This window comes from Schistocerca piceifrons, chromosome 7 (genome assembly GCF_021461385.2).
Source record: "Schistocerca piceifrons isolate TAMUIC-IGC-003096 chromosome 7, iqSchPice1.1, whole genome shotgun sequence".
Lineage (NCBI taxonomy): Eukaryota > Metazoa > Arthropoda > Insecta > Orthoptera > Acrididae > Schistocerca > Schistocerca piceifrons.
Genome location: NC_060144.1, coordinates 351,864,598 through 352,152,955, shown reverse-complemented (window position 1 = coordinate 352,152,955; position 288,358 = coordinate 351,864,598). Strand labels below are relative to the sequence as shown.

Below are 288,358 nucleotides of genomic sequence, written 5' to 3'. Positions count from 1 at the left end.
TAATTTGTGTACTTATTTTGCAGAAATGACTTAATAATAGTAGTTCAGTAATATACTAGTTCAATAATATTCACACGTATCAGCAACTGCTTTCTTTGGAATTTGTACAATTACATTCCTCGTAAAGTCCGGCAGTAATTTGTCTATCTCATATATCTTGGCGTACCACGTAGAGTGGTTTTGACATGACAGGTTCCCTCAAGGACCTCAGTAATTCTGATGGGCCTCTTTCAACTTAACATTTTCAGTGATTTGTCAAATTCACTCACAGAATCGTATCTCCCACCTCATCTTCATCTATTTGTGCTTCTCTTTCTGTAAGTTCTTCTGTCTTCAAGTTTCTTTCCCTTAATGTACATATTCATTTCAACTTTTGATATTCTATTCTTTGTTCAGTATGTTCTTGCTACCTGAGCTCTTAATTTGCTAACAGTGTTTCACTTTTCTATGAAGATCTCTTTACTTTTCCAATATGCAGTAAATATGTTTCGCATAGTCATGCATGCTTCTATAACGTTGCATTTCTAATCTAGACATTGGTGCTATGGGAATTCGCACCTCCTGTCAATCTCATTTTTTTAGATATCTGTAATTCCTTGTGTCTGATTCATTTGTTGCATTTTTACATTTGCTCCTTGAGTTACTTATCTTCAATAACTAATACAGTATCCAAGGATGTCTATTGAACTTTGTCTTTTTGCTTATTTGATTGTCTGTTAATCTCACTATTTTGTCTTTAGAAGCTACCCATTTGTCTTGTATTTCTTTCCCCTGTTTTAGTCAACCATTGCCTACTTATGCTTCCTATCAAAGTCTCAACAACTCTAAAACCAGATTTGCCCGTGGAAATTTTTTTACAATTGAAAATTTCATTTTGGAGCTTCTGTCTTACTATTACAAAGTGTGAGACATTCTAGTATGTACTTTGTACAACTAATTGTAAATTAAGAACAGAAGACCCATCAACAGCTCTTAACTTCTCTCAGAAGCCAGTGTAATCACAAAAATAATTTGAAATCATCACATGCATCTACATATTGAGCCCTACTTGGTAACAGAATGACATACTACCATAGTTTACTTTTTCATGCAACTGCATCATCTTAAAACTCAGGAAGCGTATCATTTGTCTACTTTTCCCCAGCATGATTGATATTACTGTAAGCTCCAATACTACAGTCAGCAGTTTCCTCAGCATTAATTCCTTCTGTAATTGTCATTTTAATATATCACATGGTGGAAAATCTGGGATGGAATAATGACAGAATTATGAAAAATACAGATTGGTACTCATCATACAGTGGAGATGTTTGGCTGCAGATAGGCAGAAAAAAAGACTGGCAAACATTTAAGCTTTCAGCCAAAAAGGCCATCACTGATGTGCTGTAGTGGGAGCAGGAAAGTGTGTAGGAGAGTGGAAAACAATGGCTAATGAAGGCTGAGGTCAAAAGGGTTACAGGAACATAGGATATACTCCAGAGAGAGTTCTCATCTGTGCAGTTCCCAAAAACTGATGTTGGTAGGAAGGATTTTGGCACAAGCTGTGAAGCAGTCATACAAAATGAAGAATGTTGTGTTGGGCAGTTTCTCAGCAACTGGGTAGCCCAGCTGTCTCTTGGGCACTGTTTGCTGGAGACCATTCACATTCAGACAGACAGATTGTTGGATGTTAGGCCCACATAGAACACATCACAGTAGTTGCAGCTTAGCTTGTAGATAACATGACTTGTTTCACAGGTTGCTCTGCCTGTAATGGGATAGGTGAGGCTTGTGACAAGACTGGAGTAGGTGGTGGTGGGAGGAAGTATGGGACAGGTCTTGAATCTAGGTCTATTATAGTGATATTAACTCTGAGGCAACAAGTTGGGAGTAGGGGTTGTGTATGGATGAATGAGGATATTGTGTAGTTTTGGCGAGCGGCAGAATACTACTGTGGGGGAGGGGTGGGAAGGATTGCGGCTAGGACAGCCCCCATTTCAGGGCATGACAAGAGGCAGTTGAAACCGTGGCAGAGCATGTGATTCAGTTGCTCCAGTTCTGAATGGTACTGAGTCACGTGGGGAATGCTCCTCTGTGGTGAGATGATGGGACTTTTGTAGATGGAGGTTGACTGGAGAGATAAGGCATGGGAGATGTGTTTGTGTTCGAGGTTGGTAATGTAATTACAGTTTGTATATTTAAAGTGGGATTGTTCATCATTAGAGATGCAGTGGTCACAGGTGACTAGGCTTTATGAAATGAGTGGCAGCTGTTGAAGTGAAGGTATTTCTCGCGGTTAGAAGAGTTGATGTGGATGGATGTTGTGATATTCGCTATTTTTGACTTCATTAAAACAGCAAATACGAGTAGTTAATACTTTCAGCCAGAAGGCAAATACTTATTTATAAATAATGATTAATGTATAATGAGGCGTCGCATGGCGACGGTGGAATTTTCTAAATAATGTAATTTGTCGTCTTTGGGCGGCAATATAAACAGAAAAATACGGATAGATATGCGATCCTTCACTATTTTGTTCGCTGGAGAACAAATGAAGCCTTGAGCGCTAAAGACTTGTACTTTTTTTCTCAAGTAAGACGGACACAGATTTGTGGCAGTCTGATCTAATTTTTACTAAATGTATAAAAACATGTTATGTCTAAGTTTGAGTGAAGTGTAAAGAACTGTTATAACTTACCGTGACGACGCACGAGCGACTCAAAGAAGACAATGGCTATATAAAAGAGCACTCAATGGACATGATACGGACATAAAAATCTACCGTCGTTGTAGTACTAAGCTTAAGGTACGATATATGTTTTAGTTATAATAAATATTTGTTCAGGGAATACTGAATCATTTAGCAGTGCTCATTTCTATTATCTCCTCAGTATTATTTTAATTTTAATTATGCATTTTGCTAATATTACAGACACCAAGATAAGCAGTCCAATGTGCGTGTTGCATTGATAAAAAGAAAACTGTTTTATCGTCTTCTTGCATCAGCTTTAATATTGAATTTCCCTTTTGTGTGATGTTACAGTTGTTTTTGCGCCCTTAAGAACTTTCTGGTCCCTTAGGAAATTGTTTTGTCATAACATTAACTTCACAACCTGGTATGATCGTATCTACGATCATGAAGTAATTCGAAAGACGATAACGCAATTTCTTAATCAATAGCAAGCTAGTTGTGACTGCCTCAAGCCATGCGAAACTGCAAGTAAAAACTATTCACATCTCATAATGCAATATTTTATGACAATGGTCAATCCATGATTCTTACGCCAATTGTGATTGATAAAACAGTAAGCTAAATCTCAATTTCCAACTTTCCATTGAATAACATCATCACTTTTATTTTGTAACATCACAATGTACAGAAAAAGCCATCTCTAAGAGGAGGTCAATATCAAGGAAGGTGACCTGTTGGGTTGAGGAGGACCAGATGAAGTGAGTGCAGGAGCAGGTGTTGAGATTCCGTAGGAATGTGGATAGCGTACAGGGCCCTCACAACTCGATCCAGATCATAAAGATGTCATCAGTGAATGTGAACCAGGTAAGGTGTTTGCTATTCTAAGTGGTTAGAAAGGATTCCTCCACATGGCCTGTGAATATGTTGACATAGGATGCTGCCATGCGGGTGCCCACTGCCATACCCTGTATTTTTTGCTGGTGATGCCTTCAAAGGAGAAGTAATTGTGGGTGAGGATATAGCTGGTCATTGTAGCTAGGAAGTAGGTTGTAGGCATGAAGTCCATTGGGCATAGAGTTCAATAGTGGCAAGGCCAAGGACATTAGGAATGTTGGTGTAAAGGGAGGTGGCAATAATAGTGACAAGTGGGATACCATGTGGTACCACCAATGCACTCACCATCTTTTTACTTCTCTTGTTATCCACTGCCCCCTGCCTCCCCTCCCCCTTCCCTGTCTTCTGTCTAAGCTCCTGACTTCACCTAGCTGCCCTTCCATCTATCTAACCTTGTCAATATATGCTCCCATAAGTAGCACTTTAAGTTCCCCCACTCCTGCCCTGCTACCTCTTCCCCTCCTAATCCCAGCCCCCTCCGTACCACTACTACTCAGACTGCTTCTCCCATCATGTACTGCTGCTCACAGTCTGGCCTGAGCATTTAGAGACTGTGGTCATGTGTGTGTGATATATGATTGCATGTTTGTGTTGTCTAATACTGATTAAGAGCTTTTGGCCAAAAGCATTCTCGTTTGATAGTCTTCTTGTTCAGAGTATCTGCTACCAACATCTGTGCTATGTGGTGAGTAGTAATCTGTCCTTTACATAATATTGTCATTTTAATATACCTAAGTATTATTTTCAGCAGTGCATTACGCACCTGTGTTTGTTGAGCCCATCTGCCTACACTTACAGCTTTGCTCCATAATCAGTCCATCATCAACAGGAAAATGCAGTAATGGTGTCGTATTTACATTGTGGAACATGTAAAGGTCAATTCAGATCTCCCAGACATTACATCCAATATGAAATTTAACAGCACATGTATATAAGCATTTTGATGCTTGCTTAAAACCATAGTTTTCAGCAATTTACTTACAGGTCCCTTATTATTGTCGTAGCATTCTGAATGATGCATTAAAATTCCATCTTGAAAAATACCATTTAGAAATGCAGTCCTTATGTAAAATAGTTTCATGTCTCAAATCTTGCTGCAGGACTAAATGTGCCAGTATGACCTAATCCAAATCACTATACACACACATTTGACTATCAAACTACTTCATCATTTGCATTTAACGCACTCATCACAGTCCGGTAAATTTGTACCATATTAATAAAAGAATTATAGCTCCTCATCATTAAAATCTTCCTCTTAGTTTTATACATAATTATATTATTTTCCTTTCTGGAAGTTTCCATGCTTCCACATCTGTGCTCATTCACCACAGTGAAGTGCATAGTGGATGGTATTGTGCATTGCACTAACTATTAAGGCTTCTTGCTGTTACATTCACATCTGGAGTGTGGAAGAATCATTGCTTCAACATCTTGGTGCATACTGTAATCCTGTCTCTGTGTTTTGCCCTCTACTTCACATATATACACAGTCGTATACATGCAGTTGTTCATATACATACAGTCTGCTACACCCAAATGACTGTATGCATTCACTGATTCCCACTGTGACTTATGTATATTGTAGTCATAGTATCCCATGTTTTTTTTCATTTTTTTTTTAGCTGTAGAGTTTCCAATCTTTGTACCACATTGGAATGTTATTAATAATGTGACAGAATATTTGTGCAACTTTTTTTCAGACAATAATTTATTGTAAACTACAGCAGCGAAAAATTCTGAGGTTACTGTTAGTATTTTCTGCAAAGTCATAAATACACTCCTGGAAATGGAAAAAAGAACACATTGACACCGGTGTGTCAGACCCACCATACTTGCTCTGGACACTGCGAGAGGGCTGTACAAGCAATGATCACACGCACGGCACAGCGGACACACCAGGAACCGCGGTGTTGGCCGTCGAATGGCGCTAGCTGCGCAGCATTTGTGCACCGCCGCCGTCAGTGTCAGCCAGTTTGCCGTGGCATACGGAGCTCCATCGCAGTCTTTAACACTGGTAGCATGCCGTGACAGCGTGGACGTGAACCGTATGTGCAGTTGACGGACTTTGAGTGAGGGCGTATAGTGGGCATGCGGGAGGCCGGGTGGACGTACCGCCGAATTGCTCAACACGTGGGGCGTGAGGTCTCCACAGTACATCGATGTTGTCGCCAGTGGTCGGCGGAAGGTGCACGTGTCTGTCGACCTGGGACCGGACCTCAGCGACGCACGGATGCACGCCAAGACCGTAGGATCCTACGCAGTGCCGTAGGGGACCGCACCGCCACTTCCCAGCAAATTAGGGACACTGTTGCTCCTGGGGTATCGGCGAGGATCATTCGCAACCGTCTCCATGAAGCTGGGCTACGGTCCCGCACACCGTTAGGCCGTCTTCCGCTCACGCCCCAACATCGTGCAGCCCGCCTCCAGTGGTGTCGCGACAGGCGTGAATGGAGGGATGAATGGAGACGTGTCGTCTTCAGCGATGAGAGTCGCTTCTGCCTTGGTGCCAATGATGGTCGTATGCGTGTTTGGCGCCGTGCAGGTGAGCGCCACAATCAGGACTGCATACGACGGAGGCACACAGGGCCAACACCCGGCATCATGGTGTGGGGAGCGATCTCCTACACTGGCCGTACACCACTGGTGATCGTCGAGGGGACACTGAATAGTGCACGGTACATCCAGACCGTCATCGAACCCATCGTTCTACCATTCCTAGACCGGCAAGGGAACTTGCTGTTCCAACAGGACAATGTACGTCCGCATGTATCCCGTGCCACCCAACGTGCTCTAGAAGGTGTAAGTCAACTACCCTGGCCAGCAAGATCTCCGGATCTGTCCACCATTGAGCATGTTTGGGACTGGATGAAGCGTCGTCTCACGCGGTCTGCACGTCCAGCACGAACGCTGGTCCATCTGAGGCGCCAGGTGGAAATGGCATGGCAAGCCGTTCCACAGGACTACATCCACCATCTCTACGATCGTCTCCATGGGAGAATAGCAGCCTGCATTGCTGCGAAAGGTGGATATACACTGTACTAGTGCCGACATTGTGCATGCTCTGTTGCCTGTGTCTATGTGCCTGTGGTTCTGTCAGTGTGATCATGTGATGTATCTGACCCCAGGAATGTGTCAATAAAGTTTCCCCTTCCTGGGACACTGAATTCACGGTGTTCTTATTTCAATTTCCAGGAGTGTATATAATATGAACAGCAAGAATCCTTACACACTTCTCGACAGCATAGCTGAAGTTACTTCTGCATCTGTAGGTTACACTCTATATCTACATCTACGTCTATGCTCTCCAAACCACCGTGAGTTGGTGCATGGCAGAGGGTACATCCCATTGTATCAATTATTCCAATCATATACGGAGTCGAGCAAGAATGGTTGTTTGAATGTCCCTGTGTGTACAGTAATTATTCTACTCGTTATCTTCATGGTCACACATATATTATAGGGGTTTTGTTGTATATTACTACAGTAATCAATAGACATTTTCAGAGTAGTTTATGTCTGTCTTGAAGAGTCTTTCAGTTCAGTTCCTTCAGTATCTCTGTGACTCTCTCCCATGGATTAAACAAACCTGTTACCATTCATGCTGCCCTAATCTGTATACGTTCAATATCCCGTTGGGCCTATCTGATATGGGCCCCATATACTTGAGCATTATTCTATAACCGGTAGCATGACTGATTCGGACGTAATCTCCTTTGTAGATGGCTTGCACTTTGCCAGTATTCTGCCAACAAACCAACCACCTGCTTTACCCCTGTCTCAGCCAATGTGATCATTCTGTTTCATACCCCTGCAAAGTAATACACCCGGGCTTTTGTATGAGTTAGCCAATTCCAACAGTGACTCATTTCTATTATAGTCACAGGATACTATGGTTTTTTTTTTTCATTTCATGAAGTGAAGAATTTCATTTTTCTGAAAATTTGAAGCAAGTTGCCAGTCTTTTCACCACTTTGTAATCTTATCAAGGTCTGACTGACTATTTCCGCAGTTTCGGATAAGTACTTCATTACAGGTAACTGCATCATCTGCTTAAATCCTGGTTTTACTATTACTATTGTCTGCAACATCATTAATATATAACAAGAACAGCAAGGGACCCAACATACTTCGGTGAGGCACACCTGAAGTTACTTCTACATCTGATTATGAATCTCCATCCTAGATGATTCGCTGCCTCCTCCCTGCCGAAATGTATTCAGTCTAGTCACAAATTTCACTTGATATCCCATACGATTGTACTTTTCACAATAAGTGTTGACATTGTACTGAGTCTAGTGTTTTCAGAAATCAAGATACACAGCACCTACCTGATTTCCTTGATCCAATGCTTTCAGTACATTATAGGAGGAAAGTATGAGTTAGGTTTCACACAATCAATGTTTTCGAAATCCGTGCTAGTTGGCATTGAGGAGGTCATTCTCTTCAAGGTACCTCATTATGTTTGATCACAGAATATCTTCTAATATTCTACAACAAATCAATGTCAAGGATACTGAACGGTAGTTTTGTGGATCACTTCTATTACACTCCTTGTAGGTGGGTGTGACCTGTGCTTTTGCTGAGAACTGGACACAGGTTTTCTTGTTTGAGGGGTCTGTGATAGATTATAGTTAGAAGAAGTGCTAACTGAGCAGAAAATTCAGTATAGAGTTTACGAGAAATCCATTGGGCCCGGGAGTTTAGTTCAGTTTTAATTATTTCAGATGTTTCTCAACAACACTGACACTAATACTTATTTCTATCATCTTTTTCATGGTACAAGGATTAAATTGGTGCAATTCTCCTGTGTATTAATATGTATGGGAACATTTGAAAATGAAGTTAAGTGATTCAGCTTTTGCTTTGCTACTCTCAGTTTCCGTTCCTGTCTCATTCACTAGGGGCTGGACACTAACTATGGTGCCGCTAACAGCCTTAACATATGACCAGAATTTCTTGGGGTTATGTAAGAGATCAGTTGACAATATTCTGCTCCAGTAGCCATTGAAGGCATCACACATTGCCCTCTTGACAGCTGAACAAGTTTCATTTAACATCTCTCTATATATAGCCCCACCCTTTGTTTAACATCCATTATGCAGTAAACTCTGTTTAGAAGTTTCTTAACAGTGACTGTGTATCATGGAGGTTCCTTCCCATTATGAACTGTCCTACTAGGTACTTATCTATACAGTGCATGGTCAACTATTCTTTTAAACTTGAGACAGAGTTGCTCTACATGTTCCTGCCCTGTGTTGAAAGTTTGAAGTTCCTAACTGAGATATGGCACTACTGATTTTTTATCTAGTTTTCTGAAGATGTATATCCTCCTGCTTGTCTTAGTTGTCCTTTGTACTTTGGTAATCAATGCTGCCACAATCATGTCATGGTCACAGATACCAGTTTCAATGTGGACATCCTCAAAGAGGTCTGATCTGTTTGTTGCCATTAGATCAAATGTATTTCCATCGTGAGTGTGGTTCCTAGATACCTGTTCTAGATGGTTGTGAAAGAAGGCATTTAGTAAAGTTTCACAGGATGTCTTTTGAGCACCACAAACAAAACTGTAATTTTCCCAATTGATTGTTGGATGCGTAAAGCCTCCACCGATGATTACAGTATGGTTGGGGAACACCCCTGATACTGAGTCTTGCCCAAATGATCTCACATGCAGCTTCAATTTTACCTCAGTGGATTTGAGTTTCTTGTCTACTGTGACAAATACACTACCTCAATTTCCAACTTGTCTACCTTTTTGATATACACTTAAAGTTTCCACAAAATTCTCACTGCTATCAATTCCACATTTCAACCACCTTCTGTACCCAGTATTAGGTGAGCTTCACTGCTTTTCATGAGCGCTCCAAACTCTGGCACTTTGTTGTGAATGCTTCAGTGGTTTACCATTAGGATTTTAATACTCTTACCTGGGGGAGGCAGTTTTTACGATCTTACACTGATACTTCTGGGTTTCCTACCGCTATCATAATCTGGATTGGATGGAGAGTTGCTTAATCTAAAAAACCCTTGTGTTCACCCTACATACGTTCAGCTACCTGAATAGCAGCCTCTGATGTGTAGAGCACACCTGACCCATTCTGGGGGACTCTACCGTTCTCAACCCTATGGTGCAAATCCAGGATGTCACACCCCAGCTTGTCACAGAACGTTTGAAGTCTCTGGTTCACACTTGCCACTTGACACAGAAACAAAGGGCTATGATCAGTTCTGGAGACAATGCTGCAGATTGTGAGCTTCATTGAAACTCGCAAGCACAAGGCTAGTCTTCCCTACATTCTCTGTCAGTCTCTGGAATGACAAAAGAATGACCTAGGAGCCCAGATGACAGGCATCATGTGTTCCAACATGTGCCACAATCTGCAGTTGGTTGCAACCTGTTCCCTCAGTGGCTACTGGAATAGCCTCTTCAACATGTGGAATGAGGCACCCAGACATAGGTAGTGCACCTGACGTCCCTTGCATCCATTTCCCTAAGGGGCACTACCATTCACCATATATTTGAACTGGCGATGATTAGTAAAAACCTTTCCCTTTGCATTTTCCTTCTTTTGACACCATACAAAACAGGTTTCCCCTATGCAGGTGAAGTGAGTCCCGTTGGGTCAGTTTCAGTTTCAGTGAAAGACAGCACCTGAAACTTATTGGTTTGGGGGGACTGGTACAATACCATGAGTATTCCCTGGTCCCCATCCATCCTGTACAGGACGTCTCGATCTACCATTGCTGCACCACTCACAGTCAAGTAGTTGAGCAATGACAGATCCTGTACTTCCTGCAGAGGAGACAGGATCCATGGGAGAGGATAGTAATTGAGGTACCTCTGGTACGGGTATCACAGGTACACAACTCTGGTGAGCTCTTCCAACACACCAATTCACAGCAACTGCCAATCATTTGACAGTAGTCAAGGCTATTTCCAGCTGCTCATGAACATCAACCAACTCATCCCATCTTTCGAGAACAGCATTCACAGTGGGACTGCATTTTAGCTGGTGCAGTGTGTTATAAGGCAGTGAACAAACAACTTTAAATTAAGTCTCATGATTATCTTTTAATCTGAGCTATCTAAAAAGTTGCTAATTCCCTGAAAATACACAAAATAATATATCAATATAATAGAAGGAAACATTCCACGTGGGAAAAATTATATATAAAAACAAAGATGAGGTGACTTACCGAACGAAAGTGCTGGCAGGTCGATAGACACACAAACAAACACAAACATACACACAAAATTCAAGCTTTCGCAACAAACTGCTGCCTCATCAGGAAAGAGGGAAGGAGAGGGGAAGACGAAAGGAAGTGGGTTTTAAGGGAGAGGGTAAGGAGTCATTCCAATCCCGGGAGCGGAAAGACTTACCTTAGGGGGAAAAAAGGACAGGTATACACTCACACACACGCACATATCCATCCACACATACAGACACAAGCAGACATATTTAAAGACAAAGAGTTTGGGCAGAGATGTCAGTCGAGGCAGAAGTGTAGAGGCAAAGAAGTTGTTGAAAGACAGGTGAGGTATGAGTGGCGGCAACTTGAAATTAGCGGAGATTGAGGCCTGGCGGATGACGAGAAGAGAAGATATACTGAAGGGCAAGTTCCCATCTCCGGAGTTCGGATAGGTTGGTGTTGGTGGGAAGTATCCAGATAACCCGGACGGTGTAACACTGTGCCAAGATGTGCTGGCTGTGCACCAAGGCATGTTTAGCCACAGGGTGATCCTCATTACCAACAAACACTGTCTGCCTGTGTCCATTCATGCGAATGGACAGTTTGTTGCTGGTCATTCCCACATAGAATGCATCACAGTGTAGGCAGGTCAGTTGGTAAATCAGCTGACCTGCCTACACTGTGATGCATTCTATGTGGGAATGACCAGCAACAAACTGTCCATTCGCATGAATGGACACAGGCAGACAGTGTTTGTTGGTAATGAGGATCACCCTGTGGCTAAACATGCCTTGGTGCACAGCCAGCACATCTTGGCACAGTGTTACACCGTCCGGGTTATCTGGATACTTCCCACCAACACCAACCTATCCGAACTCCAGAGATGGGAACTTGCCCTTCAGTATATCCTCTCTTCTCGTCATCCGCCAGGCCTCAATCTCCGCTAATTTCAAGTTGCCGCCACTCATACCTCACCTGTCTTTCAACAACTTCTTTGCCTCTACACTTCTGCCTCGACTGACATCTCTGCCCAAACTCTTTGTCTTTAAATATGTCTGCTTGTGTCTGTATGTGTGGATGGATATGTGCGTGTGTGTGAGTGTATACCTGTCCTTTTTTCCCCCTAAGGTAAGTCTTTCCGCTCCCGGGATTGGAATGACTCCTTACCCTCTCCCTTAAAACCCACTTCCTTTCGTCTTCCCCTCTCCTTCCCTCTTTCCTGATGAGGCAACAGTTTGTTGCGAAAGCTTGAATTTTGTGTGTATGTTCGTGTTTGTTTGTGTGTCTATCGACCTGCCAGCGCTTTCGCTCGGTAAGTCACCTCATCTTTGTTTTTATATACAAAACAATATATCTATTAATACAGCAAGAAAACCTGTTGTAAGGGTAACAAGCTATGTCCTCTCGACCCTTAAATCCTCAACCCAGTCACAAATTCTGCATAATAGCACATACAGGTGTACTTTTGATAATAAGTGTATGAGTGGTAATGAGTCGGATTCATTTCAGAAGTCAAGAAATACTGTATCTATATTGCTGCCTTGATCCCTGGTCTTCAGATTTCATGTGAGAAAAGTGAGAGTTTGGTTTCACTAGATTAATGTTTTTGAAATCGTTGCTGGTTGGCATGGAATGGGTTATTCTGTTTGAGATACCTTGTCACACTTATGCTTAGGAAGTGTTCTAAGATTCTGCAGCAAGTGGACGTCACAGGTATTGGGTAGTACTTTTGTGATCAGTTCCGCTACCCTTCTAACAGACCGTGTGACTTGTTCATTCTTCCAACCACTGAAGATAGTTTATTTGTTTGAGGACTCTACAGTACCTTAAAATGAAAAGTAGGGCTAAATCAGTGACAAATGTAGTAAAGAATCTCACAGAGATTCCATTGGGCCCTGGAACTTGGAGACTTCAGTTGATTTTTCAGTACCACTGAAGTTTTTTCTTTCTTAATAATGTTATTATGCTATGCCTAAAAGAACTCAGTAAATTTCTGCTTTTGCTTTTCTACTCTCAATTTTGTTTCTTCTCTTGGCATGACTGTCTGGACACTGACTGTGGTGCCAAAAACCTGTACATGTGACTGGAATTTCTTTTGAACAATGCAAAATCCAGGATGGAATAATGACAATATTATGATAAGGATTGATTGCTACTTAGATAGTAGCAATCTATCCTTTTCGTAATATTGTCAGAATTTCTTTTGGTATTATGAGATATCTTTCAATAATACTCTGCTGCAGTAGTTGTTGAAGGCTTTACAGTCAAGTGCATCTCTCGATTTATATCCCTATACTTTGGTTTACACCTGTTATGCTGACGTCCCTTTTCTTTTTAGAAGTTTCATTACAATGGCTATATAACATGTATGATCCCTCTCACCACAGAATGCTCTTCCAGGAGACATCAATATTGCTGTTGTGTACCAATGTTGTATAGGGCACCAAAGTGGTTAAAATTTTCAAAGTCCCAGAGCAATGCTATCCTGCTACATTACAGCATTGTCATCACAAGTCAATTGCAATGAGAACATTTCACCACTGAGACTGGGTTAGAGCAAAACACAATATCAGTGTTTCTGGCAAGCCAGGCAGCAGACTTAAGCAGAATGTAGTGGGTCAGAGCAGCCAAACACAGTTGCATCACCTTCATATGTGATGAAAGAAAGACTAAGGTGAATGCAACAAATGGTACCAAGAGTTTTACAAACCATTTCTATGCTATAACAAAGTCGTTAAGCAAGCACAGCAGATGAAATATCTTTGTAATGGCAAGCGCTATGCAGTCATGGTGAATGATGTTGGGTAAACATTAGCCACTACTTCACTCCATCAATACCCGACCAGTTTAGCTTGTAAGGCACTTGGTCGGATAGATCAATGGAGTACATAGTGTTTTCACTCAATCCCCTGATTGCAGCGAAGTGACTTCTGGTACAAGTCTGTTGTAGATTTCTTGCATGCTATGGACAACAACAGCTCCTACTAGGAGAAACGGCTACCTCACCATAATCACTAGTCACAGAATTCAGTACCACAGTCTGCCTCTCTCACTGATGGGAGGACTGGAGGCTTTTGTGTCCCACCAGGATGAGGACACCAGCATTCCTAACATTCCAGTGGACTGAATACGGCCTACCTGGACAGCAGGCAAATATTGTCGAACATCACTGCTTCACAGCAACCATCATTGAAGTATGATGGATGTTGAAGAAAGGTGGTGAGCTAGTGGAGACGGAGCTCCACACAGGTCAGATTGTATATGTTCAATACACAGGCCGACATCACTCAGTGCCATGGCATCATGGTACAGCCAAAGATAGGGCCACCACAAGTGATGAACTGCCAGCGCAACATCCATCTCTTTCGTACTCTGTGGTGTCAACTGCTGTGAGAAGGCTGAAGGGAGCTTATGACGCCGTTCCTCAGTAGACATTGACATCCGATGCCAACTACAAGTCAACGTGCTATCTGTATTTTTATGGAAATAAATAAATAACTTTGAATCTTCTTTCATTGCCTACCAGTGACTGTAGGTCACTACCATCCTGAGGAAAACTGGCAAGGAGTGAACTGGGAGAGTACCTCGTGACACAGAACCAACTTGGTGCACTACTATACTATTGGTTTGTTCACTGAAGCACAAATATTGGTTAAACCATGAGTGAAGACAATACCACATTAAGCAAGTAACAGCGGAGTACCAAATCACAACTGAGGAGAACACCATGTAGCATAGAGTCGTCACCAGCAGATACACCAAAGAACTTGCTGTAAACATTGGCTGGTTGACAAGTGAGACAGTGGAAGTTTACAGGAGCCCTTATATGTGCTGTGTATATTTTACCATATGATCTGCCACTGGAAGATGAATCCTTTCGTGCCACACCTGTTCGCTTAGTCTCCTCACCAATGCCACACCTATTCTCTTAGTCTCCTCACCATGGTCAAAAGGTTTGAGAGTCATAAGACATACAAAAGAAAAACTTTTTACTTATTTTCATTACCTTATCTTGTTGTTGGCTCCAAGTTATTGTGTCTAGGGGTACAGCCTTGCTGCCGAAAATTTGATTTAATGTTGTGGGTTCCTGAAGACGAAATAACTGACAGAATAATTATCTGTTACTATAATTTTCTTTTATTTTATTCCAGTCTTCTAAATCACACCATCTTTACAATTTTCACTTCTATCACACCACACATTACATTATTAGTGACACATGCAAAAACACATCTGATTCCATCAGAGGCATGCCCAATGTTACTACTACATTCTGAGGTAATCACAATATTCCAAAGTGTGTACAAAAAAAAAAAAAGTTTAAAGACTTTCTTAAAAAAAAAAGAAGAATCTTTGCTAAAATATATCATTATTTTGTAAATGAATCCAGAAATAAATTTATTAATTAGTGTTAGATTGTGCTGTTAATAATATGAATTTTAAGTATGTCAGAAATTTTGTAATTTTGATTATTTTTAAAAGGAGAGTAATTTTAACCATACATACAGAGAGTAACAAATTAATTTTTTTTATACATTTTAGTCTGTAACATAACACATTGTATACAAAATCATATGAAGTTAACTTCAGTTAGACAGCTGATATAATGTTCACCTACACAAGAATCGATAATATACATGGTATCGGTTATTTATGTAAAATAAAGGTAATATTAGAGGAGGGTGGCCCATTACAGTGAGAAGATTAGGTTAAGTATTATGGAAAAAATTTGTCATTTACACACAAATTACCCTATTATACTAAAATTACCTCGACCAAATCTGTTTAACAGTGGGAATATAGGCAGAATCGAGACTTTGCAAAGGCTGGGTTTGAAACCTGGGGCCTTTTACTGTCGATACTGAAGGGCATTGATGATCAATGAATTACAGCAGCTGAGTTCTCAATCAAAAACAACTGAAGCATAAGTTTATCAATGGAGACTGTCTGAAAGAAAACAACTTTAGGAGGAAGAAGAAACTGTTGAATATGCATATGGTTAGCACTGAATCAACAGACACTAAATGTAACAAAATAAAAGCTATGTCCTGTTTTTAAATTAAGTTTCCTGTAAGTTTACTTTTTACAACTTATATTTATCATTTCTCTTAATGTGTATGAAATAGGAAGGTAAAATCTGGCATGTTGCTGTAAAGCCGTATGCTAAAAGACTCTTTGGAGCCTTGTGACAAGTTTTGTGACATAAAATGTTGAAAAAATTATTTAAACTTTTGTTTAGCAGATCTGAATAGCAATTAAAACCAAATGAAAAAACTTATCAAAAATCTTTTCCACTGATGTGTTTTAAAAAATCATTTTGTAGATTACGTGTGCAGAACTTGGTGTCTTAGGGTGTGGTGGTTTTCTCGAAATGGTATATTTAATAGGTACACATTATCGTTAAATGTATGGAGACTTTTGAAAATTGTTCCATAAATAAAAAAACATATCTAATTAAGCTGTCCAAAGATTAATTTATTAATTGCAGAAGCTGTTAATGTTATAATAGTTTTTCTTCCAGAGGTGTAATTTTGCATGTGTCCCTCCTTAAGGCTTACCAAGGACCAACTGATGTTAGTGGAGGTTTGCCTAATGTTCTGAAGATAATCATCAATGGAGTTCAGAAATTAAGTACACGTGTGGAACAGTTTGAGAATAGGATGAATAAGAAGTTCTAACAAGCATCGATTCTGATAATGGTAAATGAACATTTGGTACAATTAATGGCAATGTGCAATGAACTGGAAAAGGAATATAATTTCCTAATAACAGCCATAGTGAATGCAGAAAGAGGGTTGTTGGAAACTCACTTAATAAACTCAGTACAGGTGGTACAATAATTGAAGTTAATTACAGATGATACAAAAGACTAACAGTTTCTGACCAAACTCATTGTGGACCAGGGTTACCAGTTATCACATATTACAAATTTCAGTGTACTCTAGCAACTGTTGCTTGAACAACAAAAGGTAAAAATTTTAAGGTGAAGCATCAGATACGTAAACAGAATTTTCTGCTGATATCTACCTATGATCATGAAAGATGTGAAGCACAAATTTTGCACCTGGTTAGAGAGGTGCTAAAAATTTCAATCTAAAGTATATGAACACAAGTATCTCGACACAGATACGAGACAATGAATGGTTATTCATAGCTCCCAAAATGAGGGATTGACAGTTCCATCTAATGAGTTACCGCTGATTGATGTCATACTATGCGATACTGTCAAGCTGACATTTCTGGGAAAATGCAGGGCTTCTGGAGCTTAGAACATGTTATGATCAGAACATATGACAGGCCAATATAAGTAGAGATAGCACCTGCTCTGAGCCCCAATTACATGATGTGCGTAACCTGTACACCTATGCTCCAGCGCCCCAAGCATGTATATCTGTAACTACACACTGTTTCACGTAGAAGTATTACACCATACACATGTGATATACCTAAAGCACATGTCCAGTACACAAACAGACACACAAACACAAACAGATCTGTCTAATCTCTTGTAAAGTCATTCTTCCTACAACACAAACACAAGGGGGACTGCGTGACATATTGGAACGTCATTCATTTAAATTATTTATGTGACTCAAGATTTCTATATAATAAGAAACTGTTTTTTATAATTATTTATTGAGTAACTGTTATTCTCTTAGGTTTGATACTACTTTCTGAATTACAAGCCCAACAGTTAGCTTTATATCATGACTCTTGCTTACACAGGTACATGTATTTATACAGCACTTTGCACAAGGAGGACCTATTTGTTTTTGGAGCTATTGATCTGGCAGTTACAGTAAATCTTCAGATTAGAGCAGAATGTCAACGAAAACAAAAAGCCAGACGTTGTTGAGTTCAACCCCAGCCAAAAAGTAGGGACAAAGGCAGGGAATTATATTCACTGCTTATTAAAGAATTGAGGCTCAAAGATCCGTAGAATTTTGGAGCTCTGGGAGGATGGATATGGCCTGTTTCGTAAAAATGCTGTCTATGACAGAAGATGGAATTAGCAAGTGTGACACAGTCATGAGGCAGGCTGTCTCACATTCTCGAAAGTAAGAATTAAATAAAATGTGTATGCATTTTGTGATCATACCAGCCTGGATCTCGAATAAAATCCAGATAAATGCCCTGTTCCATTGCAGGCTGGTTGTAACAATATGTATGTGGCTACTACGGAATCTTTTAAGAGTCTGGCTTTTAGCCACAGAATAGCGCAGTCCACCATTCCAAAAGTGTTATGGATATATGTTATGCAATTTTCAACACTTTAAAGGACCAGTACTTAAAGGTGCACTTGTGTTATTTTTCCAAGTTTGGACTATGTATATGTGCTACTCAGTTATTTGCAGTCCTCGTCTGTCACACTGGGCCAAACTGCATGGACTTTCTCCTCTATCACTGCCAGTTTCTCTTTTCTGGCATGCTGAAATTAAACAAGATATGTAATAAAATCAAACATGAACTTTCATCAACTAAAGCATTAAGATTCAAATCAAAAATCACTGTATAACTTTATTTGCACATTAGTCAGAAAGAGACAATTGCTGACATACCTTATTCTGATACAGCCGGTCATACATACCCCTTTCCTTGCTGTATGCCAGATTTAAGATACTTAATGCCCCTTTGCTCCATTCATTTCTAGAATATGAAGCAATCAATAGAAAGAAATCGTTTCACAAACAGCTAGTATAAAAGAGTCTACCGCAAAAATAGCTCTTTTCCTGCAATTATGAAACCTACTTATTGGAGAAAAATAAAAATACATTAAAAAAAAAAAATGCGCAAAATCCCCAACACGAAAATCTAAAAATTAAGCACTAGCTGCCTAACAATATGCAAACAACAAGCCGAAGGCACTGTGGTACATCCTTAATGTGAGTTATTGCTGCCTACTGCGCATGCATGGATTGACGGCAGTTCAGAACTGTTCTCTATTCTGGGGATAATGTGTCTGTTAATTTCCATAGTTTCAGCCATTCTACCATCAGATGGCTGTTGCGCTAGACAGTACCTTTCGTGGCGGATCATTATGTAATACCCATTTTAAATATATAAATGGACAATGGATTAACGTTAGATCAACTTTTTTGCAAGAACACAAATTATTGTTTTGTTTTATCACCAAATCAATGCACACCCGCATACCAACTGAAGAAATAATCAAAGTAATTGAAAGACAACTACACTGGACAAATATAATACCAAAAACACATTCACAGGAAGTCTCTACTATTTTGAAGGTAATCACAGGTTAAAACTATTTCAGAGTTATAGATGAATTCTACATCCTACATGGGGTCACCGATAAATGGCCTACTGCCCATCATTTTCCTTAACCACCTTGAAAACAAAATCTTTGGAGAAATAATAAAAACAAAACAGTACAAAGTAATATACTGGTACAGTTATGTTGATGACATAATTTGCTCGACAGATGAAACACATGGTTGGATGCTACAGAATACACAGAGCCATCAATACTGGTCACCCAAAAATACCCTTCTCCCTTGAAACCGAAGAGACAGATACATAGATTTACTTGACATCACAACAGAAACCAAAAAATACGAACACTGGTTATCAGTGTATAGAAAACCAACACCGAACAGTACAATTATTCGCAGCACAGCAAACCACCCAACAATCCACAAGCAGGCCAGCCTCAGATACATCCTACATACATAAATAAATAAATACTTGTTCCACAGATCATGAATATGACATTTCATAATGATGTGAATCATGTCACTTTAACATAAGCTTTCTTTACACATTTTCTTTTACTGCTTCATATCTAAAAATTCATCTATTGAGTAAGAGTTGTCATTCAGAAATTTTTTTAAACTTGTTTTTAAATGTTGGTTTGCTTATGCCAGACTTTTAATGCAATTTGACAAATGACCAAAGATTTTTGTGGCTGCATAGTTTACCCTTTTCTGTGCCAAAGTAAGATTTAACCCAGAATAGTGATGATCAACTTTCTGTTAGTGTTGTACCTATGCACCATACAGTATTTTTTTGAATTTTGATGGGTTATTAATAAGAAATTTCGTAAGTAAATGTATGTATTGCGGAGGTACTGTGAATATCCTGAGTATCTTAAATAAATGACTGCAAGGTGAATTTGGGTGGGCTGCAGCTATCATTCTGATTACATGCTTTTGTGCAATGAATACTTTTACTCTTAATGAAGAATTGCCTCAAAATATGATGCCATATGAAAGCAATGAATGAAAATAGGCATAATAAGCTAATTTACTGATATGTTTGTCACCAAAATTTGCACTAAATGTAATAGCATAAGTAGATGAACCTAACTGTTCCATCAGATCGATGTGTTTCTCCCAATTCAATTTAGCATCACTGCACACACCCAGAAATTTTGAATTAGCAACAGACTTAAGTTCATAGTCTATATTTATAAATGGTTTTAAGCAATTTACTTTAGTGTACAGAATTGTATATACTGTGTTTTCTCAAAATTTAGTGATAGTCCGTTTGCAGACAACAACTTCATAATTTTCTGAAATACATTATTTACAATTTCCTCAGTTGATTCATGTTTGTTGGGTGTGATTACCATACTTGTATCATCAGCAAAAAGAACTAGCTTTGCATCTTCCTGAATATGGAGTGGCAAGTCATTGATATATATTATGAACAAAAAGGGACTCAAATTGAACCCCGTGGGACACCATTCTTGATACCTCCCCAGTTAGAGGACTCTGCTGATTTTTGCAGACTATCTGTAATGTTAATTTCAAAACCAAATTGACATTTTGTTAGTACCATACTTCATTTTTACAAATATGTGGTGTTACTCTTGAATACATTATTTTTTCAAAAATTTTGGATAAAGCTATCAGAAGTGAGATTGGGTAGTACTTGTTAGGAAGAAACATATCCCTTTCTATTTTAGTCTATATGAAAAAATGCCCTCTTTCAGTGAGCTGCTACGTATGTGGCTGAGAATCATACTTATCTGTTGGGAACAAGCTTTTAGTACTCTGTTGAAAATGCCATCAATTCCATGTGAGCTTTTACTTTTGAGTGAATTTATTATTTTCCTCATTTTAGTAGGAGAGGTGGGTTGAATTTCAGTTTTATCAAATTGCATAGGTATTGCCTCTTTCACATACAGCCTTGCATTTTCTAATGAATGGCTGGTTCCTATTTTCTCTAAAATACTTAAAAATGATTGTTAAAAATGTTTTATGCTTCTGAGTTCTTGTTAACAAACTTTTCACTGAGTCTGCTAGAAATACAATCTTCCTATGCTCTCACTTGCCCTGTTTCGCATTTAACAATATTCCAAATTGTTTTAATGTTGTTGTCAGATGCACTAATCCCAGACATAATGCATATTGTTCTGGACCTTTCAATAACTTTTCTTAAAACAATGCAGCGGTTTTTATAATGTTTCACTCTTTCTGGATCGGAAATACAGAAGCATCCGATTCACTCTTTCTGGATCATTACTCCTCCTAGGTATATGATACATTTTCCTTTTCTGTTTACAAGATATTTTTATACCTTTTGTAAGTCATGGCCTGTTAGATGGTTTCAATTAACTACAAGGACTGAACAGATTTACAATGGGCAGAGATAGCTACACACAAGAACTAAACATTATCAGTCAAACTGCCACACAAAATGGTTACAAAATAAACATTGTTGATAAGTTAAACCATAAAATAAAAACACAACTGTCAAAGAACATTCACAACAGTATCAGAACTTAACATATCACTGATAACCACACAACAGAGAACACAAGAGGCACAGAAGATGAAGAATACGCGAACAACAAGGAAACATGGCACACAATGACATTTGGCAACAAAATAACACACACAAAAGAAACATCATGAAGGGACAAGGTGTAAATGTGCCATATAAAACAAACAACACTCGACAGAAAAGACTAAAAATACCTAATATCACCAAAGACTGATTCAACATAGTAGACATATACCAACTAACTTGCAAGTAGTGTAATTCAGTATACATTGTGCAGACGTGCAGAAATTTCTCAATGAGATACATTGGATAGATATGCAGAAATTTCCGAATTTGATACTCAGAGCATTTATGACCAGTGAAAAGTGACAGCACACTTTCCACATCTGCAGAGCATCTAATCAAAAATGACTACTGCTCTGGTGGCGTAGAAACAGACCTAAGTCCGGAAACACACCCCCAGATGACATTTCAAAGTTTGCAGGTGTCAAAGAAAAACTAAAGATTAAACAAATGAGAAACGACAGCAGGAAGTGCATCAGAGGTGTAAATTTGTGCAGAGAAATGGGTGTGTCCAAGCTACAGTGAAGAAACAGGACGTAGTATTTGCAAATGAATGGGGGGAAATGTGAGTAAATACTATCAAAATGCAAAACAGATTCCATGAAGATGCAAACTACACGAAATAGTTCGTCTTACCAAAGGTTCACAAAATCTTTGTAGATGTCTACAGGTCCAGATCAATTACACGAAATCGCATATGATATATAAAACAAACTTGTCACAGCTAAGAACTAGGAAAATACGACAACGTTTAGGACAGAAATGAACATACGCCATTAATTTCACCATAATGTAAAATTAAAGATCGGATAGTGAAATTAATGCAGACGGTTTTCTAACTTCCCCCATGATGCAGATGTCTGGTGTTCTGATTTAGACCTGTGGCTTGTTTTGGTGTGCAGCCACAGGACACACTCAGTGTAAAATAAAGGCTAAAGGGTACATATAATTTAAATGACAACAAAATTTGATGCATCATATTCCATAACCTAAAATAACTTGTATGTATGTATTTTCAGGAAAATAGCAAGAAACCCACTGAGGATGCTACAACTGCCGTGACCCATTTTTGGGTGATAAAGCAAAGCACTAATTTGTGTACTTACAAGAAGGTGGACTCATCCTTAATTCATTAATATTTTTCTGCAAGCACTGGAACTGAGCTCAAACTCAAATATGATGAAAACAGACCATTGCATTATAGAAGATGAGAAGCAAAAATCTCAGGAATACCTGTAATGCTGCCTTTAGAGCACGTAGTTCTCCAGTTGGACAACTCTGAAGTTGCTGGGCTTAAGACTGATGAACTACAAGAGGGAATTATCAACAAATAAAGGATGGTGTACGGGCAAGTGTATCCTGGATATCCCCTGTGGCTTAGGATCCACTATTTTATGTGTACTAATTATCTAGTGTTATGTATATTTTTATTGTAAACGGTGATGAAATAGCGGTAAGAAAATGTGTTGAATAGCAAGTATAGACTGTTGGGTCAGAATTTGTGAGAAATACCCCAGCGCAATTGTGAGAAGTACCACAGTGCACCAAACTGATGTAGACTATGGTGAAAGGTCAATGAACCTTTCCTTTACAGCCAGACAGAGACTGTGAAGGGCTGCTAGTCCTCTACCAACGAGAACTAGGGACACTGAATCCCTTTCTTCAAAACCAGATATCCCACAATTATGCCCAAAGTGATAGAATGTAGTGGTAAAATATTGACATGTTTTGTAAAAATATGATAACTGTTGAAAGTAAAGAATGATAACACTCATAATTTTGTGAGATGTGGTCAGAGGTAAAAATGTAAAATGAGTGTTATGTTGTATAATTCTGTTGACAATGAAGAAAGTTGCCAGCCATAACTTTGTGAGTTGTAGTCACATGAAAATGTAAAATGAATGTAAATAAATGGGAATAATATTCCATTGGCACTGCTGATGAGATGACAAGAAAAATTTTAATGTCTCTGAGGTCAGTGTCTATAATATTTTTACAACGAGATGGGAGGTGTCACAGAATCCAATATTAAGACATGAAATATCACATTAAGTGTACTTTGTATCTAAGAGCTGTCTTGGGAAGACAGCAGAAGCATTTGTGCAATCATTTACTCAAGCAACATCAGTATGGGACTGGCTTTCATTGGCCCTAAGTTTCCTTGAGAATTACACTGAGCTCTGTCTTGGAGCTTGTTGGTTCTTTACAGGTTTGAGACCAGCAACTGCCCATGTGGAAGTTGTTCTTCAGTTGCATGTGTTGAGGTATGCCCTTGTGAGTGGAACATGTAATTCTTACTCCCTCTCAGGACAAGACAATAATATTTCTTTATGGGTCCATCCTATCTTATGGCATTGTTTTGCATTAAAAAGAGTATAGCACTAAAGATAATACAAGAGAAATAATTTTCTTATCAACGTGTGTGTGTGTGTGTGTGTGTGTGTGTGTGTGTGTGTGTGTGTGTGTGTGTGTTTGTTTGTTTTACTGCTGTTGATGATGGTGAGAAGCTGTGTCAGGTTTCTACTGACAAATCATCTCACTGCTGTAATGCCCCTGGATTATGCAAAATGCATATGCAACGTCACGGTTAGTGTTAAGTACAGTACGGTACTAAATGTATGTACTGTGGGGTGACAGCCCCTTAGCTACAGCAGTATTAAGTATTTAAATGTTGTTAATTTTGTCACATTAATACCCATGTATCTTAAAATACATGGTGTTCCAAGTCACATTTCAAGAATAAAACAGAGCGCCTAAAATGTGAATACATATTCCAGCTACATGGGACAGTGTATCAAGAACACCATTCATCGGTATTGCCAGGTAATGTTTATGTGAAGTGCTAATTGGCAGTGGGAACAACCATGGGTGACAAATCATCATCAGGTGATTAAAATACAGGGCTATTCAAAATCAAGAAACAGATTTCAGACATTTGTATCTTCACATTACAAAAAGTAGCACCATAATTCCCCCCCTGCGGGTTTGGGGGTAAGAATAGGCCCGCGGTATTCCTGCCTGTCGTAAGTGGTGACTAAAAGGAGTCTCAAACGTTTCGGCCTTAATGTGATGGTCCCCTAAGGGGTTTGACCACTACCTTTCAAAATTTTCTGTTAGTGTGTTCCATTTGGGGAAGGACACCTTACGTGGTGTATTATATATCCATCTTGCCTTAAGATCTGGCACACCCAATATTGTCATGGAGTTGGCCTTACACCGTGCTTCCAGCCACATCAGCTGCTGTGTGTTCCGGGCAGTGAACATGCCCTCCTTTATGAGCTTCCATCTTTGCCCTCCTGACACATATGGATATTCGACACCCGACATCCAGCACAGTAGCCAGTCCATTGTGGTGGGGTCGTCATGTACCCTCTTGGTGGTAGCCCCCTGCTGATGCCTGAGCTGCTACCTCCCCACATATGCCTATCCCTCTGGGGCATCCGGACTCCCGGCAAAGGCCATCCTGCCAGGTGGTCTTTGCTGTGGCTGGGTGGCGCCCATGGGGAGAGCCCCTGGTCGGAGTGGGTGGCATCAGGGCGGATGACCCGCAATGAAGCGTGGTACATCATCTCTCGCTGGTGGGCCTCCACCACCAGTCTCTAAGCGATCGAGGTCTAACCTCTACGGCAAGCAATTCAATCCAAGATCATTTCCCTCCCTGGCCACTCCATGGGAGGAATGCATGGCTAAAGACAGCAGTGGAGATTATTCACCCCGGTACCTTGTCTGTACATGGGTCGATGGTGAATCTTTTATGCAAACTAAGCCTCAGTTTTTTGTGGAGCATTTAGAGGACAAGTTCGGGGAGGTGGAGGGCTTGTCCAAGATGCGCTCTGGTTCTGTGCTCATCAAAACGGCATCCTCTGTCCAGTCACGGATGTTGCTCCATTGTGACAAGTTGGGGGATGTTTCAGTTAGCATCACGCCGCATAAGAATCTCAACATGGTCCAGGGTACTATATTCCACAGGGATCTTCTTCTGCAGTCCGACGATGATTTACGCACCAACCTCGAACGACGAGGTGTTCACTTCATCCGGCGCGTCCATCGGGGTCCGAGGGATAATCAGGTAGCCACCGGTGCCTTCATCTTGGTCTTCGAGGGTGATGTCTTACCCGAAAAGGTTAAGGTGATGGTTTACCTTTGTGATGTGAAGCCATATATCCCTCCTCCGATGTGGTGTTTTAAGTGCTGGAAGTTCGGGCACCTGTCATCTCGCTGTACTTCCAGCATCACCTGTCGAGATTGTGGCTGTCCTTCCCATCCCGATACTCCATGTGTCCCGCCTCCTATCTGTGTTAACTGCGGAGAACACCATTCCCCCTGCTCACCGGACTGTAGGATCTTCCAGAAGGAAAGGAAAATAATGGAATATAAGACTCTGGACCACCTGACCTACACTGAGGCCAGGCGGAAATATGAGCGGCTCCATCCTGTGGCAATGACGTCAACTTACGCCGCTGCTGCCACGACGGTTCTCCCATCGTCCCGAATCGGCTCTAAGATCGGTCAGAATCCACCAGCCCCCTTGCTTGTGAGGGGGCCTTCACAACCTGTTGCTCCTGCTCCATCTACTTCAGGAGCAACACTCCCCCAACACTCGGGGACATCAGTTCCCCCTTCCCAGCCGCAGAAGCGTAAGTCTTCTTCGACTCCTCTCACAAGGAAGGGGTCCCTTCCCCAAGGTGTCCCTTCGCAATTTCCGACCAGCGGCACAGCAGACACTCGCAAGTGGCTCAAACAACCACCAGTCCCTGGTCGTAGGGCCTCACGGTCGTCGTCCGTCCCTGAGACTAACCCTGTGAAGCCCTCCAAGCCTGAACCACCGAAGGCACAACACGAGAAACAGAAGCAGAAGAAAGTCCCCAAGAATACCAACATTGCGGTGGCACCTGTCCCACCACTTCCTACAAGCTCTGCGTCTGAGGACGAGGTGGAGATTCTGGCGTCCACTGAGGACCTCAATCTCGCCGGTCCCTCAGACGCCATGGATAGCGCTCACACCGGTGCTCAATTGGAGGCAGCAGGTGACCCAGCAGCGTAATCTGCCTTCCAAGTCCCGTCATGCCTCTCTCAGACATGGCCAATAACATCCTCCAGTGGAACTGCAGCGGTTTCTTCCACCGTCTAGCTGAGCTCCGACACCTTATCAGCCTTCATCCTTTTCTCTGCATTGCTCTGCAGGAAACTTGGTTTCCAGCAATGCGAACCCCCGCCCTCCGTAGCTATTGCGGTTATTATAAGAACCGAGCAGCTTATGCAAGGGTGTCTGGTGGCGTCTGCATCTATGTCCTTAACTCTCTTCACAGCGAGTCTGTCCCTCTACAAATGGCTTTAGAAGGCTGTTGCTGTTAGGGTGTGGACGCCACAGGCTATTACCATCTGCAGTCTTTACCTTCCACTGGATGGTGATGTCACGCAGCATGAGCTGGCTGCGCTGCTGGCCCAGTTGCCGCCACCTTTCTTGTTACTGGGCTATTTCAATGCCCACAACCCTTAATGGGGTGGGACTGTCTCCGATGACCGCGGTCGTGCCGTGGAGCATTTGTTGGCTCAGCTCGGCCTTAGCCTCTTGAACACCGGTGCTCCCACGCATTTCAGTGTGGCCCATGGCTCGTTCTCGGCCATCGATCTCTTTCTTTGCAGCCCCGGACTTGTCCCATTTCTCCACTGGAGAGTGCATCCTGACCTGTGTGGTAGTGAGCATTTTCCCATCTATTTGTCACTGCCCCAGTGTCATTCTTCTGGGCGCCTGCCCTGCTGGCCCCTCCACAGGGCTGACTGGCCGGCTTTTACTTCCGCTGCAACCATCGAGCCTCCCCCACAGGGTGACATTGACGAGGTGGTCCGTGTCTTAACCACGTCAATCATTTCGGCGGCAGAGGCTGCCATCCCCCACTCTTCTGGACTCCCTCAGAGGAAGGCTGTACCCTGGTGGTCGCCGGAGATTGCTGAGGCTATTCACGACCGTAGGCGGGCCCTCCAGCGTCATAGGCGGCACCCGTCTCTAGAGACCCTCATCGCCTTTAAGAGGCTCCGTGCCTTGGCCCGTCATCTTATTGCATGGCATAAGCAGGAGTGCTGGGAGAGGTATGTCTCATCCTTGGGCTCCCGTGTCTCCCCCTCGCTCATGTGGTCCCGAATCTGGCGGATTTATGGATACCAGACCCCTATGAGTGTCCCTGGGATCTCCTTGGACGGCGCTGTCTTCACGGACGCTGCCGCCGTTGCTGAACGCCTTGCTGCGCACTTTGCTAAGAGCTCTGCGACTGCAACTTATCCCCCCGCCTTTCGCTCTCTAAAGGAGCGAGCCGAGCAGACGCCGTTATCATTCCACACGCGTTGTTCTGAAAAATACAATGCTCCTTTCAGTGAGAGGGAATTCCTCGTTGCCCTCGCCGATTGCCCTGATACAGCGCCAGGACCAGACTGCATCCACGCGCAGATACTGAAGCATCTCTCCAGGGACTGCCGGAGACACATCCTCACAATTTTTAACCGCATTTGGAGCGAGGGCGTGTTCCCGTCGCAATGGCGAGAGGGTCTTATTGTCCCCATCTTGAAGCCCGGTGCAGACCCACTGGCGGTGGACAGCTATCGTCCCATTACCCTCACCAACGTTTTGTGCAAATTGCTCGAATGTATGGTGGGGCGGCGATTGTGTTGGGTCCTTGAGTCGCGCGGTCTCCTCGCTCCATCCCAGGGTGGCTTCCGTCGGGGACGGTCTGCAGCGGACAATTTGGTGCAGCTCGAATCTGCTATCCGTACGGCCTTTGCCCGACGTCAGCATCTCGTTGCTGTATTTTTTGATCTGCGGAAGGCGTATGACACCACATGGAGGCATCACATCCTTGCTACGTTGCATGAGTGGGGTCTTCGTGGTCGGCTCCTGGCTTTTCTTCAAACCTTTCTATTGCGCCGCTCTTTCCGGGTGCAAGTCGGTGCCACCTCTAGTTCCTCTTATACACAGGAAAATGGGGTCCCGCAGGGCTCGGTGTTGAGCGCCTCCTTATTTCTAGTGGCCATTAATGGTCTGGCTGCAGTCGTGGGGTCGCCAGTGTCTCCTTCTTTGTATGCCGACGACTTCTGCATCTCCTTTAGCTCCACGACTACGGGAGTCGCCGAACGCAGGCTGCAAGTAGCCGTTCGCAAGGCAGCCTCATGGGCTCTGACTCATGGTTTTCAGTTCTCTGCAGCCAAGACTCGAGTTATGCACTTCTGCAGGCGTCGGACAGTCCACCCTCATCCTGAACTTTACCTCGACGGCCACCTGCTTGAAGTGGTGGACACTTGCCGCTTCTTAGGACTCGTCTTTGATGCCCGGCTCACATGGGTTCCTCATATTACTCAGCTGAAGCAAAAGTGCTGGCAGCTACTCAACGCCCTCCACTGCCTGAGCCACACATCTTGGGGTGCGGATCGCTGCACGCTGTTGTGATTATACAGGGCCCTTGTGCAGTCCAGGCTTGATTATGGGAGCCTGGCCTATGGGTCTGCATCACCCTCAGTGTTGACGTTGTTAGACCCCAGACACCACTGTGGGGTTCGGCTTGCAACTGGCGCTTTTTGTACGAGCCCCGTGGATAGTCTACTGGTGGAGGCCGGGGTTCCCCCGCTGCGGATTGGCCGCCATCGACTACTCGCCGACTATGCTGTCCGCGTGCATTGCTCGCCGGGCCATCCCAATCATGGCCTGCTTTTCCCTGCCATGGCCCTCCATCTGCCCGAACGTCGACCTAGGTCTGGGCTTTCCATAGCTGTCCGCGTGCAGTCCCTGCTGTCGGAACTGGGGTCATTCCCTCTTCTGCCTCCCTTCCGGGTCCGTGCACCTACACCCCCCTGGTGTTTGCCCCGGCCGTCCGTCCGTCTGGACTTGGCACAGGGACCCAAGGACTCGGTTCCGCCTGTGGCCCTCCATCGCCATTTTCTTGCTCTCCTCGTCTCATTTTCGGGCTGTGAGACTGTCTACACTGATGGTTCCCTGGTTGATGGTCGCCCTGCCTACACTTTTGCTCATGCTGCCCATGTTGAGCAGCGCTCCTTGCCGGCTGGCTGCAGTATTTTTACTGCATAGCTGGTGGCCATATTGCGTGCTCTTGAGCATATGCGTTCCTGCTCAGGTACGTCCATCGCCATCTGCAGTGACTCCCTGAGCAGCCTCCAGGCCATCGACCGCTGCTATACATCTTCTCCTCTGGTCTCCTCTATTCAGGAGTCTGTTTCCGCCATTACCCGCTCTGGTCGTTCGGTGGTCTTTATTTGGACGCCAGGTCACGTTGGTATCCCGGGGAACGAACGTGTCGACAGGCTGGCCAAAGGGGCGATCGACGCCCCAGCTTTGGAGATCGGCCTCCCGGCTCATGATCAGCGGTTGGTGTTGCGCCGTCAGGTGCTTGGGATGTGGGCTGCTGAGTGGCGTGGCCTGACATCCCCGAATAAACTGCGGGCTGTTAAGGAGATGACCGATGTGTGGCGGTCCTCCCTGCGGGCTTCTCGCAGGGACTCTGTATTCCTGTGTCGGCTCCGCATTGGCCATACCTACCTGACGCACGGCCATCTTTTGCATCAGGAGGATCCCCCCCCTGTGTTGGTGTGGGTCCCGGCTGACGGTCGCCCACATTTTGTTGGAGTGTCCCCGACTGCGCAACCTCCGGCAATCTTTTAATCTCCTGGGCACTTTGCCTTTGGTTTTATGCGACGATGCCTCCATGGCTGACGATGTTTTAAATTTTATCCGTGGTAGTCCTTTTTATGGTTCCATTTAGGGAGGTCCTGCACCTTTCCCTTTCTGTGTCTCTTGTCCTTGAGTCTCTCATATTTGGTTGCAGATTTTAGTGTGTCGTAAGATGGTTGACTCTTTCCCATTTTTTGTTCTCGTGGTCAGTCAACCAGTCTCCGGCCATCTTCTTTCCTTCTGTTTCTTTCTGTATGGTGTTTATCTGTACTCTTCTTGTCTGTAGTGTTCGTTGCCTAATTTGTGTTCCTTTAGTGCCTGGGGGGGGGGGGGGCGTCTCCTTCCCCTTGGGGTTTTACCTGCTCCACGAATTTATGTCTCGCCTGTTTTTGGAATGGGGGACTGATGACCTTAGCTGTTTAGTCCCCCTTAAACATCCCAACAACCACCACCATAATTCCAGAGTTTTTGCGCAGACAAAAGTTTAAAATTTTAATTCTAGAACTAGATTTCCTTCAAAACTGTTTATGTCCTCAACTTGAAGGTGATTCAAATGACTTCATCTTCATGCAAGATGGTACCCCGGCACATTTCTCTAAGTACATCCAGTGTGACCTGAAAGACATCATTCGAGGATGTTGGACTGGAAGAGGAGGAGCAGAAGATGAACTTCATAACCAGTGACTCCTAGGTCTCCAGATCTGACTTCTCGTGACTTCTATGTCTGAGGTTATGCGAGAGACCACGTTTTCATCCCTCCAATGTCTGACACTCTTGAAAGTCTGTGACATTGCATTGTTGAAGCTGTGAATTTGATAAGAGACCAGCTGCTTTGTGTGTGGCAGGCAATGGGCGACCATTTTGATATTTGTTGTGAAACACATGGTGCTCACATTGAATACATAAAAATTAGAAATTATCTCTTTCCACAAACATTGGAATCATGTTTCTATCTTCTGTAGTTTGGAGGCGATTAATGTTAGAAATCTCTTCCTTCTTTTTGAATAGCCCTGTAAAATTGGTATTTTATTGATTAAAAACATGAAAATAAATCGCACAAGAGTTTTGATGCAACATCCATTTTTTCAACAGAAACAGAAGAACTAGAATAACACCAAAGACTTTCTACATAATCAGTTTACATGTTAGAATATTGTTAAGATATAATACCATTAATCTCATAAATACTTTCATATTCTGTCCACATATATTATGTCAGTGATTTTTCCCATCACTTGTAACATAGTATATAGTACCAATTTTATAAGAATGCTACCTGCCGGTCAGCTTTTACCACACCCATAAATACCTAATCCTATTATAAATCTGATGGCACTTTGATTTTTTGTTTGTTGTTGTCGTCAGTTTGATGACTGCTTTGATGCAGCTCGCCACACTAGCGATACCTTCAGAAGCCTCTTGATCTTCACCTAATGACTATAACCTACAAGCATTTGAACTGCTTGCTGTAGTCCAGCCTTACTGTGCATCTACAATTATTACCCACCAGGCGTCCCTCCATTATGAAACTGATGATTCTACAACTGCATAGCAATCTGCAAGTCCCTATACAGTGCACAGCAGAAGGTACCATGTTCTGCTACAAGTCATTTCCTTTCCTGTTCCACTAGCAAATAGAGTGACAGAAAAACAGCTGCCTATAAGCCTCTGTAGAAGCCCCAATTTCCAGATGCAAAATGTACATGATGGCAGTAGAACTGATCTGGAGTCAGCCTCAAATGCTGGTTCTCTAAATTTCCACAACACTGCTTTGTGAAAAGAGCATTGATTCCCCTCCAGGGATTCTCATTTGAGTTTAAGAAGCATCTTGTAACAACAACAACGCTGTACTGTTGTACATATAAGTAATTTTTTTTCCATCTGATTTTTCGATAAAGTAGTGTAATTGATGTTCTGATTTCATTTCTTTTTTTTGTTTCATGTCATTATGTTAAGGAAACTGTAAATAAGTTTCAATGTGAATATTAATGTTTATGTCAAATGTCAAGCAATATTGTAATAGAATTGAAATGTAACAAATGTTGAGACTGTTGTAAGATGTTTAAAATTGTAATTGTGCGTCTGTTCCATACGTAGGCAATGTGTTAGGATATGTAGAATGCAAAACCTCTGGTGAATATCCTGTCTGTAAGGGAGCGGTAAAAGGTGGATGGCAGGTGAGCGCGGGAAAATGTGCATGGGCACTGCACGGCACAATGGGCTCAGCAGTAGTAGTTGGAGTCTGGCATTGGTCTGAGCAACACCTTCTGGAGTGAGGAGGCTATCCTGGAAGACGTAGTTTCACTGAGCCTCGGGTATGCTGTTCCAACGCCCACACAGCATGGAAAAATTCCATAGGCACTAAATGGAAAAGTATTGCGACACTAAGAAGAATTAAAGTGCCGATACGTCAAGAGCCATAGCTGTGGTTGTATGTGTGCTCTGTGCCTCGCCATCACGCTGCCCGCTAACCGACGCATCGATACAAGCAGGTTGAAACTTTTAGTACTGTATTTGTATGTACCACAGAGTGAACTATTCAATAATAACCTAAATTTTACCAGAACTTTCCCATCATTTAATTATCCTCACAACTAACCTAGACAGGGCCCTTTCCAAATGTTGTGCAATCTGAGTGTCCCGAAATGAAAAATTAAATTTGGTGTTAATAATAATTACTTGCAGACCTAGTTATGTTAGAATGGTGTTTAAAGAACTGTTTTGTTAATGAACCAGTAAATGAATAATGAAGGTCTAATGAAGTTGAAAGACAACTTTAATATTGAAATAGTAATGAAGTTTAATAATTTCGAGACAGATATAAAGGTATTTAAATGAGAAGCAAATAAGATAGAAAGAGTAGTAACTCATATACTGGAAATCTTGAATGCATGATAATTTCAGTAATCAATTTTTTAATATAGTGATCATAACAGTTTCAGGGTCCCCCCCCCCCTTTATTCATTTGAATTCTGAAGTGTTCCACATTGGTTTGACCAGCAAAAGTTAAAGTCAATATAAAAGTCAAAATTTATCAGTGTTTTATCTTTATCAAAATTGACATTTTGTGTGTGGCTCGAAAGTGCTATTTCTAGGGTAACCTATGCCCGATTTTAATCAGATCAATAGACAGTACGAAGTTTTGTAGTATACATTATAGTGTGGTGTTATGTATTCATGGTTTTTCCTTATCAGTACAGAACGTGAAACTATCAGTTCAATAGATTTTCAGGTTCTAAAATTTTACTATATTATGCAGTGTTACTACGTGTTGTTTTGCATGAATATACACCAACTTGTACAGGGAAGAAACTCAGTTAATGCCTAATTAGGCTGGCGACCGTATTATTATCAAATTGGTAGCATCTTCAGTGTTACTTTTGTTCCATACTGACGTGTAATAGCATTTTGAACTTACTTGACGGATCATTGTTATTACAGAGTGGGTGTAAGTCTGATTTGCCACAATTCAGGTACACGCGGTCAATATCTATACGAAAATCATGTCTCGTAAGGTGAACCCCGCTCACTTACCATAGTACAGGCTTTAGTGAGTATTGTGTGCCCCACGCGCACGTCACAAGTGGCTCCCGGTGACAGGACATCCAGTTGTTGTCGGTCACAAATTAATGTGAATACTGAACAGTGGATGTTCAGTGGCACGAATTGCAATATTATTCAGTAAAGTAAATAGCAGTCAACGTCAAGTACGGTAGTGAGGTGTAATTTGCGTTCAGTATGGACAAGAACGTAGACACAGTAGATGTGCCAAGCGTAATGAAAGATGCGGCTGGCAATGACAGGAGTTTACGCAGCCAGATAACAGATGGTGTTAGTGGTAGACAATTGGCGTACGTACAATACCACGAACATGTTAACGAACAGATTGAAATGTCGAGATCGCCTCGAACACAGCAAGGAATAAAACAGGAAGTAGAGGATGACTTTGTAGATGATAGTGGGTACGTGAACGAATCCACTGACATGTTTGATTCACCACAGATAAAGAAAGAACCGAAAGAAAATTTTGAAATAGGATCGGAATACACCGATTCCGTAGAACAAAACAGTGTGAAAATTTTAAGCATGAACGACTTATTTGAACGATTAACCAAACAAATTGCAGGACAGAGTGAGCAGCTCAAAACACAGAATGATCAGCTTAAAACACACGTTGACGAGCAGCTTAAAACACAAGTTGGTCAGCTTAAAGCACAGGTCGAAGAACAAGGAATTAAAATTAGTAAACAAATAGAACAGGTAGAACAAAAAGTGGGTAATTTAAGCTCTGTAGTAAATACTATGAAGTCTGAAATTGACACAATTAATAAAAATATGAATACTATGCAGGGGGAAATTGACAACATTAACAGTAGGTTTGATGTTGAAATTCTCAACATCCAAGAGAAAGTAGAGCCTCTAGTTGAAACAAAAGTAGACGAAAAAGTTTTCGGTCTTAAAACTGAGATCATAAGCGAAAACCAACATGGAATCTCACAATTGAAAAAGGTAGTTTCAGATACTGACAGAAATTTAGGCGAAAAAGTTATCGGATGTGTGCAAAAGCGTGAACAAAATACATCGAAAATTCAAGGCAAAATTTTCGATCTCGAGAGTAAAATCAAAGATAGGCCTGGTGTTGTCTGTAATGGCACACCACTTACAAAGCTGTTGGAAGGTGAGGAGCGCTTCGATCCCGCCAAGAAATATAATGGATGGCATCCATTGGATTTCATCAAAAATTGCGAGAGGATGTTTCCTGAACACTTGTCTGGTCGGGAGAAGATAAACGTAGTAATTAGCGCCTTAGCAGGTGATGCTAAGCGCTGGGGAATTAACTTGAATACCGAACTAATGACGTTCAAAGAGTTTAAACAAAAGTTTACAGAAGAATACTGGTCCGAACAAAAACAGGATCATTTGTGGTGCGAGTTCATCATGGCCAAACTTCATGATAACAGGGGCAGGAATTCTTTGAAAGATTTCTGCGAATATTGGTACCAAAAGTTGACACATTTAAGAGGGAGAAGATCCGATTCTGAAATCGTATGGGAGCTATATAAAAAGTTTCCAGACGATTCAAAGAGATATGTGGGAAGCAATCATCGCAGCTTCCAAGCGTTTCTCGAAAGGGTCGAAGACAAAGATCACTGGTGCGAAAGTCGTGCCAATTATCAGAATTTTAGTAACAGGAATAATCGTAATAATGACGAGAGGAATGACGACGATGGTTTTTGCTTCAACATGATACAGAGAGGTAGAGGCAGAGGAAGAGGAAGAGGGAGTTATCCAGGTTGCGATAGAGGGTACACCGCGCAAAATAACAACAATGCTAGAAACTGATTTCTGCAAATGTTGCGGGCCAAACAGAAGCGGACAGAACATACCGGCCCCGATTTAAGAAATATTACCGGACTGACAGTGAAGTTATGAAACAGCTTAGGGACAGGCATGGAACGATGCAGCGTGTTGTGGCGAAGCAAGCGTCAGGTGCGTGCACAAATGACTCATCTTCGCCGCGCACTGCGATACATGTTAACAGGCGAGTGGAGTATCAGAGGGCAACGGCCCAGCCTAACAGAACAGCTGTTCAGAGAGAAGCCACTAGCAAGGCGGCAGAATTAGGTACAAACATTGCCGTAAGAGCTGGCGAGTACATTATGAGTGGTAATTCCGTGGCGAAGCAAGCGTCAGGTCCGTGCGTAAATGACTCATCTTTGCTGCGCACTGTGATACATGTTAACAGGCGAGTGGAGCATCAGAGGGCAATGGCCCAGCCTAGCAGAACAGCTGTTCAGAGAGAAGGCGCTACAAGGCGGCAGAATTAGGTACAAATATTGCCGTAAGTGCTGGTGAATACATTACAAGTGGTAATTCCGCGGCGAAGGAAATAGTAAATGGAACAGTGGATACACAGAGAGGTGCGGTTAGCAGTGTTCGCAATGAAGTAAATGGCGAGAATGAATTACCAGAAGTAACTGATTGGCTTGTGCAGATCGACGATCTGTACAAGGGCCTCAAGCAATGTGAGTGGGAGGATTTTAAGAAGGAATATGAGGCAAGGAGGTTAATTAGTGAAAAAGGAAATAGTAGGGACGTCGATAAGGTGACGTGGCCCAAATTTGAAGAGGAGAGAGCAAATAGTGCCGCGCAAAGTACGCGTGCTGCCGATAGGATGAAGGTTAAAGATAGAAAGGAATTGGAGGATGAAATCCTAAGCATTGACGAGGAAGTAACTTCTGTTAATGATCCGCCAACAGTACAAGCTGTTACCAAAAGGCACCGTGGGGAAGGGCAAGAGTAATTGAAGTCCACGAGGATTACACTAAATATGAAGTAACAGTAGATGTGAGTAAAGCTGATAATGAGGTCGTTTTGCCTAAAGAGGATATTGAGTTAAAATTAAAGCCTGACGAAAATGCAGAGGAAGAACTTAGTGCCTGTCTCAGGAAAGCTTTTATGTTAGAACCTGAAAGCGATCCAGAATGGTCGGATTCTGACGATGGTTCAGATGATGAGTATTTCGGTACTAGTGAAAATAATGGGAATACAGCTAATTGCGATATTGTACCTACTGATGACGAAGTTTCAAAACAAAACCCAGATGTTGAGACTGAACACAGAAAAAAGGAGCCACCAGATGACTCAGTGTCAATTTTGCAAAGAGTTCAAGTAAGCAAAGACTTTGAACTCCAGAAACTGAGAAAGCCGCCAGATATAAATGGTTCACAGGTCAGGAACATATCTTGGGACAATGTCACAGTCGACCAAGGTGTGTTGTGGAAGAAACAGGAAGGGGCATGAGTTAGAGCCTGGGGCAGGTTTTTATCGGACTTTGAGAATGTCATGAACACCTTACATCATGATTCTACTGGGTTCCCACCGGAAGAAATTTTGTTAGGCAGCAGAAGTAAAAGTTTAATTCAGAAAAAACTAGAGTTTCCACCTTGTACAAGCTTGGGGTTGAGTCAAAAGAAAGAATTAGTCAGAAAAACGGCAAAGCAAAAAGCTGACTCTAGCTCTAAAAGACATGATAAAAACCTGAAAGTTTAAAAATTTGAAATTGGGGATTATGCTCTTTTAAAAACCCACGAAAAATCTAGTGAACTGAACCATGAAATTTCCAAATTTAAATATATTTATAATGGACCGTATGTAATACAGAACATTCCACACAATAATGCTTACTACCTGATCTACCCAAAATCCAAGAGACCTTTAGGTGTAAGAAACGTTGTGGACCTGAAACTGTATGTTCCTAGGAGTGAGTAACCTAAGTACAATCAGAAAGCAATCTGCAGTAAATGTGCTGTATCTTATGCTGAAACTATTTTATTCTAAATGTAACAAATCTTTGTAAATGTATGTATGCCAATGTCAGTGTGTTAATGTACTTATGTGAGTTTCAGATTACCAAATGCACTATAAATGTAAAGATGTATGGAGAAAAGGGCTGAAAAGAAAGGGTAAATGCTGCAAGCCAAATAAAAGATGGGACTGCCAAACACCAAAGAGGGCAGATAAATAGTCAAAGGAGAATTGTATATGTGGTACAGGTGATGTGATAAAATGATGCGAAGTGGACTGCCCAAATCTGAATAACAGGCAGCAAATATGTGTAATGATTTTTCTAAATAGTATTGTGTTTTATTAGTAAATAAGGAAATGACTGCCATGTAATGCAAGCAGCAACAAATTGTTTTATAGTGTGTATAGGTATTTGTATCTGCTTTTGTAGTTAAGTGTTTGTGTTCCAAATTTTGATTTTAATTTGTCTGAGAAATTTAATAATAATGCGTAATTTGCTACTTAAATCATGTTGTGATACGAGGTTGGACTGTGCCAAAGGCACTTAAGTAAATAATAGGTAAATGTTCTCAATATATTAAAAAGTATAGACCTATATGATGTGAGTGAAAGCAAGTTTTGCGATATACAATTTTATGATGGCACATTCACGCAAAGATTCAGAACCCCTGTATAAATATAAAGTTTAGCGTTCCCATCAAATTTACACTTAGTGAAATTTACTGGAAACAGGGGCATGTGTAACAACAACGACGCTGTACTGTTGTACATATAAGTAATTTTTTTTTTCCATCTGATTTTTCGATAAAGTAGTGTAATTGATGTTCTGATTTCATTTCTTTTTTTTTGTTTCATGTCATTATGTTAAGGAAACTGTAAATAAGTTTCAATGTGAATATTAATGTTTATGTCAAATGTCAAGCAATATTGTAATAGAATTGAAATGTAACAAATATTGAGACTGTTGTAAGATGTTTAAAATTGTAATTGTGCATCTGGTCCATATGTAGGCAATGTGTTAGGATATGTAGAACTATTCAATAATAACCTAAATTTCACCAGAACTTTCCCATCATTTAATTATCCTCACAACTAACCTAGACAGGGTCCTTTCCAAATGTCGTGCAATCCGAGTGTCCCGGAATGAAAAATTAAATTTGGTGTTAATAATAATTACTTGCAGACCTAGTTATGTTAGAATGGTGTTTAAAGAACTGTTTTGTTAATGAACCAGTAAATGAATAACGAAGGTCTAACGAAGTTGAAAGATAACTTTAATATTGAAATAGTAATGAAGTTTAATAATTTCAAGACAGATATAAAGGTATTTAAATGAGAAGCAAATAAGATAGAAAGAGTAGTAACTCATATACCAGAAATCTTGAACGCATGATAATTTCAGTAATCAATTTTTTAATACAGTGATCATAACAGTTTCAGGGTCCCCTCCCCCCCCCCCCCCCCAACCCCCTTTATTCATTTGAATTCTGAAGTGTTCCACATTGGTTTGACCAGCAAAAGTTAAAGTCAATATAAAAGTCAAAATTTATCAGTGTTTTATCTTTATCAAAATTGACATTTTGTGTGTGGCTCGAAAGTGTTATTTCTAGGGTAACCTATGCCCGATTTTAATCAGATCAATAGACAGTACGAAGTTTTGTAGTATACATTATAGTGTGGTGTTATGTATCCATGGTTTTTCCTTATCAGTACAGAACGTGAAACTATCAGTTCAATAGATTTTCTGGTTCTAAAATTTTACTATATTATGCAGTGTTACTACGTGTTGTTTTGCATGAATATACACCAACTTGTACAGGGAAGAAGCTCAGTTAATGCTTAATTAGGCTGGCGACCGTATTATTATCAAATTGGTAGCGTCTTCAGTGTTACTTTTGTTCCATACTGACGTGTAATTGCATTTTGAACTTACTTGACGGATCATTGTTATTACAGAGTGGGTGTAAGTCTGATTTGCCACAATTCAGGTACACGTGGTCAATATCCATACGAAAATCATGTCTTGTAAGGTGAAACCCGCTCACTTACCATAGTACAGGCTTTAATGAGTATTGTGTGCCCCACGCGCACGTTACAGTCTCTATAATACTTGTGTGCTGATCGAACTTACTGGTAGCAAATCTAGCAGCATGCTTGTGAATTGCTTTAATGTCTTCCTTTATTCTGACCTGGTGGGGATCCAAAACAATTGAGCAGTTCAAAAGAATGGGTCTCCTTTATAGGTGAGCTACACTTTCCCAAGATTTTTCCAATAGAACAATGTTGTGCATTTGCCTTCCCTATTACCAACCTAGTATGCTCATTCCATTTCATATCACTTTGGAGCTTTATGCCTAGATATTTGTTTGATTTGGTTATGTCAGGCATCATACTACTAATGGTGTATTTGAATGTTACAGTATTGCTTTTCCTAGTCACCTTACCCTACATTTTTCTGCATTTCGACCAGGCTGCAATTCATCACATCAGCTAGAAATTCTTTACAGGTCACATTGTCTTCTCCTACAGTCACTCAAAGACAGAACTTTCCCATAGACCAAAACATAATCAGCTAATGGCAATAAATTGTTGTGCAGCCTGTCTGTCAGATCATTTATGTGAATATACACTCCTGGAAATGGAAAAACGAACACATTGACACCGGTGTGTCAGACCCACCATACTTGCTCCGGACACTGCGAGAGGGCTGTACAAGCAATGATCACACGCACGGCACAGCGGACACACCAGGAACCGCGGTGTTGGCCGTCGAATGGCGCTAGCTGCGCAGCATTTGTGCACCGCCGCCGTCAGTGTCAGCCAGTTTGCCGTGGCATACGGAGCTCCATCGCAGTCTTTAACACTGGTAGCATGCCGCGACAGCGTGGACGTGAACCGTATGTGCAGTTGACGGACTTTGAGTGAGGGCGTATAGTGGGCATGCGGGAGGCCGGGTGGACGTACCGCCGAATTGCTCAACACGTGGGGCGTGAGGTCTCCACAGTACATCGATGTTGTCGCCAGTGGTCGGCGGAAGGTGCACGTGCCCGTCGACCTGGGACCGGACCGCAGCGACGCACGGATGCACGCCGAGACCGTAGGATCCTACGCAGTGCCGTAGGGGACCGCACCGCCACTTCCCAGCAAATTAGGGACACTGTTGCTCCTGGGGTATCGGCGAGGACCATTCGCAACCGTCTCCATGAAGCTGGGCTATGGTCCCGCACACCGTTAGGCCGTCTTCCGCTCACGCCCCAACATCGTGCAGCCTGCCTCCAGTGGTGTCGCGACAGGCGTGAATGGAGGGACGAATGGAGACGTGTCGTCTTCAGCGATGAGAGTCGCTTCTGCCTTGGTGCCAATGATGTTCGTATGGGTGTTTGGCGCCGTGCAGGTGAGCGCCACAATCAGGACTGCATACGACTGAGGCACACAGGGCCAACACCCGGCATCATGGTGTGGGGAGCGATCTCCTACACTGGCCGTACACCACTGGTGATCGTCGAGGGGGTACTGAATAGTGCACGGTACATCCAAACCGTCATCGAACCCATCGTTCTACCATTCCTAGACCGGCAAGGGAACTTGCTGTTCCAACAGGACAATGCACGTCCGCATGTAACCCGTGCCACCCAACGTGCTCTAGAAGGTGTAAGTCAACTACCCTGGCCAGCAAGATCTCTGGATCTGTCCCCCATTGAGCATGTTTGGGACTGGATGAAGCGTCGTCTCACGCGGTCTGCACGTCCAGCACGAACGCTGGTCCAACTGAGGCGCCAGGTGGAAATGGCATGGCAAGCCGTTCCACAGGACTACATCCAGCATCTCTACGATCGTCTCCATGGGAGAATAGCAGCCTGCATTGCTGTGAAAGGTGGATATACACTGTACTAGTGCCGACATTGTGCATGCTCTGTTGCCTGTGTCTATGTGCCTGTGGTTCTGTCAGTGTGATCATGTGATGTATCTGACCCCAGGAATGTGTCAATAAAGTTTCCCCTTCCTGGGACAATAAATTCACGGTGTTCTTATTTCAATTTCCAGGAGTGTAGAATAACAGTGGTCCTATCACACTTCCCTGCGCCACTCCTGGTAATACCCTTGTCTATGATGAACACCCACTGTCAATGACAACACTCTGGCATCTATTATCTAAGAAGTCTTCAAGCCACTTACATATCCCTTGTCAACAGTATGCAGTGGACACTCTCTGGAAAGCTAGGAATATGGAAACTGCCTGTTGTCCTCTACCCTGGTTTGTAGGATATCATGCGAAAAAAAGGCAAGCTGAGTTTGGCCTGGGTGGTGCTTTCTAAATCTGTACTGATTTGTGGTTACAAGCTTTTCTGTTTTGAAGAAATTTATTATATTGAGACTCAGAATGTGTTCAAAACTTCTGCAGCAATTAAATGTTAAGGATATTCGTCTGTAATAAATAACACACTGACAAATTTTACCAACAGAATCACAATATAAAAATATGTATTTTTTTAAAAGAATTTAGTACCACATCATGGGAATATTCACATGACAAGGGAACTATCAGAACTTTTCAATGGTGTGTTTTTCTTTCTTTCAACCACACTATTGTAAGTGAACTTGTAAGTCTTTAGATACTATTCTGCTTCTTGACACAACAAACAGCATTAAAAAATTAAATTATCAAATACATGAACAAAATTGTAGCACTAAAGTAATAGTGAACAATAAATGTAAGTCCTTTTCTTTAGCGGAAAAGAGGTATTAGAAGCGCACTGCTCACTGTGAATTACATCAACAGAAACTGCAACTAATTAACGTAGGGGGGGGGGGGGGGGGACATAAAGAAGTTGCCTCATAATTGTTACTGTCCTAAATATATTTGTATTTGATTGTTTAATGAGGAAAATCAGTAGAAGTTACTGATGAGAAAAGCATCTCTCAGTATAGTTTTATGTTTTTTCTGGTACAATGTATGACTGGGAGTAAGTATTCAGTGTAAAACTACAGATTGCAAACTACTGTTAGTTTGGAAACTATTCAGTGTAACAGGTTACAGGTCTAGTTTCAGTGAAGTGTTCTTGGAAAATCTTCTAAACTGTAAGTGTTAAAAAGAAAATTTTTGAAGCATGCTAGAAAATACAGTTGCAAGTTGAGGTTAAAGTGTTGTCAAATGAGTTTAGTGCACTGTCAATTGAATTTTGAAGTTAGAATCATTAACTGCTGAGTTTTAGGTTAAAAGATTTGGATTCAGAAAGTAACTTGTGATCATGTAGTGTACACTTAGATCAAGTGTCTGCAGAAATGGTTACGTTGGTTTATAATGTACATAAATCATTACTCCAAGAATTTGACTAGTGAAGCTGGAAAAGGAAGGTATTCAGTTACCATGAATGTGTTTTGAATGCCATTGTAGTAGCCACCAGAAAGATCGCGGGAGGCGAACATTGGCACGGCGCATCACGGACGGTAGTTGCCGCAAGTAGTGTCCCGTCCACCAGAGGGCACGCGAGAATTCGGACGCGACCTCTGCCGGCATGACAACAACAACAACAACAACAACTCTGGCAGCACGGGCCGTGCCCAGTCAGTTAACATCGGGCATGCCTAGGACACAGTCCTGGTCTACGCCAAGTGAAGTACGACATAAACGAGAACAGTGTTACTACACAATTGGTGACGAGTAGGGTCGTTCTTTCGCATGTTGCATCGTTGTTCCGGTTTCGCAGCTTCTCCACGGCATGGAGGATTTGGTGCGAGTTTTGGTTGCGCAGCAGACGGAACTCATGGCCACCATGAAACAAGTGCTTCCAGCGTTGCTCTCCACGCCGTCTGCTCCGGCGCCGTTCCCTCCTCCCTTTCCCCCGTATGACGAGACGGCGGAGGATTGGGACGCATATGAACATCGCCTTCGGCAGCATTTCCAGGCATTTCATGTTGCCAATGCGGAGGTATGTCGTGCACTCTTCTTGTCTTGGATATCTCCCTCGCTGTATCAAGTTTTGCGGCAGCTAGTGCCGTTGCAGGAACCCTCGTCCTTGTCTTTTGATGCATTGTGTTCATTGCTGTCTTCATATTATCGCCGCAGCACGCATGTTGTGGCGGCTAGGGTCGAGTTCTATCAATGCAAGAAACAGCCCCATCAGTCTTACCAGGCATGGGCCGCTACCCTGCTTGGTCTTAGTCGCAAGTGTCATTTTGTCACGGAGCAGTCGCGAGAGTCGTACGCCCATGTTATGGTACGCGACGTCATTGTTCGTTCGGCCCCTGATAGGGAGGTCCAGCAACGGGCCCTGCAGTTAGAAAACCCTTCCCTCGAGGAAGTCCTGTCCATTGCTCAATCGTATGAAGTCTCTCACGCAGCAGGTCAACAGCTGGAAGCGTGGTGCGACGTAGCGGAGGTTCAGGGCGACGCAGCTGCGTCGACTGTGTCAGGGGTGGACGACGTGCGAGCGGTACAATCCGGCTGTTACGGCCGCTCCCGCACGGCGCGTAAACAGAATTCTGGCCGCCGGCCCCTGTTGCCGTCCTGTGCGTCGTGCTATATACATCATGATTGGTCAGAGTGCCCCCAGCGTTGGGCCGTTTGTCGCAAATGTAATAGAAAAGGTCACATTGCTAAAGTTTGCCGCGCAGCCTCAAAAGAATCAAAGGAAGCAGGTACAGAGGACATGGATGTTGACATTCAGGAAGTTTCATCAGGCCAGGCTCCCAACGCATCGGCACACAAACTCTTTATCGAGGTGTAGGTTCGGTCGCGCCTGTTACAACTGCAAGTCGATACGGGCGCGGCAGTTTCGTTGTTGAATGCACAAACTTATTCTGACCTTGGATCGCCCCCGTTGGCGCCAGTTTAGCGGCGTCTACGCGGTTATGGTAAACAGTTCATTCCCCTGTTGGGTCAATTCACTACCAATGTGACTTACAAATCAGTCACTCGGCCTATTACTTTTATTGTTGTCAGTGATGCGAGCTCAGCTAACCTTTTTGGCCTGGATGCCTTTCAAGCTTTCGCTTTTTCTATCGCTGACACCATACAGTTGGTCTCCGAAGACGTTCCCTATCAATCATTGGAATCTTTGATCTCTGACTTTCCAGATATTTTTGAGGAGGGTCTGGGGCATGTTTCAGATTTTGAAGCTCACTTAACACTGAAGGCGTCGGCTCGCCCGCGTTTTCTCCACGCGAGGCAGATCCCCTTGGCTCTCCGCCCTCAGGTAAAGGAAGAGCTAGACCGGCTGACAGCCCTAGGGGTCGTTCTTCCCATTTCTTCCAGCGAGTGGGCTTCGCCCGTCGTTATTGTAAGGAAGCCCTCGGGAAAATTACGTCTTTGTGGCGATTTCAAGGCCACCATTAATTCCCAATTGGTGGTGGACACCTATCCTTTGCCTCGTGCTGATGAATTGTTCTCCTCCATGACAGGAGGCCAATATTTTTCGAAAATCGATCTGTCGGAGGCTTACCATCAGATACCACTTGATGAGGACTCCAAACGGTTGGCGGTCGTCAACGCCCCGTTTGGCCTTTACCAATACCAGCATTTGGCCTTTGGAGTATCCAGTGCCCCGGCGATATTCCAGCATTATCTTGAGCATGTCACGTCGACAATTCCTCATTGTATTAATTACCTGGATGACATAATTGTCACAGGCCGCAGCACGAAGGAACACTTGCACAACCTTCGCACCCTCTTTCTCAAATTCAGGTCTGTGGGCTTGCGTTGCAACCTGCATAAGTCAACCTTCTTTCAACCATCCATTGAGTATGTGGGCTACACCATCTCTCGGCACGGTATCCAGCCACTAGGAAGTTTGGTCCAAGGTATCGTCAACCTTCCTCGGCCCGCTTTGCTGAAAGAGTTACAAGCTTTTTTAGGCAAGATAGCCTATTACCCCCGGTTCATTCCCAGGGCTTCCACTATAGCCCACCCCCTGTACTGCCTTCTGCACAAGGGTATTCCTTTTAATTGGTCGCCTGCATGCGAGCGAGTGTTCACCTCGTTGAAGGGCCTCCTCACGTCAGCCCCTTGTTTGGCTACTTTTGATCCCCATAAGCCGTTGGTCCTGGCTACTGATGCTTCGCAGTATGGGGTGGGGGCGGTCCTGGCCCATCGCAACGCAGATGGTTCCGAGCAACCACTGGCGTTTGCATCTAAAACGCTTAGTCCCGTGCAGGCCCATTACTCCCAGGTGGAAAAAGAGGCTTTGGCCATTGTCTACGCTGTTACCAAGTTTCACCCTTTCTTGTATGGCACGAAGTTTCAGTTAATCACTGACCATAAGCCGTTAATATCGTTATTTGGCCCCGCCTCTCAGATTCCAGATAGGGCGGCCCACAGACTACAGCGCTGGGCCTTGTTCCTCTCTAAGTACTATTATGACATTCATTTTCGCCCTACAGGACAGCATGCCAACGCCGACGCTCTTTCCCGTCTTACGGTGGGCCCAGATCCTACGTTTGATCGAGAGGAGATTATGTGTTTTCATTTGGATGTGGCGTCCCGCCAAGCGGTTGATGGCTTCCCGATCACTAGTTCTCGAGTCGCCAGGGAAACGGCAGCTGACCCGGTTCTCCGGCAAGTAGTTCGCCTCATTCAGCAGGGATGGTCATCCCGCCCTCCGGGCCGGGCTTCGGACCCTCTTCGTAATTATTTTCTTCTACGGGACCGCCTCTCGGTCTTGGAAGGCATTCTCCTTCTGGCTACCGATGATACAGCTCCTCGCATGGTTGTTCCTGCAAGTTTACGATGGGAGGTCCTCACGTTATTACATGCGGGGCACTGGGGTGTTTCCCATACTAAAACCTTGGCTCGCAGATGTGTGTACTGGCCCGGTATTGACAGAGAAATTGAGCACTTGGTGGCCGCCTGTTCCCAGTGTGCGAGCCAACAAGCATCTCCCAGGGCAGCGTTCTCTTCATGGCCGCCAGCAACCCAAGCATGGGAACGAGTTCACATCGATTTTGCGGGCCCGTTTCTCAATGGTTTTTGGCTCATTGTCATTGATGCTCATTCCCGATTCCCATATGTGGTCCGCTGCTCCTCAACCACTTCAGAAGTTGCAATCCAGGCATTAGCAAAAATCTTTTCTGTGGAAGGTCTGCCAATCACCCTGGTCTCGGACAATGGACCGCAGTTTATTTCGCAGACCTTCCAGGATTTTTGTAGGTGCTTCGGTATTCGGCACGTTTGCTCTCCCCCCTTCCATCCACAATCGAATGGGGAAGCCGAGCGCATGGTGCACACATTTAAGATGCAGATGAAAAAGTATGCGCACGAATTTCCTGCGGAGGAAGCATTGACGTTTTTCTTGACGGCATACCGGACCACACCAATGGGAGAACGCAGCCCCGCAGAGCTCCTCCATGGGTGTCAACCTAGGACTCTGCTGCACCTCCTCCGGCCTGGTCCTCACCAGTCTTCACAAAACGGAGTACGAGGCTTTCCACTGGGTATGTCGGTCTGGGCCCGTAGGTTTGGTCGCAATCCATGTTGGATACCAGCGGTGGTCCTGCGCCGAAATGGCCGCCGGCTCTATACCTTGCAGGTGGGGGACTGGGTGGTACGTCGTCACCAAAATCAGCTATGTCCATGTTCGGGCACCCACCCTCCGCCATCTCCGACGCCGGCTTCCCCATTGCCGGCACCTGTGTTGGTTTCACAGGGGACGTTGCCTCCTCTCCCCGCTGTGCCTCTGCCGCACTGCGATGGTTCTCAGCCTTGGCAGCCTCCAGTAGCTCCAGCACCGGCATCGCCATCGTTCGAGATGCTCCAGCGAGAGCCGGCCCCCCTAGCAGGCCCGGTTTCTCAGGAGGTTGGTTCACCTATGGTCGTCCCTTCCCCTTCGTCCCCGCTACTGGGTCTTGCCCCTCCCGGGGTGCAACAGGATCCGGAGTTCAACAGCTTGTCACCCGTTCTGTCCCGGGCTCCGGTTGTGGGATGACGGGGACCTCTTCATGTGGGTCACTTCCAGCCATATTCGAAGGTTCCGGCTCGAGGGTTGGCAGATCCCCTCAACTCCGGCCATCCAATGGATGTGGAGGTCATCGCTCCTGCCCGACGCTCCACCTTCCGACGCAGTGGATCACAGTGGCTTCACCCCCTGAAGGAGGAGGAGTGTAGTAGCCACCAGAAAGATCGCGCGAGGCGCACATTGGCACGGCACGTCACGGACGGTAGTTGCCGCAAGTAGAGTCCCGTCCATCAGAGGGCACGCGAGAATTCAGACACGATCTCTGCCGGCATGACAACAACAACAACAACAACTACTCTGGCAGCACGGGCCGTGCCCAGCCAGTTAACATTGGGCATGCCTAGGACACAGTCCCGGTCTACGCTAAGTGAAGTGCGATGTAAACATGAACAGTGTTACTACAGCCATTGACAAGACATTACTGAAACTCCAGCCACTCAAAGAAGGTGCTGCAGAAATACAAGTCAAAAAGCAAAACGAACAATTTATACAGTGTGTATGACAACAAGTGGTATTGAAACTTCCTGGCAGATTAAAACTGTGTGCCCGACCAAGACTTGAACTCGGGACCTTTGTCTTTCGCGGGCAAGTGCTCTACCATCTGAGCTACCGAAGCACAACTCACGCCCGGTCCTCACAGCTTTACTTCTGCCAGTATCTTGTCTCCTACCTTCCAAACTTTACAGAAGCTCGCCTGCGAACCTTGCAGAACTAGCACTCCTGAAAGAAAGGTTACTGCAGAGACATGGCTTAGCCACAGCCTGGGGGATGTTTCCGGAATGAGATTTTCACTCCGCAGCGGAGTGTGTGCTGATATGAAACTTCCTGGCAGATTAAAACTGTGTGCCCGACCGAGACTCAAACTCGGGACCTTTGCCTTTTGCGGGCAAGTGCTCTACCATCTGAGCTACTGAAGCATGACTCACGCCCGGTCCTCGCAGCTTTACTTCTGCCAGTATCTCGTCTCCTACCTTCCAAACTTAACAGAAGCTCACCTGCGAACCTTGCAGAACTTGCTTCATAAAACTTAAATTTATGTGGGATATTAAAAAATTTGTCTTTCTCAGAAATGCTTTTCTCTCTGTTGCCAGTTTGCATTTTGCATCTTCCATACTTATGCAATCATGAATTATTTTGCTGGCCAGATACCAAAACTCACCAACTACTTTTAATGCCTAATTTCCTAATCTAATTTCTTCATAATTCCTTGATTTAATTGGACTGCATGCCATTATCCTTATTTTACTTCTGTTGATACTAATGTATGCTCTTTCCAAACCACTGTCTATTCCATTCAACTGCTCTTCTGGTTCCTTTGCTGTCTTTACGATGTTCTTAGCAGGCCTCAAAAAGTTTTTATTTCTTTTCCTTGAAGTTTAATGTCTTGTGTGAATATCTCCTTGGTTTCCTCTACAGCTAGCTTGATGTACATATTGACAAACATTTCTCACTACCATCTCAGCTACTACTTTCCTTTCGTGCCCTTCAACTTTTATAACTACAGTCTGATGTCAATATTAGTTGTAGATAACCAACTGCCCCTTGTATTGTACCTCTGCTGCCTTATAACTACATTCTGATCCCTGTATTTGTATTCCAGTCAACATTGTCAAACGCTTTCTCTAAATATACAAATGTTTTAACCTAAGAGAATTGATAGGGTCTTTACTACCCTGTATGTTCCTGCATTTCCCTGGAACACAAACTGACTAATTTCCATGATTCTGTAAATAATTTGTGTACTTATTTTGCAGAAATGACTTAATAATATTAGTTCAGTAATATACTAGTTTAATAATATTCACACTTATGAGCAACTGCTTTGTTTGGAATTTGAATAATTACATTCTTCTTAAAGTCCAGCAGTAATTTGTCTCTCATATATCTTGGCATACTAGGTAGAATAGTTTTGTCATGACTGGTTCCCTCAAGGACCTCAGTAATTCTGAGGGGCCTCTTTCAACTTAACATTTTCAGTGTTTTGGCAAATTCACTCACAGAATTGTATCTCCCACCTCATCTTCATCTATTTGTGCTTCTCTTTCTATAAGTTCTTCTGTCTTCAGGTTTCTTTCCCTTAGTGTACATATTCATTTCTACTTTTGATATTCCATTTTTTGTTTAATATGTTCTTGCTACCTTCACTCTTAATTTGCTAACAGTGTTTCCCTTTTCTATGAAGATCTCTTTACTTTTCCTATATGCAGTATATATGTTTCGCATAGTCATGCACAACGTTGCATTTCTAATCTAGACATTGGTGCTATGGCAATTTGCACTTCCTGTCAATCTAATTTTTTAGATATCTGTAATTCCTTTTGTCTGATTCATTTGTTGCATTTTTACATTTGCTCCTTGAGTTACTTATCTTCATTAACTAATACATTATCCAAGGATGTCTATTGAACTTTGCCTTTTTACTTATTTGATTATCTGTTAGTCTCACTATTTTGTCTTTAAAAGCTACCCATTTGTCTTGTATTTCTTTCCCCTGTTTTAGTCAACCATTGCCTACTTATGCTTCCTTTCAAAGTCTCAACAACTCTAAAACCAGATTTGCCTCTGGAAATTTTTTACAATAGAAAATTTCATTTTGAAACCTGTCTTACTATTACATTATAAGTGTGAAACTTTCTAGTGTGTACTTTGTACAACTAATTGTAAGTTAAGAACAGAAGACCCATCAACAGCTCTTAACTTCTCTCAGAAGCCAGTGTAACCACAAAAATAATTTGAAATCATCACATGCATCTACATATTGAGCCCTACTTGGTAACAGAATGACATACTACCATAGTTTACTTTTTCATACAACTGCATCACCTTAAAACTCAGGAAGAGTATCATTTGTCTACTTTTCCCCAGCATGATTGATATTACTGTAAGCTATAATACTACAGTCATCAGTTTCCTCAGCATTAATTCCTTCTGTAATTGTCATTTTAATATATCAAATGGTGGAAAATTTGGGATGGAATAATGACAGAATTATGAAAAATACAGATTGGTACTCATCATACAGTGGAGATGTTGAGCTGCAGATAGGCAGAACAAAAAGACTGCCAAACATTTACACTTTCAACCAAAAAGGTCATCACTGATGTGCTGCAGTGGGAGCAGGAAAGTGGGTAGGAGCGTGGAAAACAATGGCTAATGAAGGCTGAGGTCAAAAGGGTTACAGGAATATAGGATATACTCCAGAGAGAGTTCTCATCTGCGCAGTTCAGAAAAACTGATGTTGGTAGGAAGGATTGTGGCACAGGCTGTGAAGCAGTCATATAAAATGAAGAACGTCTACATGACTACTCTGCAGTTCACATTTAAGTGCTTGGCAGAGGGTTCATCGAACCACAATCATACTGTCTTTCTACCATTCCACTCCCGAACAGCGCACAGGAAAAACGAACACCTAAACCTTGCTGTTCTAGCTCTGATTTCTCTTATTTTATTTTGATGATCATTCCTACCTATGTAGGTTGGGCTCAACAAAATATTTTTGCATTCGGAAGAGAAAGTTGGTGACTGAAATTTCGTAAATAGATCCTGCCGCAACGAAAAACGTCTTTGCTTTCAGGACTTCCATCCCAACTCGCGTATCATATCTGCCACACACTCTCCCCTATTACGTGATAATACAAAATGAGCTGCCCTTTTTTGCACCCTTTCGATGTCCTCCGACAATCCCACCTGGTAAGGATCCCACACCGCACAGCAATATTCTAACAGAGGACGAACAAGTGTAGTGTAAGCTGTCTCTTTAGTGGACTTGTTGCATCTTGTAAGTGTCCTGCCAATGAAACGCAACCTTTGGCTCACCTTCCCCACAATATTATCTATGTGGTCTTTCCAACTGAAGTTGTTCGTAATTTTAACACCCAGGTACTTAGTTGAATTGACAGCCTTGAGAATTGTACTATTTATCATGTAATCGAATTCCAACGAATTTCTTTTGGAACTCATGTGGATCACCTCACAGTTTTCGATATTTAGCGTCAACTGCCACCTGCCACACCATACAGCAATCTTTTGTAAATCACTTTGCAACTGATACTGGTCTTCGGTTGACCTTACTAGACAGTAAATTACAGCATCATCTGCGAACAACCTAAGAGAACTGCTCAGATTGTCACCCAGGTCATTTATATAGATCAGGAACAGCAGAGGTCCCAGGACGCTTCCCTGGGGAACACCTGATATCACTTCAGTTTTACTCGATGATTTGCCGTCTATTACTACGAACTGCGACCTTCCTGACAGGAAATCACGAATCCAGTCGCACAGCTGAGATGATACCCCATAGGCCCGCAGCTTGATTAGAAGTCGCTTGTGAGGAACTGTGTCAAAAGCTTTCTGGAAATCCAGAAATACGGAATCAACCTGAGATCCCCTGTCGATAGCGGCCATTACTTCGTGCGAATAAAGAGCTAGCTGCGTTGCACAAGAGCGATGTTTTCTGAAACTATGCTGATTACATATCAATAGATCATTCCCTTTGAGGTGATTCATAATGACTGAATACAGTATATGCTTCAAAACCCTACTGCAAACCGACGTCAGTGATATAGGTCTGTAGTTCGATGGATTACTCCTACTACCCTTCTTAAACACTGGTGCAACATGCGCAATTTTCCAATCTGTAGGTACAGATCTATCGGTGAGCAAGCGGTTGTATATAATTGCTAAGTAGGGAGCTATTGTATCAGTGTAATCTGAAAGGAACCTAATCGGTATACAATCTGGACCTGAAGACTTGCCCGTATCAAGCGATTTGAGTTGGTTCACAACCCCTAAGGTATCTACTAAGAAACTCATGCTAGCAGCTGTTCGTGTTTCAAATTCTGGAATATTCCATTCGTCTTCCCTGGTGAAGGAATTTCGGAAAACTGCATTCAATAACTCCGCTTTAGCGGCACAGTCGTCGATAACAGTACCATCGGCACTGCGCAGTGAAGGTATTGACTGCGTCTTGCCACTTGTGTACTTTACATACGACCAGAATTTCTTTGGATTTTGTACAAATTTCGAGACAATGTTTCATTGAGGAACCTATTAAAGGCATCTCGCATTGAAGTCCGTGCCATATTTCGCGAGTCTGTAAATTTTAACCAATCTTCGGGATTTTGCGTTCTTCAGAACTTTCCATGCTTTTTCCGTTGCCCCTGCAACAGCGTTCAGACCTGTTTTGTGTACCATGGGGGATCAGTTCCACCTCTTACCAATTTATGAGGTATGAATCTCTCAGTTGCTGTTGCTACTATATCTTTGAATTTGAGCCACATCTCGTCTACATTTGCATAGTCAGTTCGGAAGGAATGGAGATTGTCTCTTAGGAAGGCTTCTAGTGACACTTTATCCGCTTTTTTAAATAAAATTATTTTATGTGATTCTTAAGTTTCTCCCGGCGTATTTGATAATCAAAATGTCCACGGGTATGCTGCCGGTCTATAGTGTCCAACGGGCACAATATTTCGGCGATCATACAAGTCGCCATCATCAGGTTAACTGATGGACTGAGCTCCTGTGAATGTGCCGGCACGGAGATCCGTACGCTATGGCTGCTCAGAGGGAACTGGGTTCGGTCGCGACGGCGGCCGATTTAAATACCTGCGGCGCGCTCCCTCCGCCATCCGCGCCCCGTGCCACGGTCGCGCGGTGGAACAGATTGCGACGGCGTCTGAGATGACGTCGATGTGATGGCTCTGTCCGCCGTGGTCATCCCAACTATACGTTTGCTCGATTTACTCTTGATTAACCCGATCGCTGGTTCCCAAGCCTTGCTAAGATTATAGCCACAGTCACGGTTTATGAGGTCATCATTGGTGCGAATTTCGATGGCCTCTCTAACAACGCTGTCCCAGTATCTTGACGTCTGTACCAGAATCCTCGTGCGGTCATACTCCATGGCATGATTTTCCGACAAACAATGTTCAGCGACCGCTGACTTGCTCGGATACATCAGTCGAGTGTGCCTCTGGTGTTCACGGCATCGATCCTTGACGGTACGCATCGTCTGAGTGGCAGATTCAACGTGCTCTCCACCCAACCACTGCAGCACAACCTGTTGAGATGGATGAAGTCACGAGGGGGGAGGTAGGCACTGCATTTATTCCATACACAGGCGCACTCTTGGGGAAAATCGCCCGCATTCTGAAGAAACACCGGGTCGGAACTGTGTTTTGTCCTCCAAATAAAACTCGTGCACTGGTGGGGATCGCCAAAGATGACCTCGGTTTGAGGAAGGCCGGTGTGTACCAGATTCCGTGTCAATGTGGCAAGTCGCATATTGGTCAGACAATGCGTACCGTCGAGGATCGATGCCGGGAACACCAGAGGCACACTCGACTAATGTATCCGAGCAAGTCTTCGGTCGCTGAACATTGTCTGTCGCAAAATCATGCCATGGAGTATGACCGCACGAGGATTCTAGTAATTCTGGTACAGACGTTGAGATACTGGGACAGCGTTGTTAGAGAGGCCATCGAAATTTGCTTGTTTTAAAGCATTCAGTGCATAGTGTTGTGGAATGGGGAAAAAACTGCAAATTGGCGTTCATAAGAAGAAGAACAACACCAAAAATACAACAGGTGTGTAATATGTAGGAAATTGTCCACGCAACCTGCCACTGATCATGCCATGCAGAAAATAAAGGCGAAACGTGTACGGCACTAAAACTGTGTTTTATTCAGTTGCCGTCAGACGGTCCATAAGTAAAAATTATTAATATACCTTAAATAAGAATCTCCAAGTGGTAGTAATGCATGAAAGGAAACATACTGTTGGACAAAAGAATGGACAGCTTCCTGCTTTTTGCTTTTCGGATAGCGCCTACGATAATAATCTGGTGTCATATTATGCTTCAGAACCCTAAACTGTTTATTTTTTACTTCATACTAAAACAAAAGCTATGATATGAGAAGAGGAAATTACTTATATGCTTCTGAGGAACTTTAGTTTTTCGCGTTTATTTTCTCACTTCATACTAAAACAAGGGCGTTGATATGAGAAAAGGAAATGAAATATCTGCTTTCAAGATATAATATTTCCTTGTGTGCTACTACTCCATGCATGAAAGCTCTGCACCAGCCGGAGTGGCCGAGCGGTTCTAGGTGCTACAGTCTGGTACTGCGCGACCACTGCGGTTGCAGGTTCGAATCCTGCCTCGGGCATGGATGTGTGTGATGTCCTTACGTTAGTTAGGTTTAAGTAGTTCTAAGTTCTAGAGGACTGGTGACCTCAGATGTTAAGTCCCATAGCGCTCAGAGCCATTTGAACCATTTTTGAAAGCTCTGAAGTTAATTTTTGCATCTTAAATAAATTTTGGTATCACCTCACATTACTTTGTGAGAAAGTTCCCATTTTTTTGGGATTCAAATAGAGTGGACATTTCATCACTGGTAAATATTCTGATGACTAATGACATGATACCTGTTGCAATTCGTCCATGGTACATGTGAGTAGAGTCTCACGTTTGTTACTACAAGAACATGGAGGTAGTGATGTCCATTCACTGCAGTCAGAGCCAAGGCGATTACTTTCTGTTTATGGCGAAGTGTCTGCTGCAGTGACCATGCTCAGCCAACATAAACAAATCGCGCGCATGCGCGCACACACACACACACACACACACACACACACACACACACACACACACACACACTCACACACAAACTGTCATTGATTCCAGTGAGGATGACGACTACTGTGTGTTGAACAACACATGCTCCAATCAATTCCACAGTTGGTGTTGAGTGGATGAGATTTTTCAATTACCTCGCATTGCAAGAATTGTAAGAAAGAGACTGAAAGTAAATGGACTTGTATGCTAAAGAGTTGCGACAAAGCAAAGCTTGACCGAATATAAGATAATTGCCAACATGGGTTTTGTGGATGAGTGTACCTTCAGTAACCAACCCACCCACCATCATTACGTAAGATTTCTCGAAGGCGTAGGGGCATTGATTTTATTAAGTCGTCGATAGTGTAGCGTCATGGTTTCATTTCCACCTTACGTTTTTTATATTTGACCAAAGGTCGCTTGCATTTGTAGGTCCATATGGCAATGACCTTGTTACCTCTGCCCATATATTCTCTGACTGGTTGATGTACGGTGATCGTGGAACAAATGGTAACAGCTTTATCCTCTCTTGACCCTGAAACCAATCTTGCACTGCTCTGCTATGATGGATGGCGCTCTGCTCCTGTAAATAAATTGTTATCTTGTTACTTCATATATTTATATTTATATAAAGTATTTGTAATTTGAGCATTATATAAGTATTTTCCATAGTGTTTAAGGATTCAGGCCCTGTCATAGATAAGTGATCCAGATTCAACAGTCCGATTAAGAATGTGGTTTACCCAGTCCATCGTATGATGAGAGCAGTAGTTGGATATGCACATTAAGACTGACTGGCTGAATCCGATTAGAACGACCTGGTATCGAAATGAAATTACAGAAATCGGATAATTTGAACGTCTGTATTGCAACAATGCTGGGCACATAATTCCTGTGATGGAGTAACATTTAGCAACTGTCTAAGAAAAAGTGAGAAATATTTCTACTAGCAGCAATGTAACGTAATTATAATGCACATTTATCTGATGGAAATATTGAATTGAACAATACACATCTACTTCAGTGGTGGGAAGATACACCATATCGAATTTGCTAATGACATAATGATAATAATAATAATAGTAATAATAATAATCCCATGTGGTGGATAGGGGAAAGCCTCCCACATATGGGTGGTAGTGAGGAAATCAAATACTTAGGGTGAACCAAATACTAACACAATTCTGAATGGCTACTCAATCCATTGAACACAAAATCCAGATACGTCTGAGTGAAAATCACCGGTACTCTGGTCACCGTCTGTTAACTCAATGAGCTCGGCTGAAAATATTTGCTTCCAAAGGCTTCGACACCCTCTGGTCCTGTCTGATCTTGGTATCACCCATGCTGAACCAATGAAATGGAAGCAAACATGAACTGTGCAAGAAAAGTCAACTTTACCCCAGGTGGCAGTTGGATTTTCGGATTCTGGGGAATCCAGCCTAGCACGGCAGAGAATATTGGAGATCTCTGGTAAATTTCTCTACATGCAGAAAACATGCATTTGCAAACTAAACATTGATACATTGATCCAAAAACGGAAACTAAATAATCTCACATAAGAAGTCTACCAACATAAAATTCTCATGCTTGCTCTTCAAGAACCATGACTTACTGACAATGAAACCTTGCATTACGGGAACCATCGCATCTTCAAGAGCAAAACACAACAAAAGGTAGCGAAATGCACACCAATCTTTGGCAAGGCATTTCTCAAACACAAATCTATCATCAACTCTGTCAAAGAAATCTCTTTCAGAGCCCCAGTAAAAAATATACGCTCATCAATGCACATGCCCCCACCAACATCGAAAATAAGAAAAACACCGAAAATGTCAAAAAATTCTGTAACACATTCGAAAAAACTATGAGCAAAATTCACCAAGAGAATTGAAAATGCTAATGGGAGACTTCAACTCTCTATTTAGGACAGAAAAAAACCTATAGAAAAATCGTTGGTACAAGTTCAACACACCGAAACACTTACAACAATGTCTTGCTACTTTTAGTACCTCTTAGTGTCAGAGAGAAAACCTTATGGTACTGCAAAATTCATGATGCCACTTTTGTTTTCAGCCGACATATTTTTTATTGTGCCTACATAATTTTATCTATGAACAGCCACATTTTCATAATACTTGCGAATGGTACAGGAAATGAAGTAAATACAGACCTTTGGAAGTCAAAAGTCGGTAATATCCTACTAATTAGTGTTAAAATAGGCGCAATCGTCTTACAGATACTTAATGTTTTATTATGATAGACTGCCGTCATGATGTTTCTGTAGTAAGCTGAATTTAATGTGTGTTAGTACAGTGAATATTTTTATTGAGTTTTCCATTAGTTTACTGAACGCAACAGTAATCATCAAAGAGAAATTAATCAGCAGCTGAATTTTCTTTCATGACATCTAAAACAATCTGACAATGCTAAAGTAGTTTACAAGTTCAACGCCTGTAGAAACCTGCTGCTTCTAACGATGTCATTAAGCCAGTGTAGTTTGAAGAGTATTTTTGTCTAGAAATGAATTTTCTTGACAGTTGATCGATCAAGAGCAGGAAATGTAAAATTCTAACGTAAAATTCTACGAGTATATGACGAGAGGCCGGCCAAAGTGGCCGAGCGGTTCTAGGCGCTACAATCTGGAACCGCGTGACTGCTACGGTCGCAGGTGCGAATCCCTCCTCGGGCATGGATGTGTATGTCCTTAGGTTAGTTAGGTTTAAGTAGTTCTAAGTTCTAGGGGACTGATGACCTGAGAAGTTAAGTCCCATAGTGCTCAGAGCCATTTGAACCATTTATGACGAGAGGGACAACTGCTTGAGAGAGGACTTCCCTATCAATAAAAGTGCCTGAGAGACGACTTTCCTATCGAACTCCAGGATAGTTTTGTTTCTCAAATCAACAGAGTGTGTTATCGTGCAGTAGCACAGGTGATGTAGTTTTACTGGTCGATTTTCTTACACTGCAACTGAAAGTTATCTCAGTTGTTGGCAACTAATTCCTGCTGTGATGCACACACGACTTGGGGCAGAATTCGTAGCTCAAAACACATTTTTGGAGCTATAAGATGTAAACTGTTATGTTCACACTACTCTTTGTCGAGTTTATGTCTTTTGGTGGGGCTCAGCCATTCATTTCTTCTTAGGAAGTTAACGATAAAGGCAGCAGAACTCGTCACCAATAACAGTATTGCATAGGAATGCTCAATGAGCTACCTGATGACGTCCGATAATAGTCACTCCGTTGATTTTTGTTGTTTCAAATTAGAGTAAGCGGTACTCCTACACCAGACTTCTGAACTTTCCCTGTTGAATGCCTGTCCTTTTTCCCCCTAAGGTAAGTCTTTCCGCTCCCAGGATTGGAATGACTCCTTATCCTGCCTGGAACAGTTCCGTCCTCCGTCACAGCGGGACCCACCTCCTCTTCTTCAAAATCACACTCTCCAAACCTTCTAGGAATTTCTGACTTCCAGCCTTGCCTCTCAGTCCTTCTTAAAAAACCTTAATCCTACTCCCAACATTACCACTGCTGAAGCCCAAGCTATCCGTGATCTGAAGGCTGACCGATCCATTGTCATTCTTCCGGCGGACAAGGGTTCCACGATCGTGGTACTTGATTGTCGGGAGTATGTGGCTGAGGGACTGCGTCAGCTTTCGGACAACACTACATACAAAGTTTGCCAAGGTAATCCCATTCCTGATGTTCAGGCAGAGCTTCAAGGAATCCTCAGAACCTTAGGCCCCCTACAAAACCTTTCACCTGACTCCATCAACCTCCTGACCCCACCGACACCCCGCACCCCTACCTTCTACCTTCTTCCTAAAATTCACAAACCCAATCATCCCGGCTGCCCCATTGTAGCTGGTTACCAAGCCCCCACAGAATGTATCTCTGCCTACGTAGATCAACACCTTCAACCCATTACATGCAGTCTCCCATCATTCATCAAAGACACCAACCACTTTCTCGAATGCCTGGAATCCTTACCCAATCTGTTACCCCCGGAAACCATCCTTGTAACCATTGATGCCACTTCCATATACACAAATATTCCGCACATCCAGGGCCTCGCTGCGTTGGAGCACTTCCTTTCACACCGATCACCTGCCACCCTACCTAAAACCTCTTTCCTCATTACCTTAATCAGCTTCATCCTGACCCACAACTACTTCACTTTCGAAGGCCAGACATACCAACAATTAAAGGGAACAGCCATGGGTACCAGGATGGGCCCCTCATATGCCAACCTATTCATGGGTCGCTTAGAGGAAGCCTTCTTGGTTACCCAAGCCTGCCAACCCAAAGTTTGGTACAGATTTATTGATGACATCTTCATGATCTGGACTCACAGTGAAGAAGAACTCCAGAATTTCCTCTCCAACCTCAACACATTTGGTTCCATCAGATTCACCTGATCCTACTCCAAATCCCATGCCACTTTCCTTGACGTTGACCTCCATCTGTCCAATGGCCAGCTTCACACGTCCGTCCACATCAAACCCACCAACAAGCAACAGTACCTCCATTATGACAGCTGCCACCCATTCCACATCAAACGATCCCTTCCTTACAGCCTAAGTCTTTGTGGCAAACGAATCTGCTCCAGTCCGGAATCCCTGAACCGTTACACCAACAACCTGAAAACAGCTTTCGCATCCCACAACTACCCTCCCGACCTGGTACAGAAGCAAATAACCAGAGCCACTTCTTCATCCCCTCAAACCCAGAACCTCCCACAGAAGAACCCCAAAAGTGCCCCACTTGTGACAGGATACTTTCCGGGACTGGATCAGACTCTGAATGTGGCTCTCCAGCAGGGATATGACTTCCTCAAATCCTGCCCTGAAATGAGATCCATCCTTCATGAAATCCTCCCCACTCCACCAAGAGTGTCTTTCCGCCGTCCACCTAACCTTCGTAACCTGTTAGTTCATCCCTATGAAATCCCCAAACCACCTTCCCTACCCTCATGCTCCTATCCTTGTAACCGCCCCGGTGTAAAACCTGTCCCATGCACCCTCCCACCACCACCTACTCCAGTCCTGTAACCCGGAAGGTGTACACGATCAAAGGCAGAGCCATGTGTGAGAGCACCCACGTGATCTACCAACTGACCTGCCTACACTGTGACGCATTCTATGTGGGAATGACCAGTAACAAACTGTCCATTCGCATGAATGGACACAGGCAGACAGTGTTTGTTGGTAATGAGGATCACCCTGTGGCTAAACATGCCTTGGTGCACGGCCAGCACATCTTGGCACAGTGTTACACCGTCCGGGTTATCTGGATACTTCCCACTAACACCAACCTGTCAGAACACCGGAGATGGGAACTTGCCCTTCAGTATATCCTCTCTTCTCGTTATCTGCCAGGCCTCAACCTCTGCTAATTTCAAGTTGCCGCCGCTCATACCTCACCTGTCTTTCAACAACATCTTTTGCCTCTGTACTTCTGCCTCAACTGACATCTCTGCCCAAACCCTTTGCGTTTACAAATGTCTGCTTGTGACTTGCATATGTGTGGATGGATATGTGTGCATGTGCGAGTGTATACCTGTCCTTTTTTCCCCCTAAGGTAAGTCTTTCCGCTCCCGGGATTGGAATGACTCCTTACCCTCTCCCTTAAAACCCACATCCTTTCATCTCTCCCTCTCCTTCCCTCTTTCCCGATGAAGCAACCGTTTGTTGCAAAAGCTTGAATTTTGTGTGTATGTTTGTGTTTGTTTGTGTGTCTGTCAACCTGCCAGCGCTTTCGTTTGGTAAGTCACATCATCTCTGTTTTTAGATATATCCCTATATTTTGTTTTACACCTGTTATGCTGTTGTCCCATGTCTTTTTAGAAGTTTCATTACAGTAGCTATATACCATGTATGATCCCTCTCATCACAGACTGCTCTTCCAGTACACATCAATATTGCTGTTGTGTACCAACATTGTATAGGGCACTAAAGCGGTTAAAATTTTCAAAGTCCCAGAGCAATGCTATCGTGCTACATTACAGCATTGTCGTCACAAGGCAATTACAATGAGAACATTTCACCACTGAGACTGGGTTAGAGCAAAACACAATATCAGTGTTTCTGGCAAGCCAGGCAGCAGACTTAAGCAGAATGTAGTGGGTCAGAGCAGCCAAACACGGTTGCGTCACCTTCGTATGTGATGAAAGAAAGACTAAGGTGAATACAACAAATGGTACCAAGAGTTTTTGCAAACCATTTCTAAGCTATAACAAAGTTGTTAAGCAAGCACAGCAGATGGAATACCTTTGTAATGGCAAGCCCTATGCAGTCATGGTGAATGATGTTGGGTAAACATTAGCCACGACTGCTCTCCATGAATACCCCAGCAGTTTAGCTTATAAGGCACTTGGTCGGATATACCGATGATGTACATGGTGTTTTCACTTAATCCCCTGATTGCAGCGAACTGACTTCTGGTACAAGTCTGTTGTAGATTTCTTGCATGCTACTAGGAGAGACGGCTACCTCACCATAATCACTAGTCACAGAATTCAATGCCACAGTCTGCTTCTCTCCCTGATGGAAGGACCTGAGGGCCTTTGTGCCCCACCAGGATGAGGACACCAGCATTCCTGACATTGCTGTGGACTGAATAAGGCCTACCTGGACAGCAGGCAAATATTGTAAAACATCATTGCTTCACAGCAACCATCATTGTGGTATTATGGATGGCAAAGAAACGTGGTGAGCTGGTGGGGACGTAGCACCTCCCAGGTCAGATCGTATATGTTCAATACACAAGCCGACATCACTCAATGCCATGGTGTCATGGTAGAGCCAAAGATGGGGGCACCACAAGTGGTGAACTGCCAGTGCAACATCCGGCTGGCACGAACTCTGTGGTGTCAACTGCTGTGAGTAGGCTGAAGGCTGCTTATGACGCGGTTCCTCAGTGGACATTGACATCCGATGCCAACTACAAGTCAAGATGCTACCTGTATTTTTATGGAAATAAATATGTAATTTTTAATGTTCTTTCACTGTGCCTACCAGTGACCTAGGTCACTACCATCCTTCTGAGGAAATCCGGCAAGGAGTGAACTGGGAGAGTACCTCCTGACACAGAACTAAGTTGGTGCACTACAATGCTATTGGTGTGTTCACTGAAGCACAAATATTGGTTAAACCGTGAGTGATGACAATACCACATTAAGCAAGTAACGTCAAAATACCAAATCATAACTGAGGAGAAAACCAGTAGAATAGGGTCATCACCAGTAGATACACCAGAGAACTTGCTGTTAACATTGGCTGGTTGACAAGTGAGACAGTGGCAGTTTACAGGAGCTCTTAAATGTGCTGTGTATATATTTTACCATATGATCTGCCACTAGCAGATGAATCCTTCCATGCCACACCTATTCACTTAGTCTCCTCACCATGTTCAAAAGCTTCAAGTTATTGTGTCTAGGGGTACAGGCTTGTTGCTGAAAATTAATTTAATGTTGTGGGTTCCTGAAGACAAAATAACTGACAGAATAGTTATCTGTTGCTATAATTTTCTTTTATTTTACTCCAGTCTTCTAAATCACACCATCTTTACAATTAACTCTTCTATCATAACGCACATTACGTTATTAGTGACACACGCAAAAACACATCTGATTCCATCAGAGGCATGCCCACTGTTACTACTACATTCTGAGGTAAACACAGTATTCCAAAGGGTGTACGAAACAAAAAAGTTTAAAGACTTTCCTAAAAAAAGAAGTATCTTTGCTAAAATACATCATTATTTTGTAAATGAATCCAGAAATAAATTTATTAATTAGTGTTAGATTGTGCTGTTAATAATATGAATTTTAAGTATCTCAGAAATTTTGTAATTTCGACTATTTTTAAAAGGAGAGTAATTTTAACCGTACATACAGAGTGTAACAAATTAATTTCTTTTTATACAATTGTCATTTACAACCAAATTACCCCAACCAAATCTGTCTAGCAATGGGATATAGGTAGAATCAAGACTTTGCAAAGGCTTGGTTTGAAACCTGGGGCCTTTTCACTGTCGATACTGAAGAGCATTGATGATCAATTAATTATAGCAGCTGAGTTTTCAGTCAAAAACAACTGAAGCATAAGTTTATCAATGGAGACTGTCTAAAAGAAAACAACTTAAGGAGGAAGAAGAAACTGCTGAATGTGCATATGGTTAGCTCTGAATCAACAGACAAGTTTGCACAAGGAAGACCTATTTGTTTATGGAGCTATTGATCTGGCAGTGTCAGTAAATCTTCAGATTAGGGCAGCCAGACGTTGTTGAGTTCAACCCCAGATGAAAAGTAGGGACAGAGGGAAGGAATTATATTCACTGCTTATGAAAGAATTGAGGCTCGAAGATCCACAGAATTTGGAGCTTCGGGAGGATGGATATGGCCTGTTTCAAGAAAATGCTATCTATGACAGAAGATGGAGTTAGCAAGTGTGACACAGTCATGAGGCAAGCTGTCTCACGTTCTCGAAAGTAAGAATTAAATAATATGTGTATGCATTTTGTGATCTTAACAGCTTAGATCTTGAATAACATACCGGTAAATGCCCTGTCCCATTGCAGGCTGGTTGTAATGTTACATACATGGCTACTACGGAATCTTTTGAGAGTCTGGCTTTTAGCCACAGAATACTGCAGCCCACCATTCTAAAAGTTGTTGTGGATATGTGTTATGCAATGTTCAACACTTTAAAGGACTAGTACTTAAAGGTGCACTTGTGTTATTTATCCAAGTTTGGACTATGTATATGTGCTACTCAGAGTTTTGCAACCCTCGTCTGTCACACTGAGCGAAACTGCATGGACATTCTCCCCTATCACTGCCAGTTTCTCTTTTCTGGCATGCTGAAATAAAACAAGAGATGCAATAACATCAAGCATGAACTTTCATAAACTAAGGCAGATTTAAGATGCTTAATGCCTCTTTCCTCCATTTCATTTTTAGAATATGAACCAATCAATAGAAAAAAATGTTTTCACAAATAGCTAGTATAAAAGAGGCTACTGCAAACAGAAAAAAGAGCTCTTTTCCTGCAATTATGAAACCTACTTATTGGAAAAAAAGAAAAAAAAGTGCAAAATCCCCAACACAAAACTCTGAAATTAACCACTAGCCGCCCAACAACAAGCAGAAAGCACTGTGCTACACCCTTTGTGCGAGTTATCGCAGCATAATGTGCATGTGTGGATTGACGGCAGTTTAGAACTACTCTCTATTCTGGTGCACAGATAATATGTCTGCTAATTTTTGTAGTTTCACCCATTCTACCGCTAGATGGCTGTTGCGCTGGACCAGTACCGTTCACAGTGGATCGTCATATAATACCCGTTTTAAATATATAAATAGACAATGGATTAAGGTTGGATCCACCTTTTTGCAAGTACACAAATTATTGTTTTGTTTTATTACCCGAATCAATACACACCCGCATACCAACTGAAGAAACAAAGTAATTGAAAGAAAACTACACTGGACAAGTACAATACCAAAAATTACATACACAAGAAGTCTCAACTATTATGAAGGTATTTACAGGTTAAAACTATTTCAGAGTTAAAGATTAATTCTACATCCTTCACAAAGAATTCCCCATGTGGTCACCGATAAGTGGCCTGGTGGCCAACATCTTCCTTAACCATCTTGAAAACAAAATCTTTGGAGAAATAATAAAAACAAAACAGTACAAAGTAATATACTGGTACAGTTATGTTGATGACATAATTTGCTCGACAGATGAAACACATGACTGGATGCTCAGAATACACAGAGTCATCAATACTTGAAACTGAAGAGACAGGTACATAGATTTACTTGACATCACAACAGAAACCAAAAAAAATATGAACTGGTTTTCAGTGTATAGAAAACCAACACTGAACAGTACAATTATCCACAGCACAGCAAACCACCCAACAATCCACAAGCAGGCCAGCCTCAGATACATCCTACATACATAAATAAATACTTGTTCCACAGATCCAGAATATGACATTTCATAATGATGTGAATCATGTCACTTTAACATAAGTTTTCTTTACACATTTTCTTTTACTGCTTCATATCTAAAAATTCATCTGTTGAGTAGTAGTCGTCGTTCAGAATTCTTTTTAAAACTTGTTTTTAAATGTTGATTTGCTATATGTCAAACTTTTAATGCTATTTGACAAATGACCAAAGATTTTAGTTTCAGCATAGTTCACCCTTTTCTGTGCCAAAGTAAGGTTTAACCCAGAATAGTGACAATCATTCTTTCTTTTAGTGTTGTACCTATGCACTTTACTGTAATTTTTGAATTGGGATGGGTTATTAATAACAAATTTCATAAGTAAACGAATGTATTGTGGAGGTACTGTGAATATCCTGAGTTCCTTAAATAAATGTCTGCAAGGCGATTTTAGGTAGGATCCAGCTATCATTCTGGTTACATGCTTTTGTGCAACGATTACTTTTTCTCTGAATGAAGAATTGTGTCAAAATATGATGCCATATGAAAGCAATGAATGAAAATTGGCATAGTAAGCTAATTTGTTGATATGTTTATCACCAAAATTTGCAATGACCCTAATAGCATAAGTAGCTGAACCTAAATGTTCCAGCAGATCATCAATGTGTTTCTCCCAATTCAATTTACCATCAACGTAAACACCCAGAAATTTTGAATTAGTATCAGACTTCCGTCCATAGTCTATATTTATAAATGGTTTTATGCCATTTGCTTTAGTGTACAGAATTGTATATACTGTGTTTTCTCAAAATTTAGTGATAGCCCATTTGCAGACAACCACTTCATAATTTTCTGAAATACATTATTTACAATTTCCTCAGCTGAACCTTGTTTGCTGGGTGTGATTACGATCAGCAAAAAGAACTAGTTTTGCATTTTGATGAATATAGAGTGGCACGTCATTGATATATATTATGAACAAAAAGGGACACCATTCGTGATACCTCCCCAGTTAGAGGATTCTGCTGATTTTTGCAGACTATCTGTACTGTTAATTTCAAAACCAAATTGACATTTTGTTAGTATCATACTTCATTTTTACAAATATGTGATGTTACTCTTGAATACATTATTTTTTCAAAAATTTCGGATAAAGCTGTCAGAAGTGAGATTGGGCAGTAGTTGTTAGCAAGAAACATATCCCCTTCTATTTTAGTCTATACGGAAAAATTACCTGTTTCAGTGAGCTGCTACATATGTGACTGAGAATCCCACTTATCTGTTGAAAACAAGCTTTTAGTACTCTGTTGAAAATGCCATCAATTCCATGTGAGCTTTTACTTTTGCGTGAATTTATTATTTTCCTCATTTTAGTAGGAGAAGTGGGTTGAATTTCAGTTTTACCAAATTGCATAGGTATTGCCTCTTCCACATACAGCCTTGCATTTTCTAATGAATGGCTGAATCCTATTTTCTCTAAAACACTTAAAAATGATTGTTAAAATTGTTTTCTGCTTCTGACTTCTTGTTAACAAACTTTTCACTGAGTTTGATAGAAATACAGTCTTCCTGTGCTCTCAGTTGCCCTGTTTGCCTTTTAACAATATTCCAAATTGTTTTAATGTTGTTATCAGATGCCCTAATCCAAGACATAATGCATATTATTCTGGACTTTTCAATAACTTTTCTTAAAACAATGCAGTGGTTTTTATAATGTTTCACTCTTTCTGGATCGGAAATACAGAAGCGTCCGATTCACTCTTTTTGGATCATTACTCCTCCTAGCTATAAGATACATTTCCCTTTCCTGTTTACAAGATATTTTTATACCTTTTGTAAGTCATGGCCTGTTAGATGGTTTCAATTAACTACATGGACTGAACAGATTTCCAATGGGCAGAGATAGCTACACACAAGAACTAAACATTATCAGACAAACTGCCACACAAAATGGTTACAAAATAAACATTGTTGATAAGTCAAACCATAAAATAAAAACACAACTGTCAAAGAACATTCACAACAGTATCAAAACTTAACATATCACTGATAACCACACAACAGAGAACACAAGAGGCACAGAAGATGAAGAAAACACAAAAAACAAGGAAACATGGCACACCATGACATTTGGCAACAAAATAACACACACAAAAGGAACATCATGAAGGGACATGGTGTAAATGTGCCATATAAAACAAACAACACTCGGCAGAAAAAAACTGAGAATACCTACCACCACCAAAGAAAAATCAAACAAAGAGGTATATAACAAGTAATATGCAAATACTGTGATTCAGTGTACATTGGGCAGACATGCTGAAATTTCTGAATAAGATACTCATAATGCATTGGACAGATATGCAGAAATTTGCGAATTAGATACTCAGAGCATTTATGAACACTGAAAAGTGACAGCACACTTTCCACATTCGCAGACCAGCATTATTCATTGAACTACCCAGAGCAGGTAGAGAAGTCCCACGTAAAAAAGTTTATGTAAAAAGGATCTTCAACCAAGAAACTTTGACTCTATTCCATGATAAGCTGAAGGAGACAGAATGGCACTTTGATAAAAATATTTCATGCATAGCAAATTTTGAAGCATTTCTAAGGGATTTTCTAAGTGTTTTGAATGAAATGTTTCCACAAAAAACTTATTTTAATAAAATGACAGAATTAAAATGGATCACTAAAGGTATAAAAATCTCCAGTGCTAAGAAAAGGCAGTTACATAAGGAACTAAGACATAATAAAAGAAATTGATTTTATTGAATATGTTAAACGATACAAAAGTACATTTAAGAAAGTTGTCAATGCAGCAAAGCAAATGACAAATAATAAATTAATCTTAAAACATGAGAATAAATCAAATGCAGTGTGGTCAGTTGTAAAACACAAATTAGGTTTCAAAGCCTCTAGACATGGAATTATTACAATTAAGCTTGAAGATGAGATCATTGTAAATCCGGCTCAAATTTCAGAATGGTTCAGTGAGTTCTTCATTAATGTAGTGAAACCAGAGGTTAATGTTGCAGATTATGAGAACACTGTATGTCCCTTTGGACTAAATCATAATTCTGAATGCCTCACAAAATTCAAATCAGTTTCAACAATTGATGTAGAAAAAATTATATTAAAACTAAAAAGCAAAATTTCTGCAGGTTGGGATGGAATACCAGCAAAAGTCCTTAAATTTGTGTGTAAAATAATAAACCAATCCTTTGAACAAGGAAGCTTTCCAGAGGTGCTGAAGTATGCAGAAGTAAAACCATTGCTTAAAAAAGGGTCAAGAGAGGATATGGGGAATTATTGTCCCATCTCCCTCCTTCCAGTCCTATCAAAATTCTTTGAAAATGCTGCTGCTATGCAGATTCGAAATTTTATGGAAAAATATGATATTATTATGGAAAACCAATTTGGTTTCCAGCATGGCAAAAGTACTATTGATGCAATTAACAAGTTTATTGACAAGATCAGCACATCATTAGTCAACCATAATAAAGTTGCAGGAATCTTTTGTGATCTCACACTCTGTAAATCATGCACTGCTCATCTATAAGCTTGACAAGTATGGGATCAAGGGTAATGTTCTAAATTAACTTATTTCATAGTTATCAAATAGGAAATAAAGAGTGATTGTCTCATTAAATGCAGCAAATTACTATTGAACATGGAAAACAGTATCCCAAGGTGTCCCTCAAGACTCAATTCTAGTACCTATTTTGTTTTTGTTCAATGTTAATGATTTCCCGAACAATATAAATGGTCTATCGATTTTATTTGCAGATGACACATCTGTATTAATTGAAAACCAGGAGCCAGAAAACATCCTTCTCTACTTAATAAACACAATGAACAAACTAGAAACATGGTTCCAACTGAATGGATTAAGATTGAACAGCCCCAAAACCCACATGGTCCAATTGAGAAAAAAACTGTCAAAGGCCCAAGAAATTAAAATAACTCATAAAAATCAGGATATAGAAGAAGTGGGTTCTGTGAAGTTTTTAGGGTTAAACCTAGACAAAAATTTAAATTGGAATAAACATGTTGAATATCTGTTAAAAAATTATGTAGCTTTGCATTTGCTATGCAAATATTAGCTGGTGCAAGAGACATGACTACAAGGAAAATTGTATACCACACCTACTTTCAATCAGTTGTTAGGACATAGTATTTGCAAACGAACAGTAGAAAATGTGAGTAAATACTATCAAAATGCAAAACACTATCCATGAATATACAAACCACACGAAATAGTTCACCGTACCAAAGCTTCACAAAATCTTTGTCGATGTCCACAGGTCTAGATCAATTACATGAAATCACATTTGATATATAAAACAAACTTGTCACAGCTAAGAACTAGGAAAATACTACAACGGTAAGGACAGAAACGAACGTATTCAATGAATTTTACCAAAATATACAAATTAAAGATTGGATAATAAAATCAATGCAGATGGTTTTCTGACATCCCTAATGTATGCAGATGTCTGGTGTCCTGATTTAGACCTGTGGCTTATTTTGGTGTGCAGCCACAGGACACACTCGGTGTAAAATAGAAGCTAAAGTGCACATATAATTTAAGTGACAACATAATGTGATGCATCATATTCCATAACTTTACAATAACTTGTATGTATGTATTGCCAGGAAAATAATAAGAAATCCACTGAGGATGATACAACTGCTGTGACCCATTTTTGGGTGATAAAGTAAAACAATATATTGTGTACTTACAAAAAGGTGGACTCATCCTTAATTCATTAACATTTTGCTTCCAGCACTGGAACTGAGTCCAAACTGAAATATGATGTAAATAGACAGTTGTATTATAGAAGATGAGAATCAGAAACTCTCAGGAATACCTGTAATGCTGCCTTTAGAGCACGTAGTTCTCCAGTTGGACAACTCTGAAGTTGCTGGGCATAAGACTGATGAACTACAAGAGGAAATTATCAACAAATGAATCCTTCAAAGGATGGTGTACTGGCAAGTATTCCACAGGGGATACTCAGGATCCACTATTTTTTTGTGTATTAATAATCTTGTGTTGCCTATGGGTCATTCCATGTCAAATCAACAAATGAAACCATCATTTTCAACCTTACCATCTTGGATTTAAATGAAATTAAGTATGCCTATAGTACTCATAAATAGTACCACAAATTAATTTTTTCACATTTTTCTGATTAAATATTACTGAGTAATGGACTTCCAAAAATTGAAAAAATTACAAATTTTTGACTCACAGAACAATGTTGTTTTCTTTATAACTCATGTTCTAATTAAGCCAGAACAATAAAATTTACTTCATTGGAAAGCTCTTTTAAAGAGCTTTTATATGATATCAAACACACACACACACACACACACACACACACACACACACACACACACACACACACACTGTATATGTATACCTGCCCTTTTTTCCCCCTAATGTAAGTCTTTCCGCTTCCGGGATTGGAATGACTCCTTATCCTCTCCCTTAAAACCCACATCCTTTCATCTTTACCTCTCCTTCCCTCTTTCCTGACGAAGCAACCATTGGTTGCGAAAGCTTGAAATTTTGTGTGTGTGTTCGTGTGTTTTTTTATTGTGCCTACCTACCAGCGCATTCCCGTTTGGTAAGTCATGGAATCTTTGTTTTTAATATATTTTTCCCATGTGGAATGTTTCTTTCTAGTTTATATATTGTTTACAGGTACTAGTAGATGGGAACAATGGCAGGAGGGTGTCCACAATGAGGAAATCAAAGAAAAACTGGGAATGAACTCTATAGATGTAGCAGTCAGGGCGAACAGGCTTAGATGGTGGGGTCATGTTACACGCATGGGAAAAGCAAGGTTACCCAAGAGACTCATGGGTTCAGCAGTGGAGGGTAGGAGGAGTTGAGGTAGACCAAGGAGAAGGTACCATGAATCGGTTAAGAATGATTTTGAAGTAATAGGCTTAACATCAGAAGAGGCACCAATGTTAGCGCTGAATAGGGGATCATGGATGTATTTTATAAGGAGGACTATGCTCCAGACTGAATGATGAAAGTCATAATCAGTCTTAAATGGTGGTGATGATGATGATGAAATTGTTTATTAAAACAACATTGTTGAATTTATCGAATTTTGAAAAACTGTATTTTTAAAATTCTCAAAAAATATATGTGAAAGTTACACTTTACATCTACATATTCCAAAAGTTTCAACTTGGGATGAGCATGGGATCACTATCAAAAGCAATTTTATGTTTACCACTAATCTCCAAAATCACAGTCAGATAGGTGAATTTCTATTCATTTGCTACACATGAAAATGTTACAGTGTTAGATTTTGTTACATGGTCCACAAGTTGTCCTTTTGAAATGAATAACTGCTTATTAAACTTTAGAGCTAACTATTTATTAATAGCTGTAAAACCACGGGAAAAAAGAAAAAAAAGGAAGCTATCTCTCATTTTAAAGATTATATATAAAATGATTCTTTGGTGTTACTATATTTTATCTCTGGTTAATATTGTCAACAATTTTCACCTATTGTTGAAAGTGACCCACACATTCTTTTGTTGTGAGGCAGCTGTAGTGAAATTATGTAATTAACACTGAAAAGTGTTTTGAATCTAGCTTAAAGGTACTTTTGTACAAACCTCAAAAGAGTCTGTAAGTTTGTATGCCTACAACCAGTTAACATAATGAAATATTTTTTTAGAGGAAGTGAAAGAATAGAGAAGTAATATTGTGTAGTATTGAGTATAGAAAGCTGGGGCATTCTACTTCAAAAACATTTTTTTAAATTAGTTTGTTCATTTGAGAAATATAAAATGCCTAAAATTTCAGCTTTGTGCTGTAATCCATTTAATGAAAAGTTCCACAATAACCACAAGAAAAACTTACGGCCTGTTTCACAGTGGATGATAGCAAGAAAACCTTTCTTAACTTTAAATCAAAAGGTGTGTGACAACTGCCATAAAAAATTGCACGAGTCTAAATTTGTGATATGTCTAGCACAGAAAATAATGATGATCTGCTGTATTCTGTGGTGAAACAAGAAAGTGAAAAGGTTTTATGTGATAGTGATGTACAAGACACTGCAGCAAGTGAGGCCTTAGAAAGGTTGAATGCTTCTTTGCAGTCCGTTGGTGAATCGCCAATTAAGAAGAAACGACTGTGTGAAGCAAAATATCCTAAGGATAAACTAATTAAATTCACTTCAACAATTCAAACAAAGGTATTATTGCTTCCTTCTGAAAAAGAAGAAGAGGTACATGATCACGCAGAATCTGAGATGATCAATCACCTAAAAGATAAATTTCGTATATGTACATTTCGAAGTAAATAAATGGAAATTCTTACAATTTTACCTAAAAGCTGGAGAGCTAAGAAGCTTCAAGATGAATTTAACATAACAAATAACATGGCTCGAAGAGTAAAAGATTTGGTGAAGGCCAAGGGAATTTTGTCTTCACCAAACCCAAAACCTGGCAAGACTCTTGATCAAACAACTGCTGATTTTGTTAGAAACTTTTATTGTTCTGATGAGATAAGCAGGGCAATGCCTGGGGAAAAAAGATTTTGTGCTTGTGAGAGATAACGGAGAAAAACTGCAAATGGCTAGTTTTAAGTAATTTGAAAGAAATTTACACGAACTTTAAAGACAACCATCCAGAGCTCCACATTGGATTTTCGAAGTTTGCAGACCTACATCCCAAAAATTGTGTTTTAGCTGGAAGTAGTGGTACACATAGTGTCTGTGTGTGTACTACCCATCAAAACTTCAAACTCATTCTGACTAGATGTAACATTCCGCAGCTGACAAAGGATGAAGATAATCCAATAAAAACTTACAAAGAGTGCATTGCAAGTGTTGTATGTAATCCGTCTTTACCTGCTTGTCATTTTGGTGAATGTAAATTCTGCACTGGCCCAGAAACATTTAAGACATATTTACAAGATTTGTTGAATACTAATGATATTGATAATATAACTTATTAGCAATGGGTTTCTGTTGATCTCACATCTCTAGAAACTATCATAAAATCATCTGACAACTTTATTGATTTTTTTTTTCATAAATTAAAATCACTTACACGACATTCATTTGTTGCTAGTCAACAATCAACCTTCCAAAAGAAACTGAGAAATGAACTTAAAGAAGGTGAGGTCTTAGCGATCTGTGAAATTTCTGAGAATTACTGCTTTGTCATCCAGGACAAAGTTCAAGGCTATTACTGGACAAACATGAAAGCGACAATTCATCCCATTGTTGCTTATTACAAGGATGGGAACAAACTCGAGCACACAAGTCTTGTAATCATATCAGAATGCATAACACATGACACTGTTGCTGCGCATTTGTTCCAATTGTACTTGATGGACTTCCTGACTGTTAAATTTGGTAGAAAACCAAGAAAAATATATTATTTCTCTGTTGGAGCAGCAGCTCATTATAAAAATAGGAAGAACTTTATCAACCTGTGCCATCATGTTGAAGATTTCCAAACTGAAGCTGAATGGCATTTTTCAGCCACCTCGCATGGGAAGGGAGCTAGTGATGGTGGAACAGTTCAACGACTTGCAGCTCGAGCAAGTCTGCAACGGCCATACAGTGATCAAAATGACAGCAAAACAACTTTATATGTTTGCCAAGGATTACATAGAAGGAATGAACTTCAAGTATGCTACTAAAGAAGATCACGAAAATGAAGAAATGAAACTTATGGAGAGGTTTAGAGATTTGAGAAATGCTGCAAAATTGTAAGGATACAAAAACTTCACACTTTTATTCCTTTTAGCAAGGACAAAATAATAACAAAAATGTATTAAAACTCTGATGATGGTAAAATTGAACTGGTGACAGTTTCTGACAGTGATACAATACCGTTCAAAGACATAAAAAGATATGTTGCTTGTGATTATAATGGACACTGGTGGTTAACCTGTGTACTTGAAAAAAATCAGGAGGATGAAATCACAGTTAGTTTCTTACATGCACATGGACCGTCACCATCTTTTACGTTTCCAAGTCATCCAGACATTCTTTCCATAAGCAGTAGGGAAGTAGTGGCAATCGTGAACCCTCAAACTGCTACAGGCCAACATATAAGTTATCCAGTGCACAAATGTTGATGTGCAACAGACTGATTAGTTCGAAGTATGAAGAAGTGCACTAATAGGATGCCTATTTGTAAATAATAGTAATTACTAACTGAATTTAGGTCTGATCTCATCTTTCTGTGTTTATTTATTTATTTATTTATTCTAAGTTTTCATTTTGTATTTATTAATTACAGAAGCATAAAACATATGTTCTTTTGTCAATTATAAGTTATTTTCAATTTCCACATTTTACAACAACATACAACTGGTGAGAAGTAGACCTAATATCTAAAATTAATTAGTTTTTACGAATTTTTAAAGCATCACCCTCAACGTAAAATTGCTTTTGATAGTGATCGCATGCTCTTCCCAAGTTGAAACTTTCAGAATATGTAGATGTAAAGTGTATCTTTCACATATATTTTTTTGAGAATTTTAAAAATACAGTTTTTCAAAATTTGGTAAATTCAACAATGTTGTTTTTTTAACAATTTGTGTATAAATATTAAACTAATGATGTTTGGTATCATATAAAAGCTCTTTAAAAGAGCTTTCCAATGAAGTAAATTTTATTGTTCTAGCTTAATTAGAACACGAGTTGTAAAGAAAACAATATTGTTGCGAGAGTAAAAAATTTGTCGTCTTTTCAATTTTTGAAGGTTCATTACTCAGTAACTTTTCGTCAGAAAAATGTGAAAAAATTAATTTGTGTCATGATTTATGAGTAACATATGCATATTTAATTTCAAAAAAATCTGGGAGAGTCAGGTTGTAGCACTTGTTGATTTGACATGGAATTGCCCCTATATATTTATTATATATGGTGTTGAAATAGTGGCAAGAAAATGTAATGAATAGAAAGTATAGGCTGTTGGGACAGAAGAACTAAGGACACTGAATCCCTTTCTTCAAAACCAGATTTCACACAATTATGCCCAAAGTGATACAATATAGTGGTAAATATTGACATATTTTGTCAAAATATGTATAACTCTGTTGAAAATAAAGAACAATAGCAGTCTTAATTTTGTGAGATGTGGTCAGAGGTAAAAATGTAAAATGAGTGTTACGTTGTATAATTCTCTTGACAATGAAGAAAGTGGCCAGCCATAACTTTGTGAGTTTCCTTGAGAATTACACTGAGTTCTGCCTTGGAGCACCCTTTTAGCTTATAGGTTCTTTACGGGTTTGAGTCTCGCAACTGCCCGCGTGAAAGTTGCTCTTCAGTTCCATCGATTGACGTAAGCCCTTGTCAGTCAAACATGTGATTCTTACTCCTTCTCAGGACAAGACAATATTATTTCTTTATGGCTCTCCATCCTATCTTATGGCATTGTTTTGCACAAAAAAGAGTATAGCATTAAAGATAATACATGATAAATAATTTTCTGATCAACGTGTGTGTGTGTGTTTTGCTGCTGTAAGCAAAGAAGGGAAAGCAGAAAGGTGGAAGGAGTATATAGAGGGTCTATACAAGGGCAATGTACTTGAGGACAATATTATGGAAATGGAAGAGGATGTAGATGAAGATGAAATGGGAGATATGATACTGCGTGAAGAGTTTGACAGAGCACTGAAAGAACTGAGTCGAAACAAGGCCCCGGGAGTAGATAACATTCCATTAGAACTAGTGACGGCCTTGGGAGAGCCAGTCCTGACAAAACTCTACCATCTGGTGAGCAAGATGTATGAGACAGGCGAAATACCCTCAGACTTCAAGAAGAATATAATAATTCCAATCCCAAAGAAAGCAGGTGTTGACAGATGTGAAAATTATCAAACTATCTGTTTAATAAGTCGCGGCTGCAAAATACTAACGTGAATTCTGTACAGACGAATGGAAAAACTAGTGGAAGCCGACCTCGGGGAAGATCAGTTTGGATTCCATAGAAATATTGAAACACATGAGGCAATACTGACCCTACGACTTATCTTAGAAAATAGATTAAGGAAAGGCAAACCTACATTTCTAGCATTTGTAGACTTAGAGAAAGTTTTTGACAATGTGGCTGGAATGCTCTCTTTCAAATTCTGAAGGTGGCAGGGGTAAAATACAGGGAGCGAAAGGCTATTTACAATTTGTATAGAAACCAAATGGCAGTTATAAGAGTTGAGGGGCTTGAAAGGGAAGCAGTGGTTGGGAAGGGAGTGAGACAGGGTTGTAGCCTATCCCCAATGTTATTCAATCTGTATATTGAGCAAGCAATGAAGGAAACAAAAGAAAAATTCGGAGTAGGTATTAAGATCCATGGAGAAGAAACAAAAACTTTGAGATTCGCCGATGATATTGTAATTCTGTCAGAGACAGCAAAGGACTTGGAAGAGCAGTTGAATGGAATGGACAGTGTCTTGAAAGGAGGATATAAGATGAACATCAACAAAAGCAAAACGAGGATAATGGAATGTAGTCGAATTAAGTCAGGTGATGCTGAGGGTATTAGATTAGGAAATGAGACACTTAAAGTAGTAAAGGAGTTTTGCTATTTGGGAAGCAAAATAACTGATGATGGTAGAAGTAGAGCGGATATAAAATGTAGACTGGAAATGGCAAGGAAAGCATTTCTGAAGAAGAGAAATTTGTTAACATCGAGTATAGATTTAAGTGTCAGGTAGTCGTTTCTGAAAGTATTTGTATGGAGTGTGGCCATGTATGGAAGTGAAACATGGATGATAAATAGTTTAGACACAGAAGAGAGTAGAAGCTTTTGAAATGTGGTGCTACAGAAGAATGCTGAAGATTAGATGGGTAGATCACATAACTAATGAGGAGGTACTGAATAGGATTGGGGAGAAGAGGAGTTTGTGGCACAACTTGACTAGAAGAAGGGATCAATTGGTAGGACATGTTCTGAGGCATCAGGGGATCACCAATTTAGTATTGGAGGGCAGCGTGGAGGGTAAAAATCGTAGAGGGAGATCAAGAGATGAATACACCAAGCAGATTCAGAAGGATGTAGGTTGCAGTAGGTACTGGGAGATGAAGAAGCTTGCACAGAATAGAGTACCATGGAGAGCTGCATCAAACCAGTCTCAGGACTGAAGACCACAACAAAAACAATGATGGTGAGAGGCTGTGTGAGGTTTCTCCTGACAAATCATCTCACTGCCCTTGCATTAGGCAATGTGCATATGCAACGTCATGGTTACGGTGGTGTGAAGTACAGTACAGTACAGTACTAAGCATATGTATTGTGGGGTGAAAGCCCCATAGCTATAGTAGTATTAAGTATTTGTATGTTGTTAATTTTATCACTTTAATACACATGTATCTTAAAATATGTACTGTTCCAAGTCATGTTTCATGGCCACTATTATAGAGACTGGGGACATTATTTCATTTTTGGAATAATGTCAAGAATAAAACAGAGCTCCTAAAATGTGAATACGTATTAGCAGCTACATGTGACAGTGGATAAAGAATATGATTCATCAGTATTGCCAGGTAACTTCTATGTGAAGTGCTAATTGGCAGTGGGAGCAACCATGGGTATCAAATCATCATCCTCTGATGAAAATAGAGGGCTATTCAAAATCAAGAAACAGATTTCAGACATTTATATCTTCCAAATTATAAATGGTAGCACTATAGTTCCAATGTTTCAGGACATACAACAGTTTAAATTTTGAATTCTAGTACTAGAATTGCTTCAAAACTGTTTATTTCCTCAACATGAAGGTGATCCAAATGACTTAATCTTCGTGCAAGATGGTACCCCGGGGGGTCATTTCTCTAAGTATGTCCAATGTTACCCGAAGGTCACCATTCCAGGGATTGGACTGGAAGAGGAGGAGCAGAAGATGAACTTCATCACCAGTGACCTCCCAGGTCTCCAGATCTGACTTCTTGTGACTTATATGCCTGAGGTTAAGTAAAAGACCACATTTTTATCCCCCGTACATCTGACACTGTTGAAAGTCTGTAACAGCGCATTGTTGAAGCTGTGAATTTGATAACAAGAGACCAGCTGCTTTGTGTGTGGCAGGCAGTGGGCCACCGTTTTGATATTTATCGAGTAGCACATGGTGCTCACATTGAATACATAAAAATTTGAAATTATCTCTTTCCACAAATGTTGGATTCATGTTTCTATCTTTAGTAATTTGGAGGTGGTATATGTTTGAAATCTCTTCCTTCTTTTTGAATAGCCCTGTAAAATTGGTATTTTATTCATTACAAACATCAAAATAAATCACACAAGAGTTTTGATGCAACAGCCATTTTTTTCAACAGAAACAGAAGAACTAGAATAACACCAAAGACTTTGTACATAATCAGTTTACATGTTGAAATATTGCTAAGATATAATACCATTAATCTCACAAGTACTTTCATATTCCCTCCACATGCTTTATATTATGTCAATGATTTTTTCCATCACTTGTAACTTAGCATGTAGTAACTATTTTGTAAGAATGCTATCTGATTGTCAGTTTTTACCTCGCCCATTCATACCTAATCCTTTTATAAATCTGATGGCCGTTGACTTTTTGTTTGTTGCTATCTTCAGTCTGATGACGGCTTTGTTGCAGCTTGCCACTCTAGCGAAACCTTCAGAAGCCTCTTGATCTTCACTAATGACTATAACCTACATGCATTTGAATTGCTTGCTGTAGTCCAGCCTTACTGTGCATCTACAATTATTATCCAAAAGGCCTCCCTACATTATAAAACTGATTAGTCTACAACTGCACACACACTCTGCAAGTCCCTGTACAGTGCACAGCAGAAGGTACCACGTTCTACTACAAGTCATTTCCTTTCCTGTTCCACTTGCAAATAGAGAGACAGAAAAACAGCTATCTATAAGCCTCTGTAAAAGCCCCATTTTCTTGCATCTTATCTTTGTGGTCCTCATGCAAAATGTACATTGATGGCAGTAGAACTGATCTGGAGTCACCTCATATGCTGGGTCTCTAAATTTCCACACACTGCTTTGTGAAAAGAGCATCAACTTCCTGCCAGGGATTCTCATTTTAGTTTAAGAAGCATCTCTGTGTGCTGATCAAACTTACTGGTAGCAAATCTAGCAGCATGCTTCAGAATTGCTTTAATGTCTTCCTTTATTCTGACCTGATGGGGATACCAAACAATTTAATAGTACAAAAGAATGGGTGACACTAGCATCCTATATGCTGTCTCCTTTATAGGTGAGCTACACTTTCCCGAAATTTTTCCAATAAAACAAAGTTGAGCATTTGCCTACACTACTATCAACCTGGTATGCTCTTTCCATTTCGTATCACTTTGCAACATTATGCCTAGATATTTTTTATTGATGTGATTATGTCAAGCAACATACTACTAATGCTGTATTTGAATGTTACAGTATTGCTTTTCCTAGTTACCTTACCCTACATTTTTCTGAATTTATACCAAGCTGCAATTCATCACATCAGCTAGAAATTGTTTACAGGTCACATTGACTCCTCCTACAGTCACTCAACGACAACCCTACCCAGAGACCAAAACATCATCAGCTAATGGCAATAAATTGCTGTGAAGCCTGTCTGTCAGATCATTTATGTGAATATAGACTAACAGTGGTCCTATCACACTTTCCTGTGGCACTCCCGGTAATACCCTTGTCTCTGATGAACACCCACTGTCAATGACAACACTCTGGCATCTATTATCTAAGCAGTCTTCAAGCCACTTACATGTCCCTTGTCAACAGTGTGCAGTGGACACTTTCTGGAAAGCTAGGAATATGGAAACTGCCTGTTGTCTTCCACCCATGGATTGTAGGATATCATGTGAAAAAAAAGGCAAGCTGAGTTTGGCCTGAGTGATGCTTTCTAAATTTGTACTGATTTGTGGTTACAACCTTTCCTATTTTAAAGAAATTTATTATATTCATACTCAAAATGTGTTCAAAACGTATGCAGCAAATAAATGTTAAGGATATTAGTCTTTAATTATAACATACTGACAAATTTTACCACCACTATCACAATATAAAAATTGTATTTTTTTAAAGAATTCAGTAAAACATAGTGGGAATATTCACATGACAAGGGAACTATCAGAACTTATTAATGGTGTGTTTTTCTTTCATTCAACCACACTATTGTAACTGAACTTGTAAATCTTTATATACTGTTCTGCTTCATGACACAACACACACCGTTAAAAAATTAAATTATCAATACAATCAAGCACATGAACAAAATTGTAGCACTGAAATAATAGTGAGCAATAAAATTAAGTCTTTTTCTTCTGCAGAAAAGAGTTATTACAAGCAATATTCATTGTAAATTTCATCAACTGCAACTAATTATCATGTTGGGGGAAGGGGTGGTGGTGGGAGGGGGGGGGGGGAGGGGGACACACAAAGAATTTGCCTCATAATTGTTGCTGTCCTAAATATATTTGTATTTTTGTTTAATGAGGAAGGTCAAAAGCAGTTACTAATAAGAAAAGCATGTCTCTGTATAATTTTGAGTTTTTCGTGGTACAATGTATGACTGGGAGTAAATATGCAGTGTAAAACTACAGACTGCAAACTGCTGTTAGTATGGAAACTGTTCAGCTTAACAGGTTACAGGTCCAGTTGCAGTGAACTGTTCTTGGCAAATCTTCTAAACTGTAAGTGTTAAAAAGAAAAATTTTAAGCATGCTAGAAAATACAGTTGCAAGTTGAGGTTAAAGTCCCGTAAAATGAGTTTAGAGCACTTTCAGTTGAATTCTGAGGTTAGAAACATTAACAGCTGAGTGATTGGTTAAAATATTTGCATTCAGAAAGTAACTTGTGATCATAAAGTGTACACTTAGATCAAGGTCTGCAGAAATGGGAATGTTGGTTTATAATGTACATAAATCATTGGTCCAAAAATTTGACTGGTGGAGCTGGAAAAGGAAGATATTCAGTTACCAAGAAGGTGTTTTGAATGTCATTTACAAGACATTACTGAAGCTCCAGCCACTCAAAGAAGGTGCTGCAGAAATACAAGCCAAAAAGCACAAGGAACCATTTGATTTGTTTGCAAAGGCAAACATTTATTCAGTGTGTATGACAACAAGTTCTGTTAATTATGTAGTGTGTCAGTGGTAATGAAAAAGGAAACAGCTAATGATACATGAGATGCCTTAAAGCAGCAATTTGAAGCCACATTCAAGGATCAGTTGTTTAAAATTTGTAGAGTCATTTTCTCTGTTAGTTGTAGATTCATTGGTGCTTCAGATGTATTCTACACCAATCCCTTCTTTTGGTCAAACTGTGCCACAAATTTCTTTTTCCTCCATATCGATTCAATTCCTCATTAGTTACTTGATCACCTAGTGTCCAGCATTCTTCTGTAACAACTCATTTCAAAAGCTTCTGCTCTTTTGTTGTCAGAAATGTTTATCATTTATATTTTACTTCCACACAAGGCTATACTCCAGAGAAATATCTTCAGAATATGCTTCATAACACTTAAATTTATTTTAGATATTAACAAATTTCTCTTTCTCAGAAATGCATTTCTTCATATTGCCAATTTGCATTTTGCTTCTTCCATACTTATGCAATCGTGAATTATTTTGCTGCCCAAATAGCAAGACACACCAACTACTTTTGATGCCTATTTCCTAATCTAATTTCTTCAGTATTACTTGATTTAATTAGACTGCATGCCATTACCCTTATTTTACTTCTGTTGATACTAATGTTATAACCTCTTTCCAAATCACTGTCTATTCCATTCAACTGATCTTCTAATTCCTTTGCTGTCTTTCAGAATTACAGTGTTGTTAGCAGGCCTAAAAAAGTTTTTATTTCTTCTCTTTGAAGTTCCTTTTTTTCCTGTACAACTTGCTTGATGTACATTTTGAAAAACATTGGGGAGAGGCTAACATTTTCTCACTACCATTTCAGCTACTACTTTCCCTTCATGCCCTTCACCTTTCATAACTACAGTCTGATGTCAATATTAGTTGTAGATAACCAAATGCTCCCTGTAGTTTATCTCTGCTGCCTTATAACACAGTATGATTCCTGTATTTGTTTTCCAGTCAAAAGCTTTCTCTAAATATACAAATGTATTAACCTAAGATAAGTGACAGGTCTTTACTACCTCGTATGTTCCTGCATTTCCCTGGAACCCAAACTGATGTTGCCTGAGGATAATTTCCATCAGTTTTCCATGATTCTGTAAATAATTTATGTACTTTGGAATTTGAATAATTGCATTCTTCTTGAAGTCCGGCAGTAATTTGTCTATCTCATATATCTTGGCATACCAGGTAGAATAGTTTTGTCATGACTGGTTCCCTCAAAGGACCTCAGTAATTCTGAGGGGCCTTGCTTCAACTTAACATTTCAGTGTTTTGTCAGATTCACTCACAGTATTGTATCTCCCACCTCATCTTCATCTATTTGTGCTTCTCTTTTTATAAGTTCTTCTGTTCTCAAGTTTCTTTCCCTTTGTGTACATATTCATTTCACCTTTTGATATTCCATTCTTTGTTTAGTATGTTCTTGTCACCTGAGTTCTTAATTTGCTAACAGTGTTTCCCTTTTCTATGAAGATCTCCTTACTTTTCCTACAGGCAGTATCTATGCTTCCCATAATCATGCATGCTTCTAAAATGTTGCATTTCTCATCTAGCCATTGGTGTTATGGCAATTTGCACTCCCTGTCAATCTCATTTTTAGATATCTGTATTTCCTTTTGCCTGCTTCATTTGTTGCATTTCTGCATTTTCTCCTTGTGTTAATTATCTTCAGTAACTAATACATTATCAAGGATTTCTATTGAACTTTGTCTTTTTGCTTATTTGATTCTCTGGTAGTCTCACTAATTCATCTTTAAAAGCTACCCATTTGTCTTGTCTTTCTTTCCCATGTTTTAGTCAACCCTTGCCTACTTGTGCTACCTTTGAAAGTCTCAGCAACTGTTCCCCAGCTTGATTGGTATTACTGTAAGCTTCAATACTTTGTTCATTGGTATCCTCAGCATTAATTCCTTCTGTAATTGTCATTTTAATATATCAAAAGGTGGAAAATCTTGGATGGAAAAATGACAGAACTATGAAAAATACAGATTGCTGTTCACCATACAGTGGAGATGTTGAGCTGCAGATAGGCAGAACAAAAAGGTTGCCAAACATTTAAGCTTTGAGCCAAAAATGCCATCATCAATGTGCTGTATCGGGAGCAGGGAAGGGGGTAGGAGGGTGGAGGCTGAGGTCAGGAGGGTTACAGGAACACAGGATATACTGCAGAGAGAGTTCTCATCTGCGCAGTTCAGAAAAACTGATGTTGGTAGGAAGGATGTGAAGCAGTCATTAAAATGAAGAATGTTGTGTTGGGCAGTGGCTCTGCAACTGGGTGGCCCAGCTCTCTCTTGGCCACTGTTTGTTGGTGACCATTCACAGTCAGATGGACAGATTGTTGTATGCTAGTCCCACGTAGAACATAGCACAGTGGTTTCAGCATAGCTTGTAGATAACATGAGTTGTTTCACAGGTTGCTCTACCTGTGATGGGATAGGTGAGGCTTGTGACTGGTCTGGAGTAGGTTGTGGCGGGAGGCTGTATGGGACAGGTCTTGCATCTAGGTCTATAACAGTGATATGAGCCCTGAGGCAAGAAGTTGAGAGCTGCGGTTGTGTGTGGATGGATGATGATATTGTGGATTTGGATGAAGGTACAGACGTAGCTATCTCTGAGTGGAGGTCAATATGGAGGAAGATGCCTTCTGGGTTAAGGAGGACCAGATGAAGAGAGTGTGGTGGGAGGTGTTGAGGTTCTGGTTGAATGTGGATAGGGCACAGAGTCCTCACAACTCGATGCAGATCACAATGATGTCATCAGTGAATGTAAACCAGGTAAGGTTTTTGGTATTCTAGGTGGGAGAAAGGATTCCTCCACATGGCCTGTGAATATGTTGGCATAGGATGCTGCCATGCGGGTGCCAATTGCTATACCTTGTATTTGTTTGCTGTTGATGCCTTCAAAGGAGAAGTAATTGTGGGTGAGGATATAGTTGGTCATTGTGACTAGGAAGTAGGTTGTAGATGTGAAATCCATTGGGCATTGGGAAACGTAGAGTTCAATAGTGGCAAGGCCCAGGGCATTAGGAATATTAGTGTAAAGGGAGGTGGCATCAATAGTGACAAGCAGGATACCATGTGGTCTCACCAACACACACACAATCTATTTACTTCTCTCATTATCCACTACCCCCTGCCTTCCCTCCCCCTTCCCTACTCTTTGACTAACCTCCTGGCTTCACCTAGCTGCTCTACCCTCCCTCTACCTTGTCCATGTATGCTCCCGTAAGTAGCACTTAACCGTCTCCCACTCCTGCTCCACTACCCCTCCTCCTTTTCAACCCACCCCCCTCCTTACCACTACCACCCACATTGCTTCTCCCATCATGCACTGCTGCTCACAGTCTGGCAGACTGTGATCATGTGTGTGTGATTTGTGATTGCATGTTGTGTTGTCTAATTCTGATTAAGGCCTTTTTGTTTGATAGTCTTTTTATTCTGCTTATCTGCTACTCAACAACTGTTCTATATGCTGAGTAGCAATCTGTCCTTTTCATAATATTTTCATTTTAGTGTACCTAACTATTAGTTTCAGCAGTGCATGATGCACCTGCGTTTTTGCATCTTGAACTGTCAAAGGTAGATTAACTATGTACAATAAATTTTGTGATGTGGGCTGTATTAAGTTCATCAGATTTGCAACTATTCTGAAATAGAGTTCAGTATTCTTGAAAGCTGGTGACCCACCTGGTATCCATCTTGTTTCTGTTGCTAAAGATAATGATTTTGATCCATCATGCCACATTTCTGTAAAATTCTCATCTTAAATGTAGACTGATTTATTTGAATCCAATTGTCTAAGTTCTTGATTTATAAACCTAGGTAGTAATCAAGATCATGTACAGTGATGTGGAAGCAATTAGCCATCTGTTCAGTAAATTTACTCTCTCAATCTGCAGAGCTCATTGTAGCAGAGTAGCATCAAATGTTCACTACCAATGGGTGGAAATGATATTCTGCAAGTTGTCAGGATGGCATCCAGCTCCCTCCACCTGAGAATTGGTGGAGTGATGGGTAGATGAACACTATGGAGTCTGTCAGATGCATAAATTGGCCATAGAAACACAGGTGGCATGCATAGAAATTCTATATCATTTCAACAATTTAATTGCAGCTGCAGTTGTGCACTCTCATGTGTGACATTGATCCACAGCATCCAAGTTCCATGATGTGGTCAGGTTTTGATCTCACAGTGGAGAAGCATTGTTGTAGAGATGGCATTCGGCATGACCCAAGTGCATAGCAACCTTGCATAGTAGACATTCTGCAGCAGCATTGTGTCATGTGCTGATGTGGCTGACTTATTTTGTTATTTTGTTTCACTGCTAGTGAGGCAGCTGTAGCTATCATGCTGAGACAAGTGACATCTGGCTATGTGGTCCCAGTGGCCTAGAGGCTGGGGGGGGGGGGGGGGGGGCTTCAATTTGGCCCCCAGCTCATCATGCAGTGCCTGGATGTCAGCTGGGGTTGACAAAATGATTGTTGACTATTCAATGACCTGCAGATTTGAATAATGCTGTGGTGATGTGATTGGTTGGACAGCCAGTATTTATACATGCCAAAGTGCACCTGTTGTGGTGCTGTACCTGCTAAAGTCATGTACATTGCATACTGACCTGCTTTGTGGTGTTGAGCCCATTTGGCTTCACTTGCGGCTTTGCTCAATAATAAGTCTATCATCAGTAGGAAAAAGCAGTAATGGTATTATATTTTCATTGTGAGACATATAAAGATCAATACAGATCTCCCAGCATTTTGATGCTTGCTTCGAACCATAGTTTTCAACAACTTTCTTACAGGTCCCTTTTTACTGTTATGTAATTCTGGCTGATGCATTAAAATTCCTTCTTAAAAAATACCAGTTAGAAATGCAGTCCTTACATGAAATTGTTATGTCCCATTCATGTATCAGATCTTGCTGCAGGAGTAAATATGTCAGTATAACCTATTGCAAATCACAATACATACCGTTTTGACTTTACCAAACCATTTATCATTTGCATTTAATTTTATATTGAAAAGCCAGTTTGCACTCAACTTACTTGTTTAAGATAATTACTGTACTTCTTCTCATGGTAATTGAGTGATTTTCATTTGCTTCCTTCCAGTTTTCAGAGTCTTCTGAGTGTATTGCTTGCTGCTTCATGAAGGAACATCGTCCTTGGCTGATTGTCTGAATCTTTACTCTAACATACTTCTAAGTTGCTACCAAACTGTACTTCACTGACATGCAAGTGATTGCTAACATTGTCATTACATACATCTCTGTTGAAACAGTCTTATTGGCCAATCTCTTCAACTTTAACTGGTTCATGTCAGATTACTGAAAACACATAATCTTTCTCAATATCTAATGTACAAACAGCCCTTTTAACATGATTCAGTGGCTTTAATACTTGTGTGAAGCTACAAATCTCTGCATATGTAGACACACCATTTTTCAGGAAGTAAACATGGTACCCACAATCTAATTAACCAACCACATATTTTGTAGTAGATTAATCATCAAATTTCTTGTTTTCATTTTGGCATCCAAGTCTAATGCTTTGTTCCAAATATTACAAAATTGTTGAATTGGCCTTCATTCTTGAAAAGCGTTTGAATTGGAGACTTGCCTTAATTTTCATGGGGCCAATTTGATTCAAGGTCCAGGCTGCAGCCAAAATTGCTTCATCCCGCAATGCTTTCAGTAGATGTTCAGCAGGGCAGAGCCAAGAATGTGCCATTTCACAGAGGGTTCAGTGTTCAAACTCGGCAACTCCATTTTACTGGGAAGTATGTTTGGCAGTAATTGAAAGTTTTTGTGTAATTGAGCCAGCAAAATGACTCATATCGTTGTTACTAAACTCCTTACCACCATTTATATGTAATTCTCCTACTGTAAAATCAGATTACATCTTTATATTCTTTAAAACAGTGGTAATTTTTCTTTAATTTCATCTATGTGTGGGAAAAAGTATGAGGCAGTGAAACTGGAAAAATCACCTTTCCTCCATCAGTCCACAAATATCTGTGTAAACTAAATTTCTGGTTTTTGTGGATTTCTACCGTATCACTAAATACCAACCTATGATGACGTTTTCTGTAGTCATACTGTCGACAGAATCTGCTATCAGTTGATGTTTCTTTATTGTGATTGTCAAAAACTGCTGCACATAACTTTGGCTTTGATAGCTGATTTTATCTTTCCATGCTTCTTTTAGGCAGAACTAAAATATCAGAAATCATTCTGTTCATTTCTGTTTGCTGAACAGCCACACATCAATTTTACACATTCAAAATTCTTCAGCTTGTAGCACTCTTCATCCATCCTGGTGCTTCAGTTGGCTGCTAAGTAGTATATCTATCATATTGATTTATTACATGTTGCAGCACTCATCACAGTCCACTTTATTTGTACCATATTTATACAAGCTTCTCATCATTAAAATCTTCCTTTTAGTTTTATACATATTTATATTATTTTCATTTCTTGAAGTTTCCATGCTTCTACATCTGTGCTCAGCAAACCACAGTGAAGAGCATAGCGGATGGTACTGTGCATTGCATCAATTATTAAGGCCTCTTGCTGTTACAGTCACATTTGGAGTGTGGAAGAATCATCGCTTGAACATCATGGTGCACACTGTAATCCTGTCTTTGTGGTCTCAGTGGAAGCAATATTTTGGGTCTTATAAAATATTTCTAGATTCATCAAAGTTGCTTTCTGAAATTTTCTGAGAAGCCTTTTATGGCATAGTGTGCATATGTCTTCAAGCTCTTCCTAGTTAGTTTTCTCAGCATCTCTGTAACACTCTCCTGTGGGTCAAAGAAACCTGTGATCATTTGTGCTTCCCTTCTTTGCATGGGACCAGTATTCACATTTAGTCCTATTTGATCTGGGTTACTCACACTTGAGCAATACTGTATGGTGAGTTGCACGAGAATTTTATAAGCAATCTTCTTTGTAGACTGATTGCATTTCCATTGTATTCCCCAACGAACTGGTTTGCCCCTTACTTTACATATTACTGAACCTATATGATAGTTCCAGTTCATAAACATAAAGTTTGTTACACCCAAATGATTGTATGCATTCACTGATACCAACTGTGACATGGATATTATAGTCGTAGTATCCTATGTTTTTTTCTTTTTTTTAGATGTAGAATTTTACATATATGTACCGTACATTTAAAGCAAGTTTCCAATATTTGTACCACTTTGCAATGTTGTCATTAATGTGACAGAATATTTGTGCAACTTTTTTCAGACAATAATTTATTATGAACTACAGCCATTGAGAAAATTCTGATGTTACTGTTAGTATTTTCTGCAAAGTCATAAATATATAATATGAACAGGAAGAATCCTTACACACTTCTCAACAGCACAACTGAAGTTACTAATGCATCTGTAGGTTACTCTCTAGATCTACGTCTATACTCTCCAAACCACCATGAGGTGCATGGCAGAGGGTACATCCTATTGTACCAATTATTCCATTCATGTACGGAGTGCAGGTAGAATGGTTGTTTGAATGCCTCTGTGTGTGCACTAATTATTCTACTCTTATATTCACAATACCTATGTGAACTATATATAGGGGTTTGTAGTATATTCATACAGTGTTCATTTAAAGCACTTTGTTAATAGACTTTTTCAGGGTAGTTCATGTCTATCTTGAAGAGTCATTAGGTTCAGTTCCGTCAGTATCTCTGTGACACTCTCCCATGGATTAAACAAACCTGTGACCATTCATTCTGTCCGTATCTGTATACATTCTATATCCCATTAGGCCTATCTGGTACAGGCCCCATACGCTTGAGCATTATTCAAGAACCGTTAGCACAACTGTTTTGTAAGCAGTCTCCTTTGTAGCTGGCTTGCACTTCGCCAGTATTCTGCCAATAAACCAACCACCTGCTTTACCCCTGACTGAGCATATGTGTCATTCCGTTTCATACCCCTGCAATGTGTTACACCCAGGTTTTGTATGAGTTAGCAAATTCCAACAGTGACTCATTTATATTATAGTCTAAGGATACTATTTTTTTTTTTTCAATTTTTGAAGTGAATTTAATTTTTCTGTAGATCTGAAGCAAGTTGCCAGTCTTTTCACCACTTTGAAATCTTATCAAGGTCTGACTGACTATTTATGCAGCTTCTTTCAGATAAGTGTTTCATTACAGATAAGTGCATGATCTGCAAAAATCCTGATTTTACTATTAGTATTGTCTGTAACATCATTAATATACAACATGAACAGCAAGTGCCCCAACAAACTTCGCTGATGCCCACTGGAAGTTACTTCTACATCTGATGATTAATCTCCATCCTAGATGATGCGCTGCTTCCTCCCTGCCAAAAATTCCTCAATCTAGTCACAAATTTCACTTGATACCCCATATGATTGTACTTTTGACAATAAGTGTAGATGTAGTACTGAGTCAAGTGTTTTCAGAAATCAAGATAAACAGCACCTACCTGATTGCTTTCATCCAAAGGTTTCAGTATGTTACAGCAGAAAAGTGTGAGTTGGGTTTCACTTGATCATTGTTTTCGAAATCCATGCTAGTTGGCATTGAAGAGGTTATTCTCTTCAAGGTACCTCATTATGTTTGATCTCAGAGTATGTTGTAAGATTCTACAACAAATCAATGTCAAGGATACTGAAAGGTTGTTTTGTGGATCACTTCTATTACACTCCTTGTAGGTGGGTGTGACCTGTGCTTTTTCTGAGGACTGAGCACAGTTTTTTGTTTGAGGGATCTGTGACAGATTATAGTTAGAAGAGATTCTAACTGAGCACCAAATTCAGTATAGCGTCTACCGGAATTCCATTGGGCCTGGAGCTTTGTCCAATTTTAATGATTTCAGCTGTTTCTCAACACATCTGACACTAATACTTATTTCATTCGTGTTTTCCATGGTACAAGGATTAAATTGGGGCAATTCTCCTGTGTTTTAATATGTGTGGGAACATTTGAAAATGAAGTTAAGTAATTCAGCTTTTCCATTGCTACCCTCAGTTTCAGTTCCTGTCTCATTCACTAGGGGCTGGACATTAACTTTGATGCCACTAACAGACTTAACATATGACCAGAATTGTTTTGCATTCTGTGAGAGGTCAGTTAACAATATTCAGCTACTGTAGCCATTGAAGGCATCACACATTGCCTCTTGACAGCTGAACAAGTTCCATTTAACGTCTCTATATTTATAGCCCTACCATTTGTTTTACATCCATTATGCAGTAATCTCTGTTTAGAAGTTTCTTTTTAGTGACTGTGTGTCATGGAGGTTCCTTCCCATTATGAACTGTTCTACTAGGTACATATCTACACAGTGCATGGTCAGTTCCTCACTGAGATATGGCACTACTGATTTTTTTATCTAGTTTACTGAAGATGATTATCATCCTGCTTGTCTTTGTTGTCCTTTTACTTTGGTAATCATTGCTGCCACAATCATATCATGGTCACTGATACCAGTTTCAATGTGGACATCCTCAGAGAGGTTGGATCTGTTTGTTGTCATTAGATCAGATATATTCCCATCATGAGTGTGGTTCATAGCTACCAGTTCTAGATGGTTTTTAAGAAAGACATTTAGTAAGGTTTCACAGGATGTCTTATGACCACCACTAACAAAAGTGTAATTTTCCCAATTCATTATTGGATGATTAAAGTCTCCACCGATTATAACAGTAAGACAGGAGAACGTACATTCAAGTGAACTGAAGTTTTCTCTAAATTTTTGATTAAATCAGGAGAGGAGTCTGGTGGGCATTACAAGAACCCAATTTTCGTTTTATGCCCACCCCGGATACTGAGTCTTGCCCAAACGATCTCACATGCAGCTTCAATTTTACCTCAGTGGATTTGAGTTTCTTGTCTACTGTGACATATGCACTACCTCAATTTGCCACTTGTCTATCCTTTTGATATACACTTAAAGTTTCCCTAAAATCCTCACTGCTATCAATTCCAGACTTCAACCACATTTCTGTACCCAGTATTATGTGAGCTTCACCGCTTCTCATGAGCGCTTCAAACTCTGGCAGTTTGTTGTGAATGCTTCGGCAGTTTACCATTAGGATTTTAATAATCTTACCTGTGGGAGGCAGTTTTTTCGATCTTACACAGATACTTCTGGGTTTCCTACAGCTATCAGTATCTGGATTGGATGGAGAGTTGGCTAACTTAAAAAACCCTTGTGTGCACCCCACATACGGTCAGCTACCTGAATAGCCTCTGATGTGTAGAGCACACCTGACCCATTCAGGGGGGACCCTACAGTTCTCAACCCTATGGTGCAAGTCCAGGAAGTCACACCCTGGCTTGTCACAAAACTTTTGAAGTCTCTGGTTCACTCTCTCCACTTGACTCAGAACCAAAGGGCCACGATCAGTTCTGGAGACAATGCTGCAGATTGTGAGCTTTGTTGAAACTCCAAGCACAAGGCTAGTCTTTCCGACATTCTCTGTCAGTCTCTGGAATGACAAAAGAATGCTGTCCATTATGCACAGAATATATGTAACTTATTTGTGTCCTATATTGTTACAAATTTATATCATGTAAGCTATAATTGTTTTGCCCATATATTTAATTCAGATTGTTCACTGATAGTTTTTACATAATATGTTGTTATTCATATTTTTTCTGTATGTAACATATGACAAATCCCATATCATTGTACATGATAAAACGGGTGCTCAATAAACAAACAAACAAACAAACCTAGGAGCCCAGACAACAGGCACCATGTGTTCCAACATGTGCCACAATCTGCAGTTGGTTGCACCCTGTTCCCTCGGTGGCTACTGGAATAGCCTCTTCAACATGTTGAATGAGGCACCCAGGCATAGGTAGTACACCTGATGCCCCTTGCTTCCATTTCCCTATGTGGCATTATCATTCACCATATGTTTGAACTGGCAATGATTAATAAACCCCTTCCCATTTGCATTTCCTTCTTTTGACACCAGACAAAACAGGTTTCCCCAAAGCAGGTGAAGTGAGTCCCATTGGATCAGTTTCAATTTCAGTGAAAGACAGCACCTGAAACTTATTGGTTTGGGGAGACTGGTACAATACCATGAGTATTCCCTGGTCCCCATCCATCCTGTACAGGACGTCTAGATCTACCATTGCTGCACCACTCACAGTCAAGTAGTTCAGCAATGACAGATCCTGTACTTCCTGCAGAGGAGACAGTATCCATGGGAGAGGACAGTACTTGAGGTACCTCTGGTACAGGTATCACAGTTACACAACTCTGGGGAGCTCTTCCAACACACCAATTTGCAGCAACTGCCAATCATTTGACAGCAGTCAGGGTTATTTCCAGCTGCTCATGAACATCAACCAACTCATCCCATTTTTCGAGAACAGCATTCACAATGGGACTACATTTTAGCCAGTGCGGTGTGTTATAAGGCAATGAACAAACAACTTTAAATTAAGTCTGATGATCATCTTTTAATCTGATCTATCTAAAAAGTTGCTAATTCCCTGAAAATACACAAAACAATATATCTATTAATACAGCAAGAAAACCTGTTGTAAGGATAACAAGCTATGTCCTCTCTACCCTTAAATCCTCAACCCAGTCACAAATTCTGCATATTAGCACATACAGGTGTACTTTTGATAATAAGTGTATGAGTGGTAATGAGTTGGATTCATTTCAGAAGTCAAGAAATACTGTATCTATATTGCTGCCTTGATCCCTGGTCTTCAGATTTCATGTGAGAAAAGTGAGAGTTGGGTTTCACTAGATTAATGTTTTTGAAATCACTGCTGATTGGCATGGAACAGGTTATTCTGTTTGAGTTACCTTGTTACACTTGAGCTTAGGAAGTGTTCTAAGATTCTGCAGCAAGTGGACGTTACGGATATTGGGTAGTACTTTTGTGATCAGTTCCGCTACCCTTTTAACAGACCGTGTGACCTGTTCATTCTTCCAACCACTGAGGATAGTTTATTTGTTTGAGGACTCTACAGTACCTTAAAATTAAAAGTAGGGCTAAATCAGTGACAAATATAGTAAAGAATCTCACAGAGATTCCATTGGGCCCTGGAACTTGGAGACTTCAGTTGATTTTTCAGTACCACTGAAGTTTTTTTCTTTCTTAATAATGTTATTATGCTATGCCAAAAAGAACTCAGTAAATTTCTGCATTTGCTTTTCTACTCTCAATTTTGTTTCTTCTCTTGGCATGACTGTCTGGACAGGATATTGGGTAGTATTTTTGGTATCAGTTCCTCTACCCTTGTTATAGAGGGTGTGACTCATTAAGCAAGCAAAGCTGAAGGAATACCTTCGTAATGGCAAGCCATATGCAGTCATGGTGAATGATGTTGGGTAAACATTAGCCACTACTTCACTCCCTGAATACCCGAGCAGTTTAGCTTGTAAGGCACTTGGTCGGATAGATCAATGGAGTACATGGTGTTTTCACTCAATCCCCTGATTGCAGCGAAGTGACTTCTGTTACAAGTCTGTTGTAGATTTCTTGCATGCTATGGACAAAAACAGCTGCTACTAGGAGAGACAGTTACCTCACCATAATCACTAGTCACAGAATTCAATACCACAGTCTGCCTGTCTCACTGATGGGAGGCCCTGGAGACCTTTGTGTCCCACCAGGGTGAGGACACCAGCATCCCTAACATTCCAGTGGACAGAATAGGGCATACCTTTACAGCAGGCCAATATTGTTGAACATCATTGCTACATAGCAGCCATCATTGCAGTAGAATGGATGGCGAAGAAAGGTGGTGAGCTCGTGGGCTGGTGTCATGGTACAGCCAAAGATGGGGGCACCACAAGTGGTGAAATGCCAGCGCAACATCTGTCTGGAACAAACTCTGTGGTGTCAACTGCTGTGAGCAGGATGAAGGCCACTTATGTGGACATCAACATACAATGCCAACTACGAGTCAAGATGCTACCTGTATCTTTATGGAAATGAATAAATAATTTTGAATCTTCTTTCACTGTGACTACCAGTGACCATAGGTCACTACCATCCTTCTAAGGAAAACCTGCAAGGAGTGTACTGGGAGATTACCTCCTGACACAGAATGAACTTGGTGCCCTACTATACTATTGGGTTGTTCACTGAAGCACAACTGTTGGTTAAACTGTGAGTGAAGACTATACCACATTAAGCAAGTAACGACACAGTACCAAATCTCAACTGAGGAGAAAACCATGTAGCATAGAGTCGTCACCAGTAGATACACCAGAGAACTTGCTGTAAACATTGGCTGGTTGACAAGTGAGACAGTGGCAGTTTACAGGAGCCCTTAAATGTGCTGTGTGTATTTTGCCATATGACCTGGCACTGTCAGATGAATCCTTTCATGCCACACCTAATCTCTTACTCGTCTCACCATGTTCAAAAGCTTTGAGAGGCATAAGAAATAGAGAAGAAAAAGTTTTTAGTTATCTTGATTATCTCTTCTTGTTGTTGAATCCAAGTTACTGTGCCTAGGGATTGTAACGGAACATATTAAAAGCTCTACTTTAATGAAGTATGTGATACCCTCCAAATTCAACCAGTTTAACGAGTATTTATGATTATAGAAGAGTTATGGTGTATGTTAACAATGATTGCACAACATGTCTCCATAAACAGTCAACCCATTAAATCATACTGAATAACTGACCCACACAAAAGTTAATATCACTTGATCACTGATACAGCAAATGTCATCATGTAAAAACACTAAGTTTATCTTAAATAATTAATATGAAGTACGAAAAATAGTAGCCAACTTAGGTATTTTGGATCTCCTTAAATAAAAATCACCCAGTGAAACCTATTCGTTCACTAGGAGCGTTTTCACTCAGTATTCACGTAATCAATCCTATTTTAGACGAAAACCAATGTAATTCTTAATAATTCATGTTAATTACTTATTTATGCAAATTAGAGAAGTCAATTGACAAACTTCTAAAAAACGGCCTTTTTGTAACAAAGAATTATTCTGTCAAGTCAACAAATCTGTCTGTCATTTTAATAACATGTTAAATTATGTCACTCGATGCAAATTAATAACTTTTCTGCACAAATTATGATAACAGATGTACATGTGACTTGTAAACTATATCTCTTTTTGGTAGTTCTTTGACAATGTTATAAATACAAGCAGCAAGAACGGTCGGGAGGCAGTCGGAATGTCAATTTGGTAGAGTGTGTTTGTGTGTTATTGTTTGAGGTGGATAAACAATGCAAAGAACATGCAACGGAAATACTACTTTGTCTTGTGTCATGGTCTTTGGTGGACAGTGGAATTAAGATGGCCACCAGAGTAATAAATATTTGAAGGTTACATATTTGTTGGTTTTGCTCGTTCTTTATCATCAAAAGCACATAAAAAACACGGGACCTCATGTTTTTAACCCTAGACAACCAGATTTAGAGCCAGCATCAGCATCGAGACACAGCAGCGATCTAGCAAGCAGCAGCGATTACTACAACGCATTTTAATGGCGCCAACCAAACTTCAAGTGCTAACAAGCTCCGTAAATGGGAGTGAAATAGTGCGATTACAGCAATTAGCTATATCAACGACTAGGCGATCATTACAAAAGTGGGGGCTCAGCCGGGATCTTTAAGTGCATCGATGATAATAGTGCAGCGATAAATTTCGTAAGTACTTAGCACTTTAAAAAAAAAAAAGGGGGGGGGGGTATGTGCGATTACGAAAAACTATCATCACACCGCTCGGAAGATTAACGTCTGGATTGTCAATGGAATTCATCAATCAAGATAAAACCGTATAGATGTGAAGAAAGCCAACAAGAACACCGATCACGACATCATAGCATAGCTACATAAAGCAAGGTATTTTGTTGTTGTCATTAAAAAAAAAATTATAGTTAACATGTCTCTACCTGAGAGTGATGAGATCGTAGGAAATGTAAAAATTGAACAAGGGGATGGTGAACAATTAAACTTAACAGAGTGGCTAGCAGAGTTTGCAACTCTAATAAGCTCGCAACTTAAACAATCGAGTGAACAAGTAAGTTTGAAACTTAAAGAAAACACAGATAGACTGGATAAGTTAAGTTTGAATTTTGATCTATTAACTACTCATCTCAATGAGAAGTGTGAGGAAATTAAAACTACCCTCAGTAAGGACACTAGCGAACAGCTGATACACTTCAGAAAAGAATTTCAAATTAAAGTTGAAAGTTTAAATGAAAATATACAATCTAACACAGACAGCATTGCTGTCATCTACAACAGAGTAGATACTGAAGTTGAAAGATTAGATCAGAGAATAGACAAAACATCAGAAAACCTTAAACAAGAATACAACCTGTATACCACTAATGTAGATACAAAAGTAGAAAATATACACACTAAATATACACAATTGGAAGATGCATTGATGTCAAAACAAATGTTTTACAATCAAAATACAATGTATGGACACATCCAAGTGAAATGCTTTCCTGGTGAAAATCTGCACCCTATTTACTTTATTCATCAATGTAAGGATATGTTTGTTGTAGGAATGACAGATAACATAAAAATTAAGTTAGTAAAACGGTTTCTAGAAGGGGAGGCCCTATCCTGGGCAAATGAGAGTAATGATTCTTGGAATACTTTTGAAGAGTTTGAAGCTAAATTCATTTGTAAATTTTGGTCACAATCCATACAAGCCAGATTAAAGTCAGAATTTCTAAATGGCCCAGTGTATAGAGGGAAAATAGGGGGAATGCAAAAATTTTGCAGAGACCAATTGAAAAACTTGCTCATTTGAATAACTCATTTGATGTTATGACACAAATTGATGTTTTAAAAAGAAGGTTACCAGAGAGACTGCAGTGGGAATTGGTCCATGGACCAGACGATTCAATGGAAGAGTTCCTAAAATTTGTAGATAGATTAGATAGGGCCTTGGAAAGAGAAAATAACCAAAGATTTGGCTCTGACAACAACCAGTATGGGGGGTGGAACAGGAATGTAAATAGAGATTATTATGGGAGGAGAGACTTTGAAAATTCTGGAAATATTGCTCCAAATAGGGGAGATAGGAGATATGAAAATGATTGCAGAAACAATACACAGGAGGGAGGATGGAGGAGAGACAACAGGAATGATAGAAATAGGTATTGGGGAAGAGAACAAGATAGAAAGGGGTTTGTTGAAACTAGTGAACAAAACGACAACTACAAACGGACAGACCGAGGGAACCAGCCAGGAAACGGTGGACAGTCCCACTAGATGTCCGTAGTTTTGGGGCTAGACAATATTATGACAGGACAACACATAACCGAAACTGGAAAAGGAGAAGATACAATGTAAAGAGTAAGTACCATGAAAATACTGATGTTGTTAGAATGAATAAATTAGAATTTAATAAAAGGTTTTGGGATATTATGAGTAAAAGTGATACAGTTAATAAAAACAGTGTTCAAGCACAGGTAGTTAGTGAAAGTGCAGAAGTTGAAGGTATTGCAGAGTTCCATAGTTGGGCTGAAAAAGATACTGGTGTTAATAAGAAGTCAGACACACCACAAATAGAATCAATTTTGGGGGGTTTAGTTGATAAGAAGGGGGATGCCGAAGTGTTTAATGGAGCCAAAGACTTAATTGCTGAGATTCAGATACATAGGGGGGAAACTGAAGATGGGGTTGTTGTGGAGGAGGAGGAAGAAGTAATAGAGGGACATTTAAATAATGATCCTAAATCAAGTGATGTTATTGATGAGAGTGTGGAGGAAGAAATAAAAGTATTTGTAGAACTGAAAAGTGGTGATGTAGTAAAGGTAAGTGATGTGACAAACATGGGTAATAATGAGGTTAATTTAAGTGAAATGCAGACTAGGGAATGTGTATCTGTGGACAAGCTATTGCCTATTGGGAACTATGAAACACTAATCTATGAGAATGGTTATAATAATAATAATAATAATAATAAAGAAAATATAAAGGGATGGGATGTAAATGTGTGTTTTCAAGAAAAAGGGGAACAACTATGGAAACTGTATAAACAAAGATGCCTTTTGGAAAGAATTAGCAAAGGTAAGTGCAACCTTGTATCCTACATGGTGGACAAGAATCCGTAGTGGATTTCATAAAAAATGGGGTGAAAACAGTAGTTTGTTAAGTGGCAACACAGTGTTAAGAGGGACAGATAAAAACAAAGGTTTATATTTAAATGCCAATGCTTTGCAAACAGAGAGGGATGTGTCTAAGTGTAGGAAAGAGGAAATAGACTTAGGAACTAAAGAAATTGAAAATGATCTATTGTTTGTAAATACTGAAATAGACAATGATGTTGAGCTAGGTTGTCCATATGTTAAAGTAAACATTTACATTGGTCCATTTGAAATAAAAGAAAGCCCACATCCTAATGCGTATAGACTTATCTTTCCCAGATCAAGAAGGTTATTTGGATTAAGAAACATCACTGAATTGAAACCATATAAACATGATTAAGCACATTTCCCTGTTTGAATACAGTTACTTACCCATTTTCCGTAAAGCATTTTATCAGCAAAGAATTTTACTGGGTGTGTCAAATAGCAACTACCACTCATCCTACAGACCCTGGAAAAGTTCCAGATCTCTGAGACAATGTTTTTATATTGTCACTATTGAATATTAAATTTGGAGACATCTTCTTTACTTGCAAGGGGCAAGTTTAACCATGCACCCAAAGAGGTGACAAACATTTATTACTTTCTGTTTGTATTGTTGAATATGGGACATACTTGCACCAAATATAAAAGACAATGTAAAAATTGTTGTGCAAGACCTATCATTTTGTTACTATTGTTTTCTTAGGCATAAGATTTGTGTACAATTTTCTACAGCTAATCAGATGTTCACCAAGTTTGATGTTTGTGTTATGTTGTGACCAATTTAAGTGTCCAATTTTAGTATTAATATGTTCTTGTACTATCTTGACTGTGTCTCAATGGGAGACAAGTTTTTTAAATATTTTCTTTTTTTTAAATGCATATTATATTCATACATGTGACTTCTCTAGTGTTTGTGTTTATATGTCATGTCCATACTTCTAATTATGTTCTTTGTTTTCATTTCCTTTATGTGGCTCAAAAAGAGCAGACAGTTGCAATATTTTCCTATGGACATCTGCCCTGTCCATCTATGTAATATATTTATGTTCCTTCTATTATCTTGATTATTCTGTGACTCAATGAGAGCTGACTTTGAAATAATTTACATATATTTTTTTTTATATCTTAAGATCGCATGTGATATATTTGTGTCTGTTTTTGATCATTTTCCATGTGGCTCACTGGGAACAAAGATTAACAGTTTTTTTTTACTTTCATATATTACTAAATATTTTTATTATGCTGTCATACTGAAGGCCATAACACAAAGTGCATTTGAAACAACACAACTAAAATATTTGCAGGAAACAGTCATTGTATACATACACATTATGCATAGTAAAACCAAAAAAAATTATTAAAGTAGTACTTTTCCAAATTTTAACCATTTGACACATTTGTCCTAGTCAGCTAATATCATTAACATTCTGTAAATGATATTACCCGAGGGGGGTATTGTAACGGAACATATTAAAAGCTCTACTTTACTGAAGTATGTGATACCCTCCAAATTCAACCAGTTTAACGAGTATTTATGATTATAGAAGAGTTATGGTGTATGTTAACAATGATTGCACAACATGTCTCCATAAACAGTCACCCATTAAATCATACTGAATAACTGACCCACACAAAAGTTAATATCACTTGATCACTGATACAGCAAATGTCATCATGTAAAAACACTAAGTTTATCTTAAATAATTAATATGAAGTACGAAAAATAGTAGCCAACTTAGGTATTTTGGATCTCCTTAAATAAAAACCACCCAGTGAAACCTATTCGTTCACTAGGAGCGTTTTCACTCAGTATTCACGTAATCAATCCTATTTTAGACGAAAACCAATGTAATTCTTAATAATTCATGTTAATTACTTATTTATGCAAATTAGAGAAGTCAATTGACAAACTTCTAAAAAACGGCCTTTTTGTAACAAAGAATTATTCTGTCAAGTCAACAAATCTGTCTGTCATTTTAATAACATGTTAAATTATGTCACTCGATGCAAATTAATAACTTTTCTGCACAAATTATGATAACAGATGTACATGTGACTTGTAAACTATATCTCTTTTTGGTAGTTCTTTGACAATGTTATAAATACAAGCAGGAAGAACGGTTGGGAGGCAGTCGGAATGTCACTTTGGTAGAGTGTGTTTGTGTGTTATTGTTTGAGGTGGATAAACAATGCAAAGAACATGCAACGGAAATACTACTTTGTCTTGTGTCATGGTCTTTGGTGGACAGTGGAATTAAGATGGCCACCAGAGTAATAAATATTTGAAGGTTACATATTTGTTGGTTTTGCTCGTTCTTTATCATCAAAAGCACATAAAAACCCGAGACCTCATGTTTTTAACCCTAGACAACCAGATTTAGAGCCAGCATCAGCATCGAGACACAGCAGCGATCCAGCAAGCAGCAACGATTACTACAACGCATTTTAATGGCGCCAACTAAACATCAAGTGCTAACAAGCTCCGTAAATGTGAGTGAAATAGTGCGATTACAGCAATTAGCAATATCAACGACACAGGCGATCATTACAGGGTGCATTCTTGCTGCTGAAATTTTGATTTTATGTTGTGGGTTCCTGAGGACTACATAACTGACGAAGAATTATCTGTTGCTATAATTTTCTTTTATTTTATTCCATCTTTGTAAATCACACAGACTTTATAATTTTAACTTCTATCACACCACACATTACATTATTAGAGACACACTCAAAAACACATCTGATTCCATCAGAGGCATGTCCACTGTTACTATTACATTCTGCGGTACTCACAATATTCCAAAGGGTTTACAAAGCAAAAAAGTTTAAAGACTTTCTTGAAAAAAGAAGAATCTTTGCTAAAATATGTCATTATTTTGTAAATGAATCCAGAAATAAATTTATTAATTAGTGTTAGATTGTGCAATTAATAATATGAATTTTAAGTATGTCAGAAATTTTGTGATTTTGAATATTTTTAAGAGTAGAGTAATTTTAACCATACATACAGAGTGTAACAAATTAATTTCTTTTTATACATTTTAGCCTGAAACATAACATTGTTTACAAAATCATATGAAGTTCATTCAGTTAGACAGCTGATATAATGTTCATCTACACAAGAATCAATAGTATACATTGTTTCGGTTTTTATATAAAATAAAGGTAATGTTAGTGAAGGGAGGCACATTACAGTGGGAAGATTAGATTAAGTATTATGGAAACAAATTGTCATTTGCACCCAGACTACCCCATTATACTCAAATTACCCCTACCAAAACCGTTTAGCAGTGGGAATATAGGTAGAATCAAGACTTTGCAAAGGCTGAGTTTGAAACCTGGTGCCTTTGCACTGTCAATACTGAAGGGCATTGATGATCAATGAGTTGCAGCAGCTGAGTTCTCAGTCAAAGAAAACAACTTGAGGAGGGAGACGAAGAAATTGTTGAATATGCATATGGTTAGAACTGAATCAAAAGAGACTAAATATAACAAAATAAAAGCTATGTCATGTTTTTAAATTATGTTTCCTGTAAGTTTACTTTTTACGACTTATGTTTATCATTTCTCTTAATGTGTACGAAATACAAAGGTAAAATCTGTCATGTTGCTGTAAATCCTTATGCTAAAGAACTCTTTGGAGCCATTAAAAAATGCAGCGAGCTTTGTGACATGTTGTTGTTGTTGTTGTTGTTGTTGTTGTTGTGGTCTTCAGTCCAGAGATTGGTTTGATGTAGCTCTCCATGCTACTCTATCCTGTGCAAGCTTCTTCATGTCCCAGTACCTACTGCAACCTACATCCTTCTGAATCTGTTTGGTGTATTCATCTCTTGGTCTCCCTCTACAATCTTTACCCTCCATGCTGCCCTCCAATACTAAATTGCTGATCCCTTGATGCCTCAGAATATGTCCTACCAACCGATCCCATCTTCTAGTCAAGTTGTGTCACAAATTTCTCTTCTCCCCAATTCTGTTCACTACCTCCTCATTAGTTATGTGGTCTACCCATCTAATCTTCAGCATTCTTCTGTAGCACCACATGTCGAAAGCTTTTATTTCCTTCTTGTCTAAACTATTTATCATTCATGTTTCACTTCCATACATGGCTACACTCCATACAAATACTTTCAGAAAAGACTTCCTGACACTTAAATGTGTACTCGATGTTAACAAACTTTCCTTCTCCGGAAAAGCTTTCCTTGCCATTGCCAGTCTACATTTTATATCCTCTCTACTTCAACCATCATCAGTTATTTTGCTCCCCAAATAGCAAAACTCATTTACTACTTTAAGCGTCTCATTTCTCAATCTAATTCCCACAGCATCACCCGGCTTAATTCGACTACATTCCATTATCCTCGTTTTGCTTTTGTTGATGTTCATCTTATATCCTCCTTTCAAGACACTGTCCATTCTGTTCAACTGCTCTTTCAGGTCCTTTGCTGTCTCTGACAGAATTACAATGTCATCGGCAAACCTCAAAGTTTTTATTTCTTCTCCATGGATTTTAATTCCTACTCTGAATTTTTTTTTGTTTCCTTTACTGCTTGCTCAATATACAGATTGAGTAACGTCAGGGATAGGCTACAACCCTGTCTCACTCCCTTCCCGACCACTGCTGCCCTTTCATGCCCCTCGACTCATAATTGCCATCTGGTTTCTGTGCAAATTGTAAATAGCCTATCGCTCCCTGTATTTCATCCCTACCACCTTCAGAATATGAAAGAGAGTATTCCAATCAACATTGTGAAAAGCTTTCTCTAAGTCTACAAATGCTAGAAATGTAGGCTTGCCTTTCCTTAATCCGTTCTCTAAGATAAGTCGTAGGGCCAGTATTGCCTCACGTGTTCCAACATTTCTACGGAATCCAAACTGATCTTCCCCGAGGTCGGCTTCCACTAGTTTTTCCATTCGTCTGTACAGAATTCACGTTAGTATTTTGCAGCCGCGACTTATTAAACAGATAGTTTGATAATTTTCACATCTGTCAGCTCCTGCTTTCTTTGGGATTGGAATTATTATATTCTTCTTGAAGTCTGAGGGTATTTCGCCTGTCTCATACATCTTGCTCACCAGATGGTAGAGTTTTGTCAGTACTGGCTCTTCCAAGGCTATCAGTAGTTCTAATGGAATGTTGTCTACTCCCAGGGCCTTGTTTTGGCTTAGGTCCTACAGTGCTTAGTCAAACTCCTCACGCAGTATCATATCTCCCATTTCATCTTCTTCTACCTCCTCTTCCATTTCCATAATATTGTCCTCAAGAACATTGCCCTTGTACAGACCCTCAATATATTCCTTCCACCTTTCTGCTTTCCCTTCTTTGCTTAGAACTGGGTTTCCATCTGAGCTCTTGATATTCATTTAAGTGGTTCTTTTTTCTCCAAAGGTCTCTTTAATTTTCCTCTAGGCAGTATCTATCTTACCCCTAGTGATACATGCTTCTACATTCTTACATTTGCCCGTTAGCCAACCCTACTTAGCCATTTCGCACTTCCTGTCGAACTCATTTTTGAGACGTTTGTATTCCTTTTTGCCTGCTTCATTTACTGCATTTTTGTATTTTCTTCTTTCATCAATTAAATTCAATACCTCTTCCGTTTCCCAAGGATTTCTATTAGCCCTCGTCTTTTTACCTACTTTGTAACCTCCCCCTCACTTATCGATCTTAATGACAGTGAAAAATTAAACCGCATGCACGTAATGGAAATTTGGGAAAAGCTATCGTCACCGAAGTTAATTTGTCGTTAAAGAGGGAGTGAAGGGTTACATCTAAATGAAAGGAAAAATGCAAATGAAATTGGTGGAAATTAATTTTGAGAAAACGGTAAAATTAATAAAGAAAGTAAATGTGCGGTCATTACGTTAACAATTAATTGACGTTAATTAGATATTTGAGATTTAGGGAAAATTACGGTCACCAGTCCTATGGACAACTTCTATAATAACTGAAAATGAAAGATTAATGCACATATAATTAGCACTAAAAGCGTGGCAACTGAAGGTTGATACATGCTGCGTGAAAACTGAATGTTTGTCAGAAGTAATAAATTTTGCCGCACTCTGACTTAATTTAGCAAAAGAATTAAAAAACCGGAAAACTGAAAGTTAATTTAGTGACTGAAGTTAATAGTGAACTTTGTTTCTGAAGCACTATGAAATTCAATAAAATAAGGTTAATCTTGGGCTACCTCAACAATCATTTCAAAAGCTACTTGAATCTACGCAATTTAGAAATAAGAGATTTAACTTTGAACTTGAATTAAATGATTCTGAACAATTAACAATAGTAAAATTTAGTACGTACAAAGCTGAGCTGCAGTCACAGGTAAGCTAAAATATGGTAACAAAACTCGCACTCTTAATTTGTGATTGTGTAATCTAAATATTGTAGCCAGCTATGAATACCTTAACTGAACTTTGAAATTAAAGCAGTGAAATCAAATGATATTACTTTAATGCTGGTGTTTGAATTTCAATGAGACTCGGGGTTCATTCCGGAAAAGGAAGGGACCTTGCTTGGTAATGCAATTGGGACATGCTAAGTTGCTGTAATTACGTGAGGGAACAGTTTGAAAAAGCTGAGGTCTGCCATACAGTTCTAAAACTTTATGTGCTTTTAGTCATCCTTGTTGATTGATTGAAGGTTTGAAATCGTCGATCGGGGAGGTGGCGACAGTCACTCATTGTCGGCCGTCGCTGTTGCAGAAGCTGGATGTTGGCGCGCCTTCTTCTTGACATGGTCACCAGGCGAAATGGGCTCTTGATGTGTGCCAGCTAATGCTTCCCGTCTGCGAACCATATCAGAAACTATCATAGCAAGTCGAGCACAATTACATGCTGCCAAACCCTGAAAGCACGGCAACTCGCGGGAGCATCACACAACACACATGCTCCACCGCCCTACTCCACCCAGACTCTGCTCTGCCCGTGCTCCACACGGCCGAGTTAACACTACCAAAGATCCTAAACACTTCGGTTCTCCACACAACTTATCGATGTAACCGTTCGATAGCATAGTTTTCCCTAGGCCAGACTCAGCGTAAAAATACAAAGAATATTTACAAAACAAACGAATTATACGTCACATAAAAGTATATAAGCAAAGATGATGTGACTTACCAAACGAAAGCGCTGGCAGGTTGATAGACACACAAGCAAACACAAACATAGACACAAAATTCAAGCTTTTGCAACCAACGGTTGCTTTATCAGGAAAGAGGGAAGGACAGGGAAAGACGAAAGGATGTGGGTTTTAAGGGAGAGGGTAAGGAGTCATTCCAATCGCGGGAGCGGAAAGACTTACCTTAGGGGGAAAAAAGGACAGGTATACATTCGCACACACACACACATATCCATCCACACATACACAGACACATCTTCAGGTAACAAAATAAGGAAAAAAAATTATAGTACAATAGATGGAAATAGGAGGATATGCATTTCCGCCATTACAACTTGATTCCTTGCTGCTTTCACTATTTCATCTCTCAAAGCTACCCATTCTTCTTCTTCTTCTGTACTTCTTTTCCCCATTCTTGTCAATCTTTCCCTAATGCTCTCCCTGAAACACTCTACAACCTCTGGTTCTTTCAATTTATTCAGGTCCCATCTACTTAAATTCCCACCTTTTTACAGTTTCTTCAGTTTTAATCTACAGTACATACAATGTGGTCAGAGTCCACATCTGCCCCTGGAAATGTCTTACAATTTAAAACCTGGTTCCTAAATCTCTGTCTTACCATTATATAATCTATCTGACACCTTCCAGTATCTCCAGCCTTCTTCCATGAATACAACCTTCTTTTATGATTCTTGAACCAAGTGTTAGCTATGATTAAGTTATGCTCTGTGCAAAATTCTACCAGGTGGCTTCCTCTTTCATTCCTTAACCCCATTCCATATTCACCTACTACATTTTCTTCTCTTCCTCTTCCTACTACTGACTTCCAGTCACCTGTGACATAAAATGTTGAACAACTATCTATAAAATTTTTTTAGCATATCTGAATAGCAGTTAAAGCCAAATGAAAAAAACGTATAAAAAATCTTTTCCATAGATGTTTTTTTAAAAACCATTATGTAGATTACATGTTCAGAATTTAGTGTCTTGGGGTGTGGTGGTTTTCCACAAATGGTATATTTAATAGGTACACATCATTGTAAAATGTAGCTTCCAGTATTCAAAGACCTTTAAGATGGAGACTTTTGAAATTTGGTTCATACATAAAAAACACATATCTAAGTAAGTGTTCGAAGTTTCATTGAATAATTGCAGAAGCTGTTAATGTCATAATAGTTTTCTTCCAGGGGTGTAATTTTGCATGTGTCTCCCCTTAAGGGTATCCAAAGACCAAGTGACGATAGTGAAGGTTTGCCCAATGAGTTTTAACCAGATGTTCAATTATTTATGAAGAATGAAAAGATAATCATCAGTGGAGTTCAGAAATTAAGTACACTTGTGGAACAGTATGAAAATGGGATGAATAACAAGTTAACAATAAGCATTGATTCTGATAGTGGTAAATGAACAGTTGGTACAATTAGTGGCAATGTGCAATGAACTGGAAAGGAATATGATTTGCTAATAACAGCCATAGTGAATGCAGACAGAGGGTTGTTTGAAAATCACTTAATAAACCCATTACAGGTGTTACAATACTTAATGACAGATGATACAAAAGACTAACAGTTTCTGATCAAACTCACTGTGGACCAGGGTTACCAGTTATCACATATTACAAATTTCAGTGTACTCTTAGCTGACAGTAAATTACGTTATGTTCTAAGTGTAGCACTAGTGTATAACAATGATTACAATACATATAAAATATGGCCATTACCAGCAGAAGTTGATGGAACTAGGAGAATGTTTATTTATATTGCTCCTGAAATAGATTTCTCACTAACTGATGAAGGCAAGAGGCAGTATGTGCAACTGTCTCTTGAACAACAACAGGTAAAAATTTTAAGGTGAGGCATCAGATACGTAAACAGAATTTTCTGCTCATATCTACCTATGATCATGAAAGATGCGAAGCACAAATTTTGCTGCTGGTTAGACAGGTGCTAAAGATTTCAATCTAAAGCATATTGTGTTGAACAGAAGTATCTTGACACAGATGCCGGACAATGAATGGTTATTCATAGCTCACAAAGTTAGGGATTCACAGTTCCATCTAATGAGTAACCGCTCATTGATGTCATACTATGCGATACTGGCAAGTTGACATTTCTGGGAAAATGAATTGCTTCTGGAGCTTAGATCATGTTATGATCAGAACATATGAGACATGCCAATATAAGTGGATATAGCACCCGCTGTAAGCCCGAATTACATGATGTGCATAAACTGTACACCTATGCACCAGCGCCCCAAGTGTGCATATCTGTAACCACACACTGGTTCACGTAGACCTATTACACCATCCACATGTGTTACACCTGACACACATGTCCATTACACAAACAGAAACACAAACAGATCTGTCTTATCTCTTGTAAAGTCATTTTTTCTACAGCAAAAAACACAGGGGGGACTGTGTCACATATTGGAACGTCATTGATTTAAATTATTTAAGTGACTCAAGGTTCCTACATAATAAGAAACTGTTCTTTATCATTATTTATTAAGAACTGTTAGTCTCTTAGGTACGTTACTACTGTTCTGAATTACAGACCCAACAGCTAGTTTTATATTATGACACTGGTTACACAGGTACATGTATTTATACAGCATTTTGCACATGGAGGACACATGTGTTTGTGGAGTTATTGCCCTGTCAGTGACAATAAATCTTCGGATTAGGGCAGACTGATAACAAAAACCAAAAGCCAGATGTTGTTGAGTTCAAACCCAGCTGAAAAGTAGGGACAAGGGCAGGGAATTATATTAACTGATGTAAAAGAATTGAGGCTCGAAGATTCGCATGAAATTTGGAGCTTCAGGAGGAAGGACATGGCCTGTTTCAAGATGGTGCTGTCTATGACAGAAGATGGAATTAGCAAGTGTGACACAGTCATGAGGGAAGCTGTCTCACGTTCTCAAAAGTAAGAATTAAATCATATGTCTATACATTTTGTGATCATAACAGCCTAGATCATGAATAAAATACCAATACCAGTAAATGTCCTGTTCCATTGCAGTCTGGTTATAACGTTATGTATGTGGCTACTGTGGAATCTTTTAAGAGTCTGGCGTTTAGCTACAGAATAGCGCAGCCCACCATTCCAAAAGTTGTTGTGGATATATGTAATGCAATTTGCAACACTTTAAAAGACCCGTACTTAAAGGTGCACTTGTTATTTTTCCAAGTTTTCACTATGTATATGTGCTACTCAGTTTTTTGCAGTCCTCATCTGTCACACTGGGGCAAACTGAATGGACTTTCTCCTCTATCACTGCCAATTTCTCTTTTCTGGCATGCTGAAATAAAGCAAGAGATGCAATCAAATCAAACATGAACTTTCATAAACTAAGGCATTAAGATTCAAATCAAAAATCACTGTATAACGTTATATGCACATTACTCAGAAAGAGACCATTGGTGCCATACCTTATTCTGATATAATGGTTCATACATACACCTTTCCTTGCCTGATTTAAGATGCTTAATGCCTCTTTGCGCCATTTCACTTCTACAATATGAAGCAGTCAATAGAAAAAAAATGCTTTCACAAACAGCTAGTATAAAAAGAGTCTACTTAAAAAAAATTCTAGTATTATGAAAGCTATTTATTGGAAAAAAATTACGCAAAATCCGCAACACAAAAATCTGAAATTAAAAACTAGCTGCCTAACAATAAGCGAAAGCACTGTGGTATACCCTTCATGCGAGGTATCACTGCCTGCTGCGCATGCGCAACTGATGGCAGTTTAGAACTCATCTCTATTCTGGTGCAAGGATAATGTGTGTGCTAATTTTTGTAGTTTCACCTGCTCTAATGCTAGATGGGTGTTGCGCTAGACAGCACGGTTCATGGCGGATCATCATGTAATACCCATTTTAAATATATAATAAATAGACACTGGATTAAGGTTGGATCCACCTTTTTGCAAGTACACCAATTATCGTTTTGTTTTATCACCCAAATCAATACACACCCGCATACCAACTGAAGAAACAATCAAAAAAATAATTGAAAGACGACTACACTGGACAAACATTATACCAAAAACACATACACAGGAAGTCTCATCTATATTGAAGGTAATCACAGGTCAAAATTATTTCAGAGTTGAAGATGAATTCTACATCGTACACAAAGGATTCCGGAGTCACCGATAAGTGACATGCTGCCCAACATCTTCCTTAATCACCTTGAAAACAAAATCTTTGAAGAAACAATAATAATGAAACAGTGCACAGTAATATACTGGTACAGTTATGTTGATGACATAATTTGCTTGACAGATGAAGCACATGATTGGACACTACAGAATACACTGGTCACCCAAAAATACCTTTCACCCTTGAAACTGAAGAGACAAATACATAGATTTACTAGACATGACAACAGAAACCAAGCAACATGAACACTGGTTTTCAGTGTATAGAAAACCAACACCAAACCGTACAATTATTCCAGCACAGCTAACCACCCAACAACCCACAAGCCTCAGATACATTCTACAATACATACATAAGTATGTACATACATACATACATAAATACTCATTCCATAGATCATGAATACAACATTTCATAAAGATGTGGAATATGTCACTTTAACATAAGTTTTCTTTACACTGCAGGCCAGCAGCTGTCACTACCCAGCACAGAAGAATGGTGTTCTTAAGACATTGGTCCACAGAGTGCATGCCCTGTCAGACCAAGAAAGTCTACTGACAGAAACAGAGCATCTCAAAACAGTGTTCTGCAAAAATGGATATACACCAAGACAAATTAAGATGGCACTCCAACCAGCCACTACACCACAAGTTCCAGAAGCAGAGCAAGATGAAACAAAGAAGGTGGCGTTTTTGTCCTAAGCTGGTTCTACTTCTGCCAGAATTAGTAGGATCCTCCGTAAACACAATATCAAGTGTGTTTTCTGTCCATCCAGCAAGATTGAGGGACTGGTGGGAAATGTTAAGGACAACCTGGGTTAATGGATACCGGGGATTTATAATATAACTTGCCAATGTGGCATGTCCTACATTGGCCAGACAACCAGAACAGTAGATACCAGGTGCAAGGAACATCAGAGGCACACGTGATTAAGGCAGGCAACAAAATCAACCATTGCTGAACACAGTCTAGACCTAGATCATGCCATGAAGTATGAAGAAACCAAGTTTCTAGCACAGACGCCCAGATTTTGGGATAGTGTTATAACGAAGTTAATAGAGATAAATGTTACTGATAATCTCATGAACCGTGACACAGGGTACCAGCTAATTAGAGCCTGGGATCCTGCTCTGGAATTGTTGAAGAAGCAACGGGAACAGCTGCAGTGCTCCAAAAATAGGAGAACTGAAGGCATAGACATGGAGAATGATACAGAGTTCCAGGCGCACCAGACCAAAGATGGCACACCCAGCATCGGGTCTGATGGGCACGGAATGCAGAGGGAACATCTAGAACTGCAGTGGACCGAAAATGGATCAGCAACACTCCAGCAGATCACAGTGAGCGGGAGAGGACCACAGGGCGAATGCCTGGTGCCACAGATGGGATTCCGAATGCACCAGACCGAAGATGGAACACACTGGAGAATGTCTGGCGGGTGTGGACCTTAAAGATAACACCCAGGACTGCAACGGATAGAAAAGGGAATGGCAATGCTCCAGAAGATTGCAGCGAGCGGGCGTGGACCGCAGAGGGAGTGCCTGGTGAAGAGGGAAGGCCACAGGCATAAATACTGGACCAGGTCCACTCGAGGAGCACAGAAGCCGGGAGCCATCGGCAGTGGACGTCTGAGTCACAGCAGACAGCGGTCAGAAAGTGAGCTGCTGCCAGGAGAGCGGAGCACTCCCTACCCTTGCATCGCCTTTCACCACTATCCCACCTGTCTACTGGTAGATAGCAGCGGGTGCCGCAGCAAGACACATTCCCCACACAGACGGCGCAGTGAGTGGAAGAGTGTTGAGGACGACGACGCGCTGATCCGATGTAGGGTCAGACGCTGCCTCCCGACCAGCAACGTAGCTCCCGCATAGCAGTTTTGTCGAGTCATCCCCACCTACTTGTAATAAGTGGTGGGAAAAGCAAGATTATAGTGTTTACATTGAAGAGTCTCTGGCAGTGAGACTGTCTCCCCCCACAAGAGTAGGGCAATCACATACCAGGGTCTGTGGCGCCGCCCAGCAACCCGTGTGTGCCAGATTTGGCTGACTCAGCGCATGGAAATGTATAACGGTGTCAACTAAGTGCTCCTGAGTCGGACTCCCAAAAGTGATGACACAAACACACAGACCAGACTCAACAATCAACAAGCATGGACTCTAACAAAGGGAGACCCCCACCCCCACAAACCAGCACCAACCTCCTACCTCCACTACCCGTCGACTGAGAGCAGCGGCCAGCGTCTTCAACTCAAAGATCTGAGAACTGTGACCTATGAAGTACAGTACCTTCCAGAAGTTATGACAGAGAGGAAGGTATTTTTCTTCATAAAACAGTTCATCCAACAAGAAGTGAAGAACACCATCAAAGACCTGAAGGTTAGATGAGGAGGCATTGCCCACACCCAAATCGTCAAATCAGAGGAAGAAATGTATCTCCAGAAACTCTTCAGGCGAAAACTGCACCCTAAAATAGTAGTGTGACAACTATGCCCACGAGAACCAAGAGCCAGACAACCCCTACTTAACTTATATATGTTCTTTTTCTTATGGGTTTTTGTTTTTTTTATGTTGCACTAGATTAGGTATTTATACCGTTATGATTGCTGGTTGATCTTGTAATTCAAATTATTTTTTATTAGGTTCTCTTCGTTCTGTTGCTCAAACAATTTCATATGAAGTTAGAGTTATAATTCTCAAGATTTATAATTATAAAATATTTCAGGTCAAGGTGCAGCTTATAGTTAAGAGGAGGTGGGTTACAATAGATTTTTGTTTATAACGGATTTGATGGTGAAATACTGTTAATGAAGTTGGATTTGATAGTAATTTAATTTATTTAATTTAACTGATATTGACTCTGAGGTGTGTACACATCGCCCGTCGCTCTCATAATTGATTATTATATTTTTTTTTATTTTAAGGTAGCTTCAATTTAGATGAGATAAGTCGTAACATAGTAGATGTACTGGAAAGGTTATCTAGGAAGAGGTTCAAGATATAACTTATTAGTAAAGTGTTTCGATTACACTGAAAATTTTTCTGTGCAAATCAGGATATCTTAATTATTTATTTTATTATATTTATTTTTTGACATCTTGGGTTGTCGGGTGTTCTGCCGGATATCAGCGTCGTACTTGCACGATATTTCGGTCACGTAGCTCGAGACCTTCATCAGGTGCGACCTGAGACTGCTCCTCGAGTGGACCTGGTCCAGTATTTATGCCTATGGCCTTCCCCCTCCACCAACGGCTGCAGGCGCTTCCTCTGTGGTCCGCGTCCATTCCCTGGAGCGTTGCTGCTCCGTTTTCCGTCCGCTGCGGTTCTAGGTGTTCCCTCTGCGGTCCGCGCCCACCAAACCCGCTCCTGGGGGTTTCATTTACGGTCTGGGGTACCAGGCGTTCCCCCTGCAGTCCGCGCCCGCTCACCACGACCTGTTGGAGCGTTGCCGCTCCGTTTTTCGTCTGCTGCGGCTCTGGATGTTCCTTCTGCGGTCCGCGCCCACCAGTCCCACTTCTGGGTGTTCCATCTTCGGTCTGGTGCTCCTGGCAGTCCGTCAGGGGCTCGTTTACCATCTCCATGTCTCTGGTTCTTCTGTTTGTGTAGTGTTGCAGCTGGCCCCGTTGCTCCTTTAACAATTCCAGAGCCGGATCCCAGGCTCTGCTTAGCTGGTACCCTGTGTCACGATTCATAAGACCATCAGCCATTTTAATCTCAATCGATTCTCTTATAACACTGTCCCAAAATCTGGGTGTTTGTGCTAGAATCTTGGTATCCTCATACTTCATGGCATGGTCTAGCTCTAGACAGTTTTCAGCAATGGCTGACTTAGTCACCTGTCTTAATCTAGTGTGCCTCTGATGTTCTTTGCACCTGATCTCCACAGTTCTTGTCGTCTGGCCAATCTAGGACATGCCACATTGACAAGGTATATTGTAAATCCCTGGTTTTCGTAACCCCAGGTCGTCTTTGACACTCCCCAGCAGTCCCCCGATCTTGTTGGTTGGACAGAAAACACACTTGATATTGTGTTTACGCAGGATCCTACTGATTCTGGCAGAAATAGAGCCAGCATAGGGCAGATATGCCACCTTCCTTGCTTCATCTTGGTCTTCTTCAGGAACCTGTGGTATAGTGGCTGGTCGGAGTGCCCTCTCAATTTGTCTGTCCATGTATCCATTCTTGGAGAAAACTGTTTTGAGACATTCTATCTCTATGGGTAGATTCTCTTGGTCTGATCGGGCACGTGCTCTGTGGACCAAAGTCTTCAGAACCCCATTCTTCTGTGCAGGGTGGTGACAACTGCTGGCCTGCAGATATAAATCAGTGTGTGTAGGTTTTCGGTACACACTGTGGTCAATTGATCCATCTGCTTTCCTCTGGACTAGTACATCCAGAAATGACAGCTGGCCATTCTTCTCCAGTTCCATGGTGAACTTGATATTAGGGTGGCATGAGTTAAGATGTTCAAGAAACTCATTGAGCCTGTCCATCCCATGTGGCCAGATCACGAAGGTGTCATCCACATACCTAAAGAAGCATGTGGGTTTAAATGTGGCTGTCTCCAATGCCCTCTCCTCAAAACTCTCCATAAACTTGTTGGCAACCACAGGGGACAGTGGGCTGCCCATAGCTACACCTTCAGATTGCTCGTAATATTGGTTTCTGTACAGGAAATACGTGGATGTCAGTGTATGACTGAACAGGTCCAACAGAGCACCATCAAATTTCTCTGCAATAAGTTCTAGTGAGTCCTTCAGTGGGACCCTGGTGAAGAGCGATACCACATCAAAACTAACCATGATGTCCGAATCTGTGATGTGCAGTTGCTTGAGGCGTTGCAGGAAATCTTCTGAGTTGCGGATGTGGTGAATACATTTCCCCACATATGGAGCCAGGAGACCTTTCAGGTACTTGGCTGTTGTGTACGTAGGTGCCCCAATATTACTGACAATAGGATGTAGGGGCACACCCTCCTTGTGTATTTTAGGCAGACCATACAGTCTAGGTGGCACTGGCACTTTTTCCCGTAGTTGTCTGATGATCTTATCGGGCATCCCTGTTTTCTTCAAGAGAGCACTAGTCTTCTTGGCCACCTTGTCTGTGGGGTCACACTCCAGAATTCTGTATGTAGGGTCCTCCAGAAGTTGGCGTAATTTCTCATCATAATCCACTCGCTGCAAGGTGACAGTGGAGTTCCCTTTGTCTGCTGGCAGTACCACAATGCTGTTGTCTTCCCGTAGTTTCTTGAGTGCGAGCCTCTCCTCGGTTGTGATGTTCGATTTTGGCGGCCTGGCCTTGGTGAGGGCACTGCAGGTCTCTCGGCGGACTTCCTCTGCCACATTAGGTGGAAGTGTGGCTGCAACTTGCTCTACTGCACTGACGAAACCTGAAATGGGTACGTTTCTAGGGGTCGTAGCAAAGTTGAGACCCCTGCTGAGTACCTTTAAGGTTGTATCATCAAACTGTATGCCACTCAGATTCGTCACCGTGCGTGTCTCTTCCATCTGCTGTGCTTTCTTGCTCATGCGGTCAAACTTTGCGGATTGGCAAGATGAGGCATTCCTTCTAGCACACTCAGCTAAAGACCAGGAGGCACGGTCTACCCAATCCCAATCTTCTCTTGTTAAGGAGGCTGCCATGTACAGATGAATGTGTAACAGCTCCCTGGCCACAACATCTAACCAGTGGCGCATATCTCGAATCCTCTCTCTCACCAGTGCCATGCTAGCTCTGCGTTTTGTCTTGTTCGCCGCTCTGGAGTTGATGTGATGTTTAATTCTGGCAAATACTGGTACCACTTCTCCATCTCGACACCTCAGCAAAAAACTGAGAGAACTCAGCATCTTCCCTTTCTTCTGCCGTAGCTTGTCCAGCTTCTTGATATTCTGATACATCTCCTCCCCGTAGAGACTTTTGATGTAACTCTTCAGGCTTTCCCGGCGATCTAATGACTATGTGGATGACACATCGCCGGGAAAGCCTGAAGAGTTACATATTTATTTTTTGTTTATTTAATTATTTAATATAAATAATTTTGTTGAATTTTGTCTTAGTACATTTTATAGAATCGATTTTTTAAATTATAGTTTATTGGTAATGTAAGTGTTTTATGAAATATTATTCTAAATTTTTTAAAGTAGATTTTATTTATTGTACCTTTTGTATCAGGGTTTATCAAAATTTCAGTATTTATTTTACTTGTCTCGATTTGGGTTGATTTATAAATAATTTATAGTTAATGTATCATAATTATTATTAAATTATTTATAGAAATGAGATGTTAATCGTTTCCTAAGATATCTAGTTTCTTAAGAAAAAATTTAATTTTTAAAGTTAATTTTTTTATTTAATTTTTTAAGTATAAATATTAACTTATTTATTCTTTAAGGGATAAGCTTTCAAGTTAATAACCTATAATTTGTTTTATAAAAATATAATAGTAAGCTTTAAACTAGCTATCTTTAAGATTACGTTTTAGTTCATTATTTCTTATTTTGATTTTATAAGTATTTTAGGTTTTTATAAAGATTATTAATTTAATTTTATAATTTTTGTAATAATGATAGAATTAGTATATTTATTTGTATAAAATTTTTACCTTGTAAACTTATTATAAGGAACTAGGCAAAATTGATTTCCGCCTGTTTATAAAAAACATGTCCTCTTGAAAATACTTTGAGGTCTGGCCTGCTCACTGAGCGGATTTTTAAAGAGCCGTGGTATTTTGACCGTGCAAAGGTAGCATAATCATTATAATCTTAATTAGTGGCTGGAATGAATGGCTTGTCGAGAAATCAACTGACTCTTAATAAATTTTTGAATTTAACTTTTGAGTCAAAAGGCTTAAATTCTTCTTTAGGATGAGAAGACCCTATAGAGCTTAACATTTTACTTTTATATAGTTTTTTGTTTGTCTTTCTATATTTAATGATGATGTTTTGTTGGGGTGACATGAAGAATAAATAAACCCTTCATTATTATATCATTGATACATGTTTGTTGTTTTGATCCATAATTTATGATTATAGGATTAAGTTACCTTAGGGATAACAGAGTAATTGTTTTTGAGAGCTCATATTGACAAAGCAGATTGCGACCTCGATGTTGGATTAAGAAAAATTTTGGGTGCAGGAGCCCAGTAATTAGGTCTGTTCGACCTTTAAATTCTTACATGATCTGAGTTCAGACCGGCGTGAGCCAGGTTGGTTTCTATCCTAAGATTATTAATCCATATTAGTACGAAAGGACCATATGGTTGAAATATTTTTCATTATATTGATTAATATTAATTAATTTCCTATTTTGACAGATTAATGTGTTGAATTTAGAATTCATTTATGTAGATTTTTCTACAAATAGTATTGATATTTTAAGATTCATTTATGTTTACTTTAAATTTTGTTTTATTAGTTATTTATGTTTTAATTAGTGTTGCATTTCTAACTTTATTAGAGCGTAAGGTTTTAGGTTATATTCAGATTCGCAAGGGTCCAAATAAGGTAGGATTAGTAGGAATCCCACAACCCTTTAGTGATGCTATTAAGTTGATTTGAAAGGAGCAGCCAATTCCTATTATATCTAATTATTTACTTTATTATTTTTCTCCTGTTTTTAATTTAATAATTTCTTTGGCTGTTTGAGTAATTTTCCCTTACTTAACTTATATATGTTCTTTTCCTTATGGGTTTTTGTTTTTTTATGTCGCACTAGCTTAGGTGTTTATACCGTTATGATTGCTGGTTGATCTTCTAATTCAAATTATTCTTTATTAGGTTCTCTTCGTTCTGTTGCTCAAACAATTTCGTATGAAGTTAGTTTAGCTTTAATTTTATTATCTTTAATTATTTTAATTGGTATTTTAACATGTTTGATTTTATAAATTATCAGCTTTATTGTTGATTTGTTATTATTTCTTTTTCTTTAGCTTTAGCATGCTTTGCTTCTTGTTTAGCCGAAACTAACCATACTCCTTTTGACTTTGTCAAAGGTGGGTCTGAGTTAGTTTCGGGTTTTAATATTGAATATGGTGCAGGTGGTTTTACTTTAATTTTTTCAGCTGAGTATACTAGAATTGTTTTTATAAGAATATTATTAGCTTTAATTTTTTTAGGTGGTGATTTTTATTCTTGTATATTTTTTATTGAGCTTGCTATTATATTCTTTGGCTTTATTTGAGTTCGTGGTACATTACCACGTTTCCGTTATGATAAGTTAATATACTTAGCTTGAAAAAGTTTTTTACCTTTATCTTTAAATTTTTTATTTTCTTTGTTGGTTTAAAGACTTTATTTATCTCATTTATTTAGTGAAATTTTTAAAGAAAAGTTAATAGAAGAGTTAAACTTCTAGTTTTATGTTTTCAAAACATATGGTTTTCCTAAGCTAATTAACTTATTATTCCTTAATTAGCTTATCTCATGCGTTTGCAACATGGACATTAATTAAGAAGTATGTAAAGTAAATAATTGTTAAGATTTGCCCTGTTATAATGTAGGGTTCTTCAACAGGTCGTTTACCAATTCATGTTAATAAGCATACAACAACTACTATGATTCAGAATACAATCTGATTAATAGGATAGAATTGGATACCTTGGAACGGTGTTTTATTGTAAAATGGTAAAGTTATTAAGATTCTAATTGATAAGAATAATGCAATAACACCTCTTAACTTATTAGGAATTGATCGTAGAATTGCATATGCAAATAAGAAATATCATTCTGATTGAATATGAACCGGTGTTACTAATGGATTAGCAGGTACAAAATTATCTGGATCTCCTAGGAGGTAAGGATTAATTAAGCATAATATAATTAATAATGATGTTATTAATACGAATGTAATAGAATCCTTGAAAGTAAAGTATGGGTGAAATGGGATTTTTTCAATATCTCCGTTTAGTCGTAAGGGGTTATTAGACCCTGTTTGGTGAAGAAAGAATAAGTGAATTGCAGCTATAGCTGCAATAATAAATGGTAATACAAAATGGAATGTGAAAAATCGATTTAATGTTGCGTTATCAACGGCAAATCCCCCTCATACCCATTGAACTAAATCTGTTCCTAAATATGGAATTGCTGATAATAAATTAGTAATTACTGTTGCACCTCAAAATGATATTTGACCTCAAGGTAAAATATATCCTATAAATGCAGTTGCTATAACTAAGAATAGAATTACTGTACCAATTATTCAGATGTGTATGTATATATAAGATCCATAATAAATTCCTCGTCCTACATGCAAATAAATACAAATAAAAATTATAGATGCTCCATTTGCATGTAAAGTTCGAATAATTCAACCATTATTTACGTCTCGGCAGATGTGTACTACACTACTAAATGCTATTTCAATATTTGATGTATAATGTATAGCTAAAAATAGGCCAGTTACGATTTGAATTACCAAGCATAACCCTAGCAGGGACCCAAAATTTCATCAAAATGATACATTTGTTGGTGCAGGTAAATCAACTAAAGAGTTATTAATAATTTTAATTAAAGGATGTCTTAATCATAAAGATTTATTCATTAGTAAATTATCTTATTTTACGAATAGGTCCCTGGTTAATATTAGTAATTTTAACTACTGCTAATAGTGCTAAAATAAATAAATTATAATTATTATTGTAATAATGAATGTTGGTCTGTTATATAATTTTTCTAAAGATATTGTTATTTCTTGGTAATTGATTGAATTATCAATGTTTATAGTTTCAGTATTTTTGAAAAAGTCTATAAATATTGTTATATCTAGGATAATTAATGTTGATATAATAAATACTCATATTGTTAAGGTAATAATTATGGTAATTGATTTAGGTTGAAATATTTCGTTTGATGCAATTCTTGTAATATAAATAAATAGAACGAATATACCACCAAGAAACGTTAAAAATAAAATATATGATAATCAATATCTTTCCATTATTGTTCCTGTTATTAATCCAACTAAAAAAGTTTGTAAGATGATGAAAAGCATTATTGATATTGGGTGTCTTAATTTAATAAAATTAATATTTATTACATTTGATAGTGATATTATTATTGTTTTAATTATTTCAGGGGTTAGTTTATTTAAAATATCGGTTTTGGGGGACCGATGATGGAATATTTTCCACCTCTGAAGTTTTAAAAGTGGGGGCTAGACTTATTTCCGGTTTACAAGACCGTGCGTTTTTTTGAAACTATTAAAACTAATGTTTATATTCTCTGTTTTTACTTCTTTATTGGTTTATTTTGCTGGTGTTTATGTTTTTTCTTCTAAACGTAAACATTTATTGATGGTTCTTCTGAGATTAGAGTATATTGTTCTTTCTTTGTTTATATTAATTATTGTTTCCTTGTTGAGTTTGATTCTGATTATTTCTTTCCTGTTATTTTTGTAGTTTTTTCTGTTTGTGAAGGTGCTTTAGGTCTTTCTATTTCAGTTTCAATAATTCGTTTCATGGTAGCGATTTTTTAAATTCTTTTGGATTATCTTTATGTTAAAGTATTTGTTTATAACTATTTTTTTGATACCTCTTTGTTTCCTGAATAAGTGTTGTTTGTTGGTTCATTCTTTAATGTTTCTGTCGAGTTTTGTTTTTATAATTTGAGTTTATTCATTTGCAGATTTGAATATAATTAGATATTAGTTTGGTATTGATTATTTTTCTTTTAGTTTGATTTTGTTGAGTTTTTGAATTTGTTCTTTAATAATTACTGCTAGAGGTTCAGTTTATTTAAGTTCTTATCATTCTAATTTTTTTGTCTTTATGGTTTTAATTTTAAAGATTATGCTTTATTGTTCATTTTCTAGATTAAGTCTTCTTTTTTTTATATTTTTTTTGAGGCTAGATTGGTTCCTACTTTACTTTTGATTTTGGGTTGAGGTTATCAACCTGAACGTTTACAGGCTGGTGTTTACTTCATTTTTTATATGTTGATTGCTAGATTGCCTTTATTACTGGTTTTATTTAACGTTTATGATTTTTCTAATACTTTATATTTTCCTGCATTGGTTGATTTTGGTTCTTATTATTTTATATTTTATGTGTTTATAATTTTGGCATTTTTAGCTAAGATGCCAATATTTATGGTTCATTTATGGTTTCCTAAGGCTCATGTAGAGGCCCCTATTTCCGGTAGAATAATTCTTGCTGATGTTTTATTGATGTTATGTGGTTATGGTATTTTTCGCGTTATAAAGGTTATTTTTTATTTGGGTTTAATGTTTAGCTATTTTTGATTATCTTTAGGTTTATCTGGTGGGGTTATTGTTGGATTTATTTGTTTTCGTCAGGTTGATTTAAAGTCTTTAATTGCATATTCTTCTGTTGCTCATATAAGAATGGTTATTGGTGGATTGATAACTATAAATTGGTGAGGTTGTATACGTTCTCTTTCCTTAAAGGTTGGTCATGGTTTATGTTCTTCTGGATTGTTTTGTTTATCTAATATTATTTATGAACGTTTAGGTAGATGAAGATTATTAAATAACAAGGGTATAATTAATTTAATACCTAGAATGGCTTTATGGTGATTCCTTTTGAGATCTTCTAATATAGCTGCTCCCCCTCATTAAATCTGGTAGGTGAACTTCGATTATTAAATAGAATTACGTCTTGATCTTCCTTTAGATTTTTTGCTTTAATTTTTTATCTTTTTTTTAGAGCTGTTTATACTTTATATATATATTCTTATTCTCAGCATGGTAATTATTAATCTGGGGTTTATACTTGTTCTCTTGGTTATTTTCGTGAATATCATCTATTACTTTTACATTGATTGCCTTTAAATATTCTCTGTTTAAAGGGTGAATATTTCTTTGTTTAATTTGCTTAAGTATTTTAATTAAAAATATTGTTTTGTGGAATCAATGATATGAAGTTTTTCATCTTAGCCCATGAATTTATTTTCTATTTGTTCTTTGAGAATTTTCTTTATTCTTTTCTAGAACTATAATTTTTATTTTAGGTATTTATTATTTAATAATTGATTATAGAATTTTTGTTGAGTGGGAACTTTTTAATTTAAATGGTTCTATGGATGTTATAACTTTAATCATGGATTGAATGTCTCTTATTTTTATATCTGTTGTTATATATATTTCTTCTTTGGTTATTTATTATAGAGAGGATTATATATGAGGTGAAAAGAATATAAATCGTTTTATTATTATTGTTTTAATATTTATTCTTTCTATAGGGTTCTTAATTATTAGTCCTAATTTGATTAGAATTTTGTTAGGATGAGATGGTTTAGGTTTGGTTTCTTATTGTTTGGTTATTTATTACCAAGATGTGAAATCTTATAGTGCTGGTATATTAACTGCACTTTATAATCGTATTGGTGATGTTGCTATTTTAATTTCTATTGCTTGAATATTAAATTTTGGTGGTTGGAATTATATTTATTATTATGATTTTATTTCTAACTCTTTGGAAGTAAAGCTTATTACTAAATTAATTGTTTTGGCAGCTATAACTAAGAGAGCTCAAATTCCCTTTTCTTCTTGACTTCCTGCTGCTATGGCTGCCCCTACTTCTGTTTCTGCTTTAGTTCATTCTTCTACTTTTGTTACTGCTGTAGTTTTTTTATTAATTCGTTTCAGACCAATATTAGATACTTATAATTGTGGTTGATTTTTACTTTTGATTGGTTGTATAACTATATTTATGGCTGGATTGGGGGCTAATTTTGAGTTTGATTTGAAGAAGATTATCGCTCTTTCTACTTTAAGACAACTTGGTTTAATAATAAGAATTTTGGCTATACGTTATCCAAAACTTGCCTTTTTTCATTTATTAGCTCATGCTTTATTTAAAGCTTTATTGTTTATGTGTGCAGGTTCAATAATTCATAATTTAAAGGATTCTCAGGATATTCGTTTTATGGGCTCAATTGTTAATTTTGTACCTTTAACTTCTGTTTGTTTTAATGTCTCTAGTTTGTCTTTGTGTGTATACCTTTTTTGGCAGGTTTTTATTCGAAGGACTTAATTCTTGAGATGGTTTGTTTAAGATGAAATAATTGTTTAATTTTTTTATTTTTTTTCTACTTAGCAGTAATTATTAAAGAACAAATTCAAAAACTCAACAAAATCAAACTAAAAGAAAAATAATCAATACCAAAATAATACCTAATTATATTCAAATCTGCAAATGAATAAACTCAAATTATAAAAACAAAACTCGACAGAAACATTAAAGAATGAACCAACAAGCAACAATTATTCAGCAAACAAAGAGGGATTAAAAAAATAGTTATAAATAAATACTTTAACATAAAGATAATCCAAAAGAATTAAAAAAAGCACTACCATGAAACAGATTATTGAAACTGAAATAGAAAGACCTAAAGCACCTTCACAAACAGAAAAAACTAAAAAAGTAACAGGAAAGAAATAATCAGAATCAAACTCAATAAGAAAAACAATAATTAATATAAACAAAGAAAGAACAATATACTCTAATCTCAGAAGAACCATCAATAAATGTTTATGTTTAGAAGAAAAAACATAAACACCAGCAAAATAAACCAATAAAGAAGTAAAAACAGAGAACATAAACATTAGTTTTAATAGTTTAAAAAAACTCCTGTCTTGTAAACCGGAAATAAGTCTGGCCCCCACTTTTAAAACTTCAGAGGTGGAAAAGATTCCATCATCGGTCCCCAAAACCGATATTTTAAATAAACTAACCCCTGAAATGATGAAAATAATAATTATATCACTATCAAGCGTAATAAATATTAATTTTATTAAATTAAGACACCCAATATCAATAATGCTTTTCATTATCTTACAAACTTTTTTAGTTGGATTAATAACAGGAACAATAATGGAAAGATATTGATTATCATATATTTTATTTTTAACGTTTCTTGGTGGTATATTAGTTCTATTTATTTATATTACAAGAATTGCATCAAACGAAATATTTCAACCTAAATCAATTACCATAATTACTACCTTAACAATATGAGTTTTACTATATCAACATTAATTATCCTAGATATAACAATATTTATAGACATTTTCAAAAATACTGAAACTATAAATAATGATAATTCAATCAATTACCAAGAAATAACAATATCTTAAGAAAAATTATGTAACAGACCAACATTCATTATTACAATAATAATAATAATTTATTTATTTTTAGCACTAATAGCAGTAGTTAAAGTTACTAATATTAACCAGGGGCCTATTCGTAAAATAAGATAATTTACTAATGAATAAACCCTTATGATTAAGACATCCTTTAATTAAAATTATTAATAACTCTTTAGTTGATTTACCTGCACCAACAAATGTATCATTTTGATGAAATTTTGGGTCCCTGCTAGGGTTATGCTTGGTAATACAAATCGTAACTGGACTATTTTTAGCTATACATTATACATCAAATATTGAAATAGCATTTAGTAGTGTAGTACACATCTGTCGAGACGTAAATAATGGTTGAATTATTCGAACTTTACATGCAAATGGAGCATCTATATTTTCAATTTGATTTTATTTGCATGCAGGACGAGGAATTTATTATGGATCTTATATATATAGATACACATCTGAATAATTGGTACAGTAATTCTATTCTTAGTTATAGAAAAATAATAAAGTAAATAATTAGATATAATAGGAATTGGCTGCTCCTTTCAAATCAACTTAATAGCATCACTAAAGGGTTGTGGGATTCCTACAAATCCTACCTTATTTGGATCCTTGCGAATCTGAATACAACCTAAAACCTTACGCTCTAATGAAGTTAGAAAAGCAACACTAATTAAAATACAAATAACTAATAAAAGCAAATTTAAAATAAACATAAATAAATCATAAAATATCAATACTATTTGTAGAAAAATCTACATAAATGAATTCTAAATTCAACACATTAATCTGTCAAAATAGGAAATTAATTAATATTAATCAATATAATGAAAAATATTTCAACCATATGGTCCTTTTGTACTAATATGGATTAATAATCTTAGGATAGAAACCGACCTGGCTCACGCTGGTATGAACTCAGATCATGTAAGAATTTAAAGGTCGAACAGACCTAATTACTGGGCTCCTGCGCCCAAAATTTTTCTTAATCCAACATTGAGGTCGCAATCTGCTTTGTCGATATGAGCTCTCAAAAACAATTACTCTGTTATCCCTAAGGTAACTTAATCCTATAATCATAAATTATGGATCAAAATAACAAACATGTATCAATGATATAATAATGAAGAGTTTATTTATTCTTCATGTCACCCCAACGAAACATCATCATTAAATATAGGAAGACAAACAAAAAACTATATAAAAGTAAAATGTTAAGCTCTATAGGGTCTTCTCATCCTAAAGAAGAATTTAAGCCTTTTGACTCAAAAGTTAAATTCAAAAATTTATTAAGAGACAGTTGATTTCTCGTCAAGCCATTCATTCCAGCCACTAATTAAGGTTATAATGATTATGCTACCTCTGCATGGTCAAAATACCACGGCTCTTTAAAAATCCGCTCAGTGAGCAGGCCAGACCTCAAAGTATTTTCAAGAGGACATGTTTTTGATAAACAGGCGGAAATCAATTTTGCCTAGTTCCTTACAATAAGTTTACAAGGTAAAAATTTTATACAAATAAATATACTAATTCTATCATTATTACAAAAATTATAAAATTAAATTAATAATCTAAATAAAAAACCAAAAATACTTATAAAATCAAAATAAGAAATAATGAACTAAAACGTAATCTTAAAGATAGCTAGTTTAAAGCTTACTATTATATTTTTATAAAACAAATTATAGGTTATTAACTTGAAAGCTTATCCCTTAAAGAATAAATAAGTTAATATTTATACTTAAAAAATTAAATAAAAACAATTAACTTTAAAAAATTAAATTTTTTCTTAAGAAACTAGATATCTTAGGAAACGATTAACATCTCATTTCTATAAATAATTTAATAATAATTATGATACATTAACTATAAATTATTTATAAATCAACCCAAATCGAGACAAGTAAAATAAATACTAAAATTTTGATAAACCCTGATACAAAAGGTACAATAAATAAAATCTACTTTAAAAAATTTAGAATAATATTTCATAAAACACTTTCATTACCAATAAACTATAATTTAAAAAATCGATTCTATAAAATATACTAAGACAAAATTCAACAAAACTGCAAGATTTGTGTAGGAGACCAACACTCAGAACCATTCGCTGCCCAGGCGGGTGTCTCACAAGGAGGCAGCATCCTATCACCAACCCAGTACGCGCTGTACATGGCAGACATCCCTACCACGACACCAGATCAGAGAGTTGCACTATATGTGGACGACACCACATACTGGTGCACTGCACCAAACACCAGGACTATACAACAAAACATGACAGCCTATCTCCATAAACTACAGACCTGGATGACAAAGTGGCGAATATGACCTAACCCGAACAAAACACAAACCATATTTTTTCAGCACAGACATCGGACCAGGAACAAAAACCAAAATACTGTGGACTTACAACTGACCCTGTGGAACATGCCACTGACACTCACAGACTCTGCTAAGTACCTAGGCGTGTTCCTAGACAAGTATCTAAACTGGCAGACACACATCACCTACCTCCTCAACAGAACAAGGAAAAGACAAGGACTTATACGACAGGAAAAGACAAGGACATATACGACTTATACGACGGCTGCCGCCTGGAGACGGCCCTGCATACTAACAAGGCCTTCGTCAGACCAGTCCTGGAATATGCATCCGCACCCCTGGCCGGTCTGGCGAAGAGCCAGGCTGAAAGACTCTACAGAACAGAAAGACGATGACTCTGTAGTATCACCGGATGCCTCCTCCCCCCTTACCCCCCAGACACTGACGTGTACGAAATCACAAATATAGAGCTGTTACAAACTCGACTGATCAAATTACGCGCCAACTATGGTAGATACATACTGACTAAACGAACAGACATGCAGGGCTTATTGACCTCTCCAATCCTGGAAAAGAGACTTCCAAAATTCAAATAAATTCACCCAGCGTACACAGTGGCGCAAAACACGTCTTTCCACTTCCCAGACCTTGCTCCCACTATGATCCCACTCATAAACAATGCCCACACTTCCCCCCATCTCGACACCAGGCAGTAGGCAACGGCCCTGTACACACACACACACACACACACACACACACACACACACACACACACACACACACACACACAAGCAACATACAAGCACAAGCTGCACACTGACCCCTCATTATATCCTCCCTGTATTTGGATTAACTCCTATAATTAAGTCAATACATCCCTCTGTACCCCATATCACCGTGCAACCCATATGAGATTCTGCCATAACAGAAATCAATATGTACAAACTGATCAGCAAAACAACATAGTAATAATATGTAACAGAGTACTGAACCCTTTTAGATGTAATTCCCTGTAGATCTAAGTCTTTGCTTTTCCTTATCCTTCTTATGAAAATCCATTAAACACAAAATGAAACTCTGCCAAATGTTAAAATCTTTATCATGTATCTCTTGTAATCTATGCGAAGTCGCCAGATCCCTCTGTACTCCATTCCATCATATAACCAAAATGAGATTATTTGCTATAATAGAAACACCCATGTACAACTAATCGGCAATAATAACATAGTAGTAGATAACAAAATACTAAATCCTTTTAGAATCAAGTCCATTTAAATCTAAATTTAAGTTTTATGGTTTTTCTCTATCTTTTTATGTTTTTCTCTATCTTTTTATGTTTTTCTCTATCCTTTTTATGAATATCTGTTAAATGTTAAAATAAAAATAATGTAAGACCTCTATATTGTCAAATCGATTATGCTTAGCACATATGCAAGCAAATGGAATAAAGAAACAAAATATGTATTGTACCCCATTGGCTGAATAAGAGCAGTCAGCAAGCTCTAGTATGGTCCACACTCCCCTTATGGGAGACACCCGAGTAGTTGTCTCAGGTCGCACCTGATGAAGGTGACAAGCTACGTTACCAAAATATCATGCAAGTACGAGGCTGATATCTGGCAGAACACCCAATAACACAAGATGTCATTAGATTGCCAGGAAAGCCTGAAGAATCACATCAAGAGACTTTACAGGGAGGAGATGTACCAGGATATCAAGAAGCTGGACAAGCTTCGACAGAGGAAAGGGAGGATGCTGAGTTCTCTCAGTTTTTTGCTGAGATGTCAAGATGAAGAAGTGGTACCAGTATTTGCCAGAATAAGACATCACATCAACTCCAGGGTGATGGACAAGATACAACACAGAGCTAGCATGGCACTGGTGAGAGAAAGGATTCGAGATTTGCGCCACAGATTAGATGTGGTAGCCAGGGAGCTGTTACACCTTCATCTGTACATGGCAGCCTCCTTAACAGAGGAAGACTGGGACTGGGTAGACCATGCCTCCTGGTCTTTGGCGGAGCGTGCCAGAAGAAATGCCTCATCTTGCCAATCTGCAAAGTTTGACCACATGAGTAAGAAAGTGCAGCAGATGGAGGAGACTCATACTGTGGTGAATCTAAGTGGACACAGTTTGATGATATAACCATAAAGGTACTCAGCAAGGGTCTCAACGTTGCAATGACCCCCAGAAATACGCCCATTTCAGGTTTCGTCAGTGCAGTGGAGCAAGTTGCAGCCCCACTCCCACCCAATATGGCAGAGGAAGTCTACCAAGAGACATGGAGGGCGCTCACCAACGCCAGGCCTCTAAAATCGTATATCACATCTGAAGAGAGGCTTGCACTGACGAAGCTCCGGGAAGACAATGGTATTGTAGTACTTCCAGCAGACAGCAGACAAAGAGAACTCTACAGTAATTTTATAGTGGGTGGATTATGATGAGAATGTACGTCAACTTCTGGAGGACCCAGCATATAGAACTTTGGAGTGTGACCTCACTGACAAGGTGGACAAGAAGACCACGGCTCTCCTGAAGGAGACAGGGATGCATGAGAAGGTCATCAAACAACATTGGGCAAAAGCACCAGTGCCACCCAGACTGTATGGTCTGCCTAAAACACACAAGGAGAGCGTGCTTCTACACCCAATTGTCAGTAATATTGGGGCACCTACGTATACAACAGCCAGGTATTTGAAAAATCTGCTTTCTCCATATGTGGGGAAATGTGTTCACCACATCTGAAACTCAGAAGACTTCCTGCAATGCCTCAAGCAACTACACATCACAGATTTGCACATCATGGTTAGTTTAGATGTGGTATCACTGTTCACTAGGGTCCCACTGAGAGACTCACTAGAACTGATTGCAGAAAAATTTGAGGTGTTCTGCTACACCTATTCAGGCACACACTGACATCCAAGTATTTCTTGTACAGGAACCAATATTACGAGCAAAATGGAGGTGTAGCTATGGGTAGCCCACTGTCTCCTGTGGTTTCCAACATGTTCATGGAGAGATTTGAGGTGAGGGCATTGGAGACAGCCAGATATAAACCCATATGCTTCTTCAGGTATGTGGATGACACCTTCAAGATCTGGCCTCATGGGAAGGACAGGCTCAATGAGTTTCTGGAACATCTTAACTTGTGCCACCCAAATATCAAGTTCACCACAGAACAGGAGAAGAATGGCCACAGTGTGTATCAAAAACCCACACACACTGATTTATATCTGCAGGCCAGCAGCTGTCACTATCCAGCACAGAAGAATGGTGTTCTTAAGACATTGGCCCACAGAGCTCATGCCCTGTCAGACCAAGAAATTCTACTGACAGAAATAGAGAATCTCAAAACAGTGTTCTGCAAAAATGGATATACACCAAAACAAATTAAGATGGCACTCCTACCAGCCACTACACACAAGTTCCAGAAGCAGAGCAAGATGAAGCAAAGAAGGTGGTGTTTTTGCCCTAAGCTGGTTCTACTTCTGCCAGAATTAGTAGGATCCTCCATAAACACAATATCAAGTGTGTTTTCTGTCCATCCAGCAAGATCGGGGGACTGATGAGAAATGTTAAATACGACCTGGGTTTAAGGAAAACGGGGATTTATAATATACCTTGCCAATGCGACATGTCCTACATTGGCCAGACAACCAGAACAGTAGATACCAGGTGCAAGGAACATCAGAGGCACACGCGATTAAGACAGGCAACAAAATCAATCATTGCTGAACACTGTCTAGACCTAGATCATGCCATAAAGTATGAAGAAACCAAGTTTGTAGCACAGACGCCCAGATTTTGGGACAGTGTTGTATGGGAGTTAATAGAGATAAATGTTACTCATAATCTCATGAACCGTGACACAGGTACCAGCTAATTAGAGCCTGGGATCCTGGTCTGGAATTGTTGAAGGAGCAATGGTGACAGCTGCAGCTCTCCACAAATAGAAGAACTGAAGGCATGGACATGGAGAACGATCCCCATACAGAGTTCCAGGTACACTAGACCAAAGATGGCACACCCAGCATTGGGTCTGATGGGCACAGAATTCAGAGGGAACATCTAGAACCACAGTGGACCGAAAATGGACTGGCAACGCTACAGCAGATCACAGTGAGCGGGAGAGGACCACAGGGGGAATGACTGTTACCACAGATGGGATTCCTAACACCAGACCGAAGATGGAACACTCAGGAACGTGTCTGGTGGGTGTGGACCTTAAAGATAACACCCAGGACTGCAGCAGACGGAAAAGGGAATGACAATGCTCCAAACTGCGGAGGGAGTGCCTGGTGAAGGGGGAAGGCCACAGGCATAAATACTGGACCAGGTCCACTCAGACAGTAGTCTCAGGTCACACCTCATGAAGGTAACGAGCTACGTTACTGAAATATCAGCATGTATGATGCTGGTATCTGGCAGAACATCAGATAACCCGAGATCTACGTACTGTGTTTTCTCAAAATTTAGTGATAGTCCATTTGCAGACAATCACCTAATAATTTTCTGAAAGACATTATTTACAATTACCTCAGCTGATTCTTGTTTTTTGGGTGTGATTACTATACTTGCATCATCAGTATAAAGAACTAGCTTTGCATCTTCTGCAATATAGAGTGGAAAGTCATTAATATAAATTATGAACAAAGAGGGACCCACAACTGAACTCTTTGGACATCATTCTTGATACCTCCCCAGTTAGAGGACTCTGCTGATTTTTGCAGACTATCTGAACTGTTAATTTCAACCTTCTGCATTCTTCCAGTTAAATATGAATTCAGAACACAGAAGAATTTCATAATCACACAATGAAAAGCCTTTGAGAGATTAGAAAATATCCCAATGAGTGGTGATTGGTTATTCAGTGCAGTTAATATTTGATCAGTAGAAGCATATATAGCATTTCCTGTTGAAAAACATTTCTGAAAAAAATTGAGATTTTGTTACAGTTGCCCTGTTTCCCTTTTAACAATATTCCAAATTGTTTTAATTTTATTATCAGATGCACTAATCCCAGACATAATGCATATTCTTCTGGACTTATAATAACTTTTCTTAAAACAATGCAGTAGTTTTTATAATGTTTAACTGTTTCTGGATCACTACTCCTCCTAGCTATAAGATGCATTTCCCTTTTCTGTTTACAAGATATTTTTATCCCTTTTGTAAGTCATGGCCTGTTAGATGGTTTCAGTTAACTATGTGGACTGAACAGATTTCCAATAGACAGAGATAGCTACGCACAAGGACTAAACATAATCAGACAGACTGCCACACAAAAAGGTGGCAGATGAAAATTACTGTCTCCAGAAGGCTATGACACAGGAAGCGTCCGATTCCACCCGTCGGCTTTGACCCATGAGATAAGGCTCTTGTGGTCTGTGATGTCACAATGGTGTGGAGTTTATTTTGTTAGGGTGGCGTGTTTGTAGGTGTCGTTTTGATGTGATTGGTGGTGCTCTCTGGTGGTGTATTTATGTTCTGTGTGTTAAGTGTTGTGTTTGGTTTAGTTTGCATGTGTGGTGTGTTTATAGGTGGCGCATTGTTGCGGTCGGTGGTTCTATCTGGTGATGTGTTTATGGGTAGTGTGTTATGTGGCATATGGGTTCATCTGCGTGGTAGCATTGCACTGCGGTGCTGACTGTGCTTTCAGCGTAATGTTTTTCAGTGGGTAAATGATTTTGGTTTTGTTATGTTGACATTATTTCAGTTTTTTTCTGTTTGTCGTTTGTGAATTTTGCTAAATTGCTTTGTTTATGTCTTTGCTAGGTATGGATATGACTGACAAGGTCAACAGCTCTCAGTTGCCAGCGATGAAGGGGGACTCTGCGTTGTCTCTAATAAAATTTCTTCAGCTATTCAGCCTGTTGGTTGAAGTCATGAAGTGTTCAGTGTGTCGTGAAGAAATAAGGCTTACGAAACTCCATCATCTTGGACCAGGGACTGCTATATTTGGAGATTTCATAAGGACAACTTACGGCGCTTAGGTGAGGTTACTGTTCGAGAATTCTAGGTTGGGCATGTGAGAAATTGTGTTAATGACGTATCATTTGTGTTACAAATCCTCTCACAGTTTCTGTGCGCATGAGGTGGATGTGAGTGAGAGAATGGTGCTTGATTGGTGTTGTTATTGTCGTGTGGCATGTTCTGAATATATTAAGTACAGGGGTAGGTTGGGTGGGCCTGGTGTTGTTGTGGAGATTGACGAGTCACAGTTTGGGAGGATAGAGTATGGGAGGGGTAAGTCTTTGGTTGGTTTATGAATGTGGGGGTCTGTGGTATCAGGGGGTGGGTTTCCAGAATGTGTATTTAGGGTTTTGGAGGGCCAGACAAAAAGGGAATTAGTGGAATTGATTGAGGATTTTATTGAAGAGGGCACCACTATGGCTAGGACTGGTTTAGTATTGTTAGTTGCTGTTGACCTATATGGGTCAAGGGAAGTGTTCAATTCCAATTTCGATTTTCTAGGTGTTTTTTGGTGGTAGGATTAAGCTTGGTGGTGGTGAAAGTTTTGAGATTTATAGTGTGGTATCGGTTGTTTCTGTTGACCTACATAGGTCAAGGGAAGTGATCGATTCCAATGGGTTTTGTGTGCAGTGGAACTTGGGAAGGCTGTGGGGTCTTGTTATTTTAGTGTTCTTTGTCATTTGGTGTAGTGGCGTGTGTTTATATTCAGTTTGTCCCCACCAAAAAACTCCCAATTTCCCCCACTTCCCCCATTAGTTTTATTATATTTTTGGAGGAGTATCTGTCTGGCAGTTTTTCGATCTCTTTTCGTGTTTGTTGTCATGTTTACATGATGAAGTCATAGGAGTGTTATGGGAGTTGCTGTGAATGGTCGTTTCCGTCATATTGGGTGGAATCGGACGCTTCCGTTATCCACAAAAAGGTATCAATAACCAAACAGTACTATGTAACAAAAGACTATTCAACAATCTAAATGAATTATCAGTCAAAACACACACACAGACAACATTTCAAAGCAAAACAAAACAATAAACAAACAAAAAACGACATTCGTAAGCACATCAGAGACGTAACATTGTGCAGTGAAATGGGTGTGTTCTAGCCACAGCAAAGTAAGAGGACGTTGTATTTGCAAACGAACAGGAGAAAACATGAGTAAATACTATCAAAATGCAAAACAGAATCCATGAAAATACAAACCACACGAAATAGTTCGCCTTACCAAAGCTTCACAAAATCGTTGTAGATCAACTACACAAAAGCGCATTTTTGTATATAAACCACACTTGTCACAGCTAAGAAATAGGAAAAGGTAAGGACAGAAATGAACATATGCCATGAATTTTACCAAAATATACAAATTAAAGATAGTGTAATAAAATAAATGCAGATGATTTTCTAACATCCCTCATGTATGCAGATGTCAGGTGTCCTGATTTAGACTTGTGGCTTATTTTGGTGTGCAGCCACAGGACAAACTCAGTGTAAAACAAAGGCTAAAGTGCACATATAATTTAAATGACAACATAATGTAATGCATCACATTGCATAACCTTACAATAACTTGTATGTATGTATTTCCGGGAAAATAATAAGAAACCCACTGAGGATGCCACAACTGCCGTGACCCATGTTTGGGTGATAAAGTGAAACAATAATTTATGTACCTCCAAACAGATTGGATCATCCTTAATTCGTTAACATTTTTCTGCAAGCAGGGGAACTGAGTCCAAACTCAAATATGATGTAAGTAGTGTATTGTATTATAGAAGATGAGAAGCAGAAACACTCAGGAATACCTGTAACGCTACCTTTAGGACATAGTTCACCAGCTGGTAAACTCTAAATTTGCTGGGCATAAGACTGATGAACTACAAGAGGAAATTATCAACAAATGAAGCCTTCAAAGGATAGTGTATGGGCAAGTGGATCCTGAGTATCCCCTGTGGCTTAGGATCCACTATTTTATGTGTATTAATAATATTGTGTTGCCTATATATTTATTGTAAATGGTGTCGAAATAGTGGTTAAAAGATGTGTCTATTAGCAAGTATAGACTGTTCAATCAGAATTTGTATGACAAATAATGTTGTGAATGACTGTGCTCGCAGCGCATTTGTGAGAAATTCCCTAGCTCACCGTGAGATATACCCCAGTTCGCCAAACTGATGTAGACTATGGTGAGAGGTCAATGAAGCTTTCCCCTACAGCCAGTCAAATACTGTGGAGGGCTACTAGTCCTCTACCAAGGAGAACTAAGGACACTGAATTCCTTTCTACAAAACCAGATTTCCCACAGTTATGCCCAAAGTGATACAATGTAGTGGTAAAATATTGACATGTTTTGTGAAAATATGTATAACTCTGTTGAAAATAACGAATGATAGTAGTCATAATTTTGTGAGATGTGGTCAGAGGCAAAAATGTAAAATGAGTGTTATGTTATGTAATTGTGATGACAGTGAAAAAAGATGCCTGCCTTCACTTTTTGAGTTGTAATCACATGAAAATGTAAAATGAATGTAAATAAACAGAAATAATAATCCACTGGCAATACTGATGAGATGACAAGAAGAATTTCCCTGTCTATGAGGTCAGTGTCCATAATATTTTACCAACGAGATGGGAGGTGTCACAGAATCCAATATTAAGAGATGAAATATCACATTAAGTGTACTTTGTATCTAAGAGCTGCCTTGGAAAGACAGCAGAAGCATTTGTGCAATCATTTACTCAAGCCTCATCAGTATGGGTCTGACTTTCATTGGCCCTAAGTTTCCTTGAGAATAACATTGAGTTCTGTCTTGGAGCACCCTTTTAACTTGTAGGTTCCTTACAGGTTTGAGTCCTGCAACTGCCTGCATGAAAGCTGCTCTTCAGTTGCATCGATCAAGGTAAGCCCTCATCAGTCAAACATGTAATCCTTACTCCCTCTCAGGACAAGACAATATTATTTCTTTATGGCTCTCCATCCCATCTTATGGCTTCGTTTTGCACAAAAAAAGAGTATAGCATTAAAGATAATACATGAGAATAAATTTTCTGATCAACCTGGGCATGTGTGTGTGTGTGTGTGTGTGTTTGTTTGTGGTTTGTGTGTTTGTTTGTTTGTTTTGCTGCTGTTGATGATGGTGAGAAGCTGTGTCAGGTTTCTACTGACAAATCATCTCACTGCTCTAATGCCCTTGCATTAGGCAATGTGCATATGCAACGTCACGGTTACAGTGGTATTAAGTACAGTACAGTACAGTACTAAGCATACTTATTGTGGGGTGAAAGCCCCATAGCTATAGTAGTATTAAGTATTTGAATGTTGTTAATTTTATCACGTTAATACACATGTATCTTAAAATACGTGCTGTTCCAAGTCATGTTTCATGGCCACTATTACAGAGACTGGAGACATTATTTCATTTTTGGAATAATGTCAAGAATAAAACAGAGCTCCTAAAATGTGAATACATACTAGCAGCTACATGTGACAGTGGATAAAGAATACGATTCATCAGTATTGCCAGGTAACTTCTATGTGAAGTGCTAATTGGCAGTGGGAACAACCATGGGTATCAAATCATCATCCTCTGATGAAAATAGGGGGCTATTCAAAATCAAGAAACAGATTTCAGACATTTATATCTTCCAAATTACAAAAGGTAGCACCACAATGCCAACATTTGTGGACAGACAACAGTTTAATTTTTGAATTCTAGAACTAGACTTGCTTCAAAACTGTTTATTTCCTCAACATGAAGATGATTCAAATGACTTCAGCTTCAAGCAAGATGGTACCCTGGCACATTTCTCTAAGTACATCCAATGTTACCTGAAGGTCACCATTCCAGGTGTTGGACTGGAAGAGGAGGAGCAGAAGATGGACTTCATCACCAGTGACCTCCCAGGTCTCCAGATTTGACTTCTTGTGACTTATATGTCTGAGGTTATGTAAAAGAGCACATTTTTATCCCCCCTATGTCTGACACTCTTGAAAGTCTGTGACATCGCATTGTTGAAGCTGTGAATTTGATAACAAGAGACTAGCTGCTTTGTGTGTGGCAAGTAATGGGCCACTGTTTTGATATTTGTAGTGTAACACATGGTACTCATATTGAATACATAAAAATTTGAAATTATCTCTTACCACAAACATTGGATTCATGTTTCTATCTTTAGTAGTTTGGAGGCAATAAATGTTTGAAATCTCTTCCTTGTTTTTGAATAGCCCTGTAAAATTGGTATTTTATTAATTGAAAACATGAAAATAAATGACACTAGAGTTTTGATGAAACATCCATTTGTCCCAAAAGAAAGAGAAGAACTAGAATAACACCAAAGACTTTGTACATAATCAGTTTACATGTTGAAATATTGTTAAGATTGCGACCGAACCGCCGAATCTTTCCATCAGTAAATGGGGTATGTTCTCAACTGACTCGGTTGTTTTAACCCCCTCCACTAACGGAATGACCCGCTTCCTACTTCCGTATGTATAAAGCCAATACGGACTTGTAGCTGTCACACCTTTGCGCTTACTGCTACGTATTTTAACCGTAAATAGCTCAGTCCTAATGGTAAGAGGTAGTAGTGAATTCACGTTATTAATCTTCGAATACAGCGCAGCTGCCGCAAGCTCAGCTCACTTTTACTCCACTCCTACCCTCGCCATTGCACCACATTAAGTAGGTGCTACATGGACCTTGCTAAATTCACTTGCGTATACATTTTTGACCGTTACTCGCCAGTATTTACCTAATGATTAGTACACTCCTAACTGGACTATTTCCGAAAGAGCTGTGATGATTGAACGGGTTCGATCCACGGCCTACAGTGCCCTACAGTTCACACTGTAACACTGCCTACCTGACCCACTTAACTTGGTAGTGAGCTTATGTACCCAATCACCACTGCTAGCAGCAGTGGATAATCCTATCAGCACGACGAGAGCAGCAGACTTACCGTCGAATCCTCCTGAAAATACTTATAACTACGGTCGCCAGCTCTGAAGGAGCAAAAGAATAAATCAATTTTTTGGCTCGTTTCAAAGTGAAACGGCTTGAGTTGAATTTTAAACTTAATTCTGAATATTACTATTTCTGATCATTCTAGGTGATTCTACAAAGCAAATACTCTCTCAATTTCTGTGAGTTGGCTTGGTAATTACCACCAAGACAATTTATGCCACTTAGGTTAACAAAATTCTATCCTTCAACTTATTTAATGATTTTGGATATTACTCTTTGGACAATTGATATAGAATTAGTTAAGTGACTTTACTTGAAAGGTTACTCAGAAAAATTTAAGTAACTATAAATAGGCGACTCATTCTGGTGTGACCATTGCTCTTTTCAACATTCTTATACGCTAAAGTATTCTACAACCAAAAGAATTGTAAATGAAAGAGGCGATGGTGGCCTCAGTCTGATTTCACTATACTATGTTTGAGGTTACTACACTTTACAATGAACAACATGCGTCGTAATTTTACTCATTACTATATTCTGTCCTCTGCACTTGCATAAAAGAAAACTGGTATTCTCCTTTTACATGTATACAAAGTTCGACTTAACAATTGCAAGCAGTCTTGCCTTGGGTCGACGTGTCGGTGCTGGTGGTGAGATGCACGTGGCTAACGCAGCTCTTCACGCCTCATGCCCTTAATGGCGGCTGGAACTACGAGCTGTAGCACTCGTATAAGCTACTGCACGTCCGCCATAAAATCTGGGCGCAGGAACTCTTACAATCAGCACCAGTGGCATAGAGACGGCTTCGACAACCATTCGTCGAGTTCTACTCCACAAACGGCGACGATATTCGCCTCTTCGCTGTTGCACAATCGCTTTTGCATGAGCACAGTTACGTACGTCCGGTCACGTCAACACTCCCCAGGCCATTCCATTGTTCAGTCCCTGTGTCTCCAGCTACCTCTAGCTATGCTCGTATCACCAAGAGTGGGGGCGTTCCCCTACCACCTTTTCACCGAAATCATTTAGTATTTAAGAATATTTATATTTATTACCCTGGAGTTCATACCAGTCATAATAATTTACTACTAGCGCTTTATAACATTAAATCATACAGTAATAACTTATAATTACCAAGAAAAAGAATACATTTGACTCCGAGAGCTTAGTGCATTGTCTGACAGGTAGCGCTAATTCCCAGTTTCGCCAATAGATGGCATCAGGGTGCACTCCCTGGCAGTCTCACACCAGCGCGCCCGTTTCCGACGCGCGGGCTCCAAATTACTGTCAGACCACCATCATTTCAGTTCCGTTACAAGATATAATACCATTAAACTCTCAAATACTTTCATATTCCCTTCACATATTTTATATTGTGTCACTGATTTTTTCCATCACTTGTAACTTAGCATATAGTAACTATTTTGTAAGAATGCTATCTGCTTGTCAGTTTTTACGTCGCCCATAAATACCTAATCCACATATAAATCTGTTGGCACTTTGATTGTTTGTTTGTTGCTGTCTTCAGTTTGATGACTGCTTTGATGCAGCTCGCCACACTAGCAAAACCTTCAGAAGCCTCTTGATATTCATCTAATGACTATAACCCGCATCCATTTGAACTGCTTGCTTAGTCCAGCCTATTATGCACCTTCAATTTTTACCCACCAGGCCTCCCTCCATTATGAGACCGATGATTCTACAACTGCACTCACACACTCTGCAAGTCCCTGTACAGTGCACAGCAGAAGGTACCATGTTCTACTACAAGTCATTTCCTTTCCTGTTCCATTTGCAAATAAAGTGACAGAAAAACAGCCTCTGTAAAAGCCCCAGTTTCTTGCATCTTATCTTTGTGGTCCTGGTGCAAAATGTACATTGATGGCAGTAGAACTGATCTAGAGTGAGCCTCTAAATTTCCACAACACTGCTTTGTGAAAAGAGGATCGACTTCCATCCAGGGATTCTCGTTTGAGTTCTCTGTAATACTTGTGTGCTGATCGAAATTACTGGTAGCAAATCTAGCAGCATGCCTCTGAATTGATTTAATGTCCTCCTTTATTCTGACCTGGTGGTGTTCCAAAACAGTTGAGCAGTACAAAAGAATGGGTGACACTAGGAGTCTATATGCTGTCTCCTTTATAGGTGAGCTACACTTTCCCAAAATTTTTCCAATAAAACGAAGTTGAGCATTTGTCTTCCGTACACCAACCTGGTATGCTCATTCCATTTCATATCACTTTGCAATGTTATGCCTAGATATTTTATTGATGTGATTATGTCAAGTAGCACACAACTAATGCTGTATTTGAATGTTACAGTATTCCTTTTCCTAGACACCTCTATTAACCTACATTTTTCTGCATTTAGAGCAAGCTGCAATTCATCACACCAGGTAGAAATTCTGTCCAGGTCACATTGTCTCCTCCTACAGTCACTCAAAGACAGCACTTTCCCATAGACCAAAACGTAATCAGCTAACGGCAATAAATTGCTGTGCAGCCTGTCTGTCAGATCACTTATTTGAATATAGAATAACAGTGGTCCTATCACACTTCCCTGTGGCACTCCTGGTAATACCCTTGTCTCTGATGAACACCCACTGTCAATGACAACACTCTGGCATCTATTATCTAAGAAGTCTTCAAGCCACATACATGTCCCTTGTCAACAGTGTGCAGTGGACAATTTCTGGAAAGCTAGGAATATGGAAACTGCCTGATGTCCTCCACCCATGGTTTGTAGGATATCATGTGAAAAAAAGCCTAGCTGAGTTTGCCTTGAGTGATGCTTTCTAAATTTGTACTGATTTGTGATTATAAGCTGTTCTATTTTAAAGAAATTTATTATTTTCAGACTTAGAACGTGTTCAAAAATTTTGCAGCAAATAAATGTTAAGGATATTAGTCTGTAATAAATAACATACTAACAAATTTTACCAACAGAATCACAGTATAAAAATATGTATTTTTCAAAGAATTCAGTACCACATTGTGGGAATATTCACATGACAAGAGAACTATCAGAACTCATCAATGGTGTATTTTTCTTTCTTTCAACCACACCATTGTAACTGAACTTGTAAGTCTTTAAATCCTATTCTGCTTCATGGCACAACACACACCATTAAAAAATTAAATTATCAATACAATAAAACACATGAACAAAATTGTAGCACTAAAATAATTGTGAACAATAAATGTACATCTTTTTCTTCTGCAGAAAAGTGTTACTGCACATGAAGAAGTTACCTCATAATTGTTACTGTCATAAATATATTTGTATTTGATTGTTTAATTAGGAAGGTCAATAGCAGTTACTAATAAGAAAAGGATCTCTCTGTATAATTTTCAGTTTTTTCTGCTGTATGTACGATTGAGAGTAAATATTCAGTGTAAAACTACAGACTGCAACTACTGTTAGTCTGGAAACTTTTCAGCTTATTTGATTTGATTTGATTTGATTTTTTATTGGTCCAGTTTTATCATATAGCGCAAATTGTACAATTGATATTGGACAGGTCAAAGATAAGCTACAATAATACATGGTAGTAGCAATTAAAATTAGGTACCTACTACAATTAATTTTGTTACTTATTCAGAAATTTTCTGACAGAATAGAAACAGTGCTTTATTAGAAATGCCTTTGGTTTAGCTTTAAATATTGGATGAGTAGTATTTTTTATTTCCTCTGGTATCTTATTGTGTAGTATTACACCAATGTTAATTATGCTCCTCTGATAGGTGGCTGGTCTGTGATATTTTTGATGTATATTTGATTCCCTTCTGGTACTATAGTTGTGTACATGTTTGTTCTGTAGCAGATTGCCTGTTTTCAGGAGGTAGTCCCTAGTGAACAAGATAGTTTCATAAATGAATAAACTTGGAACATTTAGAACACTAAGCTCAGTAAAATGGGATTTACAGGACTCCAACTTTTTAAGGCCACAAATTATTCTTAAAGCCCTTTTTTGCATTCTAAAAACCTTTACGCTGTGAGTTTAGTATCCCCAAAAAATGATCCCATTTCGGATTACTGAGTGGAACTGTGCATAGTATACCTGCAGTACTGTTGTTTTGCTTGTTGTAGCTTTTAAAATTCTTAGGCCATAGCACACAGATGATAGTTTTTTTTATTTATATGTGTGTCCCACTTTAAGTCTTGCTGAACCCAAAGACCCAAGAATTTTGTGACACTTGCATTTTCTAAGGGATCATTTTTTAATTGGGCTTGATTAGACATTTGATTAGTTGGAGGAATTAAATGAAAATCGACACACACGGTTTTTTCAGCATTTATAATGAGTTTGTTTTTTGTGAACCACTCAGAAAGTCTTTTCATAGAACTTTCTGCTGTGGACCACAAAGTTTCTGGACTGGATCCAGTGAGCAATATGCTGGATAGTTTTTGTGGGACTCATATATTCAACTAAGTCGTCCACATAAATCAAGAAGAATAGTGGACCTAAGATTGAGCCCTTTGGTACACCATATTTTATTGGTAATTCCCTAGAAAGAAAGGAGTTGTTTCTTGTTTTATTCATTTTGTTGAATTCACACTGAAGTGATACTTTCTGCCTGTGGTTTTTTTAGGTATGAACACAACCAGCTATGTGCTACACCTCTTACTCCTCGTCTTTCTAATTTTTCGAGCAGAATGTTATGGTCCAGGACGTCGAAGGCTTTTGATACATCTAGAAAAATACCTGCAGCTAATTTATGTTGATCAAGGGATTTTAAGTCTAAGAATTTTAAGTCTAAGAATTTGAAAATTGCTGCCTGTGTAGATTTAGACTTTCTAAAACCATGTTGTTGTACTGTAAGAGGTGCATATTTATTTATGAAACTGAACAGGTTACGGGTCCAGTTTCAGTGAACTGTTGTTGGTAAATCTTCTTCTAAACCGTATTTAGTACAGTTAAGTGTTAAAAAGAAAAAAAATTAAGCATGCTAGAAAACGCAGTTGCAAGTTGATGCTGAAGTGTCGACAAATGAGTTTAGAGCACTGTCTGTTGAATTTTGAGGTTATAAACACTAACAGCTGAGTTTGAAGTTAAAAGACTGTGATCATATAGTGTACACTTAGATCAATGTCTGCAGAAATGGGTACGTTGGTTTATAATGTACAGTCTTAGACAAAAAATTGACTGCCGGCCGGCCGCCACAGAGACTAAGTCCGAGGCGTTCACTTTAGGTGGCCAATAAAACTGACCGCCCCTGACAACTCAAGTCCGGCCATCTATAAAATCTGGCAACACTGTAAGATGCGGAAGTGTTAGGAGGAAGTCTTGTCTACTTCCGAGAGGATGTAGCTGGAGTGAGCCCGTGGTCTTGCAGTAAACGTCGTGCATTCTCAACTGAAGAGTCACATGTTCGCGTGCAACTGTATTTTTTGTTTTTTTACCACATTTCGGTCTAAAATTATGAGTCTAATTGAACATCGAAGATAATTCGCTTAACATTCTACACACCAGCAATAACAAGTACTTCCAGAAACAATTCCGCAGGACAGCTCGTGGCTGTGTCGCAATCATTCATTACAGCTTAAGTTCGAGTGTTTCCTCGCGCTGCAGCGGCTACCGGCCACCGGCCAGACGCCACCCACCGCCTGAAATCCGGCGCCGCCCATGTGAAGGCGGCGCCACGCTAACAGTGTATGTATCAATCCCATTTTCGAATTTGAAGTTCTAGTTATCATCTTGCAGTTAAGCATTGTATTGTGCATGCTTAAAAATCATGAACTACTGTTAAGCATTGTAAAATTGAGTCGCAAGTGGAAAAAGGTGTAACATCTGCAACATAACGTTTACTTTTGGTATAACAGAAGGGTGAATGTAGAGGAGGCAGCTAGAAAGATTTGAACTGTGTGTGGAGCGAGTGCTTTTGGGAAAAATACGCCAGTAAAAGATATTCTTGTTTCAACAAAGATCGTTCTGGCATGAATGATTTTCCACATTAAGGAAATCTCGACTACTGATATATGTGACAGATTACCATTTTACCATCATGCGACATTTGCATTCAACAGGCAAAGTTCAGAAGTCTGGTGTAGGAGTACTGCATGCTCTAATACGAAACAACAAACATCAACGGAGTGACTATAATTAAACGTCATCAGGTCGCTCATTCAGCATTCCTATGCAGTACTGTTACTGGTGACGTGTTATGATGCCTTTATCGTTAACTTCCTAAGAAGAAATGAAAGGCTGAGCCCCACCAAAAGACGTAGAGTAGAGCAAAGAGCAGTGTGAACATAATATTTTACATCTGATAGCTCCAAAAGTGTGTTTTGAGCTACGAATTCTGCCCCAAGGGGTGTGTGCAACACGGCTGAAATTTGTTGTCAACAACTGAGACACCCTTCGGTCGCAGTGTAAGAAAATCGAGCAACAAAACTACATCACCTATGCAACTGCATGATAACTCACTCTGTCGATTTGAGAAACTAAACTACCCAGGAGATTGATAGGAAAGTCGTCTCTCAGACACTTATATTGATTGGGAAGTCCTCTCTCAAGCACTTGTCCCTCTCGTCATATATTCGTAAAATATTACCTTTCCCGCTCTTGATCGATCAACCGTCAAGGCAATTCATTTCTAGACGTAGATACTCTTAAAACTACTATGGTTTAATGACATCGTTAAAACAAGTAGGTTTCTACGGGCATAGAATTTGTAAACAACTGTAGCATTGTCAGATTGTTTTAAATATCGTGAAAGAAAATTCAGCTGCTGTTTAATTTCTCTTTGATGATTACTGTTGCGATTAGTGAACTAATGGAAAATGCAATTAAAATATTCACTGCACTAATACAAATTAAATTCAGCTTGTTACAGAAACATCACGACGGCAGTCTATCTTAATAAAGCATTAAGTGTCTGTAAGACGATTGAGCCTATTTTAACGCGAATTAGTGGGATATTACTGACTTTTGACTTCGAAAAGATCTGTATTTACTTCATTTTCTGTATCATTCGGAAGTATTATGAAAATGTAGCATTTAATAGATAAAATTATGTATTCACAACAACAAAAAATATGTCGGCAGAAAACAAAAGTGGCATTTCGAAATTGGCAGTACCGTAAGGTTTTCGCTCTGACCCTAAGGGTTACTATAAGTAGCAAGACGAATTTTGCTCGAGTGCTGTCTTACGATTCCCTTATTGAGTTTGTATCTGCCTGCTTGTAGCTCAGCTACAAAAGAATTAAAAATCTGGCTTTCAGGGAGTCTCGAAAGGCGAACGAAAGCAGCTTGCACCTGGTAGCCAAGCATGTTACCTGGGAACTGTTTTTTTTTCTAAAGTGGGAAGACATCCTTTAGTGGTTGAATTGTTGCCAAATGTCAGTCAGAAGTGTGCCGTTGGTCTAAGCGTTTCGGTATGTTGAATTTGTACCAATGATTTTTCTACAGGTTTTTTCTGTTCCAAATAGAGAGTTGAAGTCTTCCATTAGTATCTGCACGTCATCTTGGTGAATTTTGCTCATAGTATTTTCGAGTGAGTTCCAGAATTTTTCGACATTTTTGGTGTTTTTCTTATTTTCGATGTTGGTGGGGGCATGTGCATTAATGAGTGTATATTTTTTACTAGGGATCTGAATGAGAATAGTAATAAGTGGATTGTTGATGGGTATGATTTCTTTGACAGAGTTGATGATAGATCTGTGTTCGAGAAAAGCAATGTCAAAGATTGGTACGCCATTCACTACCTTTTGTTGTATTTTGCTCTTCAAGATGCAATGGTTTCCGTAATGCAAGGTTTCAATTTCAGTTAGTCGTGTTTCTTGAAGACCAATGATGAGAATTTTTTGTCGGTCAATTTATTATGTGAGATTATTTAGTTTTCGTATTTGGATCAATGTATCGATGTTTAGCTATTAAAAAAAAATTCTTATGTGTGTGAAATCTTATGGGACTTAACTGCTAAGGTCATCAGTCCCTAAGCTTACACACTTCTTAAATTAAATTGTCCTAAGGACAAACACACACCCACCCATGCCCGAGGGAGGACTCGAACCTCCGCCGGGACCAGCCGAGCAGTTCATGACTGCTGCGCCTTAGAGCGCTCGGCTAATCATACGCAGCGTGTAGTTTTCAAATGCATGTTTTCTGCTTGTAGGGAAATTTACAAGAGATCTTCAATATTCTCTGCCGTGCTAACCTGGACTCCCCAGAATCCGAAAATCCAACTGCCGCCTATCGACAGCCGGGTTGCGTACCACCTGGGATAAAGTTGACTTTGCTTGCAAAGTGCATGTTTGCTTGTGTTTCGTTGCTTTGGCTTGGGTGATACCAGGACCGGACAGGACCAGAGGGTGTTGAAGCCTTTGGAAGCAAATACTGTCAGCCGAGCTCATTGAGGTAACAGGCCGTGACCAGAGTAGCGGTGGTTTTCACTCAGACGTGTCTGGATTTATAGTTCAACGGATTGAGTAGCCGTTCAGGATTGTGTTAGTATTTGGTTCACCCCAAGTATTTGATTTCCTCGGTACCACCCATATGGGCCCCAGGGGATTTTTATTATTATTATTATTGTCATTAAGTCATCTGGAGTGTGTGGCACATCCCGGCGGAGGTTCGAGTCCTCCCTCGAGCATGGGTGTGTGTGTTTGTCCTTAGGATAGTTTAGGTTAAGTAGTGTGTAAGCTTAGGGACTGATGACCTTAGCAGTTAAGTCCCATAAGATTTCACACACTTTTTTTTTTTTTTTTTTTGTCATCAGCAAATCCGATATGGTGCATCTTCCCACCACTGAAATAGATGTGCATTGTTCGATTCAGTATTTCCATCACATAAATATGGCTTATAATAACGTTACATTGCTGCTAGTAGACATATTTCTCACTTTTTCTTAGGCAGTTGCTAACTGTTACTCCATCATAGGAATTTATGTGCGCAGCATTGTTGCAATACAGGCGTTCAAATTATCCGATTTCTGTAATTTCATTTCGACACCAGATCGTTCTAATCGGATTCAGAAAGTCAGGCTTAATGTGGATATCCGAATACGACTCTCATCATTTGATAGACTGCGTAAACCACATCCTTAATCGGACAGTTGAATCTAGATCACTTATTTATGACAGGGCCTAAATTCTTAAACACTGTGGAAAATAATAATACAATGTGCTTATTACTAATATGTTATTTAAATATACATATATTAACGAACGAGATAACAGTTTACTTACAGGAGCAGAGCCCCATCCATCTTAACAGAGCAGTGCGAGATTGGTTTCAGGGCCAAGAGAGGATAGAGCTGTTGCGTTTGTTCCACGATCACCGAACATCAACCAGACTGAGAATGTGTGGGCAGAGGTAACAAGGTCATTGCCATGTGGACGTGCAGATGCAAGCGACCTTTGGACGAATATAGAAAACGTATGGTGGGAAGTAAACCATCACGCTACACTGTCGACGACTGAATGAAATCAATCCCCCTACGGCTTCGAGAAACCTTACGTAATGATCGTGGGTGAGTTGGTTACTAAAAGTTTACTCGTCCACAAAACCCATGTGGACAATTATCTGCTAGTCGGTCGAGCTTTGCTTTGTCGCAGTTCTTTAGACACAAGTCCATTTACTTTCAGTCTCCTCCTTACAATTCTTGCAATGCAGGGTAATTGAAAAATCTCATCCACTCGACGCCAACTGAGGAATTGACTGGTGCATCTGTTGTTCAACACACAGTAGTTGTCACCCTCACTGGAATCAATGACTGTTTGTGTGTGTGTGTGTGTGTGTGTGTGTGTGTGTGTGTGCGTGTGTGTGTGTGTGTGTTCAGACACAATCTGAATCAATACTATTAACATTAGAGAGACAACCAACAATAAATATTGCATCAAATATGACTGTAAAGTATTTTAATGCGATGGGAAGTTACAAACTAAATTTTTACCCAACCCACGACCTGCATATTTAGTTAAGTAAGATGTATTAACTCCATAGTATCGTTAGCAGATACAGTGCGCTCTTGTTGTCGAGGCTCGCGACAAGTGCAGCGATTAGCAGTGCCCAATGCCTCCGCGATTTGTTTATGTTGGCTGATCGTTGACACTGCAGCAGACGCTTCGCCGTAAACAGAAAGAAATCACCTTGGCTCTGACATACACATGGCCACCGGTGACTGCAAGGACTTAATAGCGATCGCTTCTGCGTGCCGGTTGAGAGCGGCGATCGTCTCCGTCGATTTCAACCGCGCATTTGATAGAGTGCACCGCAACTTCCTCCTGCGAGTGATGGGCTGTATGGGATTCCCCCCGGGCCTCATCGACACCCTACGGCGTCTTCGGACCGCAGTCAGCTCACACGTCCGGGTCAATGGAAGGACGGTAGGACCAGTACCCATTAAGAGGTCTCTACGACAGGGTTGTCCCCTTTCTACCTACCTTTATGCAATCGCACTCGAGCCACTCCTAGGGGGCCTTAACCACTGCCTATCTGGCATCACGCTGCGGGACGTCACCTTTCGCTATAGGACATACGCTGACGACCTGCTACTGCTGGTTCGTTCCAATGACGAAGTTCAAAGCGTACTAACCTGGATTGAGCGATACGGACAGGCCGCAGGTAGTCTTCTGAACATCAACAAGTCGGCGGCGTTGGATATTGGGCGTGGTCTCGGACCGGAAACCCTCGCTCCCTTCCCACCAGTTTCTGATCTGCGATATTTGGGAATCACGTTCAAGAAAGACGTACGTAAAACAGCTGCAGAAAACTACCGACGGTTATTACAGATCATACGCGCAATGGTGCGACAGAACCTGCTCCGGGACTTGAATCAGCTACAACGTGTTGAATACCTGAACCTCTACGTGGCATCAAAACTCAACCACGTGGCACAGGTCCTCCCACTACCGCTGCAGATAGGTCGCCGGCTTCAGGCGGCCTTCAGTTACTACGTTTCCGCAGGTCATATATTTAAAGTACGATACGACACTCTTACCCTCCCAGTGCATAAAGGGGGGCTGGGATTGGTCAACGTCAGGGCGAGAGCAGCTGCCCTTTACATGAGCAACATGAGGAAACGATGGAAAAGTCAACATACCTCTCTCACGGGTCGTTTACTACAGGTTCTGATGCCAGTCTCTCACGTCCCGCCGGTGTCGGTGGTGCACGTCGCACCACAGCTCTCCCATGTGTCGACCTTCATTCTTGATTACAGCTATCAGCTATGTCAGCTCGAACCTCTCCGCCACACGTCCACCAAAGGCGAAATATTTTTATACCAACCTTCTGCGGGCTGTTCCCCATAACGTGGTGGAAAACAAGTACCCTACGGTTCACTGGCCAAGAGTGTGGAAAACGATACACCACAACTTTCTGTCATCCACGGTGCGTTCGAAGTGGTATCAGATCGCCAACAAAAAATATTCCACACGACAGCGACTTCACACTAATGGACTAGCAGACTCACCTTATTGCCCAGATTGTCACCTCTTGGATACCGATGAACACCGTTTTACCTGCGCATTATCGTCCGGAGTTTGGCGACTAACACAGGAGATATTGGCTTGTTACCTCCGGGTCACACCTGATATGATTGACCCTCAGGTCCTACTCTGTCCAGATGAAACTTACTTTCCGGCGGCAAAATATCATGCGCTTACATGGTTCAAAGGACTTACCGTCGCCTATATCTTTAGCGACGGAGAGAAAGAGCAGCTTGATTACTGGTGGTTCCTACAAAATGCTCACAATGATGCCCTCGAACGCACACCGAAATACCGTACGCTCTTCGCAAATTATTTACGCAGCGTTTTCGTTAACCACCCACTCAGCTGGGGAGTGCCAAGCTGCGGTTAATGTTCTGTGCCGCATCACGCTATCGGCTGAACGTTCTGCCTTGTCAGCCATGAGTGACGGAAGAGACAGGCTGCTGCAAGGATGCTGTTTTCCTTGAGGCACTAGCGAAGCAGAATGCCTTCGTTGCAGATGCCCTTCAAAGGCGCTGTTGGAGATAACAGATCACGATGGCGAAGCACCAAGTGGAACCAGTTACATTTATTGAAGAACCTTTTAGTTGGAACTGCATCAGTGATTTACATTTTTATTTTTTTGATTACTCTTTTATGCCACTTTTGTTGTTGTAGCACTTACTTGTAACACTGAGTTCCTAGAATTCTCATTTGTACACGTTTCCTAATTCTAATCATGTAAATAAATAAATAAATACATTTAGAAAAAGGTAACGTGCTTGCCTGTCAGGTGCATGTTGCCTCTGTTCGCCATTCGAGCCTCGCCGAAAGCCAGATTTTCAATTCTTTTGTAGCAGAGCTACAAGCAGGCAGATACAAATTCAATGAGGGAATCGTAAGACAACGCTCTAGCAAAATTCGTCTTGCTACTTTTAGTAACCCTTAGTGTCAAAGCGAAAACCTTGAGGTACTGCCAAATTCATAATGCCACGTTTTTGTTTTCTGCCGACATATTTTTTGTTGTTGTGAATACATAATTTTATCTATGAACTGCCATATTTTCATAATACTTGCGAAGCAAAGCATGTGAAGTAACATTTCGACAACTTGTTGGGAAGTAGGAAAAAGCACTACCCTTTCTGGATGCTCTCTGTATCTTCCTGGTTGTCGAGTATACGACCTTCGAGTAAATGGTTAGAGATGAAGAATCTAGTGGTGAATGAACTCATAGACAAGCTGAATGTGGGAGACTACTCTTGAAAAGAATAGGTAGACGATCTATTCGCAGTAAGACTTAGAAAATTTGCTAGTGCTGTTAAACCTATGTGCACTGAACATTGTGAAAAAGTATTTAAAGACGAGCCCCACGAAAATTGGTGCAGTATTATTTATGGGGAAGCATGTCCAGCACACATAAAGAAAAATTATGTTTCTCGATGAAACTTTAGAGAGGGTTGTAGTGTATCTAGAGGTAGCCCTGGATGGAAAACTATTATGAACACCTCACATAAAAAATATGTTCCACTGCGAAAGATAATCTTATAAGCACTAGAAGCTGCTGTAGGGTAAACTGGGGTCTAAACCCAGTACGTACTGGATATACATTCCTGCAAAAAGACCAATGATAATTTATTGGCCTATAATATGAACAAAGTCGAACAGAAGGTGGCTGCTAGGGAGTCGCAAAGTGCAGAGACTGGCCTGCTTTCACAAACAGATGGAATTTGCGGGACATCCACTCTTGGAATGGATATTATGCTAGACATGCCCGCCTTACACCTGTGGCTTAAAATGGAGGCAGCGGCAGGGGCATAAAGGCTAAAAATTGGAAATAACTGGATATGGTTAGACTATACAGAATCCCAAATCAGTAAGGTGATGGCTGGGAAAATGCCGACTAACTACACAATAACTTCTAGCTGTTTCAATAAACTTTGCCATGTAACAGTTGGAAGCAGGGAGCAGTGGAAAAACGAACCACAACACCGTGCAGAAAACATTATATAGTGGTTTACTGACAGGTCGAAAACAGATGAAAGTACCAGGTCTGGTGTACTGCCTAGAATCTCTTTAGGGAAGATGGCCGCAGTATTACACGTTTTTTTTCTGTCAGCATGTGCACGGAGGAGAATTAGAGTAGACCCTACAAAAATCGTAGCATCTACTTTTATTCAGACAGCCAAGCAGCTCTGAAATCTCTGTCAGCCCCTGCAACTAGATCTAAGGGCGTTGCAGAATGCCGTCAAGCATTTTCTTTCGGACATGTCCGAAAGAACGGACACCACACATATATCCATATACAGGGTGTTTCAGGAGGAATAGTAGATATTTTAGCAGGTGGTAGCACAGACGAAAAAAATTCCATATAAATGCGTCTACTTTTTATAGAGTACAGAGATACGCTAAAAAACTCAAAGCAAAGGCAAATTAGGACAGTCAAAGTTGATTTTCAAAAATTCACCAACCAACTTCAATGCACATTTGACTTCTCTTGATAACACCATGTGTAGCTCTACTGAGGTCGTCTTTGCGTTCTTTTATGAGGGCTGCACTATTCATAGCCCGAACGCTCAAATCGGCTCTTGGATTTACTTTTTATTTGTAGACTTCGCCTTTAACCATCCCCGCAGGCAAAAACCCAAAGAGATAAGGTCCGAGGACCTTGAAGGCCAGGAAAAGTGCCTTTATCTAATGATTCACCTTCCGGGAAATGTTAGGTTTGGATGATGTGTCACCTGACGACTAGAATGTGCAGGAGCTGGAGGAACATACGCATTCTTGTAGCCAAATGAACCTGCATCTCAGTTCTTACAATAGTGCAACAGGTGCGCACTGGTTAGATGTAACTGAAGAGACACTCCAACTCGGCTTGAGGTTAAGGGCGAATCCCAAGCGCATGGCCACGAACAATTGGGAGCGGAAACTTAATGTCCTCGGAACCTTGTTGAAGGACCATGACATGCGATTGTTAGACCGACTGCAGAAAGTTCACTTTATAAATACATTCATACTTAGCAAAATATATCATGTCGTAGCAGTCTTACCGATACAGCAGGTCACTACACATAAAATATTAGCTGTTGCCTCTTGGTATGTGTGGAATTAAAATATCTTCAAAGTCTCCTTCCACACGGCGACTTTGCAGAGGCAAAACGGAGGACTTGGAATTAAAGACGTGCTTTTAAACTAATACATGCCACTAAGACAGGCATCACGAAACTTCTGTTCCTCTCGTTAGATCCTGGGGATAGGAACGCTTCTGTTAATGTAGCATGCCAGGCTAGATTACGCCCGAAAGTACTATGGCGATTGGAGCTGTGTAAGACTTCCACCAGCACAAACCAACACTAGAACCATCTATGATTATATTACCAGACATCGTCTTCACAAACCAATTCCGGTAAATTAACCTACAAAAAACTGGAGGAACGTCTGGAAAAGCATCAACAATAAAATTCTACCAACTAGGGTCAGTGCCGTATGGTGCGACGTTGTGAACGAAACCATACCCTCAGCGGAACGATTATGGAAAATCAAATTGAGACCATCTTCATACTGCGACAAATGTCGGTTTGTAGAAACTGTAGAGCACATCTTCTTATGTGAAAATAGAATCAGGATTTGGAACTGGACTAGGAAGAAATTAGCACTATCAAAAGAACCGCAGAAAGTCATATACCGATAACTCAAGCTTTACAACCCGACTGGAAATGTTACCCGTCCGCAAAGAATAACAGTTATTCGTGGCTTCTGGGACAGTTTGTGTTTTACGTCGTAACAAACAGAACTTAGAAGAGTACATGTTTTATATTGCAGAAGAACATTTTACGCTGAAGAAGAATAACAAATATAAGGAATGATTTCAAATTTTTTATCTATTGCTTCATGTGGGCTACGAAGCATTTATTAGAAGCAGAATACTATTCTTTTCACTTTTTTTTATTCCTGGAATATTATTTTTCGTTGGTTCTAAAATCAGAACTGTTCTAATTTGGCAAAAGCCCTCCGGCTCCGATTTTTTTTTTTATTTGTTGAAAAATATATGGCTTCCTTACAGACCTCATATGCATCCAGTGAAAAATAACTTAAATTGTGAATATATTTCTGAATGAATGTTTGTTATGCATTTTTCCGTCACCCTTTTCACTGTTATAAGTTATGTTCTACAAGGAACGCACGCCATTGCAAGCGGCAATCTGTAATTTATTTTACCTTAATTACTACTTCAATTTTGTTCCACAATTTAAAGGTAAATATGGGTGCAAACATGGAATACATGGGAATAATGCAGCTGCACAGTGACAGATATGGAGGAGGCATTGAGGCCAGGCCTCGGATCTTCGACCCCTGCCCTCTTTGCCACCGCCTACCTGGTGCTGAAAGTCTTCTCAAACTTTTTTAAAAAAATAATAGTGCAGTGATCAGCATGTCTGTCTAGTAAGCAGGAGGTCCAGGTTCGAAGCCCAGTCGGTCACAAATATTCATCTGCCGTCTTAGCTGTATTACAACGCGCTGTGACAGTGTGGACGTCGGTCCTTCGATATTTAAGATGCAATTGTTATTTGAGGCAATAGAGGTGATTTGCGAACATTTGTCTTGTCATCAGTGTAACGGGACTTCAACGGCATCCAACCCTTACTCATTGCTTTGTGCCAGCGCTACCCCATAATCATATATATGCGAATCACATTGCAGTCCATATTTAGTCAAATAACGAATGGTCAGTATACGAGTATGCCGGGGCCGGGATGCCCGAGCGATTCTAGGCGCTACAGTCTGGAAACGCGCGACCGCTACGGTCGCAGGTTCGAATCCTGTATCGGGGATGGATGTGTCTGATGTCATTATGTTAATTAGGTTTAAGTAGTTCTAAGTTCTAGTGGACTGATGACCTCAGAAGTTAAGTCCCATAGTGCCCAGAGCCATTTGAACCATTTATGAACTATACAAGTATTTACGAACAGTAGTAGCAGGATTGCAGCGAACTGATCCCTTAACCAAGTGCAACATACTGTGTAATGAGTCATTCCAGCTGCATAGCTGAGGTTAATATTTGTTAAGCAGTTCACTGCAGAATCAATGTAAAACCCGCACGATGATCTCTGTAGACATACTATATCATTAGCAGCCCGCGAATGGAGTACTATATTCGTTAAATCGGATTTCTCAAGCGGGAGTAATGCATAAAAGGAGACAGACTGTTGGACAAAAGAATGGACAGCTCCCTGCTTTTTGCGTTTCCGATAGCGCCTACGATAAGAATCGGGTGTCATATTATGCTTCACAACCTTAAACTGTTAATTTTTTTACTTTATACTAAAACAAAAATTATGATATGAGAAGAGGAAATGACTGATATGCTTCTCAGGAACTTCAGTTTTTCGTGTTTATTTTCTCACTTCATACTAAAACAAGGGCGTTAATATGAGAAGAGGAAATATACGCTTCCAAGATATAATAATTCCTTGTGTGCTACTACTACATACACGAAAGCCCTGCAGTTAATTTTTGTATATTGGATAACTTTTGATGTCACCTCACATTCCTTTGTGAAAGGTTCCTGTTTTCTTGGGATTCAAATAGAGTGGTCATTTCATCACTGGTTAATATTCTGATGACTAATGACATGATACCCGTTGCAATTGCTCCATGGCACATGTGAGTAGAGTCTCACGTTGGTTACGATCAGAACACGCAGGCAGTGGCCAAGGTGATTTCTTTCTGTTTATGGCGGAGCGTCTGCTGCAGTGTCCACGCTCAGCCAACATAAACAAATCGCGGCGGCATTGGGTACTGCTAATCGCTGCACTTGTCGCGAGCCTCGACAACAAGAGCGCACTGTATCTGCTAACGATACTATGGAGTTAATACATCTTACTTAACTAAATATGCAGGTCGTGGGTTGGTTAAATATTCTGTTTGTAACTTCCCATCGCATTAAAATACTTTACAGTTATATTTGATGCAATATTTATTGTTGGTTGTCTCTCTAATGTTAATAGTATTGATTCAGATTGTGCGTGAACACACACACACACACACACACACACACACACACACACACACACACTCACAAACAGTCATTGATTCCAGTGAGGGTGACAACTACTGTGTGTTGAACAACAGATGTATCAGTCAATTCCTCAGTTGGCGTCGAGTGGATGAGATTTTTCAATTACCTTGCATTGCAAGAATTGTAAGGAGGAGACTGAAAGTAAATGGACTTGTGTCTAAAGAACTGCGACAAAGCAAAGCTCGACCGACTAGCAGATAATTGTCCACATGGGTTTTGTGGACGAGTATACTTTTAGTAACCAACTCACCCACGATCATTACGTAAGGTTTCTCGAAGCCGTAGGGGCATTGATTTCATTAAGTTGTCGACAGTGTAGCGTGATGGTTTACTTCTCACCATACGTTTTCTATATATGTCCCAAGGTCGCTTGCATCTGCACGTCCACATGGCAATGACCTTGTTACCTCTGCCCACATATTCTCTGTCTGGTTGATGTTCGGTGATCGTGGAACAAACGGCAACAGCTTTCCTCTCTTGTCCCTGAAACCAATCTCGCATTGCTCTGTTAAGATGGATGGGGCTCTGCTCCTGTAAGTAAACTTTATCTCGTTCGTTCATATATGTATATTTAAATAACATATTAGTAATAAGCACATTGTATTATTATTTTCCATAGTGTTTAAGAATTTAGGCCCTGTCATAAATAAGTGATCTAGATTCAACCGTCCGATTAAGAATGTGGTTTACCCAGTCTACCAAATGATGAGAGTCGTAGTCGGATATCCACATTAAGCCTGACTGGCTGAATCCGATTAGAACGATCTGGTATCGAAATGAAATTACAGAAATCGGATAATTTGAACACCTGTATTGCAACAATGCTGCGCACATAAATTCCTATGATGGAGTAACAGGTAGCTACTGCCTAAGAAAAAGTGAGAAATATGTCCGCTAGCAGCAATGTAACGTATTTACAACCCATATTTATGTGATGGAAATACTGAATCGAACAATTCACATCTATTTCGGTTGTGGGAAGATGCACCGTATCGGATTTGCTGATGACATAATGACAATAATAATGATAATAAAAATCCCGTGGGGCCCATATGGGTGGTACCGAGGAAATCAAATACTTGGGGTGAACCAAATACTAACACAATCCTGAACGGCTACTCAATCCGTTGAACTATAAATCCAGACACGTCTGTGACCTGAATGAGCTCGGCTGAAAATATTTGCTTCCAAAGGCTTCAACACCCTCTGTTCCTGTCCGGTCCTGGTATCACCCAAGCCAAAGCAACGAAACACAAGCAAACATGAACTGTGCAAGCAAAGTCAACTTTATCCCAGGTGGTACACGACCCGGCTGTCGACAGGCGGCAGTTGGATTTTAGGATTCTGGGGAGTCCGGGTTAGCACGGCAGAGAATATTGAAGACCTCTTGTAAATTTCCCTAGAAGCAGAGAACATGCATTTGAAAACTAGACATAGATACATTGATCCAAGCACGAAAACTAAATAATCTCACAAAAGAAATCGACCGACAAAAAATTCTCATCCTTACTCTTCACAAACCACGACCAACTGACGGGGAAAACTTGCACTACGGAAACCATTGCATCTTGAAGAGCAAAACACAACAAAAGGTAGCGAATGGCGTACCAATCTTTGGCATTGCTTTTCTCGAACACAGATCTACGAGGGCCGTTCAGAAAGTAACCTCCGGTTGATTTAAAAAAATACACCAAGTTAAATAAAAATATTTTAATATATACATCTTACAACTACATCTTTGCACTATTTTTCTACATAGTCTCCATAGCGATTGAGGCACTTATCGTATCTCTTCACAAGCTTTGAAATTCCTTCTGCATAAAAATCACCCGCTTGTGCCTGGAGCCAGCCTGTGACCGCATCTTTGAACTCTTCGTCGTCATCAAACCGCTGTGACCCGAGCCATTTCTTCAAATGCATGAAGAGGTGATAATCACTTGGCGCCAGGTCTGGGCTGTAAGGTGGATGGTTGATAACGTCCCACTTGAAGGACTCAAGAAGGGCCGTTGTTCTGCGAGCAGAGTGAGGACGGGCGTTATCGTGTAAAAAAACGATACCGGAAGTCAGCATACCACGGCGTTTGTTCTGTATAGCCCGTCGTAACTTTTTTATTATTTCACAGTACACGTCTTGATTAATGGTCGTACCACGTTCCATGAATTCAACCAACAACACCCCTTTGGCATCCCAAAACACCGTTGCCATCAGTTTTCTGGCAGAAAAATCTTGCGAGGCTTTTCTTGGTTTGGTAGGCGAATTTGAATGTGCCCACATCTTTGATTGTTCTTTTGTCTCAGGGTTCACGTACTTAATCCAGGTTTCGTCACCGGTCACGATTCTGTTTAACAATGGTTCTCCTTCGTCCTAATAACGTGACAGAAAGTCTAATGCAGAGGCCATTCTTTGAGTTTTGTGGTGGTCGGTAAGAATTTTGGGCACCCATCGTGCACAGAACTTACGGTAACCCAATCTTGCTGTCACTATCTCGTACAAGAGAGTCTTAGAAATCTGTGGAAAACTCCGACATTGAGAAACGTCGATTTTCACGAACTTTTGCATCAACTGTCTGAACGAGTTCGTCAGTCACCAATGATGGTCTACCACTCCTGTCTTCATCATGAACGTTTTCTCGTCCACTTTTAAATAAACGTACCCATTCCCGGACAACTCCTTCACTCATAACTCTTGGTCCGTACACGGCACAAAGCTCACGATGAATAGCTGCTGCAGAATATCCTTTGGCTGTAAAAAACCTTATGACAGCACGCACTTCACATTTGGCGGGGTTTTCTATTGCAGCACACATTTCAAACTGCCACAAAAACTAAACTAGCGCAGGTACGACGTTCACTCGACCACGGCTTGATGCCGACTGACCTGCTGAGTGCGTGAACGCACAGATGGCGTCGCTACTCCCCCCACAACCCGCACTGTGACCAATCGGAGGTTACTTTCTGAACCGCCCTCGTATCATCAACTCTGTCAAAGAAATCACACCCATCAACAATCGACTTATGATTATGCTCATTCACAGCCCCAGTAAAAAATATACGCTCATTAATGCACATGCCCCCACCAACATCGAAAATAAGGAAAACACCAAAAATGTCGAAAAATTCTGGAACTCACTCGAAAATACTATGAGCAAAATTCACCAAGATGACGTGCAAATACTAATGGAAGACTTCAACTCTCTATTTGGAACAGAAAAAACCTGTACAAAAATCATTGGTACAAATTCAACATACCGAAACGCTTAGACCAACGGCACACTTCTGACTGACATTTGGCAACAATTCAACCACTAAAGGATGTCTTCCCACTTTAGAAAAAAAACAGTTCCCAGGTAACATGCTTGGCTACCAGGTGCAAGCTGCTTTCGTTTGCCTTTCGAGACTCCCTGAAAGCCAGATTTTTAATTCTTTTGTAGCTGAGCTACAAGCAGGCAGATACAAACTCAATAAGGGAATCGTAAGACAGCACTCGAGCAAAATTCGTCTTGCTACTTATAGTAACCCTTAGGGTCAGAGCGAAAACCTTATGGTACTGCCAATTTCGAAATGCCACTTTTGTTTTCTGCCGACATATTTTTTGTTGTTGTGAATACATAATTTTATCTGTTAAATGCCACATTTTCATAATACTTGCGAATGATACAGGAAATGAAGTAAATATAGATAATTTCGAATTCAAAAGTCGGCAATATCCTACTAATTCGCGTTAAAATAGGCTCAATCATCTTACAGACACTTAATGCTTTATTAAGATAGACTGCCGTCGTGATGTTTCTGTAGTAAGCTGAATTTAATTTGTATTAGTGCAGAGAATATTTTAATTGCATTTTCCATTAGTTCACTAATCGCAACAGTAATCATCAAAGAGAAATTAATCAGCAGCTGAATTTTCTTTCACGATATCTAAAACAATCTGACAATGCTACAGTTGTTTACAAATTCTACACCTGTAGAAACCTACTTGTTTTAACGATGTCATTAAACCATAGTAGTTTTAAGAGTATTTACGTCTAGAAATGAATTGCCTTGACGGTTGATCGATCAAGAGCGGGAAAGGTAATATTTTACGAATATATGACGAGAGGGACAAGTGCTTGAGAGAGGACTTCCCTATCAATATAAGTGTCTGAGAGACGACTTTCCTATCAATCTCCTGGGTAGTTTAGTTTCTCAAATCGACAGAGTGAGTTATCATGCAGTTGCATAGGTGATGTAGTTTTGTTGCTCGATTTTCTTACACTGCGACCGAAGGGTGTCTCAGTTGTTGATAACAAATTTCAGCTGTGTTGCACACACCCCTTGGGGCAGAATTCATAGCTCAGATGTAAAATATTATGTTCACACTGCTCTTTGCTCTACTCTTCGTCTTTTGGTGGGGCTCAGCCTTTCATTTCTTCTTAGGAAGTTAACGATAAAGGCATCATAACACGACACCAGTAACAGTACTGCATAGGAATGCTGAATGAGCGACCTGATGACGTTCAATTATAGTCACTCCGTTGATTTTTGTTGTTTCGCATTAGAGCATGCAGTACTCCTACACCAGACTTCTGAACTTTGCCTGTTGAATGCAAATGTCGCATAATGGTAAAATGGTAATCTGTCACATACATCAGTAGTCGAGACTTCCTTAATGTGGAAAATCATTCATGCCAGAACAATCTTTGTTGAAACAGGAATATCTTTTACTGGCGTATTTTTCCCAAAAGCACTCGCTCCACACACAGTTCAAATCTTTCTAGCTGCCTCCTCTACATTCACCCCTCTGTTATACCAAAGTAAACGTTGTGTTGCAGATGTTACACCTTTTTCCACTTGCGACTCAATTTTACAATGCTTAACAGTAGTTCATGATTTTTAAGCATGCAAAATACAATGCTTAACTGCAAGATGATAACTAGAACTTCAAATTCGAAAACTTGAAGAAGGTGTTGCAGAAATACAAGTAAAAAAGCACAAGGAACAGTTTAATTTGTTTCTTAAGGCAAACATTTATACAGTGTGTGTGACAACAAGTGCCGTTGTTTGTGAAGTGTATCAGTGGTAATGAAAAAGAAGACAGCTAGTGATACACGAGATGCCTTGAAGCAGCAATTTGAAGTGACATTCAATAATCAGTTGTTTAAAATTTGTTCAGTCATTTTCTCCATTAGTTGGAGATTCATTGGTGCTTCAAGTGTGTTCTACACCAATCCCTACTTTTGGTCAAATTGACCACAAATTTCTTTTTCCCCCATTTCGATTCAATACTTCATTAGTTACTTGATCACCTAGTGTCCAGCATTCTTATGTAACAACTCATTTCAAAAGCTTCTGTTCTTTTCTTGTCTGAAATGTTTATCATCTAAATTTCACTTCCACACAAGGCTATACTCCACACAAATATCTTCAGAAAGTGCTTAATAACACTTAAATTTATGTTGGATATTAACAAATTTCTCTTTCTCAGAAATGCATTCCTTCGTATTGCCAGTATGCATTTTGCATCCACCGTACTTGTGCAATCATGAATTATTTTTCTGTCCAAATAGCCGTACTCACCAACTACTTTTAATGCCTAATTTCCTAATCTAATTTCTTCAGCATTACATGATTTAATTGGACTGATTGCCATTACCCTTATTTTACTTCTGTTGATACTAATGTTATAACCTCTTTCCAAATCACTGTCTGTTCAATTCAATTGCTATTCTAATTCCTTTGCTGTCTTTACAATGTTGTTAGAAGGCCTCAAAAAGTTTTTATTTTTCTCCTTGAAGTTTAATGTCTTGTGTAAATATCTACTTCGTTTCGTGTACAGCTTGCTCAATGTACATACTGAAAAACATTGGGGAGAGGCTAACACTTTCTCACTACCATCTCAGCTACTACTTTCCTTTCATGGCCTTCAACTTTTATAACTATAGTCTGATGTCAATATTAGTTGTAAATAACCAATTGCTCCATGTATTTTACCTCTGCTGCCTTATAACTACAGTCTGATTGCTGTATTTGTATTCCAGTTAACATTGTCCAAAGCTTTCTCTAAAGTTACAAACGTTTTAACCTAAGATAAATGATAGGATATTTACTGCCCTGTATTTCCCTGGAACCCAAACTGGTCTTGCCTGAGGTTAATTTCCACCAGTTTACAATGATTCTGTAAATAACTAGTGTACTTATTTTGCAGCCATGAATTAATAATGCTAGTTCAGTAATATACCAGTTCAATAATATTCACACCTATCAGCAACTGCTTTTTTTGGAATTTGAATAATTACTTTCTCCTTAATGTCTGGGAGTAATTTGCCTATCTCATAAATCTTGGCGTACCAGGTAGAGTAGTTTTGTCATGACTGGTACCCTCAAGGACCTCAGTAATTGTGAGGGGCCTTGTTTCAACTTAACGCTTTCAGGGTTTTGTCAAATTCACTCACAGAATTGTATCTCACACCTCATCTTCATCTATTTGGGCTTCTGTTTCTATAAGTTCTTCTGTCTTCAAGTTTCTTTCCATTAATCTACATACTCATTTTGACTTTCAATATTCCATTCTTTGTTTAGTATGTTCTTGCTACCTGAGCTCTTAATTTGCTAACAGTGTTTCCCCTTTTCTATGAAGAACTCTTTACTTTTCCTATAGGCAGTATCTATGTTTCCCATAGTCATGCATGCTTCTATAATGTTGCATTTCTCAACTAGCCATTGGTGTTTTGGCAATTTGCACTTCCTGCCACTCTCATTTTTTAGACACCTGTAATTCTTTTTGTCTGACTCATTTGTTGCATTTTTACATTTTCTCGTTGTGTTAATTATCTTCAATAACTAATAAATTATACAAGAATTTTATTGAACTTTGTCTTTTTGCTTATTTGATTCTCTGTTGGTCCCACTATTTCGTCTTTAAAAGCTACCCATTTGTCTTGTATTTCTTTCCCCTGTTTTAGTCAACCATTGCCTACTTATTCTACCTTTGAAAGGCTCAGCAACTCTAAAACCAGATTTGCGCCTGGAAATCTTTTACAATTTTTTAAAAAATCTCTATCTTATTGTTACATTATAAATCTGAAACCTTCTGGTGTGTACTTTGTACAACCAGTTGTAAGTGAAGAACAGAAGACCCATCAACAGCTCTAACTTCTTTCAGAAGCAAATGTAACCACAAAAATGATTTGAAAGCATCACATGCATCTACATTTTTGAGCCTCAGCTGGCAAAAGAATGACACACTACTGTAGTTTACTTTTTAATACAACTGCATCACCTTGAAAGTCAGGAAGAGTATCATTAGTCTACTTTTCCCCAGCATGATTGATATTACTGTAAGCTTCAATACTACAGTCATCAGTTTCCTCAGTATTAATTTCTTCTGTAATTGCCATTTTAATATATCATACAGTGGAGATGTTGAGCTGCAGATAGGCAGAACAAAATAGACTGCCAAACATTTAAGCTTTCAGCCAAAAAGGCCATCATCACTGTGCTGTGAATGGGAACAGGGAAGGGGGTAGGAGGGTGGAGGACAATGACTAATAAGGCTTAGGTCAGGAGGGTTACAGGAACATAGGATATACTGCAGAGAGAGTTCTTATCTGCGCAGTTCCAAAAAACTGATGTTGGCAGGAAGGATTGTGGCACGACTGTGAAACAGTCATTAAAATGAAGAATGTTGTGTCGGGTAGCGGCTCAGCAACTGGGTGGCCCAGCTGTCTTTTGACCACTGTTGGTGACCATTCACATTCAGACAGACAGATCATTGGATGCTAGGCCCACGTAGAACACAGCACAGTGGTTGCAGCTTAGCTTGTAGATAACATGACTGGTTTCACAAGTTGCTCTGCCTCTGATGGGATATGTGAGGCATGTGACCGAACTGGAGTAGGTGGTGGGGGGAGGATGTATGGGACAGGTCTTGCCTCTAGGTCTAATACAGTGATATGTGCCCTGAGGCATAAGTTGGGAGCAGGTGGTTGAAACTGTGGCAGAGCATGTGATTCAGTTGCTCCAGTCCTGACTGGTACTGAGTGATGAGGGGAATGCTCCTCGGTGGTAAGATGGTGGGACTTTGGTACATGGAGAAATAAGGCATGGGAGATCTGTTTGTGTAAGAGGTTGGGAATGTAATTACAGACATCAGTGAGACCCTTGGTATACTTCAAGTGAGACTGCTCATCATTACAGATGCAGTGGGGATGGGTAAGTAGGTTGTATGAAATAGGTGGCAGCTGTTGAAGTGGAGGTTATTTCTCGTGGTTGGAAGAGTTGGTATGGATGGAGGTACAGACATAGCCATTTTTGAGTGGGGATCAATGTCAAGGGAGCTGGCTTGTTGGGTTGAGAAGGACCATATGAAGTGAATGCGAGAGGGGGTGTTGAGGTTCAGGAGGAATGTGGAAAGGGCACAGTGCCCTCACAACTCGATCCAGATCACAAAGGTGGCATCAAAGAATGTGAACCAGGTAAGGTGTTTGGTATTCTAGGTGGTTAGAAAAGATTCCTCCACATGGCCCGTGAATATGTTGGCATAGGATGCTGCCATGCAGGTGCCCACTGCCATACCCTGTATTTGTTTGCTGGTGATGCCATCAAAGGAGAAGTAATTGTGGGTAAGGATATAGTTGGTCATTGTTACTAGGAAGTAGGTTGTAAGCGTGAAATCCATTGGGCATTGGGAAACGTAGAGTTCAATAGTGGCAAGGCCAAGGGTATTAGGGATATTAGTGTAAAAGGTGGTGGAATTAATAGTGACAAGTGGGTTAGCATGTGGTACCACCAGCGCACTGACAATCCTTTTACTTCTCTCCTTATCCACTGCCCCTGCCTTCCCTCTCCCTTCCCTATCCTCTGTCTAACCTCCTGACTTCACCTAGCTGCCCTACCCTCTGTACACCTTGTCCATGTATGCTCCTGCAAGTAGCACTTTACCGTACCCCTCCCCCTCCTCGCCCCAGCCCCCTCCTTATCGCTACCACCCAGACTGCTTTCCCATCATGCACTACTGCTCACAATCTGGCCTGAGCAGTCAGAGACTGTGTTCATGTGTGTGTGATTTGTGATTGCATGTTTGTATTGTCTAATTCTGATTAAGGCCTTTTTGGCCAAGAGCCTATTTGTTTGATAGTCTTTTTGTTCTGCGTATCTGCTACCAACATCCGTGCTGTATGGTGAATTGCAATATTCCCTTTTCATAATATCATCATTTTAGTATACCTAAGTAATAGTTTCAGCAGTGCATGATGCACCTTTGTTTTTGTATCTTGAACTTTCAAAGGTAGATTAATTAAGTACAATAAATTTTGTGTTCTGGAATGTATTAAGTTCATCAGATTTACAACTATTCCGAAATAGAGTTCAGCATTATTGAAAACCAGTGACCCACCTGCTATCCATCTTTTTTCTGATGGTAAAGATAATGATTTTGATCCATCATGCCACATTTCTGTAAAATCCTCATCTTAAATGTAGACTGATTTATTTGAATCCAGTTGTCTAAGTTCTTGATTTATAAACCTAAATAGTAATCAAGATTGTCTACAGTGACATGGCAGCAATTAGCCAACTGTTCAGTAAATTTGCTCTCTCAATCTGCAGAGCTCATTGTAGCAGATTAGCATCAAATGTTCACTATCAATGGGTGGAAAGGGTGTTCTCCATGTTGTCAGGTTGGCATCCAGCTCCCTCCACCTGAGAATTGGGGGAGCGATGGGTAGATGAACACTACAGGACTCTGTCAGATGCAAGACAGGTGGCATGCATATGAATTTTTTATCATTTCAAAAATTTTATTGCAGCTGCAGTTGTGCACTCTCATCATGTGCTGAGTGTGGCATTGATCCTCATCATCCATGTTCCATGATGTGGTCAGGTTTTTATCTCAGAGCGGAGAAGCTTTGTGATGGCAATCTCCTTGATCCAAGCACAGAGCAACCTTGCATAGTAGACATTCTGCAGCAGCATTGTGTCATGCGCTGATGTCGCTGACTGATTTTGTTTCACTGCTAGTGAGGCAGCCGTAGCTGTCCAGTTGAGGCAAGAGACATCTGGCTATGTGATCCCAGTGTCCTAGAGGCTACGAGGGCCTCAATTTGACTCTCCCGGTCTCTGGACGTCAGCTGGGGATGACACAATGATTGTTGACTACTCAGTGACTTGCAGATTTGAATAATGCTGTGATGATGTGATTGACTGGACAGCCAGTATTATTACATGCCAAATTGCACCTGTTGTGGTGCTGTATCTGCTAAAGTCATATACACTGCATACTGATCTGCTTTGTGATGTTGAGCCCATCTGTCTACACTTACGGTTTTGCTCAATAATCAGTCCATCATCAACAGGAAAAATCAGTAATGGTATCATACTTTCATTGTGGAACATGTGAAGAACAATACAGATCTCCCAGACATTACATCCGCTGTGAAATTTAACAATACATGTATATCAGCAGTTTGATGCTTGCTTCAGACTGTAGCTTTCAACAATTTGCTTACAGGTCCTTTATTACTGTCATAGCATTCTGGATGATAAATTTGTTCGCCAAATATACAAGTTAGAAATGCAGTCCTTAGATAAAATTGTTTCATTTCCCAGTCATGTCTCAGTCACGTCTCAGATCTTGTTGCAAGACTAGATATGTCAGTATAACCTATTGCAAATCACTATCCATACCCTTTTGACTTTACCAAACCAATTTATCATTTGCATTTAATTTTATGTTGAAAAGCCAGTTTGCACTAACCTTACTTGTTTAAGATAATTACTGTACTTCTTCTCAAGGTAATTCAGTGATTCTCATTTGACTTCCTTCCAGTTTTCAGTGTCTTCTGACTTTATTGCTTGTGTATAATTCCTTGCTGCTTCATGAAGGAACATCATCCTTAGCTGATGGTCTAAATCTTTAGTGTAACTTACTTCTAAATTGCTACCAAACTGTATTTCACTGACATACAAGTGACTGCTAACACAGTTATTAGATACATGTCTGTTGAAACAATCTTGTTAATAATCTCTTCAAATTTAACTGTTTCATGTTATATTCTTGAAACCTCATCATATTTCTCAACATCTGAAGTACAAACAGCCCTTTTAATATGATTCAGTGGCTTTAGTAATTGTTTGAAGCTACAAATCTCTGCATATGTAGACACGCCATTTTTCTGGAAAGTAAACATGGTACCCACAATCTACTTAACCAACCACATATTTTGTAGTAGATTAATCATCAAATTTCTTTTGTTTTCATGTTGGCATCCAAGCATAATGCTTTGTTCTGTCTTGAAAATATTTGAATTGGAAACTTGCCTTAATTTTCATGGGACCAAATTGATTCAAGATACAGGCTGCAGCCAAAATTGCTTCATCCCGCAATGCTTTTAGTAGATTTTCAGCAGAGCAGAGCCAAGAATATGCCATTTCACGGAGGGTTCTGTGTTCAAACTCAGCAACTGCAATTTACTGGGAAGTATGTTTTGCAGTAATTGAAAGTTTTTGTGTAAATGAGCCAGCAAAACGACTCATATCATTGTTACTAAACTCCTTACCACCATTTATATGTAATTCTCCTACTGTAAAATCAGATTAAACTGTTATATTTTTTAAAACAGTGGTAATTTTTCTTCAATTTTCTCTGTGTGTGGGAAAAAAATATGAGGCAGTGAAACTTGAAAATTCGCCTTTAAATAAAGAAAAGTACTGATGATTCTTTCCTCCATCAGTCCACAGATATCTGTGTAAACTAAATTTCTGGTTTTTGTGGATTTCTGCACTATCACTAAATGCCGTTCTATGATGATGTTTTCCGTAGACATACCATCCACAGAATCTGCAATCAGTTGATGTTTCTTTATTGTGATTGTCAAAAACTGCTGCACATAACATTGGCTTTGATAGCTGATTTTATCTTCCCAAGCTCCTTTTATGCAGAACAAAACACCGGAATCATTCTATCCATTTTTGTTTGCTGAACAGCCACACATCAATTTTACACATTCAAAATTCTTCAGTTTGTAGCACTCTTCATCCACCTGGTGTTTCAGTTGTCTACCATATTGATTTGTGACATGCTGCAGCTCTTGTCACAGCCCAATTTATTTGTATCATATTTATAAAACAATTATAGCTCTGCATCATCAAAATATTCCTTATAGTTTTATACATATTTATATTATTTTCATTTCTTGAAGTTTCCATGTTTCTACATCTGTGCTCAGCAAACCACAGTGAAGTGCATAGCAGATGGTCCTGTTCATTGCACCAATCATTAAAGCTTTTTGCTGTTACATTCACATTTGGAGTGTGGAAGAATCATTGCTTGAATATCTTGGTGCACACGGCAATCCTGTCTTTGTGATCTCAGTGGAAGCAATATTTTGAGGATTATAACGTATTTATAGATGCATCAAAGTTGCTGTTTGAGATTTTCTAAGCAGCCTTTTATGGGATAGTGAGCATCTGTCTTCAAGCACTTGCTAGCTAGTTTTCTTAGCAAATCTCTGTAACACTCTCCTGTGGGTCAAACAAACCTGCGACCATTTTTGCTTCCCTTCTTTGCATAGGTTCTGTATACACTGTTAGTCCTATTTGATATGGTTTGCTCACACTTGAGCAAAATTGTATGGTTAGTAGCACGAGAATTTTACAGGTAATCTCCTTTGTAGCCTCACTGCATTTTCATACTATTCCCCAATGAACTGGTTTGCACCTTACTTTACATATTACTGAAACTATATGACCATTCCAGTTCTTAAACATACAGTTTGTTACACCCAAATGATAGTATGCATTCACTGATTCCAAATGTGACTTGTGTATATTGTAGTCATAGTAACCTATGTTTTTTTCTTATTTTTTTAGCTGTAGAATTTTATATATACGAACATTTAAAGCATCTTTGTACCACGTTGGAATGTTGTCAGTAATGTGACAGAATATTTGAGCAACTTTTTTTTCAGACAACAATTTATTGTAAACTGTAGCAGCAGAAAATAGAACAGAAAGAATCCTTACACACTTCTCGACAGCACAACTGAAGTTACTTCTGCATCTCTAAATCTACATCTACGTCTATACACGCCAAACCACTGTGAGGTGCAATTGCAGAGGGTACTTCCCATTGTGCCAATTATTCCATTCATGTACGGAGTGCAGGAAGAATGGTTGTTTGAATTTCTCTGTGAGTGCAGTAATTATGATCCCTATGTGAACAATATACTGGGGTTTGTAGTATATTCCTACAGTAATCATTTAAAGCTAGTTCTTGAAACTCTGTTAATAGACATTTTCAGGGTAGTTTATGTCTGTCTTGAAGAGTCTTTTAGTTCAGTTCCTTCAGTACCCCTGTGACACTCTCCCGTGGATTAAACAAACCTGTGACCATTCATGCTGTCCTTCATGTATACGTTCAATATCCCATTACGCCTATCTGGTACAGGTCCCACACACTTCAGGATTGTTCTAGAACTAGTAGCATGACTGATTTGTAAGTAATCTCCTTTGTAGATGGCTTTCACTTCGCCAGTATTCTGTCAATGAACCAACAACCTGCTTTACTGCAGACTAAGCCTATGCGATCATTCCGTTTCCTACTCCTGCACAGTGTTACACCCAGGTTTTTGTATGAGTTAGCAAATTCCAACAGTGACTCGTTTCTATTATAGTCATAAGATACTATGTTCCTTTTTTTTCAATTTGTGGAGTGAATTTTATTTTTCTGAAGATCTGAAGCAGGTTGCCAGTCTTTACACCACTTTGAAATCTTGTCAAGGTCTGACTGACTATTTACAGAGGCTTCTTTCAGATAAGTACTTCATTACAGGTAACTGCATCATCTGCAAAAAAACCTGATTTTACTATTAATATTGTCTGCGACATCAATAACATACAACATGAACGGCAAGTGTCCCAACACACTTCACTGAGGCACACCTGAAGTTACTTCTTCATCTTATGATGAAACTCCATCCTAGATGATACGCTGCTTCCTCCCTGTCAAGAAGTCCTCAATCTAGTCACAAATTTCACTTCATATTCCACATGATTGTACTTTTGACAGTAAGTGTTTTCAGAAATCAAGATATACAGCACCTACCTGATTGCTTTGACCCAAAGGTTTCAGTATGTTACAGGAGAAAAGTGTGAGTTGGGTTTCACAAGATAATGTTTTCAAAATCCATGCTAGTTGGCATTGAGGAGGTCATTCTGTTTGAGGTACCTCATTATGTTTAATCTCAGAATATGTTCTAAGATTCTTCAACAAATCAATGTCAAGGATACTGAACAGTAGTTTTGTGGATCACTTCTATTACACTCCTTGTAGGTGGGTGTGATCTGTGCCTTTTTCCGAGAACTGGGCACAGTTTTTTGTTTGAGAGATTTGTGATGGATTATAGTTAGAAGAGGTTCTAACTGAGCAGCACATTCAGTATAGAGTCTTCTGGAATTCCATTTTGCCCGGGAGCTTTGTTCAGTTTTAATGATTTCAGCTATTTCTCAACACCACTGACACTAATACTTTTATCATTCATCATTTGCAGGGTACAAGACTTAAATTCAGGCAATTCTCCTGTGTTTTTAATATGACATTTGAAGATGAAGTTAAGTAATTCAGCTGTTGCTTTGCTACCCTCAGTGTCAGTTCCTGTTTCATTCACTAGGGGCTGGACACTAACTTTGGTGCCACTATCAGCTAAACATATGACTAGAATTTCTTTGGTTTCTGTAAGAGATCAGTTTGACAATATTCTGCTACAGTAGCCATTGAAGGCATCACACAATGCCCTCTTGACAGCCGAACAAGTTTCATTTTAACATCTCTATATATCTACCCTTTGTTTAACATCCATTACGCAGTAATCTCTGTTTAGAAGTTTCTTTACAGTGACTGTTTTGTTGCCATTAGATCAAATGTATTTTCATCATGAGTGTGGTTCCTAGCTACCTGTTCTGTATAGTTTTGAAAGAAGGCATTTAGTAAAGTTTCACAGAATGACTTATGACCTCCACTAACAAAAGTGTAATTTTCCCAATTGATTTTTGGATGATTAAAGTCTCAATTGATGATTACAGTATGATTGAAGAACTTACATCCAAGTGAACTGAGGTTTTCTCTAAATTTTTGATTACATCAGGAGATGAGTCTGGTGGGCGTTACAAGAATCCAATTTTCATTTTATGCCCACACCTGATACTGAGTCTTGCCCAAATGATCTCACATGCAGCTTCAATTTTACCTCAGTGCGTTTGAGTTACTTGTCTATCCTTTTGATATACTCTTAAAGTTTCCCCAGAATTCTCACTGCTATCAATTTCAGGTTTCAACTACCTTCACGTACCCAGTATTATGTGAGCTTCAGTGCTTTTCATGAGTGCTTCAAACTCTGTCACTTTTTTGTGAACACAGGTATCACAGGTACACGGCTCTTGGGAGCTCTTCCAACACAGCAATTTGCAGCAACTGCCAATCATTTGACAGTAGTCAGGGCTATTTCCAGCTGCTCGTGAACATCAACCAATTCATCCCATCTTTCGAGAACAGCATTCACAGTGGGACTGCATTTTAGCTGGTGCAGTGTGTTATAAGGCAGTGAACAAATAACTTTAAATTAAGTCTGATGATCATCTTTTAATCTGATCTAGCTAAAAAGTTGCTAATTCTCTGCAAATACACAAAACGACATTTCTATTAATGCAACACGAAAACATGTTGTAAGGATAACAATCTATGTCCTCTCTACCCTTAAATTCTCAGTCCAGTCACAAATTCTGCATATTAGCACATACAGGTGTACTTTTGATAATAAGTGTGTGAGTGGTAATGAGTCGGATTCATTTCAGAAGTCAAGAAATACTGTATCTGTATTGCTGCCTTGATTCATGGTCTTCAGATTTCATTGGAGAAAAGTGAGAGTTTGATTTCACTAGATTAATGTTTTTGAAAGAGGTTATTCTGTTTCAGATACCTTGTTACACCTGAGCTCAGGAAGTGTTCTAAGATTCTACATCAAGCAGATGTGAAGGATATTGGGTAGTACATTTGTGATCAGTTGCACTACCCTTCTTATAGAGGGTGTGACCTGTTCATTCTTTCAACCATTGAGGATAGTTTTGTGTTTGAGGGCTCTACAGTACCTTATAATTAATAAAAGTAGGGCTAAATCAGTTACAAATGTAGTAAAGAATCTCACAGAGATTCCATTGGGCCCTGGAACTTGGAGACTTCATTTGTTTTTTCAGTGCCACTAATGTTTCTTTCCTTCCTAATATTGTTATTATTCTATGCCAAGCACTGATGGAGAACTCAGTAAATTTCTGCTTTTGCTTTGCTACTATAAATTTTGTTTCTTTTCTTGTCCATGAGTGTCTGGACACTGACTGTGGTGCCAGCAGCCTGTATATGTGACTGGAATTTCTTTTGCACAATGGGAAACCCAGGATGGAATAATGACAATATTATGATAAGGCTTGATTGCCACTCAGATAGTATCAATCTTTTCTTTTCATAATATTGTCAGAATTTCTTTTGGTATTATGAAATATCTTTCAATAATACTCTGCTGCAGTAGTTGTTGAAGGCTTTACAGTCAAGTGCATCTTTCTGTTTATATCCTTATACTTTGTTTTACACCTGTTATGTTGATGTACAGTCTCAGACATAAAATCTGGCCGCCGGCCGGGCGCCACAGAAACTAAGTCCGAGTTGCTCACTTAAGGTGGCCAATAAAACTGACCGCCCCTGTCAACTCTAAGTCAGGCCATCTGCACAATCTGGCAACACTGTAAGATGCGGAAGTGTTAGGACGAAGTGTTGTCTACTTCCGAGATGTTCTCGGGTTGTGTGAGCCCGTGGTTTAGTGGTCAGTCAGCTCTCAGCCATGGCAGCGTGCGGACGGCCCCGCGCGCCGGCCAGTGGTACACTGCAGGCGTTGTTTTCTTCCGCGTCGTAGGTTTAAGGCTTGTGTCCGTCCACTGTGAACAACATGTCGAGCACTTACCGCCGTGCGACCCTTAAAGTTTCCTTCCCAGCTGAACATGCGTGACCTCGTGCACATGAAGTTGAAACGTTCATACGTGTAGAAGTTCGTTTAGATCCTAACCACATTATCGAAATCCATTTTTCGATCACGAGTAGTGCCGTTCATATTAAAATGACAAACACCGAGGCGTGTGAAGATGTTATTCCCCGCCATGCCAATGGACTTAAGTTCAAATACTCTGATGGTCACGTCGGAGGTGTAACACTTGAACTCGCAGAGTATGGTCAACACACGATTAGGGTGTTTGAACTAGCTTTTGAAGTGCTGAAGGACGAAGTTGTCTCTGCGTTACAACCATACGGTAACGTCATCGGTTACGTAGAGGGAAAATGTCAAACCTTCACGACCTACTGTGTCATTAATGGTGTGCGTCAGGTCAAAATTGAACTGAAAAAGCATATACCATCATACCTGACAATTGGCGGGGTGCGAGCCATTGTCATGTACGACGGCCAACCCCGAACATGTGCGGGTTGTGGACAAGTAGGCCACGTCAGATCCGCCTGCATGCGACGCCGCCTGATCCAGACGCCGGTCGGCGAGGTAGCGTTCCCAGCGGTGATCACTCAGATCCCAGTCACATATGCCAAGGTTGCCCAGGAAGGTAGCACCTCTACACAGGGTCTTCCTGCTCCGCTGACGTCGTCTGATCAGGTAGATGCAACCGCTCCTGAGATTCCTTCAGAGGTGCCACAGACGCCAGATCCTGACCTGCCGAATCATCACAGCACTGTGACTGAAAATGCTACTGAGATGGACGTTGATCCGGGAGTGGTACCTACTTCTGCTTTCCTTCAGACTGGTCTGGAGTCAGACGAAAGCCACCCGCAATCGGACTCTGAACGACCTGTTCGAAAACCAGGGTCGACACGAAAGAGAAAGAAACGTAGCCGTACACCCCCTGATGAATCCATTTTACGGATGGATACCAGGGATGCAGACCCGAAGATGGACGACAAACCGCTCTTTGATGACCAAAAGTCTGATGCGAAAGACCCGCCACAGGTGACCACTGGCAACGAACACCTCTCCTTACTGGCGCCGTCGCCCCCACAGGTCGACGTTGAAGAGAGTCTATCCGCTGAGCCGGAAACTACGTCTCCTCTCCACATGGATGATGTACACAGCCGGTACCCTACCGCAGTATCAGTCTCCTGGGCAGACGACGTGGAGATCGAAGAGAATGGGGTGGACGGTGCTAATGATGTGGCGCCCCCACCGGTTGCGCCCGCGACCGCAAACTCTCCACAATAGCAGCCTCTTCAACGGACCGGCACGATCGACGACCTCTCGCTCCTAAAGAAGGAGCCCCACCTGTGCCTGTGGGACTCCAACACCAGCATTATCGTGTCGCAACGATTAACCTCGCCACCATTCGTGCGCCCCACAAATTAGCGCTGCTCCGCAATATGATTTATGATGCGGACATAGATATTGCGCTTTTTCAGGAAGTGCATGTCGCCGATTTTTCACCACCACATGGCTTCACGGCGCATCTTTCTCCCGCTTCGGACACCGGTAGTGGTGTTGCCATCATCTTACGAGAAGGTCTTCCTGCCGAAGATGTCCTATACCTCCCCAACGGCAGAGGTATGGCCCTTACTCTCTTTGGTGTACGCATCGTCAACATTTATGTGCCGTCGGGCTCCAGCTACCGTCGAGAACGCAATGCCTTCTTCGCGAATGAAGTTACACCCCTTTTTATGGAACCACACGATGACTAGGTCATGGGTGGAGACTTCAACTGCACCCAGCGACCTCAGGATCAATTGCCGCGTCACTCACCATGCGCAGCTCTGGAAACAGTCGTCACGCGGCTACAATTTGTCGACACGTGGAGACATGTTCACGGTGATCTTTGGGCTTTACGTACTACACTGCGCACTCCTCTAGCCGACTGGATCGCATCTACATCTCGCGATCCCTAATTCAACACACTCGACAGGCTGAAATCTGGCCTGTTGCTTTCTCAAATCATGAGGCTTACTTCTGTGACGTTGTTCTCACAAGACAGGCAGTATGGCACGGGCGTGGTTTCTGGAAACTGAACACGGCACTTCTTAATTCACCTGACTGTCGACTTCTAATAGAAGACACTTGGATCACATGTAATAGACGCCGTCCCACGTATCTGTCTACCATATCCTGGTGGATCCAGTGTGCAAAACCTGCTCTTTGAAAAACTTTGATCCGGTTTGGCAAAGATGTTGTCGCCTGGAGGAAGAGCACTATGGACTTTTACTACAGGATCCTAGGAGAATGCTCCACGATGCCAGCCTCCCCTGAGCGCCATACAAGGATGAACCGTGCTAAGGCCCAAATCTCCAATCTCATGCGAAGGCATTTGGAAGGAGCGATAGTACGATCCCGTACTGCTGATCGCATGCCTCATGAACATCCGTTGATGTACCATATCATCCAAGAACGCCAACATCGACGCCGAAAATTGATTCACGTCCTAACAGACCAAGAAGGGCGTCGCTACGTAACCCAATCTGCAATAGGAAATGTGCTACACGCCCACTACCAGCAGCCCTGCGCCGCAATTCCACATTCCCCAGAGTTGACTGAGGAAGTCTCACAGCTCAACTTCGGTGGTATCCCAGGAGATGCGGCGATTGACTTGATGTCAGAGGTGACTGATGATGAAGTCCGCGATGCGATCCGGGCAGGAACCATCAATCGCTCCCCAGGACCCGACGGTCTTCCCCTCGAATTTTATCGCACCTTCCGTGATTTGTCGGGAACTGATGTCTCCGGAAGTACCTGTGCCGGACGCTTTCATGGAAGGAATTATTATTCCTATACATAAACCGCATGGTGGCAACAATATGAGTGATTATCGGCCCCTCACCCTCCTTAACAGTGATATGAAAATCTTCACTCACCTTTTGGCGGCACGACTTAAAAGCGTTGCCCGATATGTTGTGTCGCCAGACCAAGCATCTTTGGGAGGGGATAATAATATCCACACAGCTTTATGCAGCTACAGGGATATGATCGCCGTTACCCAGGCACAACGCCTCTCTGGGGCACTTGCGTCTTTGGACTTTAGTCAAGCTTTTGACAGGGTTGACCATTCGTTCCGTACGGCCGTTCTCCACCATATGGGTTTCCCAGTCGCCGTTATCACGGTAGTGATGCGCCTTCTGCGAGGTGCCTCTTCCAGGATTATGTACAATGGCAGACTCACTCCTCCGATAAAAATAGGTCGATCCGTACGTCAAGGTTGCCCTCTATCAGCGATTTTGTACGCCTTTTCCTTGGAATCCTTGCTATGTGGACTCAGACAACGTTTGGTGGGGTTGACCATACCGATTCTGTTGCACGGCCTATGCTGACGATGTAGTCATCTGTTTACGTAATGCCGACGAGGTTAGAGCTGTTTTGACTTGGGTAGCTACTTATGGTGAGGCGTCGGGTAGCTCTTTAAACGTACGTAAGTCACAAGTTACGTTCGTTGGCACGGGACTTCCCGTAGAGTGCGTTACACGTCTCACAACCGTTGATACCATTCGCTGTTTGGGAATAGATTTTTCATCTGATCTCCGGCGTTCAGCCACCATCAACTGCCGACGCCTCAGAGCAGGTCTTATGGACCATCGCCTTCGATCCCTAGATATTCTCCAACGAGCTCGATATGTCAATATATATATCGCATCCAGAGTTCCCCATGTAGCACAAGTTCTACCTTTTCCGCTTACTGTGGCACGTCGCTTGTTGGCAGCGATGGCATCTTTCGTCAGCTCTGGGCTGTTGTTTAGAGTTAACTATGCAACCCTTACTCTTCCCCGTGAACGAGGTGGGATAGGTCTGTTTCACGTGCCGGATAGAGCTCGCGCCCTATTTGTCAGCTCCCAGATGACGGTATGGACACGTTGCCCAACGAGCCTCACTGGTCTCCTCCTGTCGGCATATACGCCGGTCTCACTGTCAGCCCCAGTGATGATCTCGGATGTTCCGGCCCAGTTCCATTATATACGATACTTCTTTCTTGAACTCAGTTATCTACGCCTCACCTTACCAAGACAGCTTTTACTCAAGACAAAGACAGTATACAATGTCCTCCAATTAGGTCGTCCACCTAACCCGATTGAACAAAAGTTCCCCCAGGTTGACTGGCGTCATGTATGGCGCGCGGTTTTCGTCTGTTACCTTGACACGAATGTTCAATCTGTCTAGTACCTAACTGTCAATGGTAAGAAAATCAATCAATCTCGCCTTCATCGTAGCCCCCTCGCCGAATCACCTCTATGTTCCACGTGTGGAGTGCCAGACAATGAACAACATCGGTTTGTTTGCGGACCGGGGGCGGAGGTTTGGCACTTGATTCGTCGTATTGTCGCTTTTCTAACGCGGGACATTCCGTATCGGATTACTCCTCTTTTATTATTATTTCCGGAACGTGACTATTTTCCTCGGACAGAGACCAATGCTGTGAATTGGATTCGCGGACATGCCATTCACTACCTATTTGGACGAACTGTAGACTCTGTACTCGATTTTTGGACATACCTCAATGACCGTCATTATGTCGTTGTCCGTCACCCAAAATACAGACAATTTTTCTCGAACTTCCTTGGGAGTGCTTTCCACGACCCGCCTCACAGCTGGAATGTGTTAAGCCAAGAGAGAAGAAGGTTTCCTGTTCGAGCCAATGAACATTTCTGAACAATTGAACGGAACACATCAATTTCGAGAAGACGTGACTCAACATATTACCAGCGGGGCGCAGAAGGCCTCTGATCAATTACACAACACAACTAAACAAAAAAAAATAAAAAATAAAAATAAAATAAAATAGCATAAAAACAATAAAAATAAAATTCAGAAAAAGGAAAAAAAGTGGTAATCTTCGTGCAATCTAAACCTATAGTCGCGTGTTCGCGTCCAACTGTTTTTTTTTTTTTTTTACCGCATTTCTGTCTAAAGTTATGAGTCTGATTGAACATCGAAGATAATTCACTTTACATTCTACCTACCAGACACCAGCAATAACAAGTATTCCAGAAACAATTCCGCAGGACAGCTCGTGGCTGCGTCGCGATCATAACAGCTCACGTTCGAGCGTTTCCTCGCGCTGCAGTGGCTACCGGCCACCGGCCAGACGCCACCCGAAGCGTGAAATCCGGCGCCGCCCATGTGAACGCGGCGCCACGCTGTCAGTGTATGTATCAACTGTCATTTTCGAATTTGAAGTTCTAGTTATCATCTTGCAGTTAAGCATTGGATTATGCATACTTGAAAATCATGAACTACAATTAAGCATTGTAAAATTGAGCTGCAAGTGGAAAAAGGTGTAACATCTGCAACATAACGTTTACTTTTGGTATAACAGAGGGGTGAATGCAGAGGAGGTAGCTAGAAAGATTTGAACTGTGTGTGGAGCGATTGCTTTTGGGAAAAATACGCAAGAAAAAGATATTATTGTTTCAACAAAGATCGTTCTGGCACGAATGATTTTCCACATAAAGGAAGTATCGACTACTGATATATGTGTTGGATTACCATTTACCCATCATGCGACATTAGCATTCAACAGGGAAAGTTCAGAAGTCTGGTGTAGGAGTACCGCTTACCCTAATTCGAAACAACAAAAATCAACGGCAGTCTAAGGCGCTGCAGTCATGGACTGTGCGGCTGGTCCCGGCGGAGGTTGGAATCCTCCCTCGGGCATGTGTGTGTGTGTTTATCCTTGGGATAATTTAGGTTAAGTAGTGAGTAAGCTTAGGGACTGATGACCTTAGCAGTTAAGTCCCATAAGATTTCACACACATTTGAAAAATCAACGGAGTGACTATTATCGGACGTCATCAGGTTACTCATTGAGCATTCCTATGCAGTACCGTTACTGGTGACGAGTTCTGCAGCCTTTACCATTAACTTCCTAAGAAGAAATGAATGGCTGAGCCCCACCAAAAGACATAAACTCGACAAAGGGTAGTGTGAACATAATAGTTTACATCTGATAGCTCCAAAAATGTGTTTTGAGCTACGAATTCTGCCCCAAGTCGTGTGTGCATCACAGCAGGAATTAGTTGCCAACAACTGAGATAACTTTCAGTCGCAGTGTAAGAAACTCGACCGGTAAAACTACATCACCTGTGCTACTGCATGATAACGCACTCTGTTGATTTGAGAAACAAAACTATCCTCGAGTTTGATAGGAAAGTCGTCTCTCAGGCACTTTTATTGATGGGGAAGTCCTCTCTCAAGCACTTGTCCCTCTCGTCATATACTCGTAGAATTTTACGTTTGCTGCTCTTGATCGATCAACTGTCAAGGCAATTCATTTCTAGACGAAAATACTCTTCAAACTACACTGGCTTAATGACATCGTTAGAAGCAACAGGTACCTACGGGCGTGGAACTTGTAAACTACTTTAGCATTGTCAGATTGTTTTAGATATCGTGAAAAAAATTCAGCTGCAGATTGATTTCTCTTTGATGATTACTGTTGCGTTCAGTAAACTAATGGAAAACGCAATAAAAATATTCACTGTACTAACACACATTAAATTCAGCTTATTGCAGAAACATCACGACGGCAGTCTATCATAATAAAACATTAAGTATCTGCAAGACGATTGCGCCTAGTTTAACACTAATTAGTAGGATATTACCGACTTTTGACTTCAAAAAGGTCTGTATTTACTTCATTTCCTGTACCATTCGCATGTATTATGAACATGTGGCAGTTCATAGATAAAATTATGGAGGCACAATAAGAAATATGTCGGCTGAAAACAAATTATGAATTTTGCAGTTCCGTAAGGTTTTCTCTCTGACACTAAGAGATACTAAAAGTAACAAGACGAATTTTGCTCGAGCGTTGTATTGTGATTCCCTTATTGAGTTTGTATCTTCCGGCTTGTAGCTCTGCTACAAAAGAATTAAAAATCTGGCTTTCAGCGAGTCTCGAAAAATCGAACGAAAACAGCTAGCACCTGGTAGCCAACCATGTTACCTGAGAACTCGTTTTTTCCTTAAGTGGGTAGACATCATTTTGAGGTTGAACTGTTGGCAAATATGAATCAGACGTGTGCCGTTAGTGTAAGTGTTACGGTGTGTTGAATTTATACCAATGATTTTTCTATAGGCTTCTTCTGTCCCAAATACGGAGTTGAAGTCTCCCATTAGCATTTTCAATTCTCTTGGTGAATTTTGCTCATAGTATTTTCGAGTGAGTTACAGAACTTTTCGACATTTTCGGTGTTTTTCTTATTTTCGATGTTGGTGGGGGCATATGCATTGATGAGTGTATATTTTTTTATTGGGGCTCTGAAAGAGCATAGTCATAAGTCGATTGTTGATGGGTGTGATTTGTTTGACAGAGTTGATGATAGATTTGTGTTCGAGAAAGGCCTTGCCGAAGATTGGTGCGCATTTCGCTACCTTTTGTTGTGTTTTGCTCTTGAGGATGCGATGGTTCCCGTAATGCAAGGTTTCATTGTCAGTAAGTCGTGGTTCTTGAAGAGCAAGCATGAGTATTTTATGTCGGTAGACTTCTTATGTGAGATTATTTAGTTTTCCGTTTTGGATCAATGTATCGATGTTTAGTTTGCAAATGCATGCTTTCTGCTTGTAGAGAAATTTACCAGAGATCTCCAATATTCTCTGCCGTGCTAGGCTGTACTCCCCAGAATCCGAAAATCCAGCTGCCAACTGAGGTAAAGCTGACTTTTCTTGCACAGTTCATGTTTACTTCTGTTTCATTGGTTTGGCCTGGCTGATACCAGGATCAGACAGGACCAGAGGGCGTCGAAGCCTTTGGAAGCAAATATTTTCAGCCGAGCTCATTGAGCTAACAGATGGTGACCAGAGTACCGGTGATTTTCACTCAGACGTATCTGGATTTTGTGTTCAACGGATTGAGTAGCCGTTCAGAATTGTGTTAGTATTTGGTTCACCCTAAGTATTTGATTTCCTCGGTACCACCCATATGTGGGAGGCTTTCCCCTATCCGCCACACAGGATTATTATTATTACTATTATTATTATTATCATTATGTCATCAGCAAATTCCATATGGTGTATCTTCCCACCAATGAAGTAGATGTGTATTGTTCGATTCAATATTTCCATCAGATAAATGTGCATTATAATTACGTTACATTGCTGCTAGTAGACATATTTCTCACTTTTTCTTAAACAGTTGCTACCTGTTACTCCATCATAGGAATTTATGTGCGCAGCATTGTTGCAATACAGACGTTCAGATTATCCGATTTCTGTAATTTCAATTCGATACCAGATCGTTCTAATCGGATTTAGCCAGTCAGTCTTAATGTGGATATCCGACTACGACACTCATCATATGATAGACTGGGTAAACCACATTCTTAATCGGACTGTTGAATCTAGGTCAGTTGTCTACGACTGGGCCTGAATTCTTAAACCCTGTGGAAAATAATAAGCCAATGTGCTTATTACAAATACGTTATTTAAATATAAATATATGAACTATCGAGATAACGTATGGTAGGAAGTAAACCATCACGCTACACTGTCGACGACTTAATGAAATCAATGCACCAAGCCTTCGAGAAATCTTACGTAACGATCGTGGGTGCGTTGATTACTAAAAGTATACTCGTCCACAAAACCCATGTGGACAATTATGATACGATATGAGAAGAGGAAATTACTTATATGCTTCTCAGAAACTTTAGTTTTTCGTGTTTATTTTCTCACTTCATACTAAAACAAGGGCCTTAATATGAGAAGAGGAATTGAAATACACGCTTCCAAGTCATAATGTTTCCTTGTGTGCTACTACTGCATACATGAAAGCCCTGCAGTTAATTTTTGTATGTTGGATAAATTTTGATATCACCTCACATTCCTTTGTGAGAAGGTTCCTACACTCCTGGAAATGGAAAACAGAACACATTGACACCGGTGTGTCAGACCCACCATACTTGCTCCGGACACTGCGAGAGGGCTGTACAAGCAATGATCACACGCACGGCACAGCGGACACACCAGGAACCGCGGTGTTGGCCGTCGAATGGCACTAGCTGCGCAGCATTTGTGCACCGCCGCCGTCAGTGTCAGCCAGTTTGCCGTGGCATACGGAGCTCCATCGCAGTCTTTAACACTGGTAGCATGCCGCGACAGCGTGGACGTGAACCATATGTGCAGTTGACGGACTTTGAGCGAGGGCGTATAGTGGGCATGCAGGAGGCCGGGTGGACGTACCGCCGAATTGCTCAACACGTGGGGCGTGAGGTCTCTACAGTACATCGATGTTGTCGCCAGTGGTCGGTGGAAGGTGCACGTGCCCGTCGACCTGGGACCGGACCGCAGCGACGCATGGATGCACGCCAAGACCGTAGGATCCTACGCAGTGCCGTAGGGGACCGCACCGCCACTTCCCAGCAAATTAGGGACACTGTTGCTCCTGGGGTATCGGCGAGGACCATTCGCAACCGTCTCCATGAAGCTGGGCTACGGTCCCGCACACCGTTAGGCCGTCTTCCGCTCACGCCCCAACATCGTGCAGCCCGCCTCCAGTGGTGTCGCGACAGGCGTGAATGGAGGGACGAATGGAGACGTGTCGTCTTCAGCGATGAGAGTCGCTTCTGCCTTGGTGCCAATGATGGTCGTATGCGTGTTTGGCGCCGTGCAGGTGAGCGCCACAATCAGGACTGCATACGACCGAGGCACACAGGGCCAACACCCGGCATCATGGTGTGGGGAGCGATCTCCTACACTGGCCGTACACCACTGGTGATCGTCGAGGGGACACTGAATAGTGCACGGTACATCCAAACCGTCATCGAACCCATCGTTCTACCATTCCTAGACCGGCAAGGGAACTTGCTGTTCCAACAGGACAATGCACGTCTGCATGTATCCCGTGCCACCCAACGTGCTCTAGAAGGTGTAAGTCAACTACCCTGGCCAGCAAGATCTCCGGATCTGTCCCCCATTGAGCATGTTTGGGACTGGATGAAGCGTCGTCTCACGCGGTCTGCACGTCCAGCACGAACGCTGGTCCAACTGAGGCGCCAGGTGGAAATGGCATGGCAATCCGTTCCACAGGACTACATCCAGCATCTCTACGATCGTCTCCATGGGAGAATAGCAGCCTGCATTGCTGCGAAAGGTGGATATACACTGTACTAGTGCCGACATTGTGCATGCTCTGTTGCCTGTGTCTATGTGCCTGTGGTTCTGTCAGTGTGATCATGTGATGTATCTGACCCCAGGAATGTGTCAATAAAGTTTCCCCTTCCTGGGACAATGAATTCACGGTGTTCTTATTTCAATTTCCAGGAGTGTATTTTCTTGGGATTCAAATAGAGTGGACATTTCATCACTGGTTAATATTCTGATGGCTAATGACATGATACCCGTTGCAATTGGCAGAGTCTCACGTTGGTTACTATAAGAACACGCAGGCAGTGATATCCGCTCACTGCAGTCAGAGCCAAGGTGATTTCTTTCTGTTTATGGCGAAGCGTCTGCTGCAGTGTCCACAGCTCAGCCAACATTAAACGAATCGCGGCGGGGCTGGGCACTGCTAATCGCTGCACTTGTCGCGAGCCTCGACAACAAGAGCACACTGTATCTGCTAACGATACTATGGAGTTAATACATCTTACTTAACGTAATATGCACGAAGTGGGTTGGGTAAAAATTCAGTTTGTAACTTCCCATCGCATTAAAATACTTTACCGTCATATTTGATGCAATATTTATTGTTTCTGGTCTCTCCAATGTTAATAGTATTGATTCAGATTGTGCGTGAACACGAAAACACACACGCACACACACACACACACACACACACACACACACACACACACACACACAGTCATTGATTCCACCGAGGGTGACAACTACTGTGTGTTGAACAACACATGCACCAGTCAGTTCCTCAGAGATTTTTCAATTACCTTGCATTGCAAGAATTGTAAAGAGGAGACTGAAAGTAAATGGACTTGTATGCTAAAGAGCTGCGACAAGGCAAAGCTTACCGATATCAGATAATTGTCCACATGGGTTTTGTGGACGAGTATACTTTTAGTAATCAACCCACCCACGATCATTACGTAAGATTTCTCGAAGGCGTAGGGGCATTGATTTCATTAAGTCGTCGACAGTGTAGCGTGATGGTTTACTTCCCACCATACCTTTTCTATATTCGTCCAAAGGTCGCTTGCATTTGTAGGTCCACATGGCAATGACCTTGTTACCTCAGCCCACATATTCTCTATCTGGTTGATGTTCGGTGATCGTCGAACAAACGTCAACAGCTTTATCCTCTCTTGGCCCTGAAACCAATCTCGCACTGCTCTACTATGATGGATGGGGCTCTGATCTTGTAAATAAACTGTTATTTCGATAGTTCATATATTTATATTTAAATAACGTATTTGTAATAAGCACATTGGCTTATTATTTTCCATAGTGTTTAAGAATTCAGGCCCTGTCATAGATAAGTGACCTAGATTCAACAGTCCGATTAAGAATGTGGTTTACCCAGTCTATCATATGATGAGAGTCGTAGTCGGATATCCACATTAAGCCTGACTTTCTGAATCCGATTAGAACGATCTGGTATCGAAATGAAATTACAGAAATCGGATAATTTGAACGTCTGTATTGCAACAATGCTGCGCACATAAATTCCTATGATGGAGTAACAGGTAGCAACTGTTTAAGAAAAAGTGAGAAATATGTCTACTAGCAGCAATGTAACGTAATTATAACCCATATTTATGTGATGGAAATACTGAATCGAACAATACACATCTATTTCAGTGGTGGGAAGATACACCATATGGAATTTGCTGATGGCATAATGACAACAACAACAACATTAACAATAATAATAATAATAATAATAATAAACATCCTGTGTGGCCGATAGAGGAAACCCTCCCCCATGTGGGTGGTACCGAGGAAATCAAATACTTGAGGTGAACCAAATACTAACACAATCCTGAACGGTTACTCAATCCTCTGAACCCAGAATCCAGACACATCTGAGTGAAAATCACCGCTACTCTGGTCACCGTCTGTTAGCTCAATGAGCTTGGCTGAAAAAATTTGCTTCCAAAGGCTTCAACACCCTCTGGTCCTGTCCGGTCCGGAAATCACCCTGACCAAACCAATGAAACACAAAAAAACATGAACTGTGGAAGCAAAGTCAACTTTACCTCAGGTGGCACACAACCCGCCAGTCGACAGGCGGCAGTTGGATTTTCGGATTCTGGGGAGTCCAGGTTAGCACGGCAGAGAATATCGAAGATCTCTGGTAAATTCCCCTACAAGCAGAAAACATGCATTTGAAAACTAAACATCGATACATCGGTCCAAACACGAAAACTAAATTATCTCACAAAAGAAATCGACCGACAAAAATTTCTCATCCTTGCTCTTCAAGAACCATGACTAATTGGCAATGAAACCTTGCGTTACGGAAACCATTGCACCTTCAAGAGCAAAATACAACAAAAGGTACGAAAGGCGTACCAATCTTCGACATAGCATTTCTCGAACACAGATTTATCATCAACTCTGTCAAAGAAATCACGCCCATCAACAATCGACTTATGACTATGCTCATCCAGAGCCCCAGTAAAAAATATACACTAATCAACGCACATGCCCCCACCAACATCGAAAATAAGAAAAACACCGAAAATGTCCAAAAATTCTGGAACACACTCGAAAATACTATGAGCAAAATTCACCAAGATGACGTGAAAATACTAATGGGAGACTTCAGCTCTCTATTTGGGACAGAAAAAACCTGTTGAAAAATCATTGGTACAAATTCAACACACCGAAACGCTTAGACCAACGCCATTGCCAACAATTTAACCACAAAAGTATGTCTTCCCACTTTAGGAAAAAAACCAGTTCCCAGGTAACATACATGCTTGGCTACCAGGTGGAAGCTGTTTTCGTTCGCCTTTCGAGACTCGCTGAAAGCCAGATTTTTAATTCTTTTGTAGCAGAGCTACAAGCAGGCAGATACAAACTCAATAAGGGAATCGTAAGACAACCCTCGAGCAAAATTCGTCTTGCTACTTTCAGTAAACCTTAGTGTCAGAGCGAAAACCTTACGGAACTACAAAATTCATAATGCCACTTTTGTTTTCAGTCGTCATATTTTTTATTGTGCCTACATAATTTTATCTATGAACTGCCACATTTTCATAATACTTGCGAATGGTACTGAAAGTTATCTTTGTTGTTGGCAACTAATTCCTGCTGTGATGCACACACGACTTGGGGCAGAATTCGTAGCTCAAAACACATTTTTGGAGCTATCAGATGTAAACTATTATGTTCACACTACCCTTTGTCAAGTTTATGTCTTTTGGTGGGGCTCAGCCCATCATTTCTTCTTAAGAAGTTAATGGTAAAGGCAGCAGAACTCGCCACCAGTAACAGTACTGCATAGGAATGCTCAATGAGTAACCTGATGACGTCCGATAATAGTCACTCCGTTGATTTTTCAAATGTGTGTGAAATCTTATGGGACTTAACTGCTAAGTTCATCAGTCCCTAAGCTTACTCACTACTTAACCTAAATTATCCTAAGGATAAACACACACACCCATGCTCGAGGGAGGATTCCAACCTCCGCCGGGACCAGCCGCACAGTCCATGACTGCAGCGCCTTAGACTGCCGTTGATTTTTGTTGTTTCGAATTAGGGTAAGCGGTACTCCTACACCAGACTTCTGAACTTTCCCTGTTGAATGCTAATGTCGCATGATGGGTAAATGGTAATCTATCACATATATCAGTAGTCGATACTTCCTTTATGTGGAAAATCATTCATGCCAGAACGATCTTTGTTGAAACAATAATATCTTTTTCTTGCGTATTTTTCCCAAAAGCAATCGCTCCACACACAGTTCAAATCTTTCTAGCTACCTCCTCTGCATTCACCCCTCTGTTATACCAAAAGTAAACGTTATGTTGCAGATGTTACACCTTTTTCCACTTGCGGCTCAATTTTACAATGCTTAATTGTAGTTCATGATTTTCAAGTATGCATAAGCCAATGCTTAACTGCAAGATGATAACTAGAACTTCAAATTCGAAAATGACAGTTGATACATACACTGACAGCGTGGCGCCGCGTTTACATGGGCGTCGCCGGATTTCAGGCTTCGGGTGGCGTCTGGCCGGTGGCCGGCAGCTGCTGCAGCGCAAGGAAATGCTCGAACGTGAGCTGTTATGATCGCGACGCAGCCACGAGCTGTCCTGCGGAATTGTTTCTGGAATACTTGTTATTGCTGGTGCCTGGTGGGTAGAATGTAAAGTGAATTATCTTCGATGTTCAATCAGACTCATAACTTTAGACAGAAATGCAGTAAAAAAAAAAAAAAAACAGTTAGGCGCGAACACGCGGCTATAGGTTTAGATTGCACAAAGATTACCGCTAGACCACGGGCTCACACAACCCGAGAACATTTCGGAAGTAGACAACACTTCCTCCTAACACTTCCGCATCTTACAGTGTTGCCAGATTGTGCAGATGGCCTGACTTAGAGTTGACAGGGGCGGTCAGTTTTATTGGCCACCTTAAGTGAGCAACTCGGACTTAGTTTCTGTGGTGGCCGGCCGGCGGTCAGATTTTATGTCTAAGACTCTACATCAACATAACAGGTGTAAAACAAAGTATAGGGACATAAATAAAAAGATGCACTTGACTGTAAAGCCTTCAACAACTACTGCAGCAGAGTATTATTGATAGATATTTCATAATACCAAAATTCTGACAATATTGTGAAAAGAATAGATTGATACTATCTGAATGGTAATCAAGTCTTATCATAATATTGTCATTAATCCATCCTGGGTTTCCCATTGTGCAAAAGAAATTCCGGTCACATATACAGGCTGCTGGCACCACAGTCAGTGTCCAGACACTCATGGACAAGAAAAAAAACAAAATTTATAGTTGCAAAGCAAAAGCAGAAATTTACTGAGTTCTCCATCAGTGCTTGGCATAGAATAATAACAATATTAAGAAGGAAAAAAACATTAGTGGCACTGAGAAAACAAATGAAGTCTCCAAGTTCCAGGGCCCAATGGAATCTCTGAGAGATTCTTTACTACTTTTGTAACTGATTTAGCGCTACTTTTAATTATAAGGTACTGTAGAGCACTCAAACACAAAACTATCCTCAGTGGTTGAAAGGATGAACAGGTCACACCCTCTATAAGAAGGGTAGTGCAACTGATCACAAATGTACTACCCAATATCCTTCACATCTGCTTGATGTAGAATCTTAGAACACTTCCTGAGCTCAAGTGTAACAAGGTATCTGAAACAGAATAACCTCTTCCATGCTAACCAGCAGTGATTTCAAAAACGTTAATCTAGTGAAATCAAACTCTTATATTTCTCCAATGAAATCTGAAGACCATGAATCAAGGCAGCTATACAGATACAGTATTTCTTTACTACTGAAATGAATGCGACTCATTACCACTCACACACTTATTATCAAAAGTACACCTGTATGTGCTAATATGCAGAATTTGTGACTGGACTGAGAATTTAAGGGTAGAGAGGACACAGATTGCTATCCTTACAACATGTTTTCGTGTTGCATTAATAGAAATGTCGTTTTGTGTATTTGCAGAGAATTAGCAACTTTTTAGCTAGATCAGATTAAAAGATGATCATCAGACTTAATTTAGAGTTGCTTGTTCACTGCCTTATAACACACTGCACCAGCTACAATGTAGTCCCACTGTGAATGCTGTTCTCGAAAGATGGGATGGGTTGGTTGATGTTCACGAGCAGCTGGAAATAGCCCTGACTACTGTCAAATGATCGGCAGTTGCTGCAAATCGCTGTGTTGGAAGAGCTCCCGAGAGCCGTGTACCTGTGATACCTGTGTTCACAAAAAAGTGCCAGAGTTTGAAGCACTCATGAAAAGCACTGAAGCTCACATAATACTGGGTATGTGAAGGTGGTTGAAACCTGGAATTGATAGCAGTGAGAATTCTGGGGAAACTTTAAGAGTATATCAAAAGGATAGACAAGTAACTCAAACGCACTGAGGTAAAATTGAAGCTTCATGTGGGATCATTTGGGCATGACTCAGTATCAGGTGTGGGCATAAAATGAAAATTGGATTCTTGTAACGCCCACCAGACTCATCTCCTGATGTAATCAAAAATTTAGAGAAAACCTCAGTTCACTTGGATGTAAGTTCTTCAATCATACTGTAATCATCAGTTGAGACTTTAATCATCCAACAATCAATTGGGAAAATTACACTTTTGTTAGTGGAGGTCATAAGTCATTCTGTGAAACTTTACTAAATGCCTTCTTTCAAAACTATATAGAACAGGTAGCTAGGAACCACACTCATGATGGAAATATATTTGATCTAATGGCAACAAACAGTCACTGTAAAGAAACTTCTAAACAGATATTACTGCATAATGGATGTTAAACAAAGGGTAGATATAGAGAGATGTTAAATGAAACTTGTTCGGCTGTCAAGAGGGCAATGTGTAATGCCTTCAATGGCTGCTGTAGCAGAATATTGTCAACTGATCTCTTACAGAACCAAAAGAAATTCTAGTCATATGTTTAGCTGATAGTGGCACCAAAGTTAGTGTCCAGCCCCTAGTGAATGAGACATTAACTGACACTGAGGGTAGCAAAGCAACAGCTGAATTACTTAACTTCATCTTCAAATGTCATATTAAAGCACAGGAGAATTGCCTGAATTTAAGTCTTGTACCCTGTCAGTGGTGTTGAGAAATAGCCGAAATCATTAAAATTGAACAAAGCTCCCGGGCAAAATGGAATTCCAGAAGACTCTATACTGAATGTGCTGCTCAGTTAGAACCTCTTCTAACTATAATCCATCACAGATCTCTCAAACAAAAAACTGTGCCCAGTTCTCGGAAAAAGGCACAGATCACACCCACCTACAAGGAGTGCAATAGAAGTGATCCACAAAATTACTGTTCAGTATCCTTGACATTGATTTGTTGAAGAATCTTAGAACATATTCTGAGATTAAACATAATGAGGTACCTCAAACAGAATGACCTCCTCAATGCCAACTAGCATGGATTTTGAAAACATTATCTTGTGAAACCCAACTCACACTTTTCTCCTGTAACATACTGAAACCTTTGGGTCAAAGCAATCAGGTAGGTGCTGTATATCTTGATTTCTGAAAACACTTACTGTCAAAAGTACAATCATATGTAGTATGAAGTGAAATTTTTGACTGGATTGAGGACTTCTTGACAGGGAGGAAGCAGCGTATCATCTAGGATGGAGTTTCATCATATGATGAAGAAGTAACTTCAGGTGTGCCTCAGTGAAGTGTGTTGGGACACTTGCTGTTCATGTTGTATATTATTGATGTTGCAGACAGTATTAATAGAAAAACCAGGATTTTTTGCAGATGATGCAGTTACCTGTAATAAAGTACTTATCTGAAAGAAGCCTCTGTAGATAGTCAGTCAGGCCTTGACAAGATTTCAAAGTGGTGTAAAGACTGGCAACTTGCTTCAGATCTTCAGAAAAATAAAATTCACTCCACAAATTGAAAAAAAAAAGGAACATAGTATCTTGTGACTATAATAGAAACGAGTCACTGTTGGAATTTGCTAACTCATACAAAAACCTGTGTGTAACATTGTGCAGGAGTAGGAAACGGAATGATCGCATAGGCTCAGTCAGCAGTAAAGCAGGTTGTTGGTTTATTGACAGAATACTGGCGAAGTGAAAGCCATCTACAAAGGAGATTACTTACAAATCAGTCATGCTACTAGTTCTAGAACAATCCTGAAGTGTGTGGGACCTGTACCAGACAGGCGTAACGGGATATTGAACGTATACATGTAAGGACAGCATGAATGGTCACAGGTTTGTTTAATCCATGGGAGAGTCTCACAGGGGTACTGAAGGAATTGAACTGAAAGACTCTTCAAGTCAGACATAAACTACCCTGAAAATGTCTATTAACAGAGTTTCAAGAACTGGCCTTAAATGATTACTGTAGGAATATACTACAAACCCCTATATATTGTTCACATAGGGATCATAATTACTGCACACACGGAGGAATTCAAACAACCATTCTTCCTGCACTCCGTACATGAATGGAATAATTGGCACAATGGGAAGTACCCTCTGCAATTGCACCTCACAGTGGTTTGGCATGTATGGACGTAGATGTAGATTTAGAGATGCAGAAGTAACTTCAGTTGTGCTCTCGAAAAGTGTGTAAGGATTCTTTCTGTTCTATTTTCTGCTGCTACAGTTTACAATAAATTGTTGTCTGAAAAAAAAGTTGCTCAAATATTCTACATTACTGACAACATTCCAACGTGGTACAAAGATGCTTTAAATGTTCATATATATAAAATTCTACAGCTAAAAAAATAAGGAAAAAACATAGGTTACTATGACTACAATATACACAAGTCACATTTGGAATCAGTGAATGCATACTATCATTTGGGTGTAACAAATTGTATGTTTATGAACTGGAACGGTCATATAGTTTCAGTAATATGTAAAGTAGGGCGCAAACCAGTTAATTGGGGAATACTATGAAAAGGCGATTAGCCTACAATGGAGATTATCTGTATAATTCTCGTGCTACTAACCATACCATTTTGCTCAAGTGTGAGCAAACCATATCAAATAGGACTAACTGTGTATACTGAACCCATGGAAAGAAGGGAAGCAAAAATGGTCGCAGGTTTGTTTGACCCACAGGAGAGTGTTACAGAGATTTGATAAGAAAACTAACTAGCAAGTGCTTGAAGACAGATGCTCACTATCCCATAAAAGGCTGCTTAGAAAATTTCAAACAGCAACTTTGATGCATCTATAAATACGTTATAATCCTCAAAATATTGCTTCCACTGAGATCACAAAGACAGGATTGCCATGTGCACCAAGATGTTCAAGCAATGATTCTTCCACACTCCAAATGTGAATGTAACAGCAAAAAGCTTTAATGATTGGTGCAATGAACAGGACCATCTGCTATGGACTTCACTGTGGTTTGCTGAGCACAGATGTAGAAACATGGAAACTTCAAGAAATGAAAATAATATAAATATGTATAAAACTATAAGGAATATTTTGATGATGCAGAGCTATAATTGTTTTATAAATATGATACAAATAAATTGGGCTGTGACAAGAGCTGCAGCATGTCACAAATCAATATGGTAGACAACTGAAACACCAGGTGGATGAAGAGTGCTACAAACTGAAGAATTTTGAATGTGTAAAATTGATGTGTGGCTGTTCAGCAAACAAAAATGGATAGAATGATTCCGGTGTTTTGTTCTGCATAAAAGGAGCTTGGGAAGATAAAATCAGCTACCAAAGCCAATGTTATGTGCAGCAGTTTTTGACAATCACAATAAAGAAACATCAACTGATTGCAGATTCTGTGGATGGTATGTCTACGGAAAACATCATCATAGAACAGCATTTAGTGATAGTGCAGAAATCCACAAAAACTAGAAATTTAGTCTACCCAGATATCTGTGGACTGATGGAGGAAAGAATCATCAGTACTTTCCTTTATTTAAAGGCGAATTTTCAAGTTTCACTGCCTCATATTTTTTCCCACGCACAGAGAAAATTGAAGAAAAATTACCACTGTTTTAAAAAATATAACAGTTTAATCTGATTTTACAGTAGGAGAATTACATATAAATGGTGGTAAGGAGTTTAGTAACAATGATATGAGTCGTTTTGCTGGCTCATTTACACAAAAACTTTCAATTACTGCAAAACATACTTCCCAGTAAATTGCAGTTGCTGAGTTTGAACACAGAACCCTCTGTGAAATGGCATATTCTTGGCTCTGCTCTGCTGAACATCTACTAAAAGCATTGCGGGATGAAGCAATTTTGGCTGCAGTCTGTATCTTGAATCAATTTGGTCTCGTGAAAATTAAGGCAAGTTTCCAATTCAAATATTTTCAAGACGGAACAAAGCATTATGCTTGGACGCCAACATGAAAACAAAAGAAATTTGATGATTAATCTACCACAAAATATGTGGTTGGTTAAGTAGATTGTGGGTACCATGTTTACTTTCCAAAAAAATGGCGTGTCTACATATGCAGAGATTTGTAGCTTCAAACAATTACTAAAGCCACTGAATCATATTAAAAGGGCTGTTTGTACTTCAGATGTTGAGAAATATGATGAGGTTTCAAGAATATAACATGAAACAGTTAAATTTGAAGAGATTATTAACAAGATTGTTTCAACAGACATGTATCTAATGACTGTGTTAGCAGTCACTTGTATGTCAGTGAAATACAGTTTGGTAGCAATTTAGAAGTAAGTTACACTAAAAATTCAGACAATCAGCTAAGGATGATGTTCCTTCATGAAGCAGCAAGGAATTATACACAAGCAATAAAGTTGGAAGACACTGAAAACTGGAAGGAAGCAAATGAGAATCACTGAATTACCTTGAGAAGAAGTACAGTAATTATCTTAAACAAGTAAGGTTAGTGCAAACTGGCTTTTCAACATAAAATTAAATGCAAATGATAAATTGGTTTGGTAAAGTCAAAAGGGTATGTATAGTGATTTGCAATAGGTTATACTGACATATTTAGTCTTGAAACAAGATCTGAGACATGACTGAGACATGACTGAGACATGACTGGGACATGAAACAATTTTATCTAAGGACTGCATTTCTAACTTGTATTTTTAGAGAACGAATTTTATCATCCAGAATGCTATGACAGTAATAAAGGACCTGTAAGCAAATTGTTGAAAACTATGGTTTGAAGCAAGCATCAAACTGCTGATTTACATGTATTGTTAAATTTCACAGCGGATGTAATGTCTGGAAGGTCTGTATTGTTCTTCACATGTTCCACAATGAAAGTACGATACCATTACTGATTTTTCCTGTTGATGATGGACTGATTATTGAGCTAAACCGTAAGTGTAGACAGATGGGCTCAACATCACAAAGCAGATCAGTATGCAGTGTATATGACTTTAGCAGATACAGCACCACAACAGGTGCACTTTGGCACGTAATAATACTGGCTGTCCAGTCAATCACATCATCACAGCATTATTCAAATCTGCAAGTCACTGAGTAGTCAACAATCATTGTGTCATCCCCAGCTGAGGCCCAGAGACTGGGAGGATCAAATTGAGACCCTCGCAGCCCCTAGGACACTGGGATCTCATAGCCAGATGTCACTTCATCATCTGCTGGGCTGCTAAGCCAAACGCAAAGGAGGATTTACTTTCAGGGTCCACTCCCTCAGCCTTTGAAGAGCCCTCTTCACCACAAGGCAGTGGTTCCACTCCTTATTTGCCCTTAGTAGGGCATGTATAAATACATACTAATACATATACATAATACATACAATAGATACTAATATATATAATACATATACATAATACATACAATAGATACTAATGTATATAAATACATAGTAATCCTGTAATATTCCTCATTAAATAGCGTTTTTACAAGTGCAATGTGTATGAAATAATCGCAGTTTGAAAACATAAGGACGTCACTCAATTGATACCGTATAACAAACTTACCTTCAGAGACATGGTGAACTGAACAGCAACATCACGCCAATATGGTCGCTCTTTCATCTTGACTTGTGGAGAGTAATTCTGTGTCCCTCCACCAGAGGGCATGAGTAGTGACATCAGAAACACGGTACCCGGTTTCACACCACTACCCAGTCTTATCCCACATTCCCGTATGGGGAAACAAACTGTCCGTGATCCTCTTTGGGAAACATCCCAGCATTCGCCTCCAGTGGCTAATGGCAATCCTAAGTTTGGGTGGCAGTCCAATCTGATAGCTACTGGATACGAGAGCAGTATGATTACATTGCGCTGACTCACTCGTCCAGTGCATGAGCTACACTCAAAGCGCCAATGCCGCCTAAAAAGCTAATTCACCATAAGAACGGATGTGTGGTTTGCGCTTTTGAACATACTCTTTTCGTGAACGGGACTAGAAAGGCAAAGAGTAGCACTCTTCACTGTGGCTGTAGCTGCAGAAATGACAACGCCTCTTTTCTTTCGCTGGGGCTACTCTTTCATCACTACACTGGCGAAGTCTGAGGGACTTGCTTCCTTGTGCATCACGAAAGAGTATCGCGTAGGCCGAGGCCGGTGTCCGGCCCTTTGACGCGGACGCCGGCATTCAGGTTTCGGGTTCCCTTCGAGGGCGGCTCTCTCACGTGTTACGCGACTCTTCACGCGGCTCTTGCCAGGGGTTTTGCGTCTCTGCGTTCATGCGTCGCCGTACCTCCGTTTCTCGTCCGGCAGTGACGGCGTGTCGGAAACTGCCAGTGAAATTCAGTTGTCCCGCAAAAGATGTGCACCTGCCTGTATTTCTGCAAAAGACTGTATGCAGATAGACAAATATCTCAACTGATAGAACTACTGCCGCGTTGCATATTAATGGGCAATCATACAATAGTTTCACCAGTAGAGAAGAAAAATACATGTTGTACAAAAAAATTGAAGCATCCAGAATGGGAGGAGGACATGAAATGAGAGTGTATGTGACGTAATTTTAGTGATTACAACATCGAATGAAATTTACAATGAAACTGGCGGTATGAGGCCGCTTATCAGTATGAGACTATATACCTTCTTGCCTTGATGCAAGCAGCGATTTCATTAAGAAATATGTCATGAGCCGTTGTATCCTGCGGCAAGTTGATCGCAAACTTTTGTAACTGGCCCTTGATATCCTGGGTACTGACGATGGGATGAAACTGGCGTCTGAGCTTGTCCACGTGTCCTGTTGTGAACAGATCTAGGGATCTTGCTCAGCCGGCCGATGTGGCCGAGCATATCTAGGCGCTTCAGTCCGGAACCGCGCTCTTGCTACGGTCGCAGGTTCGAATCCTGCCTCGGGCATGGATGTGTGTGATGTCCTTAGGTTAAGTTAGGTTTAAGTAGTTCTAGGGGACTAATGACCTCAGATGTTGAGTCCCATAGTGCTTAGAGCCATAGGAACCATTTTTTTATGTTGCTGATAATGGTAGTACCTCAACATAAAGCAGGTAGTTCATAGAGATATGTGCCATGTGTGGACGGGCATCGAACTGTTGAAAAATGACATTACGACACTGCCATGTGAGGACGCAGGATGTCCATGATGTACTGTTGTGCGATCAGAGTTCCCTCAATCACTACCAGCTGTGACCTGAACTGATACACAGTGGTTCCCCACAACATGACGCCAGAAGTATCCCCACTTTCCATCTTCCAAATCTTGGAAGGATGGGTCCTTCTCACAGGAAGTCGCCATACTCGTGATGGTCATTTGTGGTACTGCAGAACGACGATTCATCGCTGGACACAGTGCGGCGTCATTCACGACCAGTCCATGCTTGTTAGTCACGGCACCACTCCAGATGCAGCCATTTGTGTCGTGGTGTTAATGGCAGCCCACGCAAGGGACAGTAATTCCCTAATCTGGCTACTGCTATCCTCCATCCAAAGTTGCTGCATACAGGCCTCTGGCAGCAGGTGCCTGGTTCGTGCGCGCATTCTGACTGCCTTTCATCGATGAAGAGGGCTGGAATTTGCGCGCCAACACGGCAACTGAACGTCCACTGAGTGGTACCAGGTGCCCTTTTCAGATGAATCACGGTTTATGCTCCATCGGACAGCTGGCTGTTGGTGTGTATGGCCATCTGACAATCGTCAGATGGGTCCAAGCCAGAGGAGGCAGCATTACAGTCTGGAGAATGTTATCATGGCATTCACTGGGTGATCTTCTCATTCTGGAAGGCACAATGGATCAACATATGTATGCATCTATCCTTGGGGACCATGTTCATCCCCATACGCAGTTTGTTTTTCCTGAGCACATTGGCATCTACCAACAGGACAGTGCGACATGTCTCACAGCTCACAGCGTACGTGAGTGGTTTGAAGAGCACACCGGGACGAGTTTACCGTACTCTCTCGGCCACCAACTTCTTCGGATTTAAACCCAATTGACAATTTGTGGGACCATCTCGATCGAGCTGCTGGCGCCATGGGTCACCGGGAAATCCAGCACCGCTGGCCATGTCACTGGAGTCAGCGTGGCTCCACATCCCTGTCGGTACCTTCCAGAACCTCACTGACTCTCTTCCTGCACGTCCGCGCTGCAGAAGGTGGTTATTTAGGCTTTTGACAGGCGGTTACCTTGTTGTGAATGGACCGTGAAATAGCAATCCGAATTTCGCTTTAGTGTCACATCTCTCATTAAGGACACGAAACACACTGAGAAGGTGATTGTAAATGAAGATTCAGTGGGCAGTAATAAAGGTTTGGGGCCACCAATAATTGCATTTGCCAACATCATTAATGAGATAGACACTACGATAATGAATCCCATTCATACTGCGGTTTACGATAACGATTTCAATGAATTCCATCCACACTGCTGCTGGCACGGATATTGTGATCAAAAGACATGAAAATCTGATCTTCCTTTCTGCAGTACAACGAACGTGTAAAGAGGAGGGTGCTTTGTGAAAATGTATTGTCCACTAAACAGGATGGACGTCGGATATGAGTGATGTAGCAAAATTTTACTGTATGGAGAAATGAATAAGAACACTACAATTTTGGGCATCAGCCTGGACATGGTGCCCCAAAGGAGACATATTTTGTGCATATTAAACAGAGGTGCTTAGACTGATAAGCTGAGAAAATAATGGAAAGTACTTGTACATACAGGGTGTACATAAAGTCCTGGAACACTTTCACCGGGTTCCCGGGTTCGATTCCCGGCGGGGTCAGGGGTTTTCTCTGCCTCGTGATGGCTGGGTGTTGTGTGATGTCCTTAGGTTAGTTAGGTTTAAGTAGTTCTAAGTTCTAGGGGACTGATGGCCATAGATGTTAAGTCCCATAGTGCTCAGAGCCATTTGAACCATTTGAACACTTTCAGTTATTGAACAAGAACCAAACATTGTACAGATATAATGCATATGTCATTTTGAAGAGAAACCCTGAAAGTTTTTTTTATGTACATCACCACAGCGTAATTCGGTAATTTGCCGGTAGTCAGCGCTAGTCGCAAACACGGCGAGTTCAGGTGCGGAACGAGCTTTCTGTGTGTTGGAGTTCGACAAAAACAAGTGTGCTACAGCTGTTCAACGGACGTTTAGAACCAAGTACCGTAAGAAGCTATCTACAAGAAAGGCGATTTACGACAGGCACAACAAATTCGTTACGCCGGGTTGCTTGTGCCCTGCAAAGAAAAGCGGACGTCCCAGCGTGAGTGAAGTGAATGTGGAGAGTGTACGAGAGACATTCATAAGGAGTCCAAAGAAATCAGTGCGTTATGCATCCCGTGAACTCGAAATGGCTCCAATGACAGTGTGGAAAGTCGTACGGCAGAAGCTGTCTTTGAAACCATTTAAATTGAAGCTAGTGCAGAAGCTCAATGACGACGACAAAGACAAGCGTTTTGAGTTTTGTTCGCAGTTGCAACAACTGAATGAGGATGGGGACGGCATTGTTGATCGCTCAGTTTTTAGCGACGAAGGCACTTTTCACGCTAATGGGAAAGTGAACAGGCATAACTGTCGAATCTGGGGTACAAAGCATCCACAAGAATGCACTGAATTTAAGCGTGATTCCCCAGAGGTAAATGTTTTTTGTGCCTTGTCACATCGAAAACTGTACGGGCCATTCTTCTTCGCCGAGAGCACTGTCACTGGATATTCCTACTTGGACATATTGCAGCAATGGCTGATGCCTCAAATGCATTTGGACTCTCCGTTCATCTTTCAGCAGGATGGGGCTCCACCTCATTTTCATCGTGAAGTTCGTGGGTACCTGAACAAGGAGCTGCCACATCGATGGATCGGCCGTGCTACAGAAGGGAACAGCTGTTTCATGAAATGGCCTCCCCAACCATAAGATCTCACTCCGTGTGACTTTTTTCTGTGGGGACACGTTAAAGATCTGGTGTATGTACCGCCGCAACCACGTGATGTAGCAGAGCTCCGGGAGAGAATACGGGAAGCGACTGCCACAGTTGACGATGCCATGCTGGGAAAGGTATAGCAAGAATTCAATTACCGTATTGACGTTTGCCGGGTCACTCATGGTTCGCATATCGAATGTTTGTATAAAAAAAATAAAAAAATAAAAAAAAAACAACTTTCAGAGTTTCTCTTCAAGATGCAATATGTATGACATCTGTACTATGTTTAGTTCTTGTGCAATAAATAATTGAAAGTGTTCTCAGATTTAATGTACACCCTATATATATTTGGGGCATGGAGGAGAAGGAAAAGCATTACAGAAAAAAGCAGCATTTGGACATGATTATCACGCTCTCGAAGACCTTTAGGTTTTAAGGCATAGCGTATAGATAAGGACAAAACCCATGTACCACTTCTAGCGAGGCTGATAGAACTGCGAAGGTCCATTGCCACAGTCATAGAGAAAACGACACAAGATCTGTTTGAAAGAGCTTTGGGAAAGCGAAACCACTGCAGCATTCACACTTAAAACTTCTTTCGTTGACATCTGGTGATATCAGCTATTTACGTTGATAGATGGTGAAAATATATCTGTATGAAGTCATTCAGTAAATTGTAATATATCAGTAGAAGGAAACAGACGTAAATTTTGACATTTATAAGGCTTCAAGCACTGCTTATCAATGTTGAGTGGCTGTAAGCTTCCTCTGCTGGGTTGGTTAAACTAGGAATAACTGAGACAGAATTCCTCTAACCCGGACGAAGAATTGGTTAAACATCCGACTCTGTTTAAATAAACATGGCTCGTATTCAATGTTAGAGAGGCGGATGGGTGATTCTTAACACTAAAAAGTAAGCGCTCCTATGTTTGTTCACCCACAGTTTGCGAAATTTAATAATTGCTTTTATTAAACACGTGAAAAGGTTCATTCAGTTACAAATACAACTAACATGTGCTATTTATCAGTAAGCAACAGAAATGAGATTAATGGGAACCATTACAAATTTACATGTATGTAAGACAATGACACTACAAAGTCTCAGAACTGAATCAGAGCGCAGTAAAGTTTAATATTACGGAACACATGCAGAATATGTGCCCTTTATTCACGCGATAGGTGCGTAAATAGAAGTCCCGATGCACCTTTCTTTACAAAAATACATATAAGACCTGCTCCATATAATTAAATGAAACAGAAGTTCAAACAACAAACTATCGAAAGTATTTCAAGTCCAAACGACTACAAAACTGCCTAATAATCGTCCAAAACTCACAAGAGATTTTCTGTTACTGAAACCAGCAGTAAACTTGACAAAGTTCGAAACCCAGGACAATATTTCTATCTGTAGTGTCGTAAGCTTATCGATACTGCCCGAGCCATCGCCTTGATAAAGATACTTGTGGATAGTGCTGGGTAAACGGCACTCGCGTTCGAACAGGCTCGATTTCCCGATAGACGGGGACGTTCGGTATATTGTCGAGCTTGTTCGAACAATCACGAGACATTTGACTAGCACAGAGGGAGTGCAAGTGATACACAAGAAACTACGAACGAGCCACAACATTAAGCTACGGCTTTGATTAAAATTTAAAATTCGATATTTACGTGCAACACTGGAGGAAACAGTGTTAATTTCCACCATTGCACTAACTCCTACCGCGTTTGAGCAAATTTGCAATACAAGTTCTCTTACAGTGCCGGTATGTATGGATATGTAAACATTATTAGTAATTTATACAAAGATAACAGACAAAGACGAAAATATCTTCCAAAAAATAACATGTGAGTAAACCCAGTACAATATTAATGACTTACCAAGTAAGTTCAAAATGAGCAATTCATTCCCTGTTCACATACACGAATAATAAATAGATTACCAGATTTTAATCTCTTTGAATAAAAAAATACGACAACATTCAGATGAAAGGATCACGAAAATTAATCAAGAATCAAATGCCGAACAAATGAAACATATCGTTGTAAAGTGACAGTATCTTTTAATAGCGAGCATGAATTGAAAATTGTACCACCAGACGTCACTAGATAGCGGGCCGACCGAAACCTCCAGAAATGGACAGAATCGTGATATAAATCTTTTACTTAGTTATTAAATGTCTTTGTTATACATGTCTGTACCCTGAAAGATATTTCAGTGATTTCCAAGTTATTTTTATTATTAAAATGAATAGTGCATTAAAAACGTTAAGGCAGGTCGTTCTGATGGAACCAGCAAAAGTCACTAGACCGCAGGTCGATTAAAAGCTCGAACAGAACCCGAGATTTCCCAGAGTGTGAGGTAAATTGTTCGAACAGTTCGAGTCGCGCTCAAACAGGGGTACCGGAGTGGCGTTTTGAACATCACCACGGTCGCCGACCAATGAAGACCGCCAGGATAGTGTTATAAGCGGCGGGCACCTGGGCATCTACTGGTTCGAGATTAGTTGTGTGTTGCTGGTTGGTGCCGAACGTTACACCGAGCTATTGATAACTAGCTAGTTCTACCGGCAAACATTCAATATACATGGATGTACGTAGATGCCGCGTCTCTGCTTATAGCTAGCCACGGCAGCCACAAGCTGCCAACAGCTTGGCAGTTCTACGGCAACAATTGAGTACAATATATTTACTTTAAGTGCACTTGTGTCAGCTAATCTTTTACTTGCTTGTCCAGATTCCTACGACGACAGATCCCTTTGGTTACCTTCCACCCATTTATCACTGGCCCCGAGAACAAACATTTCGCTCCTCGGAACATAATGGTTGCCGACTCACATCATAACGTTATCAATCGAAACTGTGCTTCCTCCTGCGTCGTATCTCACAGAGTTAACTTCTGCTGACCGCTGCTATCCAGAATGACCCAATGACTGACTAACTGAAACAGACCGACCGAACAAGACTGACACCACACGCCGTTTTCATGCGGCTTATATGTCTACGTACTCCGCACATTCTCTCCAAGTTTCACAAATACATAACTCTGCGAAACAACTTCAGTTTAAGACACAAAACATATATCTCAAGAGATGTGTCGCTTAATGTTGGTCGCTCTCCAACCTCTCAAATGTACATACAATACGTGATGGAAATGTCTAAATCTCGCAACATTGTGGACTACACAAAAATGCAAATAACACATAATTTTTTAAAAAAATATTAGGACTTACTTGGCCGCTTCAGCTTGTGCGTCACTCTTAGCCGCAGTCCCCGCTTATGTCACCACATTTATTCCAAGCAGCACAAAAATTGAATAACAAGCCATTTTATTTCAGGTCCATTAATTTCTGTCAGAATGTTACCTTAGAACCACTTTCATAATACGCTTTGATCATTGTATATATGTGTTCCGTCTTAATTGATTCCATTTTTATTGAAATTGCTTTCACGTCGAACTAAAAATAATCGAAACGCGCGACTTTTACCAGCCAGTGCTGCAACTGTCTTCTACCATTTGCCATTTAAAACTGACAGGGACATTTCCGCGGTGTAAGCATTGGAAGGGGGTACAGTCAGCCTCATGCAGCCGATTGATAATAATTATGCACCACGTTTGTTTTGTGAAGGACAGGTTTCAGGTCATGGAAGAGGGGAAGTTAAGGTCAAGTGCATTGTTTTTAAAATGTGGGCTTACCTTTGCTGTGTAGGATGAAGATTATGTTCGTAACTTTTGCAGACAGATGATTGTAAAACGAAACACTTCTGCTACATAAATAACTGTGGATCTTGTTTCCCAAAAGTACCAAATTCAGAAAAATCAAAAAATGACTTATAGCTGGCAGCCCCTTCCTAATAGATTGCTGGAACTAACAAGTAAATATTTCCATGCAAGAAGGACCAAAACTCTTACATGGAGGTCGTCAAATCCAGTATTTTACAGCAGAACCTACCATATCCTCCGAACTTTCATGACAAGAAGTACTGAATCCCCTTGGGTAGATCTTGCAGATTTCTGTGACGTCACAAACCCGGTGAGCCTATATAGAAATTATATGATTACAGTTACAGTAATGTCTCCGTTCAGTTTCTTTTTGTGTTGTTACCTGTAATATTCTTACGTTTTCTGTTGTGTTTTTTTATGATGAATACTTAAAATGAATTCTGATGTGTCCGATAAATACCCCAATCTGCCTGAATTTACAGAATAGCCAATGAAATGTAAAATTTTTGCAACACGAGCTGTTGCAAGTGCAAAACCTCAGACCAAGTGTAAACATACTGATAACTTTTGGAAAGCATTATGCATATCAGAAGGTGACACGATATGCGAAAATAACAGGTACTGGAACAATACAAACGCTGTGAGTCAGAAACACCTTTTAATCAAGTATATTGATGTGAATTGTCCTAAAAGAAGAAGGCCTAATCAAGGTAAGAAAGAATGCTCAAGCCAAAAGAAAACTACAAGTACAGCATAAAAACTGCTCTTCAGGGGAAGGTCCCTGTTTGCAGATTTACATTCCGAAGTATTTTTAAGGCTGGGAGAAGGAAGATTGAGGATGCAGCTGATGAGAAAATGAATAGTGGGGCAGCAGTTTCTGAAACAAAAGATGGTGCCAAGTTAGGCAGTGATATGAAGAAACTACAGCCTGAAATTATAGGTCAAATTACAAAGTTTAAATGCAGAGAATAGCACAGGGAGAGAAAAAATGGCTCTAAGCACTATGGGACTTAACATCTGAGGTCATCAGTCCCCTAGACTTAGAACTATGTAAACATAACTTCACACACATCCATGCCCGAGGCAGGATTCGAACCTGCGACCGTAGCCGCCGCGTGGTTCCGGACTGAAGCGCCTAGAACCACTCGGCCACAGCGGCCGGCTCGGGAGAAAAAGGCACCATTAAGATAATACTTGCCGCTAAAATCATTTGCAATAATTGTCATAAAATATATTAGTACTGAGTGTTACTTGTAAATGAGCTATAATTTGTACAGTTTCAAAATAATTTTTTTTGGCAAAAGGTACCAAATCCAAAATTAAATTGTTAATAACTTTGCAGTAATTATCAGGAATATGTTAAATTTTTCTAAAAGGTATACGGGTGAGTCCCAGACAAACTGTATACCAACGAGAAATGTTGGGGCTACTGGGATTTTTTTTTGTTTGTTTTTGGTTTGCTAAAAAATTTGGCCAGCTGGATTTGGTACCTTTTGGAACAAGCTCCACAAATAATTGTTTTAGAACTTTTTTTGGAAGTTAATAAACTTCAGCAGTTTTGTTATCATATCAAATTATTTTTGCTGTTACTGGAAAGTAATTGTTTTAAGGGTTTAAAGAAGAGCAATCTCAGAATTGCATTTTGTCTACATTAAATGTTTGTTTGCCACATTAACATGACTTTTTGTATTTTTACCACCTTATTTCACATTTACCAACTACTCCATGGTATCCTCCAAGTGTAAAACTTTGCTATCGAAGCATAATTTTTTAAATTTTATTGGGAGAACTAGAAATACATATTGGCAAATAGTTGCAGTTAGTGATACAGTATGTTTGAGAGCTGAGAATGAGTTTAGTTTGGCGATAGAACTACAAAAGTCAATGGTATTCCATAATCCCCGATTACTCTTTCTGACTTTAAATATTGTGGCCCATAACTAAAATAAATTTGAAAAATTTTTCCGTCTCACTATGAATTTTTCTGCGACTATGGCACAACTAATGTGAATGTTAATGATTTGCATAGGCAAGCTTGTAGTACAATTCGTGCCAATCTGACCTTTGTTGCACGCCACAAACACAGTGTTGCAATTTTAAAGGGCAGAAGTATAATTCTCCTTTTATTTTTCGCAGGATTTGTTTTAGCATGTAGGTGGCGAAACACAGGTATGACAGCAAACAGATAAAGAAAAATGGAGGAAGTCTTTTCAGAAGAGCACGTACGGGGCTACTATAAATGATTCATTCGTTTTCAAAATTCTGTATTTTGCAAAGTATTACATGTAAAAATATGATTGCTGCGTGAATAGAACCATAAACGCACCGAGTTTGCATTGTTCCCCCCGGATGGCGTTACAATGCAGTATCTTGACAAAATGGCGACACATAATATCAGTACTAGGAATAAGAACAGTCTATATAGAGACCTAACATCACTTACCTTGGTCCAAAATGGGGTCAGTATCAAGGAACACACATTTTCAATAAACTGCCAGCAACCTTTAAAAACTTGTTTTTGGGTAAAGCACAATTTAGACAGTGTTTGAAAGAATTCTTGATAGACAACTGCTCCTACGCTATAGATGAATACCTTAACAGGAACTGTTACACCAGCTTCAGTAAAACCATCTCCTAGATTTCATTTTTGACAGCACTTGGTCACAACACTCAAGATTAGGTATTTTGCGTATAATAAATTTATTAAAAGTGCATAACTATGTTTCATTCAGACAGTGTATTAATTCCGTAAATATTAGTAGTTCCAGTTTACTGTAAAGTATTCACATATTTTTACCGTCTCCTGACAAATGAACAGGGTAATGGGTATTGCACTGAAGCGCCAAGGAAACTGGTATAGGCATGGTATTCAAATACAGAGATATGTAACCAATCAGAATACAGCGCTGCGGTCGGCAACGCTAGGAAGTTTCATATCAGCGTACACTCCGCTGCAGAGTGAAAATCTCATTCTGGAAGCATCCCCCAGGCTGTGGCTAAGCCATATCTCCCCAATATCCTTTCTTCCAAGAGTGATAGTTTAACAAGGTTCGCAGGAGAGCTTCTGTGAAGTTTGGAAGGCAGGAGACAAGATACTGGCAGAAGTGATGCTGTGAGGACAGGGCGTGAGTCGTGCTTAGGTAGCTCATACGGTATGGTAAAGCAATTGCCCGCGAAAGGTAAAGGTCCCGAGTTCGAGTCTCGGTCCGGCACACAGTTTTAATCTGCCAGGAAGTTTCAAGACGACAAGTGTCTGTCGCAGTTGTTAGATCCGTTACGGCTGCTACAATGGCAGGTTATCATGGTTTAAGTGAGTTTGAACGTGGTGTTATAGTCGGAGCACGAGCGATGGGACACAGCGTCTCCGAGGTAGCGATGAAGTAGCGATTTTCCCATATGACCATTTCACGAGTGTATCTTGAATGTCAGGAACCCGGTAAAACATCAAATCTCGACATCGCTGTGGCCGGAAAAAGATCCTGCAAGAACGGGACCAACGACGACTGACCAGAACTACTTAACGTGACGTAAGAGAAACCCTTCCGCAAGTTTCTGTAGATTTCAGTGCTGGGCCATCAACAAGTGTCAGCGTTGCGAACCATTCGACGGGACATCATCGATATGGGCTTTCGGAGCCGAAGGCCCACTCGTGTAATCTTGACTGCACGACACAATGCCTTACACCTCGCCTGGGCCCGTCAACACCGTAAATGGACTATCGATGTCTAAAACATGTTACCTAGTTGGACGAGTCTCGTTTCAAATTGTATCGAGCGAATGTATGTGTCCTGTTATGGAGACAACCTCATTAATCCATGCACCCCGCATGTCAGCAGGGGACTGTTCAATCTGGTAGAGGCTCAGTAATGGTGTGGGGCGTGTGCAGTTGGTTTGATATGGGACCTCTGATATGTCTAGATACGACTCTGACAGGTGACACGTACGTAAGCATACTGTCTGATCACCTTCATCAATTCATGTCCGTTGCGCATTCTGACGGACTTGGGCAATTCCAGCAGAACAATGCTTCACCCCACACGTCCAGAATTGCTACAGAGTGGCTCCAGGAACACTCTTCTGACAAAGGGAAGACCTCAGACACGGCCAACCGATTCAGCTCAAATTTAGCAGGTCGCTTGTGTACAACCTAAAACGAAGAAATCTTAAGATATTTTGGGTCAACACCCTCGCAATTTTGGGAAAATCACCCCTAAAGGTTGTAATGAGTAATCGACTCAAAATTGGCGGGATCGATAGATAATGGTAAACAGAGCATTTTTCATCATCAGGTATGGGGTCCGAAAACGCACATTTTTCCAGAAATGGAGGTAAGAAACTTTTACAGGTGTCCTTTCTGTACCAACATGGTAAACACTTTTCGCCGACAGCATCGATAGTGCAACGGCAAGGTAACTGGCTGGGAATCAATCTCGAAGAAACCTAGCGGATATTCTTCTTTTCGTTTGTATTTTTCCATATCTCAATTGATAGGGATAGGAGGGTTAATAAGGTAAGTAAATCAATAAGGAATGATAATAATAAGGTAGGCGATCTAATTTCCCAAACGCCGTGAGTTAGTAAAGTATTAAACTTTTAATCCTTGTCACATGAAAACAACTCCGAGTAAGAGTGCTGCGAATTCCTCACGAGAGATTACAGATAACCAACCTCGCGACGCTTGTTTACAGCGAGGCACGGGATAGAATGCATGCAGGGACAGTTACGTTGTCCCGGTTGCCACTTTGTCATGTCATAGTTGTGGACCTGGAAGTGTGAAAGTGACAAGCACGAGCCTTATAGAAGTCAATCAGAAAGAGTTTTTTTCCGTCATTAGGCTGCCGCGAACCACGCGGATACATATAGTGATTTTTTCATCGTTAATGCGCCGAAGTAACATATGACGAGTACTGCATGTAGTATGTAGTAATTAGCGCGTCTGTTTATGCCGTAGTAACTAGTTATTGTTTGTTGTGTCATATCTTTCAGATGTATAATCTGAATAATGGAGGATGTACACCCTTCGACTAGCGCTGTAATATATATTTGGGAGCCTGTCACAATATTACTGACGCTGTGTTTGATATGAGCGGCTATTGTCGAGCGATTTTTGGAGCTGACGAACGAAATGACTTTTGTTCATTCTGAAGTACTATACCATGAAGGTTTCTAGGAAATTCGAACCCGAGTTTACCGATTCCCAGCGAGTTACCTTATCCGTTGCGCTATCGGAGCTGTCGCCAAAAAGCGTTTACCGTGTGGGTACAGAAGCGGCAGTTGTAAAAGTTTCTTTCCTCGATTTCTAAATGCTCTATTTACAATTATCTATCGATCCCTCCAATTTTGAGTCGATTGCTCGTCATAGACTTCAGGGGTGATTTCCTCAAAATTGCGGGGGTGTTGACCCAAAATATCTTGGAGTCCTTCGTTTTAGGTTGTACTCAAGGGACCTGCCAAATTTGAGCCGAATCGGTTGGCCGTGACTGAGGCCTTCCCCTTGTGAGTGTAAACACTTCCGCTGGTCACCAAACTCCCCAGGCATGAACATTATTGAGTATATTTGGGATGCCTTGCAACGTGCTGTTCAAAAGATGTCTCCATCCCCTCGTACTCTTACGGATTTATGAACAGCCCTGCAGGATTCATTGTGCCAATTCACTCCAGCACTACTTCAAATAATAGTCGAGTCCATGCCACGTCATATTGCCGCACATTTACGTTCTCGCAAGGACCCTACATGATATTGGACAGGTGTGCCAGTTTCTTTGGCTCTTCAGTGTATATTCAAATGTTATACTTTATGAGTTGTTCCACATCCGCGATAATCATCTCATTCTTGGGTCCGTGGAATGAAAACTTAATCTATTCTACTCTGATCTAAAGCAAGAAAAGGGTCTTTCTGTGTTGATGTGATTATGTGAGAAGTTTATCTGTTGCAAAAGTGCAGAGTGCAATCAGAAGGAATTATGGAAAGGAACCTCCACGTAAACAGAGCATTGTCCGTTGGTGTCGACAGTTTAGGGACACAAAAAAGCATCAGACTGCCAAGTGTGCTAGACGTAAGGGTGGAGAGGATGGGGGAAAGTTTCACAAAAAAAAAAAAAAAAAAAAAAAAAAAAAAAAAAAAAAACCGCTCAGGCCACGAATTTTTAATACTGCATAAAACTACGTGGTAGATTTTGTGATGGCAGTTACATTTCAAACCATACCGTAGGCAACTCGTGCAGCAATAAAAACCAAATGATTATCGCCGTTGCCCTCTATTTTGCGCCGGCCGGTGTGGCCGTGCGGTTTTAAGCGCTTTAGTTTGGAACCGCGTGACCGCTACGGTCGCAGGTGCGAGTCCTGCCTCGGGCATGGATGTGTGTGATGTCCTTAGGTTAGTTAGGTTTAAGTAGTTCTAAGTTCTAGGGGACTGCAGACCTCAGAAGTTAAGTCCCATAGTGCTCAGAACCATTTGAACCACTTCTATTTTGCACCACAATGCTGCCAAAGCTTGAGGATGAACGTTTAGTCTCCAAGCTTATGTTCAGCGACGAAGCAACCTTCCATTTATCTGGAAAGGTTAATCGCCACCGTACGAGTGTTTGGGGCATCGAACATCTTCACGAAATTGTGGCACATAAACGAGATTCCCCGAAAGTTAATGTTATTTGTGAAATGTCACAGACGAAGCTATAAGGGTCATTTTTTCTGTGAGAAGCCCTTGAAGGATATCTCTTACCCAGATATGTTGCAGCTGGCAATGTTTCCATAACACAGTGCTGATTCCAAAAATATCATGTTTCAATAAGACGGGGCATCCCTTCATTGGAGCATCGATGTTTGTCGCTACCTAAAGGAGGTATTTCCATACCGCTGGATTGGGCGAAGTGGTGAAAGTGATATTGTTCTGATATCTTGTTCCTCCATGGATTCAGAAAGTATCGTTCTTGTGAAACATAACTAGCTCTTTATTCTCACTAAGTAATGAGTGCTATCGATAGGGAAAGTCAAATTGATTCCATATTTTTAGATTGCCGTAATGCTTTCTACACCGTTTCTCACAAGCGTCTTCTAATCATGCCTATGGAATATCGTCTCAGTTGTGCTACCGGATTCATGATTTCATGTCAGAAAGGTCACAGTTCATAGTAATGGATGGAACGTCATCGAGTAAAACAGAAGTAATATCTGCTGTCCCCCAAGGAAGTGTCATAGACCCTCTGCTGTTCCTGATCTACATAAACGACGTAGGAGACAATCTGAGCAGCCATCTTAGATTATTTGCAGAAGATGCTGTCATTTAGCGTCTTGCAATATCATCAGATGATTAAAACCAAGTGCAAAACGATTTAGACTGGGTATCTGTGTGGTGTGAAACGTGACAGCTGACTCCAAATACTGAAAAGTGTGACGTCATCAACATGAGTACTAAAAGAATTCCGCTACATTTCAGTTATGCGATAAATCAAGCAAATATAAATGCTGTCAGTTCTATCTGGGGATATGAGTTACGAAGAACTTTAGTCGGAACTATGACCCAGATAATGTTGGGGGCAAATCAAATCAAAGACTATGATTTACTGGCAAGACACTTAAAAAGTACAACAGGTCTACTAGGAGTTTGCTTATAGCACGGTTGTGTGCTCTTTCCTGGGGCACTACGGTGCGATGTGGGATCCGCATCAAATGCGATCACAACATGGAAAGAATTCAGAGAAGGGCAGCTCGTTTTGTATTATCACGAAATAGGAGAGAGAGTGTTACGGAAATAATACTTGAATTTGGGTGACAAGAATTAAAACAAAGGTGTTTTTCGTTGAGGTCGGATCTTCTCATGAAATTTCGATCACCTACTTTCTCCTCTGAGGAAACATTCCGTTGACGCCCACCTACACAAAGAGAAATGATCGTCACGATAAAATAAGAGAAATCAGAACTCGTGCAGAAAGATTTACGCGCTCTTTTTTCCCGCTCGCCGTTCGATAGTGGAACGGTAGAGAAATAACTTGAAGGTGGTTCGATGAACCGTCTGCCAGATACTTAATTACAAACTGCAGAGTAATTACGTAGATGTAGAATGCTGCTACGATGGCCATTGACAGGCTGTTTCTAGAACTTCACAACCCTTGGCCGTGTGCCGTGTGACCAGAGGGGCGTTCATAGAACATTTGTAGAGTGCAAATTGTAATCTTGTTGAGTTTCTGTTCATGTGATATTTATACATGTAATTCAGGATGTGCATAAATTATTTTTGTAAGTTAGTACCTTTAAAACTATACTTAATATTAACAGATGGCTCCCAATATCTGACGAGATAACTCATGAAGTTTTGTTTCCCCGTTCATGGTTCAAATGGTTCAAACGGCTCTGAGCACTATGGGACTTAACATCTTTGGTCATCAGTCCCCTAGAACTTAGAACTACTTAAACCTAACGAACCTAAGGACATCACACACATCCATGCCCGAGGCAGGATTCGAACCTGCGATCGTAGCAGTCCCGCGGTTCCGGACTTCAGCGCCTAGAACCGCACAGCCACCGCGGTCGGCTTTTCCCCGTTTATGCACATATATGTGAGCACCCTTAGTGGCACGGATAATGTTTGATCGGAAGTCCATTTCTCTCACGTAACATTCAAGATCTTCAAGATGACATGTTCAAATGCATTGCGAATGCATGCCTACAAATCCTGTAGGTCTCTAAACTTTCTTCGGTACACCAAACCGTTTACAAAACCCCACAGGAAGAAGTCTAGTTGTGTGACGTCAGAGGATCGGAGTGACCATCGAACTGGACCATCTCGTCCAATCCACCTAGCCGGGAACTTTTCACCTGGAAACTGACGGACATTTAGGGACCAGTGGGCTAGTGCCTGTTGGAATATGACATCAGGATGAAGGTGTTCTAATTGTGGCACTGCAGACACGCGTAAGATATCCAGGTCAACACCACCCTTGACAGCAGACTCGATGAAAAAGAATGGTCCAAAGATGCAACTGTACATCAGTCCTCATCATACAATGACCTTGGGCTGTCCATTTCACTTGTGACATAGGGATGCTGTGAACCCCACATATGAACGTTATGACGATTTTGTTTGCCGAATACATGAAACGTTGCCTCTTTTCCAAAATGTCGTTGTTTGCGTCAGTGTTGCCTGGCCTATTCACTGCGAACTGTTCGCACTGAGATTTTTTAGTAGGCTTTAATGCCTGAGGCAGCTGAACCTTGTAGGGATGTGCACTACTGACTGTCTCATTTCCAACTCCCTGGTCGCCATACGCACCTATTTTGTCGGACTCCTTGTAATTGTGTGCAGTACCTTGTCCACGTTGGCGTCTGAAACAGACTAGTGACCCGTCCTCTTTTTATGGAGAACACTACCTGTTTTCATAAATGATGCATGCCAAGTCCAAATAGTTGATCGGGACGTTCGTCGCCTTCCGTACTGTGTACGAAGTTGTGTTGCACTTGGGTATCGGAGGTCGTCTTCATGAACCAGTCCACACACTTTCTCCTGTGGCGTCCACTTTTTATCAGGTTTTCAGATTCAACTTTGTGTCAAAATTGCGTGACCTGGATGAGTTATCACATGATGAAAAACACTTGTTAATATCCAATATAGTTCTAAAGTTATTACAGTCTTAAGCTGTGAACATGATTTATGGTCACCATGTACTTTGGTAAATGTAGAGCTTTGAGAACGAACGAATCATTTATACACTGAAGAGCCAAAGAAACTGGTACACCTGTTTATTATCGTGTAGGGTCTCTGCGAACACGCAGAAGTGGCGCAACATGACGTGCCATGGACTCGACTAATGTCTGAAGTAGTGCTGGAGGGAACTGACACTATGAATCCTGCAGGACTGTCCATAAATCCATAAGAATGAGAGGGGGTGGAGATCTCTTCTGAACAACACGTTGCAAGTCATCCCAGATATGCTCAATAAAGTTCATGTCTGGGGAGTTTGGTGGCCAGCGGAAGTGTTTAAACTCAAAAGAGTGTTCCTGGAGCCACTGCGTAGCAATTGTGGACGTGTGGGGTGTCGCATTGTCCTGCTGGAATTTCCCAAGTCCGTCGGAATGCACAATGGACACGAATGGATGTAGGTGATCAGACAGGATGCTTACGTACGCGTCACCAGTCAGAGTCGTAACTAGACGTGTCAGGAGTGCCATATCACTCCAACTGCACACGCTCCCCACCATTACAGAGCCTCCACCAGCTTGAATAGTCCCCTACTTACGTGCAGGGTCCATGGATTTATGAGGCTGTCTCCATAACTGTACACGTCCATCCGCTCCATACAATGTGAAACGAGACTCGTCCGACCAGGCAATATCTTTCAGCAGTCCAATATCGGTGTTGACAGGCTCAGGCAAGGCGTAAAGCTTTGTGTTGTAGTGTTGTGCAGTCATCAAGGGTACACGAGTGGGCCTCCGACTCCGTAAGCCCATATTGATGATGTTTCGTTGAATGGTTCCCATGCTGACACTTGTTAATGAGGGTATGGCATTGGTGGCCGGGAGACCCCTCGCGGGCGGTTCGGCCGAAGATCCACAAGTTCTTTAACGCCACTACGGCGACTTGCAAGTGAATGAGGATGAAATGATGATGAAAGACACACAACACCCAGTCATCTCGAGGCAGAGAAACTCCCTGACCCCGGCGGGAATCGAACCCCGCACCACGTACGCGGGAAGCGAGAACGCTACCGCAAGACCACGAGCCGCGGACCTGACACTTGTTGATGGCCCAGCATTGAAATCTGCATCAATTTGCGGAAAGGTTGGACTTTTGTCATTTGGAACGATTCTCTTCAATCGTCGTTGATCCCTTTCTTGCAGGATATTTTTTTTGTGCACAGCCGTCTCGGAGATCTGATGTTTCACCGGATTCCTGATATTCACACTCGTGAAATGGTCGTACGGGAAAATGGGCACTTCAGCGCTGCCTCGGAAATGCTCTGTCCCATCGCTCGTGCGCCGACTATAACACCTCGTTCAAACTCGCTTAAATCTTGATAACCTGCCGTTGTAGCAGCAGTAGCCCATCTAACAACTGCGCCAGACACTTGTTGTCTTATATAGGCGTTGCCGACCGCAGCGCCGTACTCTGCCTATTTACGTTTGTCTGGATTGAATTCGCATGCCTACACCAGTTTCTTTGGCGCTTCAGTGCAGCAGCCCTGTATTACTTCATACAGACTTCTGCCTCTCTGAATCGACTGCTTTAGTTCCTAAGACGTGCCGGCAGCTCGGTGGTGAGAGACGGGGACCGCTGCGAGCTGCGGCCGTGTCGCGCTGCAGCCTGGTGGCTGTTCTGGTGCAGGCGGGGTGTGCCCGCTGTTTGGCGGCCGACCGCCCTCCGGTCACGCACCGCACCGGCGGATTACCGCTGCTAATACTTTTCCGCCGCTTAACCACACGTGCCACACCGCCGCATGCTGCCCACCATCAGACGAAATGTTCTCGGCTCAACACTTGCATTCGAATGACGTCAGCAGAAACACTGTCCAAAAGGGATGAAAGACCACCAGTTTTAACTAAATAAACAAACAGAGACAAGGAATGGCGTTAAGAGGGGGAGAGCTGAAACCAGTGCCATGGATGACACGAGGCAACCCCTCAGTTTCAGTGGCCGACATTCTGTTCCTTAAATACGAGAGTCGTTTACGCTGACGGAAAGAAAACTCCCCGCACCAAGAAGGTGACGTGCGAGATAAACGAAAGTTGAAAAAATTTGGCACGTGTGTTTCTACATCAGAAAGATGACGAATTCAAATTTCGCACCATTCGCGTAAGGGTGGCGTTAGTAGCGCCACTGTGAGGATGAAAATTAGGTGTGCTTTAAATACGCGCTGTAACGGTGGTGATCGTTAGTCAGCTTTGAAACTGGACGTAGTGGGTTGAGGTTAGTCAAGAATGCCTTTAAGACGTAGCTTACTGAGCATGATTCCTGGCAGTGGTGTACACTGGAAGATACGGTGGCATGAAGACCGTGGTCCGGACGGCCACGTGACACTACCGAGAGGGAAGACCGTTATGTTCGGCATACAGCTGTGGCGCATCGTACTGCGCCTGAAGCTGCAATTCGCATAGCTGTTGGTAGCACAGTGACACCACGAACCGTAACAAACCGGTTACTTCGACGACAGCTCCGAACCAGGCGCCCTGTAACGCCCATTCCACCGACCCCAAACCATCGCCATTTGTGACGTCGATGGTATCAAGAAAGAGGTGACTGGAGAGCAGGGTTAAGATCTGTTGGGTTTTCTGATGAAAGCTGCTTCTGCCTCGATGCGAGCGTTGGTTAGGAGGCGACCAGGTGAGCCCCTGCAGCCTGTTGCCTGTTTGCGGCCTAGACACACTGGACCTGCGCCTGGAGCTATGGTCTGGGATGTGATTTCGTATGACAGGAGGAGCACTATCGTGGTCATCTCATGCTCCCTAACTGCAAATTTATACGCCATTCTGCTGATTCGACCTGTTGTGGTACTAATCAAGAAAATAGTTCCAGGGACTGTTTTCCAACAGAATAATGCTAGCCCACATACCGCTGCTGTAACCCAACATGCTCTACAGTGTGTCGACATGTTGCTTTGGACTACTGTATCCAGTCGAGAACACATGGGACATGATCGGATGACAACTCCAGCGTCATCCACAACCAGCATTAAGTGTCCCTGTACTGACCGACCGTGTGCAGCAGGCATGGAAGTCCATCCCACAAAATGACATCCGGCACCCGTACGACACAATGCACGCACGTAGGCATGTTCGCATTCAACATTCTGGCGGTTATACCGGTTATTAAGTGACCAGCATTTCCATTTGCAATGACTTACCTTGCGCTTGCATTAACATGTGTACTTAAAACGTTAACTACTTAAATATGTTACCTAAACAAATGTATTCCTGAAATTTCGTCACTCTACCTTAATTATTTTTCAGTGTTGAGATTTTTTTCCGACAGTGTGCTACACTATCTCCCGAACTTGAAGAATAATCTGCGTGTACATCAACATATAGAGTGTGTGAAAATCTTTACATCAAACGTCTAGGGCTGACAGATAATTTCATGGACGACAATTTTTGTTAGAAGCTCAAGTCCTTAATTCGCTTATGAAGTATCTGTCTTTGACTTAGAGACCCTCATTCTTATGAAGAAATTTGATAATTTTTTATTTTCTCCTTCTTATTTGCATGAATGTACAATTTTTGCTGCAGTGGTTATTGATTTTGAACTGACACGCCCAGTCTCAAGCCACACACCTTGTTATTGACCTTAACTAGTCATACAATATGGTGCCCAATGGCATGACTAGCTTCTATACGGAAAGCCAAACTGTGTGCAACAAGTGCTCTCATTGATAAGTTAGTCCCTCTCATTGACAAGTTAGCCCCTTGTGTCTCGGACTAACTTATCAATGAGTGGACTTGTTGCCCACAGTTGGACTTTCTGTGCAGAAACTACTCGTGTCTTTTGGCAGCATGTTGTATGACTAGTTACGGTTAATAACACGGTGTGTGATTTGAGAATGGGTGCGTCAGTCCGAAACCAGTAACCACTGCTGCAGAAATTATGTATTCATGCACTGAGACGGACAAAATAAAAATAATTATCCAATTTCCTCAATATTTTACAGCTGCGGACCTACCATCCCAAAGTAGCATGCCTCGAATCAGCAGTTCACTTTTATGGTTTTGTTGATTAAAATCTAGCAGTTTACTGGGGTGGGTGGTACGCTGTGCGCCTGATTAAAAGACACTGAAAGTTCGGTGAAATTTTGCCATCCCACGGCCGGCGAATAGTGAAGGCCCCCTAGCATTGCTGGAAAGCGTCAGCTATTATTTTGTCTGTAATAAAAGTTGTTCCAGTGACGTAATCTATCAACCATAGACGTTTGTCGCGAAGACTTTGAAACTCCCTGCATTGACTCTCAATCGATTGTCAGCCTGTGGGAGAGCACACGTTTCAACAGTGTCAGTGAGTTTCTGTCCTTTCCATTTCGCATGTTGAGCGAGGGAAAACAGATTATTTGTATGCCTCTGTATGAAGCCTAATCTTCCTTACGAGGTACAGTTACGAACTTTTAGTTATAATTGCGAAAAATAATGGTGTTAAATTTTTGGTTACGTGCAGGCACTATCATGCTCAAAAGTACCCTGATTTACATGCAGCCCCATAACGTAACTTTCTAACAGACCCTTTCATCAAGCTTCAGAAAGGGACGTTCGTGTAATGATACTATATGTATGTCTGTCACCCACTTCATTTAATTTATATATTGGCGACCTAGATATGAAGCGGCAAGATGAAAGACAGTTAGGAACTGAAATAAGATCTAGCATTCCATTGAATACTCTGTTATAAGCTGATGACCAAATAATTATACAGGAAACAGAAGATAATTTACAAAGTGCGGTATATAGATTGAGATAAAATGCGATTCATTACAACGTAATTATATCTGCAAAATAAGACAAAGATAATGGCTTTCAAAGGAAAGAACCCAGTCAGAACGAAAATAATAATAAATGAGAAAATTTTAGAACAAGTATCCCAATTCAAATATCTAGATGTGATATTAGTTTTAACTACGATAAAGACATTGAGAAGAAGGTATAATAAATATCAAACTATCTGTGGGTCAATGGGAAAACTGTGGGAAGAAAAGCAAGAAAGGAAACACAATAGAAATTCTATAAAGTTAAGGCGGTGCCCACTCTTGTATATGGTTTCGAAAAATGGAAAGTAACAAAAAAAGAAAAATTACGTATGTAGGCACTGAATGAAGTTCATGCGATATGTAAGGGGCTGTAATAAAATGGATAAAATAAAAAATGAAGCGATAAGATCAGGTTTAAAAATCTTTTCAGTTAATGACAAGATAAAAAAGAATAGAATTAAATGGAAGGATCGTGATGATAGAATGATAGAAAATAGATTGGCAAAAAGATAATGAATTATTAGCCGACTGGAAAGAGTGAACTAGGTAGACCTCGTGAGAGATGTATGGACGGGTGACAGAGGCCGGAAAATATGACTACAGCATCCAGTCCTTGGAAGGAGATGATGATGATCCTTTAATCTCTTGGCTGTACTATCGTTTGACTGTACAAAATGGTTAGTACAAGTAACTCCTAGAGAGTAATGCTATGTACGGCGATCAGTCAAGATGTAAATTAATACCGCGTTATTTCAAACGCGTTATTAGCGATAATACAGTCCTTAGTGGTTGTAAACTCAAATTTGTTACATAAGTGACGTTTCAAAAGTGTCACTCCTCTCTCGTTAGCATCTGAGACAACTGATCTCTGTGATCGTATCACATAAATCATTCAGTAATCGTCAGTCAAAACTAAGTTAGAGATTTTTGCCAGTAAGTCTGAACATTCGAAATTCTATGAAAATTTGACGTATTCTTGCTCTCCAAAAGGTATTCCTTCACCTATTGCCTGTCGTTCACTTGACGAGTGGTTTTGCATAAACTGGTTACTGAACAATTGAGTTTAAAAAAAACCGCGATTAGCAGCGCCAAGAACCCTACAGAAACTTCAGCATCACCAGAGTGTCACAAGCAATTTCACTGTTACTCGTTATGACACATGGATCTGTGCGCAGCTCTAAAGTCACCTATCGACATTGTTATCTAGCACAAAATGACATTAAACATGTAAGGTATTCAACTCATGAGCAGTTCCTTATGTACGTGTTTGAACTTCAAAAGTTATGCCGAACTGTTATGTTTGGGCTATTGTTTCAAACCTAGTACCTACAAGAAATGCTAACCGAGCAAAGCTTTCGTGTCTGAGAAGCGAACGCAGCAGGTATCGTCATTGGTGACTAGGTTTAAAGGGACGCGAAATATCTAATTTTTGGCCAGTACCAGTTAGAAGCGTGAAAGGTTCCTATTACTCACCAGCCGGCCGGAGTGGCCGAGCGATTCTAGGCACTACAGTCTGGAACCGCGCTGCCGCTACGGTCGCAGGCTCGAATCCTGCCTCGGGCATGGATGTGTGTGCTGTCCTTAGGTTAGTTAGGTTTAAGTAGTTCTAAGTTCTAGGGGACTGATGTCCTGAGCTGTTAAGTCCCATAGTGCTCAGAGCCATTACTCAACACTATCATTTCCTTAATGTATATTTTGCTTTTTGTGTATCGCGATGCTCTTGTTGAAACCAGTTTCGATACAACGGTAGAGGCTGTTTAGAAACCTCTTTGCCTGGTCACTGTGGCAACCTTGTCTTTGGCGAGTCGATTTGCTCTCGATCAACAGTACTCTTTCGCGGTTGTGAAACTAGCGGTCTTGCTTGTTTGAAAGTAGTCCGTCATTACGATTGCTAATTTCTCGTCTCTTGTTATGGCAGAGTGGAAGAGGCGTTTTGTGCTGTGTTTCTGATGATGAGAAGGAAGCTGCTTTTGTGTCACCAAGGCCTACGCTGCCGAGCAGACAATACAATGTACAGCGATTAGATGAGACCAACTCAATTTATTCACTGAGATGGTTAGTCTTACTTGGTGAGATTAGTTTGGGAATGCTTGCTTGTATTACTTCGCGTGTGGGCAGCTAGTTGCGTGTTTTCGCTCAGTGCGTGCAATAGACGCTCAAAGGTTGTTGCCTCACTGATTTTTTCCCGAAGTGCAAGATAAATTTTTCACGGACTCAGTATTACATGTATCAGATGATGTTGCTATGGATTGTAAAGATGAATGTACTTTATAATAGCCCTGCCCGCCCGGCTGGCCGCACGCTCTAACGCGCTGCTTCCCAAGCGAGGTGAGCCGGTCCTCAGCACGAATCCGCCCGGCGGTTTAGTGTCGAGGTCCAGTGTGCCGGCCAACCTGTGGATGGATTTTGAGGCGATTTTCCATCTGCTTCGACGAATGCGGGCTGGTTGCCCTTATTCTATCTCTGGTACACCATATCGGCGATTGCTGCGCAAACACTGTTTCCACGTACGCGTACACCATAATTAGTCTACCACGGAAACGTTTGGGTTACACTCGTTTGGTATGAGATGTTCTCGGGGGGGTTCCACTGGGGACTGAATCGCACAATAACCTTGGGTTCGGCGTGAGGCGACGGTGGGGTGGGTGGACTGCTGTGGCCTGTTTGTGGGGTTGTGAACCACTGAGGGCTACGGCGGGACGAAATCTACCCGTCGTTTCTAAGTCCCCGGTTTAATACACAATACACACACAATACCCCTACGGGGCTGTTAAAGTTTTCTGCTTCCTATAAAGTCGATATATTTCTTGTTACACTCATGTTTTATGAATTCATTTGCTGGAATTATATTTTTGTTTGTACTTGATCCAGTCGAATGTGTCACGCTCGAGACTGCCATCTTATTGTGTTACCAAAGTTAACTACGAGAGTCAGTCCCTCTGACGAGTCGCCATTCAGATGCAGAAGTGGAACTGAGAATTATAAACTATAATGGATAGAATCTCTCTTCACGCTAAAAATTCTACGCTTTCGTGTCGATAGACCAAACTTGGTGTGACATTCAAGGATTTACACTACTGGCCATTAAAATTGCTAAACCACGAAGATGACGTGCTACAGACGCGAAATTTAACCGACAGGAAGAAGATGCTGTGATACGCAAATGATTAGCTTTTCAGAGCATTCACACAAGGTTGGCGCCGGTGGCGACACCTACAACGTGCTGACATGAGAAAAGTTTCCAACCGATTTCTCATACACAAACACCAGTTGACGGGCGTTCTCTGGTGAAAAGTTGTTGTGATGCCTCGTGTAAGGACGAGAAATGCGTACCATCACGTTTCCGTCTTTGACAAAGGTCAGATTGTAGCCTATCGCGATTGCGGTTTATCGTATCGCGACATTGATGCTCGCGTTGGTCGAGATACAATGACTGTTAGCAGAATATGGAATCGGTGGGTTCAGGAGGGTAATACGGAACGCCGTGCCGGATTCCAACGGCCTCGTATCACTAGCAGTCGAGATGACAGGCATCTTATCCGCATGGCTGTAACGGATCGTGCAGCCACGTCTCGATCCCTGACTCAACAGATTGGGACGTTTGCAAGACAACAACAATCTGCACGAACAGTTCGACGTCGTTTGCAGCAGCATGGACTATCGGCTCGGAGATCATGGCTGCGGTTATCCTTGACGCTGCATCACAGGCAGGAACGCCTGCGATGGTGTCCTCAACGACGAACCTGGGTGCACGAATGGCAAAACGTCATTTTTTTCGGATGAATCTAGGTTCTGTTTACAGTATCATGATGGTGGCATCAGTGCTTGGCGACATCGCGGTGAACGCATATTGGAAGCGTGTATTCGTCATCACCATACTGGCGTATCACCCGGCGTGATGGTATGGGGTGCCATTGGTTACACGTTTCAGTCACCTCTTGTTCGCATTGGCGGCACTCTGAACAGTGGACGTCACATTTCAGATGTGTAACGACCCGTGGCTCTACCCTTCATTCGATCCTTGCGAAACCCTACATTTCAGCAGGATAATGCACGACCGCATGTTGCAGGTCCTGTACGAGCCTTTCTGGACACAGAAAATGTTCGACTGCTGCCCTGGCCAGCACATTCTCCAGATCTCTCACCAACAGAAAACGTCTGGTTAATGGTGGGCGAGCAACTGGCTCGTCACAATACGCCAGTCACTACTCTTGATGTACTGTGGTATCGTGTTGAAGCTGCATGGGCAGCTGTACCTGTACACGCCATCCATGCTCTGTTTGACTCAATGCCCAGGCGTATCAAGGCCGTTATTACGGCCAGAGGTGGTTGTTCTTGGTACTGATTTCTCAGGATCTATGCGCCCAAATTGCGTGAAAATGTAATCACATGTCATTTGTAGTATAATATATTTGTCCAATGAATACCCGTTTATCATCTGCATTTCTTCTTGGTGTAGCAATTTTAATGGCCAGTAGTGTATTTGTCTAGGTTGGTTTTGAACCAACCGATCTGAGTATTATAAATTTGGAGGTGAGCGGCGCTGTCAGTTGATGTCTGGTTCACTCTTTGACAGACATCGGATGTGGCGCTGAATTTGCTTAATTCGAACTTAACCTGTATGTACCAATCAAATGTGTATATTTTTTTTAAATTTTAGCGCATGATAAGCAAATCTGCAGTTGCGTTTCATTAACCAAAAGTTCAGTTTTAAAATACGCTTTCATCTGACTTGTGTTTCGGCTAAGTGAAAATGTAAGATTGTGTTTTCGCAATTTACGGGCTCGATAGAACCAGAAATCGTAAATATTTTTTCAGCACAAGATCAAGAATTTGACCGGAAATGAAGAAGAACCTGGCATTGTTCTCAACCCAGGAGATTATGCTGTGATTAATGTACGTGAAAAAAGTAAGCAGTATTTTGATTGTTTGCATGTAAAATTAGTTATTTAGAAGGGAAGGGCTATTTTGAAGTTTTATTAAAAAACAAGACCAATTAAACTCCTTTATTTTAACAGATGATAAATCATTTTTGAGGCAGGTAGATGTTTTTGAAGGCACTTCCTTACTTCAGGGGGTACGACCTGTAGATTTAAAGCCGACATTATTAAAAATGATGTCAGTGACTAAATGTTTTAACTAACAAACTAAGTTCGTCAGTTTAATGTTACAGTAAAGTAGTGAGATATATAACTTTTCTTTAAAAAAAAGAATGATAAACCACAATTCATGTAATGGTTTTAGTTTGTGTATTGAATAAAACGTTATTTTAAACCACATAATGTAGGGAAGCAGCCTACTCACGCCGTAGTAAATTCACATCAGTCTTTCCATTGTGTGCCAGCCTAGTCTGCTGTCATGAATGTTGCGCAATACTTTAAAAATCAAGTAAATAACCTGAAACGGTTCTAGCATGTCAGGAGTAATACTAAATCAATATGTGTTGAATATCAGTTCGATAGCTTTAACCATTTTCGAAATTTGGACGTTTTTCTGTAAAAATCAGTGGCGCAACAGAAAAGAGCTAGAGACTTAAAAATTTATATTTAGTTTCCTTTTTCATAATAATTTAATAAAAACAGTATTCTGGATCCCATAACTTAAAATTTTTGTTGAAATTCATGATTTTCTTGTTTTTGTCTTAGGAATTAAGGAAGCAAGATAGATTAAGTAGGCAAACAAATAAGGTGAGGATGTTTAAATTTAAGTAGAAGGGAGATTCGCTATAATCATAAAGATGTGAGAAATTTCAACTGAATGACTATAAAACTATAGCTATAGCGTATCTCCAAAGGGCAGGTTCAGAGCTCGTCTACTGCGTGTAGTGTAATTAAATTAATTCTCTCGCCCAAAATATTTGACTTAGCCACGTCAAACTTTTATTATGATTACTTACCTGTGTGCTGATAGCACCTTTAAATTGAGAGCTTCATCGACCATCAGCAAAAGAAGCTATGATTTATTCGGTAACTTAAAGTGGTGCATTACTAGCCCAGCGGCTAGTTGGGACAGCCGATTTGATCAGGCGTTCCCTTAGCCGTCCGCACCGCGGCTTTATATATAAAAACGCTGCGCGAGGAAAAAAGGCCCCAGTTCTCTCCAGACGCTGGATAGCACACCATCTGCGCCGGGAATCGCGTCGCGTCGGTATCATTGCTATAAACAGCCTCGGAGGCCGTATTAAGTTACTCGGGATACGCGTAACCATGAAATCATTTTCGAGTGAAGTGTTAATTCTGGGATGACTTTAATGATCTATCTTCAGTTTGTGTATGTCGTATTTTCACGTGCCGCCGCGGGACAGACATTCTACCATTATTTAGCGTGGCGTTTGATGAACCTAATCATCAAATTATGGCGAGCATTCATTTAAACATTTAATTTGGACAGTTATAGTTGCATCAGCGCATTATACTCTGAACTGCTCTGTTAGTCAGATTGTGTGGATTCTTTTTTTTTCATCTGTGACTTTCAGAATATAGAGAATGTTTTTTTTCACAATCGTTTTTGATTATGATTCCCAGACAATCTCCTAATTACTCAGAGCTATAAGCTGTAGCTATAAGTGTATTTCTCAGATGAAGTGGGCACTAGGAATTCTAATTACAGGCTTCACATTTTGCTAATCACTTTCTGGTTGCCAAAATTGTAGTTAGAGAGCCAGTGTTGAGAACGGCAAAAGACAGCATAAATAATAGGAACATTTTAAACAACATAATTCCACCCGCCGTCCCACATATGGTTAAACGGCAGGGAAATGCAGTGTTTCTACATCACAAAACATTATATATAAATATATACATTAAATTCCACCCGCCGCCCCACAATAAGTTTTGTTTCTCCTAGATCCAGAACAGCTTTTGACAAGACCAATGAACAGAAAAACAATTACATTAACACTGCTGTCATACAAACATGAGCTGGATCCGGAATCTAATTGTTAGCTTAATGGTGGGCGTCTACATCTACATCAGTCACACTTAATGCCTGGCAGATGGTTCATCGAACCACCTTCACAATACTTATCTGCTATTCCACTCTTGACCAGCGCGCTGAATGAACGAACACCTATAACTTTTCTTACCAGCTCTGATTTCCCTTATTTTATTACCTTATTGTATCATGATGATCGTTTCTCCCTATGTAAGTCGGCGTCTTCGTGAGAAGATCCCGCCGCAACGAGAATCGCATTTGTTTTAATGATGGCCACCTCAAATTCTGCACCGTGTCCGTGACACCCACCCTCTCCCCTGTTCGTCGCTAATATAAAACGTGTTGTTCTTCTTCGAACGTTCTTGATGTACTCTGTTAATCCTTCCTGGTAAGGATCCCACACCGCGCAGCAGCACTCCAAAAGAGGACAGACGAGCGCAGTAGAGGCAGTCTCTTTAGCAGATCTGTTGCATATTCTAAATGTTTTGTCAATAAAATGCAGTCTTTGTTTCCCCTTCCCCACAACATTTTCCGTCTGTTCTTCCCAATTTAAGTTGTTCGAAATAGCAATTCCTAGAAATTTAGTTGAATTTACAGACTTTAGATTTGAATGATTTATTGTGTAATCGAAATTTAACTGATTCCTTTTAGCACTCATGTGGATGACTTCACACTTTACATTATTTAGAGACATTGCCATTGTTTTTCACCGTATTGATTTCTTATCTAAATCGTTTTGCAAGTGGTTTTCATCTTCTGATGACTTTACTAGGTGAAATCGACAGCCTCATCTGTAACCAGCCTAAGACGGTTGCTCAGATTGTTTTTTAAATCGTTTATGTAGATAAGGAACAACAGAGGGCTATACATTGCTTTGTTGGACTCTAGAAATCACTTCTGAATTACTCAATGACTTTCCGATAGTTACTACCAACTGTGAACTCTCTGACAGGAAATCACGAATCCAGTCGCATAACTGAGATGATATTCAATAAGTACGCTATTTGATTGTAAGCCACTTGTGAGGTACCGTGTCAAAAGTCTTCTGGGAATCTAGAAATAAGGAATCACTTTGAAATCCTTTGTCGGTAGCACTCAATACTTGAGTGAAGAGCTGGCTATGTTTCACAAGAATGATGTTTTCTAAATACGTTTTACCTATGTGTAAGTCGACCTACAATCCCATATAATTTTGATTTTGATATATCTTTTTAGAATTATCAACTTTTTTCTTGTAAAGTTGGAAACTGTTTCTTTTCACCTCATTTCACGGTAGGTCATCGTATGCTGGGCTACTGGCTGCTGTTCTGAGACATCGAGTTGTGTTGCCTCGTTGATCTAACACATGCCATGTACGAAGCGAATTAGTGTTGCAACGGATCTTGCTGATAAGTAACTATTTTACGCGTTCAGAATTTATGTGCATATAAGAGGGGAGACAGCTCCATCGCACAGTTGGGTGCTATAAGCAGAAAGACAACACATTTTTCGAGCAATCTGTTGCATTCACTCTGCTATTCATTTATGTACGACTTACACGTTTGAGATATGTAGGCCCTCATTTCTTTTCGTTGTACTGTGTGTGCTGTATTTGTCTACTTACTTTCGAGTCAGATTGCATTACTAAGTTTGTTCTCTTGGGCACTACAGATTTACATTCTGCATATCTTCACAGTATCTGAGCGTATTTGTCAGTACTTATAGGAATAATCAATACTTCCTTACACACATACTCATGCTTTTCAAAGCCTCAACTTGAAGTTAGATGACGAAACCTATTTTCTGGACCGGGACTCCTATCCAGTAAGTACTGTCCCTATTAAGTAACCACGGATAATGTTAAACATGTTTTCATTCACAAGTAACAAAGTGCGGGCGTGATTAGTATTGAAACGATGTGACATAAAGCCGTGGAACTTTAAATGACGAGACGACAATATTTCTTTGCGTTACCGGGATTCGAAACTGGCACCTACCGATGTTGTTTTCTAGCCAAGCATAGACGTTAAACATCGGCTTCTTTCAACAGTAGTCAAATTTGGGCTTGGTCGAAGTAGAAATAACGGGACAAAAACTTCTTATGTTTGTAGCTGTTGTAGCAAATACGAATGTCGTTATGCTTGTCTCGATCTGTTCTGAACCTGATAACCGGTCCCTCACTGCTCTCTTATTATTAAAGAGAAAATTGGTCCTTTATTACTTAACGAGCAATATGCTGGAAGCGTTTGCTACTGTGATTGGATTGACTGCGTTTTTCTTGGATGTTTAATAGAGAGAAACTAATACCAATTGATTGACAGAAGATTCACTAAATTCATTTGTTCGTTTTTGTGCAATTATGAAAGGCCGTATTAGCCGTATTATGATTTGTATTGAAAACAAAAGAATGCCGGTTTTTCAAAAAATGGTTGTTTATCTATCAACTTCTTATTTTTCGCACAATTTCATACGTTCTCTCTAAGTATGCAGGGATGAACAGACATCGACAAAACCGTAACACAATTATTTAACCTGAGCTCCGATTATTATTGACTATTCTTACTATAAGCATATTAATGCCGTAGTTCAGTGTACTGCACATTAGAATACCAAAATATCCTGTTTTATGATATCAAATTTTACATTTGGCTTAATTGAGAAAAGTGAACTAAAATATTAATTTAACGTCTTTCCTACGTTTCCAGAGTCACGTCGTCTATAAAAGATAGAAAATACAAATTCGAATTTAGACGTTAACACGTCAAACAAGCTACTCTTAGCTAATCAGGTAAGATGTATGCGGCCCCATTTTATTTGCTAAGATGTATCATAAAAGACATAGCATCATGCTTTTGAAGATAGCTAATTGAAAACACAGAGGGAATGCATTCTAGAAAAAATGTTGGTTGGTAGAATGAAAATTAATGTAAGAAATATGACTGGATGTATAATTTTAAATCTGATGTCTGAAGTAGTTCACAGTTTGAGAAAATTAGTATTATTATAATATACTAGATGTAAGTACTACATTATTACATATAATTATGTAATGTAGTGGTTGTTAATGCTCTACACCAGTGATCGTGAAACTTTTCTGCTCAAGAGCCAATATTGACATTGTAGGGCGCCACCTCTGGTTGCACAATTATGTATTGATCATATTATTAATTGGTAACCTACATAAAGTACCATGTTGTTGTTGTTGCTGTTGTCTTCAGTCCAGAGACTGGTATGATGCAGCTCTCCATGTTACCCTATCCTGGGCAAGCCTCTTCATCTCCGAATAACTACTGAAACCTCCATCCTTCTGAATCTGCTTAGTGTATTCATCTCTTCGTCTCACTCGACGATTTTTACGCTCCAATACTGAATTGGTGATCCCTTGATGCCTCATAACGTTTCCTACAAACCGATCCTTTCTTCTAGTCAAGTTATGCCACAAATTCTATTCAGCACCTCATCATTAGTTACGCATTCTACCCATCTAATCTTCAGCGTTTATCCGATCGTTAAAAATCCGAATCACTGCGAACACTTCGTATCGATTGTTCTCTGTTTCAGATGGAAAAGACCCGCTATTGTTAGAAAGCCATGTTAGAAAGCTGCTACGAAAGCAAAGAGAGCTTCGCTAGAATTTTAAACGTAGACAAAGCCTCACAAACAAAAACTAAACGAAACCAAAATTAGCGTAAGGAGAGCCATGTCTGAAGTGTTCAATAAAAGCAAAGGTAAAATTCTGTCTACCGATGACAGAAAAATCTTAAGGAGTTTTGATCTTACGTTAAAACTGTAAACGGATGGAAGCGACCTGTCCACACACTAAACGGAGGATGACATACTTAACGTGTTTTTCCAAAACAGTTTCACAGAGGAAGATTGCACTGTAGTGCCTCCTTTAAATAGTCGTTCGAAAGACAAAATGACAGGTATCAAAGTAAGGGTCACCGAAGAGAAGCACAAACTCTAGGCGTATATCTCTGACGTCGTCAATGTGCTGTATTTTGGAACATTTCTGGTTATGGAAAATCTCCTCTGTAGGAATCGTCAAGGGTTCCAAACTCAACGATCGTTTTAAGCCACGCTCTCTCCATTCGTTCACGAGGCCCAGAAGGCGGTAGGTACTAGCACCCAGGTCTTACGTAAGACATTCAGTACAATTACGCACTGCCACATAATAAACAAAGTACGAGCGTACGGAATGTCAGGTGTGTGTGAAATCTTATGGGATTTCACTGCTAATGTCAACAGTCCCTAAGCTTACACACTACTTAACCTAAATTATCCTAAGGACAAACACACACACACACCCATGCCCGAGGGAGGACTCGAACCTCCGTCGGGACCAGCCTCACAGTCCATGACCGCAACGCCCTAGACCGCTCGGCTGATCCCGCGCGGCGTACGGAATGTCAAACCATTTGTGCGACTGGGCTGAAGAGTTGCTAACTAACAGAGCAGCATCTCAATCTCAATGGAGAGAAGTCTTCAACCGCAAAATTGACTTCAGTCGTACCCTAAGGGAGTGATATAAGTCCATTAGTTTTCACACATATAAAAACTAGTACACAACGTCGGAAGTTCCATGAGGCTTTCGCGGATAATGGGTGATGCTGTTATTCACTGATCAGCCAGAACATTATGACCACCCACTTAATAGCCGGTTGCCACCTTTGGCACGTATAACAGCGACGTGATATACAAGCAATGAGGCCTTAATATGTCGCTGGAGGTAGTTGGCACCACGTCTGTACACACAGGTCACCTAATTCCCGTAAATACGCGGGAAGGGGCGATGAGTTTGGATGCCACGTTCAATCACATCCTGGATATGTTCGGTGGTGTTCAGATCTGGCAAGCTGGGGGATCAGCACATTAATTGGAACTAGCCAGTGTGTTCCTCGAACCACTCCATCACACTTCTGGCCTTGTGACATGGCGCATTACCATGTTGAAAAATGCCACTACCGTTGTTAAACATGATAGTCATGAAGAGTGTACTTGGTCTGCAAACAGTATACAATACTCCTTGGACGTCATGATGCCTTGCACGAGCTTCACTGGACCCATGGATGTCCCAGTTAGTTTTCCCCGAGCATAATGGAGCCGCCGCCAGCTTGTCGCCGTCCCGCAGTATAGGTGTCAAGAAGCTGTTCCCCTGGAAGACGACGGACTCGCGCCCTTCCATCGGCATTATGAAGAAGGTATCGGGATAAATCAGGCCATGGAACGCTCTGTCACTGCGCCAACGTCCAGTGCGGTTGGTCACGAGCCCATTTCAGTCGTAGTTGTCGACGTAGCGCTGTTAACACTGGCACGTGCGTGGGTCGTCGGCTGCGGGGGCCCATCGTTAGGAGTGTTTGGCGCAATGTGTGTGTGTTCAGATACATACTTACTCTGCCCAGAACTGTAGTCTGATCTTAGTTCCGCCATAATTCGCCGCCTGACCTGTTTTACCAGTGCGTCTAGCCTACGACGTCCGACATCTGTAATGAGGGGTAGCCGCCCGATTCCATGACGTCTAGACGCGGTTTCATTTTGATTTCGCCATCTGCTGAAGACACTTCTCGAACAGCCGACAAGTCGCGCAGTTTCCGAAACGCTCGTGCCCAGCCTCTGGACCATTACAACCAGCCCTCTGTCAGAGTCAGACAGATCGCCCGCCTTCCCCATCCTACACCGGACAGCACGCTCACTGTTACTGCATGCACTGTGCGTGTGTCAGACTAGCAGTAATTTCTCGCTATGTGACGCTGCTATCGCCGCGCGCGATTAACCGTGCGATCTTAGGCGCTGCAGTCATAGACAGTGCGGCTGGTCCCGGCGGAGGTTCGAGTCCTCTCTCGGGCATGGGTGTGTGTGTTTTCCCTGAGGATAATTTAGGTTAAGTAGTGGGTAAGCTCAGGGACAGATGACCTTAGCCGCTAAGTCCCATAAGATTTCACACACATTTGAACATTTTTGAACGCTGCTATCGCCTGGACGGGTTTATATAGATAGTAGCTCAGTGGTCATAATTTTCTGGCCGATCGGTGTGTGAAGAAGTCGCAACGCTAGAAAACTGTAGCAAATTTCAGGAAGACCTGCGGAGGATCGACGCTTGGTGAGGAAGTGGCAACTGACCCTCAACATAAACAAATGTAACGGATTACGTGCGCATAGGCACATTATGGTAGAACAATCACTGGAAGCAGCCACTTCCGTAAAATATCTACGAGTATAAGTAGGGAGCGATTGGAACTGGAACGACCACATAAAACTAACTGCAGAAAGGCAGATGCCAGACAGACTCAATGGAAGAATCCTCGGTAAATGGAGTCCGTCAATAAAGTAGCTTACAAAAGTCTAATTCAACCAGTACTTCAATATTGCTCGTCTACGTCAGATAGGACAGAGAAAGGAAATAAAAAAGAGCTAAAGAAGAGCAACACGTTTCGTCACAGATTCATTTAGTTAGCGCGAAAGCGTCAGGGATGTTCTCAGCCAGCTCCAGCTGTAGACGCTGCAAGAAAATGGTTCAAATGGCTCTGAGCACTATGGGACTTAACATCTATGGTCATCAGTCCCCTAGAACTACTTAAACCTAACTAACCTAAGGACAGCACACAACACCCAGTCATCACGAGGCAGAGAAAATCCCTGTCCCCGCCAGGAATCGAACCCGGGAGCCCGGGAGTGGGAAGCGAGAACGCTACCGTGCGACCACGAGCTGCGGACACGCTGCAAGAGAGTCATTGTGAGATTCAAGACTGTACGTCCCTAGAAGAGTTAACCAACATATTGCTTCGTCCCAAGCAGATCTAGCAAAGAAAACCATGAAGGTAAAATCACATTCATTCGATACCACACGGAGGCTTATTAGAAGTCGCTCTTCCCGCGAATTATTCGCGACTGGAACAGAAAAGGAGAGAAATGATACGGGTACAGAAATACCCTACGCCACACGTCGCAAGGTGGGTTGCGGAGTGTAGATGTAGATTACTGTCAATCCCAACCATCTCAAAGTAATGACATTGTAATTAAGTGTTGTGTTATCTCTATGGGTGGATAGATATCTAACAGCAGTTGTACTTATATTTAAATGGATTATGCAATATGAAACAGGATCACAAATTTTTGTAAATGTTTTGAATGCCATTTTTCTTCTACTCGTTGCATTGTATTACAGTAGCTTCAATGTAATTTCATATTCTGTGGTGTCACCGCCAGACACCACACTTGCTAGGTGGTAGCTTAAATCGGCCGCGGTCCAATTAGTACATGTCGGACCCGCGTGTCGCCACTGTGTGATCGTAGACCTAGCGCCACCACAAGGCAGGTCTCGAGATACGGACGAGCACTCACCCCAGTTGTACGGACGACATTGCTAGCGACAATACGGACGAAGCCTTCCTCTCATTTGCCGAGAGACAGTTAGAATAGCCTTCTGCTAAGTCCATGGCTACGACCTAGCAAGGCGCCAATTGTAACAGTGCATGTATCTTACGAGTCGCATTTGTATAGTCAAGAGAGATGTATCACAAGGAGTCATTAAAGTTAAGTATAAAGCAGCTACGTACTTTTCTTGCTACCATTCAATAGTTATCTTGTTCCAGACTTGACGCCAGTCGGCGTGTGTGTACGCGTGCCTTTCTTTCGGCTACTTCAGTGTGACGTAACAGTCTTGTTTCGTCACAACAGATTGGCGACGAGGATGGGATCGTATTCTTCTCCTTGCTTTGCTCTGATTTATTTGTGTCATGGCTTCGCCACAATCTCCAGATGTACTGTCCGAATTTTATCGCTTGCAGAATCAGCATACGCAGGCGTTATTGGATGCCCTTGGACAGCTCGTCCAGGGTCAACGTGCCATTCAAACCGATGCGGCGGCCGCCGCTTCACCGCTACCGCAGCCACAACTCGCAGTTCCACCGCCTTTTAGGAACTACGACCCGGAGCACGAGTCGTGGACCGAGTGGTCCCGCCAGTTTGCCTTCCATCTCGCCGCCTACAGAATTCAAGGTAATGAGCGGCAGCCGTTTTTGCTTTCTTGTGTCGGTGTGTCCACCTACCGTGTGATAGTGAAATTGTTTCCCCGACGCGGCGTAGCAACTCTGTCCTACGAGGAAATTTTGTCTGCTTTAGATGCCTATTTCAAAGAAACAGTTAATGTGGTTGCAAAAAGGTATACGTTTTTTCGTACAAAACGTACGGCCGGTCAAACTAATAGGGAGTGGGTAGCAACATTGCAAGGACTTACTAGGGACTGTGCCTTTGACTGTGACTGTGGCCTTTCTTATTCAGATACAATGGTGCGTGATTCAATTGCACAGAACGTTTCTGATGTTCGCATACGGGAGCAAATTTTGAAACTAGTTGATCCCTCCCTTCAACAAGTGATAGACATATTGGATAGACAAGACACACTAGACTGTGCTCAGGAATCTTTTGAAACTTCGCCAGCAGTGTGTAACATAAACCGGCCCGCCGGACGCGCTGCGCGGCCCGGTAACCTGCCCTCGCGCAATTCGACTCAGCTGCCGCCGCGCTCTCAGCCAGATGTGCCGCGCCAGCACACAAATGCAGTGAAATCATGCCCGCGGGGTGCGACTAGACATTCGCGTGAACATTGCCCGTCACGCCGAGCTATTTGCTTTTTCTGCAATAGGAAAGGACATGTTCAAAGTGTTTGCCAGAAAAAGCTCAGATCAGACAACCACAATCATTCCAGGCCCTTTGCTTCGCGCCGGACTCGAACCAAGGACACTCAGGATCGTGGACCTTCACCCATGGACATTCATGTCGTTAATTCCGATTCGTCCAGTGACACTTTCTCTAACAGTGACTGTGTTCGTCCCACAAAAACTGTGCGTCGACGTCGCCGGAAATCACGTCAATTAGCAAGTGATTCTGTACCAGTGTCTGTTCAAATTGCACAAAACAGTCGCTCTTGTCGTCAGCAGGACAATAAACTTTTTGTGGACTTAGACTTTGAAGGCAAAGTGATACCATTCCAGCTCGATACCGGAGCTGCAGTTTCATTGCTCAATCACGACACGTACAAACAACTGGGCAAACCTCCGTTGCTTGCCGCCAATGTTAAGCTAACCACATATTCAGGACAGAAAATTCCTGTGTTAGGACAGTGCAGCCTTCTTGCAACATACAAGGGACAAACAAAACTTGTGTCATTTTATGTTCTTCGTTCTTCTTCTGCAGTGAACTTGTTTGGTTTAGATTTATTTCAGATGTTTAACATGTCTATTGTAAATCAGGTCCTATCAGTGAATCAAACTGTGCCTTCAGACAGTGTTTCTCGCTTATGTGACGAATTTGCAGACATTTTTGCACCGGGCTTAGGTTGCGCTAGAAACTATGAAGCACATTGGGAACTGAAAGTAAACGCGCAACAGAAATTTTTCAGAGCGCGCAATGTTCCTCACGCATTGCGTGGTGAGGTCGCACGACCATTGAACGATTTAGAATCACAAGGTGTGAGTGACTGTGTGCAATGCCTCTTCTCTTTCAGCTCCACTTCATCGCGTACGCCGTACAAGTGTTCCGTTTCTTTGGACGACGGAATGCGAACGCGCCTTTCGCCAGTTGAAATCGGCGTTGCTTTCTCATACTTGCCTTACGCCTTTCGATCCCCAGAAACCCCTTTTGTTGATGGTAGATGCATCGGATTTCGGGATCGGTGCTGTCCTGGCGCACAAAGTTGGCTCACATGATCGCCCTATTGCCTTTGCGTCCAAATTGCTCTCGTCTGCGCAAAGAAATTATTCACAGATAGAGAAAGAAGCTTTGGCTCTCGTGTTTGGTGTTACTAAGTTCCATGATTTCTTGTATGGTCGTCACTTTACCATCATCACAGACCACAAACCTTTGACATCGCTTTTTCATCCGAACAAGCCTGTACCTCCGTGTACAGCGCAGAAATTCATTCGCTGGTCTATTTTCCTCTCGCAGTACCGCTACGATATCTTGTATCGGTCCACTGCTAAGCACGGCAACGCTGATGCGTTGTCCCGTTTGCCTGTTGCTGAGGATAAAGCATTCGATTCTTCCGAACTTGCTTGCCTGTTCATGGATTCGGAAACCGATGAACTGGTCGAATCGTTTCCGATTGATTTTCGTCGTGTAGCTACAGCCACAGCTGCTGACCCTGTCCTTGCTACCGTTTTGCGTTTTGTTGCTACGCAATGGCCTTTGTCAAAGTCTCGGATCGAGGATCCGTTGGTTCCCCGATTTTTTGCTCACAAGGAGAGACTTTTTGTTAGACGTGGTGTTTTGTTGTTGCGTTCTGATAATGATCAGTCCAGAGTCGTGGTCCCACGTTCGTTACAGTCCTCTGTCTTACGGCTTCTTCACCAAGGACATTGGGGTATAGTGCAAACGAAACAACTTGCTCGTCAGCACTGTACTTGGTTCGGAATCGATGCTGCGATTACGAATATGTGTTCTTCTTGCATGGCATGTGCCGAACAACAATCCGCACTGCCGCGGAAAGTCTTTGCATGGCCAAAAGCCACTTCCCCTTGGCAACGCTTGCACATTGATTTTGCTGGTCCATTCGGGAATGCTCGATGGTTGGTTCTGGTCGACGCCTTCAGTAATTTTCCTTTTGTTGTCCGGATGTCTTCCGCGACGTCCTCCGCCACCATCCAAGCGTTGTCTGCTATCTTTTGCATTGAAGGTCTTCCGCAGACTATTGTTTCCGACAGTGGCCCACAATTCCTGTCCGCAGAATTTCAGTCATTCTGCCAGGCCAATGGTATTAAACATCTGACATCCGCGCCGTTTTCGCCTCAGTCAAACGGTGCCGCTGAACGATTGGTCCGGACTTTCAAGTCACAGATGTTGAAATTGAAAGAGTCGCATTCTCAGGAGGACGCATTGTTGCTCTTTTTGTCTTCGTATCGCTCTCAGCCCCGAGATGGTCGCTCGCCGGATGAGTTGCTCCATGGTCGTCCTCATCGAACCTTGATGTCTTTGCTGCATCCGCCGCATCAGGTTCTTGTGCAGCGGCAGACTCCTGCTTTTGCTCCAGGCGACGTTGTATTTTATCGCAACTATCGAGGTTCACGGCGTTGGCTCGCAGGGCGCATTCTTCGCTGCCTCGGCCGCGCGATGTATTTGGTTTTGGGGGCCTCTGGTGAGGTGCGTCGGCATCTCAATCAGCTGCGCCTCTGTCGTCGCACGGGTTCTGCCGCTTCCCGTCTGCTTTCAGCGACGGTGCCGTCCGGTCAGCGCCCTGGGGACCCATCTACTGGCTCGCCTCATCCCCAAGTGTTACCGACGTTGCCTTCCATTTTGCCCCATGGCGACGCGCCGCCGCAGCAGCCGCCGCCGCCGCCGCCGCCTGTTCTCCCGCCGGCGCCGCCCGCATTCGACTCTTCGCTGCAGCCGCCAAGCGCCTCCCAGGGTCACGCGCCGCCGATCGCTTCCCGTGACCAGCTGTCCTCCGCCATGGAACTCTTGCCCGCTCCGGACCACATGACGTCATCGCGCGTCGGCTACGCCGACGCAATGGAGGTCGACCCTTCGGCCCCTCCTGTCTCTTTACGGGCGCATACCCCGCATGTTGATGTGCACCCTGGACTAGGTTTTCAGGCGTTTCCTAGCTCCCCTCAGACACGAATGGCCGGGTGCGGGTGGCACAGCCTCGCCTGTTGTTAGGCTCCCCACCTCATCGCATACGTCAACATGGGGTCCTCCCCATGGCGGGAGGAAGCCTTATCTCACGACCGTTCGCCGATTTGCGGGGGAGGAATGTGGTGTCACCGCCAGACACCACACTTGCTAGGTGGTAGCTTAAATCGGCCGCGGTCCAATTAGTACATGTCGGACCCGCGTGTCGCCACTGTGTGATCGCAGACCTAGCGCCACCACTTGGCAGGTCTCGAGATACGGACGAGCACTCGCCCCAGTTGTACGGACGACATTGCTAGCGACAATACGGACGAAGCCTTCCTCTCATTTGCCGAGAGACAGTTAGAATAGCCTTCTGCTAAGTCCATGGCTATGACCTAGCAAGGCGCCAATTGTAACAGTGCATGTATCTTACGAGTCGCATTTGTATAGTCAAGAGAGATGTATCACAAGGAGTCATTAAAGTTAAGTATAAAGCAGCTACGTACTTTTCTTGCTACCATTCAATAGTTATCTTGTTCCAGACTTGACGCCAGTTGGCGTGTGTGTACGCGTGCCTTTCTTTCGGCTACTTCAGTGTGACGTAGCAGTCTTGTTACGTCACAACATATTCCTTGCTATGAATATGAACCGCATTTGAGATGGCCCTCCCCATAATGTGCATTCACAAATCGATGGTACTTCCATTTGAAATTTGTACCACAGCAGCTGATCTGTACGAGACCATATTTTACTGGCTGTAAGATGCTGCGAACTAAAAGACGCATCTTAATTTTTAAGAAATTTTAAAAAATACATTTTTATCACTTTTATTATTAGATTACTTAGCCTAATTAAAAAATAGTTTATAAAACCGAACTGACATTTAAAATCCCTGAATATCGTCATCTGAATTTTCCTCTTCTTCCTCTTCGTTGTCATTGTTGTCCTCTTCATAAATAAGATGGTCGTCACTGCCATCGACAGCGTTACTTATGCCCTACTTCCTGAGAGATTTAACAATAATGTCTTCTCTCACTCTAGACCACGACTATTTTATTTACTGACACACTAGTTTGATTGTAGGTCGTTTGTAAGCCCCCTTGGGCGTGATTTCGTTTTTTTTATCCATCAGTCATTTCTTCCAGTACTCTTTCATATATACTTTAAATGATTGTTTTCGAGGTATCAATAGATGCAATTGTGAAGTAAGTCCTGCCGGAATAACAGCAAGCTCTGTATCCCTGTCTCAGTTTCTCTTTCACAGAGTTTGTTAAATGACTGCTAAACTGATCTAGGACAGGAAGAGAACTCTTCTTCAATAAAGCACCTTTCCTTCTCTCCCACACACTGTTAATCCATAATTTCATACCAGCCTCTTGCATCCAACCCTTGTCACGTACGTAAACAACAACACCTGGCGGTAATTCAGAAAGTTTTGGCATTGTTTTGCGCTTGAAAACGATCATTGGGATAAGTTTAGAATAGTCAGCACAGCATAGAAGGACAACAGTGTAGTGCATTTTTGCAGGTTTACTTCTTTTTATAGTTACAGTTTTAGCACCTTTCATGGGAACAGTTATGTTACTAGGCACATCAAATGTCAGAAGAGTTTCGTCCATGTTCGCTTTTTGGCTTAGTTCTAGAGCGGTTTTCTTTCGATGTTGAGTAATGAAGCGATTGAAAGATAATATTTTCTCTCCACACTATGTGGCATTTTCTGAGATATTTTGGTTTTGGTGCGCATGCTAAGATCATAACGCTTCATAAATCTATAGCACCAACCAACTCAACTCTTAAAGTCTGTTACCACTGTAGTGCTAGCTTATGCGCGCATATTTGAATCATTTTTGTATTAATTCCAGTGCCATTTTGACGGTGTCCTTAAATCCATTTCGATACGTCATCTTCCAGTTTTGGCCATTTTGCATTAAGTCCTGTATTTGCGCACCTAGTCTTACTCATTTTCTTCAGTGCTTCTTTACTAGGCTGCCAATCGCGAATGTTTTTTTTCTCTTGGTGGAAGGCCGAAATAGCCAACGGCCTTGCCGCAGTGGTAATACCGGTTCCCGTCAGATCACTGAAGTTAAGAACTGTCGGGCTGGGCTAGCACTTGGATGGGTGACCATCCGGTCTGCCGAGTGCTGTTGACAAGCGGGGTGCTCTCAGCCCTTGTGAGGCAAACTGGGAGCTACTTGATTGAGAAGTAGCGGCTCCGGTCTTGGACAGACATACGGCCGGGAGAGCGGTGTGCTGACCGTATGCCCCGCCATATCCGCATCCAGTGACGCCTATGAGCTGAGGACGACTCGTTGCCCGGTCAGCACTGTTGGGCCCTACTTATTTCTTTGGACGGCCGAAATGCATCTCAGCTGCTCCGTTTCCATCTTCTTCTGCATATGCGATTACTTTCAGTTTATAGCCCTCGCTAAATGAATACCTCAATTTTTTTCCATTACGAAACTGGTTACTAACAGAAATATTGTACTGCTATCGACAACACAGATCGCTTGCAGTTCAAATTCACTGGCACCGTGGATTGCAATGATGCATCATAAGCTGGAGTGTTCTGGGTTTGTGATGGAGCAGGAGGGAAATATTTTTAGCAAGCTTGTGAATTCCAGCAGTTCATGTTTGTCGCATCGGTGCACTGCTGCTGCTAGTTGAATCCAGTATTTCTCGATACAGATAGGTTTTCTGAGGCATTGAATATATGGTCATTTCTAAGACTGGACGTTTTTATGTTAATTTCGAGTGTGAGACACACCTGAATTTCGGAGGTAATTTCTCGAAGAAAAAAGTGCGTTTTATACTCCGTAAAATACGCGTGCCTCTGAGTTGTTGGCACTGAAAGGCAAACAATAAAAGATTCCCCCCCTCTCACATCCTCGAACCTTGCAGTGGCCTCGCTACCTACCTCTCTGCCTCTGAGGTAGGCGGCTAACGTTGGTTAGCTGAGGGCCGAATACATCAAAGCCAATTAAAATTGGCCGGCCGGAGTGGCCCAGCGCTTAAAGGCGCTACAGTCTGGAACCGCACGACCGCTACGGTCGCAGGTTCGAATCCTGCCTCGGGCATGGATGTGTGTGATGTCCTTAGGTTAGTTAGGTTTAAGTAGTTCTAAGTTCAAGGGGACTTATGACCACAGCAGTTGAGTCCCATAGTGCTCAGTCATTTTGAACCAATTAAAATTAAGTACAACTTATGATAATACTGTCTCCGTAAAAAGAAATTTTTGTTTGTTACCGTGCAGGAAAATTACACTCTTAAAAGATCTTAACATCAGTTGATGTTGTTGGATTCGGCTGTTATTACATGCATATTACGAGAACCGCGGGCCACACGAAAAGTCGATTCGGACCGCATGCGGCCCACGGGCTGCAGTTTGGCGATCAGCTCTACACAATGCCATCAACGCTATAGTCACCCGACGAACACGGATGGTTTTTCCCGACTCCAAAGACAAGCTGCTCATTAGAGAGTCGCATTTAATTTTCACCGTTTTCAGAATGAGGGTGTGACAGAGGGAATCTGAATACGGGAATGTCCTGGGAGGCGATTTATAATTCCGGTATTGGTTTGATAAGCACCGAAATCTTCTTAAAGCCTTGGCTGGAACCGAGGAATTGATATTTAAATCTATTTCCGGAACAAGCTAGTGTATGTAAGTTTGTGTGTTGTGGGTTTCAGTGTGTTTGGATACGACTTTTTTGATTATCTTTATCCTTATTTCATTGCCTGGACTGGGAGCGCTACATGACTGCTTTTGAGAGCGTAAATAAAATATACAAATACACATTTATGTAAACGTCTAACACTGCTCATGGTTCATGGAGCACTGTTCCAGTTGTAGGTTGCCTATCTAACAACTTCCAGGAGCAACAAAAATTAGATCAGATTTCATTATTTAATATATCTAATGACCGAATTAATAATTTAAAATGCTGTCATAATCTACTTATTGAGGGGTATAATATTATGTTAAAGTTTTAACAAAGTGAGACAAATATTACAGTTAGACACCTTGAGGTTATGCTATAACACACCGCATACAAATACCTAGACTATGCTCACCCAGCACTTAATGACGCATAACAAATTATATATGTATTTTCAAACCTTTTCGAAAATTTTGCTCCCTGACACCACAAAATGACAGAGCAAAAAGTTTATCGCTTATTAATTTTTGCTATTCATGTAGTAAAATTGATACATCAGGCAAGATGTTTTAATGTATTACTTCTTTGCTACTAACTCTACCTAACTCTACGCGGAACCCATTTTGCAGCCGATATTTGCATATACCAACGAATGTACCTGCAAAATTGTATCATTGTATGACATATAGTTCATGAGATATGACGCCAAAGACATTAAGATGCGTTAAAACTAGCTTCTACTTAAAACGGAGCGCATATCACCCAGAATACAGTCAGCCAGCGTTTCATAATTTTAAACATGGTATCAAACCTTTTGTAAACTTTTTCTCGCTTAATGGTTAACGTCTAAATACTACTTTATACATGGGAGTTCGATTACTTAAAGAAACGGTGTTTACTAGCAGTTGCTAAATAGTTTAAACACATAAAAATTGTATATGTTTTTTGTAACTGATAATGTCCAATACAATATGTTTATCTTTTTTAAAGTACAGTCAGTCGACGACACTCCTTACAAAAACGGAGCACTTCACTACTGTAATCAAAGGAATATGATAGTAGGTGAAAAAGGTTGTTGAAAGGAGAAAGTTTTGGAAGGGACGTGACATTGAAAAATTGGGGAGGGGGACCCAAAATCAGACCTTTGGTATCAAGGGATGTGGGGGTTGGAGAAAAGGGGAGGGGGGGGGGGGCTTAGAGAAGCCGTGATATGGTGAGGAAGAGAAGCGTTCTTTGAAAGCTGAAAGAATAGTTAGACCTCTGGTAGGTTTATGTGATAAGGTAGGAGGAGGTGGTTAAGGTTTAGTTGCGACAGTATATGGAGCGTATTTAGGTTTCAGGTTTCGGTAACGTGGTCATAAGAGGGCAGCGGAACATGACTTGTAACGTGTGCGTTGAATAATGAAAATGAACTACTACCACGAGCTGTCAATTGTATCCCTGAACTACAAGGGATGGACAAGAATATGGAAATACAACACACCGCCATGCCTAATACGTTGTCGGAATACCGTTAGCATTCAAAACAGCTACGGAATGGATAAATATAGGTTCAGTATGGTCTTTAAGGGAATCCATCCTGCCTGCAAAATGGTGGCAAGTTCAGGTAGCGATTAGGGAGGCAGAGGCGGCCACGCACCCTTCTCTCCGAAGTACACCACAAAGGCTCAATAGTATTCAGATCTGATGACTGATGGCCAGGGGAGATGAGACAGTTCATCCTAGTGCTTACAAAAGCAGTCTTAGCCGATCCGGTCTGTGTGAATAGGGGCCCTGTTGTCCTTCAACACAGGCTCACCATTGGGGAACAAACGTTTTAGCTCGGGAGGATCTGGTTAGCAAAAATTGTCACATAATCCTGGTCAGTAATGCGACATTGCAAAGTAATTATGGGGTCCATGAGATAAGACGACATCGCTGCGCAAACATCACCGAATCACAGCCAAGTTTCACTTTTGGGACGTAAACTCGGTCAAAAATGGAAAACAGTGTGAAACAAGACTCATCCGAGCAAATGACATTCTTCCATTGCTCTATAGTGCAGGTTTCATGGCTTTGGCGCCACGTTTGCCCGTTACGTGCATCTGCATCATAGATGAGTGGTTTTGGAATTGCAGCTGGCCCTGCAGTTCCCTGCTTATGGAGCTCCCTTCTTGTTGTTTTGGTGCTGACAGGGGTCGCGGGCGTGACATTCAGTACCTCAGTAACTTTTTCGGCTGCCGTCCTATTATTTGTCATCACAATCTTCTTCAGTGAGTGTCCGCCACTATCGCTCAACACACCCCTTCGGCCGAGTTGTGACTTGCCGCACAGTGTTTTTCTACTTCCTGCATATCTTCGGTATGGTGCCCTTAAAACAAATAAAACCTTCAGCTCCGTTGGTTATGAAAGCACCTACGATAGAAGCACCAACAATTTGCCCATGCTGGAATTCACTTAGCTACCGTATAGTGGACTCACAACTACACAGAACACTGTTCTGACCACGGCTGACGCTTGCGACTTGTTGAGGATATTGCACAGGTTGTAAGGTTTTCAAATGTTTTCTACATTTGCAAATAATTCACTTTTACCGTACTGAGACAGCGATGAACGAGCGCACGGCACCATTAGTGAATAAGATCCTTAACTCTGTGTTTACTTTTATCTGTGGTTCTCTTGCAATAGAGTCAGTTGTGCAGCGCCGGGACATTCTTATTTGAAGCGTAGTAGTGAACGTTTGAGTGTTTCAGTAAACGATGTCTGTTATTTATGTATCTAGGAGAAGTTATCTGGGATACTTTATTATGGAGATGAAAACTTATTTTTAAAGTTATTTCATTCTTTGTATTAATCTAGAAGATTTTTGGTGGAATTTTCGAAGGTAACCCGTGCAAGTGCAAGAATAAGAAGTTTGTTTGTCAGAGCTATTAACTGAAGGAAATCTTTGTCCCTCTGATAACTATTAATATGTATGATTAGTGTTCTCTTTGGTTTTATTATGTCACAAATTACGCAATTGGTTGAGATGCCTATAATTCTCCTAATGAGAGCATTTCTCAGTTGTTAGGTTGTTCTTATGTTGTACAGTTCTTTTGTTAGTGATCAGAGTTTAATTTTCAAGAACAATTTTCTTTAAAGTAAAACCCACAACCATCATTCTAAGTAAAGTTTTGCATATTTTGCCGAGTGTGCATTGCACCTTATGCCACACGCAACATCAGATTATTTCTCAGAAGTAAAGAAAAAATAAATAAATAAATAAATAAAAAACTGCATCTGCTGATTTGTATTTGCTTTCGAGAACGTCAGCACATCAGACACAGCACAATGAGCAAGAGGCACGTCACTTTTATTTCAGGGCGCATCTCATCTTGCATTCTTATGAGAAAACAGTACATAGTCTGAATTATCAAGTGTTATGCTAAGCAAGCAGATTAATTTTCAGTGAACAGCGTTGGTAATTTTATACAGTTATTTTTTTTCTGAGTGAAGCAGTAATTTATTTTTGTGGTTATTACAAGTCAAACATTGCACTTCATTATCACGCAACTTTCACAATCTACTTCGGTATTGAGCTTCAGATATATGGTTGTCATTGGGCACACAATTAGTTTTTTTTGGCAGTTCAGTAGACTGATTTTCATCATTTCAAATTCTGTATTTCTTTAAGTTTAAAGTTTTGTACACGATACCGTTCACAGGCACAGCACAGGGCGAACCAACAGTCAGTATTGCTCAGCAGCTGAACACGATATCTTAAGTACACGTTACGCGAAGAGAATGTTTTGGACAACGAAATATTCAGTATTTACACAAGTAAACAAATTTTTTATAGAGAGCTTACAAGGTGACGTTCGTCGTAAAATATTGGGTTGGTGCACAAGTTCGTAGCGTTTCCCCGTAAGTTTAATAAACACAACAGACGCACGTAACAGAGACTTGAGTCATCAATAATATATTATCCTTCGCTATTTTCAACAGTCTGCCGACGCTGGGGTAACTTTTGGATTCTGCGACTGTAGAAATCACGTGGTTTTGAGCCAAAGAACTCGTCGAGCCATGTTCGGAGCGCATTTTCATCCCAAAAGGAAATTCCTTGTAGGTTGTTCGATAGAGAGCGGAAAAGGCGAAAATATAAGGACGCAAGATGAGTTGAATAAGGGAGGTGCACGACTTCTCAACAGAATGCGGGCGGGCTTTATCGTGGAGTAGCAACACTTCACGCAGTCTTCCTGGTCGTTTTTCTTGGATTGTGTCGCCAAGACGAGTCAGTTGTTGACTGTCAGCAGTGATGGTTACACCTCAGAGAAGCAATTCGTAGTACACTAGTTCCACCAGTTGCATAAAATTATCTTTTATGGATGCCAGCATGTCTTTGACCGGGAAGATACTGCTTCGTTTGAGCTCAACCATTCCTTTCTTTCCTTATGTTAGCATAAAGACACCATTTCTCGTCACCAGTAACGAAAGTGAACAGGAGTGATCGGAGTTGTTCACGAACCAACTGATGACGAGCAAGCAGAGACGTACATGTGGCCACCTGCAGATTTTTGTGATTTTGGCTTAGAGCATGCTTTACTTGTACACCCGATTTTTGAACCTTCCCCATTGCATGCAAATGTCGCACGATGGTGGAATGATCACAGTTCATCACATTGGACAGTTCTCGAGCACACTGTCATGCATAATTGTGGTTTAACGTGTTTAAATGATATTCATCAAACCCTGAAGATCTTCGTGAACGTGCAGAGTCACTGATGTCCAAACGATCCTCCTTAAAACGGGAAAACCATTTTATCGGGTACTGTGTCCAATAGCATTATCCTCATAGATTGCGCAAATGCTTTTGGGACCTCCGCATCTGTTACACTTTTACTGAACACTAACGAAGGAATATGTCGGAAACGTTCCGCTTTCTCCACTTGGCACTCCATTTTCGACCACAGCTCTACTCGCTTTCTTCAGTTGAGAAAATGACAATGTGTAAACTCAAATAGCAACAGTGAACTACATATAAAAATGACAATCTAAAAAAAACCATAACAACCGAAATATCAACATTCAAAACAAAAAAGGTACGAACTTATGCAGCAACTTAATACAGCAGCGGAACCTGCGGGCTTGGCCAGCATTTGAATTCATTTTTAAGCACGTTTTTGTCGCGGTGTTACCTGATTTTTGTCTAACCCCTGCGTTCAGTTGCGCTGTAGTGTATGAAATATTTATGTCCCATAAAAGAAATTGGAAACGCGATATGACCAGAAATGTTTAGCGAAATAATCACAGACACACTTCCTTATTGTAGGTGCAGCGAAAATGAACTTTAGCTGAATGTTTAAAGATCAAACAGTAGATAATCATTCGCCAAGAAGCTGTCCAAAAGATACTATTGTGTATGCTTTCAGCTTACAGTCAGAAGCTGTGCTGTGAAGACGATCCCTCCTATCTGTAATCACTGAATTTAGACTTGATAAGAATATTTATTCAGACACTTCATCGAACCACGTAGGTCAGGATACGATTTAAAAACTATTTCTCCACTTACTATTGCGAGTACTGAGCCCCTCACTATCATTTTATCTTAAGAACATCTCCCTAAATAACAGAGCACTGTATATCGTATTCAGAAACACCAGTCTTACAGAATAGCATGTGACAATTTACCTATCTCAACCTGTTATCTTAATCTATGCAAAGAACAGAATGTTTATTGCTAATGATTTATAATGATAGTATGTGATTAATTGACTTAAATGTTTTGTGCCATCTGAGCAAAGATGCGACAAGGCCGGCAGCAGCATGTTTGAGGTAAGATGGTGGTATACCAGTACGCAACTCTGTAATTGAAGATAATAATTGAAATTAGTTGGATTGAATTAAATCAGAGAAAATTCATGTAAAACAAAATGAATTTCTTTAAAAAAGTAACCAAATTACAATTTTTTCAGTACAAGACTTCTAGCAAGACAATAAATAATTAAGAACACAGGAGAGGGTGATAAGTTTGAATGTTCTATGCTACGGATTGAAAAGATATTACCATGCCCTATAATCAGCTTCCATTTTCATGAATAGTGAGAAAACTATGAACAATAGTTTGACCACAGTTATGTCCGTAGAGTGCACTCTCCAAATATGACGAAAAAAAATGCAGTTCCAATAAATAATGAATGTAAGTAATGAAATTTCGAGAATACATTTGTTTAGATAACATACTTATGTGATTAACGTTACAAGATCACAAGTTAATGTAAGTGCGAGATAAGCCATTGCGGATGTGAAATGCTGTTACATTAATAACAGTTGTAACCGCCAGAATATTGAATGCAAGCATACAGACATCTATGCATTTTGTTGTACAGGTTACGGATATCAGTTTGTTGGAAGAAGTTCATGCCTCTTGCACTTGATTGGTCAATACAGGGACGGTTAATGCTAGTTGTGGATGATGCAGGAATTGTTGCCCTATGATGTCCCATAAGTGATCGATTCGAGACAGATCTGGTGATCGAACAAGCCAAAACAAGGTGCCGAAACTCTGTAGAGCATGTTCGATTTCAACAGCAGTATGTGGGTGTCGTTATCCTGTTGGGAAACACCTCTCACCATAACCCCGGGTGTAAGTCCAAGTGCGTATAGCACGCATACACGTTGGTTGCAGGCCCTCAACTGCCCTACTTCTGTCCAACAAACGGTCATCTCTGGCACAGACACAGCTTTCATCAGAAAACACAACAAACCTCCACTCAGACCTCTAAGGGCTCTCGCTTGACATGACTGAAGTTTCAAATGGCGGTGGTTTTTAGTCAGTGGAATGCACACGACAGGGCACATAGCTAGGAGCTGTCCTTGAGGTACGGCAACCGATTTGTAACAGTTCGTTGTGTCACTGTGGTGCCAACTGCTTCTCAAATTGGTGCTGCAGATGCAGTGCGATACGCCAGAGTCTTGCGTCGAACACAATGGTATATCGTCACGGTGGTGGCACGTGGCCTTCCGGAGCCCGATGTTCTTGCGATCGTACATTCTCGTGATCACCACCACCAGCAATCGTGTACAATGACTGTAATCTGCTGAATCATGGCTGGAGTTCTCTAAATATATTATCAAAGGAATTTCCCTGAATTCATCGGAGACCTTTCGATACCTTAGACATTGCGTTTCTCATTCAGTTTTCATGTGTATGAGTGGTTCTTCAATAACGTGTAATACACTGCTGTACATTAAAACTGCAAAACCAGGAAAGATATCATATAACGAATTTTACTTATTTTGCATGCACAGTCTATTGGGAAGGATATATGATTCAATATGTAAATGATTTCGGAATATAAAGGGAGTGTAAGTTAGTACAAAGAGCAACAACGGCTGTAGACAGAGGTGAAAAAAGTCGTGGCATAGTGATATGCACATATACGGAAGATATTATCGCGTACTCAAGGTATAAAAGGGCAATGCATTGTTGGAGCTGTCATTTGAACTCAGTTGATTCATGTGAAAAGGTGTCTGATGCGACTACGCCCTCATGACAGAAATTAAAAGACACTTAATGCGAAATGGTAGTCGGAGCTAGACGCGTGAGACACTCCATTTCGGAAATCGTTAGAAAATTCAGTTTTTCGAGATCCACAGTGTCAACAGTGTTCAGACAATACCAAATTTCAGGCATTATTATTTAAAGCGTTTAAAACTTTTTACCTCTCACCACGGACAAAGCAGTGTCCGACACCCTTCATGTAACGACCGAAGGCAGCGGCGTTTGTGTAGAGTTGTCAGTGCAAACAGAGAAGCAACACTGCATGAAATAATCGCAGAAATCAATGTGGGAAGTATGTTGAACTTAACCGTTTCGACAGGGCAGCGAAATTTGGCGTTGATGGGCTACGGCAGCAGATGACCGACGCGAATGTGTTTACTAACAGCACGACATCACCTGCAGCGCCTCTTCTGGGCTCATGACCGTATGGGTTGGACCCTAGACGACTGGATAACCGTGGCCTGGTCAGACGAGTCCCGATTTCAGTTTTTAAGAGCTGATGGTAATGTTCGAGCGTGGCGCAGATCCCACGAAGCCATAGAACCAAGTTTTCCACAAGGCACTGTGCAAGTTGGTGGTGTGTCCGTAAAGATGTGGGCTGCGTTTACATGGAATGGACTGGTTTTGTGGTCGAATTGAATGTCATTGACTGTAAATGGTTATGTTCAGCTACTTAGGGACCATTTACAGCCAACGATGGACGTCATGTTCCCAAAGAATAATGTATCACCGGGCCACAATTGTTCGTGATTGAAGAACAATCTGGACAATTCGAGCGAATGATTTGGTCACTCAGATCGCCCGACATGAACCCCATTGAACATTTATGGGACATAATGGAGAGGTCAGCTCGTGCACAACATACTGCACTGGCTACACCTTCTCAATTATGGACGACTATAGAGGCAGCATGGCTCAATATTTCCGCTGGTGTCTTCCAACGATTTGTTGGGTCCATGCCACGTCGACTTGCTGCAGTACGCCGAGAAAATGGAGGTCCGACACGATATTAGGAGTTACGTCATGACTTTTGTCACCTCAGTGTAATCCGGCCGGGCGACGAGTCCAACAGAGCTTAGATGACAGATTCGAGTACGACATGTCATGCTGCTTTAACTCCGTGCTCTTCCTCAATTATACTAATGCTTTATGCCATTAATCATTCATAGTGCTTGGAGAGAGACGGCGTGCCAGTGTCTCATCAATCTATGACTGTTTTCAATTGGAGAGATGTCAGGATAAAGTGACGTACAGGGCAGCGGTCGAATACCATTTCTATCGAGGTAGGTAGGTCAGGACAGCAGTGGAAGCTTGCTGTATCATGTTAGATAACGTCACGCAAACGTCGAAAATGGGCACAGCCTACGACCCCAACATGTAAAAAATGTAATGGGCTATGTGGACCAGAGATAATCGTGTTGTGTAACCTGTGGGACTTCCATACCATCACACCAGGTGCTGGCGCCGTATGACCATGACGAAAATAGTCTGGCAAAGTTCGTTTTCCTGCGACCCTACACACACGGCTAAGTCCATCGTGGTTCTGTGTACTGAACCGGGACTCGTCTGAGTACAATTTCTGAGTCCGCCGTTATCGTTAGATTTCGTCACATCACAAGGTACGTGCGTGGCTGTTGGTTCCTGCACACAAAATGCGTGTCCTTTCGGGCGCTAGCCGCGTGAGGTCTCTGAGGTCTGAGGATGCCCCCAATCTATATTTGCAAGAGAGCCAATGATTCCCGATCAATGAGAGCTGTAATATCGTGGAACACAAATCACAATCTCGACTGGCCACGATCCTCTCGTTCTCGTACTCCGACACTTTCACGAGGCATCTCCTTGCAAATGACCTACACTGAAATGCGATTTCTGAATGAGAAATTCACTACGCAGTTCTTTCTTGTATACCCGTGGTAAAGGGGTAGTGTTTTTGAGTAGTAATCGAAGCGCCCTGGGTCCAGGATTCGAACTTCACAACTGTTTAAATTTAAAGCTATCCCTGAAAGACGGAAGAGCAGCTGTGATTAACGGCATGAGGATGTAGAAGGCAATGGAAACCTCTCCATTAAAGACACATCAATTGTATCACAGGACATGTGGCCTGTAAGTGAAAAAGTGTCATCGCTCAATTGTCAAAAATACAGATACAGTGAGGATAAGTGAAGTGTAATGGAAAGAAGACAAAGATTTCTTTTCAGATGAGTATTGGGCAATGTCAAGAGCAGCAGAATATGATATAACGGGAGCAGGTTTCTTTATGAATGGGAAGGTAGAGCACAGAGTAAGTTATTGTGAAAAATTCCTTGGATAGGTTTTTCTCATCAAAATCGACAGCAAACGAACACCGAGAACAATACTTGGTCAAAAATACAGATACAGTGGGGATAAGTGAAGTGTAATGGAAAGAAGACAAAGATTTCTTTTCAGATGAGTATTGGGTAATGTCAAGAGCAGCAGAATATGGTATAATGGGAGCAGGTTTCTTTATGAATGGGGGAACTTTCATTTATTCCTGGAAAACTTGGATGCCTTGTTGTGCTATCTGTCAGATAGGGGAAAGCAAATTACTATTCGTGGGGACATCAGTATTGATTCACTGAAAGAGTGTAACAGGAAGAATGACCTGGAAGTCTTGCTCAGTTCTTTCAATTTGACATCTGTCATTAATTTTCCTAGTCAGGTAATAAAGGACAGCAGCACATTGATAGATAACACTTTTATAGACCAAGATAGGTTTAAAAACATAAATTCTTGTCCTGTTGAAAATGACCTTTCTGATCATGATGCTCAGCTAGTTACAGTATATGACATAGCTCCATTCAGTAATTCAAAACTACCCTCCAAAGTTGTGCGTTCAGTTAATGACTCAACAATTAGAAAATTCAGAGAAAATCTTCAGCAGTTAGACTAGGATGAGGTGTACAAGGAACCTGATGCTAATTCAAAATATAACGTATTTCATGATACACTTGTAAGAGAATTTGAAAACTGTTTCCCCAAGAAAGTAGTTGAATCTAATTATAAGAAACCACGCAAAAACCTTGCCTTACTAAAGGAATAAAAATATCTTGTGGCAACAAAAGGGAACTGTATGTAACAACAAGAAAGAGTAATGATCCGGAAACAGCCAAATATTATAAAAACTACTGTGCTACATTAAGAAAGGCTATTAAAAAGTCCAGAAGCATGTACAGCATGTCTGAGATTAATACCTCTGATAACAAAATCAAAACAATTTGGAATGTTATTACAGGGGAGACAGGGCACCATCAAAGCAAATGGAAACTTGATAAACAAGAAGCCAGAAGTCGAAAACATTTTGAATAATCATTTTTTAAATGTTGTAGAGAAAAGAGGATCTAAATGTTCATTAGAAGAAGCAAGGCAGTTAATGGAAGAGGCCTTACCCACAACATTTGATACAATTGAAATTCCACCCACTTCTCCTTCTGAAATTAGGAAGATAATAAACTCTCTCAAGAATAAAAGCTCAAATGGAATTGATGGCATTTCCCGCAGGATAATAAAAGCTTGTTCCCAAGAAATAAGTGGGATTCTTAGCCACATATGTAATAGCTCTCTGAAGCAGGGTATTTTCCCAGATAAACTGAAGTATGCCATTGTTAAATCACTGCATAAAAAAGGGGATATGTCTGATGTCAACAACTACCACCCAATCTGTCTTCTGACTGCCTTATCAAAAATTCTTGAAGTAGCTTCAGACCTTTGTAAAAATAAAGTTTTAACAAAATGTCAGTTTGGTTTCCAGAAGGGTTTTTCAACGGAAAATGCTATATATACTTTCACTAGTCAAATATTAAATGCGCTAAGTAACCGGAAGTCACCTGTTGGGATTTTGCATGATCTATCAAAGGCTTTTGATAGTGTAAATCATGGAATACTTCTAGACAAGCTCAAGTACTCTGGTATGTATGGGACAGTGCTCAAATGGTTTAAATCATACCTAACTGGAAGAGTGCAGAAAGTTGAAATAAGCAGTTCACATAATATGCAAAAAAAACTGGTGATTTCTCAAACTGGGGAACAATCAAGAATGGGGTGCTGCAAGGGTCGATCTTGTGTCCTCTCCTGTTCTTAATATATATTAATGAGTTGCCATTCTATATTCACGAAAATGCAAAACTGATATTTTTGCCAATGATACAAGTATAGCTATCACATCCAACAGACAACAATTAACTGGTGAAATTGTAAATGAAGTTTTCCAGAAAATCATTAAGTGGTTCCCTGCAAATGGGCTCTCATTAAACTTTGACAAAATACAGTATATATAGTTCCACACAGTAAATGGAATGACACTATTAATAAATATAGACTGTGATCAGAAATCGGTAGCTAAGGTAGAATATTCAAAATTTCTAGGTGTGTGCATTGATGAGGGGTTGAACTGAAAAAAACTCACTGAGGATCTGCTGAAATGTTTGAGTTCAGCTACCAATGCTATTAGGGTCATTGAAAAATTTTGGCAATATACATCTCAGTAAATTAGCTTATCACGCCTATTTTCATTCTCTGCTTTCGTATGGCATTATATTCTGGGGTAACTCATCGTTGAATAAACGAGTGTTCATTGCACAAAAGCGTGTAAGCAGAATAATTGCTGCAGCTCATCCAAGATCATCCTGCAGACACTTATTTGAAGAGGTAGTAGCACTGTAGCCTCACAATATATATATATATATATATATATATATATATATATATATATATATATATTCACTTAATAAATTTGTTATTAACAATCCGAGCGAATTCAAATGTATTAGCAGTTTACATGGCTACAACACTAGGAGAAAGGATGATCTTCACTGCTCAAGGCTAAATCTAGCTTTGGACCAGTTTCAATCGAATTTAGTTCCTGATAGAACAAAATGTGATCTTGATACAAAAGCATCAGTGTACTCATATGGGAGCTCCTTCCGACGTGTAATTGATAGAATACCTGGTGAGAAGCGGGTTAATTATGCTGCCACAAAAGTCTTTGGTCAGTTACCTAAAAGCATCAAAAATCTGACAGATAACCATATAGCATTTAAAAGGAAATTAAAAGAATTTCTTAATGGCAACTCGATCTACTCATTCGACGAATTTTTGGATATAGTAAGTGGGTAATTTGCCCAACCCCCACAAAAAAAGAATATTAAAAATATTAAGTGTCATATAATATTTTGTGTAATGTAATATCTTGTATAGACACCTTTTATTAACCTGACACGTTCCACATCATTATGAAGTGTCGTGCTCATGATCTATGGAACAAGTACTAATCTAATGTAATCTAATCTAGCTGCATGACGAATGTGAAGAAATTGAAAAAGACATGTTGCCGGAAGGACTGACTCAGAATATAGGAAAGTCAAAGCAACCTTCGGTGAAATTAGACGGAGCGGCGGTAACAGTAAGAATGCAATGGGAATTCCACTGTAAAATTCAGAGGAGAAAGCGGGTTGGTGGAAAGAATACATTCAAGGCCTGGGGGACGTATCTGATGTGGCAGAAAAAGAAACAGGAATCGACAGGGAAGAGATAGGGCATTCATATTAGAATCAGAATTTAAAAGAGCTGTGGACTACTTAAGGTAAAAAAAAGCAGAATGTATGGCTAACTTCCCATCGGAATTTCTAAAATCATTGGGGAAAGTGGTAACGAAACGATTACTTGGTGTGTAGATTGTATGAGACTGGAGACATGGTATAAGACTTTCGGTAAAACATCATCCACACAATTCTGAAGATAGCAAGAGCCGTCAAGCCGAGATTTATGGCACCATCATCCTAACAGTTCATTCATCCAAGTTCCTGAGCAGATTAATATACAGAAGAATGGAAAACAAAGCTGAGGATCTCTTAGATGGTGATGTGTTTGACTTTAGGAAAGATAAAGACACCAGAGAGGCAGTTCTGACGTTGTGGGTAGTAATGGAAGAAAGACTGAAGAGTAATGAAAACGTATTCATAGGATTCGTCGTCCGGTAAAAACCATTCGAGAATGTAAAAATAGTGCAAGATGTACGAAATTCTGAGAAAAATAGGGCTAAGCTGTAGAGAAAGATGGGTAATTTACAGAATGCAGAAGAACCAAGAGGAAACAGTCAGACTGGAAGACCGAGAACGAAGTGCTCGGATTAAAAGGATGTAAGACAGGAATATGGTCTTTCGCCTCTAATATTCAATCTATACATCGAAGAAGCAATGACACAAATAAAAGAAGGGTTTAAGAGTGGGATAGAAATTCAAGGCTAAAGAATATCGATGATAAGACTCGGTGATGACATTGCTATCCTCAGTGAAAGTGATGAAGAATTACAGTGTCTGCTGATTGGAATGAGACAGATCTTAATTTGAGGATGAAATTTCTGAAATGCACATTTGGAGCACAGCATTGTATGGTAGTGAGACACAATGTGTGCGAAACCCGGAACAGAGGAGAATAGAAGCATTTGAGATGTGATGCTACAGAAGATATTAAAAATTAAGTAGACTGATAAGGTACGTAATGAGGAGGTTCTCCGTAGAAGAGGCGAGGAAACTGAATATATAGAAAACACAGACAAGAAGAAGGGACAGGATGGTAGGTCATCCGTTAAGACATTACGAAGTAACTTCCATGGTAGTAGAGGGAGCTGTATAGTGTAGTAGCTGTAGAGGAAGACAGAGATTAGAACACACCCAGCACATAACTGAGAACTTAGGTTGCAAGTGCTACTCTTAAATGAAAAGGTTGGCACAGGAGAGGAATTCGTGGCGAACCACATCAAAGTCAGAAAACTGATGACTTTGCTGCACCGTAATGATAATCATTTACACATAGAACATGGCAAGCAGAGGTTTGGTTCACGTCGTCTTCTTGGTGTTGCAATTTCAGTTCTCAGGAGTGTATATATGTGCAGAGTACATACATCTACATCTGTATGGATACTCTGCAAATCACACTTAAGTGCCTGGCAGAGGATTCATCGAACCACCTTCACACTATTTCTCTGCATTCCAATCTCGAACAGCGCACGGAAAGAACGAACGCCTATATCTTTCCGTGCGAGCTCTGATTTCCCTTATTTTGGTATGATGTTCGCTTCTCCCTATGTAGGTCGCAGTCAGTAAAATATCTTCGCATTCGGAGGAGAAAGTTGGCGATTGAAATTTCGTGAAAAGTTTCCGCCGCAACGAAAACGCCTTTTATTAATCTATGTGTCCTTTCCAATTTAACTTGTTCGTAATTGTAATTCCTAGGTATTTCGTTGAATTTACGGCGTTTAGACTTGACTGATTTATCGTGTAACCAAAGTTACAGATTCCTTTTACCACTCGTGTGGACAACCTCACAATTTGGCTTATTTAGGGTCACTTGCGAATTTTCACACCATGCACATATATTATCTAAATCGTTTGGCATTTGATCTTCTGATGACTTTACTAGACGAAAAACGAGAGCATCATAAGCAATGAACCTAAGACGGCTGCTCAGATTGTCTCCTAAATCGTTTATATAGATAAGGAACAGGAGATGGCCTATAACACTACCTTGGGGAACGACAGAAATTACTCCTGTTTCACTCGATGACTTTCTCTCAGTTATTACTAACTGTGATCTCTCTGACAGGATATCATAAATCCAGTAACATAACTGAGACGATATTCCATAAGCACGCAATTTCACTACAAGCTGCTCGTGTGATAGTGTCATAAATCTTCTGGAAATCTAGAAATATACAATCAATTTGAAATCCCTTGCCAACAGCACTCAACACTTCGTGTGAGTAGAGAGCTAGTTCTGTTTCACAAGAACGATGTTTTCCGAATCCGTGTTGACTGTGTGTCAATAGACCATTCTCTTCGCGGTAATTCAGAATGTCCGAATACAATATATGTTCCAAAATCCTACTGCATATAGACTTTAATGATATGGGCCTGTAATTTAGTGGATTACTCCTACTACTTTTCGTGAATATTTGTGTGACCTGTGCGTACGGATCATTCGTCAAGCGAGCGGTTGTATATGACTGTTAAGTACGAAGCTCTTGTGTTAGCATAATATTAAAGGAACCGTTTTGGTATACAGTCTGGACGGGAAGACTTGCTGTTATTAAGAGATTGAAGTTGCTTCACTATTCCGAGCGTATGTACTTCTAAGTTACTCATGTTGGCAACCATTCTTGATCCGAATTCTGGAATATTTACATCGTCTCATTTGGTGAAGGAATATCGTTATGCTGCGTTTAGTAACTCTGCTTTAGCAGTTCTGTCGTCGATAGTATTCCATTGCTGCAGCGCAGAGAAGGCATCGATTGTGTCTTACCGCTAGCATACTTGGAATGTGACCAGAATCTGTGGATTTTCTGCTAGAGTTCGAGACAAAGTTTCGTTGTTATAAGCACCTCGCACGGAAATCCACACTAAATTTCGAAGTTCTGTAAAAGATAACCAACCTGGGAGATTTTGGTTAGTTTGAATTTGTTATCCTTTTCCTTCATTGTTTCTGCAGCAGTGTTCTGAGCCGTTTTGTATACCAAGGATGATCAGTTCCGTCGTTTGTTAATTTATTTGGTATATGTCTTTCAATTGCTGTCGATACCATTTCTTTGAATTTAAGCTGCATCTGGTCTACACTTGCATTGTTAATTTGTAAGGAGTAATTTGTAACGAGTGGAGGTTGTCTCTCAGGAAGGCGTCAAGTGAATTTTTATCTGCTTTTTTGAGTAAGCATATTTTTCGTTTATTTTTGGAGGATTTAGGGGTTACAAAATTCAGTATCGCTGCGACAGCCCTATGTTCATTAATCCATGGATCCGTTTTGATGCTCGTTACTAGCTCAGGATGATTTGTTGCTAAGAGGTGTGTTTTCACAACCGTTTACTATTCGCTTGGACTCATGAACTAACTGCTCGTAATAATTTTCAGAGAATTCGTTTAGCTCAGTTTCAGATGATGTTTCATGCACACCTCCGGATTTAAATATGTATTTTCGCCAACATATCGAGGGTAAATTAAAGCCACCACCAGCTATAATATACATTTTAGTTATTATTTCTTAAAGTACCCTTCGTCTTGACCTCATTCTCTGCTGGTTGACGCTGCTCCGGAAGTGCCCTAGTTTTTCTTAAGACTTTTGTCGAACGTAATTATGGATGATTAATCAATAACTACCCATCCTGTGGTGTTACTCAAGAATGATAATAAAAAATGCGACAGAGAGTGAAAATGAAAAATAGAAAAGGAATAATTTAATAAAACAGATTTGCCATCATTACTGAAATATGTGTATAAACGACAACTCAGTTTTTTAAGTAGTCTTCACTAATTTCGGCGATGAGAGTACTTTTTCGTCTAGGTGTTGGACTATTATCCGATTTGCCCACCTGCACTACAGGTTAGGAACGAGAGATCCAGTCTCTCTTTCAAACTGGCTTCGAATCCAAAGCAATTCGCCGCTATGATGGATCTAGCTTTCCTCATTCAGTTAGATGCCCTTTGTCTTGGTATCGAGCTTTCTCTTGCACCACGATTCGTCGTATCCCGCACTCTACACGTATCAGTTGACCTGCCAAATCTCTTTTGGCTGTATTCTTTCTTTCTTTTTCTCTTTTCTTTCTTCTTTTCAAAAAAAAAAAAAAAGTTGCAAGTATTGTGTTCAGACTTCCAAATTTCATCCCATCACGCAATGCGTAGTAGAGTAGAGTTCTCTGTAGCAGCTATCTCTCTTTTTTCTGTCGTGCTTTAATACATTTGACGTTACAGTACAATGATAATTATCAGATTTACCTTTTAGTACATCATAAACTTGCTTGGTTCACTTAATGCTAAGCAATTATTCTGAACTGTCCACAATCTTTGCCAGATGAGTTCTTTGTGCCTTCCGAAGCTTCCAAAGTCAACTGCGCTTGGATTAAGGCCATCCAGCCACCAGCACAGATATGGACTCTCAAAACGTTCAGCAGCGTTCAGCACGGAAAATTCACCGAACTACTGCTTTCGCCTCGATGCTCCGTACTTATTATTACGTTCTAAGCAGCGGTGTTCTCCACTGCTACATTTAATGGATGCATAACCACTATCCCAGCTAAAATATGTATTGGACAGTTTACTACTATCGAAGTCCATTGTCACAAGCTTGGAAGTGATGTCTTACTCTGTGTTCGATACGGCATTGGCAAGTATACTGCAGCGTATAATTCTCTTCGTCATAACTTTTCCATGGTGAGAACAGCTTTGCCAAAAAAAAACGTGGTTCAGATGGCATGGAGATCATCGATGTATCCTTCAACAGTACCATGCACCACTGTATGAGCAAGAAGCATAGCTCCTCAGGTAATAACTTCTCACTAGTTACCCAATAATGAATTATCATATTCGTTTACTGCATTTTGCACGTCTTCTGGCATATATTCTTAGTCTGAACTTGTACTTAGCTATGCATCGTGTTCTACATTTTTGCTGGTTTTCACCTACTCGAACATAATGATTCGAATGATAGTTATTTTTGTGATTTTTTATTTATATAAACCGTTACATTTCCTCTGCACAACAGTGGACGTCTGATGTAAACTGGCTATGAATAGACGGAATAGCCTATTCAGTGGCACATTAAATTCCGAAATCGTGAAAGTACTTTGCAGTGTGCGTCAAGGGACAGTTTCACATTGTCCGATAATTATTCATTCTTTCTGAGCCACAGACAGTGTGGGAAGTGTTACTATCTTGTGACAGTTGTGTTTACTCCGATACTACATTCAGGAAAAGAAATGAAGGAATATAAAAAATAAACCTACGTTGTAACGGGTAGCCTCTTGGACTTCTTGATCTTTGGTAGGTGGGTTTGGCGGGATGGTGCTCCATAGCATGTCAATTTTTCAAGATTTCTATGATTTAGTATGATTACTCACACAGGTTTGCAATTTCCTTGACCTTCCTTCTTCACGTATAAAAACTTTTTCCTACTAGTCCTGCTTTACGTGAGCCCCACAATCTTGAACTAGAGTAACAGTTCAGTACAGCACATCGTATAAGTAATTTTCACTGTAGAGAAAGGCCATAAATTAAAGGTAGTCAATTCTCTTTCTATGAATGTTGTTCCCAGCATGTTTTTTACGTAACTGAAACTTTTTGTGGCTCGTTGAGTCTTTGCTCAAATATTTATAGTTTTCAGTTTAATGTGACAAAGAAATTTACATTTCCTGCTGTCACATTCGCCATTTGACCAAGACAACTTTTTTTTTCTGTCAGTGATGATCTTCGCTTCAGTATGGTGCTCCATAGGATAAGAAAGGTCATGTGCCAAGAATCTGAAACAATCACAAGTATTATTCGCTGCGTCATTGTACAAGGTACTCAAAATTTAGTTCACCTCATAAGACTACGACGCACTACATAAATGTAAAAGAATGAACTGTCTGACGTCATCTGTGTGCTACAACTTGTTTAATTTTTTATATCACAGTCCCTAATTTTCAAAAGACCCTGCTGTGACTGGTATGTAAAAAATACGTTTAACACACGAAGGAAAGTTGGAACAGATACGTTGCTAATGTAGATAAGTGATTCATTTTTCTACACATCTGAATTTGTCATATGCACACCTGCAAATATTAATCAAATGTTTAGTCGGTGTGTTCATACTGCAAGATGTTTTTAGGATTCGCATTTCTGAGACACACTTTTTGTTTAAATGATGTGTTCCAGATACGACTTTCGATCTATGTTATATACTTTATTCCTCTTTTACATTCACACACCCTCTGCACAGCCGCCAAAAGATTACATGAAACGAGAGGTCAGAAACGGCACTCCGAAGCAATTCAGTACTTGACACCATAACTGAAGCCGTCAGTGGAATAAATTTCCTTCCCACAACATCGTAGTTTGAGGTATTGCATGTTTGGCTTATTCGAGGAGAGGAACATAAACAGAATAACAAAAAACAAATTGCTTAGTAGACAATAGGTTCTAGCAATACGTGGAAAGTACTTGTTAGTAGCATGTGCTACGTTCGAAAATACAATAGCTTAAACTGAGGACTAGCCCCTTCTTCTGTCGACCCCTTCAGTAATTTTCTAACGTAAACACTCTTCATACGTAACTGTTGTATTAGTTCTGTCTATATAAATTATTATTTCTTTGTCTGTAATACTATAATTTCAGTGTAACGCACATCTTCTGCAAGTCACTCTTGGATTCACACCAGCTAAAGCTTTTAAACTTCGGAAAATTCAGCTTGAGTCAGTAAATTACATTGACGCCGAAGGAAATCATGGAGCCGGCCGTCGTGACCGAGCGGTTCTAGGCGCTTCAGTCAGGAACCGCGCGACTGCTACTGACGCAGATTCGAATCCTGCCTCGGGCATGGATGTGTGATGTCCTTAGGTTAGTTAGGATTAAGTAGTTCTAAGTTCTAGGGGACTGATGACCTCAGATGTTAAGTCCCATAGTGCTCAGTGCCATTTGAACCATTTGAAATCATGGAATGATGTACGCTAGCTTCTCTGTTTTCGCATTACTTACGTCTGGTAACATCCACACTGCAAATGAAAAATTTGTTTAGGGGTTTCGACAGTCTGTGGCATGCTTCACCCAACTGAATTTGTCATCAAGTTGTAACCCCAAGAATGTAACACTGTCAACATCTTCTATATGCTTGACCTTATAAGCAATACTGGGTGGGACGCCCTTGAAACTTCTGAACTTGCGTACGGTGTATCTTTTCGAGGTTTAGTAGCAAAAAGTTGCCTAGGAATCGTTTATTAATGATCAAAAAAATTTCGTCTACCACTCTTTTCAAAACTATGTACTTGACTTGCTATTTACTGTAATTTTTGTGTCATCTGCAAACAAAATATACTATGCTTCTGTTAATGTTACTGATGAAGGTATAGTGCCCACATATGTATTTGTCACGAATATTTTTATATTTGTTACGAACTAATGAACTGAGTGACTTCAATAAAAGAGACTATGTATAATGTAATAACTAGTAAAAAAGAAAATCAAAATGGTGATGGAATATAAGATTGTTAATTCTTTGAAATGTTACTTTGGATAAAACCAATGACAATAGAGACTTGATATAATGTTACGAAACAGTATATTTATACCTGTGACTCTACAATTTAGAAGCGTCATTATGATAGCGTCTCTCCCCTTGATCTTCTCTCTCTGGCCGCTCTTCCTCTGACTCTGTCGTTGTTACAAAATCACTCGCCGTCTTCCATGTCTGTACGAGTGTATAATATGTTATTAATTGTGAAATAGATTTTTAATTTAATCTGTTATTTCATGCTTTCATTTCGTGGTTATTATCGCCCTGCGTCAAATTACGAAGCATTTACAGCAATTAAAACACGCTGCGTAGTCGAACAACGTAGCATCGCAGGACCTGCAAGACAGCTGCCAATACGCGGCAAATTTGAATTTTAATACTTTTCTTTAAAGTCGCGCGACTGCTCTCCCAGCTAGTATAACATTTCTATCTCACAGGAGCCTGCGGAACTACAGGAGATTTCATTTACCTCGAAACAAGTAGGTATACAATAAACGATCGGGTTTTCAACTGGCCTGGCTACGAATAAACAAAGACGCAATTTCAATTCATGTTATAGGAGAAGGACAGGTACTATGCATTGTTAAACCGTATTTACAACGACAATCATTTACAGTGGCATAGTTAATTTTGTGATGCGAAAGTAGATACTTTAGGTAGACGTAGTTATGGGCGCTTGTCGTCAAGAGATTGGGTTTTTGTCATTGTTTATAACAGCGTTTACGCCACGCAATTCTAATTTAACGTGCTAGGCTCAGAACATATACAATATTTAACGAGCTAGTATCCAAACAATACTTGTATTTAATAAAAAAACCACAAAAACATTTAATCACTAAAAACAAAAAATGATTTTTCAAATTCGATACATCTCGAAAGGTCATTGATAGACATAAAAAGAAACTATGGCCCTAAGATGGTACCTTGTGGGACACCACATGAAATTAGCTAGAAACTGAAATTCACGAAGTTAAAAATAACGGAACAACATGCAGGATGTTAAATAACAGAATTCCACTTTTTGAGAGATTTTAGTGTGGACTAAAACGAGAAAAAAATGACAAGTAAACATGACTTCTAAAATGCGTACCTTAAAAGCTATGAGCACTCGTTGATCTTCGTAACTGCGAAACCCAACTCTTTCACCTTCTCTGCTATTACTAACGACCTACAGAGCGCATTAAACAAATGGGGACACAATCCTCTGTCATTATCCATGGATACAGCACGCAGTAAACATTTGTTAGTGTTGTTACTGTTACCGTTTTCATAGTTCCGAGCGCATCCATTAGTTATAATGAAAGCAGTTGGTGTGCTATGATAAGTTTGTGAAGAGACTGATCCGATAAGTCCAATAAGTTGGCCATCTCGCTCCCGAGATCTTAATTCCTTGGAGTGTTGATTGTGGGGACGCTTGAGATCTTTGGTATATGCAACCCCTATTGATGATATTAATGATGTACAAACACTACAGGAACGAGTCATCAATGTCTCCCAGCGCATCTGTGAGTTTTTCAGTGTGGCCGGCCGGAGTGGCCAAGTGGTTCTAGGCGCTTCAGTCTGGAACCGCGCGACTGCTACGGTCGCGGGTTCGAATCTTGCGTCGGGAATGGATGTGTGTGATGTCCTTAGGTTAGTTAGGTTTAAGTAGTTCTAAGTTCTAGAGGACAGATGACCTCAGATGTTAAGTCCCATAGTGGTCAGAGCCATTTGAACCATTTTTCTTTTTTTCAGTGTGACGTGTTTTCCTTAGACGTCACACAGAAGCACGCCTGGCTGTGAATGGACATAATACTGAGCAAATCATCCAGCTGTAAATCACAAGTTAAGGTCATATTTAACAGCAAAAGATTACATTAGAAGCTCTGCAGTTTCACAGTACGAGAATAATGTGTTTATGTAAGGTTGTATACATGGAAGAATCCTGGAGATGCTGGAAGGTATCAGATAGATTATATAATGGTAAGACAGAGATTTAGGAACCACGTTTTAAATTGTAAGATATTTCCGGGGGTAGATGTGGACTCTGACCCCAGTCTATTGGTTATGAACTGTAGATTAAAACTGAAGAAACTCCAAAAAGGTGGGAATTTAAGGAGATGAGACCTGGATAAACTGACTAAACCAGAGGTTGTACAGAGTTTCGAGGAGAGCATAAGGGAACAATTTACAGGAATGGGGGAAAGAAATACAATAGAAGAAGAATGGGTGGCTCAGAGGGACGACGTAGTGAAGGCAGCAGAGGATCAAGTAGGTGAAAAGACGAGGGCTAGTAGAAATCCTTGGGTAACAGAAGAAATATTTAATTGATGAAAGGAGAAAATATCAAAACGCAGTTAATGAAGGAATACAAACGTTTCAAAAATGAGATCTACAGAAAGTGCAAAATGGCTAAGCAGAGGTGGCTAGAGGACAAATGTAAGGATGGAGAGGCTTATCTCACTAGGGGTAAGATAGATACAGCCTACAGGAAAATTAAAGAGACCTTTGGAGAAAAGAGAGCCACTTGTATGAATATCAAGAGCTCAGATGGAAACCCAGTTCTAAGCAAAGAGGGGAAAGCAGAAAGGTGGAAGGAGTATATAGAGGGTCTATACAAAGGCGATGTACTTGTGGACAATATTATGGAAATGGAAGAGGATGTAGATGAAGATGAAATGGGAGATACGATACTGCGTGAAGAGTTTGACAGAGCACTGAAAGACCTGAGTCGAAACAAGGCCCCCGGAGTAGACAACATTCCATTAGAACTACTGACGGCCCTGGGAGAGCCAGTCCTGACAAAACTCTACCATCTGGCGAGCAAGATGTATGAGACAGGCGAAATACCCTCAGACTTCAAGAAGAATATAATAATTCCAATCCCAAAGATAGCAGGTGCTGACAGATGTGAGAATTACCGAACTATCAGTTTAATAACTCACAGCTGCAAAATAATAACACGAATTCCTTACAGACGAATGGAAAAACTGGTAGAAGTCGACCTCGGGGAAGATCAGTTTGGATTCCGTAGAAATGTTGGAGCACGTGAGGCAATACTGACCCTACGACTTATCTTAGAAAATAGATTAAGGAAAGGTAAATCTACTTTTCTCGCATTTGTAGACTTAGAAAAAGCTTTTGACAATTTTGACTGGAATACTCTCTTTCAAATTCTAAAGATGGCAGGGGTAAAATACAGGGAGCGAAAGGCTATTTACAATTTGTACAGAAACCAGATGGCAGTTATACGAGTCGAGGGGCATGAAAGGGAAGTAGCGGTTGGGAAGGGAGTGAGACAGAGTTGTAGCCTGTCCCCGATGTTATTCAATCAGTGTATTGAGCAAGCAGTGATGGAAACGAAAGAAAAATTCAGAGTAGGTATTAAAATCCACTGAGAAGAAATAAAAACTTTGAGGTTCGCCGATGACATTGTAATTCTGTCAGAGACAGCAAAGGACTTGGAAGAGCAGTTGAACGGAATGGACAGTGTCTTGAAAGGAGGGTATAAGGTGAACATCAACAAAAGCAAAACGACGATAATGGAATGTAGTCGACTTCAGTCGGGTGATGCTGAGGGAATTAATTAGGAAATGAGACAGTTAAAGTAGTAAAGGAGTTTTGCTATTTGGGGAGCAAAATAACTGATGATGGTCGAAGTAGAGAGGATATAAAATGTAGACTGGCAATGGCAAGGAAAGCGTTTCTGAAGAAGAGAAATTTGTTAACATCGAGTATAGATTTAAGTGTGAGGAAGTCGTTTCTGAAAGTATTTGTATGGAGTGTAGCCATGTATGGTAGTGAAACATGGACGATAAATAGTTTAGACAAGAAGAGAATAGAAGCTTTCGAAATGTGGTGCTACAGAAGAATGCTGAAGATTAGATGAGTAGATCACATAACTAATGAGGAGGTATTGAGTAGAATTGGGGAGAAGATGAATTTGTGGCACAACTTGACAAGAAGAAGGGACCGATTGGTAGCACATGTTCTGTGGCACCAAGGGATCACAAATTTAGCATTGGAGGGCAGAGTGGAGGGTAAAAATCGTAGAGGGAGACCAAGAGATGAGTACACTAAGCAGATTCAGAAGGATGTAGGCTGCAGTAGGTACTGGGAGATGAAGAAGCTTGCACAGGATAGAGTAGCATGGAGAGCTGCATCAAACCAGTCTCAGGACTGACGACCACAACAACAACAACAACTGTATTGTATAGGTTGTTCGGAATAGTAAAGAGCTTGCAGTAGAAGATTTGTGTTTCACAGTAGCGAAGATAAACATGTGCTCACAGTTCTTCAGGTATACATTTTAGAGGTCATGTAAACCGGATTTTTTATTGCATTCGTCATCATCATCATCATCATCATCGTCATCGTCATGATTATCGTCATCATCGTCGTCGTCGTCGTCATCACTCCTAGGGATTAACTAATTGTCTATTCCGTCTTCAAAGATTATATTTTCTTATTGTTTTGATCCATACCACCCCGTCTCATAATATGGAACACTTTTTTTTAACACCCTGTATACAAATTTTGTTACAATTTAGAAAAGATAGTATTGCTAATTTATGCTGTATACGGCGTACACGACATTGTGATGAAATAGTTTCCACATGCTGTTCATATTCGTGGAGGTGAATACACAATTTTCAAAGAACGCTGCAAATTGAATGGGTATTCTTTAAGTCTAAATATTTCTATTACTCTGTCTTAGGGCCGACGTTTATGACCCACGTAGTACCACAACGCATCTGGAGCCTCAATTTACACAGCGTTTTTCGTACCACTATTAACCCATAAGTACATGCAGGTGATCTGTGAGACCATGGATTTAGCTAACGACAAACAGTTGTAGGTTATCACGGACCAAGCGCGTGCACTGGTGTCAGGTTGTTGTTTCTACTTATGTTATTCCCATGTATCCATATGCATTATTGGGTTTGTTTAATGTTAGAAAGACGTTCTCTTGCTTGATACCTTATTTTAGTGTCTTGTAAGTATTCTAACAAACAGAAGAAGAGAGATTTAGATACCACTATTTTTGACACAAATAAGAAAGAACAACTGGGAAGAAGAGAATTCTTGAGGAAGGTTTCTTTTGCGTTTCTGTAAGACCATCTTCTGCAAAGGGCAACGTCATAAACTACCAATGGGGTGTTTTGTGATGTGAAAAGCTCTAAAGTGGAATACGAGCTCACAAGGACCGTGTGTGGAGTACAAAAGCAAGAACAGAAAACGACAAGAATTACTTTTGCCTTGAACATTCTGTTACTGTGAGCCAAGACCTTTTCAGCAAAATATCCCACTGACTACGAGTATTATTGCAGTAGCAACTCATTTTTATACATCTCCATTTTGAGCAAATGCTTTTGACCAATATATGTACTTTTTTAAATTAAGTAGACATATTAAAATGATTAGTAATTACACTCCATCATTTACTAACACTTCCCTCAAAATATACAGGATGTTTCAAAAAGGACTTATCAACTTTGAAAATTCATATAAATTTATTCATAGTACGTATAGAGGTGATTGTAGTGTCAATTTGTAGGGTAATATATTAAGTTTTGTCTCGTGTAGTTTTCTTGTGTCGAATCGTACCGTAAGGAGCGCTAGCGGCAGTTGCGTTAAAGATGGCTGCCTTCATGGGCCCGAGCGTACTAGCTGTGTGTTTTAGTATGAGGAAACGAGGTCGGCGACAACAGGTCTGCCTAATTTCCGTACCAGGTACGCTAAAGATCCTCGTAGTGGGCCTACAATTTATGAGTGGCATACATGTTTTGTAGGAACAGGGTGCTCGGTAAGACACGGGAAATAATCAGGTCGTCCAAGCACATCTGACGACGTCGTTGAGCGAGTAAGACAACGTTTTGTCAACAGCCCTACGAAATCGATCCAGCGTGCACCTTGCAAACTTCATGCAAGATGGTACACCATCCCACTACGTGGCTGACCTTCGATATTTTCTCAGTAATCGCTTTCCAGGTCAACGCATTGGCCAATTGTGTGGCCCACACGTTCCCCAGACCTCAAACCACTCGATTTTTAAATGGGGATTCATCGAGGATGTTGTGTTTGTATTTCCTGTGATGGCTTCTCTACCTGACCTCAGAGCAAGAATTTACACCGCCACTGAGCAAGCTACACCTGCAATGCTACAGCGAGTTTGGGAAGAAATTAACTTCGAGTAGGATGTGTGCAGGATAACGAACGGAAAGCGCATACAACATCATTCTTTAGTTTAAGGTAAAAAAAAACTTGATGTGTTTCTCTACAAAATAACACTATACCCAGCTCTGCATCTTCTTTCAATAAATTTATATGAATCTTTAAAGTCCATGACCATGCAACAAGAGATAGACTCAACTTATATTTACCAAGAAAAAATAAACATAAAACTCAAAACAGGATTTTCTACCAAGGAATAAAACTGTCCAATAAGTTACCAAAAGTGATTAATGAAATTGCCAAAATACACTTATTTAAAAAGACAACTAAAAAGTACCTGTTATGCAATGCATTGTATTCATTGAAGGATTACTTAGCTGAAACAGAGTAGAGGTTTGATAAAAAATGTTACACAAATAAATAATAATAATAATAATGATTATAAAATATCCAACATTCCACATGACACCTTCACTTTATATTTTTTCCTTCTTTTTTTACCTTTCTAGAAATACTTACCTCCAAGCTATGCAGAGCACAACACTAACACGCCTTCCTCTTTCTGAGCTCAATATCTCACTAATTATGGAGGGATGCTGACTCAGTTTTTCAGGATAGCAAATGAGAAGTTGCGGTACAGAAAATGGCCCAGAGATCACCAGTGTGTGTGTGTGTGTGTGTGTGTCTGTGTGTGTGTCTGTGTGTGTGTCTGTGTGTGTGTGTGTGTGTGTGTGTGTGTGTGTGTGTGTGTTTGTATGTGTGTGTGTGTGTATATATATATAGTGAGTGAAGTGTTATGAAACAATGTGTGTATAGCGTATGCAGTGAGTGAGATATGAGTGAACGATGTGGCATTACATTATTTAATAAGTTATTTGTAAAAAAAAATATTGTATACCAGGAGTAAATCTAATGATTGTCACTAACTAGAAGTCTGTAAATATATGTGTATATGAATTACTTTATTTTAAATTAATCTAAATTTGAAAATACTTTGACATGTCCTATGTCCTTGTAAAAAGAGATCAACGGATGAATAAAGCTGCTACTGCTGCTACTAGCCGGCCGGAGTGGCCGCCCGGTTCTAGGCGCTACAGTCTAGAGCCGAGCGACCGCTACGGTCGCAGGCTCGAATCCTGCCTCGGGCATGGATGTGTGTGATGTCCTTAGGTTAGTTAGGTTTAATTAGTTCTAAGTTCTAGGCGACTGACGACCTCAGAAGTTAAGTCGCATAGTGCTCAGAGCCATTTGAACCATTTGAGCTCATGCTGATTAAAAGCGGTGGAAACTGCAAGGGTATATGCAACTATCTGAGTCTACTGACGACGATATTCCACTCGCGTGCACCGCTAGATTAAGTTGTTAAGGCAAACAAATTTCCAGTTATAACAATAGAGGGCAGAGTGAGTGCTGCACGCTACCGCTCAGACAATGTTCTAGGCCAGGTTATTTGTCATCCATCGTCTCGTTCCCCAACGGACTGATTTTTGCTCCAGTCCGACTCAGACCCAGTTGCGAAGCTGCACTTCGCACAGTCACCAGATGAGTGCCTGAAGATGAAGATGTGCCCTGTCGTACATATCTAAAAATCCGTGTTTCTATTGACACTTGGAACCTGTAGAAATTTAGCAGCGCAAGTGGCAGGAAAGCAGAAGCGGGCCGACGGCAGTGTGTGTGTGTGTGTGTGTGTTGTGTGTGTGTGTGTTGTGTGTGTGTGTGTGTGTGTGTGCGTGTGTGTGTGTGTATGTGTGTGTGCGTGGGCCGTCCCTCGGGAAGTGCGAGGCAGAGACACAACGCTGCGATGCGGCGTGTCGCGACTCACCGCCCTCAGTCGCAGCCGGTTTTTAATTTGCTTCTCGCTTTAGCCTCCCGACCAGGGATGGGAGATGTGGCGGGCGTAATTTGCGACGTGGGAGGCAGCCGCTGCCGCACCACGCCTAAGATGGGATTCATCTGCCCGGACTGCTTCTGCCCACGGTGGAGCTTTAGCCGACACCGCGAACGTCAAACCGTCTCCAGCGTGGGAGGCGTCCGCACACTGTCCGTGTGCCCAACTTGGTGATCACGTTGCTAATGGCACTGCACAGCTTTATTTTGTGAACACGAATGGCATTTCATAAGGGTAAATTTATAAGGGCTGCCTGTTTTCAGTAATTCTCTTATTTCTGTAATAGAGGTAACATCTACAGGGGTTGCAATAAAAATATCGAATGCATGCTTGAACGTAAATGCAGATGCTTGCCAAGCCTGCAGATTGCCCTGTTGTATTTGACCACGTACGACACCTCTGCGTGTCCTCAGTACGTTGCAAAGTGTCAGATGTGGTCAGAGCGAGTACGTTATGTTGGAGATAAGTGAATTCGAACATGGGCAAATCGAATTGTTGGTGTCGTATGATGACTGTTTTCGTAACCAAGGGTGCCGAAGTGTTTGGTGTTCCAAGAAGCACCGTATCGATTTGTACCGCATACAGGGAGAGCAGGTAAATATAATCCGCTACGCCACGACGCGGACGAAAGTGTATGTTGAGCGATGGAGACGGACGGTCACTGAAGAATTTACGTAGTGTGCAGTTTGGTGAACTGGTAGTAGACGAAGGAATTACAAAGCAGAGAAATCTAGGAATCAGTATTCCTTCATTTGTTAATCCAGTTTTAGCCACCATCAGACTCTGTATAGATATAGATGTTTGGAGGGCCTCAAGGCTTGCATATAGTAAACAGAAGTTATGTGAAATAGTTACAGATAAGACCTATGTAGCAAAATGGAACCATACTGTACACGAAGACTAGAAACATTTAATTTTTACAGAAGATACCTACTCTGGTTCAGATAAAAACCAGAGGATTACATAGTAACGTAGTTAACTTGCAAAAAATCTACATCTACATCTACATCCATACTCCGCAAGCCACCTGACGGTGTGTGGCGGAGGGTACCTTGAGTACCTCTATCGGTTCTCCCTTCTATTCCAGTCTCGTAGTGTTCGTGGAAAGAAGGATTGTCGGTATACCTCTGTGTGGGCTCTAATCTCTCTGATTTTATCCTCATGGTCTCTTCGCGAGATATACGTAGGAGGGAGCAATATACTGCTTGACTCTTCGGTGAAGGTACGTTCTCGAAACTTTGACAAAAGCCCGTACCGAGCTACTGAGCGTCTCTCCTGCAGAGTCTTCCACTGGAGTTTATCTATCATCTCCGTAACGCTTTCGCGATTACTAAATGATCCTGTAACGAAGCGCGCTGCTCTCCGTTGGATCTTCTCTATCTCTTCTATCAACCCTATCTGGTACGGATCCCACACTGCTGAGCAGTATTCAAGCAGTGGGCGAACAAGCGTACTGTAACCAACTTCCTTTGTTTTCGGATTGCATTTCCTTAGGATTCTTCCAATGAATCTCAGTCTGGCATCTGCTTTACTGACGATCAACATTATATGATCATTCCACTTTAAATCACTCCTAATGCGTACTCCCAGATAATTTATGGTATTAACTGCTTCCAGTTGCTGACCTGCTATTTTGTAGCTAAATGATAAAGGATCTATCTTTCTGTGTATTCGCAGCACATTACACTTGTCTACATTGAGATTCAATTGCCATTCCCTGCACCATGCGTCATTTCGCTGCAGATCCTCCTGCATTTCAGTACAATTTTCCATTGTTACAACCTCTCGATACACCACAGCATCATCTGCAAAAAGCCTCAGTGAACTTCCGATGTCATCTACAAGGTCATTTATGTATATTGTGAATAGCAACGGTCCTATGACACTCCCGTGCGGCACACCTGAAATCACTCTTACTTCGGAGGACTTCTCTCCATTGAGAATGACATGCTGCGTCCTGTTATCTAGGAACTCCTCAATCCAATCACACAATTGGTCCGATAGTCCATATGCTCTTACTTTGTTCATTAAACGACTATGGGGAACCGTATCGAACGCCTTGCGGAAATCAAGAAACACGGCATCTACCTGTGAACCCGTGTCTATGGCCCTCTGAGTCTCGTGGACGAATAGCGCGAGCTGGGTTTCACATGACCGTCTTTTTCGAAACCCATGCTGATTCCTACAGAGTAGATTTCTAGTCTCCAGAAAAGTCATTATACTCGAACACAATACGTGTTCCAAAATTCTACAACTGATCGTCGTTAGAGATATAGGTCTATAGTTCTGCACATCTGCTCGACGCCCCTTCTTGAAAACGGGGATGACCAGTGCCCTTTTCCAATCCTTTGGAACGGTATGCTCTTCTAGAGACCTACGGTACACCGCTGCAAGAAGGGGGGCAAGTTCCTTCGCGTACTCTGTGTAAAATTGAACTGGTATCCCATCAGGTCCAGAGGCCTTTCCTCTTTTGAGCGATTTTAATTGTTTCTCTATCCCTCTGTCGTCTATTTCGATATCTACCATTTTGTCATTTGTGTGACAATCTAGAGAAGGAACTACAGTGCAATCTTCCTCTGTGAAACAACTTTGGAAAAAGACATTTAGTATTTCGGCCTTTAGTCTGTCATCCTCTGTTTCAGTACCATTTTGGTCACAGAGTGTCTGGACATTTTGTTTTGATCCACCTACCGCTTTCACATAAGACCAAAATTTCTTAGGATTTTCTGCCAAGTCAGTACATAGAACTTTACTTTCGAATTCATTGAACGCCTCTCGCATAGCCCTCCTCACACTACATTTCGCTTCGCGTAATTTTTGTTTGTCTGCAAGGCTTTGGCTATGTTTATGTTTGCTGTGAAGTTCCCTTTGCTTCCGCAGCAGTTTTCTAACTCGGTTGTTGTACCACGGTGGCTCTTTTCCATCTCTTACGATCTTGCTTGGCACATACTCATCTAACGCATTATGTACGACGGTTTTGAACTTTGTCCACTGATCCTCAACGCTATCTGTACTTGAGACAAAACTTTTGTGTTGAGCCAACAGGTACTCTGAAATCCGCTTTTTGTCACTTTTTCTAAACAGAGAAATCTTCCTACCCTTTTTAATAGTCCTATTTACGGCTGAAATCATCGATGCCGTAACCGCTTTATGATCGCTGATTCCCTGTTCTGCGTTAACTTTTTCAAATAGTTCGGGTTTGTTTGTCACCAGAAGGTCTAATATGTTATCGCCACGAGTCGGTTCTCTGTTTAACTGCTCAAGGTAGTTCGTACTGTGGATACACAGAGGCACTAAGTGTTGTGCTACGGTACATTCATGCTGACAACCAGCTCCACTCATGAAGAACAAGAGCAACACTATTAACTATTTATAACTGAAAAATAAGTCGTCAGCGACCATGGATAATCCGTATACATAAACTGAAACTAATTCGATGGCCGTAAAGTTAAAATATACATAGTTGGCCATGGTTATAACACGGCTTGTGCAGAATGAACAACCATAGAAACGTCAATTGTCAAATTATGATAACAATACTCACTATAAAGGTAGACAAAGGATAAATATAATATATGGCACAGTACGAGAAATATAGATACACGATATGCAATATACGTAAAAGCTAACAGTACCATTTAAAAACAAATGGATAGCAGTCTTAAAACCATAATAAAATTTATTAAAACGTAATAAATTACCACGAAACTTAGAGATTACCATATAACTTTAAAATATACGTGAGTCCATTGGTCACCTACTTTGAATTTTAGCGTGCCAAATTACTAATTTTTTTCTAGAAATTCCCCAGGGTGAGGGGTAGAGGAGGAGGACAAAGGGGGTGGAATGAAGAGGGATGGACAGATAGGGGAAGGGTTGTACGATTGGGGAGGGGGAGGTGGGGGAGTATGGGGTGAAGGAGGAATGGGATAGGTCATGTGTAGGTAACAAAAGGTCATGGTTACCTCAGCAACAAGTGCGAGTAGATTGCCCGTAAAACTTAACAGCACAAGTCATGGTAATTTTATACGTAGGAAATCCTAGACAATATCTAAAACAGATCTAGCTTTTTTTAGCGTGTTTAATCAAAACAACTTGTAGGTAACACAACGGATAAATATTACAACTGACAAAATGATCATACGAGTCCATCGGTAACATACTTTAATTTTATTTTTGTATTTACTTTTAAAGGTTGAGCCAGAGGGGAGATGAGTGGAAACAGGGGAGAGGGGGGGCGAGGGGGCGACTGTTGAAATTGTGGGTAAGCAGCAATAAAAGTAATAGACACTGGCGCGAGAAGGGAACGCACCTTTGTTGGGCCATTGAAGAGGGTTGTGGCGAAAAATGAGGGGACGACAGCTGCAGGAGTCTCTGTAGAACTGAGTGTCGCATTCGCGATCCCTGTCAGCATCAAAACAGCACGAAGGTAGCTCCGTAAGGGTGGAATTACAGGGCCAGCTGGAATTCCGAAAGCACTTATCAGTGATGCAAATGCGATAAACATGAAACATGGCGCCGTAGCCATAAAACCTAGAGTACGGAGCTATGAAAGGAAGTAATTTGGTTGGATGAGCCTCCTTTCACACTTTTTTGAACTTCTGGCCGAGTTTACGTCCCAAGAACGAAACTTGGCGGGGGCTCGGTTACTATTTGGACAGCCGTATCGTGGTATTTCATGGGCCCCATGGTTTCTTGGCAATGTGGCACCATTGGCAAGGATCATGAGACTATTTCGGCAGAACAGGTTCATCCCATGGGAAAATGTTTGTTTTGCAATGGTGATGGCTCCTATGACACAGATTGGATCGTCCAGGACTAGGAAGAATTGCCGCATCTCCTTTGGCCACTACGGTCACCAGATCTGAATATAATTGAGCTTTTGTGGTCTACTTTGAATAGAAGGGTACGTGATCGCTATACATCCCCAATGTGTTACCTAAAATTGTCATTGTTTTGCAGGAAGAGTGGTATATGATTTCCTTTAAACCATACAGGACCTGTATTCATTCCATTCTGAAACGACTGGAAACTGTTTTGAAAGTCATCGGTTTTCCTGTACCGTACTAGACATGGTAATGTGGTTTTGGTGTTTCCATTCTTTCTCTAATCTCTGCACGTAGGACTCAGCTATGATTATTTTTCTACTTTTATGTAACTGGACGACAATCACTAATTTACTTTTCGCAATTACCGGTTCTAACAGTGACCTTCGACTAGAAAAGCAAATAACGACGAGACCGAATGACCATGCTCATAGCTGGATATTACACAAGTGTTGACTGAAGGTATAGTTGCAAAGTCAACTTAGAAGTGCAACATACAGATAACAAAGGGAAAAAAATCTTCCCCTACTGGAAGCACTTGAGGTAAATGAGCACTTGGCACCAAACCCCTATTTGGTTCTAAATGATCAATTACAACTGAGCCCATACCACTCAAGCTTCAAAGAATCCAGTTCAGCAGCCACATACTTTCTGACGTCAATCCAGATGATCACAATCACCTCCACAGTTTTTACTGCAGTCATTAAAACTTATTTTGCTTTACTTTATAATCTTTATTATTACAATCATACAGTTTATATATACTGATATTGTGTGTTTGGCTTTTATAATGTGTTTGATATCACCCATCTTGTGATCTGTAATTTATAACTGTAATTTAACTCGTTTGGAGAATGACATTTCTCACCTAATGTAACGACCAGAGAATCTGCACGTGTTGATAGTACCTTTGTTTCTAACGTCTGGTTTCCTATACACTAGAAACGACGCTAGTCAGTTGTGTCCTGCGATGGCTCGTCGAAAACCTGTTCGAAATAACAGATATTAGAAGAGCAAAAACACAGTCTATAAGTTTTTCAATTGTGAATATGAAATTTTTGTACCAAGAAATGACGAAAGAATCTATAAATATGAAGAAATAAAAACTGAGCTAAGCGTCATAACTCATATACTCTTGCTTTTCCATACTACTTAAGGCAACACACAGTGGAAGTTTGGTTTGAATATCACAGTGGTTTACTAGACTATTGAAGGTAAAAACCCATTGCCTTCCTCTGACCTTTGGACTGCCTGACACATCAGATACAGGAGGACCTGCAGCTCAATGCTGACTCTGAACCACGGTGCAACTCAGCGTTTTTCACACTAGCAAACAATACCAGAGGTGTAAGAAGTGACAAGTGACTGCTAATAATTCCGAGGCATACCAGTGCTTGCACCCGAGACCTTTGGATTCATAGTGGGGCATTTTACCACCGAGTCACACACGCACAGAAAATATTTTTTTTGTACAATTGAAGAGCACAAATCGTCCAGAGAGATGAGAAAGGATCTGGAGTGGGCTGGATTAGAAATCACCCGAATATGATAATTAATCTGGAAAAATGCAACGGATATCATTACTTTTCTCAGTTCCTCCAACCAAAGAAACAGAATAGCATACCCAATTTTACTAATAAAATGTTTTATCTGGTTCCTACATATGTACGCTAAGGATAAGGAACGGATTCTAGCATACACTGCGCAACATAATTAAAGCATCACTTTTTCGAAATCCTGCTATTGTCTCCTAATGTGACGCATAAGTTTGAAATTTGGCTCAAAGGTGCCTACATCTTTCTTCTGTAATGACGCAAAAGCGTGAGTGTATCATTATGAAATTGCTATCCTAATTCATTTGTCCTTTCCTTATCCTAGCAGTCCTCTAACACTATTAGGTTTGGCGCATCGACTGATTTAATTTAACTTTCGTGTGAAATATTTGTGTGGAGTGTAGCCATATATTGAAGTGAATCGTGGATGATAAATAGTTTAGACAAGAAGAGGATAGCTTTTGAAATGTGCTGCTACAGAAGAGTGCTGAAGATTATATGGATAAACTAATGAGGAGGTACTGAATAGAATTGGGCAGAAGAGAAATTTGTGGCACAACCTGATTAGAAGAAGGGATCGATAGGTAGGGCACGTTCTGAGACGTCAAGGGATCACTAATTTAGTAGTGGAGGGAAGCGTAGGGAGTAAAACTTGTAGAGGGCGACGAAGAGACGAATACATTACGCCGAGTCAGAAGGATGTAGGTTGCAGTAATTACTCGGAGATGAGGAGGCTTGCATAGCACAGAGTAGCATGGAGAGCTGCATCAAACGAGACTTCGGACTAAAGACCACAACAATAACAACATGATGTAGGGACCATCATGTCGACGTAATAGTCGTAAATCGATCAGTGCACTTTGAGTATATTTGGTCCGAACCTAACTTGTTCGATGAATAAATCATTCGGACTGAATAACAATTTCTACACTGTGCAGCAGTATTAAAGGTTCACTTTTGCGAAACCTCGTAATTGCCTCACATTGCAACGTATAAGTTTGAATTGTGTCTCAAAGGTGTCTACATCTTTCTTCTGTAGTGGCGGGCTTCGACGTCACCTTCGGGCTCAGCAACGCTTGAAAAAGCAAAGTGTCAACGCATGCGGAAAAAGGCCACAGCTCATAAGTTCCTGCGAGCTGTGAATTAATTATTCTGTCCAACGTCACCGTGGACGTGTCTCGCGATGAGATGGTCGTCACAGACCCTCTTACCCACGTTCCACCCCTTCTTTTGACGTCACAGCGTTGAAATCACGTAGTTCTTTATGGATGTCCAGGGAAAATTTTTCAGACACACTGCCGCTCGTCACAAAAAGGACTAATGGGGTGGAATAAAGGCTGTCAATGAAGCCACCTGGGGCGTTGATTCCCACAAATTTCGCGGCTGAAAATGACAGTTCGTTGTGCGATGAACAACGGTAAGGTGTTCTGGACGACCTTTGATACCGCTAACACCTTCGGATCTTTCAATCCTTCTCTAAGGACATTGTGTGGCTGCATTTCCGCTGAAAGTAATCGCATCTTTTTGGAGTGCAGCGCGACCGCAAGTTTTGCTCTCGTGTACAGGTTGGAGCCTCTAGGGACCGTTCAAAACTGTTCGACGACATTTAAACGTCATCCGAAGCAGTAAAAGGTACTTATGCTCTGCCCTCCTGTGGCGTGATCATGCAGTATTGCAACATTAATATGCGCATGAATGCAACGGCAATGGGTTCTTCTAAAAAGGAGCCCCCCCACGCCCAAGTTCGGCAACACCCTCGGTGCCACCCATCCAACTTTGTTGAGCAACTTAAAAATGTACATCAGAAACTTTAAGGCCAACACAGCCTGGCGGCTGCTCTGCCATCTGAAGGTTGCAAAATCCTACTCAAAAGATGTGGAAAGGGTTGCCTAACCCTCTGCCGCTAGAGCAGCCGACAGGTTGATTTGATGTCGAAATTTCTGAAGGTACATTTCCTTGCTTAACAAAGGAGCATAGGTGGCACTGAGGAAGTTGCCGAACTGGGGGGTCTTAGAGCGACACTTTGCCCTTTTATTCATGCTGAGAGGCACCCACATGCCTTGCTCATACTGTGGCATCAAGCAGTCAGGCCTGCAAGATGAGTGGTCTGCCAAGCGAGTGGATTCATTCTTATTTATCGAGTAACATGAACTCCCGTACTCACAATTCAGTTACAAATTATCCTCCTGTATGAATAATTCGCAACCGAAACACGCATCTGACTATCAGTAATTTACAGAACTCTGACTGTTCACTACGCACTGGCAATACCACATTTTCTTTCCTTTTTATTTAACGGCTTTTATCAACACGTGGCCATCGCACTGAATATGAGCGGCACACACATTATAAATTCTGGATATCATGACAACATACAATTCGAAGGAAAAAGCCACCAATCTTTTTCTTTTCACTATCTTATTTATTCCGATAAATTCTATAACCTAAACACACAAATTCTATAACCTACAACAATAACACATGAGAAATTCCGCCCAGTGGGCATGGCTTAACATTGGTGATTCTCTACCTTATGGTCTCGTAATTATTTAACGCTACAGTGCACTTTGTGGATAGGATGGTGGATCTTTTATTATTTCTCACACCTCGACTCTCACAATTATCATCACGAAACTATCCTCCAGACCGAGCAGTACAAAAGGAACACGCATAACCCACTAATCTTTTGAAACTACCTCGCTACTCTCCCATGCAAACCACACATACCCAAATTACATGACATACACCACACAACAATATGAAATACTACACAGGGAATAGTCGCAACATTATCACTTTCAGCTTTCCCACTTCAATTAATATTTATCCCAGTTTCACACGACACTGCCCCACTTCGTAATTCTACTTTCCTACTATGAACTCTGGAGATATATGCACGTCTTCCTGTGCAATGCAAGCCAAATGGCGTTGCTGGATAGACGGCCGACTCACCTTGCTTCTCTCTCAGAGTTTGAATCTAGCGTCACACGGAATCATATCACGCAAAGTAATATTAAGAGCGTATTCATCACACACGCGAGTCCTCAACTGATACCATGGACGAGTACTTTATCTTTTGTCTCATACACAGTTTGAGACTCACACAGTACTCACCACGTGAAAGTACTCGTCCCTAATTTCAAGTCCTGCACACGCCATTTCTTAAATATTTCAACTTATGGTACACACACTATTTCTAAAATATTTCAACTTATTGTACACACGCTAGCAATTCAGCTTAACTTAAGCACACAGAAGTATTTCAACTTATTGCTACACGTGGCTTCATTGTGACCGTTGGTCACTTCCGAAGATTACTACGATCCCATTAAAATTACCTGCCTGACATTTAATTCTCCCCACAAAAGTTCCTGAAACAGAGAAATTATTATTTCAAACTACTCTTAAATATTCCACATGCATACCATGTCTCCACTCTTTTGTCTTTTCGGAGCACACCTAAGACAGGTCTTAACAGCACAAGATCCAGCGGCAGAGTGCTGAAACATGGCCGTTCTTCAGGTCATCTCGCACCTCTGTCGAGGTGGGGGAAGACCATGCTACCGCATTGGTCAGCCACATTTCAGGCGCTCAAAGCTCCGGTAAGTTTCATCTCTTTGGTTCCACCAAAGGTGGCCAAAGGATCGTCTCAAAGATGATCATATATTCACATTCACTATCTGTGGTTAGCAGATGACCATACATTCATTCATTTCACAGATCTCACCAAACTGGATGTAGGGATTTATTTTGTGGGAGTGCACATGTGATCAATTAAATAAATAAATTGTTATTCTTTCCCACACTGGTATCCGGCTTCGCTGTATTAATGGAAATTGAGTTATTATTAAAAAAAATATGTTGTTCAGACAAGAATAATGAAGTATGTTGTACCTATTTTCAATGTCGGGCGGTACTGTACCCTTTCAATGCATGCTTTACTGTTGCAGTTCCGTGTGATCACGTCACAGGGGGGCGGAAAACAGTTGAGAAACCATAAGTATCCAAGCTACTTCGGATTCCGTTCAAATTGCGTCCAACCGTTTTGAGCAGTCCCTAGCTGACCCAACCTGTACATGAGAGCAAAAACTATGGTCGCGCTGTACACTAAAGGGACGCGATCTCATTCAATTGGGATGCAGCCCCGCAATGTCCTTAGAGAAGGGTGGGAACGTCCGAGGGCGTCATCAGTGTCAAAGGTTCTCAAGAAAGTCTTCCTGTTGGTCATCACACTGCGAACTGTCGCTTTCTATTGTGAAATGTGTGGGAATCAAAACCCTAGGGAAAAGGGTGGTTTCATCGACGTACTTTATACCACCGCTTGAGGCTTTTTCCTTTCGGTTCTGAATGGCGTTGTGTCTGAAATATTTTCTTCGGACATCCACAAAAAAACTAAGCGATTTCAACGCTGGCTCTCACCTCCCTCACGGAGACGTCAAAAGAAGGGATTAAACGTGGGTAAGAGGGTCTGTGACGACCATCCCATCCCGTGATACATCCACAGTGGCGTTGGGCATAATTGTGGTGAAACATGGTTCCAATGTGACGCCATTAAACCACTCTACAGCTCAAATGAGTTTCCGAGCTGTGGCCTTTTTTTCTCATGTTTCGACACCTTACAGTTGGAAGCGATGCCGACCCCGAGGGTGACGTCGCAGCGTGCTACGATTTTGCGCCGTTACAGAAGAAGGATTTGAGCCCAAATTTCAAACCTACGCGTCTCATAGGGAGACAATTATGCGATTTCAGAAAAATTATCCTTTAATGCTGTAGCACAGTGCAGAAATTGTTATTCATTCCGAATGATTTATTAATCAAAAAAGTGCACTGATCAATGTACAAGTATTGCATCGACATTGTCATCCCTGCTTCATAGGAAAGTTTAATTAAATCTACAGATGCGCCAAACAGAGTAGTGATACAATACAGCTGGGATAAAAATAGGATGAAATACGATAGTAGTCTCAGAATCATTCGCTCATTCATACCTCAACAAACAGTAATGAACATTGTTTTTCACCACCGATAACTTCTACGAAGCCTACAACATACAGGCAGATATATCTTAACCACGAGCAGGTTACAAACCACGAAAATCCATTAAATTCCACACGTAAACGTTAAGAAAAATACTCCCTCAATGTAAGTTTTCATCGTATTCCTCGAATTTAGATCTATGGAATAAACAAAAGAGAAATGATTTCATTATGTTCTAAGCAACACTTCGTTGAAACATGGCAAAAACCACGCAAAGAAACCTCCGTCTCTTTCACGATACATTTCAACTTAAACTTACAGTAGTATCGTGCACATACAGATTATGAGCGCTGAAGCTGTTAGCGTTTGCTGAAAAGCTAATGAAAAAATGAACTCAATCCGAGCAAGCCCCCAAACCATTAAAGTCTGTTAAAGTCAATAAGTAAAAAATAGTGAAACCTGGTTCGGCTACGCAAGTTTTAATTCTACTCTGCAGATTGAGGTCTATAGGATTATAAATAACAAATTACGATACACTGTACTCTGAGCAACACTTGATTAGGCATGCCGTTACTCACGCTAAGAAAGCCCGTCTATTTCCTTTAGAAAAATCAGTTTAGCTTTGGAAACTTCTGTTTACATCACTCACACGTTACAGTTGCACATATTTACTGAAAGTTAATGTGGAATGGATTTCAGTTCTATCACCGTCTATGCGGCATTGTACCTGAACAAAACCATTGACTGTCAAGTCCTGATATCTCATGAAAAATAAAAAATTCAAGCTGGCGACCCTCGCAGTTGCTTTTAGTGAATTTATCTTACCTATTGCGAATGATTCCACTCCACTAACTATATGGGAAAATAGCTCTTCTTGGTCCTGCACCACATGTGGAACCTAAATCACACACACACACACACACACACACACACACACACACACACATGTGTACAAATGCGCGAAGTATTCATTACTAAAAAATCGAGAACAATGTTAAATCCACATGGGAAATTACTCTTTCGACAAAATAACATGATTTCGTCTTAGTAACTAAGAAAACTGTAATACAATGGCTAAATATTATACACTAAATATCTCAAATACTTCAAGCCACGGCATATCCTAAGGAGCACCCTTTCTTACTCAGTTCTTCCAGTAAAATATGTCTACCACAGACTGAGGATTAACCGCTTCGGCTCACACCGTGACGGGAGGTATCTACCAGAGATTCTTTCGGCAGCCACTTGACAATCTAACTCCGTCTACCGACTATATACCTGCCCTAATGGTGAAGCTAAACCTCTCTGAATTTCTGCCTAAGCTACCACTGTTGCCGAAATTGCACTAGCTGACAAACGGATACTGGCTACTCTCGCGAAACTTCGCATTCACTCAGATTAGTAACACACATCGGGTTAAATGATAGAACAAGGGTATGAGAAGGACGCAGGTGCACATTTACCAATCAAAATATGAAGAATAAAACGACTCATTTCCCTCCAAGAGGTTTACTATTTTCACAAACAGATAGCAAGTGGCAAAGCAAAGCAACAGAATTAAGGAACAGATGAGATGGATCTGACTGTGGTCTTATTTATGGGGAGTTAGAATGGAATTTTTTTTCACATTTTCCGATTTTTATATCATTATAAAATTTGCAGTTTTCCGAATTATCACTTATAAACTCCAAGTGTTGTAGCCTATGTCGAAATGCTAACATTGTTCAGAGGAAAAGTCACGAATAGGTTGGTAAATTTCTCAAAAAGTAAAGTATGTCGCCAAAACGAAGTGTTTTAAAGAAACGTGGGTTTCATGGTAATAGATTTTCAACTAAAGGGAAACATTGTGATCAAAATGTGGCGTGAGAAGTTACAGACAATACAGGCAAACTTGTCGGTATCTAGAGAAACACGCATTAGTGCTTCGAAGATTAAAGTAAAACGTTGTGGTACACAGTTTTCTCAAAACGAAAGTGATGTAAATGGTGGGTTAGGTTATATTCTGATAGATTTACACATCCTGACAAGGGTGTTAGGTGAATGTGTGTGTTGTAAAATATGTGGAGGGCCAGTTAGTTTACTAGAGACAGTGAGGTATCAAATGGACTAGCCAGGAAACTTATCATTAATGGTGTCAGTTTTAAATATACTCATTCATTTTGGAATCTTGATAAGTGTAAAGATAATTATTTTGAAGTAAATGTTAGTGGTTTTATGGATTGAGAGCTATTGGAAAAGGACACTCTGCAGGAGAAACAATGTGTGCCATGATGAATATGTCATGCCCACCTTGTAAAATCGACAAGTATGCAGGATTTATTGGAGCTGCTGTGGAATCTGTTGCGTGTGAGTCAATGAAGGGTGCTGAAAACGAAGCTGTTGAAATAAATGATGGTATGACTGACATACCAGTAGCTTTTGATGGCACTTGGTGGAAGCGCGGCTACAGTTCTAAGAATTCTGTTGCTACAGTGACCAGTGTGGATGCTGGAAAGGTAATAGATTCCCAGATTTTACCAAACATTGGTATAAGCGTAAATCAAGGAATGAAGAAGGGAATATCTGTGACAGAAATTATGAAGGAAGAAGCGGTCGTATGGAGGCCTCTGCAGCTATTGAAATTTTTAGTCGATCTGTGAACGAAAGTGGAGTATGTTACACTAAGTTCTTTGGTGACGGAGACTCAAAAGCATATAACAGTGTAGCAGTCGCTCAGCCTTAAGGTGAGAAGATTATCACAAAACTGGAATGTGTCGGACATGTCTAGAAGAAGATGGGCACCAGTTTGAGGAGGTTGAAACAAAGTTTGAGGGACAAGAAACTTTCTGATGGTAAAACCATAAGAGGCAGGCTGACAGACAAAATGATTGATGAACTGCAGCAGTATTATGGGGTGCCCATTAGAAATAATACTGAAGATTTATTGAAAATGAAGCAGGCAGTATGGACTAACTTCTCGACTAACTTCTCCTACAGACTGTCAACTGATGAAAAACCAGTACACCACCTTTGCCCACCTGGACCTGATTCATGGTGCAATTATCGTAATTCCCAGTACTCAAACAGTTCATACAGCCGTAAACATTCCATCCCAGTAGCAGTAATGGATATCATAAAACCTATTTACAGAGACCTGGAAAACCCTGAATTTCTGAAGAAGCGTCTGCATGGGCATACTGAATATTCCAATCAGTCATTCAGTTATCTTATATGGAGCCACTTACCAAAAACTGTTTTTGTTAGAAAGAAGACACTGTAGTAGGGGGTCAGTGATGCTGTTATTGCTATCAATGTTGGCAACATTGGTAGAGTGAAAGTGCTACAGCATATGGGAATTAACACAGGAGGAAACTGCATCAGAGATGTTGGACGGATGGACAAGGTTTGCATTGATAAAGCAGAGTATGCAGCACAGTTGGCCACTAAGGAGTCCAGAAAGAAGCAAAGAAAAAGAACTTGAAAAAGATCAAGACGATGATATATAGTATGGTGCAGGGTGCTCCTGAGTGACTAAAAAAAAAGTAAGCATATATTAAGTGAATTACAGTCTTTTGAAACTTTAGAAGCCGTTCCTGAAAATTTACATTTTCTTCTGCATTTTTACCTAAATCTCAGAAACCACTTCGAGTAGAGTATTCAAATTTTCAGGGAGTAATAACATACATATCCTGAGTCTACTGAAGTAAAGAAGAACATAATGTTATGTATAATTAAAATTATTTAGGATAACGTAAAAAAACTAGAAAAAATTTGTACTGTGTAATTAAAAAATTGTATTTAAGCAGCGGCCGAAATGCAATTATTGTAGTTCAGTAGGCTCAGAAGATGCAGTTTAATGTCCTGTAAGAGTTTCATGTGAATGGCTGCAGTGGTGAAAATGGCATGGATGCGAAGGCCGAAACCAGTTGTGGACTTAAATCAAAAGGCAATGTCCTGACTGACTTATCATCGCCCACTCAAAACCGCTGAAGATAGGAACTTGAAATTTGGAGAGTATGTGAATCTTATAATGTAGGCATCGTTTAACAAGGGATTGTTCGAAATTCCACTCGTAAGAAGGTGAAGAAAGGGACGAAAAGCTTTTCGAAAATATGTCGTTATTAAGGCAATTTTGAAGATAGAACTACGACAATTAGTATTTAGTTTCCAGCCAGAAATTAAACAAAAATGTTTCAGCATTTTTGGAAATTCAAGTACTAAGGGAGTAAAATAGTTTGTGAAAGTTCATTTGAAACTTTTGTCTTCCGCCTGCCTCTTATGGTTTTACCATCAGAAAGTTTCTTGTCTCTCAAACTTTGTTTCAACTTCCTAAAATGGGTGCCCATCCTCTTCTGGACATGACCAACACATTCCAGTTTTGTGATAATCTTATTGAAGAATTACTAAAGCATTTTTAAAGCTACGTCTATGAAAAGTGGTATTTGACTTCTCGGTTAAATAGGGGATGAAGTACTTTATGAAATTATTTCAATATAGAAGCATTTTCAGCGCTACATCTATGAAAATTTGTATTTCGTTTCTCTGTTACAAATAAAAAAAAGTATTTCACTGTTTTTGAAAGTTCAACCGCTATGAGTATAAAACAGGGGATGAAATCTTTAAAAAAATGTTTTGCTGTATTAAAAAATCTTTGAAGCTAGATCTATGAATATCGGTACGTCACCTCTCGGTTAGATGTATAGAAATATGAATTAGAGGATATAAGTTTCTATGGAAGTATCACGACAAGAACGCAAAAGGAATGGTTAAAAAAAGCCTTGGACTCGCTTTCTTGTCAGAAGTACATTCGGAAAAGCCATGCTTCCATGCTGCTACGGCCTTATTTGGCGTGAAAAGTTTAGAATGTGCGGCAATTTGTAAACAACATAAAAAATTCGATTAAGGAAAAACAGAAAAACTGTCTTTGCAGACCAAGCGAAGCAGCGGGCGCTAAGATAGTAAAGCACACATTAGAAACTAGAGCGGCCTTTCGTAAATTGAATGTACGACAACGAGATAACAGCACTCCCCCAACATAAAGAAACTAACCAAAATTCACAACTAACCAATAATCTGTGTTGCATTTATTGCACACCAGAATACTGTTTTTACATCATGCAGAAACTCTCGGTATAGCTAATGAGGATTTTCAGAAATCCAAAGTCTGTAGTTCTGGAAGTTTAAGTTCACCGATAAATGCAACCGTGCCTCATCTGCAAGAGAGAAAACTTTAGCAGCTGAACATATCTAACAGGTCATTCAGAACATTCCGAACACTTGATAAATCAAAATTATAAATCTTTGTACACTTAAGAGCACGGAAGTTGGCTGGCGAAATCCATAAGGAAATTTGTGTCAAAGACTTGAATTAAATGCAATATGCCAGATTCTTAGTGTACTTTGACGATACTATAAACTGGAAGTATTACACGAAAATGGTCCTGTCGATATTCTAAACCTATTCCAAGAAGACACCAAAACAATCCAGCCAATGGAGTACTGTAGAGTAACTGACCAGAGAATCATAGGTTCGGCAACAGGTTATTTTGTTTCTTTTCCTTCTTTCCTTTCTGTAACAGACTTGTTCTTATAACTCGACCACTGTCTCGATGTCTTTGACTATCCTGCTTGAAACACTTCACTCAGGTACGATAATAAACAGTTAATTTTCTACATCAGAGACACTGTTTGTTGGCAATATATTAAAGAGCCCCACTTTTGTAACAATTTCGCTTCCGTAACTGTTCAGCGCGACTGGCTACTAGAGGAGGATCCGGGTTCGATTCCCGATGCTCCCAGGGATTTTTGCTTGGTGGGAGGATTGACACGGAGTACACTCAGCCTTGTGAAGCCAACTGAAGAGCTCCTCGATCGGTTAGCAGCGGTGTCGATGTCAAGAACCCGACAACGACTGTGAGAGCGGTGTGCTGCCCACATGCGTCCTCTGACGCCACTGGCAAAGGGTGACTCTGCTGTTGATCGGGCCTAATTGACTCGCGTAAGGTTATAACGTGGAACTTTATCCTTATCCTTATATATAAAATTCTCGTGTCACAGTGTTAGTTGCCATTCTCCTCCAGAACGGTTCAATCGATTTTGATGAACTTTCACATGTATATTGGGTAGGTCTGAGAATCGTCTTAATCTATTTTTCATACCCCTAAGTGATAAGGGTAGTCCACACCAAAAATATTTTCTTATTTTTTGGACAGAATTTTTTTTGGTGATATGGTATTAAAAATACACGCAACCATAAATTTTTCACCATTCTACCACCAACCCCTATTTTTTAATAGCGATTTTAGTAATTTAATAATTTTCACCCACGATCGATAACTGATCAATTATCACTTGATCAACGGCTTTATCGATTTTGATGAAATTTTCTTGTATATTCGGTACGTCTGAGAATCGGTCGTAATCTATTTTTCATACTCCTAAGTAATAAGGGTGGTCCACCCCAAAATTTTTTTCTTATTTTTTTGACAGAACTTTTTATTTTTATTTTTTATGATGTGGCATTACAAAATACACTGAACCCTACATTTTCACCGTTCTACCACCAATCTTTATTTTTTAACAGCGATTTTAGTAATTTAATAATTTTCAACCCCTGTCGATAACTGATCAATTATCACTTGATCAGTTACCCCGCCAGGTGTCTACCGGTGATAGTCTTTCACCATTCGATAGATAGGTAATTGAGGAAAACGTCCCAAAAGCAACGACTCGAATATCCCTCCTTGAATCGACGTAACTAGACCGAGAAGTTTAATTAGGTAGCACGCGTCATTCGCCAAACCGACATTTAGGCCTAGCGCACACGCATCGATTTATCGTACGGAAATATATCGTACGATCAAATTCTTTTAGTGGAAGAAAGAAGTTCCTATGTTCTTCTTTGTTCCTCTAGAAGAATTTAATCGTACAATATTTTTACGTATGATAAAAATTGATGCGTGTGCTCTTGGCCTTATTCATAATGCTGGCGAACACGTTTCGACACGAAATTGCCGCTATGTTTGCATGCTCATGGACGAGCCGTGTATCGGCTGCAATTGTTAAATCCGAGCGATCTACCGTAGAAACGCTAGAACTAATAGTGGCCGATACTGCCGGACTTCCCCCTAAGCATTTCCTCACTCCCTACACATTTTTCGGCCATTATTATTGTTTGCGTCACGAGCTCCCGCCAACAACGGCAATTGTGTTACACGTATACATTGTGTTACACGTATACATTACTCTTATAGACTAGAGATTATTTATGTTGCAAAACAACGTTTGCCTGGTTAGCTATAACATATAAAGATTTTCAGAAGTTCGCCGGGTATAGTTAGGACCTTAATATAAACATTCCCTGACAGCAACACCTACCGTTACACCCCTCCATTGTAAGAAATAATAATAGCAAATAATATCATAACAGTCTAGCAGAAAGATGACGATTATCAAACGCTGATTACTCAGGCTACGCAGAATGAACAGTAGAGACGTTAAGTTTTTCATACGATTTCGTTACCAGATTATTTCCGGTCATTTGAAGCTCGACTGAAGAAATAACTGACATACAATACGCTGTTCCGCACTGAGATGTGAATCGATTACTATAATATGTTCACAATCGTATCAGGAAACTAGTGTTATACCAGAGGACTAACAAGACGCTCCAGCAGAAAACAGTTTCCTTTTGCTCTAATGGTGGGTAAACGTACAGCTGATAACGTAAAAGGTAGGAGCAATTGTAGCACATGCGGTACGATTTGATTAAGCTCTGAAACTAGGGAAATGACACGCAAAGACGAACATGTTCACTAAATGCAGTTTTTGTCAATCAACATAAATCAGGCCTGCATATGAGTTACGTCCGACGCGAACGGTTTTACTTTTGTACCAAAAAGCAGTTCATATCTGTAAATCAAATTCACATTTGAGTTGCATTTTGCCTGATTCGCATGCAACCCACATAACGCAGCTGTCTAGCAGGTCCTCTAATCGCTCCTTGGTACAGTCGTTTGACCATTGAAAATGGTTCCAACAAGTCACCACTAGAAAACACTGCTCTGTATCGCAATAACTCAAGATGTAAGGTAATACTACGATACTACAGATATCAGGGAACACCTTATCACAGGTACGACTGTCCTTAACGCTTGTAAGCTCACATTTATTACAATAAATGACATACCTGAAATGTTGCCACTCTCATTATTACGTCAGATAGGTAATGCACGTAGTAAGGTCGTCGTATTCATGATATCCTCTTCAAAGTAACATACCTTACTTATTACTCAACACAAAATGACATTAAAATTTATGTTATTCACGAGAAGCTAGTTGAGAATATGAATGAACTTCAAATGACACGACGAACCATCTCGTTCTGCATATGGATTCAAACCCAGGTCATGCAGACTAAGCAAAGATTTCGTGACTGACGGAAACTAACAGTCATTCCTGATCAGGCATACAGAGAGTGATACACCTCGATTTTAGACAGTATCAGTTAGCAAACACCAACTTTAAATTATATAACGCAAACATTTTTAACGGACGCGAATTCCTACACAGTACCTATTGTCCCTGTTAACGAACTACGAGAGATGTTAAATATTGCTTCTTAACAAGTAACTTACTTGAAATGCCGTGAGGTAAAGCTTTGTGTTGGACAGGGATTCGAAACCAGAACCTAATCGAATAGCTATCGAAGCATAATCAACTGTGACATATCGGAATTTCTCGGCAGTAGCTAGATGTTTTAACTGAAATGACGAGACGAAATATTAATTTTTTCCTTCTCAGGACTCCAACCCGATACCTATCGCTGTTATATTCTAGAGAAAACAAACGTTAAATATGGGTTTGTTGCACCAGCAGCGACATGTTAGCATGGTTGAAGTAGAAATTATATGACGAAGAGTTCAGTGCTGGCTGGGAATAGAGCTCCACACATATCGTTGTTGACTACACACAAAGGGACGTCAGCTACCGAATTTTTCTACACCAGCAGCTCGGAATAACATCTTGAACTTACAGTGATCTCGCAAATAGTTCTGTGTCTCACTGGGAGTCAAAAACGTCAAATATCATTAGTGTTGACAACGAATGAAAATACATTAAAAATCGAAATTATTATCCACCAGCAGATAGGTGTTCTCATGCTAGAGCTTGATAATACATAATAAAATCTTTAGTGCCGGGCCAGGATTCGAACCCATTCACGCGCAATATGTGGAGACGTTGAGGAATGTGCAGTTTTGAACAAACAACAAATTGTAGCCGAGCTATATTGTCATGAAGGGATCAAATTCCACGATAAGGGCGGTCTGAGTTGCATTCCCAGTTCAGAACCAATTTTATCGACATACAGAAGGTCAGATAAAAGATGGAATAAGTGTCCTGTGAGCCTATATAGTGTTTGTTTCGTAACTAGAAATAAATAACTAGTATAAGAAAAGTTACTGGAAATAGAGTTTCTACACGTCGCCACTCAAGACTTTATTGTGGCTCATCCTAAGGTCTATTTGGTAGAGAAGGAATATCATTTTTAATGTGAATTTCAGACCACAATGCCATTATATCTTCTTCACTTGGTGTAGCCAGAAGAGAAAGGAATCTGTCGCTCCCTATCTAAAATCATTGACTGAAGCTGGAATTGAACCCAGACCATAAATATATGAACCTATCATCAACCCAACAGACCACCAAATCTGCTTCTCGGTGGCGTATTTTTCCATCCACACTGGCTTAGACATTTGACACACAGGCTCCCTGTATCAATTTGCAGCATGTTCAGTAAATTCATTTACTTGGCTGACCGAATCACCATGAACTAGCTGCCTCGGCTACCCAGTGCATACATTCAACTTTATTTTGTAATCACCAAAATAAAATCACGTAACTGCCACCAACACAGATCAGTGTAGGATGCAGAAATTTAAAAAGGAAGTGTTCCTTTCCACTTGAGCTACTCTATTGCGCTATCTGTTTGTTGAAAACGTCGTGCAGTGCAAAAGAAAAGGTATAACTGTTTGTCTCTCGTAAGTATTCACCTGGCCACATCCATTATCCCACAGCGCTGTGGAATGCAGAAGTTCTGGAGGACTTGTTCTTGACTTCTGGAGATATTGCAGCTGATTGTCAGCTAGTAGCGTAGTGGTAAGTATCGCGCACGCTAGCTAAGCTCTCGCGAGTTCGAGTACACTCCCTGTTTCCTTTTTTAAAACGCAATTCTGCTGTCTGCTAAAGTTATTAATCTAATGGAACTTGTAACATAATTCCCTTCACTTCTCAACCCAAAATTGTGGCATGTGGGGAAAGGGCTAACTTCTGCGACATTTTATTCTTTCCAGGTTTAATAGACAACCAGGCAGCAGATGCATCTCGAAACTTTTGTATTATGTATGGGTAGAGCGCATCGTGCTAAATTACGTCGGAAAAGTATTTTCTACATTAGCTGTCGTCTGGTAGTGGCATTTTATTCTTCTTCAAACCCTGGTTGACAGCTTTACCTCAGAACACGTTTTCTACATGCATATAATCAATAAACCGCATGTGCATTTTCAGACTGTTATAGATAACATCAGAGAATTGGCATATATCGTTGATGATTAATTTCTCTCTCATGTTTACTATTGTTTTAACAACAATAAAGGAAACCTTACGAACATTGTGAGCTGTATTATAA

The 288,358-nt window shown here is 40.6% G+C and overlaps 1 pseudogene; it reads left to right on the top strand.

Annotated features, from left to right (window-relative positions):
* The first annotated feature begins 236,102 nt into the window (after window positions 1-236,102).
* LOC124709286 lies at window positions 236,103-236,220 on the top strand (annotated as a pseudogene).
* Window positions 236,221-288,358: the final 52,138 nt, after the last annotated feature.